The 288,358-nt window shown below is 35.8% G+C and overlaps 2 protein-coding genes and 1 long non-coding RNA gene across 4 annotated transcripts; 1 reads left to right on the plus strand and 2 right to left on the minus strand.

Moving 5' to 3' along the window:
* Positions 1-40,188: 40,188 nt before the first annotated feature.
* Positions 40,189-183,385, plus strand: LOC105210900 (roundabout homolog 2). The gene is made up of 12 exons (XM_054227152.1): positions 40,189-41,979; positions 117,719-117,912; positions 143,138-143,240; positions 165,136-165,420; positions 165,888-166,028; positions 167,079-167,210; positions 167,377-168,693; positions 170,351-170,449; positions 170,747-170,987; positions 171,751-171,911; positions 175,626-175,806; positions 182,175-183,385. The coding sequence occupies exons 1-12, from the start codon at positions 41,841-41,843 to the stop codon at positions 183,235-183,237; spliced, it is 4,056 nt and encodes a 1,351-aa protein (XP_054083127.1). The 5' UTR covers positions 40,189-41,840; the 3' UTR covers positions 183,238-183,385.
* LOC128920244 (uncharacterized) lies at positions 160,856-221,759 on the minus strand. 2 transcript variants are annotated; one of them, XR_008470352.1, is made up of 4 exons: positions 221,699-221,759; positions 186,500-186,574; positions 161,172-161,401; positions 160,856-161,089 (listed from the first exon to the last, which is right to left on the minus strand). It is a non-coding gene; the product is annotated as an uncharacterized LOC128920244 (long non-coding RNA). The 2 variants fall into 2 exon arrangements; XR_008470353.1 differs by having other exon boundaries at positions 160,856-161,116.
* A 63,703-nt stretch (positions 221,760-285,462) lies between these two features.
* On the minus strand, positions 285,463-288,099 carry LOC105210882 (carboxylesterase 1F). Its single transcript, XM_011182080.2, has 3 exons — positions 286,844-288,099; positions 286,283-286,744; positions 285,463-286,225 (listed from the first exon to the last, which is right to left on the minus strand). The coding sequence occupies exons 1-3, from the start codon at positions 287,753-287,755 to the stop codon at positions 285,572-285,574; spliced, it is 2,028 nt and encodes a 675-aa protein (XP_011180382.2). The 5' UTR covers positions 287,756-288,099; the 3' UTR covers positions 285,463-285,571.
* Positions 288,100-288,358: the final 259 nt, after the last annotated feature.

Below are 288,358 nucleotides of genomic sequence, written 5' to 3' on the forward strand. Positions count from 1 at the left end.
TCGCTGAGTTCACGCTGATGCTGTGGCCGCGACCACACAAAAATGGATTTGGTCGCTTAATGGGAAATCATTAATTAGTTTAGTTTTCCCAATAACTTCTGGGGAGGACAACAACGCTTGTTAATTGGGGTTGGTTTGGTTGTGGGGAGCTCTGTTGGAGAAATCTACGGATTTTTTTCTCCGCAACTTAATTTCAGCTTGACCACAGGGGTTGCGACGACTCGCATGTTGATGAGTTGGAATGGATTTGGAGATGAGAATTTACGTACACATATACACGAGTATTTGGGGCGCCAGCGGCAGACGTGCGTAATGCAACTTTCAGTGGGATCAAGTGGCAAAAATTACCAAAGCTCAATTAATGTGCAGCACAAGCAATTCGGTGGCAAGCTGTGTGGTAGATATTGTTGTTGTAATTTTCTTTTTTTTTTCTTTCGGTGGGATTTTGGTTTGCTTGTTAATTTCCTTGTCGTTTTCACGATGAAATACCTAAAATCTCAATCAGTGTTTGAGAAGAAAGCAAGAGAGAAGACCAAATGCTAAATACGATGGAATTTTGTTAAGATGCGGACTCTTTTGAGAAAGAGGACACTTTGAGGTTAAGCTAAGCTTGAGTTCGCAATTCCGAACCCCTAGATTGAATAGGGTTTCACTTGTTTAATCTGAATTTAACACTTAGTGTTTATATAGAATGCAGTTTGGAGCGTGGGATCAACTCAATGGTCGAGAGGACTCCTCTATTATTATGTCTAGGTTGGAAATGGCAATCTCTTTCTAGAGGTATGTAATGATTAAATTGATAATTTAAGGGTATTTCCCTTGGGATTGAATGACCAAATCCCTCTTGACACACTGAGACTGTGAATAATATGGGATTGAAATTATATCTCGGAACAGCATCGGCGATAAGTACTTAAGTGGGTTAGAGAGAAAGAGAGTGTGAGAGAGAGAGAGAAAGGAAGAGCGTAAAAACTGTCCGATCAGAATTAGGGTTTGACTCTGGGCAAAACCCGACAAAATTAAAAAAGATCTGGAAAGCCTACCAACAGTAACTTTTCCATACAATTAAGGCAGTATAATTTAAATAGGAATTTGAGAAGGGAATAGTTCAACCACAACACTATATGCGATGGAATGGGAGCAACAAGTGGTCGATCTACACAGTTCTGAGTACAAGTTTGAACCCACAATTGAATTAGAGAGGTTTACAGGAAATAATTCGTTTAAGGCTCGAATGTCTGCGCAATATCCCTAAGACTCTAAGCTTAAATATTTCTAAAGCAAACACTTTTAAAATTTCAAACCAAAACTAGTTGGCAAAGAGCTTCTTCCGCTATACTCACATACTCAAAATTATACAAATAAGCAAAAAAAAACATAGAAATACCCGTCTGTCTCTCCGGAGACCTTTTTCCAATCTTTACTTTTCTTTCCACTTCAAAGTGTGAAGTTTTTCTATTTTAGCGAAAACTTCTTGTTTGTCTAGTCGGCGGTATTCCCGAGGGCCACTGTGTGCCACCGGTTGAATTGTTTGGGAAGTTTCGATTTCAATTGCTCCCCTCTTTAAAAAGGCATACACTGTAACTTGACTGTCTGCAACCGCGTATAGAGTGTGTCTGGGTGTGCAGAGACTTCTGTTAAGTTGACTTCGAAGTGCACTCGAATGCACGTGTTCGTGTGCGTGCGTCCATTTGCAATTGCTGCTCGCACAGATGAAGTAGTTTTCCGGCACAACGCGGCACCGCCAAGTGGCTGTGGTCACATTTAAATGCACATTCCATGCTCCGGCTCGACTCAGCGTCCCCAGCTACCTAAACTCCCACTGAAGAAGCTCGTATGTTTTGCTGGGGATGTTGTTGTTGTTGATGATTGCAACTAGTAGCCGGTGGGTTGAAAAGAGCAATGCGAGTGGGCGGCGCTTTCTGTTGGCATATGTGTATCACTTGCTGCTGTTGTTGTTGTTGTTTTCAGCCACCCCTTCGGTCGGTTTGATTTGGTTTCCGTTTGGTGGTCGTAAAAAGTCAATCACAATTCCCCATGCAATCACAACAAGAATTAATATTTAAAGAGGTCATCGATGTGCCGCAACGGTCGTTAAAGTTGGCGTCAATTCTTCGCCATACTTTGTTTACTGCCTGGTTTTGTTGTGCAAATATATTTTATTTAATTTTTGATAGATAAGACGAACGTTCGTTCTTTGAGTGGTTGCTTCTTTTGTACGGAAATAAATAAGAAGCAATAAAAATCAAGTCGAAGAAACATATGTTATTAACCCTGGTTGGTGAAATACATATTTTTACAAAGTAGTGTTGCCACATGTATTAATTATGGAATTCTACACAAGTTTTTTATGGGCTAGGTATAGGTTTATATACATATATATCTGCGGCAGTGCCTGGAAAAAACGGAGGTGAGATATATGACAACCTAATATATTATTTATTGAGTATTCACTTCGTTTCTTAGACAAAAGTCTACCTAGTTGTAATATTTTGGCTACTTTGATAACCAATTTCAATTTTATTGTATTCCGTCACTTTTTCCAAGCTTTATTGGTTTAAAGTCATACTATATTTATGGGCCTAAAACGTCAGCATCGTTCCGTGGTTATAAAGAGAGGAGGTGTACAATCGAATCAAAGACACATCAATGAAACTATTAAACTCCCTAGAGGTCAAGTGGCAGAGAGAAAGTGCGATAGAAATGAAACTGAGAAAGGGAAGAAATTGTGGAAACCGCTTGGAAGAATACAAACATTCGAGTATAACGCAGAGTTGCAGCAAGTTCACAGTATAAAAAAATTTAAAGACAAAGCGAAGACTTCGGAGATAAAAGAAATAATAAAAACAGATGAGAAAAGAACAAAAAATGTTTAACAACACTTAACTGCAACAATGACACTGAGAACATTGACAGCCGAGACAATATGAAGAACACATATGCCTTTATACATATTTACACACACAATAAAAAATAAAGTTTACCAAAGTGGTTAAAGCCAGTGACATTGTCTCGACTGTTGGTTCATTACTTCAGCCTTGGAGCTCCATAAGACCGCGGAAAATGGGTTTCTTCGCAGACTTTTGCAATATTGGTATTGGCTGTCGAGAATTTCTGCGCCATCGTCTGGCTGCGTTGGTGTTAAATATCAATTTTGCATTGGTATATATGGTATGGAAACACCCGCATCTATACATTCCTTGCATGAAAATTCGATTTTTTAGTAAAAGGAAAATTAAATTAATTGAAACCACCGAGAAGTGAGTAATCTCCCCAAAGAGATATAGATTCTCTCCTGATCACTGAAATGCTAATTCTAACTAATGATTTTATAACACGACTCCCTCATATATTCATATTTAAAGTCAGCACATTAATAAAATCCCCTATGTATACATAGTTGTTATTTTTTTTTTTTCAAACATATCCACACAAACATCCAAATAACTATGTGACAATCACTGCCAACTAAGTAAGCAACTGAGCCAAACCAGCAAAACCACCGAATAAAATAAATACGTAAATATAGTAACAGTTCGCGGCTAACCACAGTCAACAGTTGACATACGAAATTGTGGATTGACCGAAAACCCGAAAAATTAAAATATTTATTTTACGAAAAAAAAAACAAAAACTCGCACAGGTGTATATTAACAGTTGCTGCGTTTGTTTGCTGTTGTGCATAGAATTTACCGGAATCATGTTGTTTGGTAATCCGCGTATGAATAGCAATTTTATACAGGTTAAAATAATAAATAAATGTTTGTAGTGTATATAAATATCTATGCTATTACATACTCGTTCGTATAAATCAACTACTGAGCTGCTATTTAATTATGGTTAATGTGGCAACGCTGCCATAGGACTCCGGCTGTTGGTTGTCACACAGTTGGTATTCTGTGGTCAACATAGACACAATAGGTAGTGGCGGTTAAACAAAACCAACATTACATGGTACCAAATTTAGTGGCAGTCTTGGACATTAAATGACTCCTCGCAGTTTTTTTATGTGAAGGGTTAAGGCTACATAGAGAGTTAATTAAGTATTTGAATGAGATGTAAGGTTATTTGCGCATTATAGGATCCACGTTCAAAGAAAATAATTTAAATTTCAACAGCATTACCAATATCAATATCAATATCAATATCAATATCAATATCAATATCAATATCAATATCAATATCAATATCAATATCAATATCAATATCAATATCAATATCAATATCAATATCAATATCAATATCAATATCAATATCAATATCAATATCAATATCAATATCAATATCAATATCAATATCAATATCAATATCAATATCAATATCAATATCAATATCAATATCAATATCAATATCAATATCAATATCAATATCAATATCAATATCAATATCAATATCAATATCAATATCAATATCAATATCAATATCAATATCAATATCAATATCAATATCAATATCAAAATATATATTAATATCAATATCAATATCAATATCAATATCAATATCAATATCAATATCAATATCAATATCAATATCAATATCAATATCAATATCAATATCAATATCAATATCAATATCAATATCAATATCAATATCAATATCAATATCAATATCAATATCAATATCAATATCAATATCAATATCAATATCAATATCAATATCAATATCAATATCAATATCAATATGAATATCAATATGAATATCAATATGAATGTGAATATCAATATCAATATCAATATCAATATCAATATCAATATCAATATCAATATCAATATCAATATCAATATCAATATCAATATCAATATCAATATCAATATCAATATCAATATCAATATCAATATCAATATCAATATCAATATCAATATCAATATCAATATCAATATCAATATCAATATCAATATCAATATCAATATCAATATCAATATCAATATCAATATCAATATCAATATCAATATCAATATCAATATCAATATCAATATCAATATCAATATCAATATCAATATCAATATCAATAGCAATAGCAATAGCAATATCAATATCAATATCAAAATCAATCACGATCTAACAGAAGCAATTTTGAGGTTTCCGAGAATTTCAAATACTTCTCTACTAATTTCTCTTCAATCCATAAATCATGCAACTACAGCAAGACATGCCTCAATATCAAGCTCTCCAATAATTTCGCACGTCTAATCAGCGACGTTAGAAAATCTAATCGACATCTTAGCCACATTGCCACCGCACTCAGCTGCTGTGACGCAAAATTTCTGTTGCACGCAAACTTTTCGCCTGACTGTGGCAAGGATTTGCGAATTTTTGTCAGCACACACACATACACATTTTACATACATGCACAAGCACGAGCCAAAAGTGGCAACAAAGTGTTGAACGACATTGAAATGCGGCGTTGTATATGTATGTGTGTATTGGTGCCCCAATCGGTGAGTACGTTGACAAATTTATGTTCAACACGCCAGTCTCAAAGTTAAACTAAATACTGCGCGTACGGCAGTAACTCGAGCACTCTCGTCTGTCATCGACAGTTGTCGTTGTTGGCAAAAACTTTGACTGCCTCGCTGTCAGGTTGCATGTTGCCACATTGGCACATTGGCAACGTCATCACATGCGTGTGCCAGCTGACAGCATTTCTCGAGTGTATGTCTGTGTGGCACGTTATGCGTTGACTGGCTTTTCCAACTGCTTAATCAATTACACAAGTTTGCGAATTCACCGTTACATACTAGTACCTGCCTGAAAGAAGCAGGCACCATCGTGTCGACTTGGAGTGACATTCACATATTGAGAATGTTATGGAAACTCATTTTGCACGTTTTGGAGTTGCTAAATTTTCAACTTAGAAATTGTAGTGAATTCTTCAAACAGTTTTACTGTACAGAAGACCGGTTAAATTTAATATTTAAGTTAAGTTATTTATGGTACGATATGGTTAAGTTGGAAGTTAAGTTTTTTAAGTATGGTTATCGTTAAATTATGATGATTTTCAAGGAATGCTAAGTTAACTTAACCTTAAACTTAACCTTAACCTTAACCTTAACCTTAAACTTAAGGTTATATATGTGTAACATTGGCTATAAAAAGGATTAATATTTAAATGAGATTTCGAATTGAAAGTTAATGTTTACGTAAAATGTATGGTTAAGTTAAGGTTAAGTAAAAGTTGAGTTTATGTTAAGTTTAAAAAAAAGTATCTTAAGTGTGTAAGTGTTTAAAACATTCACAAATGACAATAAAAATATTTTTTTAACAGTGCGATGAGCTTTAAAGAGGCACAGAGAGCTTATAATATGAAACTTTAAGAGCATACCATATATGTAATGTCCAGCGTTAATTTAAATGACCAAATCAAGATGATTTAAAGAATTTCAGGATTTCTGAAATGTGTCTAACATTATACCTTAAGTAACTTAATATTGCAATAAAGTAATAAATTCATTATTTTCACTTATCAACATCAGCAGATGTCTTACAGCCTGTCTATAATTTTATGAGTAAAGGTACTGTGATTATTTAGTGTGACATTTATTCATTGTTAAGAGGCTGAAGTGTAATTTTCGTTGTCAACGACAACTTAGTGCATCCTTATGACTCGAATGACTGCAACTGCCGCTGTGCACTCCCTTAACTTGACTTGTCAATGGCTTTTTAATCAACTTTATCATAATAATCAACATTTGAGTGGATGAAAGACAAAAACGTGTGAGGAACTTGGAGGGTTTTGTGTGTGTTTGCTTTATTATTATTATCCTTTAGCTGTTTGATTAATGATATTACTTGAAAGGAGACTTCAATTTAAAATTTTACAACATGTTATTTTTCTTAAGATATTTTCCATAATTTTTTACAATTTCGAAGTTGTTATTCTTAATTTTACGTATGCTGCATAGAATAGAATAGGAGATAACTGTGAAAAACTTAAAATTGAAATAACTCATATTAAGTTTAAGTTTAAGTTTGAGTTAAGTTTAAGTTAAGTAAATTATATTAAATTTAAGTTAAGTTGCGATAGAGTTAAGGTTCATAGTCTGTGATAAAATCAAGAACTAAAACTAAATTAAGTAAATTTTTGTTAAGGTAAAGTGTGAATTACAGTTAAGTTAAGTTATATTAATAATTAATACTTCATTAGTTAATTTAATTAAATTTAATTTAAAGTTAAGTCAAGTCAAGTCAAATCACGTCAAGTCAAGTCAAGTCAAGTTAAGTTAAGTTACGTTAAGTTAAGTTACGTTAAGTTAAGTCAAGTTAAGTTAAGTTAAGCTACGTTAAGTTAAGTTATTGTAAAGCTTAAAATTTCTTTAGCTTTTAAGAAATCTGTATCTTCTCCAATTTTTCCTACAGGGTACTGCACTAAAATACAATGTAAGTAACTGACCTTATTTATTTACCTATGAAATATGCAAATTAAGAGCCTCCAACAAGTATGATCGATGTGTTTGCAATTCAATTATTGCAATATCTAATGAAAATCAAAAACAAACAAATCATACTCTCCGATAACTTATAAGAAGAGTGAGCAACAAAAACGCTCGAAGAAATGCCTTTTCGAGCATCACAACAACAACAACATATGTGTTTATTGATAATTGAAAACTTATACGGCATTTGCATAACGTCATACGTTTGCTTTTAACACACAGACATACACACACGCACACACAAAGGCATACATACAAAGCTATGAATTTCAAATGATTTTTCACTCGGCTGGCTGGAAACTTTTGAAAATTTTAAAAGCAACGCACTTGCCTCGCAGGTGTTTTGCACAAAAATTAAGTCAACTGTAAGCAGACACACACACACTCAGAGACAGGCAAAAATTCAGATTTTCATAACAAACTTATGCACGCACGCAACTAACTGTAAGTGAGAATACATTTACGAGTAAAATTTAGCACAGCAGGGTGCGGGTGTACGGTACAAGGAATTTATATGGAGATGACTACAAGCATTGAAGAAGCAGCTAAAAATTTACATGCAACATACATATACATATATGCAACTGTATAACGGTGCATACGCATTTTGCCGTACGTCATACACCTGCAAGTGCACGACGTGCAACATTGATCAGTCTGCCGCAGTGGGCCATGAACGAAATGCAATTTGCATATACATACTCGCTGCCACATTTGGCTTGCAACACAATGTTGCATGATAGACATTCGAGCGCACGAAGGTGTTGCACTGCAAAGCTACGACACACACGCACACACAATCTCAAATATACATGCATGTTGCATGCCATGCGCTTAAAATAATGACTACGAGCTGCTGTTCCCATTGCAGCGACAGTGGTGTGCGCTCCTCCGCACCGGAAGCAAGAGCAAGTGCTACGTTGTGGGCGTATGTGTGAGTGTGTTGTGTGTGTGTCTATTTGCTCGTCTTACTTCATCAATAATTCATATACTGTGCATTGCATGGTAATGCTGCGACTCACACCCAGGGAGACACTTTTGCATGCGTGTATTTGCATATGTCTGCGTATGTGTGGATGTTTATGAGAAGATGTTTGTTTGTGTGTGTGCCTGGAGCTTCCGTGTTGGTCATTCAGCAGCACAATCATTTGCTGGTCAGACTTCATTCGCATTTAGCTGCTTATCTCGTTAATGACAAATGTGAAACCCTGCAGCTGAGGGTTGTGGCAGAATTCTGAAAGCGGTGAGCTGAGCACAGTGTGTGAGGCAGAGAAATAATTAGATAAAATGATTAATCCGGTAAAAGTTTTTTTTATAAAAAATTTTAATGACGATTTTTGGCAAAATTTTATTTAAAAATATTTATTAAAACAAAAAAAAAATAAAAAAATAAATTTCCTAACAAATAGCTCTACAAAAATTTGGAAAAAAAATTTTTTGTAATAAAAATTTTCTAAACAAATTTTTTTAATAAAAAAACTACATATATGAATTTTTTGAAAATTTATTTAAAAAAGAAACCGAAAAAAAATTGAAAAAAGCTATTTTTTGAAAAAAAAATATAATTTTTCAGAAAATTAATTTAAAAAAGTTTTTAACACAAAAATATTTTTGAAATAAAAAAATTTTAAATTTAAAATTATATTTTTCGAATGGCTAAAATTTTTCTAAAATGAAATTTTTTTATATATCTCACAATTTTTTAAATTTTTAATATTCAGTTTAATTTGAATTTATTATATTAAAAAGCTAATTTTTTTTTAACTTTCAGATTTAGTTGGAACTGAATAACAATTTTATTTTATAAAAATAAATTTAATGTTTCGAAGTTAATATTTTTTTTAATTTATTTAAAATATTTTCCTTCAAATACATTTTTATAAATTTAATTTAGTTTTCTAAAAAATTCTGAAAATCATGATTTTTTATTTTAAAGTACAAAATATTGCAAAAACTTATTTTACTTAGGTGTGCGACTCCACTAAAAAGAGAAGAGTGTAGGCATCAAAAGCATTTTTAACATATTTTTACTTCAAAAAGTAGCCTACATTTTGACAGTTATTTAATGCATTTGACATGCACTACAAACGCTACTACACTCCCAGAGTATCAACGTTTAACTCGTTTTTAAGTAGCTGTATGCTGTACCGTTGTCGCACATCACAACTGTCTTGAGACTTGGCGTTTATGTCTTAAACATTTGCAAGCGCTCACATGCGTTAGTACAGATACTAGATGGCCTGTAGTCAGGGACACAGCCTACACAATAATCAGTAAGTCCTTTGGTAATGTCATGTCTATTATTTGTGTCCTGAAGGCAAATTAAAATCAGCTTTTGGACATATTTACATGAGTTGTTATATGGAAATGTTTGTTAAGCAACACTGATTGCAGGCCAAGTGCGTTCATGCGTGTGGCAAGTGTGTATGAAGTCGTGTGGACACACACAGATATTTATGTATGCGCATGTGTTGCGTTTACGACGCACATTAATTATTTCATTACCCAATTGAGGTACGTGCGACCGGACGCAGACACTGTGAGAAATAATTTATGGCGTTGATGCAATGACTAAAGTTTATTCTTCAATAAATATTGTTAAAGGAGTATAAGTATCTTGAATTCATTTTTATTTTGATCGCTTTTGTATAAAAAAATAGTTTTATCCAAAACGTTGCCTAAATTTAGGCAGAATTTTTATATCGAAGTCACATACTGATTTAAATTTTTAGTGCGAAGAATAAAGAACATTTTCAGTGTAAAGAAGAAGAATATATGGTTCTACCAATTACGTGTAGTCTATTGTGCGGCGCCTGCAATTGTTCCATCATTTATGACAGGTCCAAGCTGACAACAGCATACTCAGTTCTATTCATGTGTATTAAATAGTGGCAGAATTTAGACATAAACTGATTAAGAATCTTGAGTGGACGTGTGATGTAAGTAGAGTTGTTTCATAAATATTATTTTGAAAATTATTTGATATATTAAGAATCCGACCTACTCAGGGGTTTTCATTTTAATAATTTCTTTACCAAAAAAATTTAATTCAACACATTTGAGTATTTTCGCTAAATAAAACACATAAACAACTGCTTCATTTCAATATCACACGCAAATTTGCATTTTAAACATTTTAACATGGCATATTTTAAGACGTCAATGCCACTACATTCACTACAGCACCTGCCCAAATACACACTTACCATTACGTGTGAATATATTGAAGTAAATTTGTATAAATATGCAACCATAAATGCAACAACGTTTGAACAAAATTCTCGCTTGCCTCTTACCATTTATAATATGTTGCAGTGCATCCTTTCACATGTATTTATTTGGTAAATTTATGCACAATAATTAAATTCATCAATAACGCATCGATCAATCAATCAATCAATATATGCATCAATCAAACGACCAGACAGTAAATATTTTCATTGCGCTCACGTTCATATACATGCTTACCTACAAGGACATTTCTATAGACAGCTGTGGTAGTACCGTGATGCTTAAAAATATTTGTTTGTTGCCAAATTGCGTTTGACGTTTAACAAGTGTTTGTACTTTGGGATTTTTCGGGCAATGCACCTTTGTACATTTATATGTTTTCATTTTATTTTTTGAAATTTTTAAATGTTTTAATCGGCTGGGAAATATTTTGTTTATGGCTTCACTACCAATGTAAACTATAATCATAAAGTTGAATGATAAATTTTGAAAGGTTAAATTTAGAACAACATTTTTGAACATAAATAAAACGGTTTGCTAAACTAAAATCTTTGATTGGTAAAGACAATATTTTCTTATGGATAAGGATAAGGATTCATAGTCCTTATGAATATCTAGCATGATTTTGTGTTGACATCACAGATATTAAAACAAAGGCGTTATCTTTAGAGAAGACCTATTAAGTCGAACATAAACAGAGCAGCTATATACATATATATGAGTATATAAGAAAGATTCTACAATGGGTCAAATAAATGTTTATTTAATTAGAATAAGAAGGAGAAAGAAATATATTTATTTTGTTTTTTTTTTTCCCTGGGATTGTGGGATAACCCCTAAAAGCAAGAAATTCAGCGTTACCTTCTGCATGTGAGAAGCAGAAGTATCTTTTATAAGCCCCCATTAACGTAAGAAACTACCTTATTATCAGTATTTTCCAAATAAGTGACCGCCATCCAATATCCTAAGACAAGATAAGGATGGTGTTTGCGGAAGGAAAGTATATTCAAATTCTATAGAAAAACCATGAAATCGATCATTTGCTGTTTATTGAGACTATTCAATATACTTTTTTAAATTTACAGGGCCTGCGATTATTTCCTCGTGTCTAGGCTGATAGTCTAGAAAATTGTGTAGACTGAAAGCTTATCAGTGAAATAAAGGGTTATAGAAAATGTAAATAATAATAAAAGAGGACTATGACAATTATTAAACGAAAACTAGACTTGGCGAGTTATAAATTATGGGAGATGCAACCAGTAATACGTGTAAGTCCAATATATGAAGAATTGGTTGAAATAAAATTATATTTGCAACAGAAGATAATTTTTTACATTTACACGATAAACAAAATCTTATTTTTTGATCTCAAGTTTGATCTTTTATAATTTGAATTTAATTGAAATATTTTTCTTTTTTATCGTCTGTTAGGATGCTGTTTTAACATATTAATTAAAAAAACTAAAATCTATAAATAAATTTTATATTAGAAACAATATTTCAAAACTCTAAGTATTGATGTTTTAAAAATCTGGAATTCATTACAAATCCGTTTGTAGCAAAGTGTATTCAACAAAGTGAACTAAGTATTTGACACACCCGCTTTTGACAATAAAATAGTAAACAATACATGTATTTGTTTACATTAACCCGTCTTTTTTAACTTTAACAATATAATATATATTGATAAAATTGTTTGCAATTTGTCAGTTGGAGCACAAAACCTTAGTAAATTGCTTCCATGAGTTGTTTTGCCTAAGCAGAAAGTATTCGGCATTTTCTTTTATTCATTTAAAAAATATTTTTTTTTGGTTTGAAATTCGTTTACTTTTGAATTTCAAAATTTTAATTTTTGAATAAATGTATGGGTTAAATCAATGGCAACAAACATGTCACATTCGGGTAAAAAATTGTGATATGTCATATACCTGGTTCACTTTGTTGAATATACTTTGGTTTGTAGCACAAAATATTACTAAATCTTATTTTATTAAGGATTGCGATTTCACTAAAAAATTTCACCTGAATGTAGGCAACAAAAAAGCTTAATTAAATTTTCAAATAAGAAGTAGCATACATTTTGGCTGAAATTTTACAGGTTTTATATGTGCTCCCAATGTTGGTACACTCGCGGCACACCAATAGTAATATATTTTTCACAAAGATCTTTTCGAAAAGTTCCAGAATTATAGAAAACAAATATTTTAGCTTTGTAAATATTTAAAACTCATTTACGAATAAAATATTATTTTAAAACAAATTTGATATCAGTTGAACTCCAAAAAACCAACACTAAAACATTGAGGTTTAAGCTTAATCCCCCACAAAAAAGCCACAAGTACTGTCTAGCTTGAAGTACAATGAGTTAATGAGAGTATTACCAAAAGCATTGGCATGCATAACAACACGCAGCATGCAAGTAAGACGATGTATTTATTAAAATGCCACTAAATACACACATATACACTGTGTATATGAATATCAATATGTGGGTGCATATGTCGGTGTGTGTTGGAGGCTGCTACTGTTAACATTTGTCATTATGCATTAATAGCAAAGCATTAATCATTGCGTGGCGAAAATAAATGTGCAGACGGATACACCACACACTCCAGCGGATATACCTTGGTAAACATACGCGCTACGCAGTGCGGCTGCAATGGCCAAAAACTGAAATAACAGTACACAAAAAATTGGCGGTTGGGCGGAGCGAAAGCTAAACAATGAGGCTTTTGTGCACAGGCATACACAATGCGTTACGGCCGGTTTATACATCACTAAGAGTGTGTGTGTGTTTGCTCAAGCATATGTGTAAATTAATACGCACCATTTGGAGGGCGGGGAAGGAGAGTGAGAGTGGGCGACTGCTGCCATTTGCCGCATGTAAAACCGAAATATAATGAGCACCAATTTAGATGGGCAAACAGCAGCAGACGCATGAATGCACCCACACCGTAGCATACTTTAAGGCTGTCGACCAATTCACAAACATACAACAGCAAGTATTCTAGCCAGCCAGCCGACCGGCCGTTATCGTTCAAGCCAACACTGCTGCAAGGCACATTTCCACATTTCGACCATCAGGTATGTGCTTGATTAATGTGTCGCTGCCACAGAGTCGGTACGTGGTGACAAAAGTGCACAGGAGATGGCTAAAAATTTCGCATATATATACAAATATGTATGTACTTACAGTATGTGCGTTTGAATTTTCAACAGCTGCTTGCTGCCTTTGTATGGCTTTATCGCACACTGTTCTGGCTGTCAATGAGTGCGAACATTAATTTTTGGCATTGGTCATATTGTCCAGCTGGCCAAAAAGCAACAAAACACACACACACTCATACACTCCTGTATATTTTTCATTTATTCCATCTGTATTAGTGAGAGTCCTCCCGTGCTAAACTGTATATCGGCGCGTAATTTTCTTGGGGCAATTTCTGTGTGTTTGCTGGCCATTATTTACAACGTTTGCAATCATCATCAGTACCACCACATCATTATCCAGCTAAACTCATGCATATGTATGACGGCCCGACCGACCAGCTGCTTGGAGGTTATGTAATTTTTGCAAATTATGCGCAATGGCAATCACCTTCGAGCGCAGCAAATGCTGACTGGCGTTATTTATGTAATTTTGTGTTGTTGTTGTTATTGTTATGAAACTGTCCACTAAAGGTGGCAGTGCTATTTGGTCTTGAATTTATTTCTTTGCTACTTTTTTCATTTTATTTTGTACACATACTATATTAGAATCATTCCTCTCTCTCTTCCCTCTTTTTTCTCGTTTTCTCATTTCGCTCATCCAAATGTCGTTAACTAAATTGCATAGATTAAGTGCTTTAACGCTAGCAAAGCTGCTGAAGTGTGTTGTTTACCACGGCTTTGGCTGTGAATAACCTGATATTTGCACGCGCGCACACACGCATGCCCTTAAATATATGTATAAATGGAGTATGTATGTATGTATGCCTTCGCCGTCGCCGGTTTCTTGCATTCGCTTGCACTTTCGCTTTACACGCTCGGCTGCACTTTTTCATTTTCATGCAACAGACTTTGGTTGGGCGACGAAATTGCTAAGTACAGTTATTTTTTCGACTGGAATGTTGATAGGATGAGTTGTGCAATGCACTTGAAAAAATTATTTTGAATATTCAAACCTTTTTAATGAAATGTGCATATATTCGCTATAAGGTGGCCACAGTGTGTAAAAACACCACGCCTTAATAGCGTGAACGACTAATCTTCTTAAGGAATTGAACCTAGAGAGGAAGGCTTTGACGAGTTTCTATGGTACGAACCACAAAAACCACAGAAAAATTCCTTTCTCAGCTCTTTCACCAATTCCTATTAAATAAAAAGATCAACCGTGGGAACGGACAGATCTATGTAACCGGAACGGTCAGAAATTTTTATCCGGCCAAGAACTGACAACACGAAATAGTTTCTTCTGCTAAAACAACTTGAACTCACTGTCCTTGTCAAGGTTATATATATGTAATTGGCGTAGGAACTGTTTATCCGGTTAAAGCCGAACCGATAATATCGCGCCATTCTTCTCTTTCCTTCGCAGTTTCGCACCAGTTGGAAATCCCAAGTGTAACCAGGTCGCACTCCATTTGGTCTTTCCGATGGAGTAGAGTCCACGCTTCTGCACCATAAAGCAGGACGGGAGCGATAAGCGACTTGTGGAGTTTGGTTTTGGTTCGAGAGAGGACTTTACTTTTCAATTGCCTACTTAGTCCAAAGTGGCAACTGATGGCAAGAGTGATCATGCGCTGGATTTAAAGGCCGATATTGTTGGTGTTGTTGATGCTGGTACCAAGCGAAATTATCTACGTATTGCTAAGGTTAAGTTCATAAATAACCTTACAAATCTGACTAAATAGCGGTTTCGGTAGAAAAATCCGATGTAACAAATGGGCGGTCCGTTAATATGTAATATCCAGTTTTGAGATCAGATCTGTGAAAGTATTTGCCAGAAGTTGTTAAAATTCGTTGACTCTGCTTTTAGATATATATCTATAAAAATAACTCCCCGTCTCAGGTAGATAGCCTGAGAAAATAATTCACAGGAACATCCAATGTTAACTATAAGTCACAAAGTCAGGAATACGACTATACCATACCAACATGGAGACTATTAGCAAAGTGAAGTAAGACACACTCTCTTGAATGCCTTTAGATAGTATCAGTAAATATTTCCAAAATGTCAATGAAAAGGAATCAAAAGTCCGAGCCCGTACATAAGTTTTAAGACCCTCAAACCACACCTAGTTTGAATACCAGGGCTTACAGGAAACAAATGAGATAAGCGAAACTGATAAAATATTTAGTTCTGTTGAAAATCTTTAAACAACATTTTTTAAAATTTTCAAGTATTTGAAGACTCCAGAAATACTTTTTATTTATAGACAAATCTCGATTAAACAGCTAAAACAAGTTTCAGATGTACAACTCAAAACTAGGTCCACTTTCTTAAATTCTTTCCAATACTAAAAGTTTTCGACCTATTAACACCTCTCACACATTTTTTTGCCCAGTGCAGAGTGCCTTCCTCGAATGCTCGCACATAATTTGCACATGTTCACAGACAGCCCTCTAAGCACTGAGCACTAGGTACTTAAGTGTTGCTACTATTTCAAGCAAGACGATTGCATTTACTAAATGTCACACGGGGCGTATAAGCAACGTGTGTAGCACATAAATCACGCTGCAAATGTGGCCGCCGTCGTCGCTGCAGGCGAAAGCGAATAAATGTGATGCACTTTTGTTCTTGTTGTTGTACACACTTTTCTTATTAGTTTTTTTTTTTGTGAACCACCCTTTTCCATTCAAAATGTCACCTTTGTTTACATGAAATGACAAACAGACGAACACACACAAGAAGGGGGATAAGAATAAGAAGAATAAATATATACAACAGTAAATATATATATATGTGGAGAATATATGCGCTGCCCCTTTTAAACATTTGTTGTCTACTTAATGCATGCTGCTTGCAACTTTTCATATGCTTTCTACCGCATTCACAGCTACTTTTGGCTCGCCTCGCTTTCTTTTCTTATTTACTCATTTCAATTCCGCACACTTGGCAGCTTTCAATTGCTTTGGCATTACTTCTGTTTGTTTTTTTATGCACTTGCAAGCAACAACAACAAGTAGAAACACACGGGCTAGCTACGTAGCTAGTTTAGGCAGCAGCGTCTCTATTATCGACGGTCGTCACCCCCATCAGCAGCTTATGATTGTGCGAATGCTTAAGCAGGCATACCTGCATTATCCTTACAAAGGACATGCCATGTTGACTGCGTGCAAGTAACGGTAAATGCCATTTGAAATGTCAACTCACTAATGCGCTCTAATTGCATGCAACATACGAGCGGATATACGCACATACATATATACATATATTATATGTTTAACGGCTGCTCAAATATCCTTCCACTTGCATTTCTTTTCGTTTTTATTGTTGTTTTGTGCAAGTTTAGATTTCCCAAATTAAAAATAATAAAAATAGAGAGACAATGTCACAGACGAAAAAATTAATGAATGAACCTGTATGTTTGTATATACACTCATATACATCTATGGAAACATGCAAGTAATTAGCTGTAATTCAATACTCGCTGTTAATGCATGTAATGAGCGTGTAATTGAATACTAACTAGCTTGGGGTTAATTTGTGAGCACAAATTATATTTACAAGTCATTTCGAAAGCAAGTTGAGAATTATCCTTTATTTGTTGATTTAATGTGTCATTTGCATATGCTAAAGTAGGTAGAATTGCTAAGTGTCTGGGAGTTTTGATCCACTTACTGCTGCTATAGTTTATATAGGCAAACTGAAATGTTTTGGGGAGGGAAACTAGGCAATTATATTGCACAAAAAAATATTGTGCAATAATATTGACTTAAAACTTTGCATAATAATATTGATTTAAAATATTGCGCAAAGGTTTTGGCATAACAATTTTATATCAATATGGAATATCAATAGTGATACAATAATTTCTAATATGATAAATATTGGGCAATAATATTGACCAAAAAATATTTCGCAATATCAATAACCTAAAATATTGCACAATAATATTGACTTAAAATACTGCGCAATAATTTCGACACACTAGTTTTATTCCGCGGCAGTATAGAATATTAATATTAATAAAATAATTTCTACATAAATAAGATCAATATTATTGGCGTGAAGACTTAAAAAATATATTCAATAAATTTGATATTAATAAGATACTTATAAAATAAATGTGCAATATTTTTTAATCAACATTCCGATTGACACACAAACAATAAGGTTATTATTCTGGGTGCGGTTGGCCTACAATATCGCCAATAATATTGATTAATATTTTATTCTAATAAAATATAAAATAAATTGGTCTATAATATCGCCAATAATATTGATTAATATTTTATTCTAATAAGCGTTCACAAGAAAATTGGCATACATAATTATTGACAATGACACGTATGTATATTGATGTAAATATAGAGAAAAATATTCATATTAGTACTGGTATTAGCAGTGACCATGTTTGGTATTGATATCTTAACCCATTCCCTCCCATTTTATCCGCTAAGGTACAGAAAAAATCATGTTTTTGTTTACCAAGTGAGTACACTGGGATCGAATAGGGTTTCTGTACCATTTTTTCCTGTACCCAAGCGAGTACAATGGGAGAGAATGGGTTAATATGTGAAGTAATATTGACCCAAAGTAATGAAATTTGTAACTGATACTAATTAATATTGAAAATGACAATTAAATAAGTGGAAAACGTGGCTCGAAAATATTGCACAATATTAATTACTATGCACAGAAAGATAAATTATCTATCGAATTTAGTTTTTAATGCCGATTTTAATATTCAAATATGAAAAGGGAATATATATGAATATTTATTGACAAAAAAATATTGCACAATAATATTGATAACAAACTATTGACACAAAAATATTGGATATATTCGGTTTAAATATCAAACTTTATTAGCACAATAATTTTAATACTACAAATATTGACACAAAAATATATTCTAAACAATATTGACTTAAAATATTAATACAAAATAAATACAAAAAAATATTGCACAATAATATTAATGTAGAAAATAATAAAATAATACTGCACAATAATAAATGCGCAAAATATTGCACAATATGAATTATGAATTATTATGAATTATTGCTCTAAATTTCTATATTTTATGCTTCATTATACTTCCACAAACCGGTCTAGAATATTTTAAAAATCCTATATATCGCCAAACTCATCCCATCCCCCAGAGGTATCACTATATAAGATGTTTATCAACCTTTTAAATGTCTTTAGAGAATATCTGTATTCAATATGTTTATTAGCATTGTAAATTTTCCCCTCACATTTATTCAACCAACTTACATCGTCATGAATACGTATTTAAAGAAGTATGCGTATGTAATTATACTTTCATACAGCCACTTGAGTGGTAATTTGCATTAGTCACCCTGCTATGCGGCACTCCCCCACCTCCACCACTTCTACAGCAAGCAATGGCATACAACAACACTTCCAGCACATTTAATGCTAAACGCCAACAAATATTTTAGCAATTCAAATTGTGCGTTTTAATTTCGCCACCGAATAGTTGCGGCAGCCCTTAGCTGCGTGGACCACTTAACGCTTGGTGGATGGTTATTGTTGGAGGTGGAGGTTGGCATTAAGTGTAAATTTGAATTTTTCAAAAATAACCAAAGGCGTTATTTCCAAAACTAACCGGAGACGCTGTCGCCTGATTTCGCTGCTGCGTGGTGTTTTTTTGCAGCACATTTCCATTTTCATTGCGCAATTTAAGTTCGCGCGCGGAAATCGTGTTAAATTTGTTGTGAAATTTAGTTTTGAAATTAAGTTTTGGCTGTGGGCCAACACACAACGGCTGCGTGGCAATTTTGTGCGAAGCAATTGCAAAACTTTGGTGATTAAAATTTATTGAAATACCAAAAATTGCCAACAACAAAAACAACAATAATAATAATAATAATGGCAGGAGAGATTGTTGGCTATTAGGTTACTAAGTAAAAAGAATTTGTTGCGCGGAATGCCACTTTGTCACCAAATACTAAATTATTTGGTATTCAAAACTGTGCTGCAATGCATTTAACTTTAATTGGCAGAGTGAATAGTGGAAAAAGCAATAACAAAATAAATGCAAAAAACAACAAAAATACCCAAAAGTCATCAAATTGCAGTCGCATTGTTGAGAGTCAATGATGCAATGTGTCAGCAACATACACAGACAAACAGAGGGAGAGGCACTCAAGCACACAAAGCGAAAATTTTCAAAATTCCACATTTGAAAAATGGCTCGGAGCATTTTGTTTTGAATTTTTGCAAACATTTTTGACACTTCACATGCGCTTCGTGAGCTTCACATAACGGTTGCCAGTGTTCCGATGAGAAATAACGGCGCTTAATGCAAATGCGAGTGAGGGAGAGCGAGAGACTCACAGGTAAGTAGTTCGAAAGAGTCTGCATATATTTGGGTTTTACCGTTTCAAGTGTTGACATTTCACAAACATTGTTGTCAGTTGCACGTGTGCCTTATTTGTGAAAGAGGGTAGAAGGGGACACAGATTGCCATGTAATTATTGATGACACTTGGCTTATGTTCTACATACAACAACAGCGTACAAGTATGCAACATGCCAGCCGGCGAACGTTGAAACAAAACAAAACATGCAGTCAAACAACGGTCATAAATCAGTTGGGCAAAATCAAATACTATATAAAATACTTTTGATGCTATGCAACACATGGCCGTCAGGCTGTCAGAAACCCAGTGGTGTGTTGCGTAGGATGTAGGGTGGTGTTGAAGTGGTTTGGAAGGTGCTGACAATCATTTATTCTTTAATTAGCTGAATTTTCAAATTATTTTATTATTAAAAAGAAAAAACAAAATTATTCTGCAAAAATATTGACCTAAAATATTGCGCAATAATATTGATGTAAAATGTTTTTTAAGATATCGCTCAGTGTAATAGCGCTTGAATATTGATGCAATAATTTCGATGCAAATATTATCAAATACATTCTCTAAGTAATATTGACACCGAAACAAATATAAGAAACCATAGAAAATCTATAATACCAATGAATAAGAAAAAATAAGTACCATTTAAGCTGAATAAATAATATAATAAGGATCAATAGATTAACTTCTTTTATCCCAGGAAGATAAAAACCTTGGACCAAAAATTATAAAAAAATACTAATAAGTCTAAAGTCCACAAGATATCACTGATATACTAGTTATGAAACATACTAGTTCCATAACCTTCTAAATAAAACTAATCTTTAAATGGATTACCAGAAAACAATCTACACCATACTCTTCATTCTCTGTCATACTACAATCATTAACTTGACTGCACAATTACACCAAAATATGTACATATTTGCCGAACAATCCGCATCGTGTTCGAGTGCTCGTTTGTCTGTCTGACGCCAGCAGGCTTCTGCTGCAATTTCATATTTCAGCACTTTTGGGTATTGTAGACAATGTGAATCCTTTTTTACATGGCTGAGAGTTTGTGTTGAAAATGTGAATTACACATATTATTGGCAATTTATTTGCGGATATGATAAATGACTGCATGCAAGCGTTCAATTGTTGGAGTTACATTGAGCTCTCAAGCTTTGATATGGTTGGGAATTCTAATTTTGAAATATTGCTTAAAAGTTATTTTGGCAACGAATTCATGGGTTAACAATATATAATTTCAGAAACCCCTTAAGGTTTGGTTTTGACCCAAAATTTCGACCGAATTCTGGGACGAAAGTTGTAGTAGAAAGCAAGTGAGAGTCTTTAGCCTCGTAAAAATCTGAGTCCGAGAAGGTAGAATGTGGGAGGAGGAATGTGTGTAAGGAAAAATAATTTTTAGGGATTCCTCACCTTGTCTATCTCGTTTCCTGATAAAAAAATATTTACTCTGGGATTCAGTCGGAGTTTGAACCCACTTGTCATGTGCTATGAGTTTCAATGGGTCCCAAACGGAATATGGGTTCAAAGAATAGTTTAATGAATGGAAGTTTTTAATAGCTCATAGAAAGAACTGGATTTTTCATTTTCAAGTATTTGTGGGGGTATAAAAAGTGAACCGAGTTCTAACTTTAGAACACTCGCAGAACTAAAATACAAAGGAATGTCGATTAAAGGTCATGGAAATACTAATGGATAGTGGAATTACCAAGTCCACTTATACATATTAATATGTGGCAATAAAATAAAAAGAGACACCAAAAACTAATATAACCGCCACTAATTCCCATAAATTAAAGTAAAAGAACTGATAAACATGAAATTTATTTATGTTACATGAAAAATGGCACAAAGTCGACGGTTGAGTGTGACGCAAGTGTCAGACGTGTCGGGTCACAGTGGCTGAGCTGAGCGGCACTCAAAAAACAAAGCAAAACTACGTCACCGTTATAAAAACTGGCACAAATAACTGCATATCATTTAAATGCGAATGAGTGTGTGTGTGTTGTGGCATTTTTGCGCCAAAGTTGCATACCAAGTTGCAAGTTGCAAGTTGAAAGCTGCCTGTTATTGTGCGAACGCTGGCATAGCATTGTGGCTACCAGACCGACTGCCACACACTGACCTCGATATAACATACCACACCAGGGGTACAGCTATTTGTGCCTTTTTAGTGAATGCATATTATTAATATTTGTGGAGCGTGTGTGGGCGTGGGCGGCTACGGTGTCCTTCGTTGTTGGCTGCCGCTTTTATGTGTGCCGTTATCATTTTGTTGCATGCGTTTGTAAATATTTTTGCGTTTTTCCTTTGTTTTGGCATTCTTTTGGCGCATAGCCGCTTTTTGTCGGCGCTGTTATGCTGCGCACTCAGTCAGATTGCCAGTGCTACGCAATTTATACTCGCATTCTTATGTTTCTATGATATGTTTTTGCTACAGTTTTTTTGTAAATTCTAACAAAAAGTGGGCAAATTTCACTCTATTCTCTTTTTTTGTGATGACAGTTTGCCTTGGTGCGAAAATTTATATCAAAATGGCATAAAAATGTGCTTTATGTTGGGATATATTATAGAAATATGGACCTTTAAGGGATTACCATATGTATATATGAATGATATTCGACCAGTGTGCAGCTTAGTATTCTGAGAGCAATTACTAAAAATTTATATGAAAATAATCCCACCTAGAAACAATAGTAATCGTAAACAACTAAACGCAGAAAATTTGTATGCGAAAACACCAGCATATAGTCTATCCTGCATTTCTATCTTAGAGATCTAAATATGAAAGCCTTATTCGAAAGAAAATGTCTAAAATGAATATTCGTATGTTTCGTATAAGCCGAATATTTCGAAAGAAGCTGGAATATAGCTACTGGCCACTGACTATTTCAAATCATCTATGCACTTTCGTATAAGCGGCTGTATGTGTTGGCAAACGGAAAGGAAGTGAGATAAGCGCACGATTGCGGTGATGAATGAAAGCGTTATGTAATGCCAATTTTTCATTTCGTTTCATGATCAAAAAGCACGGGAAAGTACTTTGTTTATATGTATGTTAGTAATAAAATGTGAAAGCAAGGACTAGTAGAGTAGGAAAGTGGCTAGCTAGTCCTTTGGATATTGTTGTCATCAACGTTGCTCATCCAATCGCAATAAAGTAGTATTAATTTTCTATCTTTTTTCTAACTTTTTTTCAAACCAACTTGGCGTTAACCTGGGTTATTGTCTTAATATAGATACACATCACATGTCTATAAAAAAATGAAAAACTACATGCTCCATACAAATTGCTATATAATACGCCCTTTATCCCACTTATTTTCCTATACTAACACCTATTGGTATTATGTCCACTTTCATGGATCTAATCCAGCAAAGTGTTTTATTTTGCTCGTTTAGATACCACGGATATTACTCGCTTCGTTCAAAGTTTTTTTTAGTAATTTTCTTCGAAGGTGAAGAGTAATGCTTCTATAGTTGATATTTTTAAGTCTCTTTTTTGTAGTTAATATAATTTTAAGGAAATTGAACAATTTTTAACAGGAAATTATTTTTGATTATTTTATTTAGTTTAAAATCTTATATTTTTAGAAACTGATAAATTGTATTACTCTTTACCGCGCCCTTCTACCTTCGCAAAAAACAATTTGACCACCAACTAACATCATATGATCTCCATATCCAGTGGCTCTAAAACTATGCTTACTGAAATTGCTTTATGCACATCTGACACTCAAACTACTTAATATGCATATACAAACATACATATAATTGCCCTTACTTGTTGCTTACATTTCCTTCTCTTGCTGTTGGCAGCTTCATTTCATCAGCCGTACACCATTCTATACACACATACACACCCTCACACGCGACGACACGACAGATTTTTTCACTAACGAAATAAACACATGAAATCGAACGCCCGTACTTATTTTTTACACTATTTCAATTATATACTAATTAAACTTTAGTTTTTTATTAAAATATTAACAAATACCGCAATATTAACTAAATTATAAATAATTTTCATCTGCCACTGTTGAATTGGTTTCGTATTCATACGCGTTTCCTACTTTACTCGCTTGTTTCCGCTTTTGCAATTTCCTACTTCCCTTTCGCTAATACGATAAATCAGCGAATAATATGAGAGCGGAGAGCGTAAAGTTAAGAGAGCATTCGCAAAATCTCTTAGATTGTATGTATTTCAAAGTGCATGGAACATTAGCTGCTCCCTTAACTTTTGTGCTATATGCTATAATTTCTTCTTTATAGTATATCAGTCTTTTTTTAGTTTCCTATTTTACTCGTTTACGATTTATAATTTCCTGATCCGCTTCTTCTGTTAGTTTGCTCTGTTTAGGCGATAGAAGATTGAAAATATGCAAATAATTCAAAAGCGAAGAGCGGAGAGTCGAATATTATAGTCAATAATGAAAACATATTGTTATCTGAGGGCATTATAGGAACACATGTATTCAGGCAAATAACTTATAAATAATTTCTAGAAAAATTCTTATATTATTTATTTTTACAATACATGTTTTATAATATTTTTAATAAAATATGTTTCCAAACATAAAATACCAATGAAAATAATAATTAATTTATATACGTGCCAAATAAATAACTGATTTTTCCATTAATTTCCGTATGATATCAACCTTTTTATTGCCATTAATATTTACAACATATTTTCGAATCCAAGTGCCTGGAGAAAATACACAAAGCCAAGACGCATCATAACAAAAGCACTTTATTGTACTTTCACCCAATACTCATGCGTTCTTAGCTTATCGCCTTCAAAGCAAAAGAGAGCTAATCTCTCTCACCCACTAAAATACTCGCTGCAACAAAAGCACAGAGAACAAACTCGTTAGCTTTGCATGCGCGCTCAGCTCAGCTCACACGAGAGCAGCATAATCTCTTTATGCATTATCACTGAAACCACAACAACTATTGCAATTTATGTTTCGCATATTTGCAAATGCATACATATTTGTTGTTGGTTTTTGTTTGTCGCAATTTGTGCATATTATATCAACAACTTATTTGTAAATATTTGTACATGCATGTTTAAACATGCATTTCCACTTACTTGTAACGCATCCAATATAGCGCCGCATTCCTTTGCTTTGTTGTTCACAGCTTCATTTTCTCACCTTCACACTCGTTTACACTAACACATTCACACGTGCCGGCTCACCGCACTCACTTTCGACATACACTTTTTCATTCACGGAATAAATACATAAGATCGAACGCCCGCACTTATTTTTTACACAAATTCACTAAAACAGTTCTTAAACTTGAGTTTTTTTATAAATCGTTCCAAATAACACAATATTTACTGAGAAATCTTTAAATTACTTCAGCTGCAGCTTAAGTGCTTTCGTTTTCAATCGCGTTACAAGAAACTAACGAATAACGGATGTTGCGGCGACTGATGGGATTCGACAGAGTTGCCTGCACAGAGTTTTTATGCAAATAGTAGATTTTTATTAGTACTACTTTATGAAAAAATAAAATATTTGATAAAAATGTGTTATATTTATATTTAATATATTAATATTATAATATATTGGCAAACTACTATTAAATAAAATGTATGAATTAAATTATTATTTAAATTAAATTAATTAATAATTATTGTTATTAAAATAAATTTAATTTTTTTACCAAGCAATTGAGAAAAACACAAATTATAAGTAATCACTTCGTACTGAAGTATCAAAAATCATGGTTTGTATTTGTTTAACTATACGAAAAAATTAAATATTATTATTTTTAAAAGTAATAAGTTTATTTATCTTTTACGTCTTTATTGAATTTTAATTTATTTTCAATTTATTTTTCAAATATTTTTTAGGTAAATGAAAACAAATTGTGTTCCCACAAATTGCAACTTTGTGTCTGTTTCCCTAATTTACTCGCTTGTTTCCGATTTTTAATTTCCTACTTCCCTTTTTTACAATGTGTAAAGCTACTCTGCGGAAACGAGCAGAAGATTCTTTAGAAAGGAAGTAGCGATTAAAGTAAGAGCGCAGAGCGGAGAGGCAAACTATTTTGCGGCAAACGATTTGAAAAACTTGCTTGCACTAAAAGAGCTAACAGAAAAGACATATTTTTTTCATTTATTTGAAAAATATTTTTAAATAATATAATTATAATAAGGGTTCAAAACATACTTAGAATGTAAATTTGGATGTTAAATTATAAAAAAAAAATGTATCTAATAACCTCAATTCATTAGTCGATCTTCAATAATAATCATATATCACCTATCCTATATTCATTTAATATTACATTAATTTCGAATTCAGTGACTGCACAAACATACAAAAAGCAACAAATACACCTGCAGAATAGCTATTTATGCGCTCTTAAAATATTCATCAGCTGTTAATGCAAAGAGAATTTTCATTCTCTCCCACTCACTTACTCGTTACATTGAAAGCACGAAGAGCATAGTCGCTAGCGCATGCACTTCTGTCGGCGCATACAGTTTCTAATAATACAAGGTGAAGTGTTGCTAACAAACTGACTCCTCTTAGAAAATAGTGAATATTTAAATAATTAGCGCTCCAATTAACTTAATTTTAGAAAATAATTAAAGTGTGTACAATATTATAATGAAATTATGTGAAAAATCAGTGCGGGCGAATTATTAAAAGTATTTATTTTGTGCGTAAATACTTCGGCAATGCAAGTAAGCGAAGTGAGACGCCGCGAGTGCAAACGTGTGTGAGTGTGATTGTTGTGTTTTGTGGGAGCAACGAGTAGAAGGAGTGTCTGAAGAAGAAGGAAGTCTGAAGAGAATTGCATAATGTTTTTCAAGGTAAGTCAGTTTCTTTTCTCTTATCTAATAAACTTTCAATAAATGTCTGTAAATTTCACAAATTCATATACATATATATATATATATATATGTCCATGTTTTTTTTTGTATTTGCAGTCGTTGCCACTTTTGTGTTGTATTAACTTGTTGATGCATATTTACTGAATGTGGGTTTCGGTTCATATTTAAAAAAATATTTATACATATATCATTATGAGAAAAAATTATAAATTTAATATCACTTTTACTATGTAAAAAAAAAACAACTACCAAAGAATAACTTCGAGTTGTACTTTTTAAGCCTAGTCAAGAACAATTTATTTTCGTGCTCCAATCAAAACAAAATAATTATTTTGATGTCTTTTGTTTAATAAAAAATAGAGACAAAATAAAAAAATCTCAATTTTAAGGCTTTAATGGAAAATCCTGATTTCAAAAGAAAAGAAATAGTTGATAACAGAAATATTTGATTAATGTTTTTTGCATATGAAAAATAACGGTATTATATTTGAGATTTCTAAATGGTAACAATGGTAATGGTTACAGTAAAATTCTCTCTTATTGTTGAATTTCTGTAATTTCTTTCGCAAAGTAGCGATAATTCCGTCACAAATGTTTGCCTTGAGCGTGGTAATGGACCAAGAGTCAGGGGTGTAAATTCTTAAGGGGTTATACCAGTGTAACCCATGAAAAATTAGGCGATTTTCGTGAATATTTTTTAAAAGAAAGTACTCGATCGAATGTTTCGGAGTTTTTTGGGCATAATATGATATATTTTCAGCAATATTTTAAGATTAAGATTTTTATAAAAATATTGAAAAATAATGGAAATAGTAGGAGGTGCCAAAAAAAGTTTCCCAACTGCTGGCATGATATCGGTCGAATGTGTAGCTGAAAAAAAAAATCAGAAAGGTTATTAAAGTTGAATATATTTCCTATTTAATGACGTACGATTTTTGAAAAAATATCAAAAATTACCAAAATGACGTAGTTCTGAAAAAAAATGTGGTTTTTAGTTAAAAAATGGTAGTTTTTTTTTTAATATCAAATTGACAATTATAAACCAATCAAAGGGTCACTGTAGGTCACTGTTTAGTAAATATACTTAAGAATACTTAGTTTAAATTTGAATTCGATCGGTCTATTTCTCGTTGGGTTATGATGTCAGAAGTTTTGAGAAGGAATTTTTTGTGAAAGTGAATAGTTTGAATGCAGTGGCATGCCGTTGTCTTGTTGAAATTAGTAAGAGTCAATATAGGGTATCTATAGGCAAACACGAGCAAACGGTTTTGTTACAAAAAATGTGAAGAAATGTGATAAAGAAAAGAATTTTCTTTCCACAAATATTGTATTTTGCTTTTTAACAGGATTACTTTTAAAATTTTAAGCATTAAGGCACGCATTTATGGAATGCCTAAGTAGGTGATATATTCGAAAAATTTTCTTGTGTAAATACACCTCACTGTCAAATAATTTTATTTCGCAAACAAAAAATATTTAAATAAAGTGACAACCATTTAAATGTAATTTAGAACATTAAATTGCCTGCGACAAAACTCTGAATGGGACACATAACAAATTAATGCAAAAAACATTAATGAAAGCAAACAAAAAATTAAACGCGACAAGCAATAAACACGGCCAACTAAAAATGGCGACAAAGCAGAGAAAGAAAAAAATAAATATTTAATTTAATTATATCCGACTGACAGCAACTATACAAAGGCAGCGGTGGGCAACAACGGCAATAATGGCGGCAACAACAGCGCAAAAAATGTCAATAAGCACAACAACAATAATGTCAAACATATACATTTATACAAACATTTAAATGTATTTGCATGTGTTTGTGTTGGCCAAACAGTCGTAGGGAAATGCGCAAAAGACAAGAAAGAAGAAAGAAAGTCAACGTCAGTGTCATTGCACTAATATTTAATAAAAAATTCAGAGGCACGTCTTTGTGTCAAACCGAGAAAAAGCGAGACACGAGCGAACGGTGACGGAGCAAAGCATGCAAAACAAACAAACTGACGGACAGCAGCAACAATTACAAACACACACACTTACTGGCAACAGTAGTTGTTGTTGTAATCTTAGCAAGACTGTGTGGCAGCAACAGTACATAGCGCACATATTTGACACCAAATTACAAAAATGAAACCAAGAGCACAACAACAACAATAGTTTAGTAATGATGCTGAGGCTGTTAAATGTGTCACAGCGTCTATGGCTGCTATGTACATCAGTGTCAAAGTGACACTGACAGCCTACGAACATATATGTACATATATGGTAGGGTCGTGAATGGTAAGGGCGTCTAAGTAGTAGAACTGATATGGTGCTAAGCCAAAGTGCGGTTGGAGACAATTTATGTTAAAGCGAACTCACAGTGTTGCAGTTGTGGCTGAGACATTTGTTGTTGCTTATTTTGTAGATTTTCTTTAAGCTTGTGACTTTGTATAGGAAAGCGGTGTAAGTGATTACTTCGAAGAGCGAAAAAAACTAATCTCTAAACATGCTTTACTGTTGTTGATGGAAATTAAGTAAATTGAATTGCCGGAAGCATGTAAATGTAGTTGTATACACTTCTTGTCCCCTCGTTCTCTGAAATCTCTTAGAATTCTGCATTGCATTAATGATTGGAATTTCTATTAAAAGTCACATCAATTTAGCATCGAATTCACTGTTTAAGAATATTATAGATAATGTTTATTTCAAGGAAAAAGCTTCAATTTTTTATAAGAACTTTTGAAATATTCTTTAGTATAGCTATTAAAGCTTTTAAGATTCTTTAAAGCAGAGTAAGATACATTTCCAACTAAATTAAAAATATCACACTTTTTTATATGGAATTGTGATTCAGGCTTCAACGTCTTCTTAGACTTAGAATTCTTTCAAGTTCCTAACGGAATTTTTAACGAACTTTTTAAGCTTCCGAAGAGCTTTATCAAGTCCCCAACTTGGCAAAGCTTTTGAAAACTTATATTAGATTGGCAAATATCTCCGCTTTTTGCTCGTGATCGGATCGTTCATAAGACCCCCCTCGTAGAAGCCCCCCTCCTTTTTTGCGAAGAATTCGTACAGTCACTTTTCACAAGCCTCTTTGGGTTCAACTTTACACCACCAAGGGTGTTCGCCATTGACAGGAACATGTTGTAATCACTTGACGCTATGTCCGGGCTATATGGTGGATGCGATAAAACCTCCCATCCGTGCTCCCGTAGCTTCTGACTAGTTATCAACGAAGTGTGTGGTTTGGCGTTGTCCTGGTGGAACATCACACCCTCCCTGGCCAATTCTGGACGCTTCAGGTCGATCGTCTGCTTCAAGCGGTCCAGTTGTTCGCAGTAGAATTAAGCGTCTGGCCATATGGAAGCAGCTCAAGACCAAAGGCAGATATTTGCCAACCTAATATATATGTAGATGAACTTTTGAAACGGGCTCTCGAAGCATAATTATAGAACTCATCTCCCTTGAAAACCAAGTAAATGTTAAATATTCAACTAAATAAGAAATATCACATATTTTTGGGAGGAAATACAATTAAATGCAAGTCTTTAAAGGGTAACGCAAAACTGAAGTTTTTTTAAGCTCCTAAAGGAATGTTCTACGAACTTGAAAAGCTTCCAAAAAGCTTAGCTACAAAATCCCAGCCACGAAGATACTATTCACAAATCACTGTGAAAACTGTCGGCTTCACATTACGTTTGACAAATTTAAAGAGCGTCAGACTTACACAGCTACTTTGTAAGGCACCGTATTACTCACCAGTGTTGTCCTGCCTGTTTGTGGTTGCTAATTCCTGCCGGACAGTATTGGTCAAATCACAGAGAGTGCACAAAAGAGATACCTTGTAACAGCACGCACATTTAGCTAATTTGAAAGTCACTATATGTGGCACGCGCTACGCGGATCTAAGCTGTGCGGTGGCATGGTTGAACTGGATTGAAGCCATAGAAAGCTTTGTGCAGCTTCATTTCAATGTATGTACTACTTTGCCTTTTGATGCTGTTTCAATGTTGCCTCTACACGCCCCTCTATTCTTCGAATACACCCCTGGCCCTGTGTGTTTTGCACTTTCTTGCTTCACTTTGTATTTTGTGCGTTTGCTTAATTTTTGGCACAAAATTTCGCTCTGCATGTTGGAATAGTTGTCATTGTTGTTGTTACTTGTGTTGTTGTTGCGTAGATTTTCTTTTGTGTCACACATTCAGCTGTGCAGCTGTCCTCTCCTTTCGCATTAAAGCGATAAGCCAAATTGATTCAGTACTCCCATGCCAGGGTCCCAAACGCACGCAAAAAGCTTTGATTTCACACACAAACATAGACAAAGAGTGTCAGAAAGAGAGAGAGAGACATGTACATACGTACGTACGCACGCCTGCTCGTGTGACACGTGATATGCTGCAAGTTGGCATTCAATTAATTAAATGTTCCAAAGTTACAGATGCGGGTCTTAAATACTCACCCACTCATTCATTCACAATCACGCACCAAAACGAAAGCAGCACTCATTTCTGTGTGAGTATGTGTATGTATTTGTGTCTATAGGTCGCTGATTTGTGTGTTTCTGGGCAAAGTCTCTACGGTCTTCAGCTTTAGAAGCCTCTCAAGTATATATCTATCCATATATTTGTATATGAAAAATTTTGAAACATAATTTCCCTTCCAAGCACCCGCATTTTGATTAGACTCACCTAGAAGCATATAATTTGTTGTACTCCCTCAGCACACCTCAGGTTGTCCGCCTCAATATTTGCACATGTGCAACTCAATTTAACTGATGGGTCAATTTGATAAGACTTACCAAACAAATGAGAAATAATAATCGCACACGTTCGGACATTTGGGTTAATCGATTATTTGCTGTTGTTGCTATTGCTGTTGTTGTAAAAATTTTGTTATTGGTTAGAGTGTGGAAAAAATGCAAAGCTGCATTATTTTGTTGAAATTGTGTCAAAGGGTTCGGTATTATTAAATTTCTCGGAATTTTGCGACTTTGGAAATTGAATTTGGAAGAGGAATATTTTGTTTATTTTGAACACGTTTTATTGAGCTTTTTACCGTAAAATAATATATTTGTAGCTTTCTTTAAAACGGATACCGTTTCTTTGTTTAAAATTAAAATTCAAGAAAAATCGAAAAATTCCATACTCGACTAAATCTACTTGTTGTTTTCTGTGGAGATATAAGTATCTATTTAAAAGAACATACGGTTATAAAGACGTTCTCTTCCTATCTTAATCCGATAGCCATAAGCGAAGAGTGATCCATGATCATTATCATTAATAAGACATTTTTATGACAACAAAACAGTAAAAGTACTTCAGAAGGGTTTTACATGAGGAGGTAGGTTAGGTTGTTGACTATAAGTCCTTTGTGAGGTACTGGATCCCCCTAGATTAGCAATTATGCGTCGACAAAGCAACCTGAACCTACTACAAATTTGCAGAGATTTTTACTTCTATATTCGCTATTTCGCGAGCGTGTTCAAAAAAGTGAGATCCGAGAAATATTTTTCTTGTTCAGTCCACCTCGTCATCCTCCTTACAGCTTCTACAGTCAACATCCGATAAGATTTTTGACCTTACAGCGTTGATACCGATGGGTCAATGGCCAGTAAGAACCCCTACGACTAAGGAGAGGTAAGCTTTACTGAGGGCGAAGAGCTCGGCTGACCTCCTGCGGATTACCCTAGGCCAGAAGAATCCGGCGACTGCACAAGTGCTAGTGACTAACCAGCGCCTCCTCAGCTCAGCCGTCTATTAGCAAATTGCAATAGAACAACGGTGTTCCTACATGTCTCCATGCTGCATATTGTGAGACTGACGTTCCTAACTTTACAAGCTCATCAGCCTTACAGTCTTCTGCGATTCCGCTGATGCCACCGATAGTTAAGATAGACATTCCTTATTGGTTAAGCGCATAGACAGTGAACTCAAGGCTAGTATCGCCGCTCTACTATCGGAGTGGATCGCTCTACTATGAGGAGTGTTCTAGGATGATTTATGTGTCATACTCTGCATACTTAGCAGATTACGCTGAGAGCTTTAAGTTGTACCGTATAAAGAGCTACTCGCTGAAAAAAAAGCGTATCACCCTTAGTTCTCATCAGAATCGGTTTCTTTTCCCAAAATAACACGAACCAATTGACAAAAACATGTGCACTACGATCTCACAACATACACAGTTTAACCAGTGGATCTCAAGAAACCCCTGATATGCTGACTCTATTGGTTCTATTTAATAAATCGCTCTTTTCTACGAAGCACGTAGGGATGCTTCTTATTGACTTTTTGATTGAGTCTCTCCTCTCTTCTCTTTTTTAATGTCTTTGTCACTTTCTCCCTGGTCGACCTATTATTTAGGGATTCTTCATTGGATTGAAAGATAGACTGATAGAGTGGAAGTGTTAATGGTAGTTGGCAAAAAATAAAAACTTCCGAAAAAAGTTGAAATACAAATGATCAAAATATAGGGTTTCCATTATCTAACATATGGTTATATAGATATTCCCTTTTAGTAATATTACTAGCTTTTTGGGATTTCTATTCAAGGATCTATCTTATGTTAGGGCCAAAGTCTATATTCTGATCAATTGAATTCCAGAACTTCCATTTTAATTATTAAAATCAACAAATGCTTTAAGAAACAGATTTATTATATTTTGTTGTGTCTGTTTGTCTTCAAACGCAATTAATCAATAACGCAATACAAAAAAACTCACTGTAAATAATTACCCTAATAAAATTGTTTCACCTTCATAATTTTATTTGCATCAAACTTTTCAACTTCTCAAGTTCGCAAAATAAAACAACACCAACAACAAAAACATTAATAACAATGTTCACAATGGCATTATAAAGTGCAAAGTCGAAGCAACAAGCACGCTGCGGCGAGCGGAAAGTGTGGTCTGGCGCCCTACAAACAACGGTGAGCCACCGTCAGTCAACAACGGCGTAAGCAAAAACAATAGAAGTGCGCACAGAACTTTGTCGATACGCTTCAAACAACAGCCGAGGCTTCGCCTTTGCCACTTCACGCTAAGCAAAAAAGTACATAATGTAAACTCTCACTTTCCCCACAACACCACCGCGCCACAAGTAACACCAATTCTGCTCGTCCACGCACCGTTACACCGTCGCTCTTTCATCGACACTTCTGCTTGCCACACTTCCGCCGACCATTGTACTTAAGTTTTCCACTTTTCACTTTGACTGCCAGTCAAAGCAGCGACAACAACAACAATGAGAACAAAAATAATAAAAAAAATATGAAAAATTATTGTTTTTAGTGTTAGTTGTTGTAGGTAGGAGTATTGGCAGGATTATGTTGAACGTGTCTATTATTGTGCTGAATGTTGCACGTTGCACGCTGTTGGGTGGCAGGGTGACTGTAAGTGGGAAACCGCATAAAGCGGGGGAGCGCGCAAGATAGTAGCGGCGTTTGAAAGTAAAACACACGTTGGAAATCTGTTTGAAGTGGCATCGAGGCAGGATATGCAGGACCAACTACATTGTGATGCATGATGTGGGAGAAGTAACATAGAAACTAGCAGGGCTCACTAATATTTACATATATGAAAAAAAAATATATTTTAGTCTATGTACTAACATATATGTTTGTATATATGCATTTTCCATATCTCAAGGTATTAAAGTAAAGCTTTGTTGCACCTTTAGCTTCTTGGAGGGTGTACTTTTGTATCTAGTATGTGGTAACCCTGAAGTAGACACTTGTAATTTTCCGCTGCTTTTAGCAATTCTGTACGCTAACCGTAAGGGGAGTTCGTTCTATGTTTTGGTTAGGGTTGCGATTCACTGAATTTTTTTATTAAGAAAAGCTACGGTAGATATCGCTGCTAAAAATATCAATCAACTGATGAATCTTACCAACTTCTTATGAAAAACAAAAACAAAATTTTATAACAGCTGATCGGTTATCGAGTAGGCGGCAGTATAAAAGACAAACAAGTGTTTCTCAATAAAAATTTTAATTGTTCAATTAATTTGGCTGTCTAAAAACGCTATTAACCCACAGCGTTTCATTCGTTGTTCTTAACATAAACTTATACCTTCAAGGAGAATACAAAATACTATAAACCAATTTAGAACTAAGTCGTAAACTTTAGAGTCTACTTTCATTATTAGAGTAGTTACTCCTTTAAAAAGTATAAATGTAAACTTATCTTAGGTCGTAGTGAGAGAGACCTGTCTTTTAAAATCTATATAGAGAATCTATTGACTTCAGTTTTTAATTCAAAGTGGTATTAATTTGAAAAAAAGCACAGCAATGAAGGACTGAACCAAAAACCACTCTGCTCGTTGTAGCCTCAACTAATCAGAAACATAAATAAATTTTGATGATCATTGATTGAAACATTTATAGTTCAGTTTTTTTTAAATTTGCCTCTTTGATCTGAGATCTGACTGTCATCGATTATATAATAGCTCGGTATCGTATTTTTGCCTTTTTTATGTTAAATAATGTTTACTATCATCTCCGAGCTTGTTAACCGATTTTTATCATTTTCGAACATTCTTAGACGCTTTCTTTAGGATTTGTTCGAGTGTGTTCTTTTTTGTGAGGAACACTTTGACTCTATTCGATAAATGAAGGATTCTGATTCGTCTTCCGAGAGCTATAAAATATGGAAAGAGCTTTTCAATCGCGAAGTTGGTCATGGTCTGTTGATAATCTTAGATGCCACTAATGTAAAGTAAATGTTTCCATATCTGGAACGTTTGTGAGAAACTGGTGGTGAGATATAAAGTGAATTTGGGACCGAGAGAATAATAATTTTTGAACCTTTTTTGGCAACTCTTTAGCTAAGCGGGATCTAATAGTAAAAAACACTAATATTTTCGTCTGTATAAGAAGCTACAGTGCCAAGCTCTTTTGGGATCATGTATATCAGTTGAAGTATAAAAGTTCGGGGAAGCTATGGGATCAATCGCCTTTGGGATCATATATATTTCTTAAAGTCAGAGTTTTTTATTATAGATTCTGGGTTGGATCAATCTATCAGATAAACAGTTGAGTGTAATGCGGTCTATCAATGAGGAAACATTTTCTGTTCTGGCTTTTATTGCCATAGTACAGCATAATAAAATAGATGTACATCCGTATTCGAGTTTTGCAAATTCCTAAGCAAGAAAAATGTATAAAGTATGAAGAAAATTATATTAAAGAGTTGATGAGAGCAATGGTTTTAAGTTTAAGTTCAAGCAACTACACTAACCCTAAGCCATATTTCAAGCACAACATTGATGATTCCAATTATCACATGCGCAAGGGTCAATCACAACCGTTCCTGGAAACAGGGAAGATCACACACACCCTTCAATATACTTACAATGTATCCCCACTCTCAAAGCAGTAGCACTGATTCCGTTATGAAGTGTTACATATGTATGTGCGCTTGGGGAAAAACTTAATAATTTTGCTGTTGCAACCATCAATCCATCCCACCTACTAAGTTATCTGTCAGGCGTTCTTTCGCACCGCCACCACATGGCTCTTAGTAATTTATCATTCACTCAGCGGACAGCAACTTGAGGAACGCAGCGTCTGCAGTGCTGCTGTTGTTGTTGTTGCAGTTGGCTTGAAGTGGCAGTGCGGCAGCCTTTGTTGCTTATTACAAAACATTACTACAAGCCGAGTGAGTCCAGGTTGTTCCTTTGGTTGGTTGGCTGTTGGCCGTTGGCCGAAAAGCTCTGCTTTTGGTTAATATTCATGCTGCCACGCTTTGCTGCTGCTACTGTCAGCTGCTGCGCTTTGTCATATACCGCTACTTAAAGCGTACTTACTAACGGTATACTATATGTATGTATGTATTCTCATATAAGTAGGTTTTGTTTGCTGCAGCGGTTTTCTAGGTTATTTTTATGCCACATCCTGGCGTGTCTAAGTTCTCTTAGTTTTCTTCCACTTCCATATATTTTGCTGCCAGCATTTTTCTTAGTTTTCATTACATCCGTTGTTGCACTTGAAGGTGCTTACACAGCACACACACATCTCCGCTGCGGTGTATTGTTCCAAGTCTCCCTTTTTAAGGATGGATAATGCTTGCAGCAACTGTGTCAAATGCTCATCATCTTATGTGGAGTGTATATATGTAAGTGTGTGCGTGTGTTCGCTTCACCGTTGAGTGCTTGAGAAATCAGGTCGCAACCTCACAGTTTTCATTACGTGGCTCGGATTTTAAACTTGAGCTACGCGAAGATAAATGCGCCAAAGCGAAGCCGTGAAACGACGTCACTAAAGCCAGCTACGCCAATTAACAAGGATTTACATTTTTTTCTAATTTTTTTTTTGCTGCATTATTTTTGTTGTTTTTTTGTTTTCTTTCTTCGCCTAAACAGCCAACCATACACAGTTGTAAGCGTGAAATGAAAAATAATTGGAAAATTTAAAACATTTACCAACACATCAATATTGTGTGGTGCTGCTTGGTGGTGGTTGTTGGTTGGGGCAGGGACAGGTGAAAGTGCTTAGTGGCAATCTGTTATGATGACGACAGATACCGTTATTTTAAGTATAGCATTTCTAAATTGCAACTAATTGAGTTTTTTCTAAGAGTTTGACGATCTATTATTTGTTTTCATTACGTTTTATCACACTCGGTGTCTTTTTTTTTTTGCGCGGATACTTCGATAATCCTGCGAAATCGAATTTGTACTTTTCTTAAGGGATTTTGTTTTGATGTGAGAGCTAATTTTGTGAGAGATCTGCTTTCCAATTCGCTCAGTGCTTCTCAATTTTTTATTTTTTTATATAATATTAAAACATTTTGGTTAGTTACTTCGTAAAATAATTTCCATTTAATCCACATATTCAAAAAAATTTCCAGCCTTCCGGTTCTTCCTATTTTAGGCGGGTAACACTTTATTTTTCTCTTTAAAAGATGCTAAAGAAACATTGAAATATATCGTTGCCTACCTTTAGGCGCAAAATGGGAATTTAGCAAATTCATACATCTCGCTTGACAATAAATCTATTGAATTGCTGAATGAAATAGAGGTCTCAGAATTTTTTTTTAATAAAAAAGCTTTAAGGCTTCATTCAAAAAATTTACGATAAAAGTCTTAACTTGAGACTTTCACACTCATTCTACAAATGTCCAAACACTTTTCATCCACACTGTTTCCATCACTCGTTACCTTCAGCAAGTCAAAAAGCACCAACGAGCCGGGTTTCGCATACCACCGAGTTGCCACAAGCTATGATAATACCCACACGAACACTCTCTCTCTCTCAACCACCCACTCGCACCCCTGCTGCTACTGCGCCGACTCACCATTTTCGCCGGTTCACAGGCATAAACAACTAGAAAATAGCGAAGCAAGTACACGCACGAAATGTCTACAATCTTCGTCGTCTGCTATGTAAGCCCGCCCGCATATGTACGTCGCAAAGCAAATACCGAAAGTATTTGGGAAAGCCACTTGAATTCGTTAATTTCGCTTAAGTGAGTGAAGTTGTAAATGGAGTTGTGTTAAAGTTGCATACAGCAGAATGAAAATATTTCTATGCGAACGATTTTATTTGAGTTCAGCGAGTATATACAACGGACTTCAACTATTACTTTTCTCTTCACTGATTGTTGTAGTTACTGTTGTTTGTTGTTGTTGCTGATGATGATGATGTTGATGAAGATGGATGAGTTTCAGTGCAATTTATTAATTCAGGTATTTATTTGCGTGGGAGGGAAAAATTACATTTTCTGCATTGTGGGGACGGCTAGATGAACTGTGTGGGTTATGAATTTAGTAAGTGAAGGTTTGATGAATTTGGTAGGAGTTTTAGTATTTATTTATGTTGTTAAGGAAAGATTGCAGACAGTTTTTTTCTTCTTATTTTAGAAGTTATAGTTTTAGTAAGGATTGGAGTTAAGAGGTAAAACCAGTCAAGATATCAAAGAAGTTTGGATCCTTGGAAAACTGATTTGAAATATAACGGAAGTTACCAATTATTTTTCAAGAATATCTTCTTTAAACTAATACATTTAAAAAAATGTTACCATCGAAAAGGGGAATAAAATATTCAAAGCTACTCTCTCAAATCGAAACCTTTATTTGGGATATTTTATATGTTATAAAATTGTCTTTGGAACCTTAATTAAAACGTCATTCAGTCGTTCATTTCATGAACAAAATCTGAATATTTTTATACTCTCGCATCGCTTTTTTTATACTTTGCATCGCTCAAATAAAAAAGTGTTAAATTCGGACTTCGGAGTGGGGAACTTTTCAAGCTCCCAGATATCGAACATGAAAACCTTAGTGCCAATGGATAATTTTTTAACGATAATATCGGTAAATCTATCCGGGAATATTTTTCTTCTAATAATGTGCCTCTGTGTTAAAAATCGGGCCAAAAATAGCTTCCATACGAATATTCGAGAAAGCTTAGTAAATTCGGTCAATGTATATAATGATCTTCGTTAATTTAGTGAACTTTATGCCGAATTTATAGGAATTTATAGGTCGAGTAGTGTGTTTTCTTAATAAAATTAAAAATTTTCGCTCATAAATGCAAATTTATCACATCAAGAAATCACCGACTTTAAAGCACTTAAATTTGCCACACATAACTCCATATTTAATTTGCCTGCGCGCACTCCGCAAACACCCACAACTCGGTATCATAACAACATCTACCTTTCGGTCTAACAAGCAATCAGCTGTTTGTGCAAAATTCGCGCTCTCTCTCTCCAAACAGTAACTCGTTATGAGCTACTCAAATACTCCCACAGAGTTTGCCGTGCAATTCCCGGCTGAAGCTGTGAATACCGCGCTACACACCTGTGTTGCCACTCCGAAACAGAGAGTGCAGCAATTTTGCGCCTACAGGAATGCGCTCTTTCGGAGTCAAACCGTTATACCGAATATTTTTGCACATGCCACGAATACAGCGCGACAATCGCGAATGCTAGACGAATAGCAAACGAGTGCCGTTAGTTGAGTGCTTCGTAAGCGGCAATTCACCACACTTTGTAATGCATGCATAGGTGTTCCTTTGTGTGTGTGGTGTGTAAATAACTTCAAACTTCCTGTTTGAAACGAAGGCAATGTACAAGACAACAACAAACATAAAAACAACATACCTTCTGCGCTGCAGCAACTGTGTGTACTTCCTGCCAGGACACGAAATTCAGTTGAGCTTTGGTTATCGTGAGTGTAGGCCGCAACTACGGTTGTACGACGTTGTGAATGTTGGAATTTTTTTCACGCAAACTGTTGATGATAGAACTATTCAGAGTGTGTGATGCACAGTTGTATTCAAAGTGAAAGTCTAGTGATAGAAAAAATCGCTGTTGATTTGCTTCAAGTGCTTGAAAAACTCTGCTGCAATCAAAGTTAGTTTAAAGTGGGTTCTTTTGAATTTTTCACACGCCGGCAGCGCTGGCCGTTTAAGCGGCTAACTGGCCGTGCAAAGACAGTGCATTGAAAATTTTTAAACAGAAAAGGTGCAACTAAATGCTAGTGAGACACTTTTGAAACACATACATCTTAAATTTCTACGTTAAATTGCGTTTTGACTTTGCCGTTGCCTACATTTAGGCACTTAACCGAAACAACAGCCGCAATTTAAGCCGCCACCAACATCCTGCTGTTGCATTTAACCGTCTCGTTCCGGTCGCGTTACACTACCGCGCTCCCTCCCGTAATCGCATTAATATTGCAGTCGTCAACATTTGTTTATCATTGCCGTTACTCGCTAATTGCTGTGATTCGTCGACAGCGTAGTCGCTGGTGTGCCGCTCAAGGCTCGTTAGCCATAGTCTGCGTGTGGCGTTCTTACTTGCACAAATCCATTTTGGGTTAAGTGTGACAATTAATTTTTGTTGTAATTATCGGCGGCGTAGTTGGCAGGCGTTAAAACTGTCTAATTGAATTGAATTGTGGACGCAAGCGAATTTACGCTGGTGGGCGCTACGTGTATTGTGTGTATGTGTTTGCAGTGTATTAGTGGTGTTTGAAATACTTGTGTATAGTCATTCTGCTCAATGTAAGGCTTGTTTAAAGTTGAAGCGCCTTGAAGTATGCTACAATTTTCGGAAATGCGTCGTTTTAAAGACTTGTAGGCGGCTTTTTAAGTGATTTGTTTTTTGATTCATCAGAAATGGCGTGTGTTAAAATTTATTGTGTAGAAATTGTTAAGAAAAACGATTTTTTAACATAAAATTATTAACTGGCACTGAAGTAAAATATGCTTTCTGACTAAGAATTACTACATTTAATAATTAATATGGACATTTAGCATATTGAACATTATAATAAATACGAAATACAATATACCTCCTAAATATAGAGTTATTGATGGTAAAACAAGTTTTCAATCAATCTATGACGAAATGCAAAAATATTTGAAATTTAATATTTTCAAAAAATTGACTCGCAGCCTGCTTAAAAATACTAAATTGATGAAAAATATGTATAAAGTGCTTTAATTGAATGATCTATGAAATATGCAAGTTAAACTTGAAACATTGAACCTAAACTCAAAATACTGATTGAGTTAAAAATAACTGAAGTATGCAAAAATAAAACAAAAAATATTCAAATTGTGTGTTATAATGGCAATTTAATACAAAAATAATAATATTAAATTTGTATGAATAAATAAATTATCAAAAAAGAATCAAATATTTAAATCCCGCAAAATGTTTGCCCCAAAAAACAGCGAAATAAACATAATAAAATAAATTTAAAGCAACTTTCAGCCACAAACTTCTTAAATTAAGCAATAAAATTAAATTAAAAAAATACAAAAATTGACATCCCCCCAAATAAAATGCTGCTGCTTGGCCTCTTCAGCCATATACTAAGCAGTGGCAAGTGCTGGACGACGCGGCGTACAAATGCCAGTCAACACATGGATATACGATTTATTTTCGTAATATTTTTTCTGCTCAAATGGTCGCATGCACAAGGTAAGAAAGAAAAGAAAGGTGAAAAAAACAAAACCAAAAAAAAAAATATTAAAAAAAGAAACAAATAAAAATAAAAAAGGAAAAATAACAAAAAAAAAGAATGAATAAAATAAGCCAAAATAAAAACAAATTTAAGTTGCAAAACAAATACAAACCAAAATGTAGATAAAACTCAAAACAACAACAAGAAAAAAACAGAAAGAAGAAAATACAAAAAATATCACACACACATTTCACCAACAACAAAACAAAGCTCATTTAAACTTTTTGTGTTTGCCGTTGAAGTGCTATAAATTTATTAGTTTCAAGTTGAAGTTGTTACAACACTGCACATAAATAATAGCATTGTTGTAAGCGAGACCAGTCGGCGAAATGTAAGCCATATAAATGTAAAAGTCTAACTTTTCCGGACGTTGCTTGTTTGAGGCGATAAGCGTGTGATAAAGTGTGCATAGCGTGCTTGGGATGGTGCTTCTGTGTATGAGTGCCTCTAGAACTTTAAATGTGCTGCTGTCTGCTTAAATAGCAGATTATTGTTATTTATGTATATCAAGGTATATTTACATATCTACCTATATACACACATTTGAGGTCCACCTTCCACTTTAGTGTAGTCCTTGCCGTTCACACGTTGCTCAAATTGCTGCAAATAAGGTGGCGACGGTGGACACGTAAAATGATTGTGTTTAATGTTTTGTACGTGACCAATGCATAGAATGGCGCTTTTGCTTTTAATGGTACTGTCTTTTAGGTATTTTTACATGTAGTACAACCTTGTTTAAGTGGCGCATATTTATGGTAGAGTCTAATAAATATGCGTTCAGTAGGTCAGGTAGAAGATATTTATATGCTTTAATAGTAAGCTCTTTGTATACAAAAAATAAGCGTGGCAACTTTAGTTAATTTTTAAAATAGCAGCAAGACAAAAGGTAACGTTTAAAGGTATTTATTTTTGAAGTGCTTACAGAACTTGTTATCTACAAGATTAAGCATTAAATTGATGCATACATTTTTCTTAACTCTTAAACAATTTCTTTCGTGTTTTATTATATTAAGTTATCAAATATCTCGCTTCCGCCTTTTTGTCAAAGTAAAACTCTGTTTTGATCAACTTCAACAATCAACAATCAACTTCTTCTCTGTTAGATTGATCTTTGATGAACCTGAAACTTATAATGGGGTCATATTAGAGTCAAATCTAAGAAGGAACAGTTTGGTGGTGTGTTGAAATCGAAGCTTTTGGTAATTGGCTCTCTCGCAACTAAAAACGTCGAGTGAAAAACGAGAATGAGTGATTTTTTGATTCCGTAAAGCTAAGAACTTACAAAAAAATGATTGAGGTCGAAAAAATATAAGTCTCCCGGTCTCTAGTTCAATTTATATATCAACTAAATGTTCTTTCAAAATTTGCAGATATCAAAACATTTTACTCTACATTATTGCCACCTAATCTTTGGCAAACAATGACTAATTTTGGAAAATAGCGATTGAAAAGCTATTTAAATAATCTATCAGCTTTCCGAAGACGAATCAAATGCATAGAGGCCTTCATTCAAAGTGTTCCTCACTAAAAAGAACAAAATTGAATAAAAATGTAAGAACGCATCTATAATAAATATAATACTTGAACCTACAAAACAATTAGAGCGTCGAGAAATATGTTTTCTATTAGAAATGCTTCGGTTTCGAGAGCTTAGTTGTAGTTTTCTGTACTGAAAAGTTAATATATAAATTTTTTTCAAGTTGCGGGCCAAGAGCAGTGACTTGCAACTGTCACAAGAAGTGCATAATAGTAATGATGTTACTGAAAATGCATACTATACGAATAGTTAAGGTAAGAGATGTGTTAAAGTAAGATTTCAGTGTTTTGATATTTCTTACTGAACTCTGAAATTTAAAAAAAATAATAATCACTGTTTAATAAATTCGTTTCTATTGCAAAAATGCATATTAAAACATGCTAAGCGATACAAAAATTCTGTACTACTACTAAAACTGGAATAGGCTAGAAATTTTCATAATAAAATGTTTCACTATTGAATTTGAATTTAAATGAAATTTTAATTTTTCAAAATTAAATAAATTCATTTGTTGAGTTATGAATATCACTGAAATGAGAAATTATTATCGTATAAAAACAAATAAATTACCCGGCTTATGAAACATCGGCATGAATTTCGCGGTATTCGATAGTATACTAATCTCCAAAGTCTTTAGAGGAATAGTTAAATATAATAGGTTCAATAGATATCTGCGTTTCTTGGTCCATTGTTATGGCCAAATAATCTCTCTGAAGATATAGGTATGGGTCATTCACCATTTTTTACTAGGGTAGTAGATATATATTATCCCGTAGTTCCTAGGTGGAACATAGGTCCTCAATATTTATCGTGCTTAATCTTAACTTTGTTTACCTCAATTTCGATAATCAGTGGGTTTAAGTTGAGAAGGTGATTAACCTCCTTCATCCGAGTCTAGTTTCGGTTTCGCCTCTAGACGGGCAGTGGAGTAGGAGTTTCCTCCTCGCAGGTGCTAACGTTATACCGCATTTACTCGGTCGTCAAAACCTCGTTCATAGTGAACAAGTACCGCGCGAAGGTGAGGTTGACATTTGGGGAAGGATAGGCTATGTTTTCGCATCATCAACTCCGTTTGCCCATTTTTGGTATTATATGGGAAATAGGTGATGTCCGAAAATTACCACAAATTATAGTTTAAAGAGAATAACTACTTAAAGGGTTCTTCATGTTAAAAAATCTTAATTTATAGAATATTCTTCGCTATTTTAAATTCTAATGCCCATTTAACTTCATAGATCAGATATTAAATCTAACACGGTGTCATAAAGCACAAATCTTCTATCTCCATATACTGAGTAAACATACTTCTGTTTTTTCGTTTAATTACATATTATTTGTCTTTAAAAATATGTTTGTGGGATATTTTTGCTCTTATTTCCTACAAACTATTTTCTTATTAGTGAGTTTTATAAAATTATCTCTCTGGTTAATATCTTCGAACAGTAAGGAAAAAATGTTTCGAAAATTCTTAAATCATGTTCATTGGATTTTGTCATGTTAACAATGGTTATATAATGAGGTCGGGTTAAGAAGCATCTTTATTCGGCTAAATTTGCTTCAAAGAACTTCTTTCTGAAGGCATTGTCTTGTTTGAACGATGAAACGGTTTAAACGGAAAATAATAAAAATAAAATTGGGACAAAATATTAAAAAAATCCATATTATCCATAGTAGTTTGCTTTTTCGACAAGTCCGATATAATTCTCAATCAGACAGACACAAATTTATCCAAGTCATAATGGATCATGGAATCCGATCCGTCAAAAATATTGGATACCTTAAATTATTAAAATTATTTTCTTAAAATTTGAGGAGTTTTATTTAGTATACGCTCTCTAATCTATATTGTAATATCACACCTTAACATCAAGCCATGTTTACGATAAAATTACAAATTTATTCAAAAATGCATTACATAATATACATTTTGCACCTGATCTGCCATCTTAAATTATGCTTTCCTAAACTTCAAAGCACAGAAAATGTTTCATATTTATTTTAACGAAACTTAACACCAACCACTCACCGCAAAAGTATCAACTTTAATGTCGAAAACATATACTAAGCCACCAACTTAAATCAAATGTAAGAAATATACTCCGAGAAAGGCCGCCACTGAGAATTTGGGTTAACAGGAATCGGCTGTAATAAATGCAACACAAAAAGGAAAGGAAAGTACAAGTTAAAAACAACAAAAAAATAGAAATAAACAACAAGCAACCACTTGCCAAAACCAAAAAATACAATGTTTTTTTTGTTGCCTGCCATACGGCAAGAAGCAGGGTCTCGATATCGATTTCTTACCTTGCTTTCTAGTTGGCGCACAGCATGAAATTGTAATCAATATGCAGGACTCGAAAACATGGGCAAACAGAATTTATGCCTTTTGACTGCAGGCTAGGCGGTCAACGATATGAACTGCAGCCGCATGGCAAGTGAGATTGTTGGTTATTGTAGTTGGCGGAAGATGGAAGAGCGAGATGTGAAAGTAAGCTTTATGTTTAGGCTAAGTTATAAATAATAAAGGCTAAATTTATCTACATGCGAGTACATAAAATATCATGAAATTTGCCAAAATTGTGAGGGCTTACACAATAATTTTGTTTAGCTTTAACAGCAACCTTCGCGTATGCCCTTGAGTGAAGCATACATTTAGGCGCTCGAGCAAAAATTGAGAAAACGCCAGCAAATCGAAAGCCAGCGTGTATGTGTGCTCACAAGCAACAGAGAGAATGATATGACTGACGAGCAACTATGCATGTAGGTTCATATAGCGACGGATGAAGAGCAGTCGCGAGAGTTTGTGAGGCAGCGTGTGGAGCCGAGACTACCTTTCACGGCGCAGGAAATTTAGCATTCAGTTATGTAAATGATAATTGCCTCAATGGTGAAATGAATTATTCATATGCCATGTTAGATGCGACCCAACAAATGGCCGAGCAGCAATTTGCACGCATATACATATATCAGATACATATGTATACAACAACAGCGACAAAGCGTTTTTGCACGCATGCTTTACATTTATATTACAAAATGTGTGTATGTGTTTACATATATACAAACACCCATTTAAATGCAAATAAATCCGCTTATTAAGCATGGCAAAAACGCTTTCGCTACGAAAACGTTAAAAGCTCCACAAAAAAAAGTGACTGAAATGCGCAGCCGGTGGCTAATTCATTTTACAATTCCATGCTCAGCCAATTGCCTGAAATGTGTAATTGAATGAATTAAATGCATAAATAAATGAGTGTATGAATGAATGAGCGGTGTTGTTGTTTGTGCATTCATAATGAAAACGCTGGATATCCGGCAAACATTTACAATACGCTCGCCCGTTCGCCCGCTCGCTGAGGCGTGTGCAGCGTGCGGGCGCGAAAAAATGTTTATTTATTTAAAAATTACCACATTTAAAATTTCACACACAAAACACGCTACTAACTACAGCACTTCGCATGTAAAATGAGAGCGAACAGGAGAAGAAAAAAAGCGCTAAGGCAACAGATAACATTGAGCGTAAAATTGCCACAATTGTTGCATATACACAGGCGCTGTGTGTGCGCGTCGAAATCGTCAAACAAAGGGAGGAAATTGCCGCAGCAGCAGTAAAATGCCAATAAAATCGGCAAAAATCAGCAAACCATCGCACACAGGCGTTGATGTATGTATGTGTGTGTATTTATATTGGCTGCCGCTTGTTTTTTTCATGTTCCACATATATACATATGTATGTAGGTGCATGTGTATGTGTTTGATCATTCGTGTCCTTTTATTTTATGACCGTTGCCGGATTTATTTATTCTCCAGCGTAAAATCGCGCATATGCAAGCAGTGCTTGTTTATATTACAGCATTGCGGCTACTACTGATGATTCCCTGTAGGAATATTGGTGGATTTGTTAACAAAGTTAAACAGTTTTTAGACAATTTTTTGATCGTTATTTTATAGTTTTTCTTTTGGAATTAAAATAGCCGACTATTATAAAAATTCTTAAAATTAAAAAAAAAAATCAAATTAGTTACTTTGAGGCTAGTCTGTAACTAGTTACTTTGAAATTTGTTTAAAACTACAAATTTAATTAACTAATTTAGCATTCAGAGTATACAAAAGCGCTGCAAATTGATAATTTATTGCATAAATAGTTATTTTGGGAGTAGCCCATAACTAGCAGCTTCGGAACTAGTTTAAAACTACATATATCCGTAACTAAATGGAAATTAGAATATAACAATTAATAATTTTTTGTTTAATTAGTTACTTGGAAAGTAGTTTCAGAACTAGTTACTTTGAAATTAGTTGAAAGCTACATATTTCAGTAACTAATTGGAAATCATATAAAATCAGAATTCAGTAAAAATTATTACTTTTTGCGCGACTAGTTACTTCGAATACTTCCATATTTCAGTAACTAAATTGGAATTCAGAGCATAAAAAATTCGTACAAATTTTATAATTTACGGCATAACTAGTTCTTTCGAGAGTAGTTTCATAACTAGTTACTTTAAAATAGTGTAATTCTACTTATTTTTGCAACTAAATTGGAATTCAAAGCATAAACAAGTCTTAAAGCTTAACAAAAAATTTCAAAGTCTAGTTATTGCCGGATTAGACCCAAACTAGTTACTGAAACTCCCATTAAATGTCATTAATAATTTTTTTTTTAAGATAAGCCCTGAAAAACGTTCGACTAAACTTTAATGTGAATCATTAATATCATTCGAATGCGCCTCTGCAACTTTTATTGGTGCAATACACAGTTATTAACTGCGTTTAATCCACGGATGCGCTGGCCTTACTTAATATTTATTTACTACTATCTATATATACATATATAACTCGTGTTACCATGTATTTTATGCGTTTTTTTTTCCCAATAGTTGACCGTTATATTTACTGTTATATTTGAGCAACTGTGCCTTTGTGCATTGTGGCAGAATTGTGTGCACTGTAAATACTCATGCAAGTGTGTATGACGTGTATCCACACTATGGCACTGACCGTTTATAAGCGATCCTATAGGGTCCAAACCTTATTCATACATTCATATGTGTGTGTGGATGAAGCGTTGAGGCATTTAGATTGTTCGCCATGATAAAACAACGGATCAGACAACCAAATGACAGGATATTATTCAATTGAGCACAGTTTACACAGCATAGTGTTGGTCATATTCGTAAAAGTAAATATCTAGTATATGCATGTGGATAAACATATGTAAAGCCTGTACGAAACTATATATATATGTAAAAGTGGTGATATATATGCTTCCTAGAGACTAGGAATTGATTAATGCGATTTTGCTGAAATTTTCTGTATAAATTTATCGAAAACTGAATATAGTTTCTATCTAAATATTCAAAAAGTTGCCAATTGGACATAATATATAAAGAAACATAATTTTCTATGACCTCTCCTTTTATAAAAAAACCAAACACAAGAAAAAGCTAAAAACTACGCTTTTTAACTAAACGTTGCCTACATTTAGGCGCATTGATCAATTAATAACTTATTAGAATTTTTTAATATTTATTTTCTAAATTTTGCCTCTAGTTGAACTCTCTTCTCGTCTTTAATAAATCGTTATTTTGTTTCTTTGACACCTTAATTCTCTCTATAAAACCTTCTTGGGTGAAATTGACTTCGATCGACAATTGTATACTTTTTTTTTTCTTTTAGATCTTAAACTCCTCTGCCACCATGGAGACTGTTTTCATATTCTCTTTCACATATTTTTCATTACACTTTGATCTCAGCAACAATGTTTTTCATTCGACGTGCTGTCGAATTGCTCGAGGTTAAAATCGAGCCTCAAGTGTATATCTTGCAGCAACTGACAGTGTCACTGTGACTTCACTATGAAAATACAAACACACAGATATGTTTTTTTTATCGCGCAAAAGAATATAAAATTCCGCCATACATATGTTTCCGAGCTATTTGTTTTGATATTTCATACAAAAAGTAGCCAAGCAGAAAAAATATGCGAAAAAAATACAACAGAGGGCGACTGCAACAAACATTCACACATGTGTTTGCTCTCACCAAGGTAGAAAAACTATCGCTACACACCAATACACCCATACAAGTAGAGACTCCCACAATCAATGAATGATAAACCCACCGTGTACGGCACATCACGGCTCAGAAGATTTGACTGGCACAGCAATTGAATTTCAATATAAACCGCCCCCAACAGCTACCAAACTGCCAACACTAACAACAACAACACTCAGGCTCCGCTTTATCGCCAGGGTTGCTTGCATGTGTGGCGTACCGTTTGTTTTGTTGATTGCGGTGAGTACGCAGCTGGCATACAGTCACCAACGCGCCGATATATCTGAAGACAAATTCGAATCGAATATACTTATAAGAGTATATGCTTTGAAGCTTCATCTGCTATGGCTTAGCAGCATGTTCGTGCGTTTCTGTTCATGTATTGATGTCGAGTTTTGCTTATACGCTGATGATTCCGCTTCGTTGTCCTCATTTCCATTGCATATTTCGCGGCGTTTATGCGCATTTACTATTTGTGTATTTTCTGCTTAAGTGAAGCATGTCACGACACAAATTCCTTGTCATCATATGCTATGTGGAGTAGTTAAAACTGTGTAGAGAAAACTATTTTTTAGCAAATATTTTGGTCAAAATGTATTTTTTGCGAATTTCTATTTCTCAGAAACGAATTTTTTGAATTATTTATATTTTTTGTACTTAATATTATTTTCAGAAAAAGCTTCTTGGTTTATCAATAAATGTGTTTGTTTTATCGCCTTGAAGGTATCTATACAAATCAAAAAAAAAAAATTTAAATCGACAAAATAATTTAAAAATTTAAATATCTATTTTTGTACAATCGAAAATTAATATCGAACTAGGAAATATAAAAGTTATAATACTAAAGATGCGATTTGTTTTCCTTTCCCACACATTTTGATTGATACCCATGGATTTCTTTGACTTGTTAATCCTTTTATGCTGAACTATTCGCTCTTAGTAATGTTTAGCTGGCCGTAATTATAGGAGTTATCACTGGCCACTGCCCGATGGGGTTACATACCGTGAGGCTAAATATCCTGACAGATACAAATAGCCAAAATTGTATGGAAGAAGGAGCGATTGAAAGACATCGCGACACTTTCTCTTTCATTGTTCAGCTTTTGCTAGACTGCGCCGGAAATATTTTGACAGGACAAACTTCAAAGAACCCGCTGAAGTATCTCGACTACAAATGAGTTGCCTGCACAAATTCTTGAATGGCTAAAAGCGCTTTGTCGTTACTTGAGTGTCTTGGGTATCCATCTTGTGGCACAGGAGATAAGCCACTCTAACATAACCTAAGCCTTTTATGCCGTATTTCAAGTACACAGAAATTTTCAGTCAAATATTAGGTCTACAACTGTGCTTCCGCCGTTTTCCAATAGATGTCTCTAGGGGCAAGCAGTGGTCGATTAAATCGTTTTATATCGATCTTGGACATTTCTGTCAACATTAACCCAACAAAATATTTGTAGAGATCTGTTTGCATCCCAATCTTATTTTCAACTGAAGATGTCGCATTTGAGCCAAACTCTCGACATTTGCGGGAAATTAATTCTAAGAAAAGTGCAACTGAGGCTCATCGAATGCTTTCGGATACATACAGTGGACAGCCTCACTGTACGTATCCGAAAGCTAAGTGAAAAAAGCCTTAAATTTACAAAAAACGGCGGAAGCAAAGTTGTAGACATATAAAAACAATTTTCTATGGACTAGTTCTTAAGGACGTGGGCCATAATTAAATGTTTTTAGACCGCTTGCTCGTTGTTACTTTTGGAACAGTTGAAATAGCTGGCTTCAAATACATCAATCAATCTGAAAAAATTTTCTACGAAGTAAAGATTTATTTACGAATCAGAAAAATAAGGTTGAAAAGACTGGTTAGTTTATATGTTCCAAGTTGTAATAAGTCTCAATTCAAATCGAATGAAATTTAATGAAATAAATAAAATAAAAGAAGCCGTATTCGACCTTATTTCACCATAAATTCCAAACAAAATTTTTATCAGTAGTAAAAAATTTTAAAATTGTAATTAAAAATAGTTTTCTTCAAAAACCTTTCCTCTGTATTCACCCTCCAACATTAATAAAATCCATTAATTAGCTTACCTACACGCTCTCTAACTTAAATATTACCTTTCGAAACATGCAGGCCACCTATTTGCCATCAACTTCTATTTATTCACGCAATTACACCTGTGCCTAGACGCAACAATTTTCATTTTCAATGAACTTCCGCGCAAAACTGGCCACTATACAGTAAAATCAACAACAACAACACACTCACAGCGAGTGACAATGATAATGAGGATAACAACGGTGTTTTCACAATATATACGCCATATTTAAGTAACATTTTTGTTATTTGTTGTTGTTGGTTTTATCATCATTACCAGCAGACTGAAACACAAGCGAGGAAATGCTTATTGTTGCTGTTGCTGCAACGGAAAGTACAGCTGTGAAAACAATTGGCAACAGCAAAAGGATGTGACACAAACAAACACAAGCATATGTGAATCAAAATACATATAAATATATATATGTATGTATATACTATATGTGTATGTGCGTCTGACCCATTCGATATTGTTACTCTTATTGTCATTATTGCTTTAATTGCTGTTGTTGTTGTTGTTGTTGCAGCTGCTGGCTTTATTCCTGTGCATGTTTTCATTGCCACACACTGCCTTTGCCTCGCCGACTGCCGCCCGCTGCATGTCTTGTCAAAGCCGCTGTCGTCGCTGTTGCTATTTTGCCTTTGTCGCACACACACCATGTTGCGCACATCAAATAAAATTGCTTAATTAACTTAATCAAAAGATTGTTGATGTCCTTTTGCGGCGGCGGTGGCTGGCTCATTTGCCAGTGTACGCTAGCGCGCCGCACACACGCTTCGAGCTAAATGAATGAATACTTGTATTGTGGTCGCTGTATTATTGGCAAGTGCAGGTGGACAGACTCATATATATGAACACACAAACATATTAACGGGTGATTTTTTTGAGGTTAGGATTTTCATGCATTAGTATTTGACAGATCACGTGGGATTTCAGACATGGTGTCAAAGAGAAAGATGCTCAGTATGCTTTGACATTTCATCATGAATAGACTTACTAACGAGCAACGCTTGCAAATCATTGAATTTTATTACCAAAATCAGTGTTCGGTTCGAAATGTGTTTTATCGACAAATTTTGTTCAGCGATGAGGCTCATTTCTGGTTGAATGGCTACGTAAATAAGCAAAATTGCCGCATTTGGGGTGAAGAGCAACCAGAAGCCGTTCAAGAACTGCCCATGCATCCCGAAAAATGCACTGTTTGGTGTGGTTTGTACGCTGGTGGAATCATTGGACCGTATTTTTTCAAAGATGCTGTTGGACGCAACGTTACGGTGAATGGCGATCGCTATCGTTCGATGCTAACAAACTTTTTGTTGCCAAAAATGGAAGAACTGAACTTGGTTGACATGTGGTTTCAACAAGATGGCGCTACATGCCACACAGCTCGCGATTCTATGGCCATTTTGAGGGAAAACTTCGGAGAACAATTCATCTCAAGAAATGGACCCGTAAGTTGGCCACCAAGATCATGCGATTTAACGCCTTTAGACTATTTTTTGTGGGGCTACGTCAAGTCTAAAGTCTACAGAAATAAGCCAGCAACTATTCCAGCTTTGGAAGACAACATTTCCGAAGAAATTCGGGCTATTCCGGCCGAAATGCTCGAAAAAGTTGCCCAAAATTGGACTTTCCGAATGGACCACCTAAGACGCAGCCGCGGTCAACATTTAAATGAAATTATCTTCAAAAAGTAAATGTCATGAACCAATCTAACGTTTCAAATAAAGAACCGATGAGATTTTGCAAATTTTATGCGTTTTTTTTTTTAAAAAAGTTATCAAGCTCTTAAAAAATCACCCTTTATATGCTCTCATGCTGATGTTTTTGTTGTTGTTGTATGTGTGTGTGTTTCCGAGTCATCCTTTATCAACCTTTGTGTGCGCAGCATATTTTTATGTGAAAGTGGATATTCACTGTGTGATTTGTTTGTTTTTTTTTTTGTTGGCTACATAGACACAAGGAAGTGCGTTCATTTATATCTATAGGAGTATTTACCCAAAAAGGCTCACTTACTCACATTTCCATGCTCTGCTCTTTGTTTGTATGTAAAGTTGTTTTTCTACCATTTTTCTGCCCCAAAGCTTTCGTCTCATAATTATGCGTCGGCACGTAATATTTTTAATAAAGTTACTTCAATAAAAATTAAAAGCTTAATTCATTAAGCTTACAGTTATATATGGTATATGCATATATTATGTAGAGAAGTCTAGCCGAACGCAAGTAAGGAAAGTAGCAGGAAAAATATTACAGCGATTTTTTAAGGAAATCACAGAGTTCGGATCTGTGGAGCAAGTGTATTCTTGTGTCGTCTGGATGTATGCTTGTGGTATGGAAATTTGCAAAGTTAATTAATTGGCTTATAGAATCTGGTATACATTTATATATAGTAGTATATAATGTCTTAAGAATGATTCGTTGTTGGAAAAAATCAAATTTAGTGACTTCAAGTATTGAAAAAGCTTAAAAGTTCTAGTTATATTAATTACACGTCGCATACTTTTTGGCGAACATTCCACTTCATTCATCTTAGATCTATTATTATACTTCTCACCCATATTATGCAATAACTATTTCTTTAAAAATATATAAAAATATTTATGTAAGCGACTCCAGCTCAAATACCGAGTCCCACATAGATTATTTCATCAAATCAGTATAAAAATATATATTTACGAGTATACATAATTTTTGATATAAATATTCCATATCAGCTACTGATATCCTCCTAGTTTCTTTCATATCCTTATATTCCTATCACTTCCGTTTGGTGACGCTATCAAATATTTCTTCTTCATTATATATTTGCACTCAAGTATGCTTAGTTACTTACAACTGTTAAACGGGAAATGATATGCAGTATTCTTTTTCTATATGCTACTAGTCACACATGCATTCGAAATGTTATCTTGAATGTATAAATTGTTCGATGAAAAGAACGTGACTTTGCGTACGTGAATCGGTGGAAAATAGGTCAAGTGCTGTGAATAGTGCAGAGTCATTTAAGGCAATGGTGTCCTCACATATGCGACGCTAACATAAGCATTTAAATGCGAAAAGTTGTAATAAATTTGAGATGCGTTTAAGAAGATAGTATATTTGTATTAAACTTGATGGTATTAAAAGCGATATGGCGTGATATTAAGATGATAATATTGAATATTAAATATGTTTTAAAATAGTGAATACTTAAGATTTGATAGTGATGAAAGAGGATGTAAAGATAATCAAAGCTGCAGAAGATAGTGTTGATATAATGGATCTAAGTCTTGTTGTGGGGATGAGTGTGATACAATTAGATAGATAAATATTTTTAGTAGACTTATTGCTAATGTCAGAAATGTCAGAAACAAATTAGAAATAATACTACCGACAAAAGTGTGGCTCTGAAGAGCTTGAGGAGGAGGAGGACAGTTAAATGTTAATTATTTATTTTTTAATTTTTAACGAACTTCAAATATTTATTATCACTTAGAAACCGCAGAATAATTTCCTATACTGAATATTTATAAAGCTCTTCATTTTTCAAAATTTTCGTGAATATTTTTATACTTTATTTTCATATATTACTCTATCGAGCTGAATTATGTATTTACTTCATTCCTGAGCATTGTTTCTTGTATAGTTTTAGGCGTTGTCTTTATATTTCATCCATTGCACCGCAATGATTCATACTTCTCAAACAGTTTATGGAAAATTTAAATTAAATATACTGTCTACATTTCAAATTTTTTTGGTTTAAAAAATGTTGGTCGAAAATTTGTCAAAAGTTTACTTCAGAAAAAATATGAAATTGTAAATTATGTGGGGGCAAATAACTAATTCTAAGGAAATAGATCATTAATCATATTTTTTGACTTTCAAAAGGAAACGAAAATATATTTTTGGCCAACTTGTCAATCACAACTAATTGCTCAATGAAAAAAGTGACCTTAACTTACAAGACAAAATCTCTGAAATCACAAAACAGAATCTAAAAACACCCTTAAACAAGTTGTTGCTCCACATTTCATTGTTATATACTGCAAGTCATCACTTGAGCTGTTCTTTGGAAATTCGCAATTTTGGATATGAAAATTTTAATGAATTCAGTTATAACTAAATTAAGTATTAATTATACTGTTGCCGCATTTCGACTACCGATGTATATATATACAAATATTAAAAAAAAAAAGTCAGCGACAGGCCACTTAGCGGCAACAAGTATTCAAGCTACTGTATTGCCTCGAGCAAGGCTCCAAGCGTTCACTTTGTAGAGAAATGCCCATCCATTGTGTTTACTCCCGCGCGTTTGCTGGTCATTGGCGTCTTTGGCCTGCGGCTCTTGGCTGCGTTTCTGTGTCAGCAATTAAAATTCATTCGTCATGCAATTTGTAATTATTTGTACGTATTTGCCGCACGGAAGTTGCAATTTCATCAGAGTTGCACCCAGCAAGCGCCCGGCCTGAGTCATCAATACTTAATAGTTATGTTGCTCAACTCCTTAGTTATAGTTTCAATACAAAAGCAACAAAAAACACACACAAAAAACGGAGAGTAAAAAACCGTTAATTTCAACAGTCACGTGATGCACAAATGAAGCTTTTAACAAGTTCGCTCGCGCCCGTTGGTTCGCTTGTACGCTTTCGTATGGCACGCGCTGACGCGCTGATAAATTTTCACAACTCACACAATTGAGATCGAAATCAGTTAATGAAGCATTCTTTACAACATTGTGAACAAAATCGCAATGCTAATTTTGCGTAAACACGCATGTCCTGCGACAACAAGGACATGCCGCGGCGGCCCATATTCAGCGGAATGTGTAGTGGCGCGCTTTAGCCGCGCAGTTATGTCATAATTTACCTATACATATGCAGTTAAATTAAATTTCTGTGTTATTTTTGCGCTGCTAAGTGCTGCAAATCAGCCACTGTTCGTGAGTAAAAGCTTACGTGTGACCTGTCGTGCATTTTAATTAAATTTTAATAAAATCAATATTACTTAATTGAGACAGCAAACAAATACCGGCACTCAGTCAGTCAGTCGCTCGCTCGCTCGCTCACTCACTCACTCATTGCTGGCTGACAGTAATGCTGACTGCTAGTATTTTCAACGCTTTCCGCGTGTATGATACGTGCGCGCTCGCATTAATGCAAATAATGAAATATTAAAATGTGTCATGAAATGTGTAAAATGCGCAAATAAATTGATGCTTGTGCCCACTATGCAAATTAAAAAAGGAAATGCATATTTAATGGCGTTGTAAATTAAAATCAAATTGATAACTAATGGATAGTGAGGTTAAGTGCAGTTATACTGCCAGTTTTCAAATGAAAACGTGGCAAATATATTGAGGATATTTAAAATATGAGTAACATTTCGAAATAAAAATGATAATAAACTTCCAATTTAAAAGAAAGCACTTTAATAGTACTCCCGAAGGTTTCAGAAAACTCTTTGATTCTCAGATTAAAGCTGCCCACATGAACTGAAATCGATTTCTGCTTCCGTAAGGAAGGAGATACAAGAAATATGTACGAAATCAAATGCTGAAGAGCCTTAATATCAGTATCCCATATGTGATTGGTAAAAAGAATAAAAACCAATATTTCGGTCCTACGCTTTTGGTAGAAAAATAGATCGATTGAACAGCAATCGTACCAGGAACATTCAGAACGGGAAACCGCCCAGCCACACAGAACACATAGGAGTCTGTAGATTTATAACCACCTAATCAGTATTAATGAAATGATTCCTCAGTGACATTGGAAGGAGACGATGATATGGGTTTCGGTCTCTTCGACTAAACAACTCAACACTAACGTTGAATGAGCTCCAGATCACGTCTGTATCATTCTCTAATAAATGCCTTGAATATAGGAATAACTGCTTTAAGATCGATTTCAAAATCTGTGGCATCTGATCCTCTATTCGATTTCTTAAGATCTGTTAGAATCCTGGATACCCGTTCAGCAGAAAATGCGACCTTGATGTTCTAACTGAGTCTGCTGCTCATGTTCATAATGTAGTTCTCTACCAGAAACTGAACCAGTTAAGATTATTCCATGGAATACATATTTAGAACCGGATGAGGAACTCCTGCGATATCATACAGGTCCAGAAAAATTAGACCACTAGTAGAGATAACTGACAGATTATCATGGAGAAGTCATATGGAAAAGACTTATCCGAGGAGTTTGTTTAAGGAAGAATATTTTAATCAACTCCGACTTCAGCTAAGACAAATCTAATCTTTTGAGTTAAGGGTGCAGGCAAGGGCGTCACTGGAGAGGACGATGGACCAGTTGGTTTCTTAGAGAGATGTACTTTAAATTGACCAGATCATTAGATATTGGCATATAATTCTCCGAAGCTCTTTTGAGTCAGAATATTTAGAAGATTTATGATATCTTTCACGACAGGCTAAGAGAACCGGAATGGACCAGACTTTATATCATAAGCTAAAAATATCCTATTCCTATGAGATGTGGGTGTTAACAAGGGCGTCACTGGAGAAAACGACAGATCAGTTAGTTGCTTAGAGAGGTGAACATTAAAGGGAGTTATATTTAGAGGTTGGCAGATAATTCACTGAAGCTCTTTTGAATCAGAATATAAGATTTATGATCTCCTCCACGACAGGTTAAGATAACCGGAATGGACCTGGCTTTTTATGTATCACTCAAAGAAAAATGTACTCGACAAATTCCTCGAAAATGGTTGTACAATATTTTTTGTCATTAGAGCCTAAATAACAACAACAACTTATTGACTCTCCTTAAACGTGTTGTCTTTCGTATATCGTGTATGGTTTAAGATAATTTGATAAAAAACATAGCATATGATTTTACGACCTTTCCCAATATGATGTAACTGGATAGAGTAGAAAGCGATTATATGACAAGAGCAGTGTATATGGTCTTAAATTCTTCCAAAAGATGTCATGTGATGGGATAAAAATATTAAGATAATTTATTAGGAAGATTATATGATGTACCTCTGTTTTGTTGGGAGATTTTTACGCAGAATACTATAAATATAATTCAGTGTAGATACTTCTATATAACCAAAGCTAAGAATGTCTTAAATAATAATAAATGAAAATGTTGGAAAACATAAAGCAAATTTTATGCTGAGTTCCTTTCTATTTGAGAATCCTTTTTAGCCGTTTCTTGCAATAAAAATTTAATTAGAATGAAATTAAACACACATATGGGAGTATGCTTATAAAAAGGCACTTGCATCAGATCACATTCTTACATTCACCATCATGAAATTGTCACACATAAGCAAAACTGCAATAATGCGCAAATTTACACACACATACAAATGCAAACGCACTGTGATTATCATGCGCTGGCAAATGAGAGAGGCATATACACAGGCGCACGTACATGCAATAAATTTTAAATTGCGACACATTAGCACAGATAAAAACTACATACGAGCGAGCAAATTAAACAATGCAAATGCCAAAAAACAAACAAACAAAACACATATACATGCACATGCATAACTGTAAATACCAGGCCAGATAGCAGGAGACTTTACTTTTGCATGCACAAGTGACAACAACCGCAGCGCCACAGAGCCACATCTCCACATATGATATAAATTTCTGTTGTGTGTGTGTGACATTACGAGAAGCACATATGTAAGGGTGTGTGTGTGTACAGAGGGGGAAAAAAGCGCATGATAAAGCAAAAAGTCTGTTGACTTGGCAAATATGACAAAGTGTGCATTAGTTGACAGTTCGCACTGTCACACTGCCTGCCTTGTTGGCCGCCTTTACGGAGCCTTACTGTGACGGTTAAATATACGCAAAAAGCCTCACATAGCATAACATAATATAGCACAGCGGAGCAGAGCAGAGTTCAGCGCGTCAGAAAGCAACCATGCAGCCTTTTGTCCTGTGCGTTCATGCATTCGCGCAATCTCTCTGCCTCTCTCTCACTGTCTCCTTCTTTCCCTCTGCAGCTGGTTTTTGGTCTTTTAGCGGTTTTTCCTGTTGAGCTTATCTGTAATATAACAATGGCAATGCGCTTTTTGACGCTGCCGCAATTACAATGAAAGAGACCGCGACAAAGACAATACAACGCTGCGTTGGGAATGATGTGGCAGATTATGGTTGATAAAAAATAAAAAAAATACGAAATGCAATGCAATGAAATAAAATAAATATAAAGCAAACGCAATGCCACATATACATAAGTATAAAGTAGAACCAAAGCAAATATGGGCGTCATAAGGACAGATAACTTATGCTGTCACACATAATATATATATGCATGTGTGAGTATATGTAATTAAATATTTATACATACTCAAGTATGTGTGGCAAGTATGTATAAAAAGCACTTTAGCATGACTTGTAATGGTGCGCGTGAGCAAATTCGCAGTTTCTTTGTATGCACAAATGTCCGAATGTGTGCTTTAATTAAAAATGTGTCACCGGAGTAAATCGGTTGTGGCACACAAAAGCTTGGTTGTGACTGCAAATGGCGAATAAAATGTGTTATCATAAAGCTAAAAGCAAATTCCGTTGGTGGGTAGTAAGGCAAGGTTGGAAATAACTAATAAAATTAAAAAAATGTAAAATTACCAAGAATTTGTGTGAATAGAGCAAAACACTAGAGACCATAATGCTAAGTTATCATTTTAATGGAAAACTGAGAAAATGTATTTTTTTGTCAGAGAGCCTAAAGACCATAATATTTTCAGTAAGGAATGTGAATAATAATAACCCCTTTTGTATTGATAATTAGTACTATTCAAACATAACCACTTCGAGGAGGGGCTTGAGAGATTAGATAGAACTCAGTGTTATATAACAATAAAATCCCAAAACTGCTGCCGCTTATAACCAACTTGGAATGGAAGTTTTTGTAGAATATTCCGTCAGAGCATCAAAACACATACCTCATTTGGCTCGCTGTCTTTTTTAGAAGTGTGGTTCGTTCAAAAACGTCAAGTAACATCTCTTTGTCAATGTTTAGACCTTACAATCACATCGTCTTTACTAAAAAGTTAATCAGAATACATGTTTCAAAGCTACGCGATATGATTTCAGAGGTGTGGAAACTCACTTTCACAATTTTCAAAAAGTTTACACCTACATATTTATATATAACCAGCTACATTTAGTTACAGTCTGAAGTATTTATCCAGGATCAGACTAAACGAAAGGAAGAGATGAAATTCTAAATATTTTTTGTAGAACTTTAAATATTTTGACCGTGTAGTTTGAGGCATATTTTGAGCATATTCATATTTCTTCTCAAGTAAACTAATTCCTAGAACGCAAATACTTTAATTAAAAACTATTTTACATCCATATCTAAAGGTCTTAAGTAATAGGCCAAACTAATACTTTTTAATAAAACACCAGTAGCGTCTTAAAACTACAAAAATAATCATCAGAGACATAGTAGTTGTAAGTTCAAAATTTCTAATATAAAATCCATCAACAATTTTCGCTGTTCTGACCTAAAAACATAAACTCAAATTCAAACTCACAAGTCCCTCGGCAAAAAGCTTAAGACTAGCACTATCATGCTGCAGAAAAACTTCAACTTAACCTTTGAATTCTTAAAGAAGCAAAAATAATAACAATAAATGCGAACAATAGCGGCAAATGGAAAACAAAAGGACCAACACCACGCGCAACAGACTATAATTCAAAAGTAATACAAAAGTCTCGCGGTGCCAAGAGCATAACGGTGCAAGTGAAAAACAATGGCGCTAGAGAAACTTTGAGAGCAATGGGTGCAAAAAAAAGTAGATGAACAAGTGTAACAATAAAATAAAACTAAAATGAAAAATTATATAGGATAATAACAAATAAAACTGAATCTAGCAACTGTGGTAGAGAATATATGATGGGATTTGTGATTTGATCGTATGTTCGAGGTCTTCGTTCTACGAATGAGAAAAAGATGAAAATAAAGGTGAACAAATATTTTGAATCTACCAAGTTTTCTGATTAAATTTTATAGACTATATCTAGAGCTATAGTTCAGATTCTTAAATTAGTCACATGCATTATCAATGTCTACTTAGATCGGTAAACATTTTTGACAACGAATTTCTATTTAATTGAAGGTTGTTGTGTTTTTGTTGTGTTGTTTCTTTCGTAGAGACCTCAGAGTACAACTTCAAGAACTGAAGTTTATGGGTCTTTACCATTTTATGGTTCCCCAATCAAGAATGCTGATAGATATGGGATCGTTGATAAAGGTTGGCCGGCGCAGGGTTGAATTTCGTGATGTCTTTCGTATGTCCGAAATAAATGTGCTACTGGTATATCATGAGGTCTTCTTAATAGAAAGTTAAAAACATATATGACATATCAGCTAGAGGAAAGGGAGAAAAGGCACTAACTCTTTTATAGAAACTAAAGGTGTGGGAGTAACCGAGAGAAAAAAGGCTGTGATCAAGCCTATCATTATATAATATGTTTGGAAAATGTCTGAAAGGAGTTCTAATCTAGTGCACCTCTATTGTTGTAATATTTTTTTCTAATTTATTTTTGTACTTCTTCTCTCTAAGAAAATCACCTCCACGGCACACGAGCTACATTGGCAGTTTATAAATTTTTAAACAGCACTAAAAAGTGCGCTAAAATCTACAACGGCAGCTTAAGTTGCTATTGTTTGGCATCGTTTGTGAAAGAAGGGCCAACACTCAGGCCGTAGAAAGCAGAATATTTTATATATTTATAGCTTGAGCAGCAACTAAAAGTAATTTGCTATACGAAAATCTTCAAATAAAGTGACTAAAAGCGCCGATGGCCACACACACCTATACAGAACTTAATGGGAATATGACAGAACTTAACAAAAGCTTGAGTTAGCAAACGAAGAATGCATAGTTAAAGGCAAGTAGCCGCTGGTATTGACCGAATGACGTAACAGCGTATATTGTCCAAGTGGTATATTGACCGAGTAGCGGACATGATGACACAGTTCGTTACGAAAGTGCTGAAGGATGTAGGGCCAACAATGGCAGGCTATAAGTACTTAAGCGCTTAAGTTTCAAAGTACAAGTTTTTGCTATTGTTGTCGAAGCACAGAAATTTCCACATGAATTTGTGTAACTAATAAAAAATGCAGAGACTAGAAAATAAAGCAGTAGACGAAGCAGAAGCACGTGAAAAAAGGAAATACGAAATTTGAAGTGCTTATAAGGAAGAAAGGCAGTGCATGACACAAAAAAACAAAACTTATTGACATTTAAAAGCTTTTCATGTTATCATTAAAATTGCAAAATTGACATTTTCAGCACAAATCGGTAGTAAGAAGGGTACACACTTAGAGTATAGTAGAAACGACAAAATTATGAAGAAAGTATGCGAAAGAAGAAGCGCTTCAACTGGCTCAATAATAAATGAGAGCAAACATAATGAGTACACCAAATGCATTGTGGTTTCCATTTTTCAAATAAATTGTAATCTTTGTTGTAGTTGTTGCAGTAACTTGGGAGAGGTAGAGATTTGCTTAAGCGGGTCACGCGCGTAATTTATAATTCACTTGCTGCTTTATTATTGCTTTCTTTTGTCATTATTAATTTTTATTTGCTTTTTTATCAGGCAGATTATAAAAGAGAGAAAATATTAACTCGTGTTTATGAATTTATAATACACAGTTAAGTGTTTAAATAAAATTTATGCCGCTTGGTTGCAAGGTTACCCCTGTTTAGACGCATTTCCATGTCAAATGTGGTTATGAATTATGTTTGAAGACAATTAAATGCGAATTAAAGTGTGCTCAAATACCAATGGGTTGCATAATGTCTGCTCAAAAGTGTATTTTTGCCATAAATAATAAAGCGCGGTTTAGTTTTTCGCCGAGCGGGCTGCGTTAAGAGCGTTAAATGAGACCATACAATACTTATTTTTCATATTAAAAGAATAATTTGCAGCTAAACGCACGAAAACAATATTTTACTGCCCCTTATAAATTGTGTTTAATCTCCACATTAAGTGTCATTAATGGTTAAATACTTTTTAGAATATTGGGGAGGGTGAATCATGCAGAAAATGTCATCAAAAAGAACTCAGAAACTTTTTATCTTTTAGTTCTTTCAACAAATTTTGATTTCATAAAAAATCGTTGCCTTCCTTTAGGAGTACGTTAGCAGAGACAGATTTCGTAAAAATTGTTGCCTATCTTTAGGATCACTTTAGCAGAAACGGATTTCTTAAAAATCGTTGCCTACCTTTAGGATCACTTTAGCAAAGACGCATACCTTACAAACGTTATATTTTTATCCAGAGCATATTATGATCTCTCTCTCTATAAAACATCACTAGTATACTTGAAATCCATAGAAAGTATAGCCGCTCTTTATAAACCTATTATTACAATTCCAAAAGAAATTATTTTCTACTGTAATGTCTCCATTGAATACAGCTCACTGCCCCACATAGCTCAGCTCAGCTGTAATAAAAGTCAAACAAAGGCTATTATCATATAAGCCAATAAAAATTCGTCTGCCTGTCGTGGCAAAAATCATTTGTTCTTATGAGTTGCAGGCAGCAAATAGCCAAGCGTTAAGCAGGACGTAGAAGGAGAAGTGGGATAATTTGGTAATAAAAATAGATATCAATTTGATAGGCAATGAAAGAAAGCGCCACTACCGTATCGAATTACATGTAAGTGAAGCTGGTAGGAAGTAGAAAGAGGGTAGGGGCAAAGTGCAAGCGCCATTAAACGCAAGTTATTGTGACTCTGCCGTTGCTACATACATAGACTCTAGTAAGGGATATAAGCAGCATTTTTCTATATATAAATTATGTATCATTTTATTAAAGCTGAAATTAATATTTTCTACAAACCATCCAAAGAAATACAAATCCAATTTATTTGATACCAATAAATGCTGACAAGCTTCTGCCGCCTCCTTTGGCAATTGACTAAGACCCTTAATGGCATACGCGCAGTTATTGCACACATTTCTTAGTGTATGTATAACATTCTCGGTTTTATATATCCTTCACTGCTCTTTTGGATTTGGAAATCGTCGTCAATCGAAGACAATCGCATGTGATTTGTAGCGTTTCGCTTCTCACATTGATGGGATTAACGGTAAATGGGATTGATTGAGTAAAAGTAAAGTATATTAAGGTAACCTATACCTCAAATTGAAATGGAGGATATATTTGAAAAGGTTGCCACCTAAATTGAAGTTAGATCACGTAATATAAGCCGCTTTTCGATTTGTATTAGCGTTGGTTGAATTAAATCTCATTGCTGTTAAGCTTTTTTGTTGAAGAGAAAGCCTTTCTATATTAGCTTAAAATTTTATGATATATGATTTGGTATCCATTTTAGATAGCAGTTTAATCTCGTTGGTCGCAAAAGTTAAGCTCGTTTGATTCGTTTAAAGAGAAAATGAAGGTGAAAGGTTTTTAACGAAAGGTTTTTTTTTCGAATTAGCATATTCTTTAGGGGTTAATGACAGCTTTACGTGGAAACTTGGTGGAAACTAAAAAGGCGATCGATCGGTTCTTGGTTTATAGGAAGATGGCAGTAAGCTATCAAGTTCTCAAGATAGAACAGCACTTATAAGTAATCTAACGTTCTAAGTCTGAAACCAAGTTCCAATGCGAAAGATAACCTTTTCCTAAACACTTTAGAGTTTCAAACTCATTCTGTACCCAAGGTGTCAAAGTCTTCTATTCAGAGGACTACCGTGATTCTATGGTCTTATACTTTAAATTGAAGGGGCTCCCAATGGGTTAAGTATAAATTTTTGCATAAAAATTAGTCGGATAAAATTTTGACCCTTTTCTTGGGTATTATTACCAAATAATTGTCTTCAACGTACTCAAATAATTCTGACTCACGTTGACAGTCCTTGTCAGGTATATTTCCTAATAAATTTCGATTATACTGAACCCACTGTAGTTAGAAAGGCGTACTTATTGCATCTCTCACCTCTCGCAATATCTGAGACACTACTTATAATATAGATTATAGTAAACATGTTTCGTTGAAAGCAGGGAGTTCCAAATAAGATTTGCCAAAAACGGTTTCACGGAGAGTTAGGTGTATTTTGTATGACACTAACCCATACACAGCTGTACAAATCCAATACTAAAACATCAAAAGACACCACAAAAGAGGGGGAAATGCAAACATATGCACAAATTCAATACAGTCTCTCTAAAAAATGTCATATCACGCGTTTGGAAAATATAAATAAATATTATAAAATAGAAGTCACATAAATAGGTGGGTTCTTATGCATTCCCCATATTATTTATGTATATTGAACAAGAAAAGTCACTTTGCCATAAGCGCTATCCGCTATCATCTGCGACATAGCGCCATGCTCACGCACAACTATAAACTTAAGCAGATCAGCGTATACAGCTGCGCGTCTGCGAGACATTTGCGGTTTATTTTCTTAGTATTACGCGCGACTCAAGTTCCTTCGATTGTTGTTGTTGCTGTTGTTATGCTAATGAAATTGCCAAGATGCCATAACACGCACACATATGCGACGCGGCATGCGCGTGCCACCCTCGAGCCAACTATTATCTAGCAAATATGTATGTGGTAACGTAGTAAAACCGAATATCAGCAAACAACTTTGCATACTTCAAGGGGCCTTAGCCCCCCACACCATACACTACTTGTACAGCAAACAAACAATAACGAGTGGGCACTTGATATTTAGCCTATGCAATGATGCGTTGCAAGTGGGGAGTGAGGAGTGAAGTGCGTGTAGTTGTAGAATATTTGCGTATATATTTTGTTAAGCAGATACAGGCTTACAAACATACATATATATTTATAAAGAATAAGAATTATTTGAAGTGCCTTAAAGCCGCTACCCTAACGAAAGCTTAGCAAAAAAAATATTTAAATATGCTTTGTAATCAGATTTACCGTTATTGTATGCATGTGGCTTGGTTTCTTCTTTGTTCCCATTTGATTTTTGCCTTTATGATGAGGGTTTATGATAAATGATTGGAAATATGTTAGCTAGCATTGATTTTTTCCCAACGCACAATAAGCCGCTGTGGGGTTACCGGTGGAGAGAGAGAGGGTGAAATCGAATTCAAGAAATAAATTCCAGTCACACAGCCGATACTTACTATGTTCTACGCCCATATGGCAGTGAAGCGCAGAGGGTCAGAGCATAGAGCACCCAGGTTCAGCTATTTCCACACTTTACATCCCCTGCACCTCAGCTGTGTGTAGTCCGTTCCTTAAGTGTACGCCGGCTGCAAGCGTGTTGCTAACTTTGCCGCAAAGTTTGCGATTGCTCTACTTGACAGCTCGAAGCTGTGGCGGCCCTTGAGCACTGCTCTCCTTCTCAGCAGTCATAAGTGTCTCTGTGTTGTTATTTCTAGATTTTTTTTTTATTTTTATTTATTTGTTTATTTTCTTTTTTTGTTTGTGTGCTTTTTGCAATTTGTTTCGCTTGTGCTAAGTAGAAAGTTTTATGTGTCCACTATGTCGTAGCAGGCATATAAATTGAAAAGTTTAAAAAGGCCTGCGCTCACACAATGCTGGCGCTTGGCGAAAGTTTCAATTCGTTTATGTTGTTTTCGTGAAATTTTTCTTTACTTTTACAGACATTTTTGTTGTTGTTTTTTTTTCTATTCTAAGCGGACTTTGAAAATTTTTAATCATGTCATTTACAAGTTTAAGAAGTTTGCAAAATGTTCTTGACTACTTGGGTAGCTTAGGCGCAACACTTTAAAAGCGCAAATTAAGTACTTAAATCTGTGAGGTTTAAGTTAAGATTTTATAGGAAAGGAATAAATACTTTACAATACATAGAAAATTTTACACTACATTTTTTTATTTTTGAACAAGTGTTGCCTACCTTTGGGCGCATTTTAGCAGAAACACATACCTAATATTGAATATTTTAATGGTTTGTTTTTGAATTGTAACTCAAAATGACCAAAATTTTCAGATTTTGTGTAAGGTTCCTTTCTATTTTGACTCAGAACAGTATTCTTACAATGTATAGACTGAGTGTTGCCTACCTTTAGGAGTATTTTAACAGAGACATATATCTTATATTATAATATTTTTATGTTTTTCTTCACTAAAATTCAAAATGACTTAAATATTGAGATCTTAATATTTATTTCAAACTCTCTTATATTTATTTTTAACTTATAATTTGACGCACTGACTTTTAGAACTCCAACTTTTTTATATTAAAAAACTATCTTTGCTTACACTGGAATTTCATTGTCAACCGCACTGCATAAAAAGTAAAAAAGAGCTCAAAACCCACTTGCGTCTCAACTCCTCCGTCCACAATTTCCAATACTGCCTCGCCTCAGCGCCTTGGCATATACTATAAATTAAATGTGGATACCCTTAGCGCCATACGGCGATTGCCACGCCGCCGCTTGAGTGTCAGCTCCTTTGACTTTGTTTGTAAAAATATATATATGGAGGCGACTACGATCGGAATTTAATATTTATGAAATGCAAATATTAAACAAATAAAAACCAAACATGCAAAGGAATTTATGACGGTCACATTGCCTTCTCCGACCACCACCATCACCGACCTCAACCTTATTCATATCTTTCAGCGCGCTAGTCAAGGAAAGGCACTCGCCGCTTTCCATTTTTGTTGTCTATTTTTATTTTGCTATTTATGTAGTTGTTGTTGTGATTTTTATTTATTTTTCTTTTATGTGCAAGTTGCATGCCACAGCTATGGTTACTCCGCCTACTCCATACATTCGTCGTTGCTTATTATGCTTTATGCTCATTAAGCGGCTCGAATGCCTATATTTTTAGCAAAGTCTGTGTGTCTGTGTTTTATGTGCACTGTGGCAACGCCGAAAATAAAAAGCTCAGCTGTTATTTGGAGGTACGCTTGTTAGGTTTATGATATGTAATGGTAAATTTATAAGCATTTTGTTGGAGGGATATGTTGGGAATATTTATCTGTATATATTATATATGTTTAGATATATGTGCATTGCAGTGACAATAAAATTCAGATTTTATGCTCAGATTGTAAGCATATGATTGGTTTGCGCATGTTTAACATAATTTTGTACTCAACGAATGGAATAAAACCAAAGAAATTTGTATTGACTGAATGGTCAAAGAGTATATTTTATTGCTATTTTTTAATATTAAAAACTAGAAAATTAATCCATAATAAAGTATTTTTCTAACTTCTAAGTTCGCAGAAACGATTTAAGTATTAGGTTGAGTCTCCAAATATATTCGTTCCTCTTTAGCTGCCACTCTCATACCAAAATCACTTATATCAACAAAAAATCTGAGGCATACAGTCAGGCGATCATTAATTAATATTTCATTCAATCAGGTGTTGACATACACTTCTCAAAGGGTTAATAAGATAGGAGGTAACTTTGAAGTTAGTTAAATCTACCGTATTTCTATAAGATTCTGGGTTTTAAGAATAATATGTAAGTTCTAAAATAGTTTAAAATAATGGTAGCATATCAGTTCGATTATAAAAACTAGAACTTCCTTTTGAGCTACCGAAGTTAATATCTCTTTTAAAACCTTTCCTCAGGAGTTCATTTTATTAAAAATTTAGTTAAATATCCATATAGAAACCAAACTGGAAATATTCTAATATAGAATATACGATCTACTTACTGATTCTTAATTTAAAAAAATTATACCAAACCACAGAAATAATTACTATATTCACGATTTGATTTAATCTAACAACGCATTCAAGAGAATTATGCAGATTTTGAGCGAAAACAATTTGAATAAAAATAATTTGATGAAAGGAAAAACAAATAAGAATCTGAAGAGCCGAAAACAAAAGCAAACCACTTGAAAGCCAACAAAGAGAGAGCGATAGTAACAAGTAACAATAAAAACAAAGCAATTTTCAATATGCAGTCTACGAACAAAACAAGGCTGTGAAACAAAAACTAAATTGGATGAGCAGCATTGAAAGATAGATACAAATTAAAAGCAAACAATGAAATGGAAATTAATAAACATAATTGCAGCAACGGCATTGAGAACAATATGGTTTACAGAGAAAGAAAAAAGTATTTGTGTTGATTGGTAAACAAAGGCGGCAGAGATAAAGAATGTTGCAAATTAAAAAGGAAATGAAAATTGTAAATAGAAGAGTAAGAAAAACGGGTATAAATGGAAAGTAAAGAATTCTCCAAGCAAAAAAAAGTGAAATTGAAGAATATAAATCAATTGAGGCTGGCAAATACGGCTTGCAACACAAGCAAGAATAGGCAAAACAGACAAATATCAGCCACAAGTGGATACATAAGAACAAAAGCCGCATTGAGCAATTCAGCAAATCATTCAAGCTGTAGATTTGTTTGCCGTTATTTTTAGAGATTTGCAAAAGTAGTGAAAGCATGAAAATATGAGAAAAATAATAAAAAACTGCAAAAAAGCACACTCAAATGCCAGCATTGTTAGCGCGCCACGCAGTGCAGACAATTTTCGAACAATCTGCTTTTAGGCGCACCAGCGAGCAACAATGTTGCAATGTGCTTATGTATGGCAAACTTTTGTGCGCCAATGCGTATGCACTTCAACTCAACTTGAAGGCATGAATGCAATTATTATGGGTGGGGCATAACTCGAGTATTGAAGCGCCTTTAGGAGAGATAATCTTAACATCGAAACTGAAAGCGAAACTGTCGCCAAGCGCTCTATTTCTTGTCAAATACTAATAAACTGTTATCTAGCTTCATAAGTTATTTTCTGTTGTCACATTTTTATTTGTTATTCATCACCAAACTTTAGATTCCTTGCAACCGGTTTAAAAAGAGAATGCATTTTCTACGCACTTTTCGCACCACTCATTCCACCTCAAATCGTTTGTAGTACGCTTGTAATTACTTGCTGCTTAATGCATGAACTTTGCAAATTGCAAGCATTTCCAAACACACACACCCATACAGACGTGCTTATACACGGTGAGCGCACATTCACACGAATGCAGCAACTCACTTGCCTTCAAACAACACACCAACAACTATCGCCTGCAGCTGAAGTGATGGCGGCGCTGACACTGGTAACTTGCGCGACACAACAATTAGGGGAAATGTTAACAAGCGCACTTTTCAACTTGCCACCAGCCAGACAGTTAGATAGGTAGATGTGCAGGGTGTAGATTTTTATATATAAATGTTTATATGAGTATGTGGGATATATAAATAGCTCTTCAAAGGTGTTGCATTGCCTTCAAATTGAAGTGATTCGAAATTTATTTATGCTTACTAAGCATTTGTCGATTTCTTTTGATTTAAGATGGCTTTCCAAGAAGTCTCTAAGTAAGAAATTGTTAGAGTTTACTATCTATTCTTTGAATCTTAGACTCTAAATATTTTTTTATAACTCTTTTTCATTTTATTTTTCTTATCCTTCTTAAGAAAAGCGAATAACATATTTTCAGACATATCGGTCTCAATAAAACTTTCTCATCAGATAATATGAATAAAGGTTTATCCAAATATTGATTCTTTAACACTTCGATTCACCTAGTGATGAGAGATTAATCCATTTTTCTGAAGATTATGTATCCTAAGTTGATGTAGTGGGTGTTCTAACTGCTGATATACCCAAAATAGTCTGCTCAGAGTCGACTAATTCCGAATGAAGATACGTTACTTTACCAAAAAATACTATCATTCATAGTGTAGCAAATTAGTTCTACCTATCAATGAAGTTAACCCGAGTTCTTAATATTCGGACCAGTTGGTATGTAGTTAGAGGACTAGTCCATCTGCTCTGCATTACTTCAAATAATATTTCTGATAAAATCTTACAATGTTATATAAATCTTCCATGATATATTATAAATAGACTTGGAACTATCATTTTCGGACTAGTTGGTATGTAGTTATAAGACTAATCCATCTGCTCTTCGAAAAGTTGAAAAGTATTTCTTATGGTAAAATTCTTCAATGTCCATAAATAAGGGTCTATAAATATTTTAAGAGAAACCCTAATGTAATTTTCCTTAATTTTCTGGCTGCCTTATAGCCTTTTCAAACAGTCAAATTAATTGATCAATTAAAATTTTAATTGAGAAACCAGTTTTTGCCCTTCACACTGCCGGCTACTCGATAACCGTTCAGCTGTTATACATTTTTGTTTTTGCTTTTCATAAGAAGTTGGTAAAGTTCATCAGCTGATTGATATTTTTAGCAGCGACATCTACTGTAGTTTTTTTTATAAAAAAATTCAGACAATCGCAGCCAAGGAGCGTATATCGTACGTCTTTATCGCAGAATTGAATTTGATTTTCAAGTCGATTAAAACTCAATTAAAAATTAATGTAGATTTTATTTTGTATGGTAAATCGATCTAAATAAGCGGTTTAGTCGAGCAGAGGTTAATTGATCAAATAACAACAAATAAGATCAAATAACAACAAACGCTATTAGCTTTGAGATATTGACGAAAGATGTCACTAATACTGTGAAGGCTAACTTTTGTTTTGACTATGTTTCAGATCTTCTTATAATCATCAGCATCTTAAATGAAGCTCGTATATAGAATTAGAGTTATAAGAAGATTTTATTAAAATGAGTAACTTGTTCATCTATATAGATAAGTCTACTTCCATAACTCCATGATGAGTGAACACTCTTTCAGCGCAAACTTTGATTGCATAATCCTGCTCTACACATGCACAAATTTCAAGCAACTAACTTATTAGATTCAAGAGGAGTCTGAGTGCGATCCTCAACAAATTAATATGTTGCCAACTGAAAAGCAAATACATATGTACAATTTATATGTGTTGGTATGTTATTTGTGTGTGCTGTTAAATTAAACATCACGATGACACTCTCATTTCAATTCTTCTTCATCTTCTTTGCTCGTGCAGCGTTCTTCTTGAGAGTTTGCTTTGCTCGTTGCATTACAATGCGCATTGTTGTTGTTGATTGCAAGCAATTTAAGCGCAAACATTGTTGCACAGGTAATACACACACTGACAGAGACGAAAGCAATGTTAATCGGTGAAAAAGAGTTGTAAGCCAGAGTAATATACAACATTCGAGTGCATTTTTATTCAGCAACTTTTGCAAAGTTTTGCTTTTTTTACTACTTTTCAGATACATTATTACACTCTTTACTATTTCCGTATTTTTTGTTGTTGTTGTTGTTGTGCAGTGAAACTCTTTCTTATTACGCCCGGCATCTTGCTTTGCTGACTGCTGACGTTTAACACTATTGTTGTTGTGCGTAACTGTTGATAGTTGCTGCTCTAGATTTCAAATTGTTATTATTATTGTTGTTGTTGTTTTGCATTGTTACAACGTTAGTTGTTAACTGCTTGCAATATTTGCTTTCAATGCAAACACACTGAGACACACATACTCAGTTAGGTGGCATACTTATGCAACTACTTGCGCGTGTGTTTGGTGTTGTTGTTGCATACCAATTGTACTTGCGCTGTTTACTTGTACTCACTCGCATGTCAGCCAACCCGCATTGTCACAATACCAACTTCATTATCCTTGTTTATTCCTTTTGAATGCTTGTTTTCCTTTCATTACTTATCTTCAATGATATCCCCACCACCCGCCGCATTCAGTGCAACTCGTTGAGACAGCTGTGGCAGTTAATGATAATGACTTCGTCAGTTGGTTAATTGTTCTACTTAAAATGTTGTTGCTGTTGTGCTTTGGTTTTTGTTCTTTAGTTTTGCAGAGTGCAAAGAGCAGGAAATAAAAGAAAGCAACATTTGTTGAACTCATTAACACGAAGAAAAGATTACTTTGAATGCGAGTTTTAAGTAATGAGTGCATGCATATTTAATTTATAAAGTTAATTTAATTTTCTGTGTGACAAAGTAAAGGAAGTTGACTAAAATGATGTGCTTTGTTTGAGTGAAATCGAAGTAAGCGTCTTAATGTGATGCTGATGAGGGAAGATAATATGTTGCTTGTATTAAGAAATTGTTGAGGAAGTTAATTGAAAGATGTATTCTACAAAAAAAAAAACTTCTCTAGAGCTTGTATGTTATGCTATCACAATATCCAACCACAAATTGACAAATTTTTCTTTCTTAGCTTTGATTTTTACGATAACATGATATCATATCACATGACTTTATATCACCTGACTGAAATAATTCAGTATAAAAGCAGAAAATAAGCGAAAAATAAGAAGAAGCGGTGACAATTTATATTTTTGGCGATTTTTTGTTGGACCGTATGATCCGATTATGTTTTCTAAACATTGAATTTTACTATATCATGATATCACATGATTTCGTATCACTTGATTGAAATAACTCAATATATAAGCGAAAATTAAGAAGAAGCGGTGACTATTTATTTTTTTGGTTAATTTTTGGATATTTTTTAATTTCATATGTTCTAATTATGATTTCTTAACATTAATTTTTACTATCATATGATCTGACATCACATGATTTCATATCACGTGACATAAAAAGATAATAAAACTAAAAGCAAAAATATCAATTTGCACATGACCTAACATCATGTGACTTAAATTAAAAAAAAAAAATAAACTAAAATCGTGGTTTTTCAGCTTCGATTAATTTTATTCAACAAAACAAAAAAAATATAGTGTAAATATGTTTATCTAGTCAACCTATTAATACATGATCTGATATCATATGACTCAAATACTTACATTTGACAAAATTTTTAGCATTAAAAAAAAATAAAAACTTTAATTCAGTGACTTACACACTCCGCGTGTATTTTAAATCAAATATGCAGTTAAAAGTTCCTTTAAGCCAATATATTAACCGTTAGTTCACAGGCTTTCTTGTACATTTTCATCTTATCCATCTACTATCAGTTAAATAATCATTTTGCAATCTTCAAAATTAAATATCGAACAATTTTCAAAAAATCTCCCAACTATTTTCCTTGAACCATCTGAAACCATCTGCCTTACCATAACAAATCGCTTCAAATTAATTTGGAAAAGTGAACTTCAACTCCAGTCACATTTCAGCAAATTTCATTTCCTGTTGCACAGCCATCGAGCGATAAATACGCCACGCTGCTGTTGCTGTTGTTGCTACACTACAGTTTATTATTTATTTTCTCGCCTCAATTTAATGCTGTTGTCATTTTTCGCATGATGCCTAAAATCTGTTCGCTGCTGTTCGTGTCATTGATGACCGGCGCTGTAGGACTGGATGATGCTGAACACACCGACGAACAAATGAATGAGCGAACGAAATTTATTGCATTGAAATAAATCATTGATTTTAGTTCCAATTCAATTGGATTGCAATTTTTTTGTAATGACAGGCAGCTGTAGCTGCTAGTGACGTGCCATAATAGAGGCGAAAGCATTTCACTGACAATGACGAATGCGAGATGTGCGTGGATGTGGGGGTTGTCTGTGAGACTACGGTGGGTATATGCTGTTTATATGAGTTGATAACGGAAATTTTGTAGGATAAAGTTTGGAAAGGATTGAAATAAAAAAAAAATATAAAAAAATTATTGCATACTTTTTGGCGTTTCAGCTTAATAATGGAAAATACTTAGGAGGGTACATTATATTATCAAAATCAAAGTGAAATGTTAATTGGGAAGATTTTTGGCATAAGTTTCAATGCTGAGACACTGTAAATTGTTACTGTGGCTCCTAAAAGTATGTAGTATATAATTTCAGATTTTTAGTCTCGTCTAACTTGCTTTTTTACTTACTTTCTGTTCGTTTCGTCTACACTTCAGTTTGAAAACCATTCCAAAACGAAAATCTAAGCTTCGTTACCCTAACTTCGCTGATTGGTTAGCCCTCATATCGTTTTGTCTATGTATAACTAATGGCAACAACTACAGCCATTACAACAATGCCGACAAGACTGCGTTTTTGAGCACCATCGATCAATGACAAGAACGCAAATGGAAAAACACTGCCAAAATAAAATCTTTGAAAAACAAAAATTCAAAGCCATATTCGAAATGCAAGTAAAACACGACTACAACAACAACAATGTACGTAAAATGTAAATACTTCAGACTTAGCCAGCCAACAGGCAGCCAGTGAAAACATTCAAATCATCGTCAGCATGCCAAAAGCCATCAACAACATCATCGCCGAATCGTGGAAAACAAATTTTTGCATTTGTAAATGCATACAGTTGTACCGTTGGTCGCGTTGTCTCTGTTGAACTGCCAAAAATGCAAAACAACGAATATGGCTGACAGTGAAAATCAAAAATAGATAGAAAATTTGCGCAAACAATTCGAGTAAATCGAGTAAATGCAGAGTTGCATGCAAAGTGCTCTCAAAGTGGCGCTGCCAAAGCGAATATCCATAAGTATGTGCATATTTGTTTAGCGTTCGCTTGTAATGGTCGTCGATGAAAAGTTACAAACAAGTCTACAACAACAAAATCAATAAAATTTCTGCAGCAAACATTTGCATTTGGCCAAATTAATGCAATATCCGCTGTGTTTCCTATTTCTTTTTAGTATAGAGGCATGAAAAAATATATATTGGCATCGAAATATATATTTAGAAAAAATCATTTAATCAAATACTCTATCTAAATGCAATACAATTTGCGCTTGAGTGTGATTTATTTTTTATATTTTATTGAATTTATTTATTTTTAAGCTTTGCTGTTGTCGTTATTTCCGTTCAAAGTCCATTAATTGATAACATATGGAAGTGAAAATACCATAGCTTGCCACTCAATACTCGCAAATTAAATGCACATTTGCAAGTGCAGATTAAATAAACAGTTTGTGTAGCTAAATTTGTATTAAATATATTTGCATTTCTATGTATATTTTTCTATATATTTTTTATATCAGCCTGAAATAGCATCAAATGTGCATTAGAAATCAGAGCATTAATAGGTTGTTGATTATAAAAAGAATTCAATAGTAATTTTTATTATAAATATTTAAAATTCTTTTACATGCATTTGAATGGATTTTTTTCGATATACACATCATTATTGATGCATTTTATATTTACCGAGTATTTTGAGTGTCTACAAATGACAGCAATTTTTATGAAATTTTGCGCTTTTGAGCTCTCAATCGTTATTTAAAAAAAAAATCAATTAAAATGTAAATTATATATTACAACATTATAGGTGTTTGTCTTCACTATTTTTAAGTTAAATACTCCTAATTGTAGGCAACATTTGGCGATTTTCCCCTATAAGCGTGTGATATACTTTTTTAAATCCTTGACTGGAAACACCAAGTGATCACCGGTCACTTTCCACTTTGTCTTTCCTACGCTTCGCTTCCTTATCCAATCTGGCAAAAGCAGAACAAACGGCAAACAGCTGTACACTCTTATATATTTTTTCCAGCAATAGATTGATGAAGTCGCACGATAGTGAGGTATCGAACGGAGAGGTCCTTCCCGATCCTGACGGAGCTTTTGGTGTTGCTCAACGTCATTTTACATAGCCGTATTAGTTTTGCAGGGATACAAAATTCAGAAATCGCGGCATAAAGCCGCAGCTTTCGAAAGCTGCTTTAAAATCGATGATAAGGTGGTGAGTACCGATTCTTCTCTCCCTCGGGTCTTTTCCAAGATTTGGCGCATGGTGAATATCTGGTCCATGTTGGATTTTTCAGGTCTAAAGCCACACTGATAAGGTCCAATCAGTTCGTTGACGGTGGGCTTTAGTCTTTCACACAATACGGTCGATAGGATTGAGGAGACTTATACCATGGTAATTGTCGCAAATTGTGGGGTCTCTCTTTTTATAGATTGGGCAGAGCACACTGACATTTCAATTGTCAGGTATGCTTTCTTCCGACCATATTCTCAAAGAAGCAATCCATCGGCTCCCGCCGTTTTGTTGTTCTTCAATCGGGTAATTGCTATTCGAATGGAACATCTATTCCATCGTTATTGATTGGGAATCGGGTTCGCCATCTCCTATTGTTGTACTTTCACTGCCCTTCAGTAGGTCGGAGAAGTATTCCCTCGATAATCCCAGTATGATCTGGGCTTCCGTTACCAGATTACCTCCTCGGTCCCTACATTTCTATAATATTGAGATGCCAGTCATAGTACTTCTTTGAAAGATGTGTGTCTTGACTAATGCAAGAAACTACGCCAAATTGTAGGCAATGTTGTTATTGATATTGCCTCACAAACCTTTTTATATACTTTTTTATGCAAATTATCAGAAAATTCAGAGCTTCACGTCTCCTGGGTAGTGTAATTTTGTATGGTCTTTTTCCTGACATATATTGCCTTGTACTAATATGGAATGTTTCAAGTCATTCAGGTATTTTAAAAGAATTTTGAATTCATAAACCGTCAATTACGGTCATTAGTATAATATTTTATCGATATTTGGGAAGATAATTATAACATTTTCATAATTGTTGATCGAATGTTAGCCCTTTAAACCCTTAATACTTATTAGTATGGGTTCTCAGTTATGTGCATTGATACTCGATTTTTTACATATAATTAGTACAGCGAACTTCTTTTGATCAAAAGAACCTTTCAGCTATAACCACACAGGAAAAATTTTATTTGTAATCGATATTTTGTTGGTACAATCGAGCATGTAATTGCTTTCATCTGTATTGTGTCTTTCTAATCATTTGTGAGAAATTTTAATGGCTAACTAGTACTTTGGAAAATTAACTTTCATCGATAAAACTCAAATGTAATCGATAACTTACAATTTTTAATCGAATTTGTGCACTTTAAAGCAATGTATTTGTTATTGTGTGGTTTTAGTCGCTTTTGAGCAATTACAGTCGATAACTAGTATTTGAGAATATCAACTTTTATCGATAAAAGTAAACAATAATCGATAACTAATATTTTATCAATAAGTATTTGATAAATTAAATAAAATTTAGCGATATTTTCTTCAATTTTCAATTTGTTATCGATAATTTATGCCGATTAATTTTTATCGATTTTCAACAGCAGTAGCTAGTTCAGTTTCGTTAAAAGACTATCAGCTTTTGCCTCACACTTACACTAAATTATAAAGAGAAACTCCACATGCCAGACAGACAAACTAACGTTATATGCTAAGCTTTTAGCCGCCAACAACAGCAAACACATCTTCCGCCATTTTTCAATTTTTCACACAACAATGATGCTGATTTGATGATTCACTGCGACTATTCAATGATGTGATTCAGCTACACTGGCGGCACTACAATGCAATCAACGCAAAGCGAAACACACACACGCATGAACATATACTTGAAAATGGATGAAAGAGCAGCTTACAGCGGCCACTGCTCGTTGTATAGTTTATTACGTTCGACTATCAAATCCAGTTTTGCAATTTCACAATCACTTGCCACTCACCGCTTGCCACCAGCCAACGACCGGCCGTTGCTCGAATGTCCGGCATTTGCGATTCAAGTGTAAATGAAATATTCGTGAATTTTGCAAATTCACAAAATTGAAAATTTTTGAATTGTTGCTGTGTGTTAGTGTTGTTGTTATTAATACGACTGTCTGACTGACTGACTGAGTGCAAGAATGAATTGGCTGAGCGTTGTGTGAACGTAACATTTATTGAATTTTTCCAACTTCCACAGACATTACACCCAATAATGTGTGCATGTATGTGTTAACAATTTAGTATGTGTTTGAGTGTGTGTGTGTGTGTGTCAGCGACACGTTTTTGCGTGAACTGACAAACTGATTGTTTGACTACAATTCGAACTGTCCTAACTGGAGTTGAAGTGTGTGGGTGACAGTGTGACTGGTGTCTAGTAGCGCTTTTCAGTTGCATATGTGTGAGTATGTATGTGTGTGTGTGTGTGCGAAAATATACACTATTCACGCAGCAGCATCTTCACTGTATTAGTGACTGAAGCACTGTAGGAGAGTGAGACAATGTGACAGCAAACGTAATAAATGGAATTGCCGTCACGTTGATCCTTTTTGGTCCAATCACACACATACATACATACATATATGTACTTAGCTATATCTACATGAAAGCTCATTCTTGCACCTACACTCAGACGCTTTGATCAGCACCCACTTTTACAACTATATTTACAACTCTATTAAGCTATCAGTTGTGTTGCTGCAACCGTCAATTCACCAACTACAGTTTGAGCTATCACACACATACACACAGACACCTTCATACAAACAGACACACATTCAAACATAAAATTGCATTTCAATGCTGACGATTCCAATTTTCGGTGCTCTTGCGAGACAGGTGAAGATGGTGGCAACCTGCCGCAGCGAAACGAAGTAACATTGACAGTCAAACATACCGACGATTAGCACGTCACTTCGACAGCCAACAAACGGTGAATCCGGTGAATCGGTGGAGTGCGAACTAATGTTGTTGCTGTTGTAGTCGGCTTCGATGGCTAGAAATGTTGTTGTTGCTGGCTTTCTTTTGTTCCTATTGCATGTCAATTTGACAGAGAGCTTTGCGGATCTGCAGCAAATGAAATTCCACACACAAACACATACAGCTACACACACATACACACTCATATATAATACAATAGTATTCAGTCGAAATGTTCGCCTAGCGACAATTTTAAATATTAATTTCCAGTTGCGTTGTACGAAATTGAACAAAGTGAATAATTTCCCTTTTTTACCGTTACTCACCACACTCCATCACTAACGCTCTTTCTCTCTTTATATCGTTGCAGGTAAGCGGATTACAATTGCCAGATTATGTACCTATTAATGGAGTTTTCGGCGACGTTCTGCTCGTAAATGTAAAACTTTGTAAGTCCACAGCATATATACATACGTAAGTGTGTGGGTGTGTGCCATCATAATGGCATTTTACCGGTTATTAAGTGTGTACATGTCGCTTGTGCGCATTGTGTGTGTGTGACGCTCGCTCAATGTAGGCGATTAAGTGCGATTGTGGCATTAAATTTGTATTTAAACTTGCATTTTAATAGTTTTGTCGGTGATTCAGTTATTTAAACGGTATAATTTTAATATGGAAATATGATTGTGGCATTAGTGCGGGAATTATATGATTACTTTGTAGTTTTTTGTTTAAAAAACGAGCACATAAAATGCTTGGAAAATTGTTCAAAGGCAATTTTTTATAATTTTTTTAATGAAAATTTAATTAAAAATAGCTAAAATGTTAGATGAGTTCATTAAATATGGAGGTGTATAAGGTGGTGGAAATTTTTGATTTCAAAACTCCGTCTAAAAGCTTACATTGGTAGTCAATTAACCCTTTCTCCAGTATTTGATTCATTCTGTAGTTTTTTAGAGCTAAATCTCTTGAAAGCTATTATTAGAGATTCAAATAATATAAAAAATACACGAAACCAAATTTAGATTGTGGAAAATGGCTGCTTCTTTTGTGTTTTCTGACTCGTATGGGCCTTTTGTAACCTTTATCAGTTTTTGTGTGTGTAGGTTTTAAGTCAAACATATTCATTGAATGGCGTTGAATCGATTAAAAAAAATATCTTGATCCTTCTTAGGTTCAAACAACCTTTTCTAAGCACGAATTTCTTCACTACTTCGATATTATTATCGTAGACTCATAAGATACACGTTTTTAATGATCTCTCAACCTTCTCTAAAACGATAGACTTTAAAAATATTTTTTTTTTTATTTTAACAATTCGATTGGAAACTCAAAGTTTCAAAAATAATTCATTTATTGGCATTGTAGTCTTATCTTTACTCCAAACTCAAAGGAAGTTGGAGAAAAAATTTTTATCGATTCCAAATTGGTGTGCATCAGTCAGGGAGATTTGCTGAGTACTAACTGCTGAATGATCTGAAAACTAAACTAGTTAGATATAAGGTTATATATACCAAAGTGAGCAGGGTGACGAGTAAAGTTCAAAATCCTTCCGTTTGTCTGTCCGTGCAAGCTGTAAATTGAGTAAAAATCAGGATAATGAAACTTGGTATACTTGGCGAAATCGGACCATTGCCACGCCCACAACATAATAACCGAATACATATAAAGAGCTATATATAACTAAGCCATAAATTAAGCTATGAAAGTGAAATTTGGTACAAAGGATCGTTTTAGGGTGGGACATATTTGGATGTTGTTTTTTTGGAGAATATGTGCGTGACCCCGCCTCCTACTAAGTTTTTTGCACATATCTCGAAAATTACTAATGCTATATCAACGAAACTCTCAGGAGTCGTTTTCCTCAGGCATTTCCTTATATAGTCCAAAAATGGAGGAAATCGGATTATAACCACGCCCACCTCCCATACAAAGGTTACATTGAAAACTACAAAAATGCTTTAATTCAGTAAGGAAAATCACCAGAAACCTTAAATTTCAATTTCATTATGAAGATGGTACAGAAGAACTGCACTCAAATGTGGGTTCGCCCACTTATGGGTCAAAAACCATATCTCAGAAACTACTCGACCGATTTTCATGAAATTAAGTTTATAATATCTTCTTGGCTTCCCAATGATATTTTATGAAAATACTTCAAATCGGTTCCCAACCACGCCTACTTCCCATATACCAAAACTCTTAGTTGGTCTGAATCGTTTACTTTACACTATATAAAGGAAGTACTAGTGAAGATATCGGAATAGAGCTTTGCACAAATACTATATTTATAGTATGGCATCGCCCTTCTAAAAATCGACGAAATCGTTTCATAAGTTTTTAAGACTCTATATATCGAATATGAGGACCTGAAAGCTTCCAATTATTATTTTTCCCTAAATATAGGATATTTTGAAGAAATTCAGAGGAAATATTTTTTTTCTAATAATATCCCTCTGTGCCAAAAATGAGTGATATCGGGTCATAACTAAAACTATCTATCTAACAAACTATCAATGGACTTTATACCATTTATATGTCGAAAATGTGAGACAAATTGTGTTTTATATAAAAAAATTAAATAAATAAATTGGGAGCGTAGAAAATGTTCGGTTATACCCGAACTTAGCCCTTCCTTACTTGTTCTTATTTTAATTAAATATCTATTCATAATTACTGGTATCATTATAAACTTAAACTTCCTCTTTGAAACTTGAAATCCACGTAAATATAAAAACATATTTAAATTTCCATCACTTTCTACATAAATATTCTCGAATTTCTTTCAATTAAATTCTCCTTTGAAAACACACGCGCTCCCATACAAAAGTGTGGTGATAATTAATAATTTAATGTCGCACTTATCGCCGACCATATACCCATACTTGGATTCAATATTAATGTGTTTGTAAATGTCATTCACCCAATTACTGAAAGCACAATAATCGAAACTCGCTTTTATCGCTTCATCAATGTGAGCTGTGAACAAAGAAAGATATGTACATACATACATTCATATAATATAATGATATTTGGAAATTGAAATATAATATATAAACAAATGAATAGATTTGGGTATATAAATAAACACACTTAATAATGTCATAATTATACGAAGGTTTTCGCTTATACACCTCCAAAATACCGACGAATATATTTTTACAAATGTTTGTGTGTATATATTTGCCCTCCAGTAAAGTCAACTAGTCATGAACAACTTTTCAAGCACAACCGACACGAGCTGACTGATTTTTCCATACAAACAATTATTAGTTTTTGCTCAGAAATGATCAGTTTCAAACTAATTCGAAACCAGTTTAATACAATTGAAATGTTTAGAAAAATTTCTGAAACAAGTTTTCAAAAATATAGAGAATTTTCGAAAGGAAAATAAATAAATGAACATCACTGCTTAAATTTTGCACGGAAGTGTATTGCTTTCACCCTCTACATATGTACTGGTTTGTGCAATTCAATTGCGTCCTTTGAGTCGGTGAAAATAATTCAACCATTCAGTTGCATAATTACGTGAATACGCACGAAATTTGCAGCAACAACAGCAACAATAAAGAAAATTGTAATCTGTTGCTTGTGTGGGCAAACGTGTTCAATGAGAGTCGCCGCATCAAGCAATGACAGCAGTCTGCTCAACCCCCTCAAATGGCGCACATTTCATTGAAATAAAAGCCGTCAAACGCGTTCGTTAACATATAAGACCACCTAAGCGGCAGTACCTGTACAGCAATTACTCATAGATACCTTATCGGTTGATTGGTGACACGGCCTGGGCGCACATAGCCCACAGCCATACCCCCCTGTTACAACCAACAACAACTCGTCAAATTCAAACTCAAACTCAACCCTTTTTTTGCTGTCGTTTTCAAAGAATAAACACCCGGTGTGGCTTACGGTACATTTGCCATCCATATACAAACCTCCACACATGCAAGCAGTCAGTTCACTAAAATTTCCCTGTGAGTTGCATGCATAAAGCATACCTTCAGGCGCAAGCACAATTTATCCACATGTGTATGTCGTTAGCATTGTGTCGCATGTCACTGCCGTTATGTTTGTATACTTGTGTGTGTGTCTCTGCAAGAGTTTTGCATGAAATAGAACTGTCTCAACATTGATTCGTAATCAGTCACCCACTCGTACAATCAGTCAGTCTGTCTGTCATTCCTACTCACACACAGAATGTGTACTTTTTCTCTTTAGTTTTGTTGTTGTTGTTTCCAAACAAGGATTTCTGCATTCATAAACTGCTTGGCTTTGCATTTGCTTTCGATTGAATCAATGCTTTTCCGCTTTTCTGCGCTTCAGCTGGTTTGCTGTGCCACAAAACGTCGGCTGGAGGGGTTAGGGGTGTGTGTGTGTGTGGGACACTTTTGAGGTTTCAATGAGCGTTGGTCGTCACTGCTGTGTCCTTTGTTGGCGGCAACAGCGTATTAAGTTATTAAAAGCAAATTAGGGTTGAAGTTTTCCAAGTGACATATCTACTAACAAACAAGTGTGGATGTTAGTGTATGTGTGTCTGTGTAAGCGCACGTATTTAAGTATGCGCAAAGCAACTTGAAAAGTGTTTCGAGTTCAAACTGGTTATGTTGTATGGCTGTTAGCTGATAACCGCTTGAATGTGCGGATAATGTTGCTGGTTGTTGTTGTTACTATTTATAAGAATTGTTGTTGTTGTTGCCAATTCACAAAATAATTTTTGGTGTTGTTTTTGTTGTTGTTTTTTATAAAATTTATGTTTGTTGTTGTTTCTGAAATATTTTTGTTGTTTTTTTTCTGAAAATTGATTTTGTTGTTTTTAAATTGTTTTTGCTGTTGCCTTTTGAAAATATAATTTTGTTGTTGTTGCTTTTCGAAAATATATTTTTGTTGTTGTTGTTGTTTTTGAAACTTATTTTTTGTAGCTGTTGTTGTATTTGCCGTTAGCCTGTCATTGCTGCTGGCAGCGCTAACGATGTACGGTAATTATAGTGTCGAGTTAGTCGACATAAGCCCACCAGCAAAGCAGTCAGCTCGAATACACACACACACACACTCATACAGAGACCTACAAATTTTCACACACACACACTTACAAGTATGAACTATTACCCTTTCGATGTGTTTATGTGCCTTCGAAAATGGTAAATTGGTTATTTGCTGCACAGTCAGTTGATTGCTGTGCACTTTACACACAGCCACACTAACAAATATTTACAATTACACCAACAAATACATGTACACATATACATATCTGTACTTTACTCTAACATTATGGCATTATCCATAGTTTTTCATTTTCCATTCAAATCAATTTGCTTGTAAACGAATTAGGTTGTGGTTGTTGTTGTTCTATATGTTCACTGTATGTGGGTGTGGGTGTGTGAGTGAGTTATTAATGTGTTGGTCGTTAACGTGCGCTCATAGAAATTCCAACGAAAGCTAATATAATAACCGTTAGTTGTGCCATTTTGTATTTGTTGTTGTTTACACATGTTTCGCCTTGGTGCTTTAATGTCTGATGTGGGAATTTTAGCTAATAAATATGAATTAGTGTAAACATATATTATAAGCAAACGCACAACTACTCACCAGTGTATGAATATATCTAACTCTAAATACAAATATGTATGTATGTGTGTGTATGTCAATAAAATTACTCAATGCTTGTGTTTTCACACGCGTCTTTGGTGTATTAACCTAAATGTTACGCAAGGCATTACTTCATTCATGCGCGCTTACTGTTGCTGTTGCTGTTGGGTTTGTCCTGCCAATTGTTTACATATTTCGTACATGTTAATTAAATGCCTACAAGTCATAATTATTTTCAGATTTATTTAATTATATATACCGTTGACGTACAATATTTTCTGAAAATAACTCGTTAAATGTTGAGAAAATTTTCAATTAACCTGCGGGTTGTATAAGGGGTTGTAAGAAAATTAAGTATATTTGGGTTGTTCCCTGCTTATGTGGTGGGAAAAAATATTGTCTATGTGAGCTCTATAGCTCTAGATTTGTTCTTCATATTTGCTTTCGTAACAATATTGACATATAATACCTATATTATAGCGAAGTAGACTGCATTCTTTATAGAAATAATCCTGAACACCCTATAAAACAGCCGCTCAGAACAAGGCATAGTTTAAGGTGTTACATGGGTTTTGTCGGGTAAAAAAAGACCTATTTTCAATATTTTTTTCTATGTAAAAAATTATTTATTTAATTCAAACTTTTTTCTGTCTATATATATGTATATTAAAAGAATAATTTTTGAAATTTTCAAAAAAAAAAATTAAAACTTCTCCATTGTGACATCATTTCCGGTAACCCTCTGAAATAGTGTGCGTCCGCGTTGTCAGCATAACTTCTGACAGGATCATCCAAAATGAAAAACCTAAAAATTGGAATTTTGGCAGACATTTTTCCAAAAAAATAAAAAGATTAATCAAATTTGCTTTACATTTCGTTGTTTTTTTTAATTGTTGTAATTGAAAAAAAAGAAAAAATCTTTCGTTCAAGCACGATAAATTGTATCTCGAACACCTGTGCAAAATCGGTTGAGATCGGTTGAGTAGTTTTCGAGAACATTTGACAACCGACTTTGAAAAACGGTTCCGAGAAAAACGCGTTTAAAGTTTTCAGTAACAATAACACCTGACTTGGAACGCACAACTTCCAAAGGCTGTATTTTCGAAACTATTATTCGGATCGATTTGAAAACTTAGGATAATATTCTTGGGATGTTGTAGAATTAATAAGAAAAAATATAAAAAAATCGATTCTGTAAACCCACGAAACCCCTTAAAATGAGCAACTTTTTAGTCTAAAATCGTATAAACATTCTAAAGTGAGTCCTATATTCCTTTAAATATTTTTTCATTCTTAATTCTTCAGCAAAGAATTTGAAAATTTAGGACATCCCAAGAATATGTTGTAGAAATTAATAAGAAAAAACATATAAAAATCGATTTTTTAAACCTAGGAAACCCATTTAACCCCTTAAAACGAGCAACTTTTTAGTCTAAAAGTCATATAAACATTCTAAAGTGAGACCTATATTTCCTCGATCTTTCCTCAACATATCTTTGCATCTTCAACATTTCCTAGTATACTTTTGAGCTCTCAATTTTTAAACAGATAAAAACGAAATCTACTCCGGTAGATAGCTCAGTAGTGCTCTCAGCACTCCGCTTCTACAACATATGGACTCCCAAATTCTTTCTTCGATATTTTCTTTATCATTAAGACTTCTTAAATTAAAATATGCCACACTTTGTATATTCTATAATATACTCCTAATAGACCCCCCAGTAAATTACCATTCACTACCACCAAGAACCAATTAACGTTTTACACAAACACACAAATTATGCCAAAACTTACTTGCCAACGCATCAGTGCAAAAATAAGTGAATTTCGCACATTTTGTTTCGCATCAAAAAAACAAAAATCTGCAACAAATTTATATTACTTTCGACAATCTCATTCAAAGTGCATTTAAAGTTTGCAATACTTTTTCTCCAAAGGGAAAACCGAAAAGAAAAAGCAAAAGTAATTCACTTGCAATGGCCAAAAATAACACCTTCGTAAGTAATTTCTTGCAAACAAGCGGCAAAACTTTTGCTGCCAACGACCAACACCGAACGCCATGACAAACCGACCCATTTGCATGCGCTAGCACTAAAAACGCCCAAAACTATGCAACTGCACACATCAGCAGGTGGCGCAGCACGGCGCACGACGATAGCGAAGTGCTCTAGCTGTAGCGAGCAGCTGGAAGTCAGCCAAAGTTTTAAATTAATATATCAAAATTCAATTCCTTACGCAAACAGTTTGCTGGCACAGCACACACCTTACCTCAGACACCCGTAGTCAGATGGAAGTATACTCCCAAAAGCGCACTAGTGAGTACGGCTAGGCTGATTCTCAACGAGGTGAATGTTCGATGCTCTCTATTTTTGAGAAAAAAAGTTCCAGGAAAAAAGCGAAAGCCGCTTGCTGGCACGTCTCCCTAGGCGAAATGCAACTTTTGCAAGTTTATCCAATGTTACCAATTCCTCGAAAAAAAAACAAAAAAAAAGTAAGCGAAACAAAAATAGAGCGAACCTGAGCGCAAAAGTTTTGGCAAAAAATGCAAATGCACAAGTTTTCAATTGACGAGGCCGCCTTGCTGCACGTCGTTCACTGACTTCTGCCAGCAACAATGCCGCATATTTGTGTTGTATTTTTATTATCAATTGATATGCTTCAAATCAGCATCTACATACACAGAAATATCACAAAATATACATATACAGCGCTTAAGCGCCTAAAAGCAGGCAATGAAACCTGCAAAATCCGACATAGCGACGAGTAAATGGAAATAAACATTGAAATGCCGCCGTATAAGTAGACAGACAAAGTTAAAAACGACATGTGAAGCAGACGTGAACTGCAGGTGAACTGCTGATGGTGCAAAAAGAAGAAAATAAAAGTGAGTTTGTTGGCATTGGCGTTGATGGTGGTTGGCATGCATTGCTATGCTGCTTGTAGGCGACAAATGCAGATATATTTTTCGCTGTATTATATAAATATACATATGTGAGTCTATGCGAATGTGCATGTGTTGGTGGTGATATGGTTGATCTGTCTGTTACCCAAGCAACTCTTTGTAGATTTTTTTTATCAAAAAACGAAAATAGTATGTTCTTTTGAAGTTCTGCGCATTTTTATGCTCTTGTTTATACATATAAGTAAGGCTAATAAGATAAGTAGGAGCCATAGACATTTAAGTACAGACTTAATATAGTAAAAAAAGTTTACAATATCTTCGGCAAATGAAACTAACGCGAGAGCTTCAGTTAAATGTTCCTAAAAAATTTTTTGAAGTTGATTTGACCGAACAATTATTACAACATTGAAGAAAGTTGGGGCCTATTATGTATTAATATACTTTTTAAGCTAAAAATAATGTCTAGAACATGAGTAACAGCGTTCTGAATACCCCCGCCTCGAAAAAATGGGCTCGTACTTCCTAAACGATTCCGGTTGATGGGCTTATCGGAAACGGAAAAAGTTAGCGGCGTTTTATTCTGTAAGCTTAAAGGCATGGAACGCACTACGATTAAGTGAATACCAAAAATTGGACTTTTGGTAGACATTTAAAAAAATGGCGAATTTTGCGTTTTTTTCAGTTTTTTGCTATAAAAAAATTTAAGTTTTCGGAATTTTTAAATAGTAAGAGAGTGTTCCAGGCGATTACTTGTGCTGAATGTACCCTACAAATTTCAAGTCATTCGGTCAAGCCGTTTTTGAGATACGTTGGAAAAAATTTTGAAAAACAAGGTTTTGAGGAAAACGCGTTCAAAGTTTCCGACTGCCAACTTATCGCTTCGGCCAGCTCCGTCTTTTAACTGTTGTATCTTTAAAACGACTTCTTTACTGACGTATTCTAGACATGTTAAGTAAGCAATTTATGAAAAAAAATTTTTGGAGACCATCACACCATGCGCCAAATTTTGCAAAAGACCCGTGAAAATAGGATCGAAACACACCACCTTTTTGTCGATTTTAAAGCTGCTTTCGACAGCACGAAAAGGAGCTGCCTTTATGCCGCGATGTCTGAATTTAGTATCGCCGCAAAACTAATACGGCTATGTAAACTGACGTTGAGCAACACCAAAAGCTCCGTCAGGATCGGGAAGGACCTCTCCGAGCCGTTCGATACCAAACGAGGTTTCAGACAAGGTGACTCACTATCGTGCGACTTCTTTAACCTGATGCTGGAAAAAATTATAAGAGCTGCAGAGCTAAATAGAGAAGGTACAATCTTTATAAGAGTGTACAGCTACTGGCGTACGCCGATGATATCGATATCATTGGAAACAACACCCGCGCCGTTAGTTCTGCTTTTTCCAGACTGGATAAGGAAGCGAAGCGTATGGGTCTGGTGGTGAACGAGGACAAGACGAAATATCTCCTGTCGTCAAACAAACAGTCAGCGCAATCGCGTCTTGGCTCCCACGTCACCGTTGACAGTCATAACTTTGAAGTTGTAGATAATTTCGTCTACCTGGGAACCAGCATTAACAGCAATAACAATGTCAGCCTGGAAATCCAACGCAGAATCACTCTTGCCAACAGGTGCTACTATGGACTAAGTAGGCAATTGAAAAGTAAAGTCCTCTCTCGACGAACAAAAACCAAACTCTACAAGTCTCTCATCATTCCCGTCCTACTTTACGGTGCAGAAACGTGGACGATGTCAACATCCGATGAGACGGCACTAGGAGTTTTCGAGAGAAAGGTTTTGCGGAAGATTTATGGTCCCTTAAGAATTGGCAACGGCGAATACCGCAGACGATGGAACGATGAGCTGTATGTGTTATTCGACGACATAGACATAGTCCAGCGAATAAAAAACAGCGGCTACGCTGGCTAGGTCATGTTGTTCGAATGGATGAAAGTGCTCCAGCTCTGAAAGTTTTCGATGCAGTACCCGCTGGTGGAAGCAGAGGAAGAGGGAGACCTCCACTTCGATGGAAAGACCAGGTGGAGAGGGACCTGGCTTTGCTTGGAATAACCAATTGGCGCCAAACTGCCAGAAGGCGGGATACGTGGCGCGCTGTTTTGGATTCGCTATAACCGCGTAAGCGGTGTCTACGCCAGTCAAGAAGAAGAAGTCAATGATTACAATTATTTTTTGATGCCGAGTATTCGGTAGTCTGAGAATTTAATGGGCAAGCAAGGTATAATGCTATGGGATACTAATCATTGAAGTTCTTCAAAAAGCCCAAATATTAATATGAAGTTACTTCAGCATTTAGGTTAGGTTTGATTGACTTGGTCTGGTCGGCCTACAGGTCAAGATCTGACAGCCCCATCTTCTGGGCGTGTGTCTCTACTAGGCTGTGACCAGTATGAATGCAAACCATGGTCCTACAGCCCTTGTTATCGAGTGCCAGTAGGAACCTTATATATTTCCGATTTACCGCTTTGCACATGACCTTGGCGGTTTTACACGCCGCTAAATCCTTCCAGCGCACTTTGATTTTTCATACCATGCACCTGCCTATGTCGCCGTACAGACAGTGCATGGGTTTACCGATGTCGATCATGTTTTCGCTGACAGCTGTACACCACTTTTGGCAATCCCGTCTACGATTTCGTTGCCCTCGATGCCTTTATGGACTGGTACCTAATAGAATAATAAATTTGAATCTGAACACCCACATGTGACCTCACATATAAACATATGTATGAAATAGAGAAAGAGGAACAGCAAAAATAGAAAAAAACTGCTACATTGCAAGTACGCCAAGCATTAGAACGAATATGCCGCACATATGTAGACAGTTAAGTGCATACCAATGGACAGAGCGAACGGCAAAACGAATCACCAACACCTACCATGCTCATATATCCATATCCATATATGTGTTATGTGCTAGTTGCATATGTCTGCAATCATGCACAACGCTAGCTGGGCTCTGCCACTGCCACAGCCGCTTTTGACTGCTTACTGCTGCTGGCGTTTCGAGGACAAACTTTTCACATCGAATTTTCTAGCTCAATAAATTTTTCAACAAAACTTTGTCATTCGGAAAATGCAGGTGTGCAATGCCAACAACAACAGCAACAAGCGACAAAGCAACCACAGTGTTGCAGACACCAAAGCCAAAAAAAGGCAACAACAAAATATGTGATGGGAGCAGTACGTGAGCTGTACCTTACAGAATGCATGAGCGAGAGTGTGAATATGTAAATGTGTATGTAGATATGTACGTGCATTTTTGTTGCTTTTTTGTATTTTTTTCTAGCACCCGAGCGAGGTGCCAGCGCCGGCACCTACTTGCTTTACCTTGCAACAGCGGCTGGATTTTTGCAGCACTCGCTGCCTTTTTTGTGTTATTAGTGTTGCTCCTGCTGTTTTTGTTTTTGTTGTTGCTATTATTTTGCAACATTTTTTGCCACTAAGTTTTTAGAGCATGCAGCAGGCATTCGCCTTTACTCTCAGCGCGCGCGTACAGCATAAAAGCGCCAGGCGAGCACTTAAAAGACCATTGCTGAGTGTGTGTGTGCGTGTGTCTGCGACATGTGGTGGTTGTGGCATATGTGGTAAGGCGCCTTGCAACATTGACAGTGTGTGAACCAAAGCAGTTGTGCTGCTACCTTTCAAGCATATTTGCATGCATTTGTATGAATATATGTGTTGGTGTAGACGCATACTCGTGCGGTGCCTTAACACTTTGTGGCTTTTGGACCGATTAGTGTCAACATGTGTTGCAACATTTCACTTACATGCGGCGCGCCTGCTGCAACTATTACCCATACTCGGGCGCTTGCTGTAAGGATTCTTTGTGTGTGTTGGTATCCTGGTGTGTAGCTTTTGGCGTATGCTGATTGCCGTTGGCTGACGCTAAAGGTGCCACAGGGCTGGTTAGACTTTCACTTAGTCGCTAAAGGTGATATGAACATAAATGTAAATTTGTAAAATTTTCTACTTATGCTTATATAAGCTACCAACACCTTTTATATGTCTCAATTTTTATTAGGACTCTCTCTAATATTTTTCTCACACCTTTTCCTACCTCCTTGTTATACTATTTTCCATTATTATTGCACTTTTTCTTCTTCTCCCACTTCCCGGTATTAAAGTTTCAGCCCTCAACCTCTTCCCACACCAAACTTTAAAGCCATAGCCTGGCACAACAACTACAACAATCTAAAGCAGTTCAACTTGCAGTCAATAGACGTCAATATGTATAGAGTTTACATACATACTGATTACATATACTTATACAATTCATATGTGGTACACATCCTTTCTACATTCTTCCTGCTTTCAATTGCATTTGCACCGTCGCCGTCGCCGTTACCGTTGTCGTTGGCGCGACCTACTTTCTCAAACACTCTATATATTCAAATTTGCACAAATGATGGTACATACTTAGGTGCTATTACATATACATATATGTTTCAAAGACATTTAAAGTTCTTTCACCCGTGTCGTCCCATATGTGCCATTAAATATCCAACTGTTTGCAGAAGTTGGAAATTTAAAAAACAAACAATAATAATAACAATGGCATTGCAATATGTTTTCCATTTGTTTTTGTTGTTGTTGTGCGCCATAAAAATTGTTTACTAAGTCAGTGGCGCAGTTGTTCAAGTAGTGCTCTAGTAAGTTACGCGTGTGCTTTTGTCGGCACTTTGAAATTTATTTGGTATAATGTGGTGCAAGGTCTTCGATCGATTCAAAAATGGTGGTGTTGTTATTGTTGCCAGACATTAAAGCACATGTAACTTTTGTAAAATTTCTGTGGCAGGTGAAATAATACTTTCTTCGACCATCTGTGGTTTTTTTTTCAAATTTTTCAATTTATATTCGACCAAGTTTGATTGTTATATTAGGCAATATCTCCCTTCCGCTTTTTTGCTCTTTATTCAATGCTTTATAAAAAATTTTACAATGATCGGATTTAGTTCAAGTATGCGCCACTTCGTTCGATAATCTGTTTCCATCTAGACGGCAACTTCATAACACCCCTGTGGTAGAAGCCCACTCATTATTTGCGAACAGGTGGTAATCACTTGGCGCTATGTCCGGGCTATATTGTGGATGCGATAGAATCTCCCATCCGAGCTCCCGTAGCTTCTAACGAGTCATCAACGAAGTGTGTGGTCTCGTGTTGTCCTGGTGAAACACTACACTCTTCCTGTTGGCCAATTCTGGATGCTTCGCATACTTCAGCGGTCCAGTTGCTTGCAGTAGATGGTAGAGTTAAGCGTCGGGTCACATGGGAGCAAAACCTTCCTGGCGGTCAATCCCGGCTTGGCCACTGTTTGGGACAATTCACCGGCCTTCGACCACGACCGTTTTCGCTTGATATTGTCTTATGTGATCCATTTTTTATCGCCAAAAATGGGTCGAGTACGTTCCGTTTCAGCAGCATATCGCAAGCGCTGATTCGGTCCAAACATCAAGCTTTTTTGTGTATCCAGCCTTCTGCAGATCGTTTAAAATGGTTTGGTGACTAACTCCCATCTCCTGGGCGATGTCACGAGATGCCACATGCCGGTCTAACTCGTTGTTTTCCATGATTTGATCGGTATTCGTCGTCACAGGTCTTCCGCCGGCTGGCTTATCCATGGTGTCGCTTTCACCCGCTCTGAATCGTCGAAACCATTCCTCCGCAGTTCGAAATGATAGAGTACCATCCCCCAAAACACCATTAATCTTACGGAACGTTTCTCTAGCGGATTCGCATTTAACGAAGGAAAACTTTAAAACTTTAACTCCATGTTTACACGTCTATAGCTGTTGAACGCAATATCCCAACTAATCATGCATAGCGTCGTTTTGTAGGTTATGTCAAGACCTTTCAAAGATGTATAGTATTGCTCAATAAGAGCTCTGTAGCGCTTTATATATGGACGCGAAATTCAAAAGACAAAAAGGCGGAAGGGAAGATAATTTGACAATATAATAATATTATAAGGAGTCTCATAATACATACGAAGATTAAATATTGGCAGTTAAGTCGAATAGGTGCATGGCAGGTCCCCGTCATTTGTTTAAGGTTGATATTAAAATTACATAAAATCTTAAGAGGTTTAAAATTCTTATAATAATGCGTCAAATAATTTCTTGTAATATACAATTTGTCAAAAAATTCATGACATTTCGAAACAACCTTAAATATTTATGGTCTTATGACGTGTATTTGTTGTTCCACTATAGACTGACCCAAACAAAATATCAAAACTTATATAAACTAAAAAAAATTTTATGATCGAGTAAAATTAGACACATAGCCTCACTTATACTTCTCCTGGTGACAGTAGATCGATATTTAACTCTGAGTAGTAAAAAAATGAAGTATACCTTATCCTTATATCCTTTGAGCGCCAACCTTTCCTGCCCACTCAACGTTCAAGTGTCTATTATAATCAATATTAATATTAATAGCTACAATTATTATTTAATTTGCAAAAGTGCATTTCACAACAAATTTATTTTCCTTCAACCATAAAAAAATAGGAAATTCCAATAAACACTTATTTATTTACACTGGCTGATTTTCATTTAATAGCCGCAACAAATGAGTCGCTTAATTACAAAGCAATTTCATATATGCATTTATGCACTTGCAACTATTGCCGCAACAATAAAATATGTACATATTTGTGAGTGAGTAAATAATAGTTACCACTAATTGATTTAATTTGACATGAAACGATTTCTTTTTCTGAAATTCACACACAGCACGAAAAATTGGAAAAATTATAAAAAAAAAACAAATATGGCAGGAAGGTGATGAATTATGGTTAACCAGAAAATAAAAAGTGAAATATGCAGATGTTGGTGGAGCACAAAGCTTAAAGCTAATAAAATTAAGTTTTTGTGGGAATAATGCGAAAATTTAATTTTAAATTTACTGGGGAGTTAGCTAGACATTGAAGAAAGTCATCACACTGCAAGAAATTAAAGTAAAAAATAGTAAAACGCCTCCAAAGTAACTTTCTACTGCACTTCGAGTAAGTATTCCGTTGAAAGTAAGCATATTTTCTCATAAATAAACACTCGCATATATCCCTTCTGTATGTTTCTTGCTCTATTTGTTACCTTAAATAAATACGTGTAGGAAAATTAATTACATTATGTAAACATGCAAATATAGCGAATGCAATAAATTACAGCAAAAGGAATTTCGGGAAGCAAATATAGTCAAATGCACACATCCACACGATATGAAACACTACATTCGCATATATAGAGAACATAAGTAGTGCCAGAGTCATGTAGGAACAACACTCACAGTCAAATTTCTATGTGTCAAGCTTGCTTGACTGGCTGACAAGCATATGACTGAGTTGTTCTAGAGCATGAGTGTAGCGGAAGAGTTGATGGTATGTGCTTGGAGTTGAGAGAGCGAGCAACCACTGCAATAGGTGGGCAACATGGAACGATATATGACTACATTAAGCATATATATTATTCAATATACATATATGGTAGATATAACCCAATGAACACTATTTTAGTCGGAAGAATAAATGTCTAATGAAGAAGACAAGACCGATACCTAGAGCAATCAAATAGCTGCTTTAACATTTTCCTTGTTCCAAATGCTGTAAATCAATAAGTTTCTGTTTAAAAAGTTTGGAATAAATGAAGAAAAAAAGAATTTACAATTAATATTATATAAAATGCGCCTAAAGGTATGCAACATTTCACGAAAAGTCTCAATTTATGTCCGCTGGGTAATCATTTATGCTTAAATACATTTATATATGCATATTATCAACCGAAAGCACCTGTATTGCCGACTTGAAATGAACGTCACATCAGAACCGCAAAACAACAGCTGTTCTGGCTTTCACCGAAATTTCCTGTAAACTGCCAAACAGTAGTACACACACTGTTCGCCATTTTATACATATGTAATTGCATTATAGCTGAAAATATGTATATGCATGCCAAATGTGCCGTCCACTCACTGGCTTACCCACTCATGCAACTACTTACTAGCTCACCTACGGCGGCATGTTGCAAGCTAAACGGGTTTGCTTTTCAAACGAATTAAATCAACGCTCTCAACATTGTAGTTGCATGCATACATACATAAATTTATAGTTGCCCATATGCATATGCTTGGCGACGCCAACTTGCAACATTAGCTACTTCCCGTTACAACGGTGAGTAGAGTAGTGGTAGTGCTTTTTGCTGCCGCTGTCAGCCAAGCAGGCATGCAACTGCCACAATATTGCATATGAAAATACGCTGCCAGCATGCATGCCACATTTGTTGCATGCCACATTACTAGTGGTATATATATAAATATGTAAATAACAGTAACTGTATATTTTATTGCAGGTACATTACTAAAGCGGCACATTGAGTTTCACATATACCATATGGGTAACGGTAGTACTGCAACTATTTGCGGCACAAATTCAATTACAAATGTATTACTTTTTGTTTTTATTGCTTGCTGCGCGTGCGACACTTACTGCATACATACATATATTTATATAGAATTTATGTTGCCACACTCATGTCATCATCTCTTCGTTGAATTATGACAAAGTTAATATTGTTATTAAGCGTGCATAGCGGCAATGCATTGCTTGCCACATGCATAAACCAGCATATTTTATGGCGCACACTAACAAAGTTATAAATATCTATGCAACGCTAATAACGGTAAGCGTGTTCACATAAGCATGTTGCAAGTATCTGTATGTATGCCACCGCATATGCTACGACTCGGTTGTTGGTTATGTTATTTATGTTGCAAGTGTCAAAGTTAATATGCCTTGTTGCATATTGTTTGCTTTAAAATGCTCAACATTCTAAATAATTATAAATACATGGATAAGCGCTTACTATGCGTGTATTCGCTCTGTAATTGAGTGAAATTTATTGCGTTGACAATATTTTATAAAAACAAATCAGTTCCTGTTGTGGATAGATTTAGTGCAATGCACGCAAATGAGCAGCACACTAAGCCATTAATACCGGTCAGATGTTAAGTTTGAAGGAGTTATGTTATGTAATTTGGTATTGTGCTAGGTTATGCTATGTTGTTTACGTGCGAAATACACTCAGCACAAATATGTACTTACATTTAAGTGGCTATGAATATATGCAAGTACAGTGTTGTGCATAATTTCAGCTACATAGTCCAATATATGTTGTACATGTGTCTCAAAACTCCACAAATCACTGCTAAATTATATGAATGCCTTCAACAGCAGCTTTACATTGACCTCTCCGTATATATATCCATGTAAATATGTATATTTCCTAATCCAACATGTCCTCATTAGTCGTACACAACGGGTCATTTACCTGTGTATTCAATATTTATATGCCTGTTACCGTAGATTAAATATTTACGCACCCAAACTCAAATTACTGCTTATGAATTTGTAGTGTGAATTCTCTTAAGCTCTTGTACTCTAATGGGGATAACAAGGTGTCACCTTTGGTGGCACTGAAGCAAGAAATATATATAGAAAATTTAAGCTAGGGGCCGGAATAATATATCTACATATTTATGTATACAATTTTTTTATAAATTCCAATAAACACTAATTTAGTTTTTTATAAAAAGCTTTTAAAGCTTAAGAAAACTCAGTATGATGGCAAGGCTATAATATAAAATAGTCAAAGTGAAAGTTCCGATTTTGAAATTTGACGGTGTGGTGAATACTAAAAGCATCTAATAGCCTTTTCACACAGCCAAATTAATTGATGATTTAAAATTTTAATTGAGAAACTAGTTTTTGCCCTTCACACTGCCGGCTACTCGATAACTGATCAGCTGTTATACATTTATGTTTTTGCTTTTCATAAGAAGTTGGTAAGTTCCATCAGCTGATTGCTAATTTTAGCAGCGACATCTACTGTAGCTTTTTTTATAAAAAAAAAATCAGCCAATCGCAGACAAAGAACATATATCGTACGTCTTTGTCGCAGAGTTGCGTTTCATTTTCAAGTCGATTAAAGTTCAATGTAGATTTTTATTTTGGTAAATCGATCTTAATCAGCGTTTTAATCGAGCAGAGGCCGGTTAATTGATCAATTAGCTCCTGTGTGAAAAAGCTCATATCTTTTTTACCGCTACCCTAGTATATAATTTCTTTCATTTTCATTTATATGTGTCTATATGTCTGTATAGTCCTGAAAAGTAACTTCCTAACTCACTTTTCTATGAACCTCTGGTCTTTTTTATGCAACGAGTTTATTATTATGTATGGTAAAAATTTTATAAACTCACCATGGAATGAGAGATCGTTGCGGAGCGGAGTAAATGACTAACTATTTGAAAATCACGAGGAGACTTCATCAAATGACATAATGCCTTTGATACTTCGGTTTTCCTACGCGATGGATGCATTATATCCTGAACTATAGCTTACCGAGGCAGGTACAGTACAGTTTCAGTACTGTTCTCTTTAGACTTTTTTGTTCTGGACTTATCGGTCTACTAACTAGTATCGTCCATGAAAATTCAACCTGATTCATATACATTTGATTTTGTATTACGGAATGCTATGGTTATAAGTCACTTTACCAATAACTATAGGCACCTCTTCGACTTAAAAAGCTATTCATTGTTGTAAATACGTATCTTTACTCAAAAGCTTTCCTTCTCCACTTAGTTACCTAAGTGGATCCTATATCCTAAATCTACAAAAATCCACATTTAGCTGACTTCGTTATAAATAAATTTGAGTAATTTTGTTTATTTTTATAAAAAAAATATCCACCTTCAAAATGACCTACGAAAACCCATAAAATTTTATGACCTACTCGAAAATTTCGTCGCCAAAAATTGAATATGCCTAAACAAACAAGCATTTATATGCAAAGTAGAGGACGATGAGTACGCAAGTTAAGATTGACATCTGTCAGTTTATAATTAAGTAAAGTGAAAACATATTTTTCACCCACACACTTCAAAAAAGCAGCCATCCACTAGCAGAGTTTCCTTCATTGAGCGACAAAAACTGCTTCAAACCCAACCAACACCGCCCACCACTTCTTTCGTATATCTAAAGGTACAAAGTATAATCATTTTCTTATGCCTTGCGTATGGCGAAATTAACGCTGTCGGCGTCATCATCATCATCACCATCAACATCAACAACGTGATCAACAACAAAGCGTATACCAGCACCCTTACGTGCAACAACATGTCAAAATGAAACCCACCGTATTTGTTGTTGTTTTTATCACCCACACTTTGCCTCTAATTATGTCAAATATGCTGGCGGCAAATGACTCCAGCTAGATAGCAGCTAGGTAAATAAATAGCCGAGTGGGTGGGCTGCCTGAATGGGGCGTTTTGCGCCCACCAGCAAATGGCGTTAGTATCGTAAGCAAAGCTTTTGAAAATCCGTGGATAAAAGTATGCAGAGAGACAAAGGCAGCCTGGCTACACAACAAGTTACAGCGGAAAAGCGCCAGTTCGGCAGACAGCGAGAGCCAGCCACCCGCTGTTAATGCATACGTTGGCAAAATCAAGTGTCTTCGGCGTCTTTCGTCGCACCGCCACAGTTGCCATTGAGCCTTAAAATATTACGCAATTAAGTATAATTGAAAATCTTCACTTGAAAATATGACGAAAACGTGCCACAGCGCTGACAGGAGGCAATGTGTAAGGAAAACGGCTTTAAGTGGGCTTTGCTTGCATGTTTCGCTTTTAAACATGAAAATTGTGTATCAAAAGTGTAGTGGAAGCGTAGAAATATACTTGCTCGAAATTCTGTGCGATTTGTAAAGCTCTGAGGTTCTGGTAGGCATTATTTGGCCCTAACTGAGGGTGTTCCACTTGTCCATTTAATTTTTGTTTGCTAAATTTGTTGAAATCTTCGGTAAATATTGATAATACTAAATAATGCAATCAATAGATCGTATTTGGCTATAGAAAAAGCCGACTTTGCAGTCCAAATAGAATCGAATTTTCAATAGTTTTCCTTCTTGATCATCAGTAGCTCTTCGTTTGTTACGGAGTAGTCTTTTCTTGACCGACTAAACCAACTAAACATTCAAAAACCATTCAGTGCTGCTGTATGAGTAATCTGTAGCAACGATTCCCCCACTTTATTCCAAGCCAACATTCAATAGGCGCTTTTTGACCGTACTATTCTGTTGCCACTTTAACTGTTTTTGTTGCTTTTTGTGTGTTCACATTATACTTAAGGCACCTCCATAAAAAGGGGGTAACTTTTATCTTGATTGCTGTCAACAAAGAGGAAGATATTGCTAATGACAAGCAAGTTACAACAAGGTTCTCTTAGAAAAGGGTTGTCACATAATTTTAATAAGAAAAAGGTTTAATAAAGGAAAGGTAGGTTCATATATTTTTACAGAATATGGGCTTTCAGAAATCATTAAATATTTGTCAGTACGGAAACTTATGACTTTTGCTTATAGAGTTGCCACGCTTAATATTTTTAAAAGTGTGTATTGATACAAAATATTGCGTAATTCGGTTTGGGTATGCAGTGTGACCTTTCTAGGAAATTGTATATTAAATTTTCTACTTTTATATACTTCTTCATTTTATATGTGTCAATTTTATCTCACTTTTCAAAAACTCTATTAAAAATAATAAAAATATAAATTTCTGGTTACCTCAAAAAATTATCTTTACACTTTTTCATAAGCAGCTAATTTATTATTACAGTTATTTTATTTCGCTCTATGTTCAAAATTTAGTATATCAAGCACTACCGAGAATTATATGTGCAAAATTAACATTTCTGTGCACAAAACTATTGCGACACTTGTGTGCAAAACCACAGAGTTTATTTTGGCTATATGCAGTTGAGTAACTATATTTCATACATATGTATGTACATACCATATCTCTTTTACACTAAAGCGGAATTTCATTTCCAAGCCGGACAAAGTGTAGAATAATTGCGACAGGTTTACACCATAAATACTCAACATACACTTTTCTACATAGATATATAAATATATAGTGGGTGTATATGCATGCAAATGTAGTCAGTGAATTTCTGGAAAAGTTTGTCTTCTCCACTTATCTACTGCCACTGCAACTGCTGGCTAAATCATCCAGTGCGTCCGTGTTTTAGTGACATAATTGTTTTGTGCTTTTGTATCTGTGTGAGTGTGCGGTCGCTCAGGAAAATTTAGCAACAATAAATTTTGTGCTTAACTTGCAATTTGTCTCGAGAGAGTCAGCATGTGGGTGTAGCACAATGTTATGAAAATGAATTTTTGCACAGAGTTGTGCTTGCGGTATATAAGGCAAATATTTGCTCTAATTGCTTAGATTGCTATAAAATTGTACATAATTTAATTTTTAGGTTTAAGTTTAAGTTTAAGTTTAAGTATAAGTATAAGTATAAGTTTAAGTTTAAGTTTAAGTTTAAGTTTAAGTTTAAGTTTAAATTTAAGTTTAAGTTTAAGTTTAAGTTTAAGTTTAATTTAAAATTTAATTAAATCTTGGCTCAACTTTAATTTATATTATTTTAATCTATAATATTGTTATTTAATTGTATTATTTAGCTCACTTTCACGAGCCATCTACTTCTACATTTGATGTGTTAGTAATTTATAACTGAGTCAAGTATGTTTCTCTTCACTGTAACTCTCTGAGAGACACTTATACTGCTTTGTTTGTGAAAGATCGTTGAAATATAGCGCTTTTGCCCGTCATGTGCGGAAAATCTCTACAACTACAATGAAGTATGATACTTGAGCAATAATAAAGAGCTTATTTTAATAAAATATAATAAATTCGTAAAAGAAAACAACAAAAATTAATATGTAAAAAGTAAAAACTACGAACAAGCGATATGCTAAAAATTTCCCCATAATTTCGTCGGTACTTATACATATACATATATACCTTCCACCAGCAACAACAAATTCACCACCGTAACACTCAAACACCAAACAACTCGTTCATTTAAACATTTTTGCCACCTAAACGAGTGAGTACGTCAATGCCACACTTCATAGAAGTATGTATGCAACCATGTGTGCTCTGCCTGAACTTTAATGTTGCTCATACGCCTGTTGGTATGCTATGAAAATTATTGTTTTGGGTCAGTTTGTATAGGTTCATACACTGTAACGCTACTAAAATAGTGCCTACTTGACAGCTTTTAGTGCATGCTGTTGACAACACCAACAATAACAATAGCAAGAACAACAACAACAACAATATATAAGACACATCCAAACAATACTTATATGTTACGCTCATAAATTCTTAGAGAAATTAGCATTTTTGTGGTCTCACTGCCTCTAGTATTCTATGCACATTCATGTATGCCTATATAACTGTATTTTAGCAACTGTATATATGTAATTGTCGTTGCCACGCGTCAACTGCTGGTGTTAGTGTGTCGTATTTTGAGTGATTTAAAGCGGTTTTCTGTGTGTCGGCATCCGCTGCTGTGGCGCTTGCAACTATTTGCCAACAACAGCAACAAATCTATTTTCATTGTGTTGCTCTAAATATCTACTGTTGTTTTTGTTTGTGTTCGCGATTTTTTTTTGTTAACTAGGCTTCCAGCCAAATAAATTTATGTGCCATCCTAGTGGCATACTTTCAGGCATTTAAATTCTCATTACAGTTAACTTGATTAAAGTAATAAATAAGTGTGTATGTGTGTGTGTTTGTGCTATTTGGCCTACAGTTTGCTGTGTCGTTATCCGCAAATTAAGTGTAACGGTATTTTGTGAAAGTTTGCATAAAATTTGCGCCAACTTCTACATATTTAATGATGATGAAGCGGTTTTGCGAAATTTATTAGGGATTTCCAGTATTGCTGAGTTGGAGGAGTAGTTTTGGGTTAGATAATGGGTTTTTGAAAGTGATAGTGAATGAAAGTGTTTGAGAGCATAATTTTTTCTGGTTTGAGATTTCATTTTGAGATTTTGTTTACTATCTGAGCTTGCTCAGTGGCTCGTCAGCTGTGAAATGAATTTTCATATAATCTAAAAGATTTCTAGTGATGTTCCTGAAGAAAACTCTGCTTTATTCGAGTTATAATTCTAGAAAATAATTTTCTATGCGATTTAACCAGTCTCCATTACTAGAAGTTGAGGTTATCAATGGTTTGAAGGTTAGTTTTGTTATTTTTTTTTTATTTTTTTTTTTTTTATTCAGCTTATGTTCTAGGTTATAAAAAATATATTTTTTTTTAGAATCCATATTTTTTTAATTTCGAATTTTTTTATATTTATTTGTCAAGTGAGAATTTTCAATACTAATTAACGTTTAAATTTAATTTAAATCAAAATCCATTCAAAAACCTACAAAAAGTCTAGTCCATTAAATTTTGTCTTCCAAAAAGTATTCAGCAAGCGAAAACCTTCACATTTCCAAACAAAAATACCATAAATGTAGCTCCTTTACTAGCCTTGCATTCATACATAACTGCTCATAACTCACCCAAAACTCAAGCAAATCTGAGTCATACACATAAGTGCAGCCAAAAATAATACACATTTCTCATAGCTGTCACCAAGGCTAAAAGGCAGGAAGCATGGCAGACATGCAGGCAGACTGTCCCAAGCACTAACTGATCGGTCAAGAAGTCTAACACTCTTTCAATTACGATAATTGTTGACATATCACGCGCGCCAACACAACAAACAAAAAAACAGACATATTCATACAACTATACAAGCATACATACATGTGTATGTTATACGCAATCACTCAACCGGGTGTTTAGGGCCAAATGACAACAGAGCTTTGAAAAATTATGAAATGACAATGAAAACAATGCAAGCAAATAGCGCAGGGACAGAGAGAGAGCAAACCATATTGCAAGTAGATCAAATAGCAGCAACAACAACAACACTGGGAGCATACTGGACAGTAAGTGAACAAATAAAGCAGTGCTGCGTAGGACACCCCTTGACAAACAGAATTTATGGAAAAACACAGCACAAAAATATGGAAAGACTTACAGTAACAAACAAAGCCACAGAGTCACACACACCCATACATAATCACACATAAGGCGTGTTCCCCTGCTGCGCAATCAGCGCGTATGCACGCAGCAGGCGTGGTAGCGGTGTGTAGGGTTGGTTGATTGTTCAGTCGGTCGGCTAGGTGATGCAATGAAATACAAAACTTCTAAAGGGCGTAAATTCCAATTGAGCAAATATTTTCATTTGTATATTTTTTTTCTTACGATTTTCTGCTTGATTTTTTCTGCTTTTCTAAATATTGCGTGTCACCGTTCGACCAGCCCTCGAAATGTTCAATGAATTTTGGTGACATTTTCTTGTTTGTTTTTTTTTGTTTGTGTTAGATACTTACATGTGTTTGTTTACATAACACATACCATATATATTTACTTTACGTAAATGTGTGAGTGTGTGTATGTGGTCACAATATTTATTTGACAATATTTTGTTCAGCTGAGCATGCAAGCGAAAACATATTTTTTCGGCGTGTTAAAGTGCTGAAATAAACAAAAATATACGTTTTAAAGGGAAATATGAAATATTAAAGCATACTTTTGTGCGCCGAGTAATGAATTTTAGGGTTGATGGAGGCATTAAGACGCAACATTTTGTGTGAAATAAATTGGAAAGAAAATTTTGTGAAGAAAAATTCAAAGTCAGAAGGATTTGATTTCAAGCATTTACATAGATTTGGTAAAACTATTGTTAAAGGTAAAATTCAGTGAAGAATAGCCAAGGATAACGCTACATTTATGTCCACCATATCACATTTTGTGATGTCTGGAACTAATTTCCATCAATTTTAATGTCAGCTGAGAAAGTATTTTTATTGATATAAATGTAATTTTAATAAATGTAATACATCACGGAGTTTAACGAACTATCGAAATAGAGAGACCCCTAAATTATTGAAACATCTCGGACTTTCTCTCAATTCTCTATAAATCACTTGATTTTTTTAACCACATACCTATGTTCAACTTCTAAGATTTGACCTCAAATACTCCAACGTTCTTTAAATAGTTTCTAAAACGGAAATCAGAGATGTAAAAATGGGTCTCTATGCTATCTAACCTCAAATTTGCCAATTTTTGAGATCTCTATATTAGTGCAATGAATAATTGAAAGAAAATATTCTGGTAAGAAGTAAATTGAACATCTTGGAAACACCAGAAATGATCTCTTTTCATGATACAAAAAAAATTTTTGGAATTTTTTTGATGTCAGATTTCTTCAAATTCATCTGATAAGCACATAGAGTTCATTTCCTGATTTTATATCTGTTTTGATAATTCTCAAATTCGCACCGTTTATCATAAAGATTTTGTTGGCAACAAATACTCATACTAAACGAAGCGAACTTAGGTCTTACAGATGTTATATGACATTTCAGTAACCGCAACTCCCCAAAATGTATAAGAACAACCCCCGTTTGAGTTTCTGAGAAAACTACAGAAGTCTTAAGGAGTTAGGGGTAATCAGAGACACGAAAAAATTTTAATTTTTAGTAATTATTTTTTCCTCTTCAATAATGTTATTCCACAAAAGTAATAATATGGCATTATTACACAATGTTTTGACTTGAAGACACGAAAATTTGAAAAAAAATTATCATTTTCAAAGTTATAAAGGTATTTGTGTTGACCTAGTTCCAAAAAAGGTCCTTGCGGTGACAATCATAAGTCCTTGGAGATTGATCTAATATCAATAGGATAAGAATAATTAGTTTAATAAATAGATAAACCTGGAACTGATCGAAGCTTTTCTGGAAAATATCGAAAAGGCTTCGATCAGGCCCAGGATTAATATGTATTCTAAAAGCTGTATAAATTTCATTAAAATCTACTGAGCGGTTTTCGAGTGTTTAAAGTGTTTTGGAGAGCCCGAGTGCTCTTTGTTATTTGCGAATAACTCGAAAAGTAATTATCGAATCAACTTAAAATTTTCAGAGAATATTTTTAAGATATTAAAATGCGAAAAAATAACCGATTTTTTGAAAATCCTGACTACCCCAACCTCTTAAGTGAAAACTAATCGATATTGCGATAGGGAATGTAAACTTCTATATTTGCTGGACCTAACCCACAGTGTTACACTACCTACAAGTGTTACTTTATTGAGGAAAAGTTGCTAAAGTTGGGATCATCAAATGATCTTAGGAAAGTCTAGTCGAATAATTGACACTACCACAGCAAGTTGACTTCCAGAATCAGCTTAACTCGGAAAAATAACAGTTCAATTTCCTTGGAACAGGTGTGCACCGAGTCCTTATCATATAAGAGCGCATCCCCTTAAAGTAAACTAAATAGTATAAGATATTGGTGGTGTCAAGCTTCTCATCAGTTTCTAATGTTTTATGAGACAATTTATGAATTAATAAGAAATAATATCAAAATAACATTTTTTTAATTAAACAAGGAATTCTAATACCTATTAAACACATGTCTACCCAATTTACATAACTACACTCCTCTGACTCTACCTTCACTGAATGACAAATATTTCATTAATTCGTGTGAAACATTTTCAATGTCATAACATTGAGCTGACTCATCTAAAAAACCTATATGTGGGCGTACCTCTTCTATGCGAGCTCTATTCTTTTTGGGTTTTATTTTAAACTGCGCGCAAAGTAAACACCAGAGAGAGAAACCTTTTTGCTTTTATTTTAACATACCCAGCAAGCGTGTTGAACACAGCCACAGGGCACACCCAGTTAAATAAAATGAAACAAGCGCAAATCTAACGATGGACTAACAAGCCAGCCAACAGGACAACCAGGCAACCAAACAATCAAACAACCAGGCTGACCAGCTGACAAACAAAATAGTCAACGAACCAGGCAACCAGCGAGCTAAACAAGCGCATAAAAAACAAAACCAAAACAAAAAACAATAAAAACAACAACAGGCGATGAGTGGAAAAGTAACATTACATGAAGTGTGTTGTTGTTGTTGTAGTTTTTAACATGCAGCAAATCAACGCGGGTGGTGACTGATGACTGAGTGCAAAGGTGGCGCTGACGCTGCCGGCTAAATTAGTGAAGGAAATAAAAACACAAATTGTTCGAAATTAGAGAGGGAAAGGAGCATATATGTTTGTTTGTTTGGGTGTGCGCCAATATGTGAGAGAGAGAGAATGTGGGTGTTGAGGCGTGTTTTAATGTATGTGAATATATGCTTAGGGAATAGGTATGGGTATAGCAGTTATACTGAGGAAAAAACGGACTATAAACAGAGGTCAACTAGCAGGAAAAAAATTAAAAAGGAAGTGAAGCAAACAAGCCTGCAGACGTTCTCAGGAGAAATGCGCGGCGAAAAGGTTGAAGGATATGTGAAAGATATACATGTATGTGTGTGGTGCAGTCCGAAAAATGTAAACATGACCGCAGAACATAGTGTTTTTGTATTTCAGCCGTTGAAGCAAAGTAGTTGTCAATGTTGCTGTTGTTGTTGTTAGTTTTTTACTTGCAACAACACAGCTTAATTTGCAAATTTCTTTGAATGTTTTTGTTCTTAGTTATTGTTGTTGTTGGTTTCTCTTTGGTTATTGTTGTTGTTGGTTTTTTGTTTTCATTGTTTGTTTTGTTTCTTTTTCTCTTCTATTGTTTTGCTCGCTTTCGTCTCCATTCTTGCATGTATTTTCACTCAACTCTGCCATTTTTTACTGATTGCTGACTTGTTGGCACATTTGCAAAGATAAAAGCAAAAACAAAAAACCTGAACATTTTTGTATGTTTGTATGTTGTTTTAAAAATAAATATAACGGCCATGTTTTGCAAATGTTTAGCAGCGACCAGCAATCAACAGAAGCCCAACCGAAAATCCCAATACACAAATGACTAAGGGCAAAGGTCAAACAACTGAGTTCCGCATTGCCAAATTAAGTGTGTAAATAAATTTAATGATTTAACAGAGGACACATTTAATTTTAGGAGGACAAAATTTCTATAAAAATTTAAAATTCGAAAATATTTATACATACATAGATGAATATACAGGATGACTTGTTAGAAAAAAATTACTAATTGGGACCCGTATTGCCACTCTGCTCTCGGGGTGAATGCTTAGCTTTCTAAAATAGGCTAAAACGCACTGTTATGACAGCCAGATCTGTTTGAAAGACACTACACTTGACTGCTAGTCTGAAGCTATAGTTAATAAAGAGCTATCTACAAGGAACCCTAAAATCCAAAATACTTTTTAAAATTCTACGAAAATATTCTCACTAAATTAAAATAATACCGTAGAAACACATTTCACTTAAAATCCCACTAGCTAACATATGTCCATACACTCATTCAACAGCAATTTCAAACAATTTCGCAACAAATTTGTAAATGTTGCAACAATTTCACAAAAGTCACTTGCAACAAAGTGGGGCAACTGTTCAAAAGTGGTTACCAAAATAAATAGTGCCGAGCACAGTTGGTTGCAACAAATAAAGCTGAGCGAAAAAAAACAAATGTGGAAAATGTTTATAAATTGCCTGACTGTTAGGCGGACATTCAAAACATGCCACACGCATGCAACAAATGTGCAAAAAATGACGCAACAAACAGAAAATAATAGCCGGAGAAATGTTAGGAAAATGAAAATATGAAATGAAAAATGACAGCAAAAATGCACATACCACAATAACAAAAACATAGAGTCTAGCTAGAATAGCAAACATGCTACCGTAATGGTATGCTCGGAAAATCAGCAAGAAAATGTTGCGGTGAGAAAGTGAAGAAACAGCAACAAGAAAAAATGCCTACATATGCAAATAGCAGATATTTGGTATGGAAGGCCAAAACAATCAAAATGTGTAGCTGAAAATATCCAACTTTTGTGGTCAGCAGATGTTGAGTTAGAAAATAATGTGGTTGTGGTTGAGTCTATATGGTATTTGAAGGCCAAAGTGAAATAATCATCTTCCAGTATTTATTTGTAAAAAGAATTGGAGCTTATATTGGGTAAGGTCATTCGGTCGTCTGACTCTATGTAGGACTTGTACGACTTCTCTTTTGACTAGATTATTTGAAATTTCGATAAGAGTTCTCTCCTCAAAGCCATTTACTTTTCAATTGCCTACTAAGTCCAAAGTAGCATCTGTTGGAAAGAGGGATTCTGCGCTGGATTTCGATGCTGACATTGTTGGTGTTGTTGATGCTGGTTCCCTGGTATACGAAATTATCTACAATTTCAAAATTATGACTGCAGCTCATATTATTCTTCCCAGCATCAGGTTAAAGGAGTCGCACGATAGCGAGTCACCTTGTCTGAAACCTCGTTTGGTATCGAACGGCTCGGAGAGGTCCTTCCCTATCCTGACGGAGCTTTGGGTGTTGCTCAACGTCAACTTAGACAGCCGTATTAGTTTTGCGGAGAAACCAAATTCAGACATTGCTTTAAAATCGACGAAAAGGTGGTGTGTGTCGATCCTTTTCTCTCTTGGGTCTTTTCCAAGATTTAGATAAGTGAATATCTGGTCCATGGTGGATTTACCAGGTCTAAAGCAACACTGATAAGGTCCAATCAGTTCGTTCAAGTTGGGCTATAGACTTTCAGACACATAGTACCTTTTTCCTTTAAAATGACTCCGGTTAAGGGAGACTTGGTAAAGTCTCGAGCCCAAGTAGAGTCCGACTGCTTAAAGAAGACTATAAATGTACTAAGCTCCCTTTATTATCAACAGTTAAAAAGAGAGAAATCGACAGTTAAGCAAAATTGACAGCTGGTAGATGATTGGTGAATTCAAGTATCAAGAGGAGAAAATTGTTCCTTAAAGATTTACTTTCAGTTTATAAAATCTTTAAAACACAATATTTGCATGCAATGAAACGCTAGTCTGAAGCGCAGTTAACTAACATTTACCAAACACACATTGCACATTTTGAGATAACCATAATGGCAGCAAGCAACAAGCTCGACGACAACAGCTGAAATAATATACAACGGTAAATGAAATGAAAGCGAAAAATAACATACAGCCAGCAACAACAACAATAACAACAAACAAAGCAGTTACCGTTTTAAGCCTGCAGGCCAACCAAATGACCAACAAACAAGTCAGCAACTGTCGTGTAACAGCGACAAGGCAAACGCACAGTTGCAGCAACATTGTTTATACACATGTATACAGAGAAACACACATGCCGGTGTATATGCATGCATACAAACAAGTGGCAGCCTTATATTTATGTGCAATTTGCAATAACAACATGTAAGAGCAACAATTTCAATTATGCTTGTCCCTCGAATGTTGTTGTTGTTATTATTGTTGTTATTGTTGTGCTTATCATTACTGCTGACTTCATTCTGCTGGTCTTGTCGCTCTTTTTGCTTTTATTATTGCAGCTGCCCAAGTCTGCTGCAGTGACATCAACAATTTTCACCGCTCTCGGCAGCTTCGCGTGTTCGCATCGAGTAATTGTAATTGTAATTGACATTGCATTACATAACATAAAGTGTGTTGTTCGCTTCGCTTGCTGTTGTTGTTATTGTTGTTGTTCGCATACAAATACAAATATACTGGAGTAGCGAAAATGTATGACGGCACCAGCAACATACACTAGCATGCATATGCGATAAGCGCTCTAACAATAACAACAATAATTGCAACAACAACAGCAACAATAATAATTGCAACAACAAAAACAACTACAACAAATGCAGTTGCAATAGCAAAATGCTGCAATATGACTGTCAAAGGCACTGAGCGGCGATCGCTGGACTCTTACATATATCCGTGTGTGTGTGTTCCAACAGCAGCGCAGCAACAACCGTTAGGGCCGTTTGCGGAAATGCTATAGCCGCTGGTCAAATTGTGCTTGGCGTTCACTATAAAATATGCAAGCGGCTTTCGGGTGTGTGTGTTTCTCTCTTTGCATATGTTAGTATGTCTGTATGTCATTCTCAATTGCTTGTAGCCGTTGTAGCGACAACATTTATGGCCATACTATAGTAATTGCTACGTTCACATACGTGCCATGTTATGCTACCATGTACATTAGTAAGTGTGTGTGTGTGTGTGTGTGATTGTGTTCGCTCGCATGTAGATTTTATCGTTTAAGCGTACAATTTTACAGTAGTTAAAATGTCAACAGCTTGCTATTTTTTAATTATTTTGTGGCAACATGCCTCGAGGTTGTAATTGATCTTCCACATTGGCATTAAAGCAAAGCGTATTTTGAGTTATGCAACATAAATGTGTGAGAAAATATATTTTTCCACTAGAATACACAAATATTATTTAGAAGTACTGTTGGTTTAAAAATATTTACTGAACAAATTTACAACTGTACTCCTGCACCTTTTCAAGCTGTGTCAAACTAACACCAAATGAAATGAGACTATGCAGCAGATCGAACACATACTCCCTGGTCCAATAAAATCCACGAAAGATTGGTATGCGGTTGGCATGCAGATTTCTGCCACAAAAATAAATATCCAGCTGTAAAAATTAAAAAAAAAAAATATTTTTTTTATTTATAAAAAATATAAATGAAACTCTGATACTCACCTCACGCAGCAATTCACCACAGTCCGCGCACATTTCACCACGTCGTGACAGTTCACTCTCCAGTATAGTCAAAATGGTGCTCAACTCAGCCTCCGACGCGTTGTATGCATCGCTCAGCATGCCAATGAGCAGCATATTCAAAACATATTTGAGCATCAATGGCACTAGTGCACCAAAAAATTTACCCTGATAAATGACACACATGATGAACTGTTTGGTGAGATGCACACACAACATATTGTCGAGCACCAGCAGCTTTTCGAACCAACCGAAATAGGCCACAAAACGCGTTAACAGCTTTTCCGTTTGACCACGCAACACGATTGCACGACGAAGTGGTTCGTTATAGCGACGACATTCGTGTAGCTCACAGCAAACAGCTGTTTCGTTGGCTATGCGTTGATCGGCTTGCTGTCGTATGTACTTGACCAAAGTTTCATGAAGCTGTAGCAACCTTAAAATCATCATATAATTAGCGATGTAGGCGAGCTCAAAGAGTGGAAAATTTATAATATGTGTAAGTAAGCTGTTGAAAACACGCGTGGATGCTATGAAAGCCACAATTATTACGGCAAATTTAAATAACAACAATAGCAGGCGACACAGTTCAAGACTTTCACGCCGCTGCTGGCCACAAAGCTGCGTAATATCCGCTTGTATTTGAAAGAATTCATTCAAGAATCGTTTCAAAAAACAACTGGTTTCCTGACATTGCAACTGAAAGAGAATTGTCGCTAAACTGATGATATGCACGATGAATACTACCGAAGAGTATAAAATTAAAATCAGCTGTACATCCGCAAATTGCTTGTGTTGTCGCCAATGTTTCATAAACCAATTCAATGGTATTGCTATTAACACAAAGCCGTAGACTGCAACAATAAAATCCATTGTATAATGTATAGTTTGTCGGAGGCAACTATTCCGTGCGCGTATCTCAAGCCGTTTCGTGTCTTTATTGTAATACAACTTGGTATAGAAGAAGTAACGCATGAGTTGATAGTTAAAACGCGCACAAAGCTCGAATAAGTCCAGCGCCATTTTCCAGTAAGCGACTCTTTGAGGCGAAATTTCAGTGAATACTGAGCTGGTGAAATGTATAACTGGGCGCTCATAAGCATAAACATGCCTTGGTCACTCTCATTAATTGAATCAATTAGCGGCCGTAATGGCATCATTAATGCCAAAAATTATATTCGTAATACACTAGATCTATTTATAGGGTGTTATTGAGTAATGAATACGTATTTCTAAACCCAAGTCTAACTTTTTGTTCAAAGAAGAATATGCTTTGTTCAAAGCATAAACTCGGAATTTCAGTTTAGTGTGCAGAAACACTCAAAATTTCTTATTTTTTATACATTAATCAAGATTATAGTAGAAAATCAGTGTTGCATGTCGCTATGCAAAACATAATAATGGTGTTTAAACAGGGTACTTCGGATTTTCATCAGTTTTTCTTCATGTTCTAAACTCATAATTTAAGATTAAAAAAAAATTTAAAAATTTCAACCTATGTACGATAAACTCTGGGTCTATGATTTATGCTTCACATTAAACACCAGGTCCATTTATTATACGTCAATTTTTTTGTCAATTTTTTTTTCGTTAAACTCCGAGTTTGTAAATAGTGTTTATTGTTAAACATCAAATCGGATTTGTGAGTAGCTCTTAAAGCTAAGTACCCATATTGGTGGAATATATACTTTTTTTTCGATAAACTCGGAGTTTATGGCTGGTGTTTAAGATTAATATCCAGGGATTGGGTTAATGGATTTTTTCTGCTGAGTTTTTTGAAAATATGTTCTTTGTTAAACCCTAAGTTTATGAATAATAATGGTAAGGATCAAAGTTGGCAAACTAAGTACTCGGTTCGTTCATATTCCGTTCCACCTTTTCTATTTAAATCGCTTACATTAACACCTGGTTCATCGATATTACATTTAATAATTATCATACTCATTGCTATTAGTATAAATGCCTGTTATTGATGAATTAGAAAATAAAGTTTCAATTACTTTGAGTAAAAGTAACAGAGGTGTATGTATGTATGTGATTGGAGTAGAAACCGTTTAGCAGGTTATAGCCGTATTGATGATAGCGCACCACTCCTCTCTTTATCTCGCAGTTCGGTGCCTATTCGAGATCCCAAGTGTAACCAGGTCGCTCTCCACCTGGTTCCCTCCAACGGAGTGGAGGCCTTCCTTTTCCTCGGCTTCCTCCGGAGGGTACTGCTTCGAACACTTTCAAAGCTGGAGTGTTTTCGCCCATTCGGACAACATGACCTAGCCAGAGTAGCCGCTGTCTTTTTATTCGCTGAACTATGTCAATGTCGTCGTATAACTCGTAGAGCTCATCGTTCCATTGTCTGCGGTATTCGCCGTTGTCAATGCTAAATCTTCCGCAAACCCTTTCTCTCGAAAACTCCTCGCTTCTGCACCATAAAGCAGGACGGGAATGATAAGCGGCTAGTAGAGTTTGATTTTGGTTCGTCGAGAGTGGACTTATATTTTCAATTGCCTACTCAGTCCAAAATAGCACCTGTTGGCAAGAGTGTTCTGTGCTGGATTTCGAGGCTGACATTCTTGGCTGGTTCCCAGGTATAATTTATTTATTTACAAGAGAAATAATTATAATCCCAGGTATAATATATTGAGGTGTAGAATGTGTTTATTTTTATCCATAATTTATGATGATCATGATCTATCCCTACTCAAGCTTAAATTTAATTAAATTTAATTTACTAATAATAATTTAATGATATAATTTAAGTGACTTCATTTAGATGTTAAGGTGTGCTGCTGTAGCGTCTTCTTATTCTGATTGCAATGGGACATTTATAATAAATCTCAATGAAGAATTAAGAAGGCTGTAAAGTAAGCAATAAACCTCATCTATAATCGCAGTAACCCAGTATAAATCCAGTATCTTATCCAACTCGTTTAACTTCGTCACGATTTCATAATTTATGCAACTTTGAATAACAGAAATTTTCACTTTAACCCATTACTTTTTTGTTTGCTTTTGCCTAGCTTTGCAAATCACTCAGTCTAACAATAATTAATGAGTGCCTACAAAGAAGCTTATTTACTCAACGCGCCTGCACTCCACGAAGCAAGCAAGCTTAGCTGAGCACCGATGCTTCATAAATAATAGCAATTCGCCGCAATTTCTTTTACTTTCCTTTATGCATTCGGCCTTCAGCGCTTGGGGAATTTCTACTCCAGCAATATTGCGTGACAAGCGCAAACTTTTAAGGAAAAGTTGAGGAAAATTTTGCCACTTTATTTTTCATTTCTTCACTCGGCCGGGCCATAATTTACAAGACAAAGGCCGTGACTATGAAAATATATAAATAAAGTGCGAATATTGTTTACAAACAAGAAAGTAATAGTTAAAAATAGCAAAAGCAACAAAGAAAAAGTGAAAATAAAAGAAAAATAAATACTTGAAGAATTGCAGTGTGCCTGGCGTCAGGCCGTCAGTACGTTGAGTCGCGTGTCGACTTTGTTTACTCTTGCCACCTTTTGACAATTATTTCGGTGCGCTGCCCTCCGCTGCTGCACTCCGCTGGCATGCAACAAAGAAACTTGTGTTAAATGCATGCGCTCGTGCGCGCCTCTTACATTTTTCACAACTTAGCGGCGCCAGCAACAACTTTGTGCGACTTTGTTTATCACCTCACGGATGGACGGACGGGTTGCCGCCTTTTAGCGCACAAGTTTAGCCACTTTTGAAGCACGTTGCCACGTTGTTGCAGGCAGTCAGCTAAGTCAACTCGAGCGTTTTATAACGTTTGTTGCAAGTTGTTTGCTGCCAGGTGTTTGCAACGCGCGCGCGTGCCACACTAAATTTACAAAGAATATAAACTGTAATGCCAACAATGAGTAACTTTTTGCACTCGCTTACATACGAAGGACAATGCGGGCAGGCATTTGTTAAGAACTGGAGCAGCTTGACAAAAGCGCGTAGCAAGAAAATGCCAAATTGTTGCAGGCAACATTCTAGCAATATTGCTTGCCATATGCTTTTTATAAGCGACACAGATTGAGGCTGCAAGCATGCTAAATAGGCGAAAGTTAACTCAGTTTTCTTAAGTAGGCACTTAAAATTCGTGGAAAAGTGTATAAAAATGGAGCAACTCAAGGCGAATGTAGGTTATGTGAAAGTAAGGATTGTAAGAAGGAGGTAAAACTTCTAAGAAAGAGTTGGAGATTAATTAAATATAGCTTGTATCGAAGAATATCCATTCCAAAGCACTGCTTTCTCACTTTTCTGAACCCGTAAAGCAGTAATGACAATGGATGTAATTATTATTGAGACCGACATTAGTATTGGTATTGATATTGGTATTTGAATTTGTATTGGTATTAATTAGTGTTGGTATTAGTAGGTATTCGTATTAATATTGGTATTGCTACTAGTATTGGAACTGGACTTGATAATGGTACTGGTATTGGTATTGAAATTCTCATTAGCATTATTAGTGAAATTGGTATAGAGAACGGTATTGATTTTGGCATAATGTTAATGGTAATGGTAACGGCCACTGGTAATGGTAATGGTACTGGAACTGGTACTGGTATTGTTGTAGATATTGGTATTGGTATTGATATTCTCAATAACATAATAATTTTGGTGTTCATGTTTGTATTGGTACAGATACTGGTACTGGTATTGATACTGATATTGCTATTCATATTGGTGTTGGTATTGATATAAGTATTGGTACTGGTTTTAATATCGATATTACAATAGTAATGGTATTAGTTTCACTTAAACTGTATTGGTAATGTATTTGATAATAATACAAATATTCTGGATTTAATATAAGTTCCTTCAATTTTAAATTCTCTTGAATAAAAAAAGTATATTTTCATTAATAAAAAACCGGTTATTAATTTAATTTAATTGGAAAGTAGTAAAGCGCAAGGCGCAAGTTACACTCAGCTATGTCTCAAGTGTACTTCAGTACAACATATGACTCTCGAAGCAGTTTTACAGGGGTGTCTGTTCGCACTTGGCTGGATTAATTGGAAACCCATATGCGTAAAGATATTTACCATTTCAAATGTAAACTTAAGCGGAAACGTTGAGAATGCACCTTGAAAACACACCGCATGGGGCAATGTTGCAAAGCACTTGAATGAGACACTTGAATGTGCGACGAGCAATGCGTGGCATGTTGCTAGCAAAGGAATTCGTAACCAAGTGAAACATTAAAATGCTGAAAATAAATAAAAAACGCTACAAAGGAGGAATAGTGCAGTGCGAAGGCAGTAGAATGAAAACAATAAGTGGGGAAAAAGGAAATGAAATAAAAATAAATAAACAAACACATATGAGCGCGCATTTACTTAAGGATGTGCGCTTAAAACAGGAAGCCAGCGCTCTTACGAGTTGCATGCGGCCTGTCTCAACTGCTGGTGGTAAAGAGGATGTGGTGGGAGAATCTTCACTTGCTTGCTGTATGCCACCGGCAGCTTAGCGCGGCAAAGGAAGTGCTGAAACGCAGTTGGCAATTTGCATTGCCATCATTTGCAATTCGCATTAAGTTTATAATTCCTACGAAGCTTTGCGACGCAAAAGGAGAAAAATAACGGCGCACAATAATCGTATGCGTTGGCGCTGCGATTGTAGAAAACGATATGGTAAAGTAGCAGCAGTGTGGCGGAGCTTTAAGCTGCAGCTACTGCGTTTTTACCCACACTGCTGCATTTTGGTGCCATCTTCGTGCTCTCATACACGACATCTTTTTATTTAACACACACATAAGCATGTCTTGCATTAAAATAAATTTTTTGCCTTTCTTTTCATTTCATTCGCAGGTTCACATCCGCCACGGATAGTCGAGCATCCGATAGATACGACGGTGCCGCGCCACGAACCGGCGACACTTAATTGCAAAGCAGAGGGCTCACCAACGCCCACAATACAATGGTTTAAAGATGGTGTGCCGCTGAAAATACTGCCCGGATCCCACAGGATTACGCTGCCGGCAGGTGGCTTATTTTTTCTCAAGGTAAGCAGCGACAAATAGCCCCGGCATTTACAAAAACAACAATTTAAATAGTGCCGCTTTCAGCTATTTGCCCGCTTTGTTTTATTTATTTTCCTTTATTTTTTTATTTTTTTTTCATCTTGGCATACATTTCTACTTTGCGCTGCATTCCATTTAATTTAAGTTTTTTACCGTTTGATTTTTTTTCACGGAGTTTATTTCTTCGTTTGTTATTACTTCTTTTCTGTCATTTGCCCGCTGAGCCGGATTTATGGGTCGCTGCAATGATAATGGCAATGGCTCGTGCGCACACTGCGCTTTGTAAATGCGCCTGTGGCGTTGCAATTATACGTTGGTCCAACCGTTTTGGTTTCATTTTTTTGATATACCCTGCGCTTATATTATGTAAGCTTAGCAAGTGTACTGTCGCTGACAATAAAGACGGTAGCTTATTTACCTAGATTTTTTTTTCATCTTTGCTTTTCTGAGTATCCGTTGCTTTGTTTAATTTTTTCTGAATTTTTTAATTTAAATATCCTCTTCTCTTAATATACATTAATTGAAATTAACGAAGCCTGAATATGTTTGTGGAATTAATTTGTTGCAAAAAGAGTCTTTAAAGTCTAATCTCTAATGAAGGCTATGTACATACGCTACAGAACTCGTATCTGGCAATACATCTGTGAAAGGTCTTGACATAATCTACAAAACGACGATATGCAAAATTTTGCGTTATAACAGTTATAGACGTGTAAACATGGAGTTCACTAACGTCGAAATTCGCGCTATTTTAAAGTTTTCCTTCGTTAAAGGCAAATCCGCTAGAGAAACGTATCGTGAGATTAATGGTGTTTTTGGGGGATGGTATCCTATCACTTTGAACTGCGGAGGAATGCTTTCGCCGATTCAGAGTGGGTGAAAACGACACCATGGATCAGCCAGCTGGCGGAAGACCTGTGACGACGAATACCGATCAAATCATGGAAAACATCGAGTTAGACCGGCATGTAGCATCTGGTGACATAGCCCAGGAAATGGGAGTTAGTCACCAAACCATTTTAAGCCATCTGCAGAAGGATGGACACAAAAAAAAGCTTGATGTTTGGGTGCCGCATGATTCGACGCAAAAAACCTTCTTGACCGAAATAACGCCTGCGATATGCTGCTGAAACGGAACGAACTCGACCCCTTTTTGAAGCGGGTGGTGACTGGCGACGAAAAATGGAATGGTTTTGCTAACCTTCCTGGCAGTCAATCCCGGCTTGGCCATTGTTTGTGACGATTCACCGGCCTTCGACCACGACCGTTTGCACTTGATATTGTCGTATGTGATCCATTTTTCGTGTTTGGTTGGAATGTAAGGGAATCATCCCCTATGAGCTGGCTAGACACTTAATTCTACCATCTACTGCGAACAACTGGACCGTTTGAAGCTGGCGATCAACCAGAAGCGTCCAGAATTGGCCCACAGGAAAGGTGTAGTGTTCCACCAGGGCAACGCCAGACCACACACTTCGTTGATGACTCGTCAGAAGCTACGGAAGCTCGTATGGGAGAAGGGAGATATTTGCCAACTTAACCTTAAGAAAGGAACTTTTCCGAAGAATTACTGACAGATACATTTCAATATGAACCACATCCGATTCATCTTAACTTTACTAAAAAGATGAACAAATGCTTAAATTAGCAATATTTTTGTGAGAAATTCCAGACTCAATCACCGTTAAAAAAGAAATTGATTCTTTGGAATTAAGAAACTGGTACATGTACTGGTATTATGGAATTATAGATCGATCGATCGGTTTTTGGGCATTGACTTTGATATGACCCATATCTGATTCTCGTCTGTTTTTCTGTCTAGAAAATAAACAAATGTTTAAAGTAGAATGGAAATGTTTATAATAGAATAGAATGTGGATCCTTACAGTACTGGTCCGAAGCATTTCTCTGTGAAGCTCTCTGTTCAGTTTAATGAATTTTCCAATACAATAATTTGCTCTGGTAATTTCTTAAATTATGAATAACAATATAAAAAATATATTATATAATAAATATATTATAAATTTTAAATTATGATTTTTTATTATTCTTAAGTCATATCTCTGACCCAGCATATTCTATTTGACCTCCTTATATACCAACGCCATTTTTATGCCTCACTATCTTCTGCATTTGCTAGATAATTATCTCTGCAGTCTTAAGGTTATTTACTTTTTAATTTAAGCCTCCAGCGTTCTATCTCATTTCTGCCTTGATAATTACTTCCTGACTGGCGTTTTTTGATTTGCAATTTTTTCTCTCTTACTTTCTTTGAGCTTCAAACAGTTGCTTTACAATTTGTTTGTGTGCTTTCTTTTAGCTCTCTTCTTTTTATTTATTTTTTATGCTTTGTGCATTTATATAATTTTTATTCGTATTTAAATACCCATTCTGCCATGTTTCACACCATTTCTGTTTTAATTTGCTGTGTGTTTTTGTAATGTTTTTTGTTGGCTTTTGCCATGTTTTATTTCCATTTAAATTCTCATTTCTCAACTGTTGAGCGTTTGAGCGCACTAATTACTTTTTTGCGATTTTTTTGTTGGATTTTTCTTTTTGTTGTTTTATTTTACTTTTTTTCCTTTGCTATGGCAAAGCGTAGTTGAAGGTTTTTTCGTTTTTTTTTAATTTTTTTATTTTACTTTATTATTTTTTTGTCTTTCCTGTGCCTTGCAGCCGTTAGCAGTCGCCGGAATTTGACTTTAAATTGCAAAGAATGCGCGCAGAGTGTGTGTGTGCAAGTAGCAAAACGATTAAGAGCGAAAATGCTCAACTTCATTAACGTTAGGTAAATAGCGTTGGCAAATCCGCAGGCTATATTTAATTCAACTTTATGCAGCTACAGCGACCTTACTTCATTCACTTGTCGACTGGCTGCGTGTATCTAATGCTGCTGTCGCTGCTGCTGCTGCTCAGAACTCAGCGCCACTCAGCATACTCGACAGCGCATCCGTCAGCGCTCAGCTGTCATTTCCCAACTCTGCGTTTATTTATTTTTACTGCGTTTGATGAGTTAGCGAACAGCTCGTACGCCATCTCTCCTGTGTTGCAAGTTGGCAGTGCGTTGCAGTCAGTTAACATTTGAAAAACAAAAAAATTAACCCATCAGAATCTACCTGCTGAATTCACCCTAGTTTTATAGTTCTCTAATTGTGACTCGTTCAACTCTCTTTCACTTCCTCACTTCTCTGCCGACACCCTTTCACCTTTGTCAGCGCTCTGTCTGCCGTGCGTCTACTGTCTGTTACCTTGGTTAACTGTTTTTCACATACACACACATAATCTCATACAAGTGGTAGCGCAAGTGCTGCACTCTGCTTGTTTACATTCACATTGCTCTCTGTCTGTCATGTTTGTTTAGTCATACGTGTGTGGATGTGTATGTGTGCTTGTGTTTGTTTTCCGCTTTTAGTGCACTTCATACATATGCAATGTTTATTTACTTTCTTGAGTGTATTTGCTTGACGCAGACGAAAACTGCACTCATACGTCGGCTTTTGTATCAGTGTGTGTTTGCCTCGCTTGTGAACTCCAGCTGTCAGAATTGGCCGGGTACAAGGCGACACTTTAAACAATTCCCAACAAGCTCCTTCCAGAGAACTCAGATTCGATGTTGTTCGAAATGGGTCTAACATACTAAATCTCCTCTTTTATGAATAGTTCAATAACTCGCCTCTGTTGGTTGGAAATAAAATATTAATGCAGTCATATCCTGTATAGTTATGTTAATAATTGAAAGGTAGATACTCTTCACTAATTTTAGTCGTTTTTTGACTATAATTTCTAGTAAATTGTTACACGTAAATTTAGTTCTTTAATTTATGTGCTACTCTTGTGTATCTTGAAACTATTTTAATTCTAATTATTTCATTTAAAATCAACTATTTAAGCGATTTCCCCAAAAAAGGTCATTTGGTGACTGTTCGTTTGCTGTTTTTTTTTTTTGAAATTACCATATTATGCAATTTTGCTTAATTTAAAACAAAGCCAGAATGTTAAAGAGTATTTTTTGACAATATTTATAGAAATGGAATTTTGGTAATCCATGGCGGATACGTAACTAATGCCCAGAAGACAAAAATTCAGTGATACAACAGAATTTAATTGGTAGCAATAATAATGAAGAGTAAATATCGTTAGAAAAATGGTAATGGTACACTACTGTAGGATCAAACCTTAGTTCTAAGTGGTATCTTTCATACAACAAGGCAGAAGGAAGTGAGACGGTATATGCACTTATTCCTCAAATTTTACGCCAGCAGCCAATATGTTATAATGTATTGTATAATTATATGCATCTACAACGTTTTTAAAATTTCCTAGCATATAATCCATACTATAACCTTAAGTTTGAAACATTTTAGTGCACCGTGGCGTATGAGTAATCTATAATATTAGGTTGCCAATCGGATCGGATTTAGTTCAGATATGCGCCGTTTCGGGCGATAATCTGTTTCCATCTAGACGGCAACTTCATAATACCATCCTCGTAGACGCCCCGCTTCTTATTTGCGAAGAACTCGGAGAGCCACTTTTCACAAGCTTCTTTTGAGTTCAACTTTACACCACCAAGGGCGTTCGTCATGGACAGGTACAGGTGGTAATCACTTGGCGCTAAGCTCGGGATATATGGTGGATGCTATAAAACCTCCCATCCGAGAGCCCGTAACTTCTGACGAGTCATCAACGAAGTGTGTGGTCTGGCGTTGTCCTGGTGGTACACTACACCCTTCCTGTTCACCAATACTGGACGCTTCTGGTCTTGAAGGCCTTCGACCACGACCGTTTCCACTTTATATTGTCGTATGTGACCCATTTTTCGTCACCAGTCACCATCCGCTCCAAAAATGTGTCGAGTTCGTTACGTTTCAGCAGCATATCGCAGGCGTTGATTCGGTCCAGAAGGATTTTTTAGTATATTAGTATATTAAAGTAAGACATGATTGTAGAGCTGTAGACATTAAAAGAAGACATTATATTAGCTAAAGGATAGGCTTTATTGGCAGCTGCTAACTATTATAAAGTTCGAGTTGTGCATCAATTGGAAATCACATTCAAAAAATATGCTAGAATTTAAAGGTTTACTTCAAAGCGCGGTCATACTGCTATTTTTACACTACATTAAATATAAGCGAAATAAAAATTCTGCAAAAATTCAAATCACAAATAACCTTTACAAACTATACCTACTTCACATTGTACAGCGCCAACAGTGCGTATGAGTAACTTTTATTAGAAAAGAAAAATTATGCAACTCAAAAAAGTAAAAAAAAAAACTGAGCCAAACAAAGTTGCCGCACTTTCACTGCGCGCGAAATTCGTTCAAACACATAAATATCAGCAAGCACATAGCATTTGCTACATACACAGAAGGGGCTAAAGAACTTCATGAGTTTACTTAAAAAAGCTGCTAAATCACTTCAAGATATACTTATTTTCCGCGAGAGTAGCATAAAAGTTCTAAAGAGCTGCTTATGTGCGCACCGCTCCGTTATATAAATATACTTGCATTTCTTTTAAGCAACCATTAGTTATAGCGGCGCATATATTTTTTGGTGGAAACAGCAAAGCGTTGGTAGCACGTAGACACACTCACACACAAGCCTTAGTAAGCAGAAAAGTGGAGTTTGTATTAGTTGAAGAAAATTGCGCACATAACTCTTTGCCAGCACAGCCACATACCACTACATGAAAGCAAGGCAGCGGAGCAATCATAAAGCGAACGCGCCCTCGTAGCGAAGTACGAAAAGAAAATTCATCGCTGCCGACACGCGACTTGGCATTGCACTATGGTGGCAAATAAATTGTATATACTTGCACAAAAGCAGAATTTAGTGGGCATCATAGTGAATGAAGTAGAAAAACGCGCACGGAAAGCAAGCCGAAAAGTGGAATGAATGAACTTACATGCCTCCAATTTTGTTGTTTTATATCTATGTATGTGTGACTTGGTAGCGTATAGCTTGGCAACTCCGCTAGCCTTAGACAACGTTTTATGTGGTGTAGTTGTGCCTGGTTACTGAAACACTCAGCTACTCTCACAACCAAAGCAACGCGCCTTGGTTGTCTTCTACTAAGCAATAGTAAGACTCAAGTGTGCCATGGTAACTCCCAGCGCATTAGTCGCTAGCAACTACGCTTCCACACATAACGACAACATTGTCTTATTGCCATTTGGGTGGCTGAATTTCTTGGTTGCTTGCTTCATTTGCTGCGCTGATCAGCTGTAGCCATCCACATTCTTATAAAACCCACTGCTTCCTTGTATATGTGCGCACGTTTGAGCGCTTGTATTTGCTACGGCGTGTTTGCTACGTGCGTGTTGCGCGCATATTTGTCACAGCCGTTGAGTTAAACATTATCTCGTAAATTTGTTTAATGCTTCTTTAAGTATTTAAATAAGCGCTGTTTGGCTGTTTGTTGTGCTGTGAAAAATTAGTTTTTCAAGTACTTTTTTAAGCTTTGGAAGTGTGAAATACAATTCGTGTTAGCAGGATAATAAAATGCTCCGGATGAATTTAATGTAATTTATATATATTACAACGCTTTATAGTAATGAATATATTGTAAAACCTTAAAGCAAACTTTCAATTAGAATTTAGATAGGTTGTAGGTTTATATATATCATACAGAGTATCCATGGCGTATGAGTGACCCTTGACTTGACTGATGGTTAGCTCTACTTGTCAGTTCGAACTGGCCAGAAAGACTTTTATTTTAATATGTTGAACACTTTTATAAACAAACATGTAAGGAATGGCTAAGTTCGGGTGTAACCGAACATTTTATACTCTCGCAATTTATTTATTTAACTTTATTTATATTATATAATACACAATTTGACCCACATATTCGTCATATATATGGTATAAAGTCCATTGAAAGTTGGAAACCCTAATATTAGGTTAGAAGGACCGAGGTCCTCATGTACGATATATAGGGGCTTTGAAAACCTGTGGTCCGATTTCGACAATTTTTAGAAAGGGGCTACCATACTATAAATGCAGTAGTTCTGTTCCGATATCTTCACTAATACTCATTCAGGTCGCCTATAAACTTCTGGTATATGGGAAGTAAGCGTGATTTTGAACCGATTTGGGCTATTTTCACAACATATCATTGGGGTGCAAGGAAAATATTACAAACCAAATTTCTTTGATACTGGTAGAGTAGTTTCGGAGATATTGTTTTTGACCCATAAGTGGGCGGAGCCACACCCACTTTAAATTTTTTATACCAATTTGGGTGGAACTGTACCTTCTTTATAATGAAATTTAAGGCTTCTGGTGTTTTCCCTTACTGAATTAAAGTATTATTAGTAGTTTCTAACATAACTTTTGTATGGGAGGAGCGTGTGGTTATAATACGATTTCCTCCATTTCTGAACTGTATAAGGTAATAAAAGAAACGATTCTAGAAAGTGTGGTTGATATAGCTCAAGTAGTTTACGAGATATGTACACAAAACTTAGCAGGGAGCGGGGCCACGCCCACTTCTAAAAAAAAATTACATCCAGATATGCCCCTTTCCATAGCTTTATTTATGGCTTAGTTATGGAACTTTATGTGCCCATCTATCAACCTATGGTGCCAAGAAACAAGTGTGGAAAGTTTCATTAAGATATCTTAAGTTTTACTCAAGTTACAGCTTGCACAGATGGACAGACGGACGGACAGACAGACATCCGGATTTCAACTCGTCTAATCATTTTGAAATATATAACCCTATATTTAACTCGTTTAGTTTTAGGATTTACAACCAACCGTTATGTGAACAAAACTATAATACTCTCTTAGCAGCTTTGTTGCGAAAGTATAAAAAGATAAATGTGTGCAGAGACGTCGTAAATGTGTTAGATATTACATTTGGTAATCCATGGCGTATGAGTAACTTTTTAAACCAGGCTTCTGAGATTATAATATTGCTATTATATACAATAATTCGATTTCCTTTGACAAATGCCGGTATAAGATTCTCATTTGCATTGTCTAATAGATGCACTTAACTAATACTGGCCCTACACGCTTTCTATATACTTCTAAGGATATTTTTTTTGTTAAAGATAAACACAAAAACCGACAATTTGAAGTAATTGTATATAGAAAATAAATGAAATCTGCATGTATCTAAATCAGATCTTTAAATATTTTGCTTTTTAATATTCCTCACTTTGATTCGAACCTCTAGCCATAGCTTTAATTTACATCCCCAAAATGAGCGCCCGCTAAATGCCATTCTGGTAACTACGACAACATTGCCAGCAAGCCGCCAAAAAGCCTCACCGCCGCAACAGCGCAATCACAAATGGAATCACTCCCCAATGATTGCGTACGCCGAAAATTTATGATTATTTTAAATTAAAACGGAAACAAATGTTTTCAACAATGACAACGCCAACAGCGTAATAGAAGTGCAGAAGAGAACAGGAGGAGTGAGTGAAGGCAAGCATTGTTAGTGAATAAATATAAAATAGAAGGAAGAAGAATTCGTTCGTTGACCAAAAAGCGATGTAATGAAATAGGTTAAGGGAAAAAGAGACAGAGAGAAAAAGGAAGAGAGAGAGAAGCAGAGTAAGAGCTGGCAGGAATGTGTTGCAAAGTGTAATCAATGGTGCGTAGCGAAAATCGTTTGGCCGCAATCACGCATATAAAACACAACCACACCTTCTGCCCACTCAACAGCCACACTAACAGAGTTAGTGGACTGGTGAGCCTAGTGATCACATGTTGAAGTCCATATATGTTTGTAATGCTTTATTTTAGCCATTAAAACATTATTTCGTTGTATTGATTGGGTGTTTCGTTTTTCACGCATTCACTCAGCGTGGTTTCTGCGACCCTTTAGCGCGCTCTTCGATGGCTAAGCATTGATAATACGCACCGGCGTCATTCTAACCTCACTTTCCGGTTTGCAAAGCTAGACGCATAGGCACAAGCATGCGTGCATTTGGTTTGAATCATAGTAGGTTAGAGCTATGTGTGAGTACTTTTCGTGTCCGTATGTATTTCCACACAATTTCAATACATTGTCCTCTTGTTATTCTCTGTTCTTTATTTCATTCCTCTCATTCAACCATTTATATGGTGTTTGAGTCATTAGAGGCATAATAAATTCATTTGGATTTTCGTACGTGCAAAATGGCAAACAAAATGCGAAAAGAATGAAATTATTTTTTTATTATTTTATAGCATAGTTGTGGAGCTAGTTTGGCTGTAAGTCTCGCTGGGTATATTATATGTATATTTACTGAATGGTTGTGGTCATATAAAATAGAAGGATCTCAATAATAAACTAAACTATAAGCGAAGAGTTTTATATAATTATCTAGCTAAGCAGCAGTTTAGTTTCTCAACCATAACAATTTTTAAAAAAATAAATAAACTTTTTAAATAATGACCGATATGTGACAGGTACACCCTGTCGTATGCGTAACTTTTAATTTCATTCAACTTTATTTTGATATATTTTTTCTTCATTTTTTAACTCATCAATCTAAATTCGAAGAGCAAAAGTTATACAAAATCAATGAACTATTTGCTTAACTAATACTAAGGTGAATTCAAAATGCTATTAAAAACTATTTACCACACACTAACCTATATACATATGTATGTCTATTTCCATACAAAAAAGCGAAAAAATCAAAAGCATCTATAATAAATGCTGCAGTAATAGAATTGAAAATAGTGCAAAGCGAAAAGAGCTTAACGCGATCTCATTAAACGCAAATCATTTGCTACTTTACGCACAACTAAGCTGCGCATTAAAGGAAGGATACTTCATATTCGAGTCAGACAGGATTATATATACACATTTATTTCTTTATAACTGTATTTCTATGCAGAAATGTTTCATATTTTCTATTTTCCACTTTCATTCACTTTTTTCCGTAATTTTTTTGCATTACAACTTTTAATTTCGCTAAGTCATCTGAGTGTAAATATATGTATTTTTTGTTGTTGTATGAGCTACATGAAAAAAATGCGCGCTTAAGCAACGCCGGCTGGCATAGCCGCCATTCAAACGTGTGGACAAAGCTAACTGAGCTAGCTATTAAAGAGTATGAGACAGGCGAACGAAAGCAGAAAAGCTAGAGAAAGCAAAGCGCGATGAAACAAGCGGAACAGAGCGACAGAGATTGTGACAGGCAAAATGAATGAATGAAAAAATAGTATAATGGCGAAAGCATAGTAGTCTGTATATAATACAGATATTATATAGAAACAGACTAGATGTAAGAAGCCGAATTCAAGCAAAAGCAAAAAATAATAACTAGACGCACACACATAGCAGAGTAGCAGCAGCAAATTGTAGTAACATAAATTGTCTAATAGAAAATAATATACAGAAAAGCAAGCGTGCGCTGCCATAGATGCGCAAGCAAGAAAGAGTGTAGTAGCAGCAAGTGGTCGAATGCCACCTAACTACAGTCTTGAGTATTTACTCCTAGTTACATACTAAATCCTTTTTAATGAGCTCATTTCAATAGCAACACGAATGCTAAGTGCACTAACACACACCAGCGAAATTATGTAGCGTTGATATACATATAAATATATATATACATATATATATATATGTATTATGAATATACAATGCTGCTTGGCTGCTGTGCAACTATGATAAACAAAGTGTATCTTCGCAGAATATTTATATCTATGTAACTGTGCTTTATTGCTGTTCTGTATTCATTTGCTACAACACAAATTACATCTCATTTCGTTTCGCGTGCTACATTTAATAAAAATAATAAATGTGTGCGTGATTATAATAATAAGAGTGGCACGGGTGAAATTAAGCAGCAGCAATGGCATCTTTAATCGCTCTCTAGCTATAGATTGAGGCTAGTATTTGTGAGAGAGTACAATAAATGTATGACTTGAGAATTTAGTAATTTTTTATTATTAATGCAGAATTCCATTTAGTTTAATAGAACGTTAGCAATTAGAACGCAATTATTTATATTTTTAGGTTACGATAGTCTGAAAAAATGGAACAAAATGTTAGCAAATAATCCTGGTCTATAATTTCTCTATCAATTATGCATAGACAAGTTTCAATTTAAAAAAAATACTTATTTCAAAGGAATTTGTGATACTCACTAATTAATTCGTTACATACTTATACACAGTTAAATTTCTGTAACTCGAACTTCGATAACTCGAAATTCTCCATAACTCGAACTCTTGAAGTAGCAATAGATATCAAATTTTATACAAATTTCCTTCCATAACTCGATCTTTTTGTCTCTCTAACTCGAAATTTTTGTCTGGATTGTGGTGATTCGAGTTAGAGAAATTCAACCCTATATTTAGCGAGATAAAATATAATAAATGGCTTCAGAAGACAACATGTTGTGATCACTCATTTATGAGTTGGCGTGGAAAAAATTATATATTTTGAAATTCGAGGAATTATTCTCTGTTCTTTAATAAGAAAATAATTAACAAATTATATACTTCAGTAATTTCTAGATCTGGGATTGACATATCGCTCGTTTACATGAATAGTGTCATAACTCAAAAAACACGAAATCAAATAAGAATGTGCCGTTAATAAACTTGTTATGTTGCATTATTTTTTAACCACAACAACGACACATCTCAGTTGTGCCAAATTGGGTATGGTTTTTTTTAGGAAGAGAGACATATTTTGTATTACAAAACATATTGTCATAGAGTGAATTTAGTTTTGTTTTCAGAAAGAACGACATATTTTGTGTTAGAACGATATTTGTGGAAAAGAAATTCAAATTTTTGTTGCTTTGTTCAGAAATAACGCCACATTTAACTTATGACAGCGACATTGATTTATATCTTTCACAAATAACGACATAATTCAAAAGGGGTCACGTTTATGCCTACGGCAAAGCTTTAGTACATTCTTTTTAGTCCACTTATCCTCATCATTCTATTAAATATATTACATGCCACTAGTTTTTTCATACACTTATGGAATTTTTCTATATTTGCCAAATAAGAGACAATTGAAAACTTTAAACCGCTCTCCTGAAAAATCGACTTTTTTGAGTTGTGACACTATTCATGTAAATGAGCGATATGTTACTCATACGACGTGGTAATCAAATTGCTAGAGCAAAAGTAGATTCTCTCATAAACGAATAGATATTTTTTGGAAATTTCATTGTAAGAGTATTATTTTATATTATCTATTTTCATACTTAATAGCATATCGAATTAGGTCGAAATATTTTTCTTTAGCATTTTTGCACCAAACGTCATACAATTTGCCTACATTATCTATGAATTAATTAAATTGATTAGGAATTTCTGCTTCATTGCGATAAAAATGTCAATCTTAAATGAACTAAATAAAAAATTCGCCTCAAGGGACCTCATATATGTTCTTAATCCCAATTTCTACTGAGAATATGAACACATGAGATTTACATTTTTAGCTCAATTTGAATATTTGCAAGATATCCAGCGCACGATTATAAACTTTTTCAAACTTACCAAAAAAAGTAAACAAAAAACAACAAACAATAAAGCTAAATGAAATTTTACAAAGTGCAGAAAGCACAACAACAACAAAAAGCACAAGCTCAGGGATAGAGCTAAAGAAAATCAGCAAAAAAAAGTAAAGCTACCAAAATGTGGCACAAAAAAATTAATAATAAAAGCACAAGATAACACAACAACAAGCAACAACCAGCAACCAACTTGATATGCTTTGCGAATAGCTGTGTCAGGCAGGAATGTGGCTGAATACAGGAAATGTTGTGGAAGGAAATAATGCGACGAATATTATCCACAAAGTGAACACGAGTGTGTGTGGCAGGGAGCTGAGCAAATCATAAGGAATGTAAAGTGGAAAAACAATAGGCAAAAAGCAGCAAAAGCAAGAGTAGCAACAACAACAATGACTGGAATAAAGTGCCACAAAGGATACGCAGTTGAAAATGCATAGCTGTGCATACATATAGACACGCATAAGTCTGTTTGGAGGTATATGTAGTGGGTGTATGCGGGAAACAGGCTACTGAGAAAGCCTCAACACTGTATGTGAATATTTGTTTGTATCAAATGTGCTGAGTATGTATGTATGTGTGCCTCATTTCGGTTGAGTTGCTAAGAAATAGCATATTTTCAAAAATACCGTTAGTAAAGTTTGCAAACACAGCAGAAATTTAATACACACAAACACATAAACACTTATGTAAAAACATATTTAGTCACATTGTAGCTAATGCGTATGCTTTTGCTGCTTTATTCCTTATAAGCTCACTGCTAAATTTTTGTTGTGTGTGTTTCCACTTGCTTTAGGCACATGCTTGAATTGTGGATTTACGCAAACTGCAAGGGAAATGAAATAAGAGAAAAATTTCGTTGCTGCGGGTGGTTTTAAGTTTTTATTCTCTTTATATTTTTACATTTTTCTTGGTAAAATTTAAATATATATTACTGTAACATCGTATATATAATTATTAGTAATTCATAAAGGAATATGAGAGTTGCGTTCTCAATTAATTCTTCCAACGTTTTCGTTTCATTAATGATTTACAGATGCTCCTTTTCTGCACCAAGTAGCAATATTGACAATATTATTGATTAAATAGTCTACTTAGATTAACAATAGGCCTCCCAAATCTTCATTTCATTAACTGTTTCTTTCTTTTTACTCTCACTTATGACCTTTTCACACAGCAAATTTAATTGATCAATTAAAATTTTAATTGAGAGTTTTTGTTCTTCACACTGCCCGCTACTCGATAACCGATCAGCTGTTATACATTTTTGCCTTTGCTTTTCATAAGAAGTTGGTAAGTTTCATTAGCTGATTGCTATTTTAGCAGCAACATCTACCGTCGTCTAGCGTGAACAACAACTCGCAGACAAAAAGCGTATGTATAATTACAAATACGGTCTTTGTCGCAGAGTTTCGTGTTCAAGTCGATTAAAATTAAATTAAAAATTAATGTAGATTTTTATTTTGTATGGTAAATCGATCTTAATCAGCGTTTTAATTGAGCAGAGGCCGGTTAATTGATCAATTAGCTCCTGTGTGAAAAGGCTTTTAGCCTCTCAGTAATATCATTTGAGCATAATGATTGAAGGGCGGAAGTATTTAGACTATTTTAATAAAATTATACTGACTTGGCAGAAATGTCTTAAGCTCCAGTTACCGATGCTTGACTTGACTCAGCTTCGAAAAATTTGGCTTATAAAACTTAGTTGCAGTTATACTTCACACAACTTCAACTTCAGCTGTTATTATTATAGTTTCTGGATAGAGTTGCCAGATGTTCAGATTTAGCTTTAAAACTAAGTTTTTTTAAATTAAAATATTACCAAGATTGAAGATTTTAAAACTAGTATACAAAAAAAACTTCACTATTAGGAAATCTGTGAACACGTTAAGATTTTCTGTTTGAAAGAAAACTCTTTAATAAATACATATATGAATATAGCTTTGAGCAGAATAGCACAAAAGAAACGTGCACGCGTAGTTCAGTTTTTCGATATTTAGAATTGTTAGAAGATGTAATAAATTGGAGCCAGCCAAGCGTATAAATGATAGGTGAATAAATAATTTATTCAAATTGTATTTGAACATTTACAATCAATTTTTCATTACATAAATTCGCAAAATATTTTTTTCTGAGTAGATCACCACAAATTCTTGGAGAGATTCGCAATAGTTATGTTTCTGTTGCAAAAATTATCCTCATATCGAACCTATTTGATTTGATTTGTTTATTGCACTTAAAGTTGAACAAGTATTTGCGTTATAAATAAAATAAAAGATTTTTTTATTAAACACATTAAAAAATAATTGTTGTGAAAAAGGTATTTTCCTCTGAATTATCTAATTTTTTCTTTATTTGAAGATTTATAAATATTAAAGATTAGAATTTTAACATATTTAATTTTAAACGAAAACATTCAGGCAACACTGGAATAGTGTCATAATGAGAATGAAAAGATAAGCAGTGAGAGAGGGAGAGCAGTACAAATGTCAACGTAACTTAGAGTTCTAAATTCAACAGACTTTCAAGTCAAGTCATGCGTTCGGTAATCAAATACATGCAAGGCCCATTAAACGGATCTTTTATGTGACAGTTCTCAAGTCTCTCTAGGTCAAGTCAAGCATCGGTAACTGGAGCTTTAGAGATTCTTTGTATATAATTATATTTGAGATTGTTATTTATATATTTTTTAGGTTACCACAATCTTGGATGTATTATTTTCATTGTCATTCTTTGATTTTTTCTACTTAGGAATTTTCTCTTCATAATTTTCTTTGTTAATTATTGCTTGACACATTGTTAAGCTATGTTAATACGTGCCATTAATTTAAGGGAGTTTAAAGTGTAATCAATGTCTCTAGGAAATTTTCCTTTTGATGTTTAAACTCCTTAACGAAAAGTTTAGTTTACTCAAGGTGAATTGAAGTTTATAGGTGATTTCAGTCATCAATTCACATAGTTCATATTTCAGTTTCATCCAATATCTTTCCAAGACTCGCCTGTACGGTATTTGTGAATAGTTTCCACTAAACAGCTTCTCAGCGACAATTTTTGAGTTTGCTCCAGTATCTGTCAATTAAACTCGTCTTTATGGCATTTGAGAGCAATTTTCCCTACTTCAAAAACTAGTGCGCTGACTTCCAAATAAAACTAGAATGAAAACCAGAATTAAGAATTTCTACAGGGCACTTGCTAAAAATCTTATAAAAACCGCACTACGTGCTTTATTCGCGGTTTGATGAACCAAAGGTACTGGCTTTTATCAACCGATGAGCATAGCACTTGTGGTTGAGTGCTTCAAAGCAGCATCAATGTAATTATGTGAATGTGTGCTAATTTCATATCAAATTTGTTGCTTCACATACAACCATAGTAGCTGCTTGTTACTTCGAAATCTGTTGGGAAGTGCAGCTCGTTAGTGAAGAAAGTAAGCACTTCTGCCAAACTCAAATCAAATATAAATTAAATTTAATTATTTAAATACCGCTGCCACCGCGCAGCTGCCTCTACCCAAACAAGTACTCATAAAAGTATATATATTCACTAGGGAGCAGCACCTCCTCCTACATATAATGCCACGCATGTTTGTTTATATGTTTGTCCCTCGCTCGTAATTTATTTGCTGGCAGTGAATAACTCAGCAGCATTTATGCGGTTCATTTAGGCGTAAAAGCCATTTTAGTTGGCTGACAATTTGTCAGTCTGCCAGAGCAGCGCTCGTGCCTGTTGCCTGCCACTCAACCAGCGCGATGAAGTGCTTCAGCTCGTGCGCAAGCATTTGTCAAGTGTTATTTAATAATAATTTGGTTTTATGCGTATAGGTTGGTTTAATTAAAATTATTTATTATAAATTAAAATGAATTTCTAATGAGTTTGCTCATTAAATTTTAAACCAGCCACCAACGTTGATTGGCGGTGCTCACTACTTAACGGTTAGATGTGACAGTGTTGAGTGTGTGCAGTGTTGTTTTGTAATTAAAACTACGTTGGTTGGACATTAAATTGTAATTATAATAAATTTCAAAATACTACATTTATGAATGTGCTTATCTGGTTGAAACGAATATCATAATTTGTAATTATACTCTGGCAATATGTTACAAAGAGCTTAATAGTTTAATTTTCAACTAATGATTATCTATGACAATTAAAGGTTGTGGGATCTCATATCTAAGTTAAGGTTAATCAAAATGCAATAAGGGATGAGCGCAATTGAATATCGAATATATCCATGTACGTCTGTCTTTTTACCTGTCCATGTAAGCGATACATTTAATAAAAATGTTGATGTTGATATTGTTTGGTACCCATTTTCATTGGTACTCTGAGGTTAATATTACATATGATATAATCGGATCATCAGATCAATGCCATGCCCACAAAATATAATTAATAAAAAGTGGAAAGTGCTATCACTAAGTCAGATTAAACTGCAAAACGTGAATTTTATATAGAAAAACGATGGAAAACGAAACCTTGGGTTTATAATTTTCGAAATTTGGGCATGATCCTACACTCTGATTAAAGTAAATTTCGTAAACCTTTTTTCAGCTATGTCAATAAGATTGATGTGAACATTCATTTTTACCATGTCAAGCTATCAAAAGTCAAGTGAAATCGCCACACCAACATTCATATAACTATTAAACTGAAAGGTACTAAATGAAAGTACGACAACTCTCTAACTCAAATTATTACATAATTGTTAAATTAGACGACCAGATTGATGCAGAAGCTCACATTAGAGTTCGATAAAAATTGTATGGGCGTGGCTTGGCCTACTTTTAGGCGAACTTTAATATCTCAGATTCTACTCGATCGACTGCCATCAAATTTGTTGCATGCCATTCCCATTTCGAATTCAATGATATCCTTTTGAGTGAACAATAATGATGCAGAGATTCACATAAGAATTGATAAGAGATTAAATAAACATGGTTTGGCCTACTTTTAGGCGAACTGACATATCTCAAATACTACTCGACCGATTTGCACCAAATTTCTGCTTGTGCACTCACATTTTGAATTCCATGATATTCTTTTGAGTTACAAGAGTTAACGCATAACGATTTTGGGTAATTCGCTTGACTTTATACCAAAGATATCCTTATTGGAGCATAAATTAATGGAATCACGCGTATCAGACCACTCAATCAAAGAGCAATATTTCTGTATAATAAATGTATTGTCTTCTTAATATTATTATCCGCATTAATTGTATGTTAGTATAGGTAAGTCTGGTCCAAAGTTTTTAAATTAATTGGCATCTGTTTATACAGAAAGAAATAATCGTTCTTTATTCTTGTCATCCACAAATTTCAATTAATTTACTTGATTTCTAGCACTAATTTGAATTTTGGGTCCTAACTTTGACCCAAATGGAATCTTCAAAATCAGTCATTTAATGTACTTATAAAAAAATATATTTATAAAATATAAATAAAGATCTCACTTGCCCAAAAACAGACAATCAAAGAAGATACAAGTGACATTTTCATATTTTTTTCTTTTTGCTTCCTGCTGACAGCAACGAAAATTTATCGACTTAACTTCGCTTTTACTGCCAAGCCTGAGAGTTCCTCATATATATGTATATATATAGGTACATAAGAGTTTGCGTGTATGCATGCCAGTGACTTTCAACTTGCTCGCTTACAATTTCTTACAATTCATAAGACTTTTTCTCAAAATTTCTCACCACCCGCACCTGCAGCACTGTTGTTGTTGTTATTTGCGCAGTCGTAGCAACAAAATAACAAACACACAACAGAAAGTCGTCGAAAACCCATTCCAATGCCGCGAATTGTGTAAGCGTTGCGGAAAAGTTCCGAAGTATAACCACAGAACCACAATTTTCTTCCGACTGAAGTGAAATATCGGCGGTATTTATTTGTGTGTTGTTGTGCGTCTGTGAAGCGAACAGCTGCTTTGACTGCTTCAAGTTTACCGTAACACGCACGCACAATTTAGTTAACAGAGCATTGAGTTGCTTTCTGGTTAACAGTTACATATAACGGTATGTGTATGCCATTGTTTTTGTATCTGTGTGTGTTTGTTTATGTGATCCTGCGCCAGAGTGAAACGTAATTATGGCAATGGGAATGTGATCCTTCCGCATACACATATCAGCGCTCGAGTGCATTCAGCGCGTGTTGCGCGCCAACGAATCCTTTCACACACATACACATTTTGGCTGGCTTTATGCGCTCTGAATGTGTAGTTTTAAGTTGTAAACAAGAAATATGGAGACGAAAGGCACACAAGCACACAAATAAATAAACAACAAATTGTAGAATATATATATAAATATGCTCTACTCCTTGCAACATATCCATCGCTTACTGCCTTTGCTTACTTCCACACACACACACACACTCACATGCGTGCCACCTTTTTTGGCATTTAAACTTAACAACTTGTTTGGGACTTGTGTCATTACAGTTGCCTTTATTGCTTTTGTGTTGCCATTGTATGCTTGCTATTGCTGTTGTTGTCGCTCGCTTATTTATTTATGTGTAGATTACACATTAAGGCATTATTACATTTAAGCATACTTTCAGGCGTGTGTGCGTGTTTGTTTACAATCGCTTTCTATGCGAGCGCATATTTACACTAGTGTGCATTCATCTTTTATTTGCCAAAAAGTGTTTGCTTTCATTCGGTTGTTAATATACTCGCAACAGCATGTGTGTTGTTGTTGTTTGCTACACATATTGTTGTTTTCCATATGTGTATTTCATGTTCTCATGTGTGCGTTTTGCATATATTATCCGCTTTTATGGCTATACACAAGTTGATTTAATGTATTTTGCTACAAGAAAGGTAAAATGGATATCTTTTGCGTTGTTTGCCTTTAGTTTTGTTGGCATAAAATATTAAATATTTTTGGTAAGATATTTTCAAATTCAATTTGTGAGGGATATTTCATATACTCTTTTTATGGAAATTATTAAATGGTCATCAGTTTTAGAACGAAGAATTAATAACAATTTAATGAAGGTCGGTTTGAAATGACTTTTTAATACTGTGATGTGCTAAAATATACTGTTTTTGGCAAGCAATGGTAAAGACATAATTTTATATATATTTTTTATGATCTAATGTATACAAAATTTCTATTTCAATGACATAAAACCACAGATAAAAGATCGTAGGTCATTGTATAGTAAATATATTCAAGAATACTCAGTTTAAATTTGAAGCCGGTCGCTCAATTTCTCGATGAGTTATGATGTCAGCAATTTTGAGAAATGTCATTTCGAGAAAAACCCGTTTAAAGGTTCGACTATAGCAGCTTATACCAGGGAGCGGTCGCTCTTTAGAACGTTGTCATTCAAAAACTATTCAAGAGCCCATACCGCGTTCACAGGATAATTTTGAAAATATAAGCTACCGAATAAGCAAAAAATTAAAAAATTACCTTAATAAAACCAAATTATTCGAAAAGGAATAGTTTTAAGTCCCAAAGTCTCGTTAAGACTTAACTTGTTTTAACCTTGTTATTTGCAAGTCTGATAAGCTTATCCTTTTAGAAAGTTGTTGAAATTTTGTATCATCACATAGACCAATGGCCCATCTAGATATCCGTCCTGAGTCGATATATTCACATATATATATATATTTGGCGTAGGAACCGCTTTAAGCGATTATAGCCGAATCCACCAGAGCGCGCCACCCATTCCTCCTTTTTGCTTTTTGGCGCCAACTGGAAACATCAAGTGAAGCCAGGTCACTTTGCACTTGGTCTTTCCACCGGAGTGGAGGTCGTCCTCTTCCGCGGCTTCCTCCAGCGGGTACTGCATCGAATACTTTCAGAGCTGGAGTGTTTTCTTCCATCTGTACAACATGACCTAGCCAGCGTAGCCGCTGTCTTTTTATTCGCTGAACTATGTCAATGGCGTCGTATAAATCGTACAGCTCATCGTTCCATCGTCTGCGGTATTCGCCGTTGGCAATGTTTAGAGGACCATAAATCGTGCTCAAAACCTTTCTCTCGAAAACCTCAAGAGTCGTCTCATTCAGCGCCATACATCAGGACGGGAATAATGAGCGACTTATAGAGTTTGATTTTGGTTCGTCCAGAGATGACTTTACTTTTCAATTGCCTACTCAGTCCAAAGTAGCACCTGTTGGCAAGAGTGATTTTGCGTTGGATTTCAAGGCTGACATTGTTGGTGTTGTTAATGCTGGTTCCCAGATAAACGAAATTATCTACAACTTCAAAGTTATGACTGTCAACAGTGACGTGGGAGCCAAGATGCGAGTGCGCTGACTGTTTGTTTGATGACAGGAGATATTTCGTCTTGTCCTCATTCACCACCAGACCCATACGCTTCGCTTCTTTATCTAGTCTGGAAAACGCAGAACAAACGGCGCGGTTGTTGCTTCCGATGATATCAATATCATCGGCATAAGCCAGGAGCTGTACACTCTTGTAGAAGATTGTACCCTCTCTATTTAGTTCTGCAGCTCGTATTATTTTTTCCAGCAATAGATTGAAGAAGTCGCACGATAGTGAGTCACCCTGTCTGAAGCCTCGTTTGGTATCGAACGGCTCGGACAGGTCCTTCCCGATCCTGACGGAGCTTTTGGTGTTGCTCAACGTCAGCTTACATAGCCGTATTAGTTTTGCAGGGATACCAAATTCAGACATCGCGGCATAAAGGCAGCTCCTTTTCGTGCTATCGAAGGCAGCTTTAAAATCGATAAAAAGATGGTGAGTATCGATTCTTCTCTCTCGGGTCTTTTCCAAGATTTGGCGCATGGTGAATATCTGGTCCATTGTAGATTTTCCAGGTCTAAAGCCACACTGATAAGGTCCAATCAGTTCGTTGACGGTGGGCTTTAGTCTTTCACACAATACGCTCGACAAAACCTTATATGCGATATTGAGGAGACTTATACCACGGTAGTTGGCGCAGATTGTGAAGTCTCCCTTCTTCATAAAACGATTTAAATATTATACTCTCACTTTCCATCCATCTTATTATATACCATTTATTCCATTTATTCTTATTATATACCCAAAATACTGAAACGCTTTTATGTGAGTTCGTTCGCTGGTATGTGTGAATTTATTTGCACAAGTGTTGCTCGTTAATATTATAAATTAAGTTTTGAACAATTTTGTGAACGCATTCAAGTATGACAAGCAACAAAACAGCTGTTGGATTATCAGCAACGAAAATAGGAGAAAGAGAAAGTGTGAGTATGAGAGTGTAATCAGTGAAAAGATATATATTTGAAATATATAGCTATATTAGGGTGGAACTTCAATCTCACGATAGTTTTTATATCAAAAATGCTACGAAAGACTACAGTTATTATTCAGAAATTTAAATAATTTTTCAATGTTTAATATGACCGTAGCCTACTATGTGTCAAATCTTAGCCTGAAATATGGAAATGTATATAAGATATCGTTTATTTTAGTACTCTCTATCATTCTAGGTATTGACGCTGAGAAAATTATAAATTCAAATAGCATAGAGGCCACCGTAATACATAATTAATATTGTACTTGCCACATGAAACTCTTTAGATTCTTTATAGAGATATATGAACATTAAAATTTCCTTTGTTTGCTTAAGGACCACCCTACTTTCTATACATAATCATATTACTAGTTGCATGCAACCTTTAAAATTTCTATATTTTGTTATATTTGCAATTTTTGTGTTTATACTTGGACTTTGTTTCACGAATTTGATAGTCGTTCATGTGTTTGTATATCCGCTCCTACACAAATACGTATGCATGTATATATATGTATACATGCATGTTTATTTGAAAATAGGTCGTCTGCTGAAAAATTCATGCAATATTTCTTTCAGTTTTGGGCGCTTCAGTGAAGCATTAAATTGCTGCTTGTTATGCGTAAATTTATATTTGTTTTCTCAGGACTCAGGCAAAAGTTTTAATTTCTTAAATTAAATGGAAAATGCAAAATGGTAATCCGTGTTGGGATTAAAAATATTTTATAATTTTTTTAAGCTTGAGAAAATGCAGCTGATTCAATTTAGAATGTCTTTTAATATTAAATTTTCACTAAACTGAGAGATTATTTCATTAGTTTGCGAAATCTAGCTAAGACAAAAATGAAAAAGTCTCCTACAAACTAACTTCAGTGCGTTTTATTTAGAGCAGTTGAGTTTGTGAGACACTTATTTTTTGTGAAAAATTAACCCATTTCCCTCCTAACTCAAAAAATCTAATATTTTCTAACCCACTCAAGCGTATTATTCATTTTTATAGCGAAATCTATTCTTTAAATTACCCAATTTATATTGACTGAACTGCCATCAATTCTCCCAATACATGCAACCCATCATCGCAGTGTGTGAACAGACACAAACATTATTACACACACACACCACTAATCTCAGCATGACTACCCCATTTACGTGTGCATAGCATACACACAAGCAACAACACAACTCTTTTTTTTGTAGATTTTCTATTGCCTGGCATTCTTCATCAATTTATATGACGCATAAGTTTGCTAAATTGCGTCTCATCATAACCTGGCTATGATTTATTGCCGCAATTATTTACCTACTAAAAATTTTCCAGCATCCTTTAGCGCCACAACAAGCACACTCAAACATGTGCGAAAAGATGGTAGCCAAAAAAAGCTGAAATCCTTTCAATAATGCAATTCATCAAAATGCAAAGCAACCATAATACTAAAGTACACAGTATATGCATGTAAGGGTGTGCGTGTTTGTGTGAGTCTGTGATCTGCTAAAAATTCACATCACTCATGACACAACATGTGGCACCAAACATACACCCAACTGATTTAACGCACTCCCACGCTCACCTTTGCTTATGCTCACCTTAAGTAGAGAGGTGTGCGCGGTGGGTGTGGCAATAGAAAATTGGCGTTAAGCTTGCGAGAAAGTGAAAGCTTTGGGTGAAAGTGTGCGGAGGCGTCAAAGTACCAATTTGCATATTTTTTCGATTTTTTCTAAGCAAATAATGTAAATTGTTTAACGTCTTGTGCTGTAACCGTGCGAAAAATGGTGAAACATAAAAAATTACCACACATTTGGTGGGATATGTTCAATTATTTGTCTTTGCATTTCTTATTTCAAGCACTTTACTCAATTGATTCTACTCGATTGTGGTTTTATATAATATTTAGTACGATTTTAGCAACTGATATACAAATTTTTGAAATATACATTAAAATTTAATAGAATAAATAAGTTTTTAGTACTAAAAACTGATGGTGAACTAAACATATTTTTAAGTATGTAGAAAGTAAAAAATCCTAAAATCCATTAGTAGTTAGCCCTGAGTTATTTTGATAGTAGATATAAAATTCGTTTGTACTAAAAATAAAAAATCCTTGAATAGACTACAATGCAATGCCACCGAAAATTTACTTAAAAACTCTCTACCAAGTTAGTGTTTGTTTTTGTTATACTAATTCGTATATTAGTACTAAAATTGTCTAAGTCTTATTGAAGAAAATACTGAGTTAAGATAAAATATTTATGTTAAGTAACCAATTTAGAGATTTTTAGCTCTTATATTAATGATAGTCCTATTAGCGTCTTAATATACATCTATTGTACTAAAAAGAATATTAAGTTCTAGAACTGTATTTCGCGCTAACAAACTCAACTTGGTGATTTTCAGTTAATAAGATAACCAGCAATTTCTGCTCTGAAAAGTAATTAGAGCAAACATTTTTTAAACAAATTTTGATGTACTAAAATTTATTTTCATTCTTAACTTTACCCTATCATTCACTTTTGAGACCTTGATAGCTAATTAAAAGAGAAAAACTCATGTAATCAAAATTTATATTTTTAGTAAACTTTTCTTGGAATTTATAAAGAAAAGCAAAATTTTCCCGCAAAGGTCGAGAATTCGGCTCAAATAGTGACATTTTCAGTTGAGAATAAGTTGGGAATGCAAACAGATCTCTACAAATATTTTGTTGGGTTAATGTTGACACAAATGTCCAAGATCGATATAAAACGATTTAATCGATTTAATCGATCAGTGCTTGACCCTAGAGACATCTATTGGAAAAGGCGGAATCAAAGTTGTAGACCTAATATTATATTTTTAGTACGAAAAAGTGGCTTAGGGCGCTTCTTAGTTTGGTAAATAGTACTAAAAAATATAAGGAATTCTATAAGTAGCTATATATTTAGGATTTACTTTGAAACTGTGGTCCAAATAATTGTGTGTACTAAAAATAGTTTTAGTACGAATGTAAAAAATGCTGTACACTTTTAATTTGAATTTTAATCAATTAATTTTCGTTTTAATTTACTTCTGCTTAGTAATCAACATATACTTTTTTTTTTAGAGAACAAGGTGTACAAAAATGTAGCTTAAGAATTAATATTGAAATTAATAAAAATGATTCCGGGATTTTTGCTGGATAGAGTATATACAATAAAATACAAACAAGAAACTACAATGAAAACAGGCTAATATAATTTTTTAGTTCTAAAATTTTGTACTAAAAATATAATTTGTTCTAAATTGGTTTATTAATTTTTTTATTATCAAATTTAATGCACATCATTATTTTTTAATGTTCTTATTAACTTTATTTTTAAATATATTATTGCTTTTGTACATAAATTTAAGTACACTGAATATACATATCAAAATATTTATATACCACATTTCACTCCCAGCATTCCTCCTACCGATAAAAACTAAACATATTTCATATATTCTGTCTTCCAGGTTGTAAATTCGCGTCGTGAAACGGATGCTGGTGTCTACTGGTGTGAGGCGAAGAACGAGTTGGGCGTAGCGAGAAGTCGCAATGCGACGCTGCAAGTTGCGGGTGAGTGCTTTAATATATCACTTTATATATATATGCAAATAAATCTAATATTCACCAACACATACGCACCTCAATATCCATAACCGTTATATAATAAATAAATATGTGCGTGTAGATTTATGGCACACCAAAGTGCAAATACTTAAATGCATATGGCGCTACTTAGTGCCGCGCGCAACGACATGATAGGGTTAAAGGATATTACGAAGAAAAAATGAAATGAAATAAAATTTGCAAATAAAATTAAAGACAAGCAGCGCGCAACTGGAGTCAATCGAGGCAACGACGTTGCCACCGGAGACTTGAGGCGCGCGAACTTTATTTTTTTTCTTTTTGTGTGTATGAAAGTTCCGTGTGTATTCCATGTGTATGCGACCTTTGCACTTTTTGTCATCCACGTTGTCAGCCATATCGTTGCTGCACCATAACTGCATGACACACACACATATGTCCCTATATTGCTGGCGTCTGCTCAAAAAACACGCATTTCTACGACGCGCTTAAATATTTATACTACCTTTTTTCGTATTCTCTTCTGCTCTATCTTAACTTATGTGAAATTTATGCAAACTTGCTTACTTCGCTTACAAAATTCCGCCTCACGCATGCGAATGCCACGTTCACTAGCTACTTTGTGCCACAACCACAACACTGTGTCGGCGCGCTACCTTTTCGACCGTTATATTTAACCAGTTTTACACATGAGCGCTCGCATACCGGAGTGCAAAGACACACACAAGCCGTGAAATGATACTGCCGCAATTTTGTTACCCCTCCACGTCCCTCTCCCTCTCCAACTCCATATTTTATGTATTGCCAGCGCGCTCTTACCTTATTGAATACCTGCTGTAGCTAATTTCTGTCAATATTCTTTACTACCTTTAGAAGTTGCAATATTTTCACTCCACTTTATGCTTTCATGTTTTCAATTTCTTATTTTTGCCTTCAAATTGCTTGGGGATGTATTTTTCAATATTTGCATGGAAATCACGAAAAGCACGTCGATTCTGGCTTGTCAGTTCCGGTAAGCGAGGGCGGTTGAGCGTCAGCGCTGTCAGTGTACGGTAATGCATTGAAAAACATAAACCGTTAGCTGTAGCTACTACAAAGTATAGATAAGAGTGTGTATATCTTCAATGCAAGCCCGTAAAAATTTCGCTCAACTCAGCTGCTGGCTGTGTAAACGCTTCTGGAATTAATAAATTTTTTCACTCTTTTCGCTCTTCTTTTTTTCGCTGACTTCAAATCAAATCTTTCCACCTTCTCTCTACTCTACTTTTTCCACCTCCTTATTTGCACTTTTATTTATTTGCGGTTTTCTGCATCCACCTTTATTCTATGTTTTCTCTTTTTTATTTTTCTACTACTTTTTCTTTTCCACGAAGAAAGGTTAATTCAAGTTGCGCATCATTGTTGCACGTACTTTGTTCAAGGCAAGCAAGTCTGCCGCTGGCACCTACTTTACATCCACTCAAGCTGCGAAACAAGACTTGCATATTTGATCGGTGCACATATTTTATTAGTGTATCGCTTTTTTTGCCACTCACTCACCTGTGAGGGGTCGTCGAAGTTGCGCAGGTGTGTGTGCTGGTCATGTCCGTTTCTAGTTGCCACTCTCGCTGCTGTGGCTTCCTTGTAATTCCCTTGTACTTGTAGCGGTTTGCTGCCACATTGTCATGCAGCTCGTTGCTCGTTACTGCCGCTGCCACGCTGCCACGTAACTGTAGTCAACTTAAATCGATAAAAAGTATTAAAAAGATTCCTTTGCTACTTTTGCCGTTGAAATGCTTATGCAAATGGCATGGCTTGTCGTGTAATATTTACATAGTAACATGCTTCATGGCGCAAACTAAGCAAACTGGGTTAAATTAATGCTATAAAAATGAAAATGTTGTTGTGAAAGGGTACTTAATTGGCTGTATTAAGCATGCAGCAAATGTATTTTATACTTTCAACGCTGTTTTTTTTTATTTCTGAAGTCTCATTTGATATAATTCCGATTTCCTGTGTATGCTTTGTGGGTGCGCTCTATTCCTTTAAAGGCAATACGAGGCGTTGTTTTCTCCCGATACATAGAACCACATGCTGCGCTCAGAAATATTTCTAACTGATAAACAGAATTTTCTTGGAACAGAAATACTCTTATAATATGCAGCATTCTTGTCAATACACTGAGGTCCCTTTCGTTCCACTTGTGCCACCTATATCAACCTTGACTCTCTTCATAATTCAAGGAAGAAAACATTAGGATAAACTCTTGTTTTGTAATAAATCTGATCAATTTTTGTAAGTACTCTCAAAGCTGGTATCCATACCTGAAAGATTTTTTTTTTTCATATTTTGCTGTTTCTGAAGCCAACATCAGGTAGACTACAAAGTTGCTGTATTAAGTAAGTTCTGTTCTGGTCTATCCTAAGTCCAAATCTGCAGTCTACTTCACTTCTAGCTGAAAAATGTCTGGAAAAGCTTAAAAAAATTCCAAAAAATCACAAAAAAGCAGGCCGTCACATGGGATGACCCTTAAAGATTATTATTATACGTTATGCTAATCTGAAAGTTGAACATCGTTGAAAAGGATGCTTAAGAGAAATAACCACAATGGTATCAGCTTTTGCAGACATTTTTTAGATAGAAGTGAAGTAGACTGCAGATTTGAAAAACACGGTTTTGAGAAAAACGCGTTCAAAGTTTCCAGCTGCCATTTGAGAGCTTCGGACAGCTCCATCTTCTAACTGCTGTATTTTAAAATAACTTCGAATTACTGAAAGTCAATTTACTACCGTATTCTAGACATTTTAAGTAAGCAATTTATGATTAAAAAAATATATTTTTTAGTCCATCACATAGAATGACCCCTTTAAAAAGTAAAATTAAGGCTAAACTACCTGAAGACAAAGAGTTTAAGTATTTAATGGGTATCGGATTCTGACTCTCTCTCTCCCTCCCTTTTTATCTCTAATAGTATGAAATCTCATTTCTAAAAGCAAATACTTGAGTATCACAAACAGAAGAGTAACACAAGAGCGGGAGAGATTGCGCGAAATCTATTGCTTTATATTTAATTAAATAATTAATTAACATAGAGAAGGGCTATAACGATGGGGATGACTGGCTTGCTACTAAAAATATGACTAAATATATATATTTTTTCCAGGTTGGCACAATTGTCAGACACTATGCTATGTGTCATTTAGTTTGTTTACGGCGTCATTAGGAAAAAGTCAACATTGTGTTTGCGTTGCGATTTTAATATGCCCCTCTTTGAACGATTTGTATCAATCGTAAACTTGATGCGTGTGGCATGATGTTGTTTTCGACATGGTTGAATCACTTAATGTTTTTTCAGCATTTCCAACGATTTGGCACAGAAAATTTCGTTTGTAACACAAAATTGCACACAAACTCTTTGTTCAATATTTTTATCCATTTAATTTGAGAATTTCCGGGTATTTATTTGATAGAAGTAAGTTGATTTTCAAGAGATTTTGAGAGCTTATGTTATAACTTATATGATAATATGGCGATGCAGGGTTGCCCTCCTGTTGAAAAAATCACATATCTCTCTGGAATTAAAATTATTTGATAATACATTTAGCAAATAGAAAGGTCTTTTAATCTGACATTTAATTCATTGATATATCAATTATATGAATATTGAATAATGAAGTCTTGACATAAAAATTATTTCTTAAATTAAATTAGAAATTATTTGATATAGCTTAATCATTAGGCTTTACGCCTCTCATATCGAAAGTCTTTGCCATCTCACTACCATCATCCAATAGCAGCTATATACAGTTTAAATTTTACAACCGCTTTTCAATACCTGCCAAGCCTAGCTAATTGTAATTGCATACTAAATATTTACGCAAATTTAATTTAAATAAAGCTCACTTAAAATATATTCACGCTTTTATTAGGCACCCAAAATGTTGAAAAATTTAGCCAAAATTCCAAAATTCTAAAGCCATTACTAAAATAATATTGTATGACTCTACTAAGTTCCCTTATATTACTTATAAATGTATGAAAATCCCTTATCAAATTGCCTCACTCACCACATAGTACTTTAACGCAAGAATTCATAAAAATTTCCATAAGACATTTCGTAAATTCAAAATCCACTTAAATTGTATGGCTTTATAATTTTGCCAGAGTTCAATGCTGAGCTGCAATGATGCGTATACGCCATGACGCACAAATACAATATGATGTGATTGATACCATTAAAAATCAATAACATCACCGGCGGCAATTGGCTTTGTTATTGGAATGTTTCCGGCATGATGCTGAGCAACAAAAATATACCTTTCTAAATATATGTATATGTATCTACTTTTCCGCGCAATTCACTTTCAATTTCAATTGAAAAACCTCAACGTGACTAAGCATGTGGAAATGAGCGTAAAAGTACGAGTGTATGCAAAGAAATAAGAAAGGTGAAAGTGCAAAAATGGATCAAAAAATAAATTGAAATCAAAGCGACGATTTACTATACTGGTGAAGACGGTATCAAGTTGAAAGTAAGGCGCCTACTAGTATGCTAAGGTATAGAAATGTATACACATATATCTTACCTTATTTGTGTTGCTTGAAAAGCATGTGGTGTGTAGCAATTTGCTTTTAGCCAACTGCGACAAGTTGCAACAACAACAAATCACTTCGAATACAATGCTTTTGCTGCCTCCACAATGGCATTATAAGAGAGCAAATGCCACATTTCCCTACAAATGCCACACGCTAAAGGCGAACTGTGATTCATTTAATTTACCTATTGCCGTGAGGGAGTGGCGCAAAGTGTGAATTGAATCAGAAGAAAAATGTGAAATAAACAATATTGACTTTTTCTACGTCAGTGCCGGCAGCGAAACGCGCTCAAACACACTCTCATATATGTATATATAGATTTACAGTCAGCGCGCTCAGTTGACGTGCACATATCATTTTCCTGCAAATTTTCTGTTTCCTTAAGAGTAAAAGAGCAAAAACAACAGCAAAGCGCGCCGCCACTTCGTTACCTTTTGCCACTTTGCCACACGCAGCGATGCCGCAACATTTATGTAATTTCCTCTTAAATTTCCTTAAACAGTTTTGTTTCACTTGCCTTGATTTGTGTGGCGTCAATATATATACATATATACAGTTATATATATATATATATATTACAAAAAAAGTTGTTCTGCCTGCCACAAGGCGCTTATTTAACCTGCCACATAGCATATTGTATTTGCCTATGCCTAGCAAGCAATACTAAATATAGCTGCTTGCCACAAGCCAAGTGCGCCATATTGCCACACACACACACAATATTTTCGCCATTTTTCACCTTATCCGTCTGTTTCCATTTCGCTACGCGTGACGTTGACGTTCACGACGCCCACGCGCCCTCCGTTTACCCTGACCTAGGCCGTCAAACAGGCAGCCTATCTCGCACGCGCCTTGTGTGTCGTTGTGTAATGCTTGCTGGCTTCAAATGACTTTGTATGCGTGATTTGCCTGGCTGACTGTTTCTAATGTTGCGCGCTTGTCACTGCCAAACACCACCGCCATCTTGGCTCCTACATACCTGCGCTTCGATGCTGCTGTTGATTTTGATTAATTTATTGATTGTTGGCGTGCCTTTGTCGACTTGCCGCGCGCTTTTCGCCTTTGATTTTCACCTGCAAATCGCAGCACATACAACAGCAGTTGGCGTGTTTTTAAGTAGAGGCACTTTGCTAATGGTTTGGCGACTAAACACAAGCACACAAACCCTCTGAGTCCCAACTCCGTACCACTCCACACAAATCACCTTGAATTTAAGGCGCGTTCGTAGGCTTTTATACTTTTCATCTATATATTTTATTTTCTTTTTTAATATAATTTATTTTCAGTATCACTTTCAATTCACCAGAGCTACCAGCAGGCCTTTCAACGCCCCACCTCCATTTTTCAGCATTCATAAATTCAAATCAAATTTCCTTAATTCGAACCCTGACTTCAACGGTCACTTACGTTGAGCTCTACTACCTTGTTGTTGTTGTTATTGTTTTTATTTTATTTTTTCCACAACGAATTTCACCTTCCTTCGTTTGCTTTTGATTTATTATGATTTATGTGCGTAACATTTTGATGAGTGATTTATGATTTTGACATTAATATTCATTAGTATCGATTTATTTTTGCGGCTTCGACTAGCCTTTGTAGTCCGCACCGAAATTTGCAGTGAGTTGGGTTGCGGTTGTAAGGCGCTGACCTGCGTTATGTGGCTGTGTGTGAGAATTTAAATCAAATTTAATTTTTTGATGAAGGCAAATGGTTTGGGCGACCTTAAAAGTCGGAAATTCAATAAGAACCCACAAATTGAGGGGTAGAAATGTTAGATTCCTTGAAAAGTAATTGCGGTGGGAATATATGTAAATATATAACAAAGATATTGTTTCGACTATCTTATGGACATGGACCTCCCTAGAATTTCCTCTTTCCTCTTCTGATGACCTCTTTCTAATAAATCGCAAAGGAAAGCATCAGTCAAATATCTTATTTGCTCATTTATGACATCACCTGTTCATCAAACTCAAACATTACCACGAAGAGAAGCCTCGTAAGTCAGTTAATATCATAGAACGTCCGTTTTTGAAAAGTCTAAAGTCCATTTCGGCTGAAAAAGGTTATGAATATAGCAAAAAAAAAACTACTGAGGTACATTTTTGTAGCGATTTCAGATTTAGTATGTTTTAAGGGCATCTAATTTTCTCGAAATTTGCTGACGCCCATCTAAAGAACTTGTCTTTTGTTAGTCTAACATCCAAATGATGTAAGAACTAAGGATATCAGGCGATTGTGTCGTCCACTTTAGCTGGAAGTTGAACCATTTTCTTATAATTAACTTCCAGAGTTATGCGAAATTGTACGATTTTGAAGAGGGAATAATTCTGATAAATCCTTGAACAGATAAAGGTACTATACCATATTATATGGACATGGATGACACAATCGGCACAATGACACAATACCTTTTGTAAACGCAACACTGCCAAATAAACTAGATATGCCTAACTAGTCAATGTGATTAGCCACTGTTCAACTGCTTTTGTGGTAATATCTCTAGTTCATGATCTCTGCTGATAAGCCTTCAATTGACCACTTCAGAACCAAGATAGTAATATCACAATATTTTTACTACCAATACCTATGATAATCTTATAATATTCTAATATAATCATTCTCAATACAAATAAGTAATCGAAGTACTATCTTTACAATTACCATTACCGATTACTAACATTACTTTAATAATAAGATAATAATATAACAAGTTTTCTACAACAAATTTCAATAATAACTTCATAGTAATCTAATATGATTACTCCCAATACTACCAAGTACTCCAAGTACCACCATTACAATTATTGATTACAATTATTATTTTAACAATATCATTGTAATGAACTAAGTTTTCTATTATCAATACCAATATTAACTTGATAGTAATCCGATTTGAGTGGTTTTTCGAATGGATGAAAGTGCCCCAGCTCTGAAAGTTTTCGATGCAGTACCCGCTGGTGGAAGCCGAGGAAGAGGGAGACCTCCACTCCGGTGGAAGGACCAGGTGGAGAAGGACCTGTCTTCACTTGGTATTACCAATTGGCGCCAAACCGCCAAATGGAGAGATGCGTGGCGCACTGTTGTGGACTCGGCTATAACCGCGTAAGCGGTTTCTACGCCAGTTAAGAAGAAGAAGAATCCGATTTGAGTACTCTGCCAATACTATTAAGTACATCACAAATTACCATTACTGATTACAACTACTATTACGACTACTGACCAGAAAACAATAACTTTTACTACTTTTAATTGCAACTACCTACTTCTTACTACACCATTTTCGAAAAAATGACTACTAGTACCCTCATATTCATTGCGAATTATCTCCGATTGCATGGAAGTACTTTTTTACACACTTGTCACTTCCACAACTTTGTAAATGGAAATGAGCGCAAAAGCAAAAGAAAAAACTAAAACGAAGAACAATAAATGTGTCTGCAGAGAAATATACGAACGTAAAAAAACCAGGTACTTAGGCACTCAGTCACTTTGCCACCTAACAACTCTGCAATTCATCAGCTGCACGAGAAGTCAGTGCAACAGCAGTGAAAGAAAGGGTCCAGTAATTTTTCACCTTTTTTGTGTTGCAAGGCATTTTTCATTTTCGCAGTTTACACCGCTTTTTTTCTACGAGCATTTCTCCCATTTCTTGTGGTCAATAGTTTGCCGGTAGCACTTCGAGATTCAGTTAAATATATACATATATACATATATATATAAATATTATTACAACTCCAGTGCCTTTGCTAAACACCCTTTGGCTGATAGTGACACACTAGTACTTCTCTCCCTCCAGTAGAGAACTCCCCAATATTTAATGTTTCCACAAGGTTTACTTGCTTTTCTTTTTGTTGCTATTGTAGTCTAGTCCGAGCGACAGGCAAAAGTGAAATAAATCAAGTTTTGTTAAGCTGACCGCACACCTTGCCACACAAATATCAAATCGCAAACACACACTTACAGGCTTGAAGAGCGCCCTTTCGACTTTTCTATATGTAGATATATAGTAAAGCTAAAATTTATACCTTTGCTGCCCTTCACCGTTGCTTGTTATATTTGCTTGCATTTTTTCGGTTTTTCCGTCTGTCTGTCTCTCTGTCTGTCTGAGTGCCTTTATGTCCCTTCTACAATTTACCAGCCAGCTTCAATTCTTCCGCTACTTTTTCACAATTGAATACTTTACTCTTTGGAGCTTTTTCCCCGCTGGCATTTTGTCGGTCCGTTTGTCTGCTCGCTGCGTTGGTTGGTTAGGTAATGGATTTTGATTTTTATTTGCTTCGTTCGGTCGCCGGTTTGGTATTTCTCTTGTCGGTTTGCGGTTGTTAGTAGTATGACTCACATACTCTCTTCATGTAGAACTTCATCGCTTATGTAATTTGCGAAATTGAATTAAATTTATGCAATTATGGAAATTAAAAGCGTTTTTTTGGGTGCATAGTTACATTCCCTGATAACTGAAGAGGTTATGTGTAAATGACAGGGGAAAAAGTTGCACATATAAACAGAGATTTTTCATTCACTTTAACTTTACCTTTATATAATTTGAATTATTTTACTCCAAATAAGGAAAAATATCATAGAAATTTAATAATTAGAGTTTAATTTCTATAGTTAATAAAGGTATTACATGGACGCCAAAATATTGCAAAAAGGCGAATCGAACATACCAGTCGCTTAAGTCGAAGAGCCTGACAGAGGTTAGGTTAGGTGAAGGATAAGATGAAGGATATGTAGATCTCCGCAACTGCCGAAAATCTCACTGAGACAAATTCGATTGTCCTTTGTGATACTCCTGACGGAACTCTAAAACTCTTGTGATACGACAAAGCTCTTGGAATCTATTATAAAGTTCTTAACCCCTTGATGTTTCATTTAGCGCAACGAAATTCGCTTCCAACCGTTCGCACACAACTTGCACTAAACAAACCTCTTTTCATCAAATGTACACTTCTACACTCCACGAGTTAGACTCGTGATAATCATGTTAGGCACAGAAATTGTACCACAAGTCAGACTCGTGGAAATACGTCAAGGGGTTAAGTCGGCTAATGTCAATTCCAGTCACTTCACTGGGCCAGTTGAGGAAGGTCTAATCAAAAACGACTTAATATATTTTGAACAGGTATTGAAGTAAAGATATATCAGTATCGATTCATTTTATTCCATTGATCTCATATTTCATTTTCTTACATTTTCATAGCTTTCCTTATACTCCGAAAACCCTAAATCGATCTTATTGAAGAACCGAAGACCTTTCGTGTGATTTTGGGACAAAGTTTCCACCATTATTTCAAAATTAACTTGTAATATATCTATTTCATATCTAATACCACAATATTAGTAGCAAACTGAAACCATTTAGTCGACATCCTTTTTTGTAGATCATCCACTTATTCTAATATTAAATCTTCACTGAAGTTTCTAAATACATGAAATTCTATAATAAATACATAATGTAATATAAGTCTATATATGTAGGTCTTGAATTCATCCATATTCTTGTATAATACCAGCAAGTATACAAAGACCTCTACATTGGCCATTCATTAAGCCTTCACAACTTTCAAGATCTTTTTATTTTATTTTCACTTATTTACTAGTCTCTATACATTTCGTGTTCGTTTTTGTTTATATTTTTATTTTTGCTATTTGACATCCGCAATTAGTGACACTTTCTGACTTTCAATTCCATTTGAGCCATTCCAACTATTTAGCACATACATTTTATTTGTCTATGACAGACAGTAAGAAAAGTCGACGGACAATTTCACAACACGAATTACGAACAAAAGCCAGCAAAAGTTATAGAAACATTTTCAAAGAAAAAACAAGAAGAAGAAGAAGCAGATGTTAAGCGAAGTATGTACGTGTATAACAAATTTTGTGTGAAGGCGCAGAGAATAGTAACAAATTGACGGCCATCAACATTAAAGTAATGAAAGTAAATCTTTTGAAATTTCATTTCATTGCAAGCCATTAAATTCCACGTCTATTTGTTGCTTTTTGTGAACTTAAAATGACATGAATTCGTTTGGAATAAGACAAATGTAAAAATTTCGGAACAAGATTTGTATGAAAAGTATTTGCTTCAATTAATTTTGATCTCGATTAAAATTACATACAAGTTATATACTGAATACTGTCTACAGTTCGCCAAGCGAGTGACGTAACGAACGCTTTATATCCTGCTATACACACTGATCGCTTAGGGAAAGCTATTTTGATCTGTCAGAACTGGATTGTTTATTAAATCTTTGGAATGACAGATACTCTTTGAATAATCATTAGGCATACACAGTTTAAGCCGACACCTAGTCTCTAGCGCATTTCTAATAAACGACTTTTTCTGATAGCCACACCGATATTTAATCCAAAATAGTTAGTAATTTATATATGCTTTGAACAGCTAGGACGCTTAACAATCAATTTTTTTGACATGCAGCATACCATTGAGCAAAACAGCCTTCATCATCCCACGTCATAACTGGAAATAATTTTATGCAACGTTGTGGTCCTCCCATGTTGTTTGGCTCACCGGGATTCCAATCGGTAAAGGATACTGGCGCACCACCCAAACCCCAGAGAAAAGTTACTTCATCTTCTAGTCGATTGCCGCTTAGCCAGTACGGACGAGATTGAAGATCTGAAAATATTGTAAATTAAGGGGTTATATACAGTTAGAATTTTCAAAAAATCGATTTTTTTATTTCATTTTCTTAATGTAAATATATTTAAGAATACACACAGAAAATTTCATATCGTTCCGGTGAATATTTTCAAAGCTACAAGCAAATGAAAAATTTTAAAAGGCGTTTCAGAGTGCTTGGAAGTACAAGGTCCGAGCGGCAGCGCGTTTTTCTCAAACCGATTAGATTTTCTAGACCGATTAGTCTCAAATTAACACGACCTTCTTAAATATATTTTTTAGTAATTAATCGAAGATTTTTTCTCTCCGATAAATATTTTTTTTTTTATAAACAATTTAAGGCCGAAATTTCGGTGAAAAATCGATTTTTTTTTTTTTGAGAAACCGCCATTTTGTCAAAAAAATTTATTTTGCTTATTCCTTCGATTAATTACTAGATTTAACATTATTTTAACGAAATCTGTTTGGTTTTTTAATTTCATATGATCCAGTTCCGAGATATAGTGGTCACCGCAAAACGTCTTTTTTGAGAGGAGCTCCTGGAGATCACCTGTAGCTCTTTTTCAAATAAATATTTTTACTAGTATTAAGTCTTAAAATACAGTTGAAAGATACCATAATATGTGTATACATTTTTGGATCAATAAATTAAAAAGTTTTCTCAGAAAAAATTCTGGAAAATTCACTTTTTTTCGGCCGTCTAACTGTATATAACCCCTTAATTGAGGAAGCTTCCGAAACAGAAAATCATGAAAGTCAAAACTTCTATTTGTAGACTTATCATAGAAAGAGCTCAAGAGCTCAAGAGCTCTTTCTATGATAAGTCTACAAATAGAAGTTTTGACGGAGGAAAGCAGAACATGAAATTCTTGACGGTCGGTGAAATATTTAGTACATTTTTAAGCATTATATATATGCATATATACGTGTAAATAAAATCTCAAAACTTACGGTAGAAGGTAATAAAATCAATAAACCAACTCCAATGATAGCAGTGTCGCATTCTGTTGACTACAAAAAACATAGGCAGAGAACCAATTCATCTGCAAGCAAAGTTAGTATTTAGTGGAAAGTTTCTGAGAATTATATCAATTTCGATAATTCGACAATCACTCACTTTCATTAAGCTTACTATAAAACGATCACCGTCGACTTGGCCAACTGTTGGAATTACCTATTTTATATATCACTTTTATAAGCACTACTATTTCATTATAACTTACGTCTTGCATCACTGCGACTATCGATTTTTAGTGGGAGAACATCTTCCTCTTCGACAGGATTTGAAACGTTTATTTCGTCAGTGTTGACATATTGTGCTAGAACGGCGAGTATCGCGCTTAATATGACTGCTTGCTTCATTTCGTTTTACTTCACTGAGGAAACTTTCATATACTGAATATCGAAGTGGCTAGAATTTATACGAGTAGTCAAGTGAAGAAATCAAGAAAATAAATAAATAATTTGAATACCATTAGCAATTAGATTGTTGATAAATGTTCGCTTGTTATTTCTATGTTAAGAACTATTAGTAAGCGTTTGTCAATACACTTGATCAAGTGTTTAATACAATGTGCTTTTGCACTTATCTCCCCTTTATCAATTAGTTACAGGAGTTTACTTATAATGTATTGCATAGAAGATTATTGATCAAACAATTGAAAGTCGGAACAATAGGTGATCTGACAGATGTGCGCATCGAACTAAATCGCAAATAGATCTATTTTCGTATATTTGCTAGAACATTGTTTTGTGTGTTTATCTAGTTTTTGCGATGTAGTGTTTTCATTCCACAATTATAATTTTTTATTATTTTAATAATTTATTTTTCCGGAGTTTTTATTTGTGATAGAGGGTACATTGTGAGGGTTATGCTCTCACACAATTTTGCTTAACTCTAGGCTACAGCTAACTCCAATATATAATAGGGACGTTTTATAGCAAGCAAGTGACAAAATAACACGAACAATATTCCGACATGTTTCTGAAGTAATAACGAAGTTGAGGTATGGTTCTTATAGGACATTTGGCCTGCTCGATTAATTAATTTCAATGTAGAGTCGACATAATCTATGTATGTCGCATAATTTTCTTGTTCCATAGTTCTTAATTTAATTATTTTGGTATAATCTCATCTAAATTTTACGTCGACAAGCCTAATTTACTTACTTTAGTATGATCTCATCTAAATTCTGAATTCTTAGTTTCTCGATCTGGTATCAAGTGTTATCTGATTGGTATTTTTAAACGCAGACCGGGTATTTAATATTACTATACAAGTTCAGAACTCCGACCTAACATCGAAACTCGAATTTCTGATGGTAGAGCCCTTAAGAAGGTTACAAGAAAAATAATTGTTTTAGGAGAACAAAATGTTTCATTGGGTAAGGTAACATCATAAGCGAGCAACATGTAATGACTAATACATAGAGTAATGGATCGACCAGGGATGTTTTTTTAAAGCGGCTATGTTCAAAATCAAAATTTTCAAAATCTTGTTTATTCAAACAAGCTCCTCAAAAAGAATTATAATAAAATGTCAAGAACCAATTAACAAATAATACACTACAACGACCCTCCAAACATCCATACTAAAATAACTCACATATTTTCCACTTCAATATCAATTCAAAAGCTTTTTTTCTCTCAATACTTTCTTGCTAGCAGCGGCATAATTGAACATCTTCAGTTGTGGCTGTATAGTCTCGACATTTGCTTATTTTGTTTTTATTATGTTTCTTCAATTTATTTTTATAAATTTTTATTATTTCATTTTATCTTTTCCTCATCAATCCAGCCCGCTTTCATTGAATACACGCGTTCGATTCCTCCCGTCCAGTTTCGTGTGCTTCAATTCGATTTTTATACGGCTGGACACCTGCGTCGCGCCGCAAAACATGCTCAGCCTCACCTAAATGCATCTTCATATGTCCGTACATACTTCAGCAATGACCACTCACTCGCCAACTTCTTGCCTTAACTCGCCTCATTGCTGAGTTTTCCTTTTTCACTTTTTTTTTGCCGAAGTCCAGACGCAACTGATGCCTCAATTGATGCAGGAGCATTGGGAGCAAGTAAGGCAAAACTAAGTTCGGTTGCAACCAAATATTTTCGCAATGTGGATATAAAATAAAAAAATAATAATGAAAAAAATACGAAAAATTATAACTATTTTGAAAGTCCCCAAGCAGGTACTTTGGAACCAGTTATTATCAAACAAATGCCTCAAGTACCAATTTTTTTAAATTATTTATTTTTGGTACTAAGTAGTTCATAAATCCAATAAGAAGCGAAATCCTATTTATATTTCTTAATATATTTAATAGCGGATTATTGAATATTTGGCAACCCTGTTTAAGGTATTTGCAAATATATTTATGTAAGTACGTCTGTATATATTTGATTTGGTATAAAGTCGGAATTGAAACACGAGTCCATAATTGTTGTTATAAAATGACGAAGGTAAATACAAGGAACCAGCTGAACTTTTGTTTGCTAACCTTGTTGTTGCTGGCTTTGTTTACTTGCTGTCTGCGATCAGTACATATGCGCATGGTCCGACGAGATTACCTTATTGAAATAAAATATATTAAAAATTATTAAAATCAATGTATTTTTCCATCTCGCTTAAAATAAATTATTAATAATTATACGTTTTATTTCATTTTAAATTTCTAATTTAATTTTTATATAATTTTAAAATTTAATTTCTTATAATTTTAAAATTTCTATATTTCTTTTTATTACTTTGTTTTTGGGCAACCCTTTTTTATTTTGTTTACTAAAATGTAAGTAAGCCACTTTTGTTGTATTTATATTTTCTTAGGAACGTGTTGATATTTGAAACGCATGTTTGTTCTTCTTTTTCTTGCAGCCGACGCTGCTTGCAAAAATGCAGTCACCTGCGATCAGCAGCAACTTACTATGCTGGTTCTGCGCGCCTGGTAATACAGTGCACCATAGAAAATTCTTGAGTTTTTAATTTTAATTTCAAGTTCTTCTTATTAATTTCTAATATCAGCGATAAAAATTGCAAACAACGTGGAACTCAAGCGAGACTGGTAAATCATATTATGAGCACCGGTTAGTTATTTATTTTTATATGATTTATAAATAAATTAAAAATATTATTAATTACATAACATATGAAAAATATTTAAAATTGAGCGAAAAATAAATTTAATAAACAAAAGAAAATAAAATACATAACTATTTTTTATTTTTAACTTAATAAAAATTTTATTTTATTTTATGCTAAATTATCACACATTTGGCAATCATTATTAAGGAATGCGTTGTGCGGTTTGTATTTATGTTGTTTACTAAGAAACGAAATGGTAAACGAAACGAATAAGAATATTTTGTTATTGGTATGCTGTAAGTGCATAGCGAAGCTTGAAATGCAGTCGGTGTTTACTTGCTACTGCTACTGCAGTACAGCAATGATCAATTTCGGACGATGGATGTTGTTGATTTTGACCGTCCGCATACAGTGTGATCAGCTCTAATTTAATTTTTAAGCTTAAACTTTTGTATAATTTCAAAAAATAAATAAATAGAAGAACTTAATTAAATTTGTTGGATGGATGGATGGAAAAATAAAAACAACAACAATTTGATTGCACAAGCATTTCATTAGCAATTTATATGGCTTTTTATTATTTGGTATTTTAATAATAATTTTCTATATTTTGTCCTTCCTCATTACAGGGGGTCAGCTCTTTTAATTTCTTGTCAATAAACTTTTGTTTAGTAAAATTAACTAAACACATATTTTTCATGCACCCTGTCATATCACACATGATTTGTTGTTGCCATAAAAAATATTGCTGCTCAGGTGTCATATGTGCTGCCTAGTAGTTTAGGGATCACTTCAAAGTGGAATTGTTGTTGTCTCTGTATATAATTTTGCATTCCTAATTTAATATTTGGCAACCCTTATTTGCATAGAAAGGAATGCAGGTGCCGTTTGCTGTGTTACTAACAACACAGTATTAGTATGTTTACAATAGAGACAATGTGGGTAAATCGAAACGCGCATTTGTTGTTGCCCAACTTTAATGCAGTGGCTGACCACACCTACGAGCTTTTGTTGTTGCCCAACTTTTATTTCGCGACGTCACACACCTGGTTGCTTGCTGCCTTCTGAGCAATTATGGGCCCCTGGTAATTCAGTGCGCTGCACATATCATAAATTTTCGTCGTTTTCGCTGATTTTTTTTGTTTTGTGACAGGGCGACCCGCAGAAAAATATTTTTTTGTCCTAAAATTTTTTTTATTTTTTATATAATTATTAAAATTTATTAAATTTTATATAATTTTTTATTAATTAACAGAGTTTTCTTATTTCATTACAGGGGGACTCGCTGTAAAATATTTGTTTACCTTAAACTTTTTAGAATTTCTATATAAATTAACTACAATATTTTTCATACAATCACCTTGTCAAAGCGCACATAATTTGTTGTTGTCATAAAAAATATCGCTACTGCGGTGTCATGTATGTTGCCTATTGTTTATCAGTCAGCGATCAGCTCAAATTGTTGTTGTTGTTCACTGTGTAATTTTTTTAATAATTTAATTATATTTGGCAGCCCTCCCTTACATGGAAAGGAATGCAGGTCCCGTTTGCTATGTTAGTATGTTTACTATAGAGACAATGTGGGTAAACCGAAACGCGCATTTGTTGTTGCCCAACTTTAATGCAGTGGGTGACCACACCTACGAGCTTTTGTTGTTGCCCAATTTTTATTTCGCGACGTCCCACACCTGGTTGCTTGCTGCCTTCTGAGCAATTATGTTCGCCTGGTACATCACGGCGCAGCAAGCATATTAAATTTTCGTTGCTTTCATTTATTTTTTTTATTTCTTCACAGGGAGACACGCATACAATATATTTTATTATTAAATTCTTTATAATTTTTAGATAATTTAACTAAATAAATATGTTTCATACAATCACCCTGTCTTAGCATACGTAATTTGTTGTTGCCATAAATAATATCGCAGCTCATGTGTTATATGGGCTTTTATTTCGTGACGTCACACACCTGTTTGCTTGCTGCCTTCTGTGCGTTTATGTTCGCCTGGTGGATCAGCGACATTTCAGAAAACTGCGAAAAATGGATTTTTTGCGTTGTTGTTGGGAATGCGTGGGTACGTTTGCATGGGTGCTTTGTTCTGATATGAAGCCATTGTATTGTTTAACCCTTGAAGGATTTTTTGCTATAATTTTCATTATTTTTTACTTACGTGATTCAGATAGCAGATTGGAAAAATAACAACAACAACACTATTTTAAAATCATATATTTAATTTATTTCGGTTTATAAATTTATCAGTAACAATGATGGCAATGATAAAAATCTCTTGAAATCTCATATGAATTGAATAAAATTTTAAATTATTTTTTATTTATTTTTTTATTACATATTAAATTAGAAGTGATATTGATAGAAATCAAAAAGCATGGAGCAGCAGTTTAGAACTGTAGTAATCACACTGAATTTTGACTTATTGGAAAATGTGGGAACTTCTTAACTTTCATATAATCTTTGAGAAGAACGCTTCAAATGGGCAGTCTTGGCTTCCAGATTGTTGAATATTAAAGTTTTACCTGTATTTTGAAGAGAGAAATTGGAAACTGATTTTCTTAACTAAGTAGCTTGGAAGGTGTTAGATTGGTCTGATATATTTACCATCTTCGAAGGGAAAGTCTGACCGTTTAGCAATCGTCCTCCGTCCTTGTTCTCTGTCTGTCATAGATTAAATACGAAAACCAATCACTTAATTCAATTGGTCGGTCGGAGAGGTACAGACCGTGGAGATATGCACCAAACAGACATCCTCATCGAATGTTTCGAATAGAAGCAATTCAAGTATGCAACATTCAATAGAGTTCAACTGATCTATTGCCGTAGTGGTTTATCTGCAAAAAAAAAAAATTACCGATCAATATTCATTCTATTTTATACATATAAATCTGTGTGTGATTTATTGATAGCACTATACAATATTATTGAATACAGTTTGTGGGCGTAGTAATGATTTCAGTAATGAATCCAGTAAACCAAGGAAATATGCACCAATATAAATCTCAATTTTCGCAGAGTTGGCAGATAGACTTTCAGTATTATATAACCTCATCTATATATCTGGATTATTTTATGAACAACACTATTATACCCTGTTCAACATGTTGCACGAGTACAAAAATCTGATATTATTTACTCATAGTCAGACTCTCTTCCTTTTGAGCCTTCATTTAAGCATGTAGTCTTTCATTTTCCCTTTCTCCACTCTCTGCTCGCCGCTACAAGTGAAATCAAAAGTTGAAAAGTTTGTTGCTTTGACTTTTTCTTGCTCTTCTCGGAACATATACAGTGTCTGACTGCCGGTCTTCCTTCTTTGGAGAATACATAAATGTCTGACTTTTACTGACCACACCGAGTTGTGTGATTCTTTTTTTGCGCTCGGCTGCTGCCGTCGACGTTGTCGTTATTATAGTTGTTCAACTGGCCCTCAGACAGACATTATTGTAATTGATTTTTCTGGTGTAAAAATTTAATCATCGCACAAACAAAGATGGGTATGTGGGTATGGCTGAACGAATATGTGGAATATTTGAGTATGTCTCGGAAGATGTATTGGAAGATGCTTGAATACATAGACAGTTGAGTTTGTAAATAGTAAACTAGTAGAAGACTTGATAAATTTGTATTCTTGCAGTAAATATAAACTCATTAATAATGAGAAGTGGGCCTGCTTGTTAATAAACGGGAGATTTCTTTAAAACGTTGCCTACATTTAGGAGCAATATACATATGGATTTTCAGTGAAATAACATTTTCAACTTTCGAAACATAACTTACAATCACCGTTCAGCTTAGCAATCACATATAAATCCAATATTTAATATGCACCCTTCGCTAGAAGCGCGATTATGCAACAAACTTTCGGTCAAAGAACCTCAGCTGTACTTATTTACCGCAATAATGCGCGTCAATTAAGACTCGCTTGCGATTGTGTGTGTGTGATAATTGTGGAAAACTTTGCCAACTTGTGGCTTATTTCGCATGCACACATTTGTGGCACTTAAGTGCACACACAACTTCAAAGCTTAGAGATTCTACACAGCTACTCATATCTACATGTGTGTACAGAGTTCAAGCATACTCCCCTTAGTTTAGCTCATTTGTTGCAAGCAATTACGTTAATTGCAAAAATGTCAAAGTTCGGCGAAAAGTCGAAATTGTTGTTGTCAACGAAGTCAACGTCTTTGTAATTATATAATTTCGCTGCACCTTAGTATGCTATATTATATAATAGACATATATGTATAAAAGTATATACATATATATATTTGATAGTATATATACAGTTATATGTATAACTGTAATCATGGCACCAGCAAATATAGCATTTCATACGCCCACAGTTAGTCGAAAAGCTTAGAAATTACACATAATTGCTCGACCCGGCAACGAGATTGAATTGAAAGTATAACTTTTGGCTGACATTAATTAACGATTCCGTCTTTCGAGTTGCGGAAATATGTTGAGAAAGGCGGAAACGTGTGTCTGGTTGTGTATGTTTCATGGTGTTTGTGTGTATGTTTCTGGCTTAGTGGTCTAACAAATGTCAACTGCGATTTGATTAATTGTTGAGTGTAAAGTTTTGGACAGAAAGTTGTGAAAAAGTCGGAAAAATGTGATGACTGATTTATGCTGTGTAAGAATACTTGCTCTATTAAGTAGGGAAATTTTTCTTAATAAATTCTTAACTTTAGCATTTTTTTATATTTTTAAAAGAAACGTTAGGTTGGTATGTCTGCGTTCATAGGTTCAGTTTTAGATTCGTGGCTTCTAATTAAATTTGCGCCAAAATGTAGGCAATGTTTTCGAAACAAATCAGGAAATTATGTTTATAGCCAAAATTTTAAAAATGTTTGCCTACAGTAAGGCGCTTATGCAGTAAATTTAAAGTATTTAGCTGAAATTAAGATAAAATATGATATAAATATGTAGAAAAACTATAACATTAAAAATAGTGAAATGGCTTATAATTACATATCATTATGAAGTCTTTAAAATTTAAGATAAAAAAATATGTGTATTTGCTCTAAGGGACATCGTAATATATTTAGATATCTTTTAATTTCGTGTCTGATGTGAACCGCTCCAAAAACTATGCAATGTTTTTCTATATACGAATTATAATTTGATAAACGTTGCCTACATTTAGGAGTATATATAAAAAGATTTCTTATTGTGGAATCGGAAGATCTAGGATGTTTGGACCATTTTTGGTTGCGTCTAATCTTGCTGAGATATAATGGGTGTTCTAACCATACTATGATTTTCTCTGAGCTAATCTACAACTCTTTAAAGGGCTATACCAGTGTAACCTAAGAAAGATTTGGCGATTTTTGTGATTTTTTTAAAGAAAGTACTCGATCGAATGTTTCGAGGTTTTTTGGACATAATAAGACATATTTTCAGCTATATTTTAACATTTAGTTTTTACAAAGATATTGAAAAATGACGGAGTTATATGCTATATTGGGAGGTGCCAAAAAAAACATGATTCCGGCCGAATAAGTTGCTGAAACAAAAAAATTCAAAATGATTATTAAAGTTAAATATATTTCCTATACAATGACTTACGATTTTTGAAAAATATTGACATAATGGCGTAGTTTTGAAAAAGAAATTCGTTTTTTAGGAAAAAAAATGGTCTTTTTTTAAATGCCAAATTGACAAATTTCAACCAATCAAAAAGATCGTAGGTCATTGTATAGTAAACATATTCAAAAATACTCAGTTTAAATCTGATCGATCGGTCAATGTATCGTTGAGTTATGGTGTCAGCATTTTGAGAAATGTCATTTCGAGAAAAACGCGTTTAAGGTTTAGCTTATAGCAGCTTATACCAGCAAGCGGTGGCTCTTTAGAACGCTACCATTCAAAAACTGTTCAAAATACGATCTTACCGTTTTCACAGCATATTTTTGAAAGTATAAACTACCCAATAAAACAAAAAATGAAAAAAATCGATTTTCTGATAATGTCACAATGGTATAGCCCCTTAAGCTTCTATAAATTTAGGCTAAGAGCAAGATTTTTCAATCGTGAGACTCGTAATACGTGAGCTCAATACCGAAGGGTTCCGATGTTTCAAATAATATATAATTTATTTCCCTACAGCTTGAAAACTCCAAACTCTTCTGAATCTGAAATTTCTGAAAATTACGGTTGAGACATACACTCCTCACCAGCATATATACTGTATGTACAATAAGCTTCCGCTTTAAAATACCTTCTACTACCTGTTAAATATTGAACACTATGCACTTTCACTAAGCAGTCGTGCATAACAGAAGCACACCCAGCCGACACTAAACACAACCGATAAAAGTTCTCTCACAGCACACTTCCCCCTTCGTCGTCTCATGCAATTGTCTGGTATTCACGGCATTTCTTAATCGTCTCTTATGCCATTTATATACGTCTAATCCTTCGTTTCCCAAGCGCTCCAAGCATTTTTCGCATTCTCATCATCATCCACACATTTCTCTACCACCCACACAATTTATTTAAACATATTTCAACTGAAATAAAAACTATTTTCTCCTATTTTATTTCCATTTTTTCCTCTTTGCAGTGCTGCGCGACGAATTCCGTCTGGAGCCGCAGAATACACGCATTGCACAGGGTGACACAGCGCTGCTGGAATGTGCCGCACCACGTGGCATCCCCGAGCCGACGGTGTCATGGAAGAAAGGTGGCCAGAAATTGGATTTGGACAGCACGAAGCGTATACGCATTGTCGACGGTGGCAATTTAGCCATACAGGATGCACGTCAAAGTGACGAGGGTCAATATCAATGCATTGCCAAGAATCCTGTGGGTGTACGGGAATCCACGTTGGCGACGCTCAAGGTGCATGGTGAGTATGGACGATTAATGGAAAGCGTAATATTTGCTTTTCTATTTCATGTGTGTGTGTGTGTGGCAAGCATGCCAAACATCTTATGTGTTTACGTGCTCGTAAGCCAGTGTCAGTCCGTCGTTTGGTGTTGGCACCGTTTTGCAGGCAATTTGCACAGCTGATTGGCAGCGAAATTGACTTGGCAACTGACAACTGGCAGCTACAACGAGTCACTTGGCTGACCAATGTGCCACACACACTCACAATTGCACACATACATAAGAGTACATACTCATGTGTGGGCCACCAACACGGTTTTCATGATTAAATCGTAAATTTCGGTTGCATTTGATCCAGTTTCGTAGGCGTTTGCTTTTCCCATTTTTTTCTTTCTGCTGTCCTAATTCATATTTATGACCACTTCAATTTATTTACTACCTTGTTATTGTTGTTGTTGTATTTGTTGTATTTTATTATCGTTACAGTGAAACCATTTATCATACGTGGCCCACATGATCAAACAGTATTGGAGGGCTCATCGGTGACATTTCCATGTCGTGTTGGCGGTGATCCAATGCCAGATGTTTTATGGTTGCGCACAGCATCCGGCGGAAATATGCCATTGGGTAAGTGGAATTATGATGCTGTGTGATGCACGTGTGCTTTCCTCTTTTTAGATGGTGAGCATATTTTTTATGAGTTAAAGTCGGACTGTTGAATTGTGGTAATTTCAGTGCCAATTTGGGTAAAATTTTATTTCGTTAGTTAACGGTGGACTTTGCTCTAAGAGTTTCTTCATATTTCTCTATCCTGCATAAGTACCTAGGAAGTATAGTATTGAGATACAAAATAATAGTTTCCCGATTACAAAAATACTAGTCCACTAGTCACTAGTTCAGTTTATTGCATCGACATGCTCGAGTACCGGTATCATCCCATCGCCTTTCGTAACAGAGATAGATCCAGGAAATTATCCATTTCGAGCATGTTGACTCAGGGCGAAGAAGTTCGATAGACAGCGAAATTTCTGAGTCCAAAAAGAATTAATCAAAACATGAATTTGAGAAACTTATCAGGTTTCGGAAGGTAGCCTGAAATGAATGAATCAGTGTATTTCAGGAAATATTTCTCAAAGTTTTTGCGCTGTATCTTAGGAACACTGTGATCTTAAGTCTAACAGTCATATTTAGCAAATTGTTATCAATTAATTAATTAAACGAGTAAGTCCTACTCACTAATTTATTGGTTCACACTTCGGATGAGAAGAGTATATCTGACACTGGTAAGCTTGACAAAACAATCAAACAGTTGAGTCGAAGTCAATATCCGTCAATCATTAGATCCCTTACGTATAATACGATAATCAATGGTGGACTTGGATGTCCATTCCCACAACAGTCGAGTTGGGTCATAACAGTCGGGACCGGAATTTATATCCATCCCTTACGGAACGGACTTATTTTAGCAAATTTTTATCACAAGACTTTAACATTATGGAAATTAATTATCCATGACTCCGAAACAGATATAAATATTGACGAATAAGTTTCTAGGCGGAAGAGTCTGTATTTCAGGCGAATATTTAAACATATTTTACACCTTCCATCAACAAATTCTATCTAAAGCAGTCTTCCATAAATCCTAATCTCAACCTATTCTTCTGTTTCTTCAAACAGACCGTGTCAGTGTGCTGGAAGATCGCAGCTTGCGTCTAGAACGCGTAACAATTGCAGATGAAGGCGAATACAGTTGTGAAGCTGATAATGTGGTCGGTGCGATCTCTGCAATGGGCACATTGACGGTTTTTGGTAAGTAGAGCTGACATAACTTATAACTTAACAATAAGTAGTTGCTAGCAAATATTTCCGTAAACCCACGCACACAATATCTATGCTAATTCAAATGTATTTACTATTCCTACAACCCGCCAATACCAATGTTGCACTATCGAAACCTCATATCCGAAACGTACAGCACCTCCCAAGTTCATACAGCGTCCACTAAGCAAGTCCATCGAACTGGGCGCCGACACTTCATTTGAGTGCCGCGCAAGTGGCAATCCGCGTCCCACACTCTTCTGGACCATTAAAAATAACCGCACAATCATATTTCCGGGCGCACCGCCATTGGATCGATTTCAGAGCATTAACACCGAGGAGGGTCATTCAATATTGACGCTGACGAATTTCCAACGCACCGACCGCGATTTGGTTGTGGTTTGCAATGCCATGAATGAGGTTGCAACAATAACGGCACGCGCACAGCTAACACTCGACTCGCAAGAGGACCGCCCACCGCCCATTATAATTGCCGGACCGGTTAATCAGACGCTACCCGTCAAATCATTAGCCACATTACAGTGTAAGGCTATTGGATTGCCGAATCCGACTATTTCCTGGTACCGCGACGGTATACCGGTGCATCCGAATGCTAAAGTGAACATCACAGCGGCAGGCGATTTGATAATTTCCGATTTGGACCGCAAAGAGGATCAGGGTTTGTACACATGTGTGGCGAGCAGTCGCACTGGCAAGTCCACGTGGAGCGGTTATCTGCGCATCGAAGTGCCCACCAATCCGAATATAAAATTCTATCGTGCACCCGAACAAACCAAATGTCCCAATGCACCCGGTCAGCCCACCATATTGAATGCATCCGCCAATGCGCTCACCATTGTCTGGCCGACAAGCGACAAGGCGGGCGCTTCACCACTGCTCGGCTACACGGTCGAGATGTATTCAACGAATAAAAGTAAGACGTGGATACCGATAGCGGCACGCTTGACTGAACCCATTTTCACGGTTGAAGGCCTCAGTGGCGGTGCGGCGTACATGTTTATTGTGCGCGCTGAGAATGCACACGGTTTCTCGCCGCCCAGTCCCATATCGGAGCCAATTACGGCGGGCAAATTACTCGGCGCCGGCGTTGGTGGTGGTGTCGGCGCAGGCGGTGCAGCCACTTCGGAGCTGCTGCTCAATGAAGCGGAAGCTGTGCTGCAGACCAACGACTTGGTCGAGCTACTCGAGGCCAATGCCACCGATTCGACAACGGTGCGTCTCGCTTGGGACATTGACAGCGGTCAGTACATTGAGGGCTTCTACATTTACGCGCGTGAACTACACTCGGCCGAATACAAAATGATGACCATATTGAATGCGGGTAGCGGTGCTTCGGCGTGTACGGTCAATGGACTGGAGAAGGCGAGCATGTATGAGTTTTTTCTTGTGCCATTTTTCAAGAGCATCGTAGGCAAACCGTCCAATGCGAAGCGTGTGCGCACCATGGAAGATGGTAAGTAGCAAAGTAGCAAGAGAAATGGAAAGTGGGTGTCTGTAGTAGTCAGTGAATTTTAACGATGTCCTTCGAATGTGGCAGTGTAGAATTTTTAAGTTTGTTTCGTTATATGTGTATATTGAAATATTCGTAAGGGACTGTCGACCACTTTAGGGTTTTATGTGCTTGATACTTGATTAGGTTCACATTCACATAGCAATACAATGGGCTCTATAAAAGTAGAGAACCATACACCTACACTTACAATGCTTGTCCTAAAAGCCACACATACACCAACACATTGTCAGGGATACAAAATGCTCCCAATTGTGTGCTGTGATTGTCTTTTTGGTCACAGCAGCTTTAGTTGAGTGATTTATGGCCCGAAATGACACCGCTCTGAACGGCAATTTTCATTTAAAATCGACGTGGCGGCCATTAACAATGGTTCGAGTGAGTGACCAAGTAGGAAAATATTGAAGGGTCTTAAGTAATTTTTTTTCGAGGAGGAGGTGGACAACTAGAAAGGGCTGAATAGTTGGAATGGATATAATAGAAGCATTAAAGTCGAACGGCGACTTAAAATTCCAAATATATAATAATACAGTAGACTCTGCTGAGCTAGGGAGGATAAAATTGGGTTCTTTAAATTGCAAAAAAAGATGGTCTGAAGCTTAGAATACTAAGCGATGTTTAGTGAGGCAAATCGTTAACGAATTCACTTTACATCAGTAGGTTATCCATAACCTGAATTAGTCTTAACCGACCATTCTCTATTTTAGGTAATATCTAATTTTGACACAAGTAGAACAGACAATATTTTCTTGACTGTAGAGCAAAAGCAACACACTGGAACTAAGACATTAAAAACGAGGCTAAGGGGAAAATGTTAAAGGTGTAAGAGTTCCTAATAATAAAATCTTTTCGACTTTAAATACTCACTGAGTGTTTTTTCGGTCAAATTTTGAAAGCAAGCAGAATACCAAGTAGATGAGGCAATACTGTGAATATTAGATACATTAATTGCGTCCGATGACTTAGAGAGCTTAAGAGTTCCGGAACAAACCCGGATTTTTATCCAATCACACACTAACAAATCAGCAGGGTCCTGAAGAATAATAAGGAAGATGATTTCTGATTTTACAACAACAATAACAGAGCTTTGAGTTTTGACCCTTGAAGTTACAAGCCCAATTATGAAATATGATTCCATAGACAGTGAAAATGAACAGACATATCTCAGTCAGAGTGGTAGGATATGTTTTTAATCGATTATATATCCAAGTAACGCAAATATATGTATCGAACTTATGTCTGAAGGTTTCATATAAGATAATATACGACTTCTCTACTATTATTACACTTATATTTATGAATTTTTTTCTGATTTTTTTATTATAATTTATCTTACAAAAATATATAATTATTTTCCTTTTTAAAGAAAAATTATTTAATAATTTTCCATTTATTTCCTGACATTTTTCCTACTGGGTCATTCACAACCAACACCTACACACAACATCACCATACGCTTTAGTACACTTTTGCTCCGCATTAGATTGCTGCCACTTAACATGGGTCACTGAGTGCCCAGACCAACTACACATGTACATAGACACCAATACACGTACACACTATTGAAGCGATTATATTGAAGCGTCAATTTCATTTACAGTGCCTGAGTCGCCGCCGCATGCCATGGAGGCCATACAATTCAATCGGACATCGGTGTTCCTCAAATGGCAGCCGCCCTATCCGAATAAGACACGTAATGGTGCGTATAAAATTTAAATAAATACAGAGAGCATAAGAGACATATGTATATACTGAGTAGTAAGGGAGACGGAAATCTCTATGAAAAAATGTGCTTCCTCAACTTGGTGAAAGGTTTAACTTGAAGTGATACCTGGAACCAGAGCATTGACAATTCTTAGACTACTTTCGAGTAGAAATGAGACTTCTGTGTTCTTTTGCTGTGCATATTTTTGCATTTTAACATTTTTTTAACTCTCATTTTTTTTCTCTTTCTCTTTTCCCCTCCACCTGTCTCATATTTTTCTCCCATTCACAGGCATTTTAACCAACTACAATGTGCTGGTGAAGGGTCTGGACGCACATAATACTACACGCATTTTCAAAAATATGACCATCGATGCCGGCTCACCGACACTGCTGTTGGCCAACCTCAGCACCGGTGTTACATATTACATTTCCGTTGCCGCAGCCACCAAAGTGGGTGTGGGCCCATTCAGCAAACCGGCTGTGCTGCGTATGGATCCACGCACACAATCGCTAGACACCGGTTACACGAGGTATGTATGCCGGGGCAGGGGTATGTTAAAAGTACCAGGAGACCCTGAACACATCAATACACACATACATTTGTATATATGTTTGAATGTGTTTGCCACACCGACTTCAGTTGACCAAAACAAGCGCCAATGGCATCAGACTATTTGCGTACAAAAATAATATTTTTGCTTTTATACTTGCTGTCGTTGGTTGTTGTTGCTATCGTGCGCCACAATTACGCTCGCACAGTGCTGTTATTTGTTGTTTAAATGGCCACCAACTAGCAGCCGACGATGTATGACTCCTCCGGCCGATGGGCCGTCGACAATCAACGCAATCACAACACGACAACAGTAACAGCAACAAAAACAATAACAACATAACCAAAGGCGACAAAACATCAACAGCACATACACAGCATACACAATAATAACAACAACAACAATAGACGAAGTACATGCAACAACCATAAATCGACAGCAATTTCACTTGTTTCCTGCACAAATTTGCTGCTGATTAAAGTGAAAATGTACTCGTTGTTGTTGTTGCTGCTGTTACATCTGCTCTTACTGCCAACTGTATTTGCTGTTGCTGTTGTTGCTGCCTGTTGGTTATTGCCAACATCGACTTATAACTCTCGCTTGTGTCTAACACACATTGTCGCTTGTTTTCATTCATCCTTTTCACTCGTCGACTCCATTAATTTCCATTTTCTCATTTTCCTCACATTATTTCCATGCGTTTCTCATCTCATCTATACTCTGTTGTGCTTTGCTTTTATAGGTATCCCATCAATCGCGACATTGCTGATGATTTCCTAACACAGACTTGGTTCATCATTTTACTCGGCTCCATTATAGCGTTAATTGTGTTTCTCTTCGGCGCTTTGGTGCTCTTCAAACGTTATCAATTCATTAAGCAAACATCGTTGGGCAGTTTACATGGTGAGTAGTATATGTACTTTCTCTGATGCTACATATTCATATATTGGATTTTTGATTAATTTACGGTGTGATTAGGCATTAATGTGTGGTTTAGCATAAATTACATTCAAATTATTGCTTAATATAACAATAGTTTTCTCGTAATTATTTACAAAATTTTTGCATTTCATCGTCTCATGGATATAGGAAATGTTTTCTCTGGATATGATTGACGTAATTAAGAAGCTTTTTTCTTTTTAGTTGGTAGTCTTCTGAACTATTTTGACCGAGTCAAAGTATTGTGTCAACCATTTTAATAGAGTTCTCCTTCTCCCTAGAATACATCTGAACTCTATTAGTACATTAAATAACCTACAAAAGAACCAGCAAAACTGAGAAAATGACGATTTAGTATTCGACGATGTCGTCTTCTTTTAGCTCGATGAACATTATCCAACTACTGTAACTCGCTTGAAAAAAACATATTTCCGTAGGACTACAAAGTACCCTTCCGTGGTTGTAAAAACCTCCTCGTATGACGTAAGTTTTCTGTATGGCGGGTGAATTATAGAACTTCGGAATTATAAAGAAGTTTCACGGATTCAATTTTGGGGGCGTTTTCTCTGTAATTCGCATCAATTGATATTGATCATACCTTGTGAATCCCAGAAATCGGTGGTTACGAGCTTTTTGGCTGATAGGACAGTTATCACCATCTTAAGTTTGTCGACTGAGTTCGACAGGTTAGACGTTTCTTTACCTTATGGCGTGTACCAGTCGATTTTTGTCTCGTCGACGACGATAAAACACTGCAGAAACCTTTCGGGATGCACTTCAACAGTTAAATAGTGCTATGAAGTAATGTCATGGTTTCGCTGTGTCTGGCACCGATTTCGCCATCAGCTGTATCATATTCAAGAGCATGATGTGACCTATGCCCTTTTTTAGATCCCTACTGGCACTATTTTAATCTGTCAATACGAAATTGTGATTGTGTGACGTTATCCTCGGAGAAAGTCGTTTTTGGGGTCATCAGCATGGCTCATCAAAAGCCCACGATCGACTACGCAGGAACTTGTTAATATAAATTTTTGAAGGAGAAGGGTCACTGTATAACGTAATGAATACTGTCGACCGAAGGAACACTGTCAAATATTGGCTCGAACGACTGACAATGAAACAAGTCTGTGGATTTCGTGGTTCTACAGACTAAGATGAAAGATGGTCTAATAATGAGAAAGCAGAACAATACCTAACTTTGAATAGGGCAATAGAGACCGCGATTTGATTGATACTGTATAAATAACAAACTTTGATAATATAATATTATAAAGCAACATATTATCGTATATCAAAACAGGAGTTCTTATTTTTTAACTTCTCCATTCTTTACATAACGACATAAAAGATTTAATATCATAAACCTCCCTTCCTAACGAGCTTAATTAATTATTATAAATATTTATTAGCAGCGGTAAGCAGTTTTATCGATATAATCAAGCATTTCATCAAATTTCCTACCAACTTCCTGTCTACCTGTGAGTGAGACTGTTGCACGAAGCTTTGTGTCTACAAAAACAAAGACTACTAATACACAGATTAGTCACTGCTTGAGAACATAAACGCCGAATAGGCCCCAAAAAATAAAACAAAAGCCCATAAATTATTTACGCGCAGCAACTAAACAAAGGCCTAACAATGCTTAACGAAGCCGATTAGCGATATCCTGAGCTGGTAGTCAAGATTGCCAAGTGTTTAACAAGTGTGTGGCAACACAAAGGTAAAGCAAATCGCTGCAGATACATAAATTTGCAAAATGCAAAAGCAAAGCCATGAAAAACAGGAAAAAATAATCAGTAAACCAAAGCGCAATGAGAAATGAGGGAGCGGCACGTGAAAATCTCATTAATTATGAGCACAATAAAAGCGAACTTAGAAAAAAAAACGAAGTATAAATGCAAATAAAATTATAATAAAGCAAACAAAAGGTCTAAATAAAATATAGCTTAGCAAATTAGGCGACTTGATTAAGAGCTGCACGTTACCAGCGAAAGGATACAATAACTGTCATTCACTTAACTACACACACACAAATAACACGCTGATGAGGCGTGATTGGGGGGAGTGAGTAAATGAGTGCAGCAGAGTTGTTGTTGATTTTTTGCATTTTATGCGACTCCTACTCGAATAAAATAAAATTAGCGAAAGAAAAAGGTTTAGAACACGCAAAAAATAGATATTTTAGAAACAGCCCCCAACCAATTTCCCTGATTAAATGAAGCAATGTGTAGGCATTTGCTATAAACGCTATATCCGCGTTGTTGGTATTTGAACACCTTTAAGGCTCTCTAAGAAAGACTAAAGCCCACCGTCAACGAACTGATTGGACCTTATCAGTGTGGCTTTAGACCTGGAAAATCCACAATGGACCAGATATTCACCATGCGCCAAATCTTGGAAAAGACCCGAGAGAGAAGAATCGATACTCACCATCTTTTTATCGATTTTAAAGCTGCCTTCGATAGCACGAAAAGGAGCTGCCTTTATGCCGCGATGTCTGAATTTGGTATCCCTGCAAAACTAATACGGCTATGTAAGCTGACGTTGAGCAACACCAAAAGCTCCGTCAGGATCGGGAAGGACCTCTCCGAGCCGTTCGATACCAAACGAGGCTTCAGACAGGGTGACTCACTATCGTGCGACTTCTTCAATCTATTGCTGGAAAAAATAATACGAGCTGCAGAACTAAATAGAGAGGGTACAATCTTCTACAAGAGTGTACAGCTCCTGGCGTATGCCGATGATATTGATATCATCGGAAGCAACAACCGCGCCGTTTGTTCTGCGTTTTCCAGACTAGATAAAGAAGCGAAGCGTATGGGTCTGGTGGTGAATGAGGACAAGACGAAATATCTCCTGTCATCAAACAAACAGTCGGCGCACTCGCGTCTTGGCTCCCACGTCACTGTTGACAGTCATAACTTTGAAGTTGTAGATAATTTCGTTTATCTGGGAACCAGCATTAACAACACCAACAATGTCAGCCTTGAAATCCAACGCAGAATCACTCTTGCCAACAGGTGCTACTTTGGACTGAGTAGGCAATTGAAAAGTAAAGTCCTCTCTCGACGAACCAAAATCAAACTCTATAAGTCGCTCATTATTCCCGTCCTGATGTATGGCGCTGAAGCGTGGACGATGACAACATCCGATGAGACGACTCTTGGGGTTTTCGAGAGAAAGGTTTTGCGCAAGATTTTTGGTCCTCTAAACATTGGCAACGGCGAATACCGCAGGCGATGGAACGATGAGCTGTACGATTTATACGACGACATTGACATAGTTCAGCGAATAAAAAGACAGCGGCTACGCTGGCTAGGTCATGTTGTACGGATGGAAGAAAACACTCCAGCTCTGAAAGTATTCGATGCAGTACCCGCTGGAGGAAGCCGCGGAAGAGGACGACCTCCACTCCGGTGGAAAGACCAAGTGCAAACTGACCTGGCTTCACTTGGTGTTTCCAATTGGCGCCAAAAAGCAAAAAGGAGGAATGAGTTTCGCGCTCTGGTGGATTCGGCTATAATCGCTTAAAGCGGTTCCTACGCCAAATATATATATATATAAGGCTCTCTAACTCCTTAATAGGGAATGCTTTACCTCATACTTTCTTACAATTCACCGCTTTATGCTTACTCATTCGCATGTTTTTTTCTTCTTCTTCTTTTCTTATTCCAGGCAATCACGCAATCGGTGCTGTGCGCAAATTTCCTACGCTACCGTTAAATGCGAACGGTGTTTGGATCGATCCGACAGGTGGGGTATGGCGTCAGGCGAGCAATTGCACAACAAAGGACCAACTTCCGGATTACGCACAAGTCACCGGGCAGCAAACGTTGCCATTACCCGATTATGAACGGTGAGTTATAACGCTGTTATTTTGGTAATTTTCAATACAAAGGCGCGCACACATACACCCAGAACACATATATTGTCTACAGAAATGTAATCAAAGTGTAGCCTTATCGCTTGCTTCACCTGCGCCCAGAAAATTAGTTATCTATTGTGTGTGCGAGTGGCGCAAAGCGCAAGCAAAACGGCAATGTGTAGCCTACACTTAGGCGCCCCAGCGTCCTAGCACAAACGGTTACGGCATGTGCGTGATGTGCATAATCTAAGCATGTAACGGCTTGTAATGGGCGGTATGTGTGTTCGTCGCTTTAACTATAAGCATATATTAATGCTTAGCACTCTTCTGCGTAGCTCTTCACCCCTTCTAAGTGAGTTCTTCCTTTAATTACTTTGCTTACTAATTTGCATTTGTGGTTTTATTTGATTTTGGTATTTTTTTTACTTTCATTGTGGTTTCGGTTTCTTACATTCGCTTCGTGCTTTTTTATCTTTGTTTTACCTTGCTTTCCCCCTTCCCCTTTGAATGTTTTTCATTTGTTTTTAGTTTCGCTATTTATTTCTGCTCTAATTTCATTTCCGATTTTTGCTGCTTTTCATTAACTCTAACTCTCATTTGCCACAACTTTTCAACTATTAACTGCCACCGATAAGCGTTCGCAAAAGTTTCCGTTAGCTGACTATAAAATTAAATGTTATAGCATTCTGTCGTAAGTTATCTCTTTTATTGCCTTGTTTTTCCGATTTTCCAACTAATTTAAAGTGTTTACTTCGGAACTTTAGTTCTAAATAGTTAACACAGGTTTTAATGGATACTAAGTTGGTCAAAGGTTCTGAGTGATTTATAAATACGGTGTTTACAAGCTGATCCAATAGATATCTTTACTGAAAGTATGATTGTTCTAGAACGTGCCCTAAAAATTATTAAGGGGCTATACTAGTGTAACCCATGAAAAATTAGGCGATTATGTTTCGAAGCTTTTTGGACATAACAAGGTATATTTTCAACTATATTTTAAGATTTTTTTTTTTACAAAAATATTGAAAAATAACGGAGTTATGTGTTGTCTTGGGAGGTACCAAAAAAAAAGTTTCCCAACTGCTAACATGATTCCGGCCGAATGAGTAGCTGAAACCAAAAAATTCAAAAAAGGTATTCAAGTTCAAGATATTTCCATACAATGTCCTACGATTTTTGACAAATATCCAAAATTAACAAAATGGCGTACTTCAGAAAAAAATGTCGGTTTTTTATTTAAAAAAATGTTTGCTTTTTATGCCAAATAGACAATTTTCAACAATTCAAAAATATCGTAGGTCATTGTATAGTAAATATATTTAAGAACATTCAGTTTAAATTTGAAGTCGATCGGTCAATTCCACTGTCCATTAGACATGAATTTCTCAACCTCCTCGTAAAGTAAGTCTTTTCAGCAATCCGAATCGAATTCAGAACTGGATATTCTGGTACAAATGGATATAAACTAAGTCGAATTACATTATTGTTGTCTTCCCATATGCCGGTATTTTAAGTTCAAACAATGGACCTATTGATCTTTGGATAGATGATTCAAACATTGAGAAATGATAACCCCAAGATAAATATGATAATACTAAAATAAAATCCCTTTTAGATAACAACCTTGAGATGCTGAAATAATTCCTCAAAAATCTATGAAATTAGTTGAAAGCCTAACAGATATGTAGCATACGTCCAACTTATTATATTTTCATCCGGAGACAACTTAGACAATTCGATTCGAAGATGACCATAGGACTGAATGTATTTCCTTATTATAGTAATTCTTCATATTAGAGACCTTGATTTCTAAATAATCTGTATTTCTGCCCACTATAAAGCCCTGGTAAAATCGGTACGATTACCAGTTTGTTATAGAAAATCCTCTTGAAGTTTGATTGTTCTGACATTCAAACCAAATATACTTATAAAATACCTTCCTTGCCCAACTTAAAGCAGAAATATCAGATTTGGTGGTTATTTCCAATCATTGGTTATATAATATATGTATTTGGCTGCAATAGCCGAAGCAGCAAACCGAAACTTCCTCAATATCTTGTTGCGTTAATTACATTCTTGGATGGTAGCTAGAAGAATCTTCAACTAGGTATCGGATATCTTAAGTACATGAGCTTGAATCATAGTTCTCCAATCGTTTGCTATAACTTAGTGTTATCTCCTAAATTATCTACTTAAATTGCGAAGAGGTCGATGACTGGAGCAGCTGCTTATTGGTAATATATTGCAATGACTCTGCCATAGTCCCCTCTTTTTCTGTAGTCAGCAAAGGCTACCTATGATTTTACTACTGTCTACCATACAAGAGCTCACGTCGCATAGCATGGCTATACAGCTTTTATCGGGTCTACTTTCGACAAGCACCTACTCAAGTGTTGAATACACTAATTAATCAATAAATTGATTAGCTTTAATTAGTGGGAACCTTGTTACTTAACCTCATATCTACTTCTCAAAAAAGCAACACCCCCAAAACTGAACCACTTCCAGTCACTAAGTAAACCGCTTATTTCACCCGAAGATCATATAATTAAAAACCAGCCACACAGCTGGCATAACAACAACAAACCATGTGGTAAGAACAACGCTTCAAAGCCATTAAAGTGTTACACTTGAGTGCATTTTTCGGAAAACTGCCGCGAATAACGCGACTAAGCATAACAAAAAGTGGAAAGAAATGCAAATCAAATTGCTGCCAGCTGGCATTTTGGCGCTGACACACGCTGAATGAAAAAACGCCAAAACTTAGTGAAAGCGAAATGAAATGGCTGCGTACATGGGCACGTGTTGTTCAGAGACTGGCATACCTTACAGGCGTGCTGTCGGCGATGCAGAAACAATTATAACAACAAGAAGACAGCGGCAATAAACAAATAGAAATACTTGCAACTCAAATAAAAATAGCAACAACAATAAAAGCGTAAGCTATAAAAAAGCGCAATGTTTTATAATGTCTTTTTGTTTTTATATTATTTGAGAATTCCCACTCACCGCCTATCCGCGCGTTATTAATACCGCGCTGCTAATAAGTCTAGCGTACTGTCTGACGGTGTTGTTGTTGCTCACGCTGATAGTCTGCCACTCAGCCCCATTTTCGGCGCGTTCGCTTGCCAACCGTCGCACCCACCCTCCTCTATCTGGGCTTAATGAATTCTCAGAGTTTTGGTGTAACCCTAGTCCACCTCTCTTTAACCCACTCCAACCATCCCTCCTCCCCACCTTTTGCGTGCTGGCAGAACCCATTGCGTATCCCTTTCGTTGTTGCTTAAAATTTAATGTAGCAAATGAAATGAAAACTCCGTCTCGATTCAACACCAACATCCCTGTGGTTGCATTTGTTTGTTTTTGTTGTCTTTAATGTTGTTATTTTTGTTTTATTTGTGGCCGCTGTGCGCATTTATTTACCTTATTGCGTGCGTGCATTGTTTTACATTTTTATTTAGTTGCTAGCTCTACAACCCCTTCTCCTCCAATATAAGGTACTCCCTTGTACCTTTGCAATCCTCCTCAATCCACTTGAAATAGACTTCATTTCCGTTGTAGCGCGTTTATATATTTTTCACTGGAAAATTTCATTACATCCGTTTTACATTTTGCAACGTGCGCGTCACCATAAAATTTATTGCCATCAAAGCCATTGTGATTTTTTAATATGCCCACGTTTTTACCCGTCAAACTCTCGGGTTTCCCCATACGTTAGTGTCTCTTTATTGCAGCTTAGCTCGCGCTGCCTGCTTCATACACTCTCGAACTGCTTTTAAATCGTTGATTTTTTTCTTATTGTTGGCTATTATAAAATATATACTACCGTTAGTGCAGCGCGTTAACGGGTTTTTTGGCATTGATCACGTGTTCAAATGTTTTTTGGATTGCCATCTACTTATAGCGAAGAAGAAATTCCAATTAAACCATTTAATTGGCACTTTTACAATCCCATTTACGGCTGCCATTTTCTATTATTTACGCTTACTCACATTTTTTTTTTGTAATTCAAATGAGTTGTTGTAAAAAAATAACGTGATCGTTGCTATCTCGTTCGCACGCAAGCGCCTTTCGACTGTTACCTGTAATTTATGTCAAATGGATAGCGGTAATTTATCGTTCGGTGTATTGACAGCAGAAATAAACAAATTTTCATTTCATTACTTTTTTTCTCTCCTTCATAGAATAGTACTGTATTATTTTAATAGATTTAAGAAATCTTCGCACTACAGAGATTTCTCAACATTTGTTGTGTTCCATTACATATGAAAATTAATTTACATCAACAACATCCATCCATCATCACCGTAATTCCGTGTCATTTTATTCTTTAGAGCTCGATCAGATATTGACAGATACCAAGAGTCCGTTACAAAATGCTCTTGAAAATTAAGACCGTTCCATAACAGATCTTATATTAATGTCTTCACACATGTTAAATGGCGGTATAGATTCCAGATCTAAACACGTTTAATCATAGTTTTCAACAAAGAAAGTGTTCCAAATATTTTTGCAGACAGTTGACGAAATGCCAGACCACGATCAGATCAAAATCTGAGTCCGTTCCCGTTCTCAATTGTTGTGCATACACATTTATGGTTTTTTGCTATTTTAGATCTTGGTTGTATTTTAACTTGCCTGGACCAGAACTAAGCTCTAATTAAGGAGTCTTCCAATCAGTCAAAGAATATATAATTTTTCGCTTCCGCTATATTATATTGCAGTTAGAGTCAAAGCTCTCGTTCTCCGGTGTGAAAGCTAGCATTCGACAATGAACTATCTGCCTATTCATAAATTTTTTATAATATATTGCATTTTTAAGATTCTAACTCTATGCTGGGATACCAGAACCTACTCTCTTCAGTCATTCATTACATTTCATTAGTGTCTGTATAGTCACTGTGGCAACAGCCGGTCTAAAGTAGTATTTATCCCTGTGAGAGACCAGACATATGTCATTATGTCCACGTATCATTTGCCAGAAAACTCTTGCTTTGAAAAAAAACAGAAGAGGTCTTAGTCGAGAAATTTTGAAGGTTTTCTGTTCATAAATGTTACATAGGATCCCAAATCACCACAAGATATTTCGACTTAAATCGAATCTTTGAATTAGGACTTCAGAAATACCATAGTGGGTCCAGGAAGGAGTTTTCATATTTAGTTTCACAAGAAATCCCTTTACCTACGTAATCGTGAAGCTATTGGGATGGGAATATAGATTTGATTGATTGTCTTAGTAAACTAAGTGAAAAAGTGAGAGGAGCAGGTATGAGAGCAAAAGTATTTTCCGACTAGTATCTAGTTTCTAGCTAATAGGGTCAGCATTAATCAGGCGCAGGTACTGGTTATAAAGACTGCAGAGCAACTAAATCTATAAAATTTAGTTTCGTCCGCGTCCATAGTAAGAGCTATTTATTAAAAAATGTATACTTTTTTATCCGTTCATTCCATTAGTACATTAGTACAGTCGTAAATAGTTTATTAATTCAGTTAGCATGAATTTAAATTTTTTTAATGTCTTCATTTAACGCGATTTATTTTGTAACCTACCGGCCAACGGTCATTTTCCGTTTCCGCTCACATGTTAAACAGCCATCACTACCCCAACTCCGTTGCCTAAAACCGACGAACCGCAGACCAGTTGCACTTGCTGGATAATGCTAACGAGCTGCGACCGGTCCAACGACACAACCCACGACATTCACAAATTTTCGCTTTCTTTTTATGCGCTCAATTGCTGGCGTGTGGGTTCATATATATATGTATGTTTCCAGATGTATGAATGTGCATATGCCTCAATGCATTTATTTGTAATTGTGCATGTCGCTGCGACCAAACAACGCTCATAAATACTCAATCATTTTGCCAAAAAACAACAACAATTTCCGGCAACAAAACCCCGGTCAAATGTGAAATGCAAGCGAAAAAGTGTGGAGCAGCGGTGTGAGGGAGGGAGAGTGAAAAAAGCAAACGGGAAACAACGCCGCGACATGCAACAAACCAATTGAAGTTTGGAACACATGAATCGAACATGCAACGTAATGTTGCAATATGTATGTACGCCGCGGCATATGTGGTTGTGTGACATATGCGCGCGGCATAGCACTATGCGGCATGGCATGCCGTGGAATATTCTCGCTGCCAAAGGGCAAGCGTTCGCGTAAACGCAAATGGCAAATAAAATATATGTTTGTACGATGTACTTCCGTTCTAATGAAAATGTTCGCTCGTTTGCCAGGAAATCACAACAACAATACTAGTGAAAACAAAAAACCACTTAAACACACGCACATTTCTTCTTCGCCAACTCTTAACTAACTGAAAATACATTTCTCCTTCTTTTTGTTCTCTTTCGGCAGGCTGACACCGCTCAATATGCCCGATTATGCTGAGGTTGCATGTTCAACATTCAAAACGCCCAACGGCCCACTGGGACACGTAACGCCAAACGGAAATGCACATGCCATATTGCAGCAAACATCCGGTGGCAATGGTGGTGCTGGTGTTGGTGGTATGGTTAATGGCAACAATGCGCCACTCAACGGTGGCATACACAATGCCAATGCGCTCTATGATAGCTGCGGCGCTTATGCAACAACGAATTTGGTCGCGAATGCCAAACTCTATCAGAATCGCTATGGCACAACTGCCGCGAAAACAACACCAGCCATGTCGGCCAACGCCACAGCCAACGGCAAGGCAATGCGCCAATTGAGCAATGCCAGCGGTGGCAATAACAACAATAGTCCAGCGCATAATAAACACGATGACTATCGCGCCGCTGGCATGTATTCGGCGCCACCGAGCGCACACTACGCCGGCCTCATCGATTTGGCCGCATCGAATCCTTTCAATGACAAAATGACCGCCTCTACCGCGTCTACGGCGATTTTGAGCGCCTCGCCAGCGAAAAGTGCCAGCAATAAGAAGTCGGACGCGAAGAGTCTATACGGTGGCAGCTGTGCTGGTAGTCAACAAAAAATCAATATTACCGAAAATAAACTGGATCTCATGAGCAACATTAGCCGCATTTCGCCCACACCGACCAATGGCTCGTGCGCCTCATCTGCCGCCACGGCATCCAGCTCCGTGGGTAGTGATAGCGCGAGCGCAACATCCGGCGTGCTTATGCCGCGCATGAATCCCTTTAACACTGGCAATATGAATGCTAGTAACAGCAGTGGTAACGCTAATCAACGACAACTACAACAACAGCAACTACTTGCCGCCAGTAATGCGTTGCGGCAGGGACTTGGCGCCTTTGCCAGCACCACATTGGCCGCGCAGATGGTAACCGGTGGTGGCGCGGGCACTTTGCGTCGTCAGCGGCATCCAAAAATCTTCAAAAGCGAAAATAACATTAACTTTGGCAATCTATATGGCAGCGGCAATAATGCAACAGCAGCCAGCAATAATAAATAACAACTGCTCATTAACCACATCGGCAGTGGCGGCGGCGGCGCTGACAATGCGCTAACACTTAGCGCGGCCACAAACAGCAGCGGCAGCGCCGCGCATTTTGACTTTCTCACAGGTGGCGAAGACGGCGCGCTAAGCGGTGGCAACGCGGCTTTAACTAACGCTATCAACGAGGCGGCTAGCGATTTTGGCGCCGCACTTAGCACATCAACGAATCAACTGCTCAATGATTGGGCTTCCAGCGCCAGCGTGGCGGCGGAGCAGCAATCAAACAAACATGCACCAGCGCATCACCACCAAGCAGCAACCCACCAACAAACGAATCAACAACATCCACACCAACAGAACTACAATCATAGCTTTGGCAGCAAACAGCCAAGCAAGCAGCATTTGTATGTGAAGGCGAAGGATGGCTCGTGGTCCACCGTATCCGCGGATGCCTATCAATCCTACAAGCAGCAGCAGCAGCAATCGCTGACACAAGGTGATAAACCACAACAACAACAACAGTCGTTAGCAACCGCAAGTCATAGCAGTAATTTTAATGCCAGCAATAATAGTTGCATTAGCAGTAACGGTAGTAGTAGTATTAATAGTAGTAGTAATAATATGGCGGGCGGGGCGGCTCAGAAGAGCTTTGATAGCTGCTTAAATGAATTCAATGCGTCGCTGCAGAAGGGTAGCGCTAATAATAGTAGTTGTAATTATAGTAATATGCCCGCCGCCCAACACACATCTACACACGTACAGCAATCGCAAGCGCAATCACAGTCGACAACAACAGCAACGAGCAAATATTTTAGCAGCTATGGCGCCAGCGATAAGGTGTAAGTCATGAGGCGTTGACGCGTTGCATTTCCATACACAGACATTTTTTCTCGCGTTCAAGAGCCAAATTTGTAGATGGCGCTCACTTTCCTAATTACAAAGCGCATTAATGTGTGTTATTATCGCTGTTCGCAATCATGAGATTTAGGTGTGAAGGTCACACACATACTTGCTTAGAAGTGAAATTAGTGACAGAACATAGTGTTCAGCGCAAGCTGATACCATACATACATAAGGGATATGCAGTTAGATAAAAATTGAAAAGTACACCGAAGCGTCTTGCGGAAGAAGATAAAACGAGGTGAGTATAGTTGTTGGTGTTTTGGTGCATAAGACTGGTGCATACTGACTTTAAATACAACAAAAAAATATATAAAACCAATATTCGTCGAGCACAAGATATAGCAAATATATGTATAGAGTAACAGGCATACATAGATTGAGATAGTATAATAAAAGCAAAAATATTCGAAAATGCACCGAAATTAAAGAAAAAGAATACTACACGAGTTATAAAATAGCAAAAAATAAATTCATATTAGACTTTAGAGGATACATCTTCACACTGAGCTTCTCAAAAAATGAGAAATAAAACGTTTCATGTTACATATATCCGTGGAATATTGTAGTTTTATGAGAAGGAAGAGCATTTATTCGGAACTAGCATGTCTTTAACAGTCTAAGTCACTTTCAACTCCTTTACCTCTACAGCTAACGACTTCACAACTTTATATATCTAATTTCAGTTAAGAAGTCTAGAACCCCTCTATAATTCCTAACCGTTACTTTTTGATATGAAAACCAGCCCAGAGAAATTAGCAAATAGATAAATTAGGGCGCATAGCTATCAACAGCGATCCAGGTTCGAACTCGGAGATATGGAAACTCCATCAGTCCCTTCTAATATCTCCCGATCGATTCTTTGTTAGGCTTTTCTGCTGTTGCCAAACTCTTTAAGCGACTGAAGCAATCCATTTCTCTAAGAGTTATATGCGTCAAAATAGAATATGAATTATTTAGATAGTTGTCGAATAGAAGAGTCATCAAATTAAGAAGCAACTAGATTTCGAAATCGGCCTTACCAAATTTATTTTATCTATAGCAACGAAGCGCAACACCATTTCCCTCTCGATGACTGAATTTAACATATGTTGTTTCAGATCACTTTGAGTTCTTATGCTGAATAAGCGAGTAACGAACTAATATGAGTAAGGTTATTGTAAAGCACACACTCCCATAATTACTATATCAATTTCTATTGCTGGCACTAGATCATCAATTGCATTTATAGAAACCCAAAGTTTTCTGTTCTACCAGATCCATGTGTTTTCATCTAAAAATTACACTTCACCGACTCCAAGTGTATATACGAGTCTTCGATAATTTCAGCTCTCAGTCTTTCTGCGTAAAATTGAAACTAGTGTGCTGATCTTTAGATCTGAACTTTTGAAACCTCAAAATCTAGTCACTATACAATGCCACTATGCACCTTAATACTACAACTTCGAACTGTGAATAAAAAAATAACGAATATCTTTATGAGAATAGAGTTGTAAATAGTTAAAATGCATTTAACAATGATTTGTATATGCTTTACTAAAGATATATACATAAGAAGCCGATAAGCAGATACTAAATATTAAAAGCAAAATTATTTATAAAGAAAAAATAAATTAGTAACTATATACATATATATGAATATAAATATGAAATATAGGAGTAATATATATAAAAATTAATATGATATATAAGAAAGGTATATATATAAAGCAATTTGATGACGTAAAAGTTGAAAGCATAATTGAAACTCATACGAAATTTATAGGAAACTGCCAAAATGAGGGCATTTATTTATAAAAAACAAGATTTTATTGCAAATAAAAATAGAAAAGCACACAAACACACCACCACAAGTATCGAGGAGCAAAGTTTATTATAAATAATTAGAGGGCATAGAAACGAAAAGAGATAAAAGAATTATGCAAAATCTATGATGACGCAAATATAGTATATTGAATAGCAGCAGAAACTAAAGCAAATAAGAGAGGAACGTAGGAAAGATTAACAAAAAAATATTCTCAGATCTTAGAACACAACAATGCTGCAGAATTAAGAATAATAAATCAGAAATATTTCCTTAAAAAATCTAGGAATTTCGCTCTCAAACACTCGAGCATGTACATAAATATATATGAGAATTATAGTTAGAACTTAAAACTCGAACCCTCCTGCTGATCCATGTAGCAAATATGTATGTAGTTGGAAGACCACGACAAGTTGCACCGCATCAATCATGCAACAAACAAAAAATAAATTAAACAAGCAAAAAAGAAAAAGCAAAAAACGAAGCGACAACGCGCGCAAACTAGAAATTTATGAAGACCTTACCGAAAATAAAAACGAAAAGAAAAACAAACAAAAATATTATCGTACTCACCTATAATTATGTAATTTGTAATCTAAAGCGAGAACCCCCCAACAACCCTCCACCTTTTTTTGCAGAGTGTAAGAGCTAAAACGAAATTTAAGTAAATGAAAATATTATGTACGAACGCTAATAATAAGGCTGTTAATTGTATTTGTAAAGAGTAATAATTAAATGATATTTAATTAACTATGTATTATATAAGCAAACTAAAAATTAAACCAAAGTAAATAAATAAATATGCTGAATAAAATAAATAAATAAAATACAGAATTTTGTAGTTATTTTATTTTTACCCAAATACAATCCGCCCATTCCATTACCTCAAAAATTGTATGCTAAAAGAAGTAAACCTGTCTGTTTTGCTATCCTTAATCCTTGCTTTACCAAAATTATATTACTTAAATATGGAATATTTGAAGGAACCAGAAAGAAACTACAAGATTTTTCGAATTTTTCATTATGGCACATCCGACCAGGAAGTGGAACCTTTTAATCATCGACATTTATATGGATTTTTGTATATTTTTATATTTTTTTAAACAGTAGTGTAGTATAGTATAGATTTGCTGTTATTGTCTCCTTGTCCATGTCAGAACTTTTCAGAAGTAATTATCCAGACATGGCAACTGTAATGGAACACCTTATCCCAATTTATTAGCTGTTTTATGTGTTTAAAATAATTTATTTTTCTTCCAAAAGAGGTAGGTACGGACGGAAAAATACTTTCGGAATATTATAGAATGGGATTTTTAAATAACTAAACGATCCGACAATCCGAAAAAAACATGAAAATATTTAATTTTTTTTTATTTGGAAATTGATTTCAAAGTATCTCTAATAATTATGGACGAAATCCGTAAAAAATCAAGAAATAACAAGTAAGGAAGGGCTATGTTCGGGTGTAACCGAACATTTTATACTCTCGCAATTTATTTATTTAACTTAATTAATATTATATAATACACAATTTGACCCACATATTCGTCATATATATTATATAAAGTCCATTGAAAGTTGAAAACCCTAATATTAGGTTAGAAGCACCGAGGTCCTCATGTTCGATATATGGGGCCTTGAAAACAAATGGTCCGATTTTGGCGATTTTTAGAATGGGGCTGCCACACTATAAACGTAGTATTTTTGCACAGTTCTGCACCGATATCTTCACTAGTGCTTACTTTATATGTATATTGTAAAGTAAACAATTCAGATTGTCTTCAAAGTTCTGGTATATAGATAGTAGACGTGCTTGTGAAGCGATTTGGCCAATTTTCACAACATATTATTGGGAGGTAAGAAAACTATTACAAACCAAGTTTGATTGAAATCGGTCAAGTAGTTCCTGAGATATGGTTTTTGACCCATATGTGAAATTTAGTGTTTCTGACGTTTTTCGTTAGTGAGGTAACCCACTTTTAGTAATTTTCAACTTAACCTTTGCATCGGAGGTGGGCGTGGTTATTATCCGATTTTAACTATTTTCATAGTGTGTGGTGGGGTACGTAAAAGAATCGACTGCAGATAGTTTGGTTTATATAGCTTCATTAGTTTGCGAGATATATACAAATAACCGATTTGGAGGCGGGGCCACGCCCACTTCCCCAAAAAAATTACATCCAAATATGCCCCTTCCTAGTGCGATCCTTTATTCTAAATTTTACTGTTATAACTTTATTTACGGCTTAGTTATGACACTTTATGTGTTTTTGGTTTTCGCCATTTTGTGAGCGTGGCAGTGGACCGACTTTGCTCATTTTCGAAAGCAACCCTCTCATGGTCCCAAGTTTAATTAAGATATCTCAATTTTTACTCAAGTTACAGCTTGCACGGACGGACGGACAGACATCCGGATTTCAAATCTACTCGTCATCCTGATCATTTATATATATATAACCCCATATCTAACTCTTTTATTTCTTGGTGACACAAACAACCGTTATGTGAATAAAACTATAATACTCTATGCAACAGGTTGGTTGTGCAAATCAAATGGAATATTGTAGAATGGGATTTATCCTAAAACTGACCGAAAAAAAAATGAAAGTTCATGAAAGCTTTAATATGTGAAAGCTCTATGCAAAATCGATGTCACACGAATTCAATCCCGACCGATTCAATGTGTCACAAATCAATGACAAATTTTATAAATATTCCAATATATTCATTGAAACTGGTCTTAAGTGATTTTATATTGGTCTTGAGACCAATCTTATAAAAAAAGTGTTCACGAAAAGATGGTTATATTCGGTATATCACCGCCGATGGAAACTACGATGAATCATAAATCGAGTTTTATTTTTTTAAGAATAATTTGGCAAATAATGTAATTTTTTCTACTTTGCTCCTTCAAATAATATAATATTTATTTATTTAATAATTTATTATAATTTTAAACAATTATTTTTCAAAATCTATGTTCGGTGTTAAAATATGCTAAGTTATTCTTAGTAAATTTTCACAAATTTTGAAATCACTAACTCAAATTAAATCATTGATAAATAATAGCTTAATTTGGCAGAAAACAAATAAAATCACCGCAAAATTGTTAGACAATTAAATAGTTAAATTTTATTTAATAAAGCTTAAACAGCCGTGCTATTAAATTGGTATGCCAGCAAAAACACGCAATTATTACAATTCATTAAATTTTTATTTGAACACATTTATGAGCATTTGATTTCACTTAGCTACACATTCGCACGTTATTTCGCGCATTTCGCACGCACACACGCACAGCCATTTCATACATTTCATTGAATTGCATTTCATTTCATATCCTCGCATGGCCTTTCATGTCATTACATTATTCATTCACTCAAATGCCAACTCAGTTAAATTTAATTGCAGCCACAACAATTTGGCCATTAAAACGTCGCCACAGCGCCTACATCGTTTTGGATAATTCCATGGATTTTATCATCTAAATGTGGACCGCAGCGCACACACCCATTTCAGTTCATTCTTTCCACATTTTTAAGCAATGGAAAACAACAACAACAATATTAGCACCAACACAGCAACCACCGGCAACACAGTTGATTTTTGCCGCAACTCACCCCTCTTCAGTTTTGCACTCACCACCCTTGTGGGTGTACCAACAAGCAAAGGCCGCTTGCGCCGTGTCCGCCGTCACAATAATTAAGTAATATTTCATTGCAAAGCAGCCAGCGTATATTGTAAATACTTTTTCGGGCTAACATAATGCTCGGTTGCGATTTACACCGACAGCGAAGCCACCTACCAGCCCACGGCACAGGCAGCTGGCGACCACAATTTATGCAAAATGCGCATGCAAATGCGAGAGAGTGCAAGTAAAAATGTTGAAACATTTGGAAAACGATCGGACCTTCAGCAAGTGGCGTACGCTACGCTTTCGGCTGCATTAATCGCCGCAACAACCGTTGGGCACAACCACCAATCCATCCAACCAACCTTAACCATTCAGCTCAGCTACCCACCTACCAACCAACTGTAAATGTAACTGTACAAGTTAGATTTCAATTAACCTAAAATGCATTGCTGTATCATTTAAATTTTAGCATTAACGGTCCGGCTGCCCCTGCAACATGCAACAAATGCATGCATATTTACTGCAATTCCAAAGCAAAATGTACTAAATTGTTGCCTTCCATGCCTTCTCTCACTACCTCATTTATCTACTCTCTTTCCTCGTCCTCTTTAATGGTATTTTGTGCTTTCATATTTATGACTGTAGCGATGTTAGTGGCCTCAGCGTGTAACATGTGGCATGTGGCAACATATGTTGCATCGAAAGTTGCAAATACGAAATCACAAATAACATTTTGTTTTTGCCATAGCATTAGATTATGGTTGTTGTTGGGGCAAATTCATTTGTCGAGAAATGAAATGGAATACCGGTATGAAATGAAAATGTAGCACATTGAAATCGGATTCTAGCCGTACGTGCTCGAAAATGCATGTGTACTATTATCTTTATGGATGGAAGAACAAATAGTTATATACCACAAGGCTGGACCATATTTCATTCTAACTCAAGTCACTACAAAAACATCTAAAGATTCGGTTCCTTTCTCCAAAACCTAAGATATAAAGATCCTGATTTCAAATCTGCGTAACAGCAAACAGTCCCTCGACCGCCAAATTTTAATCTCCGGAGAATTTCTGATTTCTGATACAAATAAGCCTTCAAGGAAAAACCCCATCTATTCTATTGTAAAGTACATATTCGTCCCAAAATCATAGCCGAAAAAACGAAGTCGGAGTTCCGCAGCGTTCATACGGTTTAATACTGGATAGCTGGACTTCATGGAAGCTCGATTAACGCTAGTGAGAGTTTCGGGCTCTTCCAGTGACTTACAATCTAAGCTAAGTGTAAGTTCGCTAGGTGACTCAAATCTTCTGATCTAGAGTCTATGGATCTCGTCTCATAAACAAATTTATGATAGCCCCAAAATGCTTTGTTGATATCTAATCGTTTCGATTAAACTTTTGAGTGAGTTTTTGTTTTCACAAAGACCGATATTCAGCTTTCCAACTGTGACCTTTTATCAGACGGTCTATCAGCAAATCTTTTTTCATCAGGAAGAAGGAAATATTATGGTATCTGAACTATGGATACTACACACTGTTGGAAATGGGAACCCAGAAAGCGAACTTTTTACCAAATGACCAAAAGTCCAAAGTAAAGTGATCAAGTATAGGAATATGCATCCAGCAGTTGATCTTATGACTTCTAACTCGAAATCTCAGAAGCCCTGTGGTACGAACCAATCTGCAAATATTTCAGAACGTAGCTTTCGAGCGCTATGTTCTTCCAGGAGCATACTACAATTTAGTTGAAGGTGTCAAAATTAGATAAATTTCAAAAGAACGTTAATAAACTCAACAGCTCCTACCAGTTAGAGCTATGATACTACCAAAGTTTAATAATTTAATAGTGCTAATTCCACTCACAAACAAAACTAAACACGAAACAAGAGTTAGTGCGCCCAAAATTATGCTTTGGCTACTTTGAATGCAAAGCACTCAGCAGCACTGAACAGTGAAGCAGAGAAGCGCACACAGAGCTTTTACTCAAATTTCTGTAGCCACCGCTGACCACCATGGGCCGGCTTACTCAAATTATATTTGTAGGCGTTCGTGCATTCAGTCGTAACTTTATGACCCTCTTATAACAGTTACGCAGCTATAGCGCCTTCAACAGCCGCCCTCTTCTCAGCACAAGCTGAAATTACTATTTACCGCTAGCGAACTACTGCTTGACTTGGACACTTTGCTTCTTCCTGCCACAAGCGGGGGCTGTGTTGCTTGTATTTACTCGAACAAATTATTTGTATCCCTCACACCAGAGCACCCGATAGTTCGTAACGTCTATTGCTGTCGCTACTATAGCAGTGGTGTATAGTTATATTTTATGCGGCTCGCCTGTGCCATGAAGAGTAAAGAGCTTGTTTTAGTTTTTTACGATGTCCTGTCGTTTACATTATCCTCTTTTTATATTACTCGTATATATTGAGAGAGAGCACAGGCAGAGGCGTAATGGCAACTAAACAGCAGTAACATTATTGACAACTATCTTCGGCTATTACTTGGATATAGTAACAACAACTATGAGTGCTTGGTTGGACGGTATTTGAAGATATGTATTTAGAACAACAACACCTTCAACAAAACACGCAACAACAAGTATGAAAGAGTCTTGTAATCATTATTGTTGCTATGAAGCTCCCGGCTCACCATTCAAGCTCATCATCATCATCATCAGCGTCTGCATCGTCAGCCAAACTAATGGCCTATAAAAGAATCAATTTTCAATACGTTTAAGCTACCGGCCCCACTACGAAACTCCACATAGACACACATACAGATAGTATCCTGTTGAACAATAGCTCGTTGGCTGCTTTGAAGGTCGCTTCTGGCAGTCACTAAATGCTATATCTAACGGTCAGCATTCTGCCGCACGTCTGTCAGTTGCCGATGTGCTGATATTGTTAAAACGCTGCCCTTAACAAAATGCTGCGTGTCTCAAGACTTCATTGCTTTATATTTTCTTTCTTTTTTCTCAATATTCTAGTTTCCTTTGTCGTTATTTATCCAATACAAAAATATTGTCGTAATAAACCCCACGCTTTTATTAAGGGTTAAGCAGCAGCATGTCAGCACTTTAGTTGTAACTAAATGCTGAAAAGCGCTCGCAGTTTCTTTTTTCAAGCTTCTTTATACTCAGCTGTCCCTTCCTGTAACTCTTTGTATGTATGTTTATGTGGCAAAAATTTATGTTATCAATAAAGTTCTTCGGCTATGGCAGCAAGCCGGATTATTAGCAGAAATAATGGCTGACTATCATTGACTGCGCGGCAACAAAAGGGTTAATGGGTTTTAAGTTGTTGACACTAACAAGCTGTTAGTTGGCACATAATAATAAAGTAAGTAAAATAACATTAGTTGATGACTTGCAATTTAAGTTTGAAGGGAGTTGAATTTGCAGAAATTGTAGCATTTTTTTTATTTAAGCGGCCTAGAAATTATTTTGTTTTGAGTAGTCTAACGTACAAAATTCGGGCCCTCAAAAGGGGTTCGGTTTTATTATTCTTCAGCAAATAGTATATGAACTTTGAACTCTTAAGGTAGTCTATTATTGATAAAACCATTAAGGCCACTCATTCTACCTTAAACGCACGCCGGATTAGTCGACGTCTTTTCTTATCTGGTACGACAACTGCCCATAGCTTCATATGTGACAACCCACAACGAACAAGACGAGACAAAAACGCATGTTCGCTTGGTTTCGGTTAGACCAAAATACATTTTTGTGTCTTATTAGTCAAAGACGTTTTTGAAATCATGGTTCCACCGATTCCACTATATCTTATGGCAGACATGATGAAAGACCTCTAAAGTTTCAGTGCTATACGTCGTTACTTCTGTATTTATTGCTCAGTTCAGAAAGTAATTTCAGAAATAACGATTCTACGCTGTATTATATAGATTTCGATGTTAATAATGATGTCATGATATATTAACTAGCCTCAGCTTGGAGGTTCTGACTTTCAACGGTGTCTTAGAAGCACAGAAAATTATTTTAATATTTATAATTAGACAGTTATGATCTTCCTGAGGTCATATGAGTGGTTTACTGTTGATTACTTCGAGAAGGCTACAAAAGTATCCAGTTAGGTTAAGCAATCATTTGTTCTGGATAGCTTTATGGCGGAATATTTCTTGATAAAGTTTCTAGAAGCGACTAGAAAGTTCATGCAAAGCACCACATATGATTTCATAAGCCTTCTAAAACCAGAAAGCAATAAATCATTTATTTTCCTTCTTGACCAATTTACTTAATCCAGAAAAGAAAAATCTGCCATTTTATTGCACATATTTTCGAAACAAAAATTACTACCGTTAGAAACAATTAAAACCAATTTATATTGCCAATAAATCTCATTGAAACCGTAAAAGCATTTAAGCATAGAAACGAAATTTATTTCTAAACTTCGACTATGAAATTTTTATAGTACTTGACCGTTTTCAATCACTTTTAGTTCCTGCAAAATCAGCCAAAAAGCTTGAACGTCATAAATTTATATTGTAAACGTTATGCCAACTGAAAGCCATTGCAGAAAGCATTGTTGACCTTTACGCATTTGATTGGGCCGGAAGAGACCAATGGAAATGGTCAAAGCTCCAAAGGAAAAAAGCAAAGCCAATGCAAGCAAAAGTCATATTTTTACGACCTTTAGCAGCGTAATATTTAAGATTTTACGATATCGAACTAATTCTATGTGATTCTGGTATAAAAAGGGGGCAGAAACACAAACACATAAATATGTGAGTATGGTTTATGGGAGTCCAAAGAGGGCATCATATCCCAATGGGGCAATTGAACGACGCACAAAAACAACATGTCGAGTATACGCATTACATATGTACATTGATAAGGAAGTGCACAGTTTTCTGCAACCCATGCGAATTGCTAACAAATTTGATGTCATAAAGTGTAATATTGCTAAAACCATACTTTTACGACTCGGACCATACATACCCTACACATAACTTCACAAACCAAAAGAAATGCGAATACATACATAGTAAACGGAAGTCAGAAGAACGGTCGTTGCGATTTAAGGCAGCAACATAGCAATAGCAACAGCAATAGGGCATTGTTTGTGTACCAGAAAAACAAGAGTAAACCGTACTCTTGTAATAGACGTTAGCACAGAAGTAATAAAAATTATCAGCAAAGTAAAATCGGATGAAAATATTTTCCAGTCATGTACAGCTGACCAGTGAAAAGATTCCTGGTGTACTGGCCAATGTGGAACCTTTATCAGGTAAACAGTACACAATTTGGTTTGGTATGGTTTGGTTTCAGAGAAATATTAATTTTGAAGTTGAGTTAAAGAATTTGGAACAGATTTTGTCAGAACATCAGGTTGATGGGATAATTATTTTAGATAAATGAAAGCAAGAAATAGTTGTTTAAAATATGTGATAATGTAATGGTTTCACAAAAATATAAAATAAAATAGTCGGAGAAACGGAGAGATGTAAAGATATACGATCCAACAACCAGTCGAAATTATTCAAATCGAATACCGAATACCGAAATTCGGAGTCAGTGGCCTCAGCTTTAAGAGTGCTACGTCCAATTTATGATCGGCTCATTTCTAGTTGAATGGCTTCGTCAATAAGCGAAATATGCGTTATTGGTCAGGCAGCAATTCACACGTCCTCCATGAGTCACCATTGTATCCCGGAAAAATAGAGTTTGGTGAGGTTTATGGGTCGGCGGCGTCATTGGGTCGTACTTCTTCCGTGATGATCAAGACCCGCACGTTACTGTGAATAGGAATCGCTACCGCTCAATGATATATTTTCGACCGAATTGGATGATATGGACTTGGACAATATGTGGTTCCAACAGGACGGCGCAACAAGCCACACAGCGAATTTCATAATCCTTTTACTGAAAAACCAAGTTTGGTGAACGTGTTATCTCACGAAATGGCCCGTTTCGCTCTTATTGAAAACCCCTTTACTTAACACCTTTATCTAATTCCACGGGTTCAAGTTCTCAAATTTATAAATTGTATTTCATAACCGATCGGGTTCTAGTCATATGGTTGTAGTTGACGTATTATTTATCTGAAATCCTCTCACTCAGGTAAGTAATTACATCGAAGTCTACTACTGAACGAAACGATATGTTTTGACGGTCACTGACTAAAGGGTGGATACGGTTCACTGTGTATGAAAATTGCGGGATCATACTTATATATCACGATTTCAGAACTCTTTTTATATACAAATATCTTTTATATATCTGCTAAGACTTTAAACTTTTTGAGTAAAAAATAAGTGCATTTTTTTTCACCAGAACATTAGTGACTTTAACTCTCTCGAAAGCATTGGAAATGTGCTTCTACTATATATGTAAGTATTTATGCGTATATCCGCTCAGTGTCGGATTGAAAAACTATCAACTTAACCATTCTGCTCTAAGCAAAAACCGCTACAAAAAGAATCTACTTTTGTGCGTTCTAAGCACAAATGCTAACATACAGAAAGCATTGTCACTGTCATAAGGATATATGCATACCTAAATCATACTCGTATATACTGCAACAGTATATGAGTATGTATCGCATTATACGAGTATCCACTATCTCATGTTAAATTACTTCCGCCACTTTTGTCAGCATATCACACCGAAGACTAAGTGATTATGAACAAACATACACACAACCAAATATGAAGCACTTGCAACCGGATGTTGTCATAGCGGATATGTTGTTTTTGCTGTTTGTGCGAAGATTTTGTCTAATCGCCTACAGTACATTTAGTTGGTTGGTCGGTTGGCTGGTTTGACGGTTGGTTAGTTCGTTGTTCCTTGTTGTTCCTTGTTGGTTTTTGCCGTTTTGCTGTTTTGCCGTTTTTATGCTTTATTGCTGCCTATTTTCATTGTCGTTTGGTTTTTATGTCGCACTCGACTTGCTGCGTCCCTACCACTACTATCTCTTCACCATTCGTGTTCATGCGAGCATGTGTACTAGTTCTAGCTCTAGTATTCTTGAATAAACGCTCGTAATTTTATGTCTATTTTGTCACTATCCAACCGGTTCGAGTTTGTCTTGCTCTGCGTAAGCGGGTTTCCTCTCATTAAAATGTCATAAAACTCTGCCTGCACTGCAATTTCTCTATCTCAGCAAATGTTGATAACAAATTCGCTTGCCTTCGGAGTTTGTTAGGTTCATAATTGTTGATGTATGTATGTATGTGTGAGAGATAATATATTATATGACATATGTATGTGTACGGAATTTGGTCCATGAGATTAACTTAAATTATTTCGGACAAGTATAATAAGCTGCACACTTTATTATATTAAGAAGTGCTTAACATGAATTACTGAGTAAATCCCTCAGGGAATTTTATAACCTCGAACAACATATAGAGCCAAAACTCCTCCTTATGCTTCTATATATGAAACACAGGAGCATCAAATGTGAGGTTATAAATTAAAAGTAAATAAATCTAGGGTCTAATAGAAAAATTGCCTATAATAAAAGCCATACAAGTATTGAAAAACATAAAATAAAATTAGACCAAAAGGCAATAAAATTGTTCGATTTCAAATTGATACTTAATTTAATCACAATAGTTAGTTTTAACAAAAACAAACTGATAGGACTATCTTATAACAAGTAAGGAAGGACTAAGTTCGGGTGTAACCGAACATTTTATACTTACGCAATTTATTTATTTAACTTTATTTATATTATATAATACAAAATTTGACCCACGTATTCGTCATTTATATTGTATAAAGTCCATTGAAAGTTGGAAACCATAATATTAGGTTAGAAGCACCGAGGACCTCGTGTTCGGTATATGGGGCCTTAAAAACCTATGGTCCGATTTCGGCGATTTTTAGAATGGGGCTGCCACACTATAAACATAGTATTTGTGCAAAGCTCTGCATCGATATCTTCACTAGTGCTTACTTTATATATTGCTTTAGCAACTTTTGTTGCGAGAGTATAAAAAAGGCCATCATCAACAGAAAGGTATAGAAGGTTCTAGTTTAGATTTACATCTTGGAAAGAATTTGCTTTTACCTCTTCAGTGATTTTTAAAAGACCCTCCAAGTGGAAATCTGAACTAAATCGAATATAAAGACTGCCATGAATGCCATGTCCAAAAACTTACAACCTTCAAATCAAAAACCTCAATCTGTACCAGACCATAATTTCTCTAAGTTGTCGTTGGAACCCGTCCGACCATTAAAGAGATATCTGAAGAATATAAGGTCCTTTATGATGTAGGCTTAATTCTTCTTCCGGAGGATATTTTTTCTCTTTTAAACTCTAAACTCTAAACTTTTAAAACAATGTATTTAACTGTGAGACGCAAATATACTGTATTCAAGTTATCTTTTTTTAGACTTAAGATCAGTTCAAAGTGGAACAAAAAATTTAAAAACAAAATTAACAGAACTGCTAGATAAAGTTAAATTATGAAACCAAGACAGTGATAAGAGTTCTTCATACCAAGGAAGCATTGGAAGAATGTTTCGAGCCTTATTTCTTTGGCAATCGAGATGAAAACTATATAATCAGAAGCAAAACCTATCCAAATTATTCTAGACCTTCACCTATATGATACGAAGTTTTCGGCAAAAATAATCGAATAAGAAGGCTGGGGTTCCTGCGTTTGATAAAGTAAATAATAAAAAATAATATTAAGAATGTCTCAAATACTGACTTCCATACAAAATTACCGCATCTACTACATATAAGCCATCTTCCTATACCCCACTTATACAACAAAATGTCGAATTGCAAATCAAGCCAATTAAAAAAAAGAAATTTTTGGTTTCTAACTTTCGACATTCGTAAAATAAATACCAACAACATTTTATTTTGGGGATTTACACATTAAACAAATAAACAGAAATCTTCAACCAACGGCATGAAAACGATTAGTTTAGTTGAAGAAGAAAACGGGCGCGTCCCAAAACAGTTTTGCTTGTTTAATTAGAAAATACGACAAGTCAGCGGGAGAGGCTTTGGGTCCGAGACACTTTCACAAATGAGTGTGAGGAGAAGAATATACAACAACAAGACAGAATGAAATTGAAAGTGAACAGCACATGGGACAATTAATGCCGTTAAGTGGGTAGTTTAGCCAAGGAGGTGGAGGAGAGTTGCGGTGAAGCGCCGTAAAAACTTATGTCTCTGGCGAGTGAAGTTCAGTTCGCGAGTGAAATTGGTGAGTGTACCTGCGGCGAACGGCGCTGTTAAAACATTTTACCCGCTGGCTTTTCCGATGGGTTTTGCCTTGGTTGCGCTTTTGTTTTAAATGGCTGTGGCGCTAAAGAAATCACAAATTTTAAATATACATACATCGCAGCAGTGTGTTTGCACTTTATGCTTGGAGTGGAGGAAATAAAATATTTTAGTTTAACTGTTTTTAGCATTTTTTCATTTTTGAATCCATTTTATGGTTTTACATGTTTATGAGTGCAATGAGTGGTAGAAAGATTTATTGTTTTGTCTAGAATGGTACAACAAATGGTAGTATATTTGTTGTAGAAGCTGAATATATTACCCAAAAAATGTTGAGGAACGTTGGTAAGTAGACAGTCGTTAGCAGTTGGATGAAAATTGGATCTGTTTCGGTTATATGAACCCGATAGCCATATTGTAAAAGAAATGGCCATCAACATATAATAAGGATTGATCCATGATTTACCGATCCAAACAGGTTTAGATCGCCGAAGTAAACGTCCTTGGCCGGATAAACTCAGCGACAATTCCAGTATCGTAGAACCGGCTGTTGTGGGATCGATTGATGCATTGTATTTGATGGACTAAAGTCAGGAGATGGTTATAATCCAATTCCATTCGCCTTTCTTCTCAACCTTACTTAATTCCATTTCTCTGCATAGCTAGTTAACTTCTTCCGTCCATCCATCTAAGTACCAACTTTCGCTAGAGACGGCCTTACCGGCTCTTAGTTATTTTGATGTTATTGTCGGTGTGCAGCGCATTTGGCGTTTACATTTCACATTCTTCCTTCTGGGAGCTCAAATTAAATTGGACTGTTTTGCGTTGATGTTGCGCTTTTCGCTTTTCAACTGCGGCCACCCGTCCACAGCTGCGCCAGTATCACTTACACTTTTACCTTCAGAAAGCGACTAGCACAGCCAATGTAGTGGTTGCAAGGCGGTTTTACTGCACCATTGGTTAGTTGGGTAGCCGGGCGCTGCTTTCCGGTAAGTGCGTGTGCCTTCTGGGAGCTGACTTTGGTCGCTTACAGCCACACTCACCGCCTGCTCGCATTTGGTTTAGTTGGTGTTTGGGGGTTTCCGTTTGTATGCATTTGCTTGCCTTCTTCTCTTCTGCTTCTCTTCTGCTTTGCAGTGGCCTTGACTGTGCATATTTTTGTTGAAATTAAAATGCTTGTTTTCACTTTATGCAAATTGTTCGTAATTTCGAGCGCAATGCTCGTCAGCAAATAAACAAAAACGACGCAGAACACAAATATAAAAGAATTAAAGCAAATATTTGCTCAAATGGAAAAGCACTCACTCACACTCAAATGTTGTCTCACACACTCACTCACGCACACCTGCACAATTTGTGTTGGCTTTAAAATGATTTGGCCATCTATTGGCACACAACACCAACGACGCCGCTCGGCTCATTGTTGTCTGACTAACTGCCGCCACTTTGAGTGCGTGTGTGTGTATATGTTTGCTCTTCGCTTTCCACTCATATTTACCTTGCATATTTTCGTATGCGCTTATTTTGTGTATTTTCGCATTTGTTTATGTTTTCTTTTGGGTTTTTATTGACGTCGCCGCCGCCGTCACTGTCGCTGCTGTCGTTGCCGTCGCCGCCACTGCCATTTGTTTTTGGTCTCTTGAGGTTTACGAGATATTAAAATGTTTTCACAAGTGCTTAACTGTCTTTGCGCTGTCAATTTAAATTAAAATCATGCAAAGTCAACAATGGAAAATGGTGGCTCATTTTGTTTGCACTTAACTTTTGGAATTACGTTTGAGTGGCGGTTGGGGATGAGGCAGTGAAAGTTTGACTTGCCTTTTTATGGGTTATGTGTATGAAATAATTGGTGGATGCGTGAGGGCCGTTTTGAAATTGTCGGAGCATATGTTTCGTTAAATCAATAAAAAAGTGAGAAATAAAATTAACTGACTCGAAGAATATTTGATAAAAAAATCATATGAAATCTTTTGATGTCACAGTATAAGAAATCCTCTTAGTAGGGTCTGTCAGAAAAAAATGTATAGACCATCGATGTCCCATACCAACTTCCACACTTTCAATTAAGAGGCGTTTCAGTTCATCGAATTAAAATAAAGTGGCCATTCTGGTTAGTCCATAATTTTTATATCGAGTCAAAATTTGTCCAGCGAGTTAAGGCAATTACACACATCGCATCAACAAAACCACATCACTTCAATAGAAATCATGTCCCATATCACGTTCACGTCACCAAAAATATCACATTGAAATAAAACACTTTTCACTATATCATAATAAATCAGTTAATATGATGATTAAAATCATCTTTCATCACCTCATCAAAGCAAAACAATCAGAACACTCATATATAAATCATACCGTATCAAACGAATCAAGTCACATAATAATAATCACCTGATGTCAGATCGTCTTAATAAATACAAAATTAAAACCAATCACGTGATTTTGCATCATACAACTTCAAAACAAATCTCGTCTTTCACATGACCTCAAAAGAAATCACATTATAGGAAATCATATCACTTTGTAACTGATCCAAGCGAATCAGGTGGATGTTTGTTAAAAACCATGTCTTGCAAAATTAATCACGTCGCTTTAAAGCAAAGCAAATCACATCGAACAAATCGCGTAATTTCGGAAGATATCAAGGTATTCCAAACATATCACATTGGATCGAAACAAAACAAATGAGATCACCTTATAATAATCGCCTGATCACCACTTTATTACATACCTTTTTAAAACAAATTAGATCAAATAAAAATAACTAAAATTGCTATTCGTATAAGAACATTTTATTAAAAACGACATAGCTGTTAGTTTTTAAGAAATTTACTTTAAATTATTACTCTAATGTTATATTTATGAAAATTCAGTTTCGTATGAACCTGATATGAGGTAACTCCGATGTGATGTTCCCGGAACCGGATATGTATATTTTACCGGAACGGGATACTGGATATTATGTTACTGGAACCGGATATGGGACATCCAGAAATAGTTATGGGGTAATGAAGTTTCCGAAATCGGAAATGGGGAATCCGGTACCGGATATGAGGTTGCCGGATATGACACATTACATATACGGTAACCGGATATAGATAATGATTAAACGGAACCGTATATAGAAAACGATGTTTCCGGAACCGGAAATGGGATAGCCGGATATGGAGCACCATATATGGAGTAACCGGATATGAGGTGGCCGGAACCGAATATGGGGTGATGTTGTTAACGGAACCGGAAATGGGGCTACCGGATATGGGGCATCCGGAACCGGATATGGGGTAATGATGAGTCTACTGGAACTAGTAATGAGCAATATTGCTGTGATTTTAAATTGCTATTGCGATCGCAACTAAGAAAACGAATTTATGTGAATATTTACTCCACTTTTTTTTTTTACAATTTTTTTCCAAAATTAGAGACCGACCGATTAATCGGCCTTGGTATCGGCTTCGGCCAGTATCGGCCACAAAATTAAGCATCGGCATCGGTATCGGCATCGGCCATATTTGGCCGATTCTTAGCCGATTCTTTCTACTTCTTTCGGATTATACTAAAATACATTTTTTTCTTTTTTGATTTCTTTAGAGCATAAAATTTGAATTCTTCTGTTTACCATATAAAACACAGTGATTCACATTTGACTAAACTAACAATTCATCATGGTGATAATTTAAGTCTAGTATAAAGAAATTCAACAATTTTGCATTAATGAAAGGTTTTATTTAGCACTACTAGAAACATTCGATTTATGTCAAATATGTACAGTTTTGTTTAAAGTTGTTGAGGTTTTGAAGATAATGTCATAAAGTCACTATTATAGAAGCATTCGTAACTAGGTTAATTTATTTTTAAAAGTTTGCCATAGACAGGGTCACGAAATAATCACATGGTGCTGGCCTGGGTTATAATAAGGTGCATGGAAAAGAACCTCCCAAACAAGCTTCCGAAGTTTCTATTGAGTCACTATCACTATTTGCCGCCTTTCACAATGTGAGATATAATTGACAAAAGTCATCTCTTTGAAAATAACGGATTTGCGATTTTAGTGAATTTTTTTAAAGAAAGTATTCGGTCGAATGTTTCGAAGTTTTTTGGACATAATAAGGTGACTTTCAACTATATTTTAAGATTTTTATTTTACAAAAATTTTGAAAAATAAAAGAGTTATGGGTTGTCTTGGGAGGTGCCAAAAAAAAAATTCCCCAATTGCTGACATGATTCCGGCCGAATGAGAAACTGAAACACAAAAATATAAAAAGGTTATTAAAGTTGAATATATTCCCTATACAATGACCTATGATTATTGAAAGATATCAAACATTAACAAAATGGCGTAGTTCGTAGCGTAGAAAAAAATTTCGATTTTTAGGTAAAAAATGGTCGTTTTTTAAATGCCAAGTTGACAATTTTCAACAAATCAAAAAGATCGTAGGTCATTGTATAATAAATATATTCAAGAACATTCAGTTTAAATTTGAAGTTGATCGGTCAATATCTCGTTGAGTTATGATTTGAGTAATTTTGTGAAAGGTCGTTTCGAGAAAAACGCGTGTAAAGTTTTGACTATAGCGGCTAATACATGAGAGCGATTGCTCTTTAGAACTCTGCCATTCAAAAACTATTCTAGATACGTCCTTACCTTTCACAGAATATTTTTTAAATTATAAACTTTCGATTAAGCAAAAAATAAAAAATCGATTTTTGGAAAATGTCACACCGGTATACCCCCTTAAAGGAAAGCTATATTGCTGATTGCAGATTCGCTTTGAGAAAACGCGAATAACTTATTTGTTCTATCAACATATATCTTATAATAATAATTTATTTAGTTTTGAATATTAATTAAATCACTAAACAACTTCATATTTATATATTAATTGAGTTGTTTACCTATTTTGTGATGTTATTTGTCTTTGTTTTTATTTTGTTACGATACTAATTTACTAAATGATGTTGTTGATGAAAGAATCGGCATCGGCATCGGCCAAACTTTTGGTATCGGTCGGACACTGTCCAAAATTTTCCTGCTTTTGTAATCACAATTAATTAATTAATAAATTTTGGGTACTTTTAACTGCTTTTGTAATCAAAAATTATCGAAATCGTAACTAAAATTGTTACTAATCTATCAACACTACAACGCATCTAAACAAGTCACGTCACATCATATGGGTACACATCACATTAATAGTATTATATTGTCAAATTAAGCTTTCAGGCATTATATACAAGCAAAAATTATTTAAGCAAAGAGACATTCGTAAGAATAAATCAATAATACTATAAGAAACTAAGTAATGGTCAATATGTACATAAAAAAATAATAATAAATTGAGATTTACTTTAAATTTGTGTAAACAATACTTAAACTCAAACATCGAACGTAGAAAAATAGCAAAGTGACACAGGAAAAGCTTCAACCAACAACCATTTCAACTGAAATTACCATAACTTCCTGTTAGACCGCTTCCACCTGCAAACACCTACTCGAACTAATAACACAGGTATCTCGCATAGTTTTGTAGGTATTGTATGGACAAGTCACCGGTATGCAAAATCGTTGTTTCCCGTCTAGCCAGCGACAATGACCAAAATCATACACACACACAAACAAAATTGCATGCAGCAAAGAATATAAAAAAATAGGAATAAAAAAAATAAAAATAATTTAGAACAACAAATTTTCATGACAATTCGGTAAAATTTTGCTTTTCTGCATTTCAGTGTTTTCAAATATTTTGGCACTTCTACACCTACACCTACAATAATTATAAATTATAATTATAAAATAACAAAACGAACAACTGTTGGTTTGTTTGTTATTTTCATGCTAGACTTCGGTCAGCTCAGTCGGTGTTGTTTACCTCAAATCTGCTTATTGTTGTGTTCTTAACTCACCAACAGCAACAGCAGAAGCAGCAGTAGCAGCAACAGCGGGTAGCTCAGCAATGAACTTGGAATGCTGAATACTGAATGTTGACTGTTTGCAAATGGTCGCTAGCTTCTTTGAGTCTGTGTGTGCGTGTCTGACTGTTGCCTCGTTGGTTTACAGCTTGTTGCACTTATTCTGGTGTTGTCGTCTGCCGTTTGCTGTCAACTGTTCGCTTGCTGTTGTTGTTGTATATTCTTTACTTTCATTTTGCTAATAAAATATTCAGTCGTCTGGCTTGGCTGAGCGTGCGGCTCCACCTTTGACAATTGCCAGCGCCAAAAGGTAGAGTGGCAATGGCACGACTCCTTGACTACTTAAGTACTTAACTGATTTTTCAAATGTGCTAGTGTCATTTTATGCCAGTCAACAGTTAAATGCTTGAAATCAGAAATTTTACGCTTCGTTGAGTGAGGCTGCACCTCACACTTTCTTTTTACAAATAAATTTATTTTCATTTTCACTTTTAATTTTATCTTTTTATTTTTCTATTCTGTTTTATCGCTTTTCTTGACATTTGGGTTCTAGACCTGTCGGTTTCCTTGCTAATGCTCGAGTACTCTTGATATAGTAAGTACTGTTAAGAGCGTAAATCTGCTTAATATGGCAATTCAAATTTCGGGTTCCCGAAAAATTTTCGAGATTGCTGAAATAATTTATTTTTATAATTTTTTAATGAAAATTATATGTATGAAGGTTTTGAGTCAAGGCACCAATTTCGGGATCCCGAAATTGTATTGATTATAACATTCGGTTTATATCGGATACCGATTCGAGATAAAGGTATAGATCTCATAATTATCAGTATTTACTTCTCAAACAAGCAATCGAGGCAAATAAAGGGATTCCGGGATCCCGAAAAAACTGAAACCCAAAAATTTTACCTCTAAAATTTATTAGATACTTTGGCGCTACAAAAATTTCGGAACTATAATGGAAAACTTAGAATATTAGCCTCCATAAAACTAAAAATTAAAGACCCCTGCCAAAACTGCGCCATCAATATAAACGGCTAAACCCCTCTCAAAACCAAAAAGGAAAAGATAAAACCTGCAACACATCCCTTAATCTCATAAATTATCCGCACTCATACGAGCTCAAAGCTAAGGGTCTGACTGTCTAGCGCGCTTGGCTTGGCAGGCAGCTACCGCAGCAGAGCAATCAACGCTCTGTGATCAACGCAGCGTGACATGTCGACGCCGGAGTCAACATAGTACTGGTGCTAGTCCAGCGATGTCGTCAACATTGCTACTGTGAACTACTGTGAAGCGCTGAAGGCTGCCAAATGCATTGCGAGATAGCGCGCCAGCAAATGAAAGTAACGCCGTGTTAAGTATACGCCGTGGCGCACGCAAAGCGGAGACCAAAGCAGAGTCAAGCAAAAAAATATAAATCAGCTGACAAGCGCGACAACTGTAGTCTGCTGCGCCTTCATGTGCGACATTTTGACCGCCAAAACCACATGCTCTTCATCAGCGGCGGTGCGACCCGGAGCCGGTCGTTACCCACGTTCACGTTAGAGCAAACTCACACCACCACCTCTCAGGATATAATATAATTTAAGTGACATTTTTGTTTATGGCTGTTACAATTTCACATTCAAGTGGTTAGGCAGCGCGTTGGTGGTGGCGGTGCAGGCAGTCAACTGGCGTTCTAACGAACTAAGCATCAATTGTGGCAGCAAAGCGTTTTCCATTGCTTAAATTTCATTAAATTTCATTTCATTTCTTCCCCCAAGTTTGTGGCACTTCACTTGCAACTTAACGCACTAACTGCTCTGACGTCGTGCTGTGAACGGCGACCACAACTATCAAATTATGCCCTGCTTCCAAGCTAACCCTCTTCCACATACACACATACACTCTCTTATATACACACATATGTACTTCCTTAGCGCAAACTAATACCCTCATCTTCGTTGTTGTCGCCATTGCGATAAATTACCGTTTAACTTCCGGCTTCATCAAACCACTTGTAATCTACACACACAGAGAATTGTACTTCAGTAGCGCTACACATGTATTTCATGGTATTTTATAGAAATATTTAGAAATTAAGCGCTCCATCATTGCCGCTACTCAAATGGTTGCCGCTCTCTTCACTCTTGTATGTATGGCAGGCCCTCCACTAACAACCCTCCACATGAGTTTGTAAGCGAGTGCATCGCTGTGTGGTTCTTTATTTTTGGCCATCATTCGCTCTTTCCATTGGCAACCACAGGGAAAACAAAACTATTAAGCCGACATAAAATGTGCATAGGGTCCACCGCACCACCGCGCAGCCATAAGGACACAATGAAAACTATCACCGAACCTGTATGGCCTGTTGTCTATCTCTCTGTCTGTCTGTTGTTCGTTCGGTCTATTTGCCTGTGGTGAGTTTGAACTTTACCGTTGTTCGCCAAACGAACAATTGTATTTATTTGTACAGTGAGAGAAAGAAATGTTCTTAGATCCAATTTGGACCTTGGAATTTGTATCCCAGTTGAGAAAGAAGGCGGCTTATTCCTAAGGGTTTATCAATGGACTTTTCCTAGTGTTCCCCAGTATTGTAAAAAAAGTGGAAATGTTCTAGAAACTTCCCAATGCAATGAACTCCATATAACAAGAGCCCAGGTAATCTGTAAAACTGCAGTACCGATACAGCTCAGTCTATCTTTGTCAAAAGTTGGCACTGTTAGGAGACTAGGGATACCTTCCTGACGGGTTATTTTTTCTTCTAAGTCTTAGCCTTGTTGGTTGAGATATATCCGTGATACTTCAAGCTTTGGTTGGGCTTATCTTACGACAGTCGAATCTATGTAACCAACTCGGATTGGACTCGAAATTTTATTTGGTCAATTGGGATATTTTAACTAAATGACGAACTAAATGACGCGAGCTTTGGGGGATCCGAGAGGAGGTTACTTTATTTCATTAGTAGGCTGACATCAGATTTGGCTATGAGCTATAACTTTCTTCTTAGGTAACAGCTGGAACAGGAGAGTTCTGTCGGCTAGATACTAAGTACTAAGCTTCATCTATTTGTGGACTTATACAATCTGACAGAACTAACCACTGGTACATAACAAACCCATCGAGTTGCTTTGGGATCTTAAGATCAATCCATCAATCCAGGTCTGTAATTCCTATAATCGAAGGAAGGGACTGCAGTTCCGATACAGCTCAGTCTCGCTTTGTCAAAAGTTGGTACTGTTAGGAGATTAGGGATACCTTCCTGACGGGTTATTTTTTCTTCTAAGTCGTAGCCTTGTTGGTTGAGATATATCCGTGATACTTTAAGCTTTGGTTAGGCTTATCTTACGACAGTAACCAACTTGGATTGGACCCGAAATTTTATTCGGTCAATTGGGATGTTTTAACTAAATGCCGAACTAAATGACGCGAGCATTGAGGGATCCGAGAGGAGGTTACTTTATTTCATTAGTAGGCAGACATCAAATTTGGCTATGAGCTATAACTTTCTTCTTAGGTAACTGCTGGAACAGGAGAGTTCTGTCGGCTAGATACTAAGTACTAAGCTTCATCTATTTGTGGACTTATACAATCTGACAGAAATAACCACTGGTACATAACAAACCCATCGAGTTGCTTTGGGATCTTAAGATCAATCCATCAATTTTGAATTAGCTGCTGTAAAATATTTAATAGACCTGATCAAATGAATTATTTATTTGGAGGAAAAAAATTCTGGAACTACAATTGTCTACGACTAAGTCTGCGATGTAGCCTATGACGAACTTTTGCGAATACCAGGAAAGTCAGGATTCACATCAAATAGGGACTAAAGCAAATTTCAAAATGAAAATAGAAACCCAAAATTATTACAGAGTTTCTCTCTCTGTACCCAGAAGACACAAACACACTTTCATCGGGTATATCACTATATGGGCATTTGTTAACCGAAAAATTTTATGAAACGTTTTATTACACTAATTTGTATTTGTATGGTTTGGTCTTTTGCTTGGTTGACCGTTTTGGTTAGCTGAATAGTTGGTCGGTAGCCGGCATAACGGTACGGTAATGGCTAGTGGTTTTCGGTCGCTGCTTCTTTATGCGCTCACCGCACTACACTTTTTGTCGTACTCTTCGGTATGTATGGTTAGACTTTTTGGGCACTTTGCCCAAAACAATTTCATGCTGATGGTGATGGCATGCTTCTGTGTGTGTGTAAAAGTGAACACAAATGCAGCAGCAAAATAATATCACAAGGACACACACATTCATATACCGGCCATTGTATGCACTCGAGTCAAGTCTCTATTAGCAAAATTTCAACATTCAAATGCTTCGACTGTTTAGCTATGATAATTTTCTCTATTCTACGTTTATAACTGTATTTCCATTTTGTTGCAATAGTTTGTGTTAAAGTTTTTTTATAGAATTTCTCAATCTTTTTTTTCATTATTTTTAGTTATTGTCTGCCGCATTTGTGCTCTTTTGTCGGTTTGGTTGGAGTTTTTTTCAAGTGCGCTTTTGAAAATTAGTTGGCAACAAATGCATTGTGTGCAATTGTTGTTATTGTTAGTGGTGTTGGGCAAACGGATTTGTGTTCAAAGAAGATTTTTTTTTTATTTTTTAGCCTCATACTAATGCTTCTAACCTACAAAATGTATAGTAAATTGTCCAAGGGAGCAAAATCTCTTGGGCTCTCTGTAACCAGTTGAACCTCTACTAGGAAGAATTCTTACCTGACTTCGCGAACAAGATAGCGCTAAGAGAGAGAGAGAAGATGGAAAGAGATAGAAAGATTGAGAGAAAAAGCAAGAAATAGAGAGAGATGAAGAGAGATAGATATATGAAAGAGATATAAAAAGATAGGGAAAGAGATAGAGATAGAAGAAGAGAGAGGAGCTGATAAAGAGAAAGAGAGAAGCAGTACTTTCTAATAGTTATATGTTTATATGTATGCTATATGTTTTAATTAATCTGATTCTACTTTATTTAAAAACAAAATTTCATTGTCATTATTAAATATTTTTCTGCAATTTTAAATTAAAGCTATTTTGCAATATTATTTAAAAATATTTGTAAATGTACATATATCTTGTTTTAAATGTTTAATTTATCTCTTTGCTATTTTGTTAACGGCATTAGCATAAAAATGTTGTTAATCACAGTGTTGCAATTATTATTTTTTTCTACGTTCTTTGTTTTTGTCATTTGCGCCTGAATTATTGTATATTTATGCATTTCATAGATTTGCTGAACAAATATTCTGTAAATGATATTTTGCACATATTTAATTAAATAATAGAGGTAGTCAACAAAAAATAGCCCATTAACAAACGAAAAATATTGTAATATATTAAAAAATAAAATAACAATCAAATGCAATGGTATATATTTGCATATCAGCCTATTTTTAATGTTCCTGAATGGACTACTAATTGCAAGAAAATAAAATATTAAATATTGTTTTTCCAAATTTATAAAGAGAGGTTATGTATTTTATCTAATATTTAATAAATGAAAGAAAATGATTTTTCATATTTTTTAATAAATTTTCCCGGTTTACATCCATTACTGAGTTTCATTATGCAGTCTCTAAATGCAGGCAATATTTTTTAAGTACAAATCAAAAACTACTCGGAATGTTGCCTACAATTAGGCGCCTACTACAATATTGTAACTGTCAAATAACTCCTTTCCGCCTTTTTGTCTTTTGATTTTCCCGGCTATGTATAAAACGCTACATAGCTCGTATCTGGCAATACTATACATCTTTGAAAGGTGTTGACATAACCTACAAAACGATGCTATGCATGATTAGTTCAGATATTGCGTTCAACAGTTATAGACGTGTAAACATGGAGTTCACTAACGCCGAAATTCACGATATTTTAAAGATTTCCGTGAGATTAATGGTGTTTTGGGGGATAGTACTCTATCACTTCGAACCGGCGGAAGACCTGTGGCGACGAATACTGATCAAATCATGGAAAACATCGAGTTAGACCGGCATTTGGCATCTCGTCACATCGCCCAGGAGATGGGAGTTAGTCACCAAACCATTTTAAACAATCTGCAGAAGGCTGGATAAAAAAAAAACCTTGATGTTTGGGTGCAGCATGATTTGACGCAAAGAAACCTTCTGGACCGAATCAACGCCTGCGATATGCTGTTGAAACGGAACGAACTCGACCCATTTTCGAAGCGGATTGTGACTGGCGACGTAAATGGATCACATATGACAATATCAAGCGAAAATGATCTCGACCACGATCCGGCCGGCGAATCGTCCCAAACAGTGGCCAAGCCGGGATTGACGGCCAGGAAGATTTTGTTTTGTGTTTCATGGGATTGGAAGGGAATCATCCACTATTAATTGCTCCCAGATGACCAGACGATTAATTCTACCATATACTGCGAACAACTGGACCGCTTGAGGCAGGCGATCGACCAGAAGCGTCCAACAGGAAGGGTGTAGCGTTCCACCCAACGTCAGACCACACATTTCGTTGATGACTCGTCAGAAGCTACGGGAGGTCGGACGGGAGGTTTTATCGCATCCACCATATAGTCCGGACATAGCACCAAGTGATTCCTGTCCATGGCGAACGCTGTTGGTGGTATAAAGTTGAACTCAAAAGAGGCTTGTGAAAAGTGGCTGTCCGAGTTAAGGAGAGGGGCTTCTACGAGGGGAGTATTATGAAGTTGCCATCAAGATGGTCTAGATTATCGAACGAACCGGCGCATGTTCATAAATACGATCACTGTAACACTTTTTATAAAGCATTGATTAAAGAACAAAAAAAGCGGAGATATTTGCCAACATAACAATATAATTAAGGTTAAGTCAGAAAAGATCGACATTTTGGTTTCTTACAAAAATGTTTCAGTCCTCAAACTAAAAACCCTTTCAAAAACAGACTTGCAATAAAATCTGTCTAAAGAAAAAATCAAAATCGTATTCCAAATATTTTTAATACTTTGAATATAGACAAGACTTTCGGAAATCACTAAAAATTCAATGACATACAGAAAGTCAGTGGTCCTTAAAATATAATCTATTCATTTCAAAAAAGCTTGCTGCAATATTAAAAGTAATTTTTCAGCAATTTCAGCTCGCAGACACATTAGACAAAAAATCAATTTGCGCATCAAGAGTCCGCAATAAACTTTCCTTTTTTACTACAAATTAAATGCGCACAAATTTGCGCATAAAGCGATAATGTGACAAAAAGTTGATCAAAAATCAGTAAACAAAACTGACAAAAACAAAAAAATTGCGCATATAAATGATTGCTGCAGGGCTTGCATGGTGGTGGATGGGGCATAACAAAGTAAACATTCATGTTTTATGCTAATGAGCGCTCACACAACAGCGCAAAAAAGGATATGAAATGTGTATGAGTGTGTGCGTGTGACTGAATGCAAATGTAATGATTTGCCTTGAAAGTGGAGATGAGTTCGTCTGCGATTGCTGCATTCGAGAATTTCTTGTTTGTTTTGGTCCGTGGTATGCCTTTCCGTCTGTCCACATAACTTTATGATATTTGACTATTGGCACAAACAATTGTTTACAAAGGCATATGATAAATGTCTGCATCAGCAGCGACGCACAAACTGGCGAAAGGAGAAGTGAAGTGACTGCAAGAGCAAGGCGGCAAATAAGTGAGCAAACGATTGAAAAGGATATTAAAAGAACATGAGAGAACGAAGGCAGTAAAAATATGAACATATACGCACACTCTCATAGAGGGTTATGATTTTTGTTTTTATGGATTTATGATTTTAAGTTAAGCTTATGTGTGTGTGATTGTAAAGTGAAATTACAGAGACATATTGAATTGGAATTTGGCAAAGTATGCAATATGGCTGTAAAATTTAGCTTTTCACTGGCGACTTGTCTAAAGATATATACTTTGTTGTAAACAGAATTTTAGGTTGAGCAGATATTGAATGAAATACTCTCGGTGTGACCTGCTGTTCTGACTTTGATACCAGTTGGACCGATCTATAAAATATTTGTTTTTCTAAAATAGTATACTCGAAGCAAAGTTATTAGTTTAAAGCTAAAGTAAAGAACCCAAGAATCAGCGAATAAGCAGCATAGACCCATTCAACGATTTGAAATATGTTCTAGAGACTTCCCTACCTTTCGACGAAAAATTGTTTATCAACATTCACAATCAGGAGATACCTTGTAAGTGGTTTCTGGTTCAATCAATATTCAAATTTAGAGATATTTTCTCGTTAGCTGAGATCTCTTTATAGAAAATTCGGCTAGCGGTTCCAACACCATATGTTTTCGCATTTAATTTGTTGTTTCTCCTCAACCAAACCATCAATTCACATCTTTATCACATATGGTAGGCTTTTTAATTCCAATTTGGTTCAAGTATAATGACGTGACTGGTTTGGAATGGTTTCATACTTAAAATCGTTTTATAGAATTTATCACATATGCGTACTCGTATACTGGATCTCGAGAACCTTTCCTTATACTTCGACTCTCCCAAATTCTCAACCTCGCTGTTGGAATTCTTTGTTTATCTTTCGCTGACGTTCAGTTTATCTTGTAGATAAGATTGCTCTGATTTGACGCTATAGTTCGCTTCTAAAAATCACAACTAACTCAACCTTAATCATCATTCACTAAGATTCTCTCTCTCTCTCTATGTGTGTTCATCCTCATCGTTCTTACGGTACTGACAGATTAACCCGTTGTTAAGTTATTTTTTAGATAAAAAGACCCTGTCAGCTTATGGGGAATCCTTCAACAGCTTTAGTTAATACCCTCAACAGAAACCACAGATGATTTGATTTTATTATGATTCGCAGTGGATTGACCATATAAACTTTTAGAGCGGTTTCGGTTTCGAGTTGGAATTATTATAATTTGAAGATCAACTTCATGGAATGTGTATCCGAAAAATATTCGAATAATTTTCGTCTTCAATTGGCGAAACGAACAACCAGCGGGCATAACTCGTGTGGTAGAATAATATAGATGTAGAAGGAAATAGCAATATTTTGTAAATTTAGTAATTGTGGCTTTAAGATGCAAAATTATTGGCAAAATATGAGAGAAAGAGGGAATCGACACTGCTTATATCAAGAATTTGGAGAAGAAGATTAGCAAAACATCTCACAGAAGTTGCAAGAAATATTTTAAAACTAACAAGGATTTTATTAACCCGAGTGCTTCTGACTGCTTTTTATACTTAGGCTTTAATATATTTGATAGAATATTAAAAAATTTCAAGTCTTCAACGTCTCACATTTGTATTGGTACCATGATCATTCCCAACTCTTTAACTAGTCTAACCACCAACAATCACCAAAGCCACAATCGCCACCAACACTATGGCAAACGACACATTGCACTTTATTTATTTGTGTTGTTATAAAAAAATATGTTTTTAGCTTTTTACGATAATTCCAGCATTTTTTTTTTATGCTTGTAAAGGTGAGTGTATGCTTTTACGCTCACTTTTTTGCCTCTCCTATTTTTTTTAGGCGGACATTTGTTTGCTTGTTTGGCTGGTTGTTTACTTTTTGCGGTTGTTTGCAAATCATTGACAATTTAATTTATTTAAGTGCATAGCAAAATAGCAACAAAGCGCAATGCAAAGGTAAACGAAAGCCATCGAAGCTGAAATGAATTTAAAATGTGAGAGAACGAACGAAATATACACAAATAAGCAAACAAATACACAAATAAATGCATACGCAAAGGTAAATACATGTGTTTTCGTTATTTGCTGGCATCTCTACATGTGTGTGTGTGTAGTGGTGTTTGGATATGCATATGTGTTTGCGTTGGTGGAATATGCAAATCCATTTGCATATGTAATTAGCAGCTGCACAGGACAATCGATTTATGAACGCATTATACTAATAATAAAGTGGGAAATAATTGCGTTGCAAGTGCAAGTACAGAAGGGTTATGGCCCAGTTGGAGAGCTAATGCGAGTCAAAAAATACACTAAGTAGAGCTTAGGGCATTCATTCAATGTCTGAGAGGGATGTCAAGGATTTTTATGAGTCTGGAGGACTCAATAAACCGCTAAATTTTTAATTTTTGTGATATTTTTTAAATATACTCGATTTCGAACCTTCGAACATAGCATATAAGCTACGCACAAGTCACTCGTTAATGAAACCATTAACGAACTCTCACATATGTTCCTATATATACCCAAAGTTAGTAGAGTTTGGTTATTTGCATAAAAATCCATGTAACTGTAATATACATTAAGCCCGTTAATTACTTAATTAGTTATTTCCCTTTTTTTCTGGTTGCATACAAAAGCTACAAAGGGCTCATTTTATGGATATAACGGCGTAATACTTGCTTCATATGGACTCAATTAGTAAAGCAGTGTGATAAGCAGATTAACGAAAAAGATAAAGTATTTTTTTATAATAATAATTGCAAAAGTCGTTATTTTTGTAAAAAAAAAAAATAAATTCTACGCTTTTAATTGCATAATGAATAGGTAGGTCGATTTGGCCAATTTATAATACTATGTAATTTTAAATTTTTTTTCTCTGTAATATTAAAATCCCCCTCCCCTCGGATGCGGCCAGCATTGGGGGCGGCTCGTCAATCGATGAGTCCGCCTCCGGTCTGGATAAGCTGTTCGTCGAAGAGCAAGAGGAGGAGAGTCTGGAGAATGAAATTTCTCCAGATTAACCTGCAGCATGCAAAGGCGGCCTCCGCTGAGTTATTACTCCGTCTGGAACGGGACGGAGTCGACGTCGTCTTTATCCAGGAACCGTGGGTGAGCAGTAACGGTATTTCTGGTTTAAATACGAAGAGCCACAAGCTACTTGGGGTCAGCGATTCAGGTAGAAACAGAGCCTGTTTGTTAGTGCGAAACGAACTAAATGTGTTCCTTCTGCCTAATTTCAGCAACGGAGACGGAGGTGACAACCTATATGTCCCACGATGACGAGGTGGATCCACCCCCCATGCTGCAGAGACAGGCCCTGTTGGAGGCGCAGCGAAAGAACATCGGGGCCATTGTTGGTTCTGATGCTAATTCGCGGCATGCAATCTGGGGTAGCATGGATACGAATCAGAGAGGTGAGTAACTTTTCGAGTTTATAGTAGATCTAGATCTATGTATTTGTAATAGGGGAAACTCCCCAACTTTTGTAACTGCGGGTAGAGATGAGGTCCTCAATCTCACCTTAGTCTCTAACTCGATTGCACCTTTGATCTCAGACTGGAAGGTCCTAGAGGACCACTCCTTTTCTGATCATAGGTGCATCGGGTTTAGTCTGGACGAAACACGTCCATCCAACAAATATTATAGGAACTTTAGGAAAACAAACTGGAACCTTTACTCCAAAAGGCTTCGTTTTGCTCTCCAAGATACACCGGAGGAGAAATCCTTGCTTACAACTAATGCGGTGGAGAATTACGTAGAAATCTTCAACTCCGCGTGCAACTATGCCCTGGAGAGCACGTGTCCCCTGGACCGGATGGTATCATACCGGCGCAGCTGCAACGGGCCCTCAGCCTTTCGTGTAGTTGGTTGTTACCAATATATGCAAACTGCATCAGACTTGGTCACATTCCGGGAGCTTGGAAGCAGGTCAGAGTGACGTTTATACCCAAGGCCGGAAAGAGCTCGCACGTCGCGGCCAAAGACTTCAGGCCTATCAGTCTCTCCTCTTTTCTACTGAAAACATTGGAGAGGCTGATCGATCGATTTATAAGGGGTAGGATTTCCAGAAACCGTCTCTCTAAAGCGCAGCACGCTTATTGTAAAGGCAGGTCAGTGGACACAGCCTTACACGTGGTCGTCTCATGGATAGAGAAAGCTATCAGACGTAACGAATATGCGGTGGGAACATTCCCCGACATTGAGGGGGCTTTCAACAACGTACTGCCGGAAGCGTTAGTAAAGGCCCTGAATAGATTCGAGGTTGAGTCCAACCTAAAGTATCTTATTTTCACTCTTCTCTGCGATAGAACGATTGTGGCAGAATGGGGCACAATACGGGTGCGACGGGAGGTAAATTGGGGTACTCCGCAGGGAGGGGTCCTCTCACCTCTTCTCTGGATCATGGTCGTAGACGACCTTCTGGGAAAGCTTAATGAGATCGGATGCCGGGCGATTGCCTATGCAGACGACGTGATTCTCATGGTTGAAGGTAAGTTTCTGGATACCGTATATGATTTGACTCAAAGTTACCTTGATGTCGTATCAATTTGGGCTCTGGACAACGGTCTTTCTGTAAATCCTAGTAAGACTAAGCTAGTTCTTTTCACCAGGAGATACATTATAATGGATGCGCCTCTGCCGTCGATGGGAGGAGTCTGTCTTCATCCCGCCGACAGTGTAAAGTACCTAGGTGTTGTCTTGGACAGAAAGCTTTCTTGGAAAGCCAACATTGCGGAAAGAGCAAAAAAGGTATCGGTTGCCCTGTATTGTTGTAGGGGAGCCATTGGTAGTAGATGGGGCCTCTCACCAAAAGTAGTTCTTTGGCTATATGAAACCATAGTCAAGCCTATAATGTTTTACGGGGTTCACGTATGGTGGGAGGCGCTTGAAAAGACTTCACTAGCTAAAAAGTTAGTGAGTGTGCAACGGGCGGCTCTCATAGCCATGTGCGGTGCGCTACGGACCACACCGACTTTGGCACTGAATTCCTTGGACATAGCCGGAAGGTGTATGGCCGCGAAGACCGCTATCAGGCTGAGGGAGGCTGGGTACTTAACAGAGTGCGCGCCTGGGCACTCTAGTACCCTCAGGCGCTTCGACTTCATTCCGAGGCTACTGGACTACCTTCCTGTCGATGAGCCCTACCCTGGCGGCGTATTCTCTGCTCTCATACCTTCAAGAGAGGGTTGGGTGCGTAGAAGTCGCTGGAGGAGAGACGCAGTAAGCTTCTTTACGGATGGGTCGAAGTTAACGGGGAAAGTTGGAGGAGGAGTTTATAGTCCGGAACTTCTCATTAACTACAGTTTTAGGCTTCTGGACCATTGTAGCGTGTTCCAAGCGGAATTGGCGGCCATAAAGGTTGCAGCGGATTCACTGCTGAGGAGTGCAGCAGCTTTCAATAAGGTAACGATCCACTCTGATAGTAGGGCGGCAATATTAGCCTTAAGCTCAATGACTGTGCGCTCCAGGCTAGTTAAAGATTGCCAGTCCTCGCTATCAGTTGCATCGGAGCACTTAGCTATCATACTAGTTTGGGTGCCTGGCCACAGCGGAATCACAGGAAACTGCAAGGCTGATGAGCTTGCTAGGGCAGTTACTTCTGTTGCACTTACAGTGGAATGGGAACAAACAGGAGCGCCGCTGTCCTCTTGCAACTTGCTTCTGGATGAATGAGTCTCAGTCGAACTGAGCAGGCGTTGGACAGTCACTAGCACCTGTTCTGTCGCAAGATCATTCTGGCCCAAAGTAAATCGCAAGAGGTCAACGGAACTCTTTGCCCTAAACAAGATCAATCTTTCCCAAGTTATATGTGTTCTAACTGGCCATTGTCCCATTGGGACTCACGCGGTCAAATTAAGAATTTTATCGGATGCTAGCTGCAAAAGCTGCCTAGAAGAAGGTGAAGTAGAATCCTCCCAGTATTTCCTTTTGGAATGTCCCGCCTTTGCGAGATCTAGACAAAAAATCCTTGGATCTCACTTTTTTGGGCACCCCGCGAACTAGCGGACACAGAAGTTAAAAACCTCTGCAGATTTTATATATAACTTATACATATGTATGTATGCTCACATAGAGACAAAGACAACACTGCGCCTTAAAGTAAAGAAAATTTCTAAGTTGCTAAGTTTAAAACTAAACCATTCCAAAATTTTATGAATTCACTGCCGCATTTGTTTCCTTTTTATTTGCTTAACTTTGTCAGTTAAATAAAGGAAAATTGTCAATTATTATGAGCACCAGCGAACACACACATATTCTACGCCATTACCGCCATGTTGACAGCAAATCTCTGCGTTAAGTACATTTTAACTTCTCGTTAAGCCGACGACTAAGAAAAAACCAGAAAGCAACAAAAACAAATACAAATACAACAAAGATGCAAATTCATTTGGCAAGCAAGTGTAGGCGTAAAATTTAATTTCATATTCAAGGCACACGCATGTAATATAAAAGAAATAATAAAGCGCAGAGAAGAGGCGAGAGAAAAATGTGAAAAAGTAGAAAATGAGAATTGAAACAAGAAGCGGAATCATTATTTTATCACACGCGGCGCAGCAGACAAGTATATAAATGGCAGTCCGCAGACAGGCGGCGCGGATTAGTGTATGAAGAAGATGAAGTAGAAAAAGAATATGCCAAATGAAAGGGAAGTTGGATAAGAAACGAAGATTACACTTGTGTAAAGAAGTGGAAAAATAAGGAGAAGAAAAAAAGTTGCTCAAATCAGCGCTCAGACACCCGCTGCGTTGATGACTCTACGACAGTCGAGTGGTTGGCAGGAAATTTTATGAAGACGACGCCGTAGCGAAGAACGCATTAGCCATAATTTCGACACGTAGCAGGCGGGGTTGGCAGTAAAGAGATAGAAGAAAGTCTGCCATATGGAAAATATAAGGGATTTCATTGACGTGTGCGCGCGGTGTGTCTTTTTTATACGCTCAAAGCTACAACTCATCTCTTATTTTTCCAAACGCGCGCTGCCATTCCGGGGACTCTTGTATAATCCTTTTGTAAATTACACCACTTAAAACGATGACAACACGCGTTAGAATAAACGCAAAGCGCATACATAGAGGCCAGAACAAAAGCGCAAATAAATGAAAAAGATGAGTCGCGTCGACAAAAACAACAACCAAGACCGCGGTGTTGCAGTCAACATTGTCTGTTGTGCTGATGAAACGAAGAATATTACATGTGTGTGTGTGAATTTTGCTTGTGTGAACTTCAGCGCCCTGGCATATGCAACGATTAACTGAATGAAGTTTATTTGTATGAATGTTTGTGCGTGTATGTCTCCGCTTGGTTGGACCACCCGCTGTGTTGGCCAAGTTGCTGGCGGTTTTGACGTTACGTGCAAATATTTTTGTTTGCAACAAATACAAAGACCAACACACATATACTTGCACATATGTATATGAATGCATAAGACTTTCTATGTGTGAAAGCTTTCGCTGGAGACAATCAAAAAGTTAGGCAAAGTACAATAAGGTAAAAAAGCAGTGCGTCAAGCACACATTAATCATATTAAAAGTCTTGATGCGAGTCAAGTGTAAAGCAAGAAAAGCTAAATTTTAGTGCTAAAGGTAAGAGAGTGATATGAAGGGATAGGCAAACATATGGAGGAGGTAGCACAAAAAGTGTAGTAGAAAATCGCGTCAAACGAACGCTTGAGCGGCAGGCTACGCGTGCGAAAATCGAACGGACAGCACACGTGGCTACCTACGACCTTTTGGAAAGCAAATAAAAATCACCCGGACAGCGCAATAAAATGAGCGTCCACCACAACAAACATAGCAATCCAATAAAGAGAGGAAATGCGCAATGGTCCATACCAATTCAACATAGAAAGGAAGTACCAGCAGTGTGAAGAGAAAAAAACAACTAACATCTGTCCAGAACAAACCTACTACAACAACGATAACAACACAAACAAAAATTATATTATATCTTGTCGAGACGCAAAATGCAAAAAATGCAGCACTCAAGTCCACCGCGCCGCCTAAAGAAAATACCGATTTAGCTGAGCACCCGAATTTGGAAATCAAATCACGTATGAAAATTTTATGCGATATTCCAATTCCGGCATAATCCACGAGGATTATTGCCAAAATGAGGCAGTTGTTGATGCTTAAAGCGGTGGTGAAGGTGACGCAGTTATGCGCCCTGATATGCAGAGGTTAGCGGTGAAACAGTTATAGCGGAGATAGAAATATGCTTTTGTGCTAGAGAAGGTGGAACAACATAGCAAATAAGGAGTCATAGAAAATAATTTTCTAAGTTGTACAATGGGAAAAATATTTTATTTCCTAATGTTATTTTATATTACGTTATGATATATTATAAATTATTTTATTTTATCTTATTGTATTTTACAGTGGAACTTCCATAATTCGAACTTCTATAACTCGAAGATCTCCATCACTCGAACTTTTGGATTGGCAACAACATTTAGAAATCAAATTTCATACAAATTTCCTTCCATAAATCGAATTTTTCGACAAGGGCATAATACAAAATTTAGATTTTTACTATCGAGGCAGAATTTTAAAAGAGTAGGGCCAAAGAATAGCAAACTCATTCATATTTTATTTAATTTTATTTAATTTTATTTAATTTTATTTTATTTTATTTTATTTTATTTTATTTTATTTTATTTTATTTTATTTTATTTTATTTTATTTTATTTTATTTTATTTTATTTTATTTTATTTTATTTTATTTTATTTTATTTTATTTTATTTTATTTTATTTTATTTTATTTTATTTTATTTTATTTTATTTTATTTTATTTTATTTTATTTTATTTTATTTTATTTTATTTTATTTTATTTTATTTTATTTTATTTTATTTTATTTTATTTTATTTTATTTTATTTTATTTTATTTTATTTTATTTTATTTTATTTTAAGGACTATATTTACTAAATAAACAAAACAAAAATCAAGAGGTAATTTTTCTCAGTGTATTATTCTTTATTCTTTTATGTTAGTCCTTTAATGCAATAAAAATGTTTATGCAAAAGTTTTATGAGCGCTTAAGATGATGCTGACAAATCTCAATACTTGGAAAGGATTTGTGTATGGATTTGTCAAGAAAACATGCAATAAATATATGCACAGCAATATAATTTTGATTTGAATGTGTATTTCGAGGCATTTTTACACAGAGTTACAGCTGCATTTTATGACCGATTTTTATTTTTATCGGAAATGTATTACTTCATGCGATGAACTTGTATTGAAATGTACGAATTTGGATTGGAAAGCGCATCAATTTTATTGTGATTACAAATATAACAGTAAAAATGCACGTAATATTGTTTTTGTTGACAATAAATAATTTTAATGTAGATTTATATTGCAAAAGAACTCACCTGTTTGAATGACGCCGTCATCAACAAATTGTTTATCTGGAATATTAAAAGAAAAATGCGATTGAATATCGAATTAATTGATTAGAAAGAAGTGATAAATTTAGATATTAGGGAATAAATTGTTATAAACCGATAGATTAGAAGAAACTTATTCATATTGCTGAACAAAGACAACGATTTCTATGGATCATATTTTCTGAATTAAGAAGAAGATCATAAATATTGTGAAAACAATCGTCTCATAAAACATCTGAAGGTAAAGCTTTGAGTATGTTGAATTCATGGTCGCTTTCATTTTAAAGCTTTCGCCAAGTGAAAGCACTGATTAAGCTCTCAGTGAGATTTAGGGTAGTCTTAATCCAAGAAACTCTTTGAGAGGCTTTGAGTAAGTTTAACTCATGCCAGCTTTCACTTGAAAGCTTTGGCAAAGTGAAACAAAGCTCTCACTAAACTCACTAAGCTCTCAGTGAGCCTTAAGATTATCTTCGTAAGTTCCATATAACCGACGAAATATCACATAAACATCTTTTAAAACAATTTGTGTATATTTTAGTTTTACTTTAATAAATTGCAACTAAAGTGTAGCTCCTCACCACAACCCAAAATTCCTAGCAACAGATCCACCAAAGTCATTGTCTGGCGACTGTTGCAATTGCAGCCGTCAAGCGAGTGACATTGGCTAACCAAACACAAACGCCTTAATAACTACAAAAGGAACAAGAAGACAAGGCGAGAATAGAGCAATACAGAAACCACCACAAAGGCACAAGGCAACATGGAACGCGAGATTTATGGTAATGACACACTACTGCCACGGCCAATGTCAACCGAGGCGACAACGATGACGCTGACGATGACGAGGCCGTGAAGCGCGCCGTTGAAGCCACTAAAGTTGGCAAAGTAAATGTGCCAGCGAATATGATGAGATGATGGAGTAAGCGACGACCAGCATTGTCAGCACGTGGATAAACTCGCACTTTCCCAGCATTACAACACTTCCGCTTTTATGCCGAGTTTTTCTTTATTTTTTTTTTTTATATGCCAACCTACCGTTTGACGGCTGTTAGTCGTTTTGTGTTGTTGTTCGAGGCGGCTGTTGCTGCTGCTTGATGGCTAAATGATGACAGCCGCTTTTAAGCCTGCTGATTGGAGATGGATGAGGAACGCGAGTGTGGTAAAGTGGTAGGGCTGCAGGTTGAAGGCGGCTTAGTTTCATTTTTTCATGCGCATTAACTGTACTTTTTTTGAAATCTCTTGTGTGTTGTGTTTTTTTGTCATATCAGCAGCTTTTCACTTTTCTGCATTTTTTTGCGTTCTTGTTCTCTATTTGAAGATGTTTATGCCAGCAGAAAAACCATAATGCTTAGAGCGAAGACTGTTGTGTGGAGAAAGTGTTATATTCTTGCGATTTGCAGCTGCCAAATGTGGGTAGTAGACGTGTGAAACAGCCTTTAAAGCTTCGCTACGGTTGTAGGTGTTGACGATGATCGGTTAATTCGTTGCCAAGTAAGCGGGAGTTGACGATACATTTCTCCCCTACATAGGCGGCAACTCCGGCATTGAGGAAAGGGTATAGTACTTGCAGTATTCGACGCATTTATGATGGAGAATAAATTGTAGAGAAAGTATAAACAGAGTGGCAAAGTGGTATAAGCCAGAGTTGTTGTAAGTAGACTGACTGAGTATGTCGAAATATAATTTACTTTAGGTATAGTCATTGTATAAACTATTATAAACTGTTATTTAAATATAAAAATTTATTATCAGTAGAAACTGTAGAATCTTTCCTCGGGAAATTCTATTTTCATATTTTTCACTTAAATATTTTCAAATGAAAGGTTGAAAAACTTACATTCTTAAGTCTTCACCTGGTAAGTGATACATTGAAATGTAACTAATCTGCATGGATTATGGCGAAGAATGATTTTCATAAAAAGAAAAGCGTTTACTTTTAAGCTTATGGGCCAAGGCTTGTCACTATACTCTCAAACATATCTATTTGTATACTTCCATGTATAAATATACACACGCACCTTCAGTGAAGGGAAACACTCAATAAGCGCAGGAAAATCACACTCTCTATGTGTTGCCGACAAAGTTCAAAGTCGACAAAAGTTCAAGTGCCTATAAATCCGTGGTTTTTCATTTGTCAATTCCCTCGTACGCGTTGTTTTTCATGCTTTACTATTTACACTTTGTCATAAGGAAAGGAGGAAAATTGTTCATAAACACATACATTCTAAATATGTATCGTGGAATGCCTGTATACATATTTGTAGATAACTCAGTTAAATTCTATGTACAAAACAAAGTACAGTACTGTAAGTGGCAAAATATTGAAAGCTAAAACAAAGAGAAACACTATGCGCTGGCACACTGCGCGTGAAGAGTGCGTTAAACTCTGCATTTCGAAGTAATCAAAGCCTATAGCATATATATATCAATATGATGTCCATACTACTCAATACTGAAGTTCGTCCAAAAACTATAAGATTTCAAGCATAGTCTCACAATAGTCAGTCATAGATCACCTCTTTGAAGAACTAAATATATTATGATGTACAGTTTTAGTTAATCTTATATTTCCTTCCAGCCAGTAAACAATTAAATATTTTCTTAACATGTTTATACTCATACATATGCCTTTGCTTACTTATTAATGTCCGGTACTGTTTTCACAATTTATAACAAAAAAGTATTTTTGTTGAAGGAAAATATTTTTAACTGTACTGAAATTTTTAACTGTATACTTTTATGTGAGTGTATAATGTGTGTGTGTGTGTGCTGCGGATGCTGAGAAGAAAATGCGTTCAAAAATTATGTAAATTAGATTGCAAATCAACTTTCAACTTAATAAGACAAATGAAATGAAGGGAAGCACAGCAAAACAGTTATATTTATGTAACAAAACACATATAAATATAAAGGAGCTTGTTTGTATGCGCCTAAATGTATGCAAGGTAGAGTTAATGAAATTGAATATGCGCTGAAGGAAAGCTATAAAAATAAATAAATAGTTTAAGTGTGTGTGTATGAGCAACAAAAAAATTCAAAAACAAACAATAATAATATGCAAAATAAGCAAGAAGACACGGTGCAGGAGAGAGAAAGAAGAAGAAGAAGTTATCCAGTAAGTAGCAATAGCAGATATGAGCATGTAGCAAGAGTAACAGTGTGCCATAAAAGTGTGTGTAATGTATGTTTGTTGGCGCTTGACTGCAATTGCCGCTCGACCATATGTGGATGTGTGTGTGTGTGCGTCTGTGTTGGTGCGCAATGATTGTAACCAAGCGAATTGTTTGCATAAACGATTTAATCGAATTCCAATGCAAATTCAGTTAAATTTCATTTCCGTTTTACTGATGCCAACATACGATGCGGTAGCCCAACAAAAACTAAGCGGCTGCCACAGCATGAAGTTAGTGAGGGAGATGCTAATGTTTAGTGGGTGCAGGAAGGGGCGGTTGGCGGTTGACAGGCGTGCGGAGTTTCCGGCGGAAATCAGCATAAGACAAGAGCCAAAAGAAAAACAGAAAGACAGACAAACAGAGAGTACCGACAGACACAGCAAGCAAGCGAGCAGCCGGTTGTTCGAAGAGACACGCGACCGACTTAGAGGAAAACAAGGAAGACAGTAAGAGAATCGGTTGATAGAAGACACAAATTAAAAAAAATGCACCGTACCCAAATTAATAGCAGGGGAGTGGTGAGTTGTGAGCGCAAGTGCTTGAAAAAATGAAGTTACTACCAATATGTTAGGAAGTTATGCGGGGCGTATGAGTAACTTTCATATACATATGAATGAGATTACATTTTACTTATGTACATGCCTGAGTGTGTCATCGTGTATAATATAAATTTATTTGAATTTATTTAGTGTTGTTTATATAATTGTAATAAAAAACAACAACACCACGCAAACGAATTACATTTACACAATTTCCGTTGAGTAAAAAAACTCCAAACTTGCACATAATCTTCCGGCAACCCGCTGTGCCGACACCGGTTTCAAGTGAATATTGTTTTTGTTGTGCAACTTGAAATTAAGCAGACAACATTATAACGGCATAACTGTCTTCAAAGTATTTGCCTTTTGCGCCAACGGTTTGGCATAATTTACGGGCACCAAGCGGCATGTGGCAACAGAAAAAACAGCGCGGCGAGGGTTGAGCGCTCAATTAATGAGTTCAACAATGTCGGTGAGTTATGTAAATGTAGCATACTCTGCAACTCTGCAGTTATAACCGCACTTTGAAGTGTTTTGGTAACTTAATTTTTTTAATTTTTTTTTTTTTCAAATTTACACTCACAAATAACAACAAAAGCATATAAATATTTTGCTGCCTCTGCTTGCTATGCGCCATTTAACTTTTTAAGCCATCGCTGGAGAACGGAAATTTTCTTTTTCGGCTTTTAAATGTCAAAATCCAACAGAAATTATATTTACAGCTCATAAAGTCTTGGCATGTGGCAATAAAGAGATTTCCAAAAGAAGACATATTAATGAACCACACACAAAAATAAATAGACACAATTTCAAGCAAAAAGTAACGAAAAAAAAACAGCCAACAATTGAACACAACAAGTGCCGAAGTGATAAAAAAAAAGAGTGGTAAAAAGGGGCGCAAACTTTATGAAATTATTTTAATGAAATCTTAGTATTATGCCCCGCAGGCAGGAAGTAACGAAAACACATTTGAAAGAAAAAGAAAACAAATGAAATTTCGTTGTTTTTTGTTGTTGTATTTGTGAATTTTTCTATTTGACTACACTTTTTATGAAGTGCTAAGTATGAGGCAATGAATTTTTATTGCTTGGAAGTAGGCGTAGTATATATGCTGGGGCTTAACGTATTTTTTGTTGTTAAAATATTATTATTGTACTAGAAATATAACTTTGTCAAGTGTTATATTAATATTTTCGAGTGCTAAGGTATAAAATATATTTAAATTGTTGCCTACATTTAGGCATGAAAAATTAAATTAGCCAGTCACACACCTAGTATCGAAAACTTTGAATATTTGAAACACTGAACTCTCATTATATTTTATTGGTTGGTTGGTTGGTTGAAAAGGGGAGGCGAAGAGAGCCTGACCGCAAGCGACCGCACTTAGCCTATTATTAGGCCCATTGTGCTCCCCGGGCATTCGCAGAGATAATGCTATAGTGTCTTATCATCTTCAGCGCACGCCCTGCATTCAGACGATTCAACTATGCCAAAACTCTGCAGGTGGCCTCTTAGAGGTGGATGTCCCGTGATGACCCCTGTGATACAGCTTAGTTCTCTTTTGCTTAAAGTAAGAAGTTTTTTGGTCTCTCCAGTGTCAACACTACCCCATAGTAGTTTTGTGGTACGACCCGTGTTGCACATGTTCCAGGACCTGAGATGTTCCCCTAGCATCCATTGTTTTAGACAGCGCTTGAGAGAACTGAAAGGTCTGGGGCAGTTTAAGGGAACTGTGTTCCCAGCTGCTCCCGAGCGAGCCAACTCATCTGCCTTTTCGTTTCCTTCTATACTTATATGACCGGGTACCCAGATAATTCTAACTGAATTTTCTACCGCTAGTCTATTAATTGCCTCTTTGCATGATCTGACGGATTGAGACTTTGTATTGGCGCAGCGGATAGCCTTAATTGCGGCTTGGCTATCCACAAAAAAGTTGATGGACCTGTTTGTTTGGGCGCAGGCCCACCTAGCGCATTCCCTTAGTCCGACAATCTCAGCTTGAAATACCGAGTTGTAGTCGTTTAGCTTTAAGTTGCTTTCTGTAAGCTGTAAGCGCTGCAACATACTTAACTTGGATATGTATTGGCCGGATATCAGAGATAACCTACAAGGACTTTGTTAAAGTTGTTTTCATAGAATTTTTTATTTAATAAATTAACTTATTTTATTCAAGCCTTTTCAAATCAATTTGAAGACTTACAACTAAAAATTTAAGAAATAAAGGCTTATACATCTCCCTAACCATCTTACATTACAAAATTCATGCAATTCCCTCCTCTTTGCTTTGCACAATTTTTTTCTTTTCCTTTTACAAATGCAAATTTGTTTTATAACCGCAAAAATCACTTTATTGCCACAAAATATCTCAATTGCACAATTCCAACGCAATTGAACTATTCAAACTTTCTTAATGAAAACTCTTCACCCGCAAAGTGTGCGTACTTCAAGTGAATTTGTCTTGCCAGCAAATGCAACTGTGTGTGTCAGCGTGTGGCATGAATGCACTGCACAGATTTCGATATGACGTCGGGCAATTGAACATTTCTGAATTTAAATTTTTACTATGCAAATTTGTGCAAACTTGGCAAATTTCAAAGCGCTAATGAAGCCAATAATGAATGGCACACAAAAGTGTAATCGAAGTGCGCCAACACTAAACGAAGCGAAGACCAAAAATGGAAGAAGAAGTAGACGGCATCAAAACTCATAATATTTGAAATTGCAAGGCAACCGCCATGGAGCAATTGGTACCAACTGTGGCTGGTCGACGAAGTCAATGTCGAAATTTTGGAAATTTGGTGACTGGTGACTTCTAGTTTGCATTACTTTTTTTCTAATAAAGATTACAATAGAGAGAGAGAATATTCCTCAGTTGGACAAAACTTCTGCTGTCAGTTAAATGGAAAATGAAAATCAAAATATTCGATAGATAGATGTATATATGCGCAGGGTAGAGCTGTGTAACTGTGGGCAACAGCAGCTGGTTGCATAAAGTGCACAATCGAGTCGAATCTTGAACTTGAACGAGTCCAATGGCTTTTTATGCATTTTCAACGGTAAAGCGGATTGTTAGCATGTCGATGCTGAAGAGTTGAGCGGTGCATTGTGTCCAAATATAATAAATTGACTGTCGTTATACTGGGCTCTATCTTGTTATAGTGTTTGTAGTACAACAGGTTTGTAGCTATACACAGGGTGCAACATTTAGTATTTCAGTTAAGAGAAAGGATTTTTAAGGATGATCTAAATCAGTACTCTTGGATATGAAAGAACCTAAGGAAAACAAAGTAAAAAATAAATTTAAAAAAAATAATAATGGTATTTAACCCTTTATTTACCGTGAGGAGGTCTATTTGACCTGGAAGGAAAGTTCAGTACATAAGTTTAAGGATAAAGGTCAACGCAGGTAATTAAATAAATCAACAGCATTAAGAATTAGTGGTATTTTAACCCATTGCTGCTCAGTGAAGGTCTTTTTGATCGTTCAGAAAAAACTCGATTTTATGTTCCCTAAAGTAAATAGATCACTCTCTGAAGTTTTCAAAGCTTGACGGAAAAATACTGAAAAATTAACTATAAAATACCGAAAGCTTAAGAAATTTCGAGACTTCTGGCCTCCATATGAGAAAGTTTTGATATCACCGAATATTTTGATATAGGTTGGAACAGCTACGATGGCTCAATCGGACCAAAACGATATGGCAAAATAAATGAAATTCATCAAATGGACATTTTGTACAATTTAAGGGTATATAGAAAAGGTAAGCTAAAATATCAAATCAAAATCAAACACCCTGTATTTTCAGTATTCTGCTGTCTGCGCAACAATGCCACAAAAAGTTAAAACTCTTTGACGGCGGGAATTGTTTTTTTTTACAATAAAATCATGGTCTTATTGAGCAATTGCATAATTCTCAATTGCTTTACAACAACAATAACAGTAACAATTATTATTATTATTATTGCAGCACACGCATAACTAATAGTTAAAGTCTTTCGAACTTGACGCGCCAACTTGACCAAGAAAAAACGAGAAAAATGAGACGCAAAAGTCTTGCAAAAGTTTTATCTGCTTAAAAACAGAGTTTTGCTGCACTACTTGAGACATTGAAAACTGGAAAACTGAAAAAAACTTGGTTTGTCAGAAGGGTACGAAGGGTTGAGAAGGGAAGTGAATAAACCGGAAGAAATACGGAATCGATTGCATTCACACAATATGCTGGCGTTAGGAAATCTTTTTTTGACCAATGGAGTTGAGAAACAGCTTTGAATATAGATATGTAAAATTAAAAAGAGACCCAGTAAGAAAGTAGAAGTGACTACTTATAAAATAAATGAGAATATTTCAGAAGCTCGGATGATTGCCAGCAACAAGTACGAGTCCACAACATATTTATAGTCGTATGCACAAGCCATGATATCACATCTTTACTCCACATGTTCAATAGTGAAATTAAAGAAAAACATTTTCTCAAGCAAAGCATTCACTGAAACGGAATAAGTATATGTACTTATCGAGGAAGAATGGTCACAAGTTATGTAGAAGTGTAGAGGAAAAAGCGCAATTGACCATTGTATACGCAAATAATGCTCCCAATGCCAAGGTAAGTTGTTAACGGTACAATGGCGTATGTAAAGTTATGCGAGCAAAAGGAAACTTGGAATTTTAAGCTTGAGCTCTCCCACGTATAGCGCTATTGTGTGATGGCTACACTCGATATGTGATATAAGTAAATATTTACATAGACGTAGTGGCTCTTTTTTTAAAACGAAGACATGCGAGTATCGTTCATGCAATAGAGCCAAACATAATCACGCTGAAGTAAAGTCGTTCATAGTTGAATTTGTTTTCATATTGAAAGTATTTCTTTAGTTCTGGACATGTAATGTTTTGAAGGAGTATTTTGTGGAATAAAGAAGTAGAATTTGGATCCACCAAAAAGATAAGTTCAGAAATTAGCGAGATTTTTTTTTCTATGAACTCTGATCAATGTTTATCAGATAGTCCTCTTACTGTCGGGCAGATATGATTGGGCTCTTCCTAAAAATATGTAAAGTTATTTCCCTTTGGACCGTCTTCTTCTTTTTGACTGGCTTAGACACTGCTTACCCGGTTATAGCCGAGTCCACAACAGCGCGCCACGCATCTCTCCTTTTGGCAGTTTGGCGCCTATTGGTAATACCAAGTGAAGACATGTCCTTCTATCTGGAGTGGGGGTCTCCCTCTTCTTCGGCTTTCACCAGCGGGTACTGCATCGAACACTTTCAGAGCTGGAGCACTTTCGTCCATTCGAACAGCATGACCTAGCCAGCGTAGCCGCTGTCCTTTTATTCGCTGAACTTTGTCTATGTCATCGAATAACACATACAGCTCATCATTCCATCGTCTTCGGTATTCGCCGTTTTCAATGTTTAAGGGACCGTAAATCTTCCCCAAAAAATTTCTCTCGAAAACTCCCACTGCCGTCTTATCGGATGTTGACATCGTCCACGCATCTGCACCATAAAGTAGGACGGGAATGATGAGGGACTTGTAGAGTTTAGTTTTTGTTCGTCGAGAGAGGACTTTACTTTTCAAATACCTACTCAGTCGGATTTCAAGACTGACATTTTTTATTTACTTATTTATTTATTTATTTACAAGAGAACAACAAGAACTTTTAGAAAGTTGTTGAAATTTTGTATCATCATATAGACCAATGGCCCATCTAGATATCCGTCCTGAGTCGATATATTCACATATATATATATTTGGCGTAGGAACCGCTTTAAGCGATTATAGCCGAATCCACCAGAGCGCGCCACTCATTCCTCCTTTTTGCTTTTTGGCGCCAACTGGAAACACCAACTGAAGCCAGGTCACTTTACACTTGGTCTTTCCACCGGAGTGGAGGTCGTCCTCTTCCGCGGCTTCCTCCAGCGGGTACTGCATCGAACACTTTCAGGGCTGGAGTGTTTTCTTCCATCCGTACAACATGACCTAGCCAGCGTAGCCGCTGTCTTTTTATTCGCTGAACTATGTCAATGTCGTCGTATAAATCGTACAGCTCATTGGATGTTATAATTGAAGCTCATTGGATGTTGTCATCGTCCTCGCTTCAGCGCCATACATCAGGACGGGAATAATGAGCGACTTATAGAGTTTGATTTTGGTTCGTCCAGAGATGACTTTACTTTTCAATTGCCTACTCAGTCCAAAGTAGCACCTATTGGCAAGAGTGATTCTGCGCTGGATTTCGAGGCTGACATTGTTGGTGTTGTTGATACTGGTTCCCAGGTATACGAAATTATCTACAACTTCAAAGTCATGACCGTCAACAGTGAAGTGGGAGCCAAGACGCGAATGCGCTCACTATTTTTTTGATGACAGGAGATATTTGTGATGGACTAAATAATTCAAAATAATTATAATAGGTTCATTATTTTAAAAGTACAAAATCGTTAACCAAACCTGAACCTTCTGCGAATATCAGATTTAAGACCTTGAATGTTAGAACTCTGACCCTTGTAGCCTAATCATTTTAGTAAATTTAGAGGTCTTAGATAAGGGTTCTTCTTGAGATACGAAATACTTAAACTATAGCCGTATTTCTTACGACACCTAAACCAATCAACCCACCCTTGTAACCTTAAGGAATTTAAATCTTCATATATTTCATTAAGAGCTTCCAGTTAAAAATCATCTCACAGTTTATACTCACATGTGTGAGTGTGACTCATTAAACGGAATGCCATAAATTACAGCAAGCAACAGTGGAGTGGAGATTATATTCTAGATTTGCGACTACTTATGTGCTACCAAGAACTGTCAATGTGCGCTAACGCCTGTCTTTAGCGTGGCTCAGTTATTAACAAGACAAACAGCCAGCAACATTACCTGCGTCATACGCCAGCACACCTTAAGCAATAGACTGAGGGTGGTTCAACGTAACTTGCTTGCACTTAAAGACCAGCTATGGGGGCTGCCAGTGGAGTTAGAGGGCGGAAAGCGGGTTAAACGACGCAATAGACAGCTTATTACTATTGAAGTTGTTGCTGCTGCTGGTGGAGTGCCTGTTGGTCTTTATAATGTTGCTGGCATAAGCATAACGGTAATATACGAAGAGGAGATGGTTGGGGTGATTACCCACTTCTACCATTGGTGGGTGGTTGCAATATTCCGGCGACAGGTTAAGTGCTATTTGAAGTTATACGATATGTTTATTCTATGAATTCTCGAGTGTTTATAAAACTTTTACATTCTCTCGCTCGATAATAAACATAAATACAGCGACTGGAGCATAGAGCAACAGCAACAAACACAGTGGAGAAAAGAAAACTTGCATTATAATGCCGACATAACTGTATATATATATGTGTGTGTCTATGCTTATGGGGGTGCACCATGATGTTCATTGTGTGGCAGTGAAAGTGTCAGTAAAAGTTAATACCAACTAATGGCTGCTGCTGTTGTTGTTGCTATTGTTGTTGGTTGGTGGCATTGTACTGTTGGTATTATGAAATTGCAACGGACATGGTGGCGCAGTGCGGCATTGTCAAACTGTCATTGGCACGAGACTGATTTGACAGTTGCTGTCAGTCACTAAATAGCTGGGTTTACGGCGTGCTCCACGTGTAGTCGCGTGGGCGTGTGTGCCACTAACGTGCTGTAAGTGCAATTGCAATTATCTGTATGTCTTCTGCTTCGCTCATATTTTGCTAGGCTTTTGCATTTTTAATGACGAAATAACATTAAATTGATTTTAAAAGTTGGCCATAAAGAGCGCTGAGTGTGCTGTAAACAGGTTGTAAAGCGGCGAGTGTTGGTATTTTCAATTTAGAATGTCATAGGCATTAGTTGGCTGGGTATCAAGCATAAGGGAATGTTATTTCTGGAATTATTGAAACTAAAAATACGTTTCGTTCACTCCTATATCTAATGTTATATCTTATTAAAAACCCTTGTGTGAGTATATGCATGTTAATGACCTCAGTATCATAGGTAGATGTCAGCACCTTTCATTTGATAGGTATTCTTCCATCAGGTATAATGTTTATGCAAGTATATGTATATGAAAGTGTTTTTTAAAACTTTTCAATTGACTCCACTATGGTAAAACATTCATTAGGACATTATGTCTATACATTACTGCTATCGAATGACTAACTGAAAGACTAACATATCAAAGCACCTTAGCACTATCTTAGAAAATTAACAATGATTCAGTTAGAGATGGTATAAAAATATGGTACATCTATCCAAGTAACATCTAAAGCAAATCGACGATCTCTTTTTGAAAATTAATGAGTTAAGTTTTCAACTACTTTCTCCACACCTTTTCTTTCAGCTTTGATCTGTTAAAGCAAAAGTTAATATACTATGAATTCTCTTTAGAATGAATAAAACTTTCATTCTTTAGATTAGGTTAGATTACAGATTGAGGATTGCATTGCGACCTAAGGTCTATTGTGCCCTCTTCAGTTATCACAGTATACCATCTCACCACGTCACATTAAGAAACCTGAACAGTGTTCCAGGGCTGATGTAAGCGATACTACCTCTTTGGGGATACAGAGCCCCAATTATTTGACTCCTTTTCTTCGCGATCGCCGAATCGGCAAAGATCCGACGAGTAGATTTACAGTTTGTACAGATGACACCCTAGCCTGAAGCGGCCAGTGCAGAGTGCCACTAATTGCCTCAGCTTGCTCCTAGGGAGCGCAATTATTTGTTTGAATCTTTTCAGATAGTATCCTCCGAGAAACATTTTGGAGTGGCGAAGTACCTGCATATGCAGCCAGCAGCGGTTTTACTTGCCCATTCCGCTTCTTCTAAACGGCTGAAAGCCGCGGCCTTCCTTGCCAGTTGGTCCGCAAGTTCATTACCTTGTATACCTTTATGTCCTGGAACCCATATCAAGGTTATACTATTGTTGTTACAAATCCTGTTAAGTTTACCAATGCAGTCCATAACCAGCTCCGAATATACTTCAGATGATGATATTGCCTAGAGAGCCGCTTGACTATCACCGATGATGGCTATGCGTTCACTATGGTAGTTCATGTCTATCATGGCCTCTGCACATTTTGTAATGGCATAGACCTCAGTTTGGAAAATGGTGGGGAATTGTCCCATGAATACAGACAAATCGAGGCGTGGCTCCGCTAATATATTTTCTTTACTATTCGAAGAATTTCAAAGAGATCAAAGTCGAAAAAATATAGAAAACCAAAATGTCAATGACCCGACATGATTCTTGGTTCTCAATACATATTATGCATTGGAATATTCTTCTACAGTCGTATGGAACCGTCAAAGAAATTATATTTCGAATAGGTAACCTAAACTTATTAGGTCTCATCAATCTAGTCAGTCATTTTGAAGTTATCTCTAGCCATATTCATAGATATTTTTTATGTATATAAAGAGCTTAGTAAATCATAAACGATAAGGCGACTTTAATACCAACTAACTGTAAATAAACTCTTTTAAACATCTCTTAAACGCCAGCTCAGCTCAAAAATTATTGCAACGTAGTTGCCAATTATATGATAAAGAAAATCAATTTAACCCTTAACAAAGTTTATGGCCCCTTAACAAGTACTTGAATGTTGCTGCTGTTGTTGGCAACAAATAACGATAGATATCAGCTCGTTATAATGTAACTTTTCACTTTATGCCGACGAAAATGTCGGAACATCTTAACCTTTCGATCGAAAAAAACGCAAACGAACGAACAACAACAAAAACAAAATACGAAAAATTACCAGTGCAGCGATTATTTTGCTTTTCAAGTGCATTTGTTGTTTTTGTTGTTGCTGTTGCTGTTTAATGCTTTTGCAATGTTGTAAAGCTTGACACATTGTTGCTGATAGCCTTTGCTGATGTTGCAAGTTACTCGGCTGTGTTCCCCCTTTGGGGCTGTGCTGTGCTTTTGACAATTTTACTGCAACTACAATAACAGCAACAATGTTGGATATTCGTTAGTTTCAGGTTTCACCATTTTGAGCTTTAGGGATTTTCGTCTTTTGGCGCACACAAAATCCGACCGACTCACTGCTTACCTATCGGCGAGCGAGGAACAAAAGGCGATATTGGCAAATTGTTGCCAAAAACGGGTTGTGACCGTAAAACGATATGCTGATAAATTTGTGGCGATAACAAAAGAGTTGCCACAGCAGAATGGAAAAAAACAAAATACGAAAGTGCACGAAAGTTTTAAAACAAAGAAAGATGGAAGTACGAAAGATAGAAGACCAACAGTTTTGCGGAGAGAAGCGGAGGTTGGAAAAGGGTTGGCATTAAAGCCGGGTAATCAGCAAAAGTTTGTCGAGCGTTCTAATGAGTGGGAGACAGCGAAGCAAGCGCTAGTACTAGTATGAAGTCAAAAGACATGACCTTTGATATACGCAGATTAAATCTTGCAATGCCTGCAGTAAAGTAAAAATGTCGTTATTCGGAACTTACGTTTTGCATACTAACAGGCGTATAAGCAGCACACGGACAACACAAAAGTCTTACGGCGTAATTGGAGAAATGTGTTGTTGTGCTTGAAAGTGATTACTTGTTACGTTGTGTTTGTGGAAGAAAGCTCAGTGGCGGTTCATAAAATGTACTTTTAATTGATAACAGTTAATTATGATTTATAAATATTTTGAACTTGTATTCCTAATTTTTAAGGGTTATAAGAGGATAATTGTATCGTTCATGGTCTCTGCTATTTCTGATTTTAACATTAATTTTGTATGTTCTTTCTTTTAGAGTAATGGTGTCACTTTAGGCTTGTCACTTGTCAGCTGTCATTAGTCAGCGCGTCACATTCTTTAGCTAAACATCATTTCAACAGCTTTCTTGTCAGAACCAGTCCTCCCAGAAATTTTAAATTATACATTTCGAATTTACTCCAGAGAAATCGGTCGTTACTTCACTTATTGATTTGTCAATAGTCAATTATAACTTGACAACTTTTCACTAATCATCTTGCAATCTTGGATCACTTTTAAATTATTTGGTTTGAAGACTCTATGAAGCCATGTCATATTATTTTCCTCCGATATTTCTTATTTGTCATGCCAGCCTTACATTTGGTTGTCTTTCAAATGGCAATCGAATGACTTTAGAAATCAGACAATCATTAGAAAGAAGATATTAGTTCTAAGAGATTCATTGCTGTCTAAAATCTTAAGAAAAAATTGGAATTTTGGGAAGAAAAACTTCAAGATATTAGCACGAATCCTCGAAATCCTCAATAATATTCAAGACTAAAAAATCAACCAGCTAGTATTCAGCACAGCCTACGCCACTGCCTTAAAGAGTCACCAAAAAATGTAAATTGAAACAAAAAACACAGAAGCTTTTGTAGCCCGAAGCATAAAAACTAATTTCCCCTCAAAATTAAGATGGCCTAAATATTGTAAAAGGTAAGAACGCAAAGTGGAGATAGAAGAATGACCAACAGGCAATTAAAGACAAGATAAGACAGCAGACAACGTACATAGCTCATTGCTATGACCGACAACTTGTATACACAAAACACGAAACTCAACCAAAGTCTCCCCGCAGATATAATATGATGTGCGTTTTTGAGGTTCGCAACACGATATTAACCCATTAAGCGCGTCACAAATGGAAAACAAAAACAAAAAGTTCAATGTGGTTTTATTAATGATTTTATGAAGCCATAATGTTTGGCATAGCCTAAAGCGGCAATTTGTAAAATGCTCAAATTGTTTGCGAAAGAAGCAGAAGAAGAAGACGCTGCTTACGTGCAACGCATAGAGCTCATCAATCGCTTGGCCCAGCCCCACCACCTCCAACTGTGGCGGCGACCGAAATGTTGTGCAAATTGTCAAAATTATTAATTGTGCCCATTATGAGCTCGTAATGTCGGAGAAGACGACCACAATGGAGAATAATTACAATTACTTATGAAGACAGTGAAGCTGAAGATATTTTGTTTAGTTGGTTATGTATTGTAGTGTAAGGCAGTGAATGGTTGGGGATGGCTGGGGGGGTTTTGTTTAGTTATTACTTGTAGTTGTAAGAAATATGCGCTATATTAGCTATTAGAAGTGTTGTTTTTGTTGTTATTATTTATGTGGTTGCTGTTAGTTGAGTTTCTGCTTTTAGATCTCATTCTTTTCAACATTCTTAATTGCACAATAATCGTTGCATTTGCGTGTTCGCAATAATATTGCTCTGTTTTTGTTGTTGTATATTCTTAGGAAGTAATAAAACGTCTTATGCTCTCTTATGTCTTCGATGCTCTATATATGTAAGGTCAGCTCCTACACTTCGTTTGCCGCCGCTTCTCTCCCATCTACATCTCTTTTTCTCTGCTTCTTATCACTGCCAGACTCCACCTCACTATGTCCTTTACCCTCGCCTACTGAAACATCTCTAACCTTCCCCCATTTATATTCATATTTCACTCTCCACTTGCCTTCTTCACGCTCCTCCTTATTAAACAACCCTTCTTACCCTTCTATCAAGCGACGATTTGTAATCGTTAAAATTTTCACTGTTCCACTGCTACACAGTTATGAGCGTTATTAACTTGGATTTTTATGCCGTTTCAAGTTGCCATAACTGGCAATTGGGGTTAATGGCGTAGCTTCAATCAAACAAATAACCCAACAACCCGCACCTGCTGCTCTCCAAGCGAAACTAAAGCATTGTCTTTCTCATTCCACACTTCGCGAGGCAAGCAGACGTCTCCGCTAAGACAATGCGTGCGCTCTTTTTTATTGAGCGTGCAAACTTTTATTTGAGCTTGTACCGTTAATTGCGCCGCATGACACACGGACAACTATATTTGTGAAATTATAGAGTGGCTTGGCGGGGTCTGCTTAGCATTACTTGCCATCATGACCCAAAACACACTTTTTTATTTATATAACTGCCTCAATGAGTTAATCTCCAAGTTTAGTTCTCAATTAAGTGGTAAAGTTATTTATGACTAAAGAAATGTTATCAGATTTTACTAATTGTATTTTATTTGTTACAAATTATTGATAAGATCATTTACATACAAATTGCTTTGGTTGAAGAATCGCATTTCAGAGAAAGACAGAAATGTTATTCGATATCTACATTCATTTTAACATATAAAATATCAAATATTTCACTACACCATGCATAATCACGAGATCCCTCACTATTTAACTTACTAACAATTATGTAACTGAAACCTACTGATTATTCAATTAGAAGTATTCGACGAAATCGTCTACTTTTTGCTCGACGAAATGAGCCAAGAAAATATCTTATTTAATTCTTTCCACAGTGGACTCATTTCAACCATTACCTCATTCTGAAATACTCTAATGAGTCAATTTGTCATTTTTACTTTTATCGTATAACAATTATAAGATGTCATTATTTGTTAATTGACTAAATTAAGACGTTATCAGAAACACGTATTGGTCTTATACCAAGCAACATATAATATAAATATTCAATTTACAAAGACAATTAAGATGCTAATTCAACACATTTAGCATAGAAAATTTGTATAACTGTTTCAATAATTTGATGTTGCTATTGGAAACCTTAAAGAAGTTGACTAAATTGTCATGTTCATTGACTTAATTTAGCTTAGACAATTATTTTTCAAAGCTATCTTATGAGTGTTTTGTTTCTTGTTGAGTTTTTTGTTTCTATTAGTGGAAACATTGGTGAAATTTGCTCAATGTTAATGATAATTGACTTAATTCAGCTTGGAAAAATATTTTTCAAATATTTTTTTTTTAGTTTTGTTAGGAACATTAATTAAAATTTACTAAATTTTTATATTAATTGACTCAATGTTAATGTTAATTGACTCAATTTATTTAGCTTAGAAAATTATTTTGTTTATAACTGCCTCATACCTTTCATAGTGGAGAAATTAATGAAATTATCGCACTATAAATGTTAATTGAGTCAATTTAGCTTAGAACATAATTTATCAAAGATTTGACAAGAATGTTTTAGATTTTTAGTGGGAACATCCGTAACAAAAATAATACTTAGAATTTACGCAGTATTAAATTAACTAATTAAATAATTAGTAATTTTCTCTTTTTCATCGCTACTGTTCCGAAAAATTAGAGGAAATATGAAATTGCTAAGTCCTTTCATTCAATTAATGAGATATTAAGTCACTTTATGTAGTCACTTTATGATTGCAAGAAAGTGAAGGGTTATAATTTTATCATTCGCTGAGTCACTATTTGAATCATCCTTGCAGTGAGATAGGCAACTTTAAATTTTAGTTAAAAATAATAAATATTCCGTGTTGCGCTTTTCTCTCTTTGTTAGCGTACAATTTGTGAGCGTTGCCATAATTCTCTCAACATTAATTTTTATGATAAGCAGCAACATAAATATATTTACTACCAAACGATAATCACCTCCGCCTTTATGACACTGCAAACGATGATGTATTTTTATGGCAAAACACTTGTATTTAATACGAGCCAATTACGTACGGAATACAGTAGAGACGAAAAAAATTGAAAATTTTATTTTGCTGCACGAAAAATATAAAAATTTAGTGGCAAAATTGAAAAGGTGAAGCAAAAAAGTTGGTAAAGAAGAAACTAAAATGTCACGCAGAATGCAAAGCGCTTCAATGCAGCATATTTCAAGCTTTTAAATGTGAAATAAACCGCAAAACTTTACAGCAAACTTTATAGCGTGAATTAAAAAAATAAATTTACAATAATTTCTTTTATTTTGCGCTTGAGACCCTCTAGGCACTCGCTGCTTAAACTCTATACAACCAATTATAACACATTTTTTTATTTCTTTTTTGTGTTGTCTTTCCTCCTAATTTTTCAGCGCAAAAGCTTTTAGTCGCCATTTTATGGCGTTCTCGCAACTATTTACATGCCACTTACGAGCAATGCGACCAATCAACTAACAACCTGCGGCGTTTTCCCGCCCGCGCGTGTGACTGTATAGGTAAATGCGATCAGCGTAAATTTTGTAGTGTTTAGTTTACAAAAACAACAACACAACAATTGTAAACGCAACAAATACAAATCCATTTTAAGCATTTTATGTAAATTTGCACTTTCACGCTGGCAAATATACGTGTGTGGGTAAATATTTGCCGTTACATGGATTTTTATGCTGCCGTTGGACATTTGTGTGTGTTGTTGTTGTTGTAGTTAAGTGTGTGTGCTTGTGCGGTTTATTTGCACTTTCATAGCACTATTTAAAATGCGAAATATTTGCACGCTTATTTGGCAATTTCGCAACAAAATTTCAGCAACTATTGTTGCTCTACAAATACCCTCACCTACATGCTCACCACTACTAACACACCTTTGGGCACTTGCTGGTGTTCGTTCGCACACATGTAAATCAGTTTATCTCCCGCTTGTCTCTATTTTATGTTAATTCGCAAAACTTTACTCTTACGCAACGCGCCACTGGTGTTATTCTATTTTATTATTATTGCTCTGTAAAGTATTTTTTTCCAGTCGTTTGTGTGGTGTTATCTTAATTTTAGTTAAAAGCATTATTGTAGTATACCCCAAGGCGTATATTAATGGAAGGAATTTTTTTCTTTGAAAAGAAAAAAAGAAGGCATTAAAATTATTTAAAGGAAATCAATACCAAAGAGATAAAGATAGAAGATAATTTCGAATTCAAAACTTTTCGGAAATTGTAAGTTTATATTTTAAAGTTTTTTTTATTAAAGCAACAACTCAACTAAAACTCACTTTAAACAGAGAAAAAAATCTCGCTTGAGCAATTCATTACCATCTCAAATTTAACTGTATTATAAAATAATTTACCGCTAGGTTGCTAGTACTATCTATCATCTCAACTCATTCCCACACACTTTTTTATACTGATCACGGCGTTGATAAATCAGCACTCTAAACCGAATGAAAAAGAATGTGCATGTGACTCCACACACCAACAAATAAACACACATATATTCACATGCATATGTAAATGTGCAAACACCCACGCGAGTATATAAATATACTAGTATTTTGTAACTGAAATAAAAATTACATCAGCATCAACAAAGTGACAATTGACAAATGGGTTAGCATTTCGGTTGTGAATCTGTCTACAAATAAGTACAACAAATATAGAATGGCAAAAAATGCACGAAATAAAGTAAGTAAAAATGCGGAATACACAAAAAGCGACAAATGTAGTGGTTTAAGGTGGAAAAAGTGCAGACGAAGACATTTATTTTCACTTTTTTGACATGTGAACAGTGGCAGGAAATTTCAACAACAACAGAAAGCAGGAATTCATCAGAGATGATTTACTTTTAACCAAAAATTTAAAAATCGTTAGAAACAGATTAAAATTTGGTACAATAATATATATGTAGAACAGTGAAGGATATATAAAAATCACTTTAATATTTCTGACAGAAAAATAAATATGAAAAATATACAAAAATTTTGAAACAAAATCAGAAATACCCTCATGAAATGGAAAAATAGAGTAAAGTCAAGTAAGAGGAAAAAAAGATTGTAAAAAGCAGAAAAGTCTACCGAAAATGTAAACGTTTCACTTAGAAATTTTCGGATCACGGCAAGAAAAGTATAAACAGAAACAGAACAATGGAAACAGAAACAGAAATTATCTATTTAACAGTTTAGATTTACAAAGTATGGTGAATAATTTTTTTACTAGTATCTATAAACCTATAAGAAACCAATAAAACAGACTATAAAATAATAAGCAGATAAAATAAAACTATTAGTACCAGATATATAGCATCCAAACAAAAAAAAAACTAAATTACCAGCAACAAACAAACATCGAAGGACAGAATAGAATCAAATTAGAAACACATATCTATATAACTAGGTCTTACGCAAAAATTCTACCTGGAAACAGAAACAGAACAATAAACAGAATTAAGAGCTGAAATTAGTAAGAAGTACTATATTTAGTGCAAGAGTAGGTCAAAGAATAAAATATGAACTGAGAATGTATTTGATTAAAGAACAGGAAAGAGTTTACAAAATCGAATGTCAGAGCAGAAACAGAAATAGCAACAGGAACGGAATATATAATATAATTATAGTAAAAATAACAAATAAAGTGAAGTATCCTTGTAAACTAAATATTTAAGAAATTTCGAAGAGTTTTTCATTCGAAACCTGTTTGAATTTTATTAAATCGGTATTTAAAAAAACAACAAACAGGAATTCTTTCTACAATGAAAATTCCAGTTCAGAATTGTACACTTCCAGCCAGAAGCACAGCACAGCACCTTCAACAACAACAACTACCTTTAATAAAACAAAAAAAAGTGTGATCTCAATGCCATCAACACAATTTGGTAAGCCACGCTGAAGGAAGCATGTGTACGAGAGTGTCTGCCACACCCACCGCCTACACGCTACGAGATTCACACACACGCGCGTTGCGTTCCCTTTTGTTGAATTGTCGTAATTTCGCGTTAAAAATGTAAAAATTCAAATTCATTTCAATTTTTCAACGCACTGCACAGCAGTTCATCTCAATGTGTCAGCCCAGTCAGAAGCGAGCGAGTGCGCAACAGACAAGCAAGGGGGCGTGGCGGGCGGGCGGCATAAAGCGCAACGACGTGAACGATGCAAGCGCATTGTGGCAGCTTGGGCGATTGCATGCTGCATGAAAGTCAACGCATAAAATATATTGCAACAGCGAAAGGGAGTGAAGACAGCGGTGAGGTGTGAATGGGGTTGCGCTGAATATTGCGGAATGCAAAAAGAGGCTACCAAACAGAAAACGGATAGAATGCAGTGGTGCAGGATTTGAGAAACCGAATTAACGCAGAACGTGCAGCGGCAGCGACAGCGTGAGCCATGAATGAATGTATGAATGAATGAGTGAGTGGGTGAATGAGTGACTGCATGCGCCAGCGTCATTCCTCCAGTTCAAGCGGCGCTGCGGAATTTTCAAAGGTGGCCGCCAACGAGCGCGTCAGCCAAATGAATAAAATCGCAACTACTGTTCCGCGCCACGGGTGGCATACGTAATAAATTTTCATGCTTGTATAAAACTAAAATTCGCCTTTGCCTCTCCGTCTCTGCCGCCTTCCGCTGCGACTGGCGTTGTGGGCGAGTGCACATGAATGAATGAGCGCAAAAATTTCCATTTCTTTAATTTTTTATTTTATATATCAGATGTAATGTATGTAAGGTAGTTGCTTTATATGTATAGGGAAAATAAAAATGCGAAAAATATAAATAAAAGGAAAAAATAAAAAATTTGAGGGAAAATGCAAAATTTGTCAAAAAAATGCAAAATTGACGATCTCATGCATTTTCAGCGAATTACGTCATATTTGAAGCGCATTTCATTGATGAGGACTTTTATGATGTGCCAAATATATTCGGCTGTCATATTTAGCAACATTATGGTGGTTTGTTTTCTTAACTTTAGAGAGAAAGTGATAGATATCTAGAGACAGAGAGTAGAAGAACAAAGAAAAAGAGAGGCATAGAAATTGAGAGAAAAAGTCTAGGACGAAAAAGAGAGAGAGAGGTAGAGAAATTGAGAGAAAGAGTCTAGGACAAAAGAGAGATCGAAAACGAGAGAGCAATAGCAATTGAGAGAAAGATCGAGGAGAAAAAAGAGAGAGAGAGAGAGAGGTAGAGAAATTGAGAGAAAGTGTCTAGGACAAGAGAGAGATCGAAAAAGAGAGAGCAATAGAAATTGAGAGAAAGTGTGGAGGACAAAAGATAGAAAGAGAGAGATCGAAAACGAGAGAGGGATAGAACTTGAGAGTCGAAGACAAATGGGAGAGAGCGAGATCGAAATCAAGAGAGAGAATTGAAGACAAACAGAGAGAGATAGAGACATAGTGTTAATGTGAAAACCTTGATCATTTCAATACGAAAAGTTTTTTTGAACCAACTCAAGGTGTCATTGATGTCTGAAGTATAATTATCATACTTATCTTGAAGACCGTTAGATTTCATATTGCCAATGTCATCTTCATCCTCCCTATAACTATAGATATATGGTGTTTCAGAACTTAATATACTCTAAGCGACTAAGGCCATTTATAAGTATTTACTTATAAAGGAATCCCAATTGCCCATTTGCAGTCTCTTACTATTCTCATAAAGTCATAATGAACACTTGTACTGCAAATTCATTTTAAAATTAATTCTTTCACATTCCAGCATATTTCTCCTGTCAACCATAAAACTTAGATAGTCTACTTTTCTTTTTTAAATAATGTCATTTCTTAATTCCTATTTTCCTCCTTTCATTCTCAAACTTTTCTTGTTACACTTTATGACTTAATGGTCGTTACAACCGTCGCGCTCCAGCTCCCTCTCTCGCTGCCATTTCGTTTGGCTACGGTCGCTGTGCGCTTGTCAATTTTATTTTTAGGCACCAATGCACCATAAAAATGGCGGTTTGCATAACCGAAAAATGTCAGTGTCAGTGGTTTTATGCTTGAATATTCTCTTTTGTTACTTTTATTGACATCTCTTTGGCGTTGAGCGCACTGTGATTGACAGTTTTTCGTGAAAAGCTGAAAAGCATTGAATGACTGAAATTCAAGTAAATTTATGGTTAATTAAACAGATTTTTCGGCTTGGCATACTTGAATGAGCGGCATTCAATGAATTGTTGGCAAATGTTCCAGTTGTATTTAAAAAAAAGAAAATCTTGTGAAAATTTAATATAATTAAGGAATATTGTTCAATTTGAGGCGAAATTATTTTTTTGGAAGTGATAGCTTATTTTATTAGGGAGTTGTAGAAAAAAATATATTTTAAATATTATATAAATGGTTATTATAGACTACACTTATTGGCATTTAAATCAAAATTCATTACTCAATGAATTTTCAGAGCTTTCATTTAGTGAAAGCTTAGCATGCTAATGGTTAAAAAGTTTGATCCAATGAAAGCTTGTTTGAAAGCTCTTTTAAAAGCTTTCAAATATTCCAAAACATTTTTTAACTTTAATTTTCTCACCATGTCCCAACTTTTTTTTAAGGAAGCTCATGATTTCGTCTTAAAAATCTTTAGAGATAGAACTTTCAGCCTACAAAAAAAGCTTTCGGCGCGAGCTTTCATCAGTGAAAGTGCGAAGTATTATTAATTTCGCTTAACTAACCTGATTTGTTTATTAAAGCTTCATGGTAATATGATTTTCATAACTTTCACGTTAACTGTGGTTCCTCAAGTACGGTGAGCAATCATTAGTACATCTGTCACTTAAACAATTACCCCTAAATACTTAAAATTCTGCGCACCTACAAAACGTTAGCTCATTCAAGACATATTTATGCTTGTACGACTTTCATTCTCTGCCATTGCACGCGTATCACTCATCATTTACTTATCTTATCAATTTCGTCAGCAATTCTTTCTGTTGTCTTTTCCAGCCAGTCACGGTATACGTATACCGTTTCATATTGAATGGTTTTGTTCATTCACCTGTGTAAGCAAATCGTTTCAATCATAATTTTCCTTATTGACAAGTCGCTTCACTTTCAGACGCAGTCAACATATCGAAATTCTCCACAATTTTTCTACCTACTCACTATCGTCTATTGAGACTATTGAGAAGGCGGTGCTTCATTCTTTTTCACGTCAGCTAAATTTGCGTTCACTTTAATGCAAATATATGTGTGGTTGTGTGCGGGTGTCTGCATCTTTTTGCTTGGCTGTCACAAATTCCTGACATATTTATAATGATGCGTAAAAGAGAAAACGTCAAAACGTAATTGACGGCGATGTAATAGTTAAAGTGAGCAGCAGCAGCTAGTGAGCAAAAAAAGGATAAAGTGAGCGTAATTTGGCTTCTACATTTGTTTGTGTGGGTATAAGTAGGTGAAAAACGTGCAGAACAGATTGGAGAAGACAATTGCGCTTTTGGGTTGACCCAAATTTGACTTAAGGACGTGAAAATGTTAAAAAGGTTGTGAAATATTTTAAAACTTCTTGGAGTATGTCATCCTTAAAGATATTTTTAGATTTTGCTCAAAATAATTCGAGAATTTAATGATCTCACTATTGTTAGAGCTTTTATGTAGTGAAAGCTTTTGATCTAAAACTTATGTACAGGGTGCGCCATATTTTATATTAATATTTAAATGGAATTACTATTAAATTAAGTTGGTTATAGAAACGGCAATATACTGCAACCAAGAATCCGATCATATTGAGACAATCCGTTGTCACAGTACCGCTAGACGTTGAAGAGAATTTTGATGAGCAATGGGAAGAAAACACGTCCATTGAAGATCAATGAAACATGACTAAAAATTAGTGAATAGTTTTATCAACCCGTTTGACCATCCCCTTCGAATCAAACTATTCATTCTGCGATAAAAAATACCTGTACGTCAGATGACAATGACCGACTACATACATAAGATTCGACACATCCTGACTTAACAAAGTGTACGCAGTGCAATTCTCGAATAAATAGTCCAGCTGCAAATGTATCAAGGGTCTGATGCTTCCTGGAATGTCAAAAGCTGACGAAATGTTGAGTTTTCAGGGATAAAGTGTTAGGTCCTAACATGTAAAAGCGTAGTAAAATCGAAATCGTGGTTCGTGGAGAGAAAACTATAATTCTAATTTCAAATGGATTTCCTAAAACAAACTAGCATTTATAGGCAAAGACGGTATAATAGAAACAACAAAATTAAAATTATATACATCGGATCTTGATTTCGGATATAGAGATTGTGATTGAGATTGAGGCCGAGATTGAGGTTGAGATTGAGATTGAGATTGAGATTGAGATTGAGATTTAGTTTGAGATTTAGATTGAGATTGAGATTGAGATTGAGATTGAGATTGAGATTGAGATTGAGTTTGAGTTTGAGATTGAGATTGAGATTGAGATGAATACTGAGATTGATATTGAGATTGAGATTGATTGGCATTGTGTTGTGTTTGAATTTTTTAAACTGTATTTTTTGAAATTTCTAATAAGTTATACTTTGGGATTCATTTCAACGGTGTATTTTAATGAAAGGGTTAAAAATATCATCGAAAGATTAAAGCAACTAAAGATAAAGTACTTCTCACCCCCATTATATAACAATCGCTTCAATTGCACTTCATTTAGCGGAATGCGTAACGTAGTTCCTCACCTCAAATTCCTACACTTGATGAGACTAAGATGTTTTGCATTTAAATGGATTATTATTAAAATATAATTAAGCCTGCGCTAATAAGTTTTCGGAATTCAGCAACAACAACAACCATATAATAGGTAACACAATACACACAAATTTAAAAGCCATTAGCCTACAGCTACATTCAATGCAAGTAATTTCAAAATAGACGAAACGTGAAATTTGGTTTTTCAAAATATTTATAGACAATAGAAACTAAGCAGCTGTTACCGTTACCTTTAACTGTATAAGCCACAAATTGTGCTCCACCTCTCCGGTGCCACGTAGCATCTTATCAGTCGAAGAGCAGATGTAAATAATCCGCTTTTAATTATCACTCGCATTACAAGACAAATTGTGGTGGAAAATTATTAATTTCATATTTTTGGAAACAACCACCAAAATACTTTTTACAAAAGGTAATAAAAACATAAAGCAGGAATGAGGCGAGAGAAGCAGGAAAAGCAAAAGAAAATGCGGCTTCAATATTCAATGGATTAATGAGCGCTAATTCCATACTCACACACACTTCCACCCTCTCCAACTCCCATTTGCATTTGCATATGCTTTGGCTGACACCCAGCAACGCGTGAGCTATTTCCTTCTTTGTTGCATACACGCAGGCTGAAGACCCAAGCAGCTGCTGGGATTGGATGTGTTCGTTGGCTTCTCTGCTTTCTTTCCACGAAATTTTCATTGAAAACTCAGCGCAATGGAAGCTGTTCGTGCGTCACTGCAGACAAAAGGTACGCATAAGCCGCGTAAGTAGCGAACAATAAGTGCCTGTTGCCATGGTTCGCGGAATTGCTGGATGACTGGCTCGAGTTGCTATTATGCATTGGCTGCTGAACTGACTGCCATTTGGGGCTTTAATATTTACGTGCATTTGTGGAATCTTCCCAGTTTCATGTGAATAATGGAAGCCCCTATTAAAGTCACAGCTGATATATACCAGCAAAAGAGATGTAGGTGAGACTAAAATTTCAAAATTGCTACGAGGCTCAATAAAAATGAAGAAACAACTGTATTTTAAACTGCCTAAGCAGCTTATAAGATGGCGAACACGTGAAGCTAAGGTTGAGTTTGAAGATAAAGTTGTAGTTGAAATTGAGATAGAGATAGAGATAGAGATATAGATTGGGATTGAGATTGAGGTTGAGATTGAGATTGAGATTGAGATTGAGATTGAGATTGAGGTTGAGATTGAGATTGAGGTCGAGATTGAGATTGAGATTGAGATTGAGATTGAGATTGAGATAGAGATTGAGATAGAGATTGAGATTGGAATTGAAATGGAGATTGATAATGATATTGATATTGATATTGATATTGATATTGATATTGATATTGATATTGATATTGATATTGATATTGATATTGATATTGATATTGATATTGATATTGAGATTGAGATTGAGATTGAGATTGAGATTGAGATTGAGATTGAGATTGAGATTGAGATTGAGATTGAGATTGAGATTGAGATTGAGATTGAGATTGAGATTGAGATTGAGATTGAGATTGAGATTGAGATTGAGATAGAGATAGAGATAGAGATAGAGATAGAGATAGAGATAGAGATAGAGATAGAGATAGAGATAGAGATAGAGATAGAGATAGAGATAGAGATAGAGATAGAGATAGAGATAGAGATAGAGATAGAGATAGAGATAGAGATAGAGATAGAGATAGAGATAGAGATAGAGATAGAGATAGAGATAGAGATAGAGATAGAGATAGAGATAGAGATAGAGATAGAGATAGAGATAGAGATAGAGATAGAGATAGAGATAGAGATAGAGATAGAGATAGAGATAGAGATAGAGATAGAGATAGAGATAGAGATAGAGATAGAGATAGAGATAGAGATAGAGATAGAGATAGAGATAGAGATAAAGATAGAGATAGAGATAGAGATAGAGATAGAGATAGAGATAGAGATAGAGATAGAGATAGAGATAGAGATAGAGATAGAGATTGAGATTGAGATTGAGACTGCAGTGAGATGGAGATGGAAATTGAGATTGAGATAGAGATTGGGATTGAGATTGAGATTGAGATTGAGATTGGAATTGAGATTTAGATTCAGTTTGAGTTCAGGTTCTATAACCTCCATATTTCTGCTCTAAATAAATTTCCCGGATTATCTATATTTTCCACGAACACCGAAATTATGCTTCAAATTTTTAATATAATTTCTACATATCAAATGTTCAACTTTATTCATGCAAATCTACCCACATACGCACACAGGTAAATGTATTTTTCAATTCGCCAGCTGCACTCATACAATAAAGATATGCTTTTGCTGCAAGGTGCTGCATGAATAATTTCGTCTACAAATTCAGTCACACAAATGCCAACGCAATGAATTTTTAAAGGTGAATGCTGAGCGGTGGATAACATGAGTATACGGGGAGCGAAAAGCAAGCGAACATAGCAAAAATAAGAAAAATTCCAATACCAATGGAGCCGCAAGTAACAGCCACCGGAATCAGGTGAATGCAGTCATGAGTAGCACCTTCATCACTGCCAAATGCAATGAACAACGCGCGCGCCTGGCTGACAATAACAGAAACGCGAACCCTTTGAGCGCCGAAATTACCGGTTTTTGTTTTACCCAATACCACCAACATGGATCGTTGTGATTACTCACATTGTTGTTGTTATTAGCAAGCAGGCCTACAAGAAGAAATAAAAACTCGTCTCAATGAAATGAATGAATGAATAGCAGAGTTTTGCAGGCGCAAAGGTGTAATGGAGTGCCTTGGCGCATAACAATAGCACGGTAGCAACAACAGCACAGTTGCTCTAAACAATATTTTTCGAAATGCGGAAACAACAATAGGAACCACCACCGCCTTACACACGGCTCATAAAACTCAACCAATGCTAGCTGACAAAGGGCGCTATATTCGCAGTAGGCCGGCAGCCACTTAAACACGAATGAATGCCTTGGCTATTGTCCTAATTTTAAGTCGTATAGCTACCTATGGGGAGAGCAAAAAAGCTCCAGATAATAAAAAATTAAGAACAACGGCGAAAAAGCAGATATGTAAATGTTTTAAACGTTTTTAAACTGATGAGAATAAAAACTAAAGATTGAGTGAGTTTTAGTGTAGACTCAATTCTCAATTTGGCTTGTTTTAAAATTAATTATTAAAATTTAATTTTAAACTCAAAATAATAGTTCTGATTCCGAGAATTACAGTCTGAGTCAAATCAGATCAGAATGCAAAATTAAACTCACTCAGAATCAATTAAAACATAAGCTTAATGTCAAAACCCTGCTCATTCCTTAAGTATATTTTAGGAAAATTGGATTTTTAACTCAAACTTTCACTCATATGCAATCTTAATTGAAGTTATAACTCAAGATAGAATTTTGATTTAAACTCTGATTTAAATGCAAATTAAATTTCAAGTTCAAAAATTGTGAGTTTAAACTCATTTTGGTACTCAATTAATTTTCACTCAAAATCACTGCCTGTTTGATTTTACACTCAAGATTTATCTCAAAAAATCGAGTTACAACCCATCTTAATAATTCACTCAAAAATTAAGTTTTTTTTCAATTTAACTCAAATTTTGAGCTACACTCTGAAACTCAAAATTAGAGTTAAACTCAAATGTTTTCATAAAGATTCAAACTGAATTCCTGAATTCATACTAGAACTTGAAGTGAATCTTCAGAATGAGAAGATTTATTAAATTAAGTAAAAAAGTGTAGCTTCAAAGTCTCCAACAATTAACGGGACTATATATAGTTATTTCATTCCTCTACTAACTTGATTGTTCTTATTGGTCTTCTTATCATATAAGATATATTTTTAATTTTTCCTTTCCATGTATGACCTCTACTCTCTGGGTGTCTCCACCACCCCCATTACAACCCAAAACCTGGCTTCACAAGCACTCACGTCTAAATCAATGACAAGTGTGTACCGTTACACACATTGGTGTTGTCACTGAAGTGTGTCCATGCCATCAACATGCCTGGCACCTTTTTACCAAAGCAACCACCACTCACCGCCGGGCGTAGACTCTTCAACACCACTTTACAATGTCACTCAAGCGTTGAGAACTCGTTCCTTTTTATTTTTTTTTTCCTTTTTTGTTACCTCTCCAGCTTTCTTTTTCATACTTTTTCTACACACCTTTTGTTTTTGCCCAACAGTGATGCGTGCCTTCCATTATTACAGCCAATACTTCTAGCGCACCCATTTTTTTGTTTTTACTCTACCTTTTTCTCATTACGCGCACAATGGCTGCCCTTCATTCATTCATTTGCTTCGAATGTGCCCGTTTTGTGTTGGATCTTGATTTGCTCCACAAACAATACCTTCAATTTAGCAAAGCAACTTCCATTGACATCAGACATCCATAGCAGCCAGCCAGCCACCGGTCTCCGCTATGTATCTGCAACCAGTCTTCCACTTTATGGGAGCTTCGAACACCCATAGGTACAACCGCTGTCTGTTGTCATTGCCACTCGTTGCTCGTTGTGAGAATTTATCGAGTGTGAAATGAGATGAAGTGAATTAACCTGAAATCGGTGTCAATTACGACTATGCACTTGCACAGGTGGAATTTTAAATATGTAGGTACTTGAACTGGCTGGCTGCAAGGTAAGGCGCAAAGGTTGCCAGGATTCTGCGATAAGATAAGATGGCTTTCGGTGTTGCAAGTAACATAAATTGGCGAAAAATGATGATTAAAACACGTTTATGGAGGTTTAAGTAGTAGTCGCTTTAATGTGCGAATTTATATGCAAATTTGAGTTGTAAGAGGGTGAAGTTTGAGATGGTAGACTAAAAATAATTCAGTAGAGGAATTCAATACAAGGAAAACTGTTGAAAAACATTTAGACTTCATACTCGACGGAACCTACTTATTTTAGAGAACTTACAATTACGTTGAGCAGCTGAATCTGAAACCGAGGCAAGCATGCCGCCGTTAATTCTTATACCACACCATTCATCAATTTTACTACTTTTATTCAGAAGAAAGGCTTTGATTAAAAAGAGATTCGTTCACTTGTACCGAAGTTCTAAATGGTTAATTCAAATCTGAGCAGAGCTTTCACATAGAGCTTTCACCTAACATTCAATGAAGCTTAGATCTAACGTACATCGATTTACCACGACAAAAAAGAAATCCAAATTTCCAACAACGTTCATTTAATACTACACAATTGGTCCCACTGTACTCCATACAATTATCCAACCTTTAATAAAGCGGAAGTTTTGGTGGTTCTAAGCTTATACCATTCGGATTTTAAAGTTCACATGGAAAACAATTAGAATCCCAAACTCTGAAAAGATATTCTAGCAGTAGCATTTCAGGAAAATACAGGATCGACAGAAAACATTGGAATAATTGAGAACCCGGTTTTTTTTCAAATTAAGTGAAAAAGTGTACTTTATTAACTCAAAGAGGTTCTGAAAAACTCCAATACAGTATGGGATCCGTCATGGTCATAATATTTTTCAAGAATCAGTCCATTATATATATCAAGTTCCTTGGATTTGTCAAACGATATCGGAATCTTTACTCAAAAGCAATTTACCTTGACCTTGAGAGGTCGTAGAGTACTCACATTATTAAAGCACTTATCGTAATGTCTGTAAAAGAGCAGAAATCTCCAATACACACAATTGAAATGAAATTATTTACAAGAGGAGAGAGATAATATTAGTTTATAAGAGATAGAGATAGTATTCATGGCCTCATAAAACGATACTCGATTAAGCATTCAAGTCCTGGCATTATCATTGAGCTTTTATTGATCTCATTCAAAGAGTTTAGATTTTTCATGGAACAGTTAACCATTCGGAGACATCTCAAGATCCTTTACAAGAAAAAATCTCGAGCTTCTAAGTCATTAGAGGAATAGCAGTCTCTCGCAAATTTAATTTAATTTTTATTTTTATCACTCACTATTTCCATTTACGGAAAACTTATCTGACAGAAGCGCTCATACAACAATTTTAATTATTTAATTGTATATGATTCCAAACATTTAGAAATATTTTACGAACATAAAATAGCTTCATCCGCCTGCATATTTTATGACTGATACAACAAATTCCTTGTCAATTAGGCTGCAGGCAAGTGAATGTGCTTAAAATGTCTGTCCACCCACGCTGCGCCAACACACACCGTTCTCCACGCACCCGCCCACTTTTGGATTTAAGTTCCGACGCGCTGACACAAGGCATTAGTAACTTTCAGCTACAATTCTACGAAAAAATTCTAAGCAAACACAAATCCCTAGAGCGTCGGAGGGGCAAAAAATGGCAAGAGCGTCGATAAAATAACTTTCTTGCAACGGACGCGCACACGCCGCGTCCCTACAAAAATTTCTGCTGCCGTCATCTAGTATTTTATGAATTTTTTACAAGCTATTGCACGCTCGAACAATGCGAGCTGTCAACGCTCATCAACTGCGTGTGTACTCCACTTTTTGTTATTTGTTCGCAGAACAGCGCGCCACTTGGTGTGGGTCGGTGTGGACCGGCGTGGGAATAACGTGCGCACCCACTCGTGCAACGTGGCCAGCTTAACGCTCAATTGTTGCTGTTGTCGACACATCAACTGCGTCATTTAACGCGCGAATGCGCTTCACCAGCAGTCGCCAACTCATCATCATCGGCAACGGCAACAGCAACACGAGCGCGCCATCATTATGCTCATCAGCGCATCGAGTTGAGTACCAGATTTGTTAGGAAACTTTCGTTGTTGTTGAATTCAATAAATGAACGAGTAAATTTCGTGGAGGACAATTTCGGACAATGTCGCGTTGATAATTCATAGAAAAATCCTAAACTTCAACGAATGTGAAGAAAGCGCGCGAGTGAAACCGAGCGGAAGTAGGGAGAAAAAGATGTTGTGGCGTGGAGCTAGAAATCTCTGCGGATGGGGGGTAAGCACTTATCATTACTTTTCGCGAGAGCCATAAATAAATGATGTGGCGCGTAAAAGCTTTCTGCTGTTAGCAAGAAAATAGTTGATCAAAAGCAAAAGCAAGCCTAAAATGAATATTTCATTGCTTAGCGGGAACTTTTGAACCGAAATTTCATTTGAATTTTGTAGTATAATATTGTTGTGAGACATTTTTAGGGACAAGAAAACGCTAATGTTACTTACATATACTTCTTCGAAGTTATCAAATATAGTGGGCTATCAGATGTACTTGGATTATAAAGATTATAGTTGGTCCAGTTTCATGTCAAAAGTCAAGTTCAAATAAACGAAATTAGAGTTCCTAGTAGCCAATTTTGCTGTGTTTTCTCTCATTCTCTTTCTACTCTCTATCTATATATACACTCTCCATATTTATCTGTCTCTTTCTCATTCTACTCTCTCTATCTATATATATCTCTCTCGCCCTCTCTCTTTATACACTCTCCATATTTATCTGTCTTTTTCTAATTCTACTCACTCCATATTTATCTGTATCTTTCTCATTCTACTCTCTATCTTTATATCTTACACTATCTTTCACCTTTCTCTTACCTTCAGTACTCAACTGTTGGTCCGGAGTGAGTTCTCGGTCTGCAAGGGAGATTAATCCGATGGATACCCAATAATTTATAGATCTCCTGCATAAATATCTAACCGAATCCTTAGTACAGATATCGTTTTGCCCCTTCCGCAAGGTACCCGCTCTTCTAGTTCAGTACCAGCCTTTGAGTTCCTAGAAACCAAGTTGACTGATTTTCTCTTCTCTCTATATCCGTGGTCCAAATAGAAAGATTATAAGAAGCTTCGTCAAACATCTACTATAAATCCATCATAATAGCTTACTGTTTATAACATAAATATTGTTTTCACACATCAAACACCAGACATAACCCACCACACCATTAATTACCCTTCTAAACGATGATTTAACCCACATTCGTTAAGGTGTCATAACCAGCAGTCATTTTCTCCGCACATTAAAGCCACATGCCACTCGCACGCGTTGAAATAATTCAATTTCCAATAACAACACCGTTAATAATTCAATATTAATAATAACTACATGCGCACTCAAAACTGACCACACGCGCACCCACACCCAGTTCGAATAGCTAACTACCAACGTAATTGAAAAATTCCACCAATTCAACCCCTAATCAACGCTTTTGATTACCTAAATGATTGCTGAGACATATGCCCCCATACCAGCAGCACAGACGAACTTTACTTTCAAAGCAATGAATGCCGTGTTTTGAGTAGGACAGTCTACTACTAGTTTCTCACTTTCTTCAAATACTTATACCTTCCGCCCAGCGCTACAACCTCAAAGTGTTGACGGTGTCGGACTGACAATTTGAAAATCAATAGCGGTCAGTTGGTTGATGGCAACGTTGCGTGCCGCTAATTGGCAACAAGGGTGCTAAATTCATACACATTAGACTATTCATTAAATCGAGTAAATATTCAGGAAGCGGTGTACACGAAGGGCTTAGCGAACTTATTTTTATGGTAGCTATGAACCAAGGAGAGAAGCGAACTAGTTTTTGACTTGTTCTATCGTTAGTTGTTTCTTTCTGCTGATGTTGAATTTCGAGAGAACTTACTTCAGACCGGATCAATTAGCGATGACAAAAAAAACGCTTCGTCAATATTATCGAACTAGTCAACGGACGGAAATACTGAAAACTATAACTTCGTACGTCGTTTACTATCCGATAACTTTGAGCAAGGCTTCATATATCTATGGTACTTAGCTGATAGACTAGTTAGCTTTCATCCGCTTGGAATCACGGGTCAGTTGTCTGCAATGGTGAACTACTCCGACTTTTAAATATTTCTTTATACAAAAATGGTAAGAGAATTCATACATAACATCTTGGAGGTGTAAAAAATTATCGGTCTCCCCCATTTGGTGCAGTTCAACGTGTAAAAAAAAAAAATTAAATGAATTCGCACCAAATCTCGTTTAATAGCCTTTGCATACAGGAGCTAATTGATCAATTAACCGGCCTCTGCTCGATTAACACGCTGATTAAGATCAATTTACCATACAAAATAAAAATCTACGTTAATTTTTGATTGAATTTGAATCGACTTAAATATGAAATTCAACTCTGCGACAATATTTGTAATTATATATACATTCTTTGTCTGCGAATTGTTGTTCACGCTACATGACGGTAGATGTGGCTGCTAAAAAAAAGCAATCAGCTGATGAAACTTACCAACTTCTTATGTAAATCAAAAACAAAAATGTATAACAGTTGATCGGTTATCGAGTAGCCGGCAGTGTGAAGGGCAAAAACCGGTTTCTCAATCAAAATTTTAATTGATCAATTGATTGAGCTGTCTGAAAAGGCTATAACCTCATATGAATTATGGTAAAATTATTTATGTTTCAACCAAAGAGGGATTGGAGTGGAGTTGAAAGAAAAAGGGATGCTTCTAAAAATGACTTTTGTCCAATCGCTTACCCCAGTCGCATAATTATTAAATCAACAAGTAAGGAAGGGCTAAATTCGGGTGTAACCGAACTTTTTATACTCTCGCAATTTATTTATTTAACTTTATTTTATTATATAATACACAATTTGACCCACATATTCGTTATATATATTGTATAAAGTCCATTGAAAGTTGGAAACCATAATATTAGGTTAGAAGCACCGAGGTCCTCGTGTTCGATATATGGGGTCTTAAAAACCTATGGTCCGATTTCGGCGATTTTTAGAATGGGGCTGCCACACTATTAACATAGTATTTGTGCAAAGTTCTGCACCGATATCTTCACTAGTGCTTACTTTATATATTGTAAAGTAAACGATTCAGATCGTCTTCAAAGTTCTGGTATATAGGAAGTCGGCGTGGTTGTGAAGCGATTTGGCCTATTTTCACAACATATCATTGGGATGTAAGGAAACTATTACAAACCAAGTTTCATTGAAATCGGTCAAGTAGTTCCTGAGATATGGTTTTTGACCCATAAGTGGGCGACGCCAATCCCATTTTCCATTTTGTAAAAAAATCTGAGTGCAGCTTATGTGAAATTTAGTGTTTCTGACGTTTTTCGTTAGTGAGTTAACCCACATTTAGTAATTTTCAACCTAACCTTTGTATGCGAAGTGGGCGTGGTATTATCCGATTTCTTTCATTTTTGGACTGTATTAGGAAGTGGATAAAAAAACGACTGCAGAAAGTTTGGTTTATATAGCTCTATTGGTTTCCGAGATATGTACAAAAAACCATTCAAATATGCCCCTTCATGGTGCGATCCTTCATACCAAATTTTATTTCCATAGCTTTATTCATGGCTTAGTTATGGCACTTTATGTGTATTCGGTTTTCGCCATTTTGTGGGCGTGACAATGGTCCGATTTTGCCCACCTTCCTATAATGCCAAGAAACAAGTGTGCCAAGTTTAATCAAGATATATTAATTTTTACTCAAGTTACAGCTTGCACAGACGGACGGAAGGACGGACGGACAGACAGACATTCGGTTTTGAACTCCACTCTTCACCCTGATCACTTTGGTATATATAACCCTACATCTAACTCGTTTAGTTTTGGGTGTTACAAACAACCGTTATGTGAAAAAAAACTATAATACTCCCTAGCAACTTTGTTGCGAGAGTATAAAAATATTCTGAATAAATAAGAATTCAACTCAGATTTCGAGTCGTGTATATTACGATTACAATAACTTAGCATCTAGATTTCTGGTAACATCTTCCAAAGGTCAGAGGCCATAAGCACAATCATACCATTAAATGTTGACCTCAATATACTTTCAACCCAAATGAAGCAATAAAAAAGTAATTTACCAAAAATAATTTCAATTTTATTAAACCATAAAGCGAGAACGTATCGAATTTCCACCACAAAAACAACAACAAGTCGATAAAAGCAATTTTGTGCGTAAAATCTGGCCAAAGCAATTGAATTAAATTTGCATAGCAACAAATTTGTTGCCGAACTGAAAATCGAAGATAAGTTAGTTGGTAATGCGGAGAATTGGATTGTGGAAAGACGATGTGGCAACACCAACAAAACAACAACCAAAAATGTATGTGCGTACGTACAAATGACAAAATGCATATGGTTTATGCCAAATGACTGCGAATAACAATAACAATAACAACGATAACTGTAAACGCAACTATAAATATCCTTGCAATGGCAAATAGTTCAGCAGCACACACATTTATGTTAGTTTGGCAACGGACGGGCGAACGCATTCATCGATTGCTCGATTTGCTGGGAGCTCACACTGCATTCGCATTGCGGTTGTGACAATCTGCTGGTGCACGCACACTAACACACACACACCTACATGCAAATGCAAATGCAAATAGAGGCATGTGACTTTGTGAAAATCGACTTACCATAACTGGTAGATATGCCAAACGGCGCTTGTGTATTTGCAACATCAAAAGCAGCGCCAAACCAAATGACTAAAATGACATCGGGCAAAATTTTTAGAGCGGAAAATTGAAATAACGCAACTAACAACAACATCAGCAACAAATACGACAGCAATGCAAATTCACCAATCGCATATGTTGGCTGCTTCACGCTGAGCGTGTGCAGCGCCACCACTATCACATGCCATCCATGTCACCTCTGTCAGCGTTGCAACACACCCGCGCACCACTCAACGCCAATCATCTGTTTTCAGCGTCAATTGATTGCGGGAATTCCAATTGACTTCGATTTGTGCACCACTAATTAGGTTAAAATGCAATGTTTGCACTGCACTCAGCCCTCGGGCTCTCGCGTGTGTAGCTATGATGACGTCGTCGTCGTCAGCGTTGTTGTCGTTGTTGACGCACCGTCATGTTGATGCACTTATGTATACTCGCTTTAAATGTGGCAGCCAATATTGGTGATATTTAATGTGGCAGATTGCCAGATTGGGGCATAATTGAATTTTTAAATTATGTAGAAATGAGGGCAAATACCAATACTAAAAGAAAATAAACATGTATTATAAACACAAAATATTTTCAAAGTAAGGTTTTATTAAGCTTAAAGAAAACTGGCATAAAATTTTGAAGATTTTCTTTAAATAAAAAAAATATATTTTTAATCAGGTGGCAACATTTCATAAATAAATTTTGCTTTCAAAATTTTTGCACTGCTTACCACATTTTATATATTTTTACATATATCTACTCATTAAATGTTTTTAAATAGTTTCTAACATTGCATAAATAAATTTTGTTTTCAAAACTTTTTGCTTTCAGCTTACCACATTTTATATATTTTTTCAATTATCTACTCATTATATTTTTTTAAATAGGTGGCAACACTGCGTAATTTTTTGCATAAACTAATTACGTCGAAAAAGTTGAAAAATTCATTTCCACAATATTATTGAATCACATTAGTTTTTCAAAAATCTAGTAAATCATGTTTCTTGCAAGCTTCATAAAATCGAAAACAAATACTCTAAGCCCTAAGTATCTAATAGCTTTTTCACACAGCCCAATTAATTGATCAATTAAAATTTTGGTTGGGAAACTTTTGGCTTTCACACTGCCTACTACTAGATAACCGATCAGCTGTTATGCATTTTTTTTTTACTCATAGTTTTTATTTTGTTTTTTTTTTTTCATGAGAGGTTGGTAAGTTTCATCAACAGATTGCTATTTTTAGCAGCGACATCTACCGTCCTGTAGCGTGAACAACAATTCTCATTCATAGACAACATTTTCAAGTCGATTAAGATTCAATTAAAAATTAATGTAGATTTTATTTTGTTACCATACATCATAATAAGCGTTTTAATCGAGCAGAGGCCGGTTAATTGATCAATTAGCTCCTGTGTGAAAAAGGTATAAGCTGTTCTGATTTTGATTTTTCGATATATTGGTTAATTCGTAAAGGAGTGATGTCGATAACTTCGTTTAATAACCGATACCTTTCGGTAAAAATCGATTACCAATATTGTCAAATTCTTTGACAATTTAAAATATAAATAATCGATAAAAATAAAATAAAATTATCGAAAATTATCAAAATATCCAAAAATAAATCGATAATATAGGAAAAAGTTCAGCTATGGTTGCCACCCTGAATAAAAAATTAAATCAAAAAGTAATAATAATCAAAAAATAGTATATACACATTGTTGTTATATAAAAAAGTAAAGCGAAAAAATATATATTTATGAATGTGGCAGAGTGTGGTTGCCAGATCGCTTTAAAAAGTATTTACCGAAATTTCAACAAATAAAAACCACGACGATGCGACTAAACGCAAACATGGAAAATTGCTATTAGAAGTATTTGCAGCAATTCCAAACACACCCACACACTCACACATGAAAGCATAAAATTGCTGAAATCAATGAAATAACAACCGGAAGAGGCGGACAATATGTAAGTAACGACATGTGTGTGTTTGTGTAAACTAGTGGCGGTGGGGGCGGTGAAGAGGCGTTGGTGGTGAACATTTACGCTTGATTGGAGCCAACAATGCAAATGGTAAGCGATGTGGATTTGCATTCGCAACATTTGCTTGCAATTGTTGAATTGTTGGGTGTACAGTTAGTTGGTTGGATGGTTGGTTGGTTAGTCGCTTTGGCGTGCCCGTATGGGTGCGAATGGACGTAAATTTAAATTTACAAGGCAGCAAGTCAAAGTGCAGCAACAACACAAGCAGCAGACGCAGCAGCAGTGACAGCAACATCGACAACATTGTCACAGTACAACAACAACAACAGCAGTAGCAAAGCATACTCGTAGGATGTGGGTGGCCATGTTGCAAGCAGTCAATATGCATTGCGGCAACAATCATAGAGAGTAGGGAGTAACTGCGGAAATTTGTCGAATAAAACTCGTAAACGCAAAATCACAACTTGTAAAATCGAATTTTCGTTGGAAAATTTACGAAATTTTATGGCGCATTGGAGTTGCAACATATTTGAAGAATACACGTGATTTCTACATATTTGTAGGTAGACTCTTTAGACATATTAGATAGATTTCGAAATTAGTTTCGAGAACTAAACACCATTCGAGACCATCTATGTCTTCTACACTATCTTCTTGAGACCAGAACACAGTCTTACAGATCCGTCTGAGCCATATATTCTTAAATCAGACCTAAAATAGATCAATCCTATCGGATCCATACATCTATTTTAGAAGAGGTACATTGGTTTTATTAGTCCCCAGTGTTATCGACAAAAACTCCCTTCATTCTACTTCTAAAAAAAAGTCTTAGTTTTCAATTCTGACCACGTCCCTTATCCACCAAGGATCGATTATCGAAACTCCCTTAACAACTGATAGGTATTACACTTTCTAGTATGTACCGATCTCATGAAAAAAACATTTCTTTTCAATATAGCCAATTTTGAGTGTTGTATAAGGTCCCGTTAGCCTCTACCTTTGAGTGTTGTATGGGATTTTTTCACAACTTATGCTCCTTAATGTAAAAGTTCTCCGAAAAGATAGATTATTTTCGCTTTTAAGAGGTTAATTTCAGAATCTTTCGGGTTCTTTCTCGAAGCTTATTGAGTATCTCAAAAAGTCTATCTGTAGTCTTAAAGTATAGATTACTACGAATTTTCGTTTCTATCATCGCACTATTCGGTTTATCCGACCTTACTTTAAAGGACGGGTCTGATGATAAAACTTATTACAAAATGGTGGAGGGACTTGAATTTAGGGAACTTCTTTACACCTGTCAAAATTCGGGAATTAAACACCACTTTTTAAATAGAAGACGTTCATATTTGAAGGTTATATATTCCTATGTTTATCCATTCACCTACTCAACATCCAAAACCATCAAATATACGCTCCAAATCGACTGTATTTCGGTTTTCCTTTATAATTATTTTTTCCAATGAAACCGACAGTCGAACAGCAATAGTGGCAACAACAAAAACGCGGCTGAAAGCCACTTCTATGATATTTGCGCAATAAAAGCCATGAAAGTCAAGAAGCAATGAATGCATTGAAAGAGCTAGCGGGGGAGAGAATGAGAGAGCAACGTTGGGGTTAGGGATGGCAACGATTAATCATTTGATTAAATTAATCGATTATTTTCATTTAATTTACGATATAATTGCATAGAAACACCTTTTCTAATTACTCGACTATTACTCGAGTAATTGCAAAATAATCGCAAACAGCATTTTCAAATTTAATACATTTTATGTTCATCTAAGTTAGCTTACAAGGGTCGAAATTGGTCACATCAGTCATTAATGACTGTAAACGTTGTAAACATGGTTAAATACTAATATGTCAATGTAGTTTAATATCAAAAAATGAATGTCTGATAACACTGCATTTATAGTTAAGTCAAACGCATTTTTCGTTCAGTTGTTTGAATTGCAATGGCGCCAGTTAAAAGCGAAGTATGGAAATTTTTTAATACAATAAGCAATAACTACGTTAAATATCAACTCAAATATCAAAAGCGGGTGTAACTGCGACCGAAAAACGCAATCGTTTGACAACAAAACGTTTATCGAAATTGCTTTTTCTTCAAACTTGGTTGAACAGACTTCTAAATTTTCTTGACTTCAATGAATATATTTTCCTTTATGATAAGACAAATGAATTTTTAATACGATATTTTAATTTTATTTCCGTTTTTGTTTTTGTGTATATACCAACACAATTTGAATGTCTGAAATAAGAATATAGTCTCCTATTTACTGCTACTTTGGGCTGAGTAGGCAATTGAACAGTAAAGTCCTCTCTCGACGAACCAAAATCAAACTCTACAAGTCGCTTATCATTCCCGTCCTGCTTTATGGTGCAGAAGCTTGGACGATGTCAACATCAGATGAGACGACACTAGGAGTTTTCGAGAGGAAAATTTTGCGCAAGATTTACGGACCTCAGAACATTTGCAACGGCGAATACCGCAGACGATGGAACGATGAGCTGTACGAGTTATACGACGACATTGACATAGTTCAGCGAATAAAAAGACAGCGGCTACGCTGGCTAGGTCATGTTGTCCGAATGGACGAAAACACTCCAGCGCTGAAAGTGTTCGATGCAGTACCCGCCGGAGGAAGTCGAGGAAGGGGAAGACCTCCACTCCGTTGGAGGGACCAGGTGGAGAGCGACCTGGTTACACTTGGGATCTCCAACTGGCGCCGAGCTGCGAAGGAGAGAGAGAGGTGGCGCACTATCGTCGATTCGGCTATAACCGGCTAAACGGTTGAACGCCAATCACATACATACATACATATTTTATTGGTTTTATTTTTACGCAAAGTTGCAAAACATAGTCTTTCAAGCAAGAGATAATTCTTTTACTTTAAGATTGCTGTGCATATTTTGAAAAATTGAATGTCATTGTGCTACTTAACTTCAAATGTAGGCCATTTTCTCTTTTTGGATATATCTGGGGCTCTGTGATAGAGAATTATAATACAAGATTCGGCGCTGAAACTGGTGGTGGTCTTTATGCAGTTTAGTATTATTTGAAAACATTGGAATTAATCGATTAATCGATTTTTTTACATTAATTGCAATTAATTTCAATTATTTTTTTATTTCTTTCAATTAATCATTTGATTATTTAATCGATTAAAAACAAATTTTTGCCATCCCTAGTTGGGGTGAAGCGCAATGACTGTCATGCAAATTTTCTTCGATTCAATTTCAATTCGCATTTTTTCGTTGCACTCTGTTCTTTTTTGGTTGTTGTTGTTTATTTTTTTGCATTTTTCCTTTCATTTCGGGGTAACCTATTGAATTCAGTTGCATTGAAGTGCGGGCGCAAACGGAGACATGTGTACTGGTGTAGTACTAAAAATACATAGAAATAAATGTCAGCGCTACGCAATGGTTAAATATTTATTGCATAAATGCACTCAAATGATTGCGAATTTGCAAATTGCGCAAATATTCGTAAAAGCATTGCAAAGTGTAGAGAGCAATCACATCTACATACATAAATACGATATATTATATAAACTACTCACTTGACGATCAAATCAGCTCAAATATTTTTATAAGCGTGTATTATAATATTATATTATTAGTTTTGTGTAAATATTTTGTTATTTAACGAGCTTTTAGAGAGTGCTGATTAGAAAGCTCAAGTATTTTATACAGGAATTTAAAATATTGTCAGGACAATGAGTATATTACAGAGTAGGTTTGGCGGCAAGAATCCAATCAACAGATAATTTGATGTTTAGTTTAGGAATATTTAGAAACTTAAAAGAGTTTGCTTTCGAAAAAAACTTCAAAGGTACTGTTAAAACATGCTCAAAAGTAAAAAAATATTTAACTGTTTTCACGATAAACGCTAGCATGGCTCTATGACAAACTTAAACTTTTTTGATTTGAATGACGACTTGAAGACTAATCTAACAAAATTCAACCAATTCACTAGAAATAAATTACCATCGACAATAGAGTTTAATCTCATTAGACCTCTAAGCTTTTAGGTGAGGTTGAGATCATGCGACATACATATATAGTTTGAGTTATGCTACCAATTTTTTTAAATGAACTTTCTTTTCAGATACGACAACAGCCCATAACTTCATATGTGACAACCCACACCAAACAAGACGAGACAAAAACGGATGTTCGCTTGGTTTGGTTAAGAGCAAAATACGTTTTTGTGTCCTATTAGTCCAAGACGTTTTTTACTATTCCGGTGTGGGTTGAGCCTAAATATCGAATTCTTCAGACACAAATTATGCGACATATATAAAAAGCTCACTGAAAATTCAGATTTATTTTCAATATAACTGATTTATATATATTAAATAATACCTTCTGCAAGCCATATATATAACTAGTGGACCGCTCCGGCTTTGCACGGGTTTAAACAAACATTTCTAAAGTTATAAGTTTTTACACACTCTCCCATACATATGTATGTACTTTCCCGTTTCTTGCATGGGTCCATTTAAAAAAAAAAATAATAAGGTAAATTCGAACATGAACTAATATTTTATTTGCAATGGCTAAAACTTGATTACGACGACTAGTCTTTGTTGTCTGTTGTCTCTCGACTACTCGACTTTCAATCGCGTACTTGGGAGTTTTTGAAATCTTGTTCAGCAAGGAGCTGCGAGCGCTAGTTACTCGACTCAGTGGAATGCGATTGCGATGCGAAGAGAATGGCTTGCAAGTAGGGATGCAAACGATGTAGCGATGTTTTTGAAACATCGATGCTTTTTGTTAGCCATTGATGTTTCGAATCTAAAAATATCGATGCATCGATGTCACTTTCAACGATGTTTTATTTCGATGTTTTATATAAAAAATAGACTTCACACCTTCACACTTTTTCGGGTATTAACTCGAAACCCTCTGTTTGGATACGCTTTATTACATTAGAATTCGATTTTTGTAAAATACGGAGATTATGATTTATTTATACAATTTAATTCTGGCGTAGGCTACTGCGTTAGATCAGAGATTCAAATTACTGCATTTTAAAGATGCTATGGCTAAAAGAAATAGTTTTTTTGTTTCATAAAAAATTCAAACAATCGCGCTGATACAACGGAATCTTCGGATGGGTGTGAAACAGAATACTCGTTTGATATTTGGAACCAGAATAAACATTTGGTCCACCAAAAGGTGAAATGTAAGCAGTCAAATTCATCTACAATAACAGGGACGGAAGGTTGAAGAGAAAGTGTATCTCGGCTGTTACCCCTACCAATCAGAAGCCAATAGAGTTTGGGTTGACATGAATACTGTGTTTCCGGAGTTGTATAAATAGGCTTATTAATATTTACACATTGTGGACACTTTAGTGCCGAGTAAACGACCGTTCTCTAAACCCAGGGCAACTATTACGCAGAAGTAAAATAGAAAAGAAATGACAGTGAAAAAACTTTCCATGTCATTGTTTTGAAATTCTGTTATTTATTGAAAAAAAAAACTTTAACAGACATGTAATGCTAAGTGAAATAAAATGTATCAACTTAAGACGTACTACATTTCATTTATTTATGCTCCTGTTTCTTTATCCCTTAGCTTTTCACACTAAATTTAAAATAAGTTAAAAAAGTTCAAAAATACATCGATGTTTCCATGTATCGATGTTTTTGTTTTCGAAGGGTTTTTAAGAAACAGCGATACATCGATCCATCGATGTTTCATTTCACGATGTTTGAATACCTACTTGCAAGACGATTTTCAGTTTCAGATTAAGATTCTCCCTCAAGGAGTCTTTTTAATACTCTCACCTGGGGACAATTTCCCGGTAGTTGAGATTCTAGCAATAAATTAGGCTCGGAGTAAAATAAATTGTTCTTATTATATCGGAGACTCACATCCAATGTAATGGAAGTAACTTAAATTTATATCCTTTGTATAGAAACTTACTTGATATAGAGAAAGTTCTACCAAAGAACTAGAACAACTAATTCTATAAATCGCAATTTTTGTTTAGGCTTCATAAATTCAGTCACAATTTTTTTTGTTGCAAGGTGACACTAATTAGCCATTGCAAACTGTCACTTAGAAATGCCAAAATCACAAACTCTATAATTATTTTTATAAATTTAGCATTTCGTATACGAAATAGCAACTAATTGTCATAAAATCATGAACTAGTTTATGTACAACCTGTCACAGCGCCATCGCACTTCTGAACATCGCGTGCAATGAATAAGTGAAATGCAACGCTGTGATTTTTCGACAACTTCCGTGCATGGAAATTAAGTCATTTCAGTTGCATGTTGTCGGCATTTTGACTTGCACTCACATGTCACAGGGATGCTTGTGGATGGAGTGAAATTTAGCAGGAAAGGAGTGAGAGAAGGAAGTGTATGTGAGAGGAAGAAGAGTATAGTATATGAGAGTATGGAAATTGCATTGAAATGTGGAACCTACTCACACTCTCTTCTGTAGATTTTGGTGATTTTGCTTCAACCCTATGGACTACTGCTAACAGGCAAACGCACTTGTTAACTGTCATTTCAAATGAATTTTTGTTATTGTTTTGAGTTAAAGCAATGAGAATGTTATCATTGCTAAAACTTGGTTGTTGTCAGAGTTATTTATATATACTATATATTATTGTTGTTGTTTTGTTGTAGCAGGGCGCTGTTGTTGATGACTTTAATATGTTGACAATGACAGATCAAATACAAAAACAAAAAACAAGAAAAATTACTTACAAAAAAGAAAAGCTTAAAAGGAAAAATAAACAACAACTAGAACTTGTTCTTCAATTCAACTCCCAAAAGTTGCTCGAGCATAGACACAAATTCACCTATAATTTTAGCTGAATCTGGTACACCACTCCGCCTGCTCATACTCTTTTGGCATCTCCCTCAAGGTGTTCCAGAGCAGCGCATGTTACACTCCCAAAATACCCATATGGGCACGTAACGAACAACAAATCAACTGAACTCTCGAGTTGCTAAGAGTCTCTGCGCATCCCTCAAGCGAACGTAACAGATCGCCGTACTCATCGTAGATTAACCGAGAATGGGAAAATAAATCGAAGGGCGGAACTAATTTCGAAATGACTCGAAATAGGCGGACAGTTGAACAAAACGAGACAATCAGCGTACGTGCGGCAAGCAGTAACATCAAGAGCATGCACAAACGAACACCGTAGCAATGCCAACACGTCGAAAAGTACACTACACAAAAACAACAAAATAAAAACAGGAAAACTTTGCAGCAATGCGCCAGCATCAGTAGTCAAGCAGAAATCAAACGACATTTTAACCAACGCAAAATAAATGGGGGAGGTCGTATGTACGCCGGACAACAACAATGCAACATACAAAAATCAGTAGCAGAACTTAACATTGGAATTAGTAGAAGATTTTGAACAACAAAGCCGGGCAATGAATGCTTGAAATTATCGTAAAATTGAGTTTGATGTGCACAAAGCCACTGCATGTGTGTCTGTGTGTGATGGAGTGCGAGCTAAAGTACCCCTCTGCTCGAGAAACTTAACGATAAATGGGCTATTGAAACCGCTTTGAGGCATCCAATGGAACGGAAATTACGAGCAACAATTGCACAAAAGAAAAATGAATATTGGACAACAGGCCAGAGGATTGTGAGCCTTGAGTTTTTTGAGTGTTGCCAGATTGTTTTCAATTTTTTTTTTTTTGAATATATAGTGCATTAGAAATCTAAGAGTCTATCCCTAAATAAAAGAGCAGTTTCTAAGGAAAGAAGCCCATAATTTTCAAAAAGTTATTCTTAAAGCCATGATTCTTAAGGTCCGGGGTTTCGAGGAGAGGTCATTCGACTTAATAACAATATCAGATTTCAATTAATCGAAAGAAAATTAGATAAGATCTTTAGCATAATAAGGAGTGCTCCTCCCTAATGTAGTCAATTTACTAACTTGTCTCCATTAATTTGTATAATGAAATTTCTAATTGACTCAATCAAGGTAATGTCTAAAAAGCTTATAAGAATTATATTTTAACTGTAATGCATTATGATCTATTTAATTTAGTCAGTTAACTAATTGACTACATTAATTTTTATAATGAAAATACTAATTGACTCAATTAAGGAAATATCTAAAATGCTTAAAGATTATATTTAAAGAATTTCTGATAAAATTATAATTTTTGAAGGGTTTTGATTGAACTTAAAAAGCTCTCTTATGTTAGAAAGATTCATATATTTTCCGTATTATCTCACATGCTCGGAGTTAGGTAATTTTGACGACATTTTATTTCAATGAATTATTTATCTTTAAAAATAGAGGATTTTATTGTAAGACTCTGGCAACACTGTGCACCTTAAATCAAATCAGACATGAATAGTCATACGATTTGTGTGATTCGAGTGTGGTCAAATACAAATTGTCGCATACACTTGAAGCACACGCTCACGCTCCCCCAGTCTCTAGCCTACCAAGCAAACTAACCGTAAATTTAGGACAAGACAGTAAAATAATTCTTATTACTCGCCCCTAATCTATACCACTCATACTCGTATGTATGTGCGTAAAGCTCTACTCACTAACTTCAGGAGAACAAACAGAAAAAACTACCCAACTAAACTGCACTGATTTATGTCACTTGTCTTCGACATTCCAGCTCAACTCGCATGTAGTCTTGTGGTTTTTATGATTGGAATTACGACCCAGCTTCAGAGGTAGCATGGCAGCAGCAAGCGAGGCATTAACTACCCGAGCGTGTGTGGAATATTTGTCAATCGATGAGGTAGCTGCCTGCCGTAATTGTTCACAGAATTGCATTGGATGCTTGTGGTTACGTGTGTATTGCGGTGTGGTGTAATGCTGTTGATTGAGTTCACATTTTTGCTAATTTCCCTCATTGTTGTTGTTGAGTGATTGGTTAATGCCAGCTGGCAAAGTCATTGACCAACTGACGCGCATTCACATAATTAAGCTGGTAATTATTCGGTAGCTTCTGTGGTTAATACTGTATGTATGTATATGCATATAACGGTATATATGTTATAAAGTTTTTCTAGCTTTACAGCACGTAATCAGAAATTATTACGGTTGCACATCGTGTGTTTGTTTGTTGTTTTAGAATTAGTAACCGACAGGTAATTTGTTAAATTATTTACTCAATTAGTTGCATCTTCAATTATGGTGAATTAGTTACCTGATAATTTATGCCATAAACAACAATGCGTGCAATGTATTAGGTGAGCTGATAGCTTGACAGTTTTGTCTTTGCTTCTGGTCGATTAGTAGAAGTCAAGCTCAGCTGAGACAACAAATATTTGTTATAGAATAAAGCAATCACTTTCAGACACGTTCTCTTGACCCAATTAATAGTAAATTGACTAAATTTTGCTTAATTTAAATTATATGGATAACAAGAGAAGAAAGTAAATGGATATGTTATTTATATTTTTCCGAGGCGAAAAATAAATTATAGGCGTTTCACCGTTTCACTTTCAAAATAACCATTAATCGATAAAAATAAATTTGTCAAAGAAATTGTTCTAACTTTCCTTGGCCTGTGTTAAATTAAACGTTTTCTGCAAACGCGGACTTGCAATCTGGTATCCGAAGACATCAGCCATCTTCCGGGAACAAAGAATAGAATCCTCAAATTTTATGATTTTTTTGTGACCAGAGTGGAAATAGTATACTGAAAATTGTGAAAATATCTCTATCTAGCTCTGTCTAACCACATGAATGCGTAGTAGAGATCCCATACTCCTTGAACAAGGTAGCTATTTAATATTCAAAATTTTGGTTGGTTTTTTACATTTTATAATATAGAAGTTGAAAATTGCAAATTGTTATGCTCAAATTAAATTGTTATATATACCACTCATACAACCGACTTTTCAAAAATCAGGTTTAGCGGTATAACCTTTTCAATTTCGCATTTAAAAATCTGAAATATTTCTTATTTTTTAATTATTATGAGAAAAAGATGCACGGTAAAGATTAGCATATTCAGATTAATATTACCTATAGCTGCCATACAACTGACTTTTCAAAAACGGAATTTGGTATAATAACTACTTCAATTAAGCAGCTATAACTACGAAATTTTACAGATAATGTATTTATCATACGTAAAATGTGCGTAGTAAAAATCATCACTATCAGATTAATATTAAATGTAGCTGTCATACAACTGACTTTTCAAAAATGAGTTTTAGGAAGATAACTCCTTTAACTAAGCAGCTATGGCTACGGAATTTGGTAATGCACTTACTTATCATAAGTAAAATGTGCATAGTAAAAATTATCAATCTCAGATTTATATTAAATGTAGCTGTCATACAACTGACTATTCAAAAATGAGTTTTAACGTTGTAACTTCTACAATTTAGCAGCTAAGGTTACGAAATTTGTCAAACAATTTACTTATTAGGAGTAAAAAGTGGGGAATAAGTATCATACAGATCGGACGACTATAGCATATAGCTGTCATGCAACTGCTACTTCAAAAATGAGTTTTAACGTTATATAATTCTTAAAATTAAGCAATTAAAGATATAAAATTCGGTAAAAGTCGTACTTATTATGAGTAAAGAGTGGAGAATAAATATTATCAAGATCGGATGACTATAACTTATAGCTGTCATGTAAACGGGTTTTCAAAAATGAGATTTTTTGCTATAAGTTTTTCAATTTCTCAGCTAAAAACTCGGAGTTTATTAATTTTTTTACTACTAAATCACCGAGAGCAGAAGTGTGTAATGAAAAATTGGACTGTTTTAACAGATAATATTTTTCTTCACAATAAATATTTGTAAATCTATTTCTCGTTGCTTCCATAGCACTTTACAAATCTTTAATATAACCGATATTATAAATTTATTTGCAATAAAATACGCCACAATAATGCAATAAATCACCGAGAGCGACACTAATAAATGCATTGAAAATTTAATAAAAAAATTCCCCACAAAAATACCGAAGTCGTATATTTTAAAACGGATATTTGAAAAACGCATTGATTTACACACATACAAACAAACTTAAATACAATACAAAAACTTGCAACACATAAGCGTTACACCACAGGTGAATGCAGCCGTAGAATCACACAAAGCAACAACAAAAACAAGTAAAGTATTGAATATATAAATGCATGAATGACTGTATAAATGAAAAATCATAAATAATTCAAATATGAGTGGAGGAAATGCTTATTGAAAAGTCATAAATCTCTCTCTAGCAATAGAATATGTGCGCGTTGCAGCTCCATGTGGATGTATGTATGTGTCTAACTGTTATTGTGTGATTGTGTGCTGAAACCACAAGTTTTCACAAATCCAAGCAGCATCAATAAAGACATAAGCAACAGCAATAATAAATGTGAGGCAACAACAACAACAAACACATTGTTGCAGCAACACAATGCACATAAGCAATAATAACAAGTGCAATAATGATAACTGCTACAACAACAACAACAACAACAATAACAATATAAACATATACAATAACAAACCAATTCATTGTCATGTCAAGCCAAGCGTTCTGAGCTGAGGTGAGCTGAGTCGTTGTCTGCTGCTGCCGCTGCTTGCAACAATCACCCGATTCATGTGTCAAGCAGCATGTACGCTGAACCTCTTTGATGGTCGTGTATGAGTAGAAAATCACTTATGCATTTCGATTGAGTTTTTTTCTCTTCATCTGCTGCTATAAATCTATATTTTTCTATATGGTTTCACTTTACGGTAATATGAAGCATGTGGCAAGGACAGACATGCATGCAGAGAGACAACAATAGATGCTGTTGTTGTTGTTGTTTAGTTGATGCAATACAAGATATATATATGCACTTTCTCAACTTTCCATCATTGTCAGCTATTGCCACAGCATTATTATTATTGTTGTTGTTGCTGGTGTTTGCTTATTTGCTTTTGTATAGCCCGATTTGTGCTGCTTATGGCATTGTGCTTGCCACAAAATCATCGGTTTAGTTGCGTAGCTATGCGGTGATCAATTGCAAATGTGACATGCATTTGCATATGCAGACACATTTGCAATAACAACAACAGCAATACACGCACTGCAAGCATATGTCTTTGTGTGTGTGTGCGTGCATGTGTACCAATATTCATCTGTCAAATGTCAACAATTTAAGCAAAACTTTTCAATTTATTACTGCTGCGAAAGCATTTACTTGTGTCTGTGTGGGAATACATACAGATAAATATATAGATAGATAGCTGTGCAAATGTGGTTACCAAATTGTGGCAAGTGTTGCATGCCACATGCCACAGAGTAAACTACAAGCGTTTAATGCTTTTGATTTTCCAAGAATTTCTTGCTTAGCAATCGAAACTGTGAAGTTATCGGACTTTAACCGCAATTTTACAATTTAACCTTTGTGTACGCAAGCGGGTCTCAGAGACCTGAATGGATTTTGAAGATTTTACTTAGTGAAATTTAAAGTAGTAAATATAAAAAAGAGGTTAGAACTCCGGAAATTAAATATAAAGTTTAATCACCATCTGACTCTGAAAATATGTCGTCTCAGACCAATCATAAACTTTGGAAAAAGTTAAATAATCGATTTTCCTTAAACATAGAGATAACTATCTTAGTAATCAATAACTCTTGATCTTATCAAAATAGTAATTTATTTTATTACATAAAATTTAAGTTGTTGAACATAAACTATATCTGAAATTGGTGAGCTTCTCCGAAGGCACCATTCTTCCAACCATGATATTTCATTCCCAAAACAATCAAATGAGTCCCTAGATCCACAAATACCATACTTCTACGAATGAACAAGAAGTAGAAATGAACGATTCGAGGTCAGCTTATACCAAGATTTAGATTTGACAGCCAGTTAGCGAATAAGCTGTATAGCTGTATATCGAAGGACTTTTTCAAGTTGTGAGCTCTCGAAATATGTCTAAAGTTTCGTCTACGAATATAAATTCATAATGATTCTCATCTCACTGATAAATCTTAGGCATACAGACCTTCGAGCTTGGGTAAACTACACAATTAAGTCTTAGAGAATGGCGGAACAGAGTAGTATTTTGGTAGTTTTTTTGTTCGTTAGAGCTGGTCCGTGGGATAAGTCTTCTCAACATCGCTTATAAGGTTCTATCGAGCGTACTGTGTGAAAGACTAAAGCCCACCATCAACAAACTGATTGGACCTTATCAGTGTGGCTTTAGATCTAGAAAATCTACATCTGACCAGATCTTCACCATGCGCCAAATCTTGGAAAAGACCTGTGAAAAGAGGATCGACACATACCATCTCTTTGTCGATTTCAAAGCATCTTTCGACAGCACAAAAAGGAGTTGCCTCTATGCCGCTTTGTCTGAATTTGGTATTACTGCAAAACTAATTCGGCTGTGTAAGCTGACATTGAGCAACACCAAAAGCTCCGTCAGTATCGGGAAGGACCTCTCCGAGCCGCTCGCTACCAAACGAGGTTTCAGACAAGGAGACCCATTATCGTGTGACTTCTTTAACGTGATGTTGAAGAATAAAATATTCTATAAAAGTGTACAGCTGCTGGCGTACGCCGATGATATCGATATCATTGGAAACAACACCCGCGCCGTTAGTCTGCTTTATCCAGACTGGATAAGGAAGCGAAGCGCATGGTCTGGTGGTGAACGAAGACAAGACGAAAGTGCTCCAGCTCTGAAAGTGTTCGATGCCAGTACCCGCTGATGGAAGCCGAGAAGGAGGAAGATCGCCACTCAGTTGGAAGGACCTGGCTTAACTTGGTATTACCATTTGGAGCCAAACTGCCAAAACATTTCAGGCTGTAAGTTGCAAGATAAGTCGAATGTGCAAAATAAACTTGTTGTCTTTTGTAGCTTAATGATTTGTTAAAATGCACAACAACAACAATAATTACATTATACGCCATTATATTGCATATCAGTGTATTTTCGAATAAATCATTTAATTACATATGTAATTTTCAAAAATATTGTCTTATCCTTAATATGCCAACATCTGTCAAGGCACAATTTTAAACACACACACACGCACACATACCGAGTGAAATCATATTGGTATTTGTGGTTTTCCACTTGCATCGAATTCATCATTGTCTTATTGTACAATTAATTTACTTTCGAACCATTAAACTTCATTTTGAAAATCGCTTTGGTTTTCACACACAAACATACACGTGAATTGTCGGGTTTATTAGGAAACTTATTTTAACAAAAATTGATTATTCATGTAATAGAATTGTGGCTTTCATTGTTGACCTCAACATTGCAGCAGCAGCTGATGTAAGAGTGTATAAAATAAATTATTTGATAACTATAATATTGAAATTACGACAATTATCAGTTATTTTGGAATGTCAGTGGTCAGTGCATCAATTGTCATGATTTTTGAACTTTGACATATGGTCATAAAATAATAAATATCAAATAAATCGAAAACTAGAATATGCAAATACAAATTAGGGTGGACCTAAAAGAAAAAATAATTTATAATCTCAATATTTCAAGTGATACTACCACAGCCGTTTGACAGCTCTTAAACAACATCATCATGACAAGGGTCAAAGTTCAAATGGTCAATACTTCTCTAATAGAGCTAAAATTTCCGTATGGTTTCAGAGAAAGAGATGTCGAAAAAGAAAAAATGAGAGGTAATGCAATTATCGAAATATGGATTGATATGCCGTGTATCTTGTAATATAGTTAAGGAGTCACTCGAATGGTCAACAACCTGATCATCAGCTTCTACACCTGATGACAGTCCAGGGAATTTAAGATTCAACTTTCTTGTGACAAAAATATAATACTCACAATTTCCTAAAAATGTATTAAATATCAAGGAAAAATCAATAAAAATGCTTGAGAAAAGTATCTCATTTAATAAGAGATGAAGAGAAGAGATAGGATACAGAAAATTTTATATAAAGTCCATGTTTCACAACTTCACTTTAGGACAAGACAAACCCAAATATTGATTTATGAAAAACAGATATTCGCAAAATACAGAGGAATCATAAACATTTCTTCTAAATATTTAAAAATATATTTAATTCTCTCCATAAAAGTCTGTGAGAATGAACTCTCGAACTCTAACACATATTTTTCAAAATCCAACTCTCTTGGTGATACAATTTGCTGCATACAGATTTATATTGAATCGCTGAGTACACATACTTATGTACTTATTTACATACTTACTTACTTATGCATTAACTTATTGTATCTTATCAGATCTCTGTTATGGGATACCGAATATAAAACACTTAATTCTACGACACACTCCCACAATAGATGGAGAACGAGTGGAAGACGGAACAAAGAAGTCACAGAAGATTGTGAAAAGTAAATTAAAAAGTGCTTTCGGTGACCTCCACCAGGACGTGGGGTTGGCACAAGTAAGTAGCAACGAACTTGCTCCGGCGATAAGACGAAAAGCAGGTAGTAAGTAGTATTTACAATGAAAGTACCGTTTTTACGGGTTGTAAGTACGAATAACAGTTGACACAGGGTGAGTGCCTATTAGAGGAAAGGCATAAAACATACAAATCTACCAACGTCTTACTTTAACAGGGTTGTAAGTAGGCAAACCAATGGTTTGGGGTGAAAAAAGTGTTTAAAAATTTATAAATGCAAAAAGCTCTAAAGCCTTTACAATATTTATAAGGAAGTTTGACTGTACGGAAATTTAGGTAAATGTTAATTTGACTGCGTTGTAGCATACTTGGGGGGAGTTAAGTGACTGCATATGCGCCCGTTCACGGCGGACAGAGTCCCGTGAGATTTTTCCATCAAATTGCCATGCTTACGCAGCTAAATGGCTGTGAAAACGGATGTGCTTTTAGTGGAGTAGGTTGTGCTTTCACCAACCCCGACAATACAAGCATTGGTTATTAAACTTTAATTGTTGATTGGAAAATAACGTTTTAAGAAAGAGAACAGTTCAGCATTTTAGTACTCAGAAAATTTAGAATTAAAAGTAAGGAATGCGCGGACGAAATCTCATTCCTTAGCTCTCAGAAAATCTAAATGTATGAAAAAAAGAAGAAGGTTCGGCTAATAGATGTTTAACTTCGCTAGCAACATCCGCGTCTCTGGACAACTTCTCTAAACACAAACGGTCAACCGTTCTATTAACCCTAGCTGCTGTCAGCCCATCCCTGGACAGAACTAGCACAATTTTGTTCTTAAAGCACATCTTCGTTATTTCAATGAAAGCATCTTCGTTCAATTGCTCTCCCCTGGAAGCATATGCAATGGTTCTCCTATGATTCGTCTATGGATAGTCATAAATTAGGAAAAGTGGTTCTGAGGGCAAACTGACTGCCTCCATGAATACTAAATTGAAGGAGCAATCATTCAATAATGATACAATCTCTTTTCTTTTTACTAACAATGACCCGTCTCACTGATATCAAGAGATTAAGCTACGATCCTGGCAAACCTCTCCAGTATCCATTTCAGGGAAGTATTCGCGGTTTTCTACTCAATAATTTAATGGATTTCGATTCTTAAAATTCTGTTAGACTTGTCTTCAAGCTTGGTTTTTAGGTGGGCATCTCACCCCTTTTGTGATATGGCGCTTAGCATTAGTGGTCCAAATGACAGGTGCTACCCTCATAAAGCTGTTCAAAAATATTTATCACTCTAAGTTATGACGTTACTAGTTGGAAGACTGATGCTTTTTTGAAGACTATTACCCGATCGGAGCTAATGACTTACTTTGGTAGTTGGAACGAGTAGCAATTCCTGTCAGCTCTTCACTGAAGTTTCAACCTCTGATAGACAGATACAAAACAGGGTTCCATGGATATGAAAAATATATTGTGCTTGGTCCTGAAAGGATTCTCAACAATTGGGACACAAAACTCTCCAAAGGGTAGTTCCACTTCTCATCCTCAAGAGATTTACTTTAGTAAGGTTATCCAAACATATAGTTAAAGGATGGTATTGAGAGGAACTAAGCTAAAGACGTCTGCTATGAAGCAAAAACTCTCAGTCTATCAATTACCCCACATTGAAGTTAGTTCTCTGTATCCGCAAGGTCCCTATAAGCCTCTATTAATAGATTAATTCGAAAAAGTTTGTCAACCTTTTCTTTATACTTCATTACCTAAGAACTCCAGTTGAAGATATCGCCACTTCCAACCTTCCACAACTAAATTCCGATTGGCCCCAGACATTAGCAAAATCCTTAGTTGTTAATTGAGTCAATACTAAATCTAATAGAAAATATTTTCCCAAAATTATGACAACCGTTGACGTAAACAACAATTAAATTGCTCACTCAACCAGCACCGAGCTAGTTTGTGTAGCCTGCGAGCTGTCAATCAATCAAAGAAGAAGACTGGGGACGAGCTCACACCTTCGGCCGACCGGCAAGGTGTTAGAAGTGTGTTTGCGTGCCATGAAGGCGTTGACAGGTGTACGTGTATGCCACATGCATCACACACATGCAATTAGTGCTAATCAAATTATTTATGATGTTTAAAGCCTCCCTCTCTCCACACGTGACGTCAGTACACTATCAATACTTTTCATAAACTGTCTCCCACTCTGTATATATATGTGAGTGTGTTTTGTTGTTGGTGTTGAGAAATGTTGCCGCAATGGCAGCAATTGTCGCTGTCCCTTCAAATTTCCATTGGCCACCCGGTTAATGGGCAGTTAGTGCGGACATTCACAAGTTAATGGGCGACTGGTGCGGTGACTGTCGGATTGCAAGGCGCTCGTCTGGAACAAATGCGGTGTGACGGGCCGCTGCTAGGTGCAAGGTGTGCTCAGTGTTGTTGTTATTTCCAGCACAAGCAATGTTCGCCAACTGCAAGTACATATAATTGTGTATATGCTGTTACTGTGGCCTGCACACCGTTTTGTTGTTGTCTGGTCGCCTGCTCGACTGACTCGCCACCCCTGTCTAGTTGCGACCGCTCCGATTCACTTTAAATGCACTGAACTGTGCAATATTGAATTGATTTCAATTTAATTGGAAATCACTGAAGCTCGAGTACCATTGGGGCTTGTTCAACCAAACAAGTGGTCGAACATGCGATTGCCAGTGCAGCGCAGAGCACCGGCGTGCTGGTGCGCAATGCAGCGTTAGCATTGGTGCAAGTTTGTGTTCGTTTGCGTGTGCGCTTGTGACTCAGTGCAGCTTTGCAGCAATTTTTGCCAGTTAATAAAATCCAATCGTAAAGTTGTTGTGTGGAAATTTTCACACGCATGCTGTAGTCACCTAGATATGTTTGTATATTTAGGTATGTTTATAGGTATCTAGATGAGCACAGGGAACATTTCATGCCAATTCAAGTGGTAATATGATTTGAATTAATTTCTAGCAAAATTTTAAATAATTCATTTTTTTTTGTTAAAATAAGAAAGAGAAGAATAGGTTTTATTTTAATATAAAATATGAAAACTAAAGTCTATAAAAAATTATTTAATTTGCAGCTTATTTAAGAAACTTTAGAAAATGAAAAGTGAGTAAGTGCAACTCAGTAGGGTTGCCAGGTTGTCAAAAATAACCAATAAACTTTTCGTTTTATAGAATTAGTTGCAAATTATAGTTTAAAATGTTTTTAATAATAATTACTCATTTTTTGAATAAAAAACTGAGAAAACTGTCCTTAAAAAATTTAGTAAATAGGGTTCCCAACAATTTTAAAGTGTTCAACTACAAATTTCTGATTTTAAATATCAATTTGAAGAACTAAATTTTATTTTAAGAATTTCTAAGACTTTTTTTTATATATCAGAGACCTTAGAATAATTTCAAACTCAAACTTGAGCTCATGATTTTCGAATTGTAAGCAAAAGAGATAGTTAAAATATGAAATCTAGTTTTTTTCAATAATTTTAAACCGCGTACCCATAGAATAATCCTGTAGAATAATCTAAGAAGTAAATTATTGGTTACCTGAATCCAGAATGAGCAGAATCTGACAGCTTGTGCCTTTTGTAGGAGCATTAACATTGGATTGAAAATTGGAAACTTATTTTGAAAAGAAACTGCTTTCAGCTCTTATAATTATCCGATAACGCTCATTTCGAGAAGAAATTCATTTTGAAAAGAAACTCATTTTGAAAAGAAACTCCTTTCTTGTCTTAAAATTAACCGATAGAGCTCATTTCGAAAAGAAACTCATTTTGAAAAGAAACTCCTTTCTTGTCTTGAAATTAACCGATAGAGCTTATTTTGAAAAGAAACTCATTTTGAAAAGAAACTCCTTTCATGTCTTAAAATTAACCGATAGAGCTCATTTCGAAAAGAAACTCCTCTTTTATCATAAAATTATCCGATAAAGCTCATTTCGAGAAGAGACTAATTTCGAAAAGAAACTCATTTTGAAAAGAAACTCCTTTCATGTCTTAAAATTAACCGATAGAGCTCATTTCGAAAAGAAACTCCTCTTTTATCATAAAATTATCCGATAAAGCTCATTTCGAGAAGAGACTAATTTCGAAAAGAAACTCATTTTGAAAAGAAACTCCTTTCTTATCATAAAATTAACCTATAGCATTTCGAAAAGAAACTCTTTTTTTATCATAAAATTATCCGATAAAGCTCATTTCGAGAAGAGACTAATTTCGAAAAGAAATTCATTTTGAAAAGAAACTCCTTTCTTGTCTTAAAATTAACCGATAGAGCTCATTTCGAAAAGAAACTCATTTTGAAAAGAAACTCCTTTCTTGTCTTGAAATTAACCGATAGAGCTTATTTCGAAAAGAAACTCATTTTGAAAAGAAGCTCCTTTCATGTCTTAAAATTAACCGATAGAGCTCATTTCGAAAAGAAACTCCTCTTTTATCATAAAATTATCCGATGAAGCTCATTTCGAGAAGAGACTAATTTCGAAAAGAAACTAATTTTGAAAAGAAACTCCTTTCTTGTCATAAAATTATCCGATGAAGCTCATTTCGAGAAGAGACTAATTTCGAAAAGAAACTAATTTTGAAAAGAAACTCCTTTCTTGTCATAAAATTATCCGATAAAGCTCATTTCGAGAAGAGACTAATTTCGAAAAGAAACTCCCTTCTTGTCTTAACATACTTTGATTAAGCTTCTTTCGAAACATAAACTCCGTTCAACTGTTTCTACCTCAGATTCCATATTGTGATTCAAATTCTGAGTTTGCGATCTTTGGAATTACCCCCAAACATTTGAATTAAGTGCAGCATGCCATAGATATTTCAAATTAATTCCAGAACAAAGCCCACGATAGCAACCAAATAATTATGTATGTGAGTTCATATGTAAATTAGCATACTTACTATATATGTGAATTAGACTAACTTATTTGGCCCAAATAACACTAGCGTATTTGAAATTTAATTACTACCTAATTTGTAGTTGAAGATAACCCGATAGGAAAATTCATAGAATAAATAAACATTGATTTTAATGCACTAAAAGGGGCAAAGAAGAAAATTTTGTCAAATGTACTACAAGAAATCTTCTAAAGATAAGATAGGATACTCGACTGGGTACTATATCGAGGATAGAACCTTTAGTTATATGATTTTCCAGTAAGTAACAGGAAAGTTTTCGGTGAGTAACTGCCGAACATTTTATCTCATAATCGACGAAAGGATGAAAGCATTGGATATCAAGCCTTCTAAGAGTTTATGGGAGTCTCAACAACAGTCAGTCGTCAGTTCATACATTGCACTTCGAAGATGAGGAGGATAATTAAGTATATTTCAAGTAATTGTTTCCCAATTGGAATTAAAGGACCTAGCCACCTAGCGAAAATAAACTTTACAAACAAATTAATTTGCTAACGATTTAAAAATTGGCTGAATAGTGCGCTTCATTCTACAACACTTTAAACTCTCACTCTCACACAAAAATTTAATAAATTTCGTCTTTACTGCTCATTAATAATTTTGATTTGCAATGCGTTGCAGCTTACTTTAAACTGTCTCATTTGAATTTTTGTCTTGTCACTGTCTCTGTCACTTCCCACCGCCTTGTGGCCGTCACCTGCCCATCACTCTTGTAGGGCACGCCATTCATACGAATCACCGTTCACTTTTTCCCGCACTCTCAGTTGGCTAATGATGTTAATCATTTCGTCCACCTCGCGACCATCTGCTATTATTAATGATGCTCATTCGGCTCATTATGTAAAGTTTACAATTAATTATCCTTGAAATGATTAACGATTATGTGGTTTTACTGCCACAAAATTTATTGAATTTCAAAAGTTTTGCGCAAAGTTCCCGTGCGCATTGTGGCAGTTCGAGTGCGTATACTTCCTGTTCGGTCGGCAGTCAGCCGTAAGCCGCTTTTAAATTAATGATTTGCAAGTTTTATTTTTAACGGTATTTCAATATTGTGCAGGAAAAATGTGAGAAGCTTTTGCGTTGAAATATTTAATTTTGGATTTTTTTATTTTTTTTGTTTTTGTTGAAATAATTTGTCTTCTCGAACTGATACTGTTTTCCAAGATGATGTGCGATATTTTTAGATAAATGGACTGCTGGACAGTGTCTGGTGCTTTAGTGCTTTAAACTGCTAAAATGAATTTCGAAAATTTCAAAACTTAATTTTTTATAAAGTTTAATATTTAAACACCGGAATATTAATAAATAATTAAACTATGAGCTCGACAAAATATTGTGAATCGCAGCTTCACTTGATATGTTCTCTTTATATATCAAAAGTTCAAGTTCTTTGCCTATTGAGCTAGGTAACGGAATCACCTAGCTCAATAGGCAATCACATATCAATATGTTCCAAAATTATATATTCGATCTCGGTAGACAGCGACAGTCATTCTTATTCTCACTAAGAACTGCTTTGTTCCTCTCCACTGTTTCTCAATGCCTATGTTTAAATGGAACAACTTGTTTTCTTCTTCAACTAATAACTCTCTAAAATACTCTCAAATACATCACAAAAACCCTCTCTGTTAATTAAAATTAATAAAAGTACCTCAAACAACTTTTAAGCATTTAAGCTTCCTACTTAAATATGAGTTATCATTTACTAATGATTTAAATCAATAAATAATTTCGAAGAAAGTCAACCATTTCTCTTTTAATCCAGGCATCAGTCCAACATTATATTTATCATTCATTTCACATTCAAACTCGTAATTCCACTTTGTTGTTATTATTTGCCTGCTCATTTGCTGCTTTCTAAGCTATCAATGAACTCTTAATCTGCTTACTTATGGCATCAGCAATTTCGCCATGCTTAATTTTGAATTTCATTTTCATTTAAATTTCCTGCTGCTACCCATTACTTCGATCGACGAGTCTGCTCTCACGTTTGCCGCAGCGACCAGATACTGTGCTGTTTCCCTACAATTATTTGTTTATTTTACAGTAATTTAATTCAACAAATCAGAATATCAACGCTGATGAGCATTAAAATGACGAAGCCGACGAAATGTTGCCAAAAGCAGCAAATAGAAGCTGCAGCGCAGCATCTTAAACGCCCACCAACGAAAAATTTACTACACTTGACTGGCTTTCCATTGAATATCGATTACGATTACCGGTAAAGGAATACTTTGTGATTCATTTATTTTTTATTTATTTTTTGTAATTATGTTTTTTCCTTGTAAACCCGAAGTCAACATGTTCTTGAAGGGTATTTAAAGTTTGTTAAATGTTTCGACCAGAAAGTAAATCTGTCACTTCCTGAATATGGACAAGATGCTCACAGAGCTAACCCAAGCCCACCTACTAGAGTATTTGTTGACATTATCAACAGACTTTTTCTTTCTTACAATCAACCCTGTTTTGAACAGTCAACCAGACCTAATCTATCCACTTCTTGGAAGTATATTTATCCAAGGTGTCTGAAACCTGCAATCAGATAAAAAAAAGTGTTCCTTCGTGGATTTTACTTCAGATGCCACAGTTTAGAAAGCCAACACTGACCGATTAGAGGAAACAAGGAAGACCAAATGTCGACAATTTATCCTGAAACATCCACTTTTCCTTTCGGAACTGGGGTTAACTTGTGGAGATATCATATTTTTAAAAGTCAGTAACCCAGTTTAAGGGCTTTTTTACATTAGAAAAGTTTAGACATTCGTATCTTTTACTTTGAAGTAAGAACTAATGAGTTCTAGAAAGCCAACTTGACGAAACACCAACCTAACTAACTTCGATCTAATATAACTTCTTTAAATAAACAAAGTCAGGCTCTCAAGCCGGTTCCGCGATTTTTTATTTGATCCAGGACCAAGACACTACTCGACAAACTTCCTCAGAATTGTTTGCAGAAAGGAGCTTGAGGTTGAACGATGGACCATTAATCAGATGATCGGACAATTTTTACCCAGGGAAGCAGTTCCATTCTAATAAAATTCGACTTCATTCGTTTTAAGCCTCTCCTTATTTTTTATCAAATTATTGACACACAAGACAACAATAACCAAAGCGGCGGCACGATGCTAGCGTGAATAAACCGCCCCTCTCCCTAGTATACACCTGGCAATCAATATTCATAGCTGTATGTACGTCAGTACTCTCCTCACTGGTATTTACAGCGTTTCATTGTGTCTAGGCAACGATGTCATCAACAATTTTTCGCTACAGTTTTCTACGCGCGTCCCCATCACTCACACCATTTGCTCGCAACCGAAGCGCAATCATTTCTATTCTCCTCGGTTTTGTTTGCATTATGGATTTGGCAAGCTTAAAGTGGCTTCCAAAGCATTGGCTGCAGCCACATTGGCATCACCATTGTGGTGGCAACGCTGGCGACAGTCGTCGCCGCAGCATAGACTCACCGCACCACACTTCTCACGGCAACAACAACAACAGGCATAAGCGCTGTTCATGGGTATTATGATTGGCAACCAATCGTTGACTTCGACGCTTGGTTTACGCTGTTTGCTGAGAGATTACGCCGCCAGCTAAGAAAACAAAAATTCAATGCCACAGCAGCGCGGTTATTTATATTTTCAAGTGTAAAATATTATTTTTTCCTTTGTTTGAACTTTAAGCCGAAAATTGTTAGGGCAAAGTAAACGAGCAAATTTGTGAAAATCTCTTTGTTGGTAAATGGCTCGCCTGCCATTGTTTTTACTTAGCTGTCACCTTTTATTGTTTACCATATGGAAAATGAGCTTTGTTGTTGTTGTTATTTATCTATTGATTTAATTAGTAGCGTAAATGAGACTAATTGAGCTGAAAGCTTTTGTGATCTCTTCGATTCAGCACCTATCATCTTTTGGAGTTAGACTTCTTTGAGGTTATGAAATAAGTTCTATGCAATAGAGGACAATGGGCGACTACTCAGTTTTTATACCAGTCGGTTATTCGATTCATAAATCTTCAAGGGCCCCAGAGCTTTCAAGTGTTCTCAAACTCCCAGACAGAAAGAAAGATTACTGGCATGTCTAGTCGAAGAATTCCCCTCTCAAAAACCACAAATCCTGTTGGTAATTTCCTTCGGTCTTCAATTGTACGAATAGTATAGCAATAGCTAAGTGCTTATCAGACCTCGGGATATCAAGAGAGCTCAGTGAATCATCCGAGCTCTAATTACATTCTAAACATCAAACTAACTGATTTCTAAACAGTCTTGTGAAACACTTTCGAATTTTTTGGAGCCGTAATTATAAAATAAAATAAACCAATAACAAACTAATCTAAAAAATATATGTATTTATTTATTATAAAAAATCGGAAGAACCTTACTTATATTTTTGATATATTTCTAATATGCCGACACGAATATTTAATATATTGACTTTTCAACCAAATAATTGATTAGCATCAATCAGTGGACCACCAATATTTGACTGACCGCTTGGTCTGCGATTACCAAGTATACCAGCACCAGCATCAAGCCAGTTACCAACCTGCAAAGGTGTCAACAAACTGCGTAAATTACTCAATCCTTGACAAGTGGTAGAGGTCAACGGCGTGAGTGAAGCACCCAACACCGAGAGCTCACAAAACCGGAAATCGCTGTCGGCATTAATGTCAGTATCCACCTTAATGAAGGGCACCTCTTTGCCAGCTACGCTCTTAAAGAGTGCATCATCGGTAGACTCTTTCGTACTATCCTTACCAAATGATTTCGCGAACTGCACCAACATACCGATCATGTTTTGACGCACTCTCAAATCTTCCGGATCCATAAGCTGTGCTTCCGGTATGGGATTACCAAAGAGATCATTTGCATCGAACATATAGCCGAGTTCATCGCCATGCGCCACCATCTCTGAGTTTCTATTACCCGCGTACTCGGAAACGATCGGCAGACCACGCAAAAAATGTATACCCTTGGAGCGCGTGCCATTGTATTCGAAACTATACATAAATGAGGGTGCAATCTCAGACCACACTTGTAAAGTTAAAACAGCCGGCAGATTGAAAATTATATCGGTGCTGGTGTCAATGATCTACAGTGTTATTGAATGTCTTTGTATTAGAATTAATGGAAAATATTTTCAGAATACCTTCGTCATCACTTCATCCAGACTAAAAGACTCAGGCACCTTAAGCAAATCGTTTAGTGTTGGCGTCAATGCCTCCGTTAGACCGGGTAGCACCGGTTGGAGTATATCTCCGGTCACTTGATCAATGCGCAAAAAACCTGCTAAATCTTTCAAAGTACCGGATAGTGAAGTTAGAAATTTTTGTGCCGAACCAAAGATACGATTAAGTGTGCCAATGCGAAGAGCATTAGCGGTTTCATGTTTTGTGACACCTGTTAATAACGGTATAGGCGTGAATTTGCCACCGCGTAGCTGTTCCTCCGGTTCTCCCTCAATCAAGCTCGGTAGAGAACGTCCATCGTTTTTATCTTCGATATGTGGCGTGAAACCGACACTGCCCGAGAGACTTTTGACAATTGCGCGTCCGGCGAGACGTTCCGTTTGGATTTTCGAGTCATTCTGTATAATATCCTCGGCTGATTTCTAAAAAAGTTCATGCAATAAATTAAAGTCAATTCTAGATTGAACTTCTGACTCCAAAAATCGATTCTACAAACACCGAAAAGGAAATTTAATATGTACCTCTCTCATGCACTGCACGATCGTCAGTTCATTCTTTGTCGGACAACCATTAATTCTCGCCACTTCCTCCACACTTTGCAGCGGTTCTTTATCGGTTGCATACTGCGATAACGCTGTACCCGACATCGCGACCACACCCGATATATCAGTTGCACTGCGTGCCGAGGGCGACATCGATAAGAACATTGCAGACGCTGCGCCCGAACCGTGACCAATAGCTTTAACTCTACTTGGATCACCGCCGAAGTATTGTATATAATCGTTAACCCAACGCATAGCTGTAGCCATATCGAAGATCGCCAAATTGCCATCGAACTCCTTAGTGCCATCACCCATAATACCCAACGAACCGAGACGATATTGTGGCGCTACGACTATAACACCCTGACGTGCCATAGGCGTGGCATCATATTGCGCCGCAGAACCAAAACGAAAACCACCCGGATGTAACCAGACATAAACCGGCAGTCCAGTCGTTTCATCGGGCATATGTGGTGTATAAACATTCAGCAGCAAACAATCTTCACTACCCACTATGCGACGTTTATTATATGCATAGGGTTGGATACACGGTGGACCATATTGTGTGGCATTAATATCGCCGGCCATACGCTTGTAAACCGGGCGCGCAAAACGCAAACGTTCAATTGGTGGTTCGGCGTAATACAGACCGAGGAAGGAATAAACGCCAGTTTCGGGATTGCGAAAACCTTCGACGCGCGCATCACGATTGAAGGCGCGCGTAAATACGACCGGATCGTCCGGTGGTGGCGCCTTCGAATGACGACCGCCAACAATGCGCTTTACACGTTTATTTCGGACACTTTCTGCTGGTTGCGTGGCATCACAACAAATTAAAGTAGTTGCGAATAATACAAGAATAATGAACAGTTTAACAACTAGCGCCGACATTGCGAACTTGTTAAGCTATTAATACGCGCAAACTGGTTCCAATATATTGCAGTGAATGCTTTCAAATTGAATGCCAAGCGGTAACTGCCGGTGAGCCCTGCTCGTAAATTCATTTTGCCCTTCAGCGTGTGCTTTGTGTGTTATCTGTCGGCTCAGCTCAAGCCCGTTTATTCGCTTTGTGTGGATAGCGCAGCAACAGAAACGATCAGAAAAGTACTCGTATAGCTTGAGATTGGCTCTGCTGAATTGATATCACTTTGCGCTGCTATAATTTACTGTCCTTGAAACTGTTAACTTCATGAACTTACTTATCAAAGAAGAACAAGAATAGGGTAGCAAAAATATAACAGAAATTATCGGAAAGAAAACAGAAAAGTGTATTTTTATTGTTGTTGTATATTATCAACAAAAATTCTGACAAAGAGGTTCGTTTAATATGGTCCATATTAAAAATCGACTTATATTTGGTTGGCTCTATTCCTGTTTAATTGAGATTATAAATGCATCCAAATGAGTTAGACCTCGATCGTCGCTTCAAAGCATGCGATCGTAATGGTGACATGTAAAGCCTTCTCGAGCGATTCGAAAATAGTAAAATTTGGA

This window comes from Zeugodacus cucurbitae, chromosome 3, assembly GCF_028554725.1.
Source record: "Zeugodacus cucurbitae isolate PBARC_wt_2022May chromosome 3, idZeuCucr1.2, whole genome shotgun sequence".
Taxonomy (NCBI): Eukaryota; Metazoa; Arthropoda; class Insecta; order Diptera; family Tephritidae; genus Zeugodacus; species Zeugodacus cucurbitae.

Bases quoted from the DNA above. Each gene is read 5' to 3' on its own strand.
- LOC105210882 (XM_011182080.2), bottom strand. From the start codon at position 287,755: ATGTCGGCGCTAGTTGTTAAACTGTTCATTATTCTTGTATTATTCGCA. The intron at 286,745-286,843 runs GTACATATTAAA...GAACTTTTTTAG, and splicing joins TCGTGCAGTGCATGAGAGAG to AAATCAGCCGAGGATATTAT. The intron at 286,226-286,282 runs GTATTCTGAAAA...ATAACACTGTAG, and splicing joins TGGATGAAGTGATGACGAAG to ATCATTGACACCAGCACCGA.
- LOC105210900 (XM_054227152.1), top strand. From the start codon at position 41,841: ATGCTGCTGCTTGGCCTCTTCAGCCATATACTAAGCAGTGGCAAGTGC. The intron at 167,211-167,376 runs GTAAGTAGAGCT...CGAAACGTACAG, and splicing joins GGGCACATTGACGGTTTTTG to CACCTCCCAAGTTCATACAG. The intron at 168,694-170,350 runs GTAAGTAGCAAA...TTTCATTTACAG, and splicing joins TGTGCGCACCATGGAAGATG to TGCCTGAGTCGCCGCCGCAT.